This window comes from Rhinolophus sinicus, chromosome 5 (assembly GCF_057876585.1).
Source record: "Rhinolophus sinicus isolate RSI-liver-muscle chromosome 5, RSI-T2T, whole genome shotgun sequence".
In the NCBI taxonomy this organism is placed as follows: Eukaryota; Metazoa; Chordata; class Mammalia; order Chiroptera; family Rhinolophidae; genus Rhinolophus; species Rhinolophus sinicus.
In genome coordinates this window covers 11,208,559-11,455,244 of record NC_142505.1, presented here as the reverse complement: position 1 = coordinate 11,455,244, position 246,686 = coordinate 11,208,559, and the positions used below count along the sequence as shown (strand labels likewise).

The window sequence follows — 246,686 nt, the reverse complement described above, 5'->3', positions numbered from 1 at the left end:
GAAATCTAGGAAATTTGAAGAGTAGAACTTGGGGAAAGATCAGCAGTTCATTTTAGGGCATAATCAGGTTAAGATCCTTAGTAGACATCCAAATGGCTGTGCCAAGTAGGAAGTTTGTTTACATGAGTCTGGAGGGAAAGTCAAGGCTGGAAGTAGACATTTGGAAGCTCCCTGTGCATAAATGGTGTTTAAAGCCTTGAGATTCACACCAGGTGCCATAAAGAAGTGATTGGTATTAATCCATTTTTTTTTTCTTCTAAGGCATCCAAGAGCAACGGCTCAGCCTTATGAACATAAGGCTACATGTCCCAACCCTAGCTTAATCCAGGTCTTAATGTCAATGCCTTTTGTACCCCAGTTCTCACCGCTCCAATATTCCCAGCTCCAATATTCCCATCTTCCAAGACTGACGTTGATTCTCCTTTACTTTGCAGCACTACAAAAAGCAGGAGTGATTCTGACTTTGTCAAGAGTATGTGCCTCTGGATTAGTTCATTTCTCTGAGGCTCAGTTTCCTTATCTGTAAGTTGCAGGTAATCGTAGCTATCCCACAGAGTTGTTGGGAGGATTCAGTGAGCTGATGTCATTAAAGCACTTAGTACAGTTCTTGGTGCATATATGTGCTCAACAAATGTTAGATTAAGACGCTGGGATATGACATTATCATCGATGATCCTGCGAATGTGGACGTAACATGATTAGACCTCTGCTCTCGTTCTGACCTGATGACCAGTTCAAGTTCTTTCCTTGGAGGATGTATGCGTATGTGTGGCATGTGGTTATAGGTGAGTACCCCACAATCATTTGGGGTGCTCTCAGTTCAGTTTAAGCTGATGCTGCATTTGTAATAATTGATCTATTTCTACACATTTATTAAATAAATAGAAAATACTTTTTTCCTCATATAATAACTGGAAGATTGAGAAATACTGGTTTCATCTAACCTTCAGGTATGCAAACCTACACTCTACCAGTTGATGTTGGGGGGCCCGTTTATGTCACAGTGGGGTTTTAGCGCATTACTGAAGTACAGCTGGTGGCAGTAGTAGTGGAGGAGGTGGACACCGTGGGACCTCAGCCTCCCTGGCTGGTCCTGAACTTGTCTGGCCTCCCTCACACCTTCCAGAGCCACTGACTATTCTTGATATGCACTTGAGTCCATCTTTCACTCAGCGATTGGAGGGAGGTTTTAAAAATGTGCATTTGAGTACATTGCTCCCTCACCTAGAACTCTTTTCTTCTTACTCAAACAGTCACAGGCCCATGGTCTGGCTCTTCCCCACGGCTCCAGCCACTGAAGGTCTTGGCTGCCTGTGGAGCTTTGTCTGATGCTGCCCCTGCCCTTTGCATGGCCGGCTTCCGTTCCTCCTCTGAGACCTCTGCCTGATGTTGAATAAGGCTGGGACCTGCCAGGGCAATTACTGTTTTCTCTTTTGTGTACTCACCCTGCTTCCCTCCCAGGTCTCTGCACCCTTGTCTTCCAGCAGCAGCAGGTCACCAGCTGCTGAAGTAGCTCAGGACCCATAGCTGGGGATTCACTCAAGGAGCTCTGCCTGCCACCTGCTCCCTGCGAGCTGGGAGTGGGAGACGGAGACCAGCCCCTCCTCCTCAAGGGTGGGCTCCACATGTCTGTCATCTGGTGCCCGGAATCAGATGTTAGGAGCCTGCTCCCACAGGGCCACAAGGCAGGGACTCAAAATGAATGAATGAATGACTTCAAAATTCAGTACCAACCCTGACTGAATCTCATGGAAACAGCGACCGGCCCCTGGTAAAGGCGCAAAGAGCGCTGGACGTATTCGGCAGACAAGAACTGTAGTTACCGGTCTACCATTAATTTGATGCTTCTCTGGTCGTGTCCCTCTTTTCTGCCCGCAGTTTCCTGAAAATGAGAAGGTTGGACTAGATGATCTCAGAGATTGCCCAGCTCTAGGATTCTTAAATTACAGAACTGGAAGGAAGCTGATCTGTCAGTTATACTTCAAATAGTCTTTTCCCCCCATTATAAGCCCTCATTGTTGGTAACAGCCCCATGTCTACTCTGAACCCAGGAAACCACTCTTGCATTCTCCCAGGTAGCCATGCTCATTTGCATACAACCCTGGCATATACTTGATCATTTTTTTTATAATTGAATTTTTTTTTAGATAATTGTAGATTCACAGTCAGTCATAAAAAATATGATTTGCGCAGTTTTCCCCCATGATAACATTTTGCAAAACCTTAATATGCTATCATAACTAGGATATTGACATTGATACAACCTATGTTACCCAGATTTCCCGTTTTACCTGTACTTATTTGTGTGTGCGTGTGTGCGTGTGTGTGTGTAAGGTCTATATAAATTGTATCCCGTTCTAAAACCACAGGTTCTAAAACCACAAGAATCCCTTGTGTTGCTCTTTTATAACCATACCTTCCCTTCCTCCCATCCCACCTTATCCTCCACTTGATGGTTTTTCAAAAATCTTATTTGGACATAATCTCAAAGTTACAGAAATGTTCCAGTACACCCTGTACCCAGATTCACTGACGGTTAATAATTTTGCCCATTTATCCCTTTTTCCTATCGACAATTATTCTGAATCAGTTAAAGTTGTGTATATCTTGCCCCTTTACCCCCTTCACCATACTTCAGTGTGTATTTCCAAAAATAGGGGAATTCTTCTACATGACCATAGTACCAGCTATCAACGTCAGCGAACTTAACATTTGATCCAATACTTTAATCTATCGGGATTCCAATTTGTCCATCAGAATGTTCTTCATAGCATTTCCACTCCTCCAGTACAGGATCCAGTGTAGCACCAGGTATCATCTTGAGTTGCCGTGACTTTTTAGCATCCTTTAATCTGGAACATTTCCCAAGCCTTCTCTTGTCTTTTATGACATTGACATGTTTGAAGAATGTAGCCTTTGCCCCTTTTTAATAGACAGTCCTCATTGTGGGTTTGCCTGAGGCTTCATCATTAGATTCATGTTATGCATTCTCGCTGGGAATACTGCGTGAGTGTTATGTTCTGAGGATGTGACTGATATCCATCTGTTCTCATTGGTGATGTTCATTTTGATCACCTCGTCAAGATGCTGTCTGCCTGCCCCTTTGTATAGTAAATGTTTCCCTCTTGCTACTAATATCCCTAAACCACCTATGGGGAGACGTAATAACCCAGGCAAATAGCTGCTCCCCAATAAACTCCACCACCAGTGTTAACATCCATTGAGGATTCCTGCAGGAACCAATCTTGACAATACACTTGCTCTCTTCAAGGCCTCTGCCAGTACTGGAAACCAGGTTTTCTAGGGTTTCGATTCCTGGCGTCTTTGGTTCTGGTCTGAGTCTTCTCCATATCCTTCCAGTGTCCTCCTATGCCCTTTGGGCAGAGACTAGGCCGAAGCAGTCAACTCAGCTACCTCAACTGGAAATGAGCTCATGTGGGTGGTTCCCCCTTAAACCGTCCAGCAGTGATTTGCATAATAGAGTGGCCTGTGAGCTCTTACTTCCTGGATCGTTTCCTGATCCACTACACCACCTCCCTCACTCTTCGGTGGCATTTTGTTCGGACATCCCTCACCCTACCCCCACCCCCAACTTCGCGTGTGTCCTCCCCGGGTTTAAGCCTAAGGGATGCTTTCCTAGGGGACGGCAAGATCTGCAATAACCCAACACCTGGACTTCCACTACGTTGGCGGCACAGTCCTGCGCGAGTCGCACCGTCCCCCCACCCCCACCTTAGACTGACTCTGGACTGGCATCGAGAAAAGCTAGAAGAAAATAATCGCTCGGGGCAGGGGTGTGGTAGTTTTTCCCGACCCTGGTATATTTCCCGGTACTTCTTCGTGCCCCGCGGTGCGGGTAGAGGCTCAGGGACAGGCCAAGGGCCGCGGTAGGAGAGGTGGCAGTGGCAGGAGAGGTAGCAGCGGCGCGGCTCCGGGCGGCTGAAATGCGCTCCGCCCCTGGGCATCCTGGAGGGCAGCCCGCAGGTGGCAGCGCCGGGTGGCGGGCGGGATGGGGGAAGGGGAGGGCTCGGCGCGCGTCGGGCGGTGACGTTTAGCGCGTAGGGGAGGTGCGAGCCGCCCCTCCGCCCGGAGCCATGGCGAGAGGCCGCACCGCGGCCGCTGCATCAGTGCCCTCACCCACAGCAGCGCTCGGGTCCGCCGTCCCGGGGCCCACCCGGCCGCCGCCCCGGTTCGCCCTGAGCCAGTGACTCCAGCGCGTCTCGAGCCAGGCGCCCCCTAGAGAGGGGCTGCGTACGGGAGGGAGCGCGGCGGAGCCTGAGCGCCCCGATTACCCGGACGACCCCCGCGTTCCGGAACCCCGGACCCGGAGCCTGGGAGCGCCAAGTCGGCGGGCGTGTAGCAGGAGAAGGAGGCGCCAAAGCCGAACCTCGCCGCGCGCGCCCGGGTGCCGCCCGGCCGGCTGCTGCAGGAGAGGAAACCGGAGCCGCCGGGCGGCCGGGGCCGGGCGGAGGACAACGAGGAGGCAGGGAGAGGCCAGGAGAGCCGAGCGGCGGGACAGCTCCGCGCCTGAGGCCCCCGGGACCGCTCCTGCTACGGGGCCGCGCTGCGTGTGCCTCTCGCGGGTAAGCCCGGGTTCCGCTTACCCGTGCCTCAGGCGCATCGGGCCCGGGGGCTGGTTGGGGAAGGACGCGGGTGTTCTGGGAGTGTGGGCGCGTGATGTGGTGGCGGCGGGAGAGGCCAGGAGCTGGGACCCTGCGGGGGCTCCTGTACCGATCGCATCTGCGGGAGGCCTGCGGGTGGCTCACAGGGGCTCAGAGGGTGCCTATAGGGCATCGTATTGGTCACTCCGGGTGTCCTGGATTCCGGGTTTCGGCACTCCGAGGTGACAGTGAGGCGACCTTCAGAAAGCCCCGTGCTGAGCCAGGCGAGAGCACGAGCAGCACCTCGATTCCCATCCACCCGCAAAACTAATGTAAATGACATCTGTATGTGCCTGGGGTCACCGGTCAGATGGCTTATAGGACCCCCCCACCCCTTCCATTCTGAGAGTTAACAAGTTCACTTTGTCACTTTTTTGACATGAGTTTTAGAATTCTTTTCCAATCTTCAAGGTCAGCCTCTTGCAGGTTAAAACAAATGTAATGAAATGTATCGTTTCGTTTGTTTGTTTGTTTTGTAAGGTTGTGTTTAGGGAAGCACATGTCAAAAGCCCAGCTGCTGGCGGGCTGGCGCCGGATGCCCCCTACCCATTAAGCCTCAGTGTTTTAGAACCCTTCTCTGCACTTGTCCAGAAACTGAAATCAACCTCCGCTTTCAGCGACCCCCTCAGTCTGAGTGTTTAGGCCTCGGATTTTTTTTAAAAACTTTTTTTCCTGATATGCTTTACCAGAACGTAGTTGTTTCAAACAAATGTGTAAAGGAACTTGTAGGCAGGACGGATACTTTTTCCTGGAGCTCTTTTGGTTATTTGTGGCAGGGGGTGACAGACACCACAGGGAAACAAGCTAGCAACAGGGTCCTTTCCAGTTTCCAACTACAAGAGCAGCAGAGAGGGAGGTGGTCAGACTGAGCAAGGATCAGCTCTGAACCGTCTGCACTGGGGAGGTTCTCCCAGTTCCGGAGGAGGATGACAGGTGGGGAGCTTGGCTGGAAGGTTCAGAGTTGGACCTGGAGTGACAGATGGCCTTTCTCTTTTGGTTTGGAAAGGTCACACTCATGTGCCCTTTGCTCTCTGACCCGTGTTGTCACAGCAGTGCCCATGCAAGTGTAGACTGAGCCACCTGGAGAGCTGAGCCTGGGTGGGGATGCTGAGCTGTGTTAGAAAGCCATGTCCAGGGGCAGCAGGTTTGGCAAGAGTTGGATTTCAGCGCGGTCTGGCCCAGCACTAGCCATTTCCTGTTTGCTGCCCCAGGGACCTGTGAGATTTGGTTTCCCATCCCCAACTCTCCCTGGAGAGTATATCCATCCTGGCTGTGTTGCCTAGGCTCTTTCTAAAAGGACACTGGCCTTGGAGTGGGAAACCCGGATTCAAATTCCAGCTCCTCTTTCTCTTTACTGGCTGTGTGACCTTGGGCTCTTGTTTAACCTTTCTGACCTGGCTTTCCCGTCTCTGTGATTGCCCCTTACCCAAAGAAGAAAACAAACCTCCTTGGACTGTGGTAAGGATTAAAATTTTTTAAATTAAAGTGTCAGTAAAAGTGTGACTCAATGACCTGTGAGGGTTTTCAGGTCTCATTCCAATATCACTGGGTAACCTTGTTGAGCCCCACAGGGATAATAAAGCAGGTATTATAGTACTAATTATTATCTTGTAGGTTTAGTGTGTGGGTCAAATTAGGCCATGTAAAGAGGCTTTGAAAATAAAAGAACATCGCTTGAATTGAAAGGAGTTCCTAAACTGTTTTTTCTTTTCTTTTCCAAATAAACAGCATCTTAGTGTTTGCCGTCCGATGTGGACTTTCTTCCTGTCATTGCCTTCTGAGCCCCTGCCTCAGACCTTGCACATAGTAGGTCTCTGTAATTGTTAGATGAGTCTGGGCTCCCCATCTTGACCGTGTGTTCCCAAGGTGGAGAGCAGACCTTGGGCTTCCTCTGCGCCATCAGCTGTCGGTATTTTCATGGACTCGATCGTTCTGTTGCTCCATACAGCTCTTAAGACAGCCAAGGAGGGCAAGCAGGCAAGTGCCCATTTTTCGTACAATGGGCAGTTCTCTTTTTTCCCTTTAGGACTCAGTGGAGAAAGGCACTAGAGGAAGAGTTCATTGAAACTGACTGAGAGTTCCAGATATTAAATCAAGCCTTTCACCTGGGCTGTAGTTCACCTGGGAAGTTTAATAAACTTGGGGATAATGTGACAACGACCAGCCTCTTCTGATGCATAATGATTATGTGACCCTTGGTTTTGAAGATGATCTATGTAACTCGTCTGTACTTGGCATGGACCTTGACTCTTATGAGGAAGGACAGACGGATGCTCCTTTTAGGAGATTAAGGGGAGAATTGTCTCCACCATCCCCAGGGTTCTTAGATTTTATTTTATAGTGTTGGGTGAGTGTCTGTTGTATAGAGACACACTGTCGAATGGGTCTTCTGGTTCCTCCGGCCTTTTTTCATTCTTTTTGAACAAATGTTCCGTATTCTGACTTACCTTCTTATTAAGTATATCCAAGCGGAGGCCACCTGCAGTGTAGAAAAGTTCAAAGTTTTAGCGAAGGGCGGTAAATAATAACATGTAGATCTGAATGCCTCTGAGCTACATATAATCCCAAATGATGTGCAGATGCTTAAAGAAAGACTTTGACAGGTGTCTTATGAAGGGCTGAGTGGCATTATTATTCATTGAGAAGCTCACTTAATTGTGTGTTTATTAATAGTGCACCTGAGGTGGAAGGGGGTGGAAGCAAGGTAAGCTCTTAAAACCCTTCTTTGGGCTTCTGGTCCAGCATTCAAGGAAGGGTTGCTCCCAGCCTCACTGGGTTAGTGGGGAGAGCTTTTCCGAGAAGCACTGTAAATCTCTTTGGTAAAGACTAGCAAATGGTGACTTCTCAGGAGGCCACTGACAGCCTTTGGGAGTCTTTTGGCCTCCATGTCTCAAGCTGCGAAATGGATTATATTGATGCTTCTTAAACTTGCCCCAATGAAACCCTGGAAAAGGGGATCGGTAAGCTCAACCTGAGGTTTTCCGCACTTTTCAGTATTAGTTCAATGATTCTTGTGATGAAGAGCAGAACGCAGGATTCATCTTGTTTGTTTTAAGATAAAAATAATTTAAATTGCTGTTTTGAGTCAAAAAGCACCAAGGAATATGCACCTTATTTTCCCTGGGGCCCTGGTGGCTCCCCACAGCACAAGTGTGTGTACCCCAGTGTCACACGGAGTGTCATGCGGGGTCTCTGCTCCCGCTCCCCACATAAGAACGCAGGACATGGTGAGGCCAAAAAGGAACACCCACGGAGCCATAGATAGGGGAGTCATACCAGTATAGTCTCGCTGGCAGCTGGGTTGGAGACACAGGAGGCAGGAGCCACACAATCCGCAATCCACACTCCGCCACCTACTAGCTCAGCCACCATCTTCTTGCCAGCCCCCATTTTCTGCTAGCATATAGCCCCGGGAGTTATATTAGTGGCCAATGGCTCACTGGTTACAGCTGAAGGCCAACTATACACAGCTGATGGCCATCCAATCACAGTTGATGGCCATTTACTACCTGAGCCAGCACTTTTCCACATGAGGGCGAGAGCCTGGAAACTGCACTCCTGGCTCTGTCCCCACACCCAGTTTCAGAATTTTGGAGCTGGATTATTTCTAGGGTCGCTTCTAGTTCCAGACTTGATGAAATGCCAGGACATTTAAAAGTAGAAGCTAATAGGTAATCTCCTTCCTAGAGGAAATGGATTTTGTACTAATATCTGAAAAGGATGCTGAAATACTGAAGGGAAATGGGTATATTAGTAAATTAAAGAACCACCAGAATATAAATTATCTGCATTTGAATGTTAAGGAAGATCATGCTGTGGGTCTTCAGGGGTCTTTGCCCTTTTTTTTAATTTCTTTAAGAATTAGTTGAAAATAACCGTGAACACGTCGATTAAGTGGTTTGACTTTCTGAAAAGCACCCCTTTGGCGTATCATTCAGAGCACTTCACTCTTCATTGCACGTCTCCGTAATGACTAGACGTATTTACTAGATAGAGTATGATTATGTTGATTAAAAAATGCTGCTGTCTCTTGATTTGCATTCACACAGATTAGCTGTTAGCAAATCCTACATTCGATTACATAGATGCAAGTTGATTAATGTCACTTAAAATGGATATTAATTAGTAGGGATATGGGATTTTTTTCTTCTCCATGTTTGGAGACAAAAACCATCCATGCATGTGGAGAACCATAGGATTTTAGAAGTTCTCCAGTTCCTCTGGTTTTGGTAAAATCAAGAAGTCCTTCCAGGCAGTTCTATAACATCAACAGCATATGCTGTGGGCCTGGATTTTTGTTTTTTGGGGTTTTTTTTTTCCTTTTTTTGATGATCACATTCTGGGAGCTCTCAGTTTTGAACTTTTGCAAAAAGTAGGGGAGGCGTGGTCCAGTGCATGCCTGCCTCCTGTTGTTATGGGCCTTATCAAATAATTTCCAGTCTGGGATATGGTCAGAAACACAAAATGTCTCCCTAGAATGTTGGAAATGGCTTGGTTTCCTTTGTGTTATTGACTCCTGAATTTGAACCAGGAAGAGCTGGTGAGTAATGAGTGCAGAAGCCGCCCTTGAATTTCTGTTTGTCTGAGGGCCACTGGGAAACTTTCCCTGGGGAGTGGAGAGGAAACATTTCTTTGACCTCCAGGAGCATCTCTTGTCCTCAATGTGATGAGAAAGGCAGGGAGTGAGTGACTACAGATGGCTAGGCTGTTTTTGCCAGCGGGACTAAGGGTCCAGATTCACGGTGGAACCAAGTGGCTCTGGCCTGGATGGAGAATGGCCGTGAGAAGAGGGCAATGCTCATGAGACGGACATGCTGACTATTGCTGTTTCTGCCTGACTTTTGGTCCCTGCTGTCAGGTGTGTGTGTGTGGGGGGTGTCGGGGGTGGAGGGGGACCTATAGTTATCTGCACACCTAGGAGGGAGCTTGTTAGACCTGCAGAATCTCAGACCCGCCCCACGCCTGCTAAATATGAATCTGCACTTTAAACACATCCTCAAGTGGTATTAATGCTCAGACACCCCTGCACAGTTATACAGAATGTTCTTTTCTGGTGCACAAGGCCAGACTTCGTAATGTTGGGAAGAGCAAATGGCCCCCACACACTTGCTCCTGCCCTACTTGGGAGAGTTGGTGCTCAAGCTGGATTCACCCTTTTGCTCTCTACTGAAAGGAGAGGGGCTAGGGTTTCTCTGTGAAGGTCGCTGAACCCGTTCCCTCCCCAACGCCCACCTCTTCCCTTCCTTAAGTTGTGTGCAGCGGACTGTAAAATGGGAGGGTCCAGGAAGGGAAGGGTCACCTGTCTTGCTAAGTCAGTAGTGAGGGAAAGCTGTCCAGAACCCAGCCAGTCATTTACCCTCCCTACGCCAATACACACCTAAAACATTGGGTGATGTTTTGAGTTTTTAACAATATGCCAGAGCAGTGAATAGGCAGTTCTCCCCAAACTGTCCTACCAAGTAGTTGAAACAGCCATCCATCTGCCCATCCACTCACCTACTCTTTGAACAAATCTAAAATGTCAGGTCACATGCACTGTGCATATGGGAGATTACGAGATAGACAGAGTGACAGAATGGAAGCCACATAGAAGGGAAGTGGATCTGACCCCAGTGTGTGTAACCTCTTCCTCACCTTCCTTTCCTCCCTCGTGCTTTCCAAGCGGGTGGGGAGCCCTCAGCCTGCCCTGCTCTTTCCATAAGCTCATGCGGAAGTGGGAGCAGATAACCTGTCCTCGCCAAATTCTTTTTTTTGCCCCCAAGGTGCCCAAGTCACCCAATCTGAGAGATGAAAGGGATTTTATTTCTAAAAAAAATAAAAATGTAGTAAAATACATATGACATAAAATGTCTCGTTTTAAAGTGTACGGTTTTGTGGCGGTGAGTCCATTCACACCGTTGTGCAAATATCACCACCATCCATCTCCAGAACTTTTCCATCCATCTCCAGAATTTTTTCACCCTCACAAAATGAAACTGTATTGATTAAACACTAACTCCTTGTTTCCCCCTCCCCTCAGCCCCTGAACCTCACATAAGGGGAATCATACAATATTTGTCTTTTTGTATCTGGCTTATTTCACTTAGCGTAATGTCTTCAAGGTTCATCTGTGTTGTACCATATACCAGAATTTCATTCTTTTTTAAGGCAGAATAATATTGCACTGTGTGTCTATACCAGTTCATTCATTTATTCTTCGGTGGACACTTGGGTTGCTTCAACCTTTTGACGATTGTGAATAGTGCTGCTATGAACCTGGGTGTACAAATACCTGTTTGAGTCCTTGCTGTCTCTTCTTTTGGGTCTTACCCGCAAGTGGAATCGTTGGATCCTATGGTAATTCTGTTTAATTTTTGAGGCAGCACCCTACTGTGTTCCTCAGTCGGCTGCACCATTTTATATTCCTACCCACAGTGCACAAGGGTTCTACTTTCTCCATCTCCTCATCAACATATGTTATTTTCTGGGGTTTTTTTAATAATAGCCATCCTCATGGGTGTGACGTGGCTATTTCTTTTGACTCACTTTTCTCCCTTCGTTCTGTTATTCTCCCAACACTAGCCATGGTCCTTGCCTTGCTTTGAGATGTGGGGAATTCCCGAAAGATGAGGCGCTCTTGCTTCAACCCTTGCTCTTGATTGCTGCTTAATTCTGAGGCCATCACATTTAATTCACTTAGTAAGTGTGATGGGACTCAGGTTCATAAGGTTTCTAGAAGCTACTATTGTTTATGGTCTATGTTTAAGGTCGTTCCCTCCTCCCATGTATTTTGAATGGAAATTGGAGTATGTGAGTTGGGGGACTCCAGAGGATAACAGTAAAAGGGCAGCTCAGTAAGACAATACATTACATTTGTGAGTCTGAATGCAGAGTTCTAAGAATAAATTTGGTTTGCCTGTTGGGCCTTATCTTTGAGTGGGGGTGTTTGGTGGTTTGACATCTGCAGATATCTGGCAGCCCAGTTGTGTCAAGGGCTGTTTATTATTATTATTAAAAGAGGGGTCCAAAGATATGGGCCTTGCCTGCGTTGTAGAATTTCAAGTCCGGGAAGAAAATTGGAGGTTTACTTAAACTAAAGGGACAGGCAGATTTCTTGTCATGTTACAAACTTGGAATTGGTAGGCTTTGTGCCGAGGGATTAAAAACACCAAACAAACAAACAAAAAGAAAAACCAAACCTATGATTTAGGAACAGCAGCATAATGATTTTAGAGGAAAGGTGGGGGGCAGTAAAATGAGCAGCTCGTTATATGTATGACTCACTTGGGCTGTGTCTGTGTTTCATTTGGGTGCAGAATGTCTCAGACAGTTGGTTTACTGGCTTTCATAGTAGAGAAGAAAAGAGTATCATCCAGATGGTGGGTATTTCATTTCAACCTTTGCATCTAGAATATGTTTTCAATAAAATGCTGAACACTATGGGAATTGCAGCTCTGTTTTATGTACCTGAGTGGGGTGCACCCTTATTTTCATCCCTTTGTTAAAAAATAAAAACTTACAGATTTAACAAGCTGTCTGGATAAACTGTGGCATACTATTGGTGTGTTTGATGCCGTGTTCCTTTTTTCTTTCCCCTTTAAGATTGGTACTTTGTCAGTGCTGAGCTTAGCAGGGAGCTCCTTTTTATGACAGCCAGTTCCTGAATCTTACCTTATATGATAACCTCATATGGTTAATAAGAAGATGACGTGATATTGGATGTTTGGTACAGAGTAAGCATTTTGTGTCCACCATTATTATTGCTATTATTGAACTCCTTTAGGTCCATTCATCCATAATCATTTCGGAGCATATATTCTATGCCATGCCCTAGTGGCACGTGCTGGCCTCCACGGTCGTGGGGCTGGCGGAAACAGCCCCCGTGCCCTAAGGCAGTGATGTGGCCCATGGTTTTTGCTCACCTAACCACTGACTTCCCTCCTTTGAGGAGAAAGGGTTAACTTTGCAAGGATTCCAAGGTATTAGAGAAATGCCTTTGGACTTCATATTTGGCCACAGATATGAAGACATTTCCAAAGTCTCTTGTGGACAAAGTATAGTGTAGTGGTAAATATTCAAGGAAATATCTTTCTCTTTGAGAGAACAGAACACTCTTACTGTTACAACAGTAGATAAAAAGTGGGACAAACAAATCATTGGGAAAATAGACTAAAATGTTGATTGATGCAGTAGATGTGTTTATACTGTACTTGGAAGATAGGAAAACATTTTGTATTATTAAATGGGAAATTCTAAGTCCATGAGGAGTGTCATAGCAATTATTGAATGAGTGTTCCCTGGAAAACTTTTAGCTGGGCTAAGTCTCTTGATACTAGAGGAGAAGTGACACTGATGTGAAAGGGGATAAAGAAAATGAATATTCCTGGGAGTTTGGTTGTCTTATAATCAGACTTTTATCCTGTATGGTATACTGAATTCTCTGTTTGGCAAGTGGCAGCATGCCAGAGAGTGATCAGCGTAATCAAATCTGACAATTTCCCCTCCACAGATTGGAAGTTGCATCCAGGTTTGGTCACTAGGATGGAAAAGCGATGCAGTTTGTAGACCTTCCACAGAGAAGGCCCATGGCAGGGCAGGGGTGTCATTAGTAGAGGTGGCTGGCTTCACCTTGTGCCCCAGGCTGGTGTGTGGTCCCAGACTCATCTACCTCCAGGATGACTGAGACCTGCAGTGGAAGCTCTGGCTTTAGTTAAGATGAGAGAGGGTGGCGACTTCAGCTCCGGTAGTAAGTGACTATGTGGATGGAAACAAGTGAATCCCTTTGAATGATGTTGAGATAAGGCATGCTCTTTGAAAGGAGGGTGGTAAGGTGGGGAGGGGCGGAGGCAGGGATGAGGCTGAGATTTCCAGATGGGATTAGCACCACATAGTTGTACAGGGCTGAGGACCAGGAGGACCATTTTGAACATGCTGAGTTTGATGTGACATTTCCACGTGGAGAAGTTTAAGGCAGTGGGACTTTTGAGCCCGACTCATGGAAGAGAGAGCCAAGTGTGAGGTAAGGGCTTGGGGTGCATTCCATGTAGACAGTAGTGATGTCCTGTGTAGAAGAATTCACAGAGGACTGACCAGAGGTTGACCAGAAGGAAACCAGATGTGCTGGGGGAGAAAGTATTCTTGCAATGAAGGGAGGGGTTCATGGGGTCATTCTGCTCTGAGAGGCCAAGTAAGATAAAGGCTAAAATGTCCTCTGGGTTTATTTATACATGGTAGGTATGCAAATATTTGTAGAGTTGTCACTCCGTTTTCCATGGCTCAAAATAGACGCCGGCTTAGCCCTGTGAATATCTTATAATAACATCTTGGCTATAAGAATTCTTGCAGCGTTCGTGCAAATTTGCAGGTTTCCTTGCCAAGTATCATGTATGCTTATCTCACGGGTGTCCATATTTTATGAATTCCTGAAATTAGTGCGCTCAGAATTAGAAAGCTTGCTGCCCTTCCTTGGGATTCTTATACACCTGCTTGATCTTTTACAGTTTGTACCATTAGAGTTATAGAATCATAGTAAAATTGGGGGGAGGCATTAGAAATCGCTTGTTTTAGCAAACATACTCCTGCAGACTCATCAGACTGGATAAAGTAAGAATTTAACCATACCAGCTGTTGGTGAGGATGTGGGACAACTGGAAGCCTCACGCACCACATAGAAAGAACAACCACTTGGAAAATTGGCAGTATTTCCTAAAGCTGAACATATATATTACGACCCAATGATTCACTCCTGGGCTTATACACAACAGAAGTGAATGCTGGGTACTTAGTTCCCAGCAGCCTTACTTACGATAGCCCCAAATGTCCATTAACTGGTGATTGTATTAACCAGTTGTGGTACGTCCGCACAATGGAATACTACTCAGCAATAAAAAGGAATATAATACTAATAATGCCACCTATGGATGACAATAAAACATTGCGCAAACAAGGCCAGACACAAAAGTATATGCTGTATGATTCCATTTTCAGGACGTTAACAACAGATAGAACTATCCTGTGATAAGGATCAGAATACTGGTGGTTACCTGTGAGAAGGTACTGACCATATAAAGTGTATAGGTAAGTAAAAATTAATAGAGCTGAATGCAAAAGATAGTAAAGGTTCTAACTTGACAACTATTTGATTTTAATGCAACATGATATAAAATATTTGTTCCACAGAATATAACTGTGCTCTAACTTGTAGTTTTCATCCCATCTCCCGCCCCCCGATTGGAGTCATTTAGAAAACACGCACACCCCAGTAGATGATCTTTCAGGCAGCTGTTGTCCAGTCTTTGGGGTAACGAAGCCTGGGTGTTTATTTTTTTCCTTGGTTCACCAGGGTATATTGTTACCGTTGTGGGTCAGGGCTTGGAATAGGATGAAGTAATAAGGACACGCCAAAGGTACAAAATTGATAAGGGGGTGGGAGGAACTTTTGCCAAAAATTTAAGTAATCAAGATAAATAACATTTTAGTGCAACATGAAAAAAAGAAAAAAATTTAATGCAAAAGAAATCTATGATGAACAAAATATCAAATTTCTTCATGAAGACAAAATTGGCATTCCTGAATTTTCCCCGTGCCTCCGGCTCCACGATGCCTTGGTAAGGCACTGTTGTGGGCCGGAAGATGGATCCAGGGAGATTCTTGAAGGCTTGAGGACCATAGGCTTGACCTGGATGTATGACCTAAAAAGAGTGACAGTGAAAGGACAAAGTTGGTAGGTAAAGACTGAAATAGAAATTGGTCACGTTAATGCTTTTAGCGTGTTGTGAATGGATACAACATGGATTCTGTGTCTTGGAAAGGATTCTTCTCAGTATGGTACACATTCCAGCAAAAGGGAATACTGTGTAAAAGTAATTATAGTCCTTAAAATGCTGTAATTCTTTTTAAGTTTTTGTGAATTTTGCAGTGGCATTTAAACTTATGGCATTGCTGTTATAAATCACAGCAGGAAATTGTCCAGGCTCTGGTAACTTATTCATGGCACTAACAAGGTATAAAAACATGGTCTTTAGTGTGTAACAGTGTTTAGCAGTAAAAGAAGTTAATGATTGACCACCTTTTGGAAATCACCCGATTGCTATGATATAATTACTTGGTGGGCGGGGATGGAATCGAGCGATTTCCTAGCCTTGATAGTGCATGCTTACAAACCCACCCCGTGCTATTGTATGTTACCAAGAGTCATTTTTGAAATGTGGCCTTCTTTGTCTTTTCTGGTGAATAAGCGCCATGTGTCACGTCTATCTGGCTCTTCCTTGCAGTCAGGATGTGTTGCCTGGACTGAGAGAGAGATCCCAGATTTTTCAGCTCCTCTTCCACTTGCTATGGATACTACTGTATCAGTGCCAACTGGAGTCTCCTCTCCGTCACTTTCTGCTCGGCTTCCCTTTAAAGCTGAAATCCTTCCCCTTCCCGATGCTAAGGTGCAGTTGCTGTAAGTACGAGAGGGCTTTGAAAAGTGTACTGCAATGGGAACTCGTTTAAAAAAATAGTACCAGAAAGGGTTAAAACTTCCCAACTTTGCAGATCTCGTTTCTTTGTTCTTATCCCCTGCCCCTTTCCAATTGTGCTGTGTGTGGTTTCCTCCTAGCAACAGGCAGTGGGCAGTGGGGAAATCAAACCTGAATGACAGACTCCCCTGTCAGAGACGTTCCTCCCCAGACAGTGAGTCACCAGGTCTCCTGGAGGGGCCTGTACCTCCCCAGCAGGTCACACTTGGTGGGGTCATAGTGGTCTTTTCATGGATGTGGAAAGATTTTCATTAGGATTTCCATTTTTTAAAAAATCGATATTGGGCTGTTCAGATCTTTTCTTTTGTTTGTGTTAGTTTTGGTAAGTTGTATATTTCAGGGAGTTTGTCCGTTTCATCGAAGCTGTTGAATGTGTTGGCATAACTATTATCCTTTTAATATCTGGAAGATCTCGAGTGATGTCCCCATCTTTTATTTCTGATATTTGTCTTTCATGTTGAGAGTGTATCTCTTCAAAGGAACTACTGGATCCGAGGAATTTAGTTTAGGAAAACAGGTGGGCGTGGATTCAGGAAAGGGAGGATGAAGTCCATGGAGGAAATAAAGCCTGGATTTGGGGGAGGGCAGATGGGCGGGGACCTGACCCTATGGTGGAGGCCTCTCTGGAGGAGGAGTGGTCACATGGGTGGTGAGCTCATTAGGCTGGGGACACCAGCTGTGCTATTATTAGGGCTGTTGGAGTCCTGGGCAGATGTTCTCAGGCCGAGTTCCAGCCTTGTTCACTTCCCACATATGGCATAACACAGTACTTGGAGAAAGAGCCACTCGGTAACAAATAGCTTTTCCATGAAGCACAACACTACTTTTTTCCCACGAACTTTTTCCTTTTCGGTCTCTTTCTCTGTCTTTCTGTGTCATTTCCTCTCGCTGCTGTTCGTTCTCTGCCTTGCCTGCTCTGTTTCCTCTTTGTTCCTTCTCCCAGTGCCTTTCCCCCTCTTTGTCCCTCTTTCTCTGTTTTCCTCTCTCTGCGTCTCTCTCCCCCTCCCTCCTTCCCCCTTTCTTCCTTTCTCTCTCTCTCTCTCTCTCTCTCTCTCTCTCTCTCTCTCTCTCTCACTCTCTCTCTCTCTTTCTGTTTTATGTTCTTTTCACCCCCTCTATTTTGTGTTCCTCCCTCCCATACTTCCTATTTTCTCCTTTGAGGGCCTTTTTATTTAAACCCTTGTGGAACTAGAAAAGGACACAGTGGGACATGAAGACAGTTGGCCTATTTTCGCTTGACAGTGAACCTCAGGGTTTCATAGAAAACATAAGGAGTGCAGGTAAGTCTGAGGGTGGCTATACACTGGAGATTGTTTGGACAACCACCTGTTTTAAATGACACGGCCAGCTTATGCCCTCTTCGCTCCTGTGGTATAGTGGTGGCTGTAGGGCCGTCGTAACCCCAACAGACTGATGAGCTGGCCAGGGGCACGGGCTATTTTTGTTTATGTTTACATATGGTTTGTGTGTTGTTGGTTTGGCTGATGACCTCGCTTGCCGCTGTTGTCCTGGATCTTGCTGATCAACTTTTATTCGTAAGCTTCCATGTGGCCAAGCTTCTGTTCTCCTCGTTTTTATAGTACCCCAGTCTCCTCTTGCAGTCACAGGGTACAGTCAACATCAGATTGACTTCAATTATTGTTCTGGGGGCCTGAATTTCTGCAGGATATGTGCCATTGTGTAATATGACCTCCGTGATCTTCTTTAAAGCGCAGAGTAATGCAAGCTTCATTGTTGAAATTCCCCACGATTTCTTTCAGAGTGCTGATGTTTTGACATATTTACATTAATTTTGTAGCCATGACACAAAAGCGTCTTATTTTTATTTCAAAAATAGTGAAATACTCCATGCCTACATTAGTGTCACGTCTTACTCTGATAATGTCAACAACTGTCAGGAGTAGTTTTAGAAAAGATTCTAGAAGCTGGACATTTTTCTTCCAAAGAAAGTAAATGTTTTAGAGAAAATTCTTTTTTCGATTTGAGAAATCATTTAGTTGTCAGAAAGATTTTTCGAAAGTCCAAAAGCCAAACTGTAGAGTGAGATCAGCATGAGAAGAGAGAGATACTGAGCTGGGCAACTATGTAATTATTCACGTTGATGTCTCTGCTAATTCAGAGACGGGAAAGAAAAACAGGAAGCACTTTTTTTCACTTCCCTAACTTTATCTGAAGAAGGGGAGTGATTCAGTAGGGAGCCCTTTTGCACAGCGGCGGCCCCAGCTCCTAACAGGCCGTGTACGTGCTGGTGCTGGAGCGCCAGGCTGCGAGGCAACGTGTGTACAGGCCGTATCGTAATGGCTTTGCTGAGTGGTTTATGTTCATTCCAGAAACATGGTTGGTTCTGATCTAATAGGTCTTCAGCAGGTAAGAGTCACCTGTGGTGGGAGCCAGGGCATTCTTGGCAGAATGGGGAGCTGGAGATCTACTTAGAAAAATGACTGCTAAGGGTGTGTTGAGTGCCTTTCCTGGGCCAGCTATTGAGGTGTGATAGTAAAGCAGACAGTCCAGTTTTGGGAGGACAGGCGAGAGAGACACAAATGAGTAACAGATGTAGGATGCAATTCCAGGTGGTGACTCGGAGTAATATAAAAGGAGGGTAGGGAGGCTGTGGGTGCGCAGGTTCCTAACACTGGGGGTGGGTGGGGCGAGGGGCCTTGGGAAACACAGAGCCAGAACTTCCTGGGCAAAGCAAACAGCAAGTGTGGAGACCTCTGCCAGAAGGCCAGGGTGGCTGGAGTGCAGGGAGCCCCTTGGGGAAGTGGACATGGACGAGGGGGATGGTCAGGGCAGCCCTACAGCCCATCGGCTTGCCAGGTGGGAGTCAGGACTTGAGATTTTAATGAGTATGATTGGAAAGAACGCGCTAAAGGATTCTGGGCAGGGGAGTGACATGCGTTGATTTACTTTTTCCATATCCCCCAGCTGCTGTGCGGAGAGCAGGAGCAGAAGAAGGGAGAGTGTGAGAGGGTTTGGTGTTGGTGTAGGCCCAGGGAGAGTAATGGCAGCCTGAGGCCAGGTGGAGGGTGTGATGTGCACAGGGGTGAGGACACCTGAGCCAGGACACCTGGCTGTGGATGCGGGAAGCTTGGCAAAGGAGAGTTGAGGGCGATGCTTAGATCTTACATACGTTCTAAATGGAATTTTTAACATCAGAAAGCATTTACAGAATGTACAGATCCTGGTGTGAGACATCTTTATATGTGTTTTGTGTGTCACATAGTGGGGGACTGCTAGGTTAACGTTTTCCCAATACCAAAGAAATCAGTGGAGACAGCGTCATCTCAAGCTGGAGCTGAAAGCTGGGAGGGACCTGAATGACTTCTCGGCCGAAGGAAGAAGGTGACTCTCAAACTTCATCCCAAATCAGTCAAACCATTGAACACACCACCACGAGAAAAGGGGACAGTGCACCTCAGGGCCCAGTATCAGCAGCACTGGATTGTAGTTGACCATAGCGATTTAAATTTTCAAAACTGAAAAATGTCCGAAGGTTCTTAAAGCTAGTGGGTAATATTTTCTTAGTATGTGTGTGGCAAATTTTGCTTAGTCTGTGCCTGGATACAGTGCCCGACTTGAACTTTACTATTTTAAAAATGCTTCTCTTAGAAACTAGAGTAGGGTTGTCTGAGGTGCGTTTCCAGTTTCCTCATGGTGTGGATGACGGCATCTCCCCCCAGTGAGGATCCAACTTTCGGGGACCAGGGAGATGATACAAAGGTGAAAGGGCTGATCCAGGGTTTATCGTTCTCACTCTCGCTCGCCTCAATAGTCTGAGATGGTTTCCCTCCCTGCAAGGCTGCTGGCCATGATTCACGGGGAGGAGTGAGTGCGGGGGGTCCGCTTCTCCACCCTCAGGCTTGGAGGGACCCAGTTAGGAAGGTAGCAGGTTCCCTGGCACAGCACATGCTGATGCTCAAGCGGGTCAGAGACTGACGTGATCAGCGAAGAGTCTGGGGAGAGCGCATCCTCTTGGAATGCAAAGTTTTTGAGGACAGAAAATCATGGTTTCTGGTAGAATATGATAAGAATAATCAACACGGGAGCTGGGCTTATTCTAGGATTGCAGTACGTGAGGCTGAGTGGGGCCTGTCCGGTGTTTCCAGAATGTACTGTTGCTTCCCAGGCAGTGGCCACAGGGCTTGTGTATGCAGCACAAAAGGGCTGTTCATTGCCCCCTGCTATTGATGGCCCCGGTGAGTCTCGTCAGGCATGGTGTGAGGCTCCAGGATATGGCTCCAATTCGCCGAGAGTGTGTCAACCTGAAAAGACTTCTTCCCCCCTCTGAACTCTTCTAGGCCTCTCCACTGTCCTATTGGCGTCTGAATACATACATACCAAATTATTAAACAAGATTAATGCCGATGGCCATTGCGTTTATTAAGGTTGGTTACACCACTATTGTCCTATTTTGTTTCCTCACTTTTTTTTTTAATCACCCCAGGACTGTGACACCAATATTTTTTAACTCCCTTAGACAAGTATGGTGGGTCCTGGTCCTCCTTAAAATGAAACTCCATTGTCATTGGAATTAAAACACTGGCTGCTTTGTTTGGAAGTGTGGGAAGGAAGGGATTTTTCCTGTTGTATGTGATCCAGTCAGCTCTTTTAGAAATCTAAATTCTGGGCTCCTGTTTCCTCAAAAACTGATATTTCGATGTATTTGTTCTGGAACTATTAGCATGTCACATTCCAGTCTCTTTTTAATGGGCTCCGGGCAATTACTGTGGCCTTCATCTCAGCAAGTACAGTAAGCTATTCCCGAGGACAGCGTAGCTTATTAGCCAGCAGCAGGCAGCCCCTGACCCCTCATCCTGGGAGATGGCGCGAGGGGCAATTAGAGAGCCCTTGCGTGGGGACAAGCGACTGCTGGAGCATAAATAATGCAATCTACCCTGTCTGTCTATGCATGTGGTGAGGCCGAGTGATTTGGTGTTCAGAAGCCTAAACCTCAAATTCTGCCCAGCCTGTTTAGACTCTTTGACCTTGGAAAAGTTCTTAGCCCGCGAGCCTCCGTTTTCCCACCTATAGAATAAGACTGTGCAGTGCGATTATGGGGATTCAATAAGGTGATGTATGGAAAGGTTTGCTTTGTTTGTTGGCAGCTCGTAGCAGGCTGCATGAAGGGGGGCTCTGAGCTCCATTCCCCTGGGATTGGGGACGTTTCAGTTTATCATCATCTTCTTTCCGCTCCCAAGCTCTCTGCCTCCATTATGGAAGCCTCACCTAGTACTTTGACCGTCTCTTCGTCACTGACGGCTTCTCTGCGCTGTTTCACCCACTGCCTCAGTCACAGCCTGGACTGTGTCATTTCCTAACCTTACCTGTTCCACCTCTGAAATCCTAAGCATAGCCGCCCTGCTCTCTGAACTCCAGTCCTCCCAGCCCTTGGCACACATTCCCTGCCCCATCCAGGTTCCTGGCTTCTCCCCCTCCACTCCATCTTGTCACCACTGAGCACCTGTGGTCCTTCCTTTGCACCACCTGGCAGAGCTCTGCCCCTGCCTTGTGAGGGCTGCTGGAGAAACTGTATGATCACGTCTCACCCAGAGTAATGACCTTGTAAAGCACCTCCAGCTGGGCCATAGGCTCTAGCCATTGGTTCTTTTCTGTTTCCTTAGGCTTCTCTGTCTGCCTTTTGCCGAACTCTCAGTGACTGCTCCGAACTCTCCATGTCTTTCTCAAATACCTCACCTCTGGCCTATAGTAGGTGCTCTTAACAGAGTGAACAGGAGCTGCAGGATTGCCACTCCCAGCCTTCCTGTCCAGACATTAAGTGCCTTTCTTTTCTGCTATCTCCTGTTAAGTGAAGGAGGGACGCTCTTCCTGCCTGAGACGGATTTGCTTCATCCAGTTGGATCCCACCCTCTCCCGCCTGCTCAGGAGTGGCGCTTGGTCATTCAGCCCTTCTTTCTGCCTCTTGAGCCGCGTTCTACCTATGGACTCCATCCCACCATCCTGTGACTACTTCATACTCTCCCTTCCTCCTAGACCCCGTGTCTCCCGCCACCAATAGCTCTTTGGCCCCCTCCACTGCCAGCCTCACTGAGACGTCCTCTGCCTCCTCTCTCTGGCCCTATTGCCATCAGGCACCCAAGCCCATTATTCCCCCACCAACAGCACAGCGAGTTTGGTGGTGCTGCCTGCCTTCTAGTCCTGGCATTCTTGACCTCCCTTTCCATCCTGAAATGCTCTTTCTCTTGGCTTCTGGGAGGTTATGTCCTTCTGGCTTTCCTACAACTTCTCCCACCACCCTGCCTTGGCAGGCTGCGGACTCCTCTGTCCCCATGTAGCCTTTGAATGCTGGTGTCTTAGGGTTATGTCACCTCAGGTGAACACCTTGCCTTGCACTGCGCCCCTGGAGGCTGCCATGCCTGGGGCCTCGGTTGCCATCACTACCCAAATCTTGTCTGCTGAGCTCTAGACCCATTTACCTGCTGCCTGCCCACAGCACACCTCCATTTTCAGGTGCACAAACACTGCCCAGCTCACCACCACCACCACTACTGCCTCCCCCTCTCCCCACCCCCATCACCAATAAAAGGGTCTGCATGTGCGCCCAGTCACATGGAGGACCCCACTGTTCTCAGCTGCCCAGGCAGGAACCTGGACCTTTTCGTTACTCCGTTTCTCACACTCCTGCTCCTTCCCAGCAGTCGCCTCCCTCCCAGATCTCCCAGAATGCCTTGCTGGGCTTGGCTGCTGTAATATTTACTCTGCTGCTAAACTGATCTTTCTAAAGTGCAAATAGAATCCCATCACTTCCCTGCTGAAAACCTGTTCAGGATCTCCCGTTGGGGCCAAAGAGGCTGTTGCCCCTCATTCCATTGCTAAAAAGCCTTTCAGACCTTTTTCAGGTCCTCAGCTGGGCCGTGCTTCCTCTCCCTCCTCCGGGACTTTGTCTCTGCGGTTATCCCCACCTGTAGAGCCTGCCACCCCTCCCCCTTCTCTGCACAGCCTGCCTGGCAGCCTGGCTACTTCTGCTCACCTTTTAGGTCTGACCTGAGGTTGGCCGGGGAAGCCTTTCCTGACCTTAGGTTACCCATCTGTGTCAGCAGTTGTCCCAGTGGCCTGTCGCTGCTGGTATTTTTGTCTGTGGCCCCTTGAAGGTAGAAAGCATCCGTGATAGGCTTCAGTTGGACAGTGGAGTGCTTGCAGACGTCTGACCCAGCGTTGGGCCCTTGACCGAAGAGGCCGTTCCTGTCTGTTATACGGGGCTGAGTTTGTTGAGATAAATTACTCCCAACAGATTGCAAGTTCCACGAGGGCAGACATTTTTGTTTTTTGCATGATTCGTTTTTTGCCATATTCCAAGTATTAGTAGAGGCAGACAGTAGTGCCTGGTACATAGTAGGTGCACCACAACTATCAATCGAATGACTGAAGAGCAAGAGTGAACTTTTTATCTTAACTCGCCCAGTTTTCATGATGCTGATTTAAGGGGCTCTGCCCCTCTGCCCGGGTGATAGGAGAGCACGGATTTGGAAATGGGAGCCGGCGCCCTGGAGCTACGTCCTTTGCAGCCTCTCTGTGCTTTTTTATCCCACATTTGTGAGCCTTTGAAAATCACAAGTTGTAATCACCAGGGCTGTGTAACAGAATTCCTGGGTCATGAGATAGCCGTGACTGCTCTGACTCATGTCGCCACTGGAGAAAAGTGACGTGTTTCTGTTCCTGAGAGTAAGATGCAGAGTCTCCTAACTTTCTGACCAGACCCAACTCTACACATCGAGGTGCCTTTTAACTGGCTCGGGAGTTGATGCTCCTTGGAAATGAACCTGGCAGAGCGCCGTGGTACCGGGGAGCAGATGTGCTTCTTTATGACACAAACCAAAGCTGCTTTTAATGTTTTGGGATTCCAGTAACTAATTAGATAGGTTCTTTGTCATTCATTTATTAGACCATTTATTTATGGCATACCCACTTTATGCCCACTTTCTTTAATGATCTCATTCACTGGCTTATGGGTTTTGTTTTCAGCCTTTCTTCCCCTAAGTCAAGGGAAGCTGCTGGAGGTCCGGGGTCTCATCTCTGATGTTCACTGGGGATGCGCAGGACCTAGTACAGTGCTTTTGTTGAGTGAATGGCAGACAGGGTGCTGGAGATGGCGAGCAGACAGGCAGCCCTGCCCCTTGGAGTTTACATGACAGGCTGGTCGTGTAGATGGACATTAATGCAGGTTCACAAACAAATGTAAAGTTGTAACTGTGACCAAGAGGCCACTGCGGTCAGAGGACTGTCATAGGAGCTTTTGGCTTAGGGGGTTTGGGAAGCCTTTCCTATAGGAAATGTACTCCTCCAAAAAGAGGGGGCAATGCCATTCCAACAGCGGAAGCAGCAAGATCCATGTTGGGAGAGCTGTTAAGAGGAACAACCAGAGTAAGATCTGCATAATCTTCCGTCTCTAACATTGGGCTCTAACACCTGCCTCTCCTGTCACCTGCCTCTCCTGTCTTAATGACAACAGAGAGCAATTAGTGTTTACAAGGATTGTAGCATTTTTATCCTCCGTGGGTCCCCTTCCCCCACTGAGGTGAGTCCTGGGATACCCATCAGAGTTTGAGTAGCTGATCCAGGTTGCCAAGCTGGCTGGGTAAAGGGTTCAGTCCAGGCTTCTCCTTCCTGAGATGAGTTGTGTGTGGTGTGATATATTCAAGATGCTGGCAGTCCTGGATTTCCAAAAGGTGATTCAAAGGAATGCAGCAGGGATAGCTGCTGGACCACGTGTACATGAAAGACAGGGTTATAATATCCTCCGCAACTTGCCCGATAGGTTGGTGGATCAGAAAGGTCAGTGGCCTCATCTAATCGGGGTCCTCAGATGGAAGGGAGACAGCTGGTTGGAGTTTCTCAGAGGTTTACAACCCATGACCTGTTAGATAGCATGAGAGTTAAAATCTTTCAAAAAATCTCCTTCTAGGGGTGGTACAAGGCTGTTGGATGATCAGGAATGCCGAACTGGATTTTCCTGGACCAAAATACCAAGGGTACATTGATTTTTTTTTTTTTTTTAACAGCCTTGAGCTATAATTCACATACCTTACAACTCATCCAATTTAGTGATTTTAGTATATCACAGAGGTATGATTCTTGTTTTGATCATCTGTACTTTGTATAAGTATAAGAAGCCATTCTCTAACTTAAGGCCATAAAGATCTATTTCTGTGTTTTCTCTAAGAGTTTTATAGTTTTAGCTCTTACGTTTAGGCCTGAGATCCATTTCGAGTTAATTTTTGTGTATGGTGTGAGGTAGGAGTCCAACTCTGTTGTTTTGCATGTGCATATCCAGTTGTTCTGACACCATTTGTTGAAAAAGACTTTTCTTTCCACCTTGAATTGTCTTATCAAAAACCAGTTGACCATAAATGTAAGGGCTCATTTCTGAGTTCTGACCTCTATTTCATTGATTTGTGCATTGATACCAGTACCACACCTTTTGGTTACTGTCATGAGTTTTGAAATCAAGCAGTGTGAGTTGTCCAATTTTGTTTTTCAAGATTATTTTAGCTATTCTGGATCCCTTACATTTCCATTTGAATTTTATGATTAGCTTGCTAATTTCAGCAAAAAAGACAACTGGGATTTTTATAGGAGTTGCCTGGAATCTGTAGATCAGTTTGGGGAGTATTGCCATCATTTTAACAATATTAAGTCTTCCAATGCATGAATGTGGGATGTCTTCTCATTTATTTAGATATTCTTTCATGTCTTTCTACCGTGTTTGCAGTTTTCAGTGTACAAGTCTTGCACTTATTTTGTTAAATTTATATCTAAATATTTTATTCTTTTTCATTCTATTGTAAATGAGATAGTTTTCTTAATTCCATTTTTGGAATGTTTATTGCTAGTGTATAGAAATACAGCTGATTTTTGTATATTGATCATGTGTCCTGCAACCTTGCTGAACTTGTTTATTCCAACAGTTTTTTAGTGGGTTGCGTAGGATTTTATGTATACAAGACCAATCTGAGTGTTTATTTCTTTTTCTTGCCTACTTACTCTGGCTGGAACCTCCGAACAGTGTTGAATAGAAGTGGCAAGAGTGGACTTCCTTGTCTTGTTCCTGATCATAAGGGAAAACATTCAGTCTTTCATTATTAAGTTTGGTGCCAGCTGTGGGCTTTTCATAGATGCTCTTTATCAGGTTGAGGAAGTTCCTTTTTATTCCTAGTTTGTTGAATGTTTTATCATGAAAGGTTATTGAATTTTGTCAAATGCTTTTTCTGCATCTGTTGAGATAGTCGTATGGTTTTTGTCCTTTATGTAATTAATATAGCCTATTATAAGAAATGATTTTCAGATCATTACTTCATTACTTTGTTATACTGTCTTTCAGGACTTCCATTAAGTGAAAATAGTTTTCAATGAAATGGAGTAGACATAACTTCTGCTTGCAGGTTGTTTTTCATTGAACTAAAGTTCTTTGTTCTTTCACTTCTGGAAAATGAACCCATGAAAATGATTGCTTCACAGTACGTGTCCCGGAGAAGGAATACAATTCTTATTTTGATGGCTAATGGGCTTTTCCACTCTGTAGGGCTAATCATCTATTGTTGCCACTACTGTGATTACTTTTCTCATATTTACGCAGACCCTGGCCTGTCAGGGGCTGGAAGTGTTGCTAATTGTACTGATCTTCTTGTCTCACCTTTTTTAAAAAATGATAATACTGGGTTCTTACTACCAGAGAATGTTGATCTCCTTTGTAAATAATACATGAGGAAGGATGCTTATGTGGAATTTGATCCCAGCAACTCTGCTTTAGAGTTCTTGCCGATCTTCCCCCCCCCCCCCTTTGGGGGTAAGGATTAGTGTGTCTGCGTCCATTCTTGTGGGTTGAGGTGCAGCAGCTTAGCAACCATTGCATGGCACTCAGTTGACTCACTTTGTCTCTGCTTTTTGTTCTCCTCCTCCTGCCTTCCCTCTTCTCCCTCCCCCTTCTCCCTTTCCTCCTGTCTTTTCCCTGTTCCTCTTCCTCCAGTTCCCTCCCCCACTGCCTTTTCTGCTCTCCCTCCCTCCTCCCCTCCCCCCTTTTCTCCTGGCCCCTTCTTTTTTTCTTTTCCTAGTCCCCTCCTCCTGACCCCTGCCCTTCTCCTTCCCACTTTGTCTTGGGAATCCTTTGTCCCTGCTCTGACTCCAGCCCTCCAGCCCCCTCTCCCACCACCATCCCCCAGCCCTGTAAGCGAAGCCCTCCAGCTTCTGATGGATGTTGTCTTTGGTTTTTCGCCTGCGGGTTTCTCCAGTGTAAGATCCTGTGTCTCATTTTCTCCATGGAGGTGGGGAATCAAGGGGATCCCAGTTTCGTGGCCTCCGACAGGTTCTGTCTGCAGGGTCTGGCCATTTCTGAGCTAGTCCCTCCCTGGCTTTGCTCCTTGTCCTCCCTGGTCCTCACAGTGCAGCAGTCAGGGTGACAGGAGCTCCTCCTTTCTCCTCCCCAGGGGAATCCGATTTAGAAGAAGACAACACTAGGCCTGTGAGAGCCCTCGATAACCTGGTGGACAGCTGCCTTCAAGGCCCTTTAAAATGCCTTGGGTTGACAGGAGGTGATGTATTTTAAATTAAACAAAATGATTATTATGATCATAGTTTAATATTTTGAAAATGGAAGCTCGAGTGTTCTCCATCTGGTTGCGACTCTTTGTCCTGATCTGCAGAAGTGGGTTGATTTGGGATGAAAAGGGTGGCCTGCTGACCCACTAGTTCTCTTGACTTGCTGGAGTCCAGATGCCCCGGGCCCCTTGTCTGGCTAGAAACCCACCTTTCAAGTGGCCCAAAGCACTAGGTTATCTTAGATTTTTGGACCTTAAAAAACTGATGTTGGAATTTTAAAATATTACGGGTTTTTTTTTCAGTTCTACTTCATTATTCCCCCAACTTGCCCCATCTATGTTTCAGGCTTTTCTTTTTTTTTTTTTCTTCCAAGCCATTTGAATATTGTGTTATGTGGAAGGAGTTTTCTCTGTATAAGGGCCACTTTCCTAGAAAGTGGAGTCAATAAATTGGATTTGCCAGTACAAGTTTCTTCTTGCTGTGCCAAGAGGTTGGGCTCTGGAGCCAGACCGCCCAGGTTCAAGCCCCATCTGTGCCACTTGCCAGCTGTGTGGGCTGTTTCTTAAGCTTCTAAAGTTGTGGTCTCCACCTCAGTAGGACCAAATGAGGTGCCATCTTCATCAGGCGGTGAGCGTCAGGGTGGGTGCTACAGGTTAAGTGCTTATTAATAAATGCTATCTATTAGTTATTAAGAATATTTGCTAACAAAGGTCAGCCATCGAAACAGCCACAAGCCTGCTGGAGTTTTATTTTCTTTCCTGTGCTGTTTTTCCACTTGAATTACATGATTTCTCTAGATTTTTAAGTGAGCCCAGTTTAAGAAGTTAGAGCTGTAAAACCAGTTTACTTGAAGAAAATAAAGTCTTTACCAGCTGATGTCTGTGTATTTCTTAAAAAAAAAAAAAAAAAAAAAAAATTTTTTTAACGATATGGCAGTTTTGAAAGATTAAAATTTCTCAAAGCAGAAACCTGTTGCTGCCATAAACTTCTGCTCAAGAGGGCACGTTTTATAGTGCATTACATCTCGGTAAATGTACACCTTTTCATTTTATAACCTTGTTTAGAAGCTGGACTCATACCTACATTTAAAGGAAACCTGCTGTGGAAACTGTTCTAGAGTACTAGAAGTTTTAAAGGTGGAATTACAGTGTTATTTAATTCATGTAAACAAAAGCTGAACGCTCTCTGTGAGGTTGGGGGTAACTTTGGATCTAATCTGAGGTGAGGGAGAACAGCCGTAAAGTGAGGGGCAAGCTGCTGAGGTCCCGGGGACCCTGGAGTTACTGCCCTGGTTGGGCCCCAGACTGGGACCCCGTTCTCCCCCCGCTGCCTGCAGTTGCCCTGCGATCCTGAGGCGCTGCCATCTGGCTTCCACCCTTAGCCAAGAGTCCTTCACCTGGGATGGTTGGAGAGCAGGCCATTGTTAGGAAGTGGAAATAGTATGGAATGCACTCTTTATTCAGTGGTACTTCTTAATTGCACCCATACTCCAGGGCTTTGGGTATACTCGTCCATTACATATCAAAGTCATTTTAAAAATCTGTGTTTGGTTCTATGGACCTTAGGCTTGGTTCTATGAACTGCTTGGTTCTATGAGCTGCTTGGTTCTATGAACCTTAGGTAATGGAGCGATTTGATATATCGTATAAATGGAGTCCTTCTGCCTGCGCATGTGTCAACCTGCACAGAATGGCCCTCTTCCTATCACCCTCCCTCCTATGCCTGACCAGTATCTAAGCCAATAACTTGTTTTGGGGCAGTGGTCCCCAACTGAATGGCAAACAAATAAAAACTGGGGACTTGCTTGGGTAGCCAATACCAAATTTGAAACCAGAAGCTTTGTGTTTTATTATTATTATTAATATTATTATTAGTTTCAGGTGTATAAAACAATATAATAGTTAGACATTTATACCCCTCACAAAGTTGATAACCCCCCGTCCCCAATCTACTACCCCTCTGACATCGTAGATAGCTGTTACAGTTCCACTGACTCTATTCCTTATGCTGTACTCCGCATCCTGTGATTATATATATTACGTTATAGTTGATACTCATTATTATTCAGCTTCAGGTGTACAGCGCAGTGATCAGGCACCTACATCATCCCTGAGGTGGTCTCCCTAATAAGACAAGTGTCCATCGGATACCCTACAGAATCTTTACAACATTATTGATTATGTTCCCCAGTCTGTCTTTCATATCCCTGTGGCCATCTCGTGGTTACCGATTGTGCTTTCTAACCCCCTCACCTTCTCCCTCATCCCCACCCCCCCATCTAGCAGCCCTCAGTTTTTCTTCTATATCTCTGAGACTTTCTGATTAGTTTGTTCATCATAAGTGAGATCATATGGTATTTGTCTTTCTCTGTCTGACTTATTTCACTTAGCATTATGTTTTCTAGGTCCATCCATATTGTTGCAAATGGTAAGATTTCATTCTTCTTTATGGACGAGTAATACTCCATTGTATAAATGTACCATAGTTTCTTATCCAGTCATCTACCGATGGGCATTTTGGTTGTTTCCATGTCCTGGCTATTGTGTATAGTGCTGCAATAAACATAGGGGTGCATAAATTTTTTCAAATTCGTGTTTTGGATTTCTCTGGATAGATGCCTAAGAGTGGAATTCCTGGGTGATAAGGTAGTTTCATTTCCAGTTTTTTGAGATACCTCCGTACTAATTTCCATAGTGGTTGCACCAACCTGCAATCTCTCCAGCAGTGCATGAGGGAGCTGGATGTTTTGACTGGGCAACTTTTACCATTTTTAAAGATTTTTTTTATTCAAATAGAATACATTTGAAAAAAGAAAAAAAGTCACATTATTTTGCACCATTCCGGAACTCCTACGAGACCATCCGATAGCTTGGGAAGGTGGGTGGAGTTAGCGGGGTGAGGGCAGATGTGGGTTCTGGTCGGTGGCTCCTCTACTCCGCCTGGCTGCTTATTCAAGGCCTCCCTCCTCTGGAGGCATTTGTGGGCTCGTGAGCAGCGTCCAGACCAGCAGGAGGATAAACCAGCTCGTGCTCGGCGTTCCTCCGGCTCTAGTATCCCACTCCTGGGGCATGGAATTCAGAGGACCTCTGCTGAATGCTGGAGCCCTTCCGAGAGAGGGAAGAAGAATTGACATTTACAATTGTTATGGTTGGATTTAAGCTAGAAGGCACAGTATCTGCTAGAATTTACAGTACTTGTTTTGGGAGGAAGAGATGCAAGCGTTTTTTCCTAAGGCAAACTCCCAATCATAAACCCATAAGCATCTTAATGGGTCACATTTCTGGTGTGGGGTAGTTTTCTCCTCTTTTTCCGTAAATGTATGCTTTTTGATGATCGATTCTGAATATCATGCGTTTTGCTATTTCCTGAGGGCCCTGAAATAACTTCAGTTTTTGTTCTTTAGGATTACCTAGATTTCATTTCGTTTTTCAGGGGCGATGGGTGCTTTGGCCGCAGTGAAGCTACTTGTGTACATGCCTTACCTAATTAATCCAGAACTGCATTCATTTTAGTGCATAATATTTACATTCATTCTTTACGTTACGCATAGCCAAGGCATGAGATTGTTGTTGTTTTTTTAAAAAGTAAAGCAGTTGTAAAAATGCATGATTATTATGTCCCTGAATTATCTTTCTATGTTGAATGGAGGCAAGGGGGGGTATAAATAGTTCCACATAAGCCGATCGTTTGGCAGATCTGGAAGGTAGAAAAATGGGTTCATTTAAGGCTTAGTTTTCACCATTTAATCCTTCAGCTCTGGGTTTGACATGAGTCATGTAAGGTAGGGAGGAATGAAAATAGAAGAAAGTTCCAGCACCCACAAATTTGGAAGATTAGCCCATAAGTACCTACGGTTGACTTTTAAAATTTAAAACAGTGACTATCTTTTTGTGAAATAGCCCATTTTTAAAGTTCTGTGCTTTAGGAAAGAACAGAGAGAAAAGCCAGAAACCATCCCAAATCATACTACTCAGAAAAATCCGTGTAGTGATTAACAGAGAACATCTTGCCAGAAAATCTGTGTGTGATGTCTATTTGACTTTATTTTTAAATAACTCTGTTTTATCAAGACAACAACACACCAAAATCTTTTTAAGGAAGCTTTTTATTATAAAGTCAAACACAGATACAGAAAACCACACAAAACAGTGAATAACATGGTGAATTATTATTAGACAAAAACCTGATACAGCCACCACCCAGGTCAGGAAATATGACTTCATCAGCTTCTGCAGAAGCCCCTCACCCCCCCCTCCCTCCAAAAGTAACCACTTTTCTGACTTTTACTATGATCACTAAGCACCATAATTTATTGTTGCCTGTTTTTAAAAATTTGATATGTATTTTATGTATGTCAACTCTCTATTAATATATAGGTTTCTCTTTCCATCACTTTCTTTTTGTCTCCTGAATAACTCAGGCCATAACTTTGGACATTGCCTTTCAGTGGTGGCAGGTCTCAAAGTTGTCATTGGAGTAGGTCCTGACGGCTTTCACCAGCCCAGCCAGAACTCAGTCTTCAGAACTAACCTCTGTTGAGGGTGAGGGTGGTACAGAAATTTCTTTGATAATTCAGTAGGGAACTCCATTCCATGCCCATAGCAGGCAGCAGGCAGGATGCTAGACAGCTCAGTGGGATCCATGCCTTCTCATTTTCCTCCCAAGTGGGAACAGCATTAACCCTCTTCAAAGGTCAGGTGCTCTCTGAGGGGGGGAACTTCCCCTTTATCTGCAGCTTTCTTTTCAGCCTGGGCCCATATCTACATTGTTTTCTTGCTTTGGCTCTGGTCTGTACTTGTGGATTTGAGCAGCTGATGGTCCAAGGCCCGGGTGAACTGGCCTTCAGAGTCTCATAGAGGATGGTTAGCCAAAGCTTTGCTACTGCAGTGGGATGAGGCGAGTAAGAAAGAAAGGACAGTTATGGGTAATATATTCATGACCTCAGAGACTGTGAGACCTCCATCTTTTAAATCATGAAGGACAGTGGAGTTCTGGCTGCTTCATGCCCAGTTTCCAGTCCTGGTGGCTAAGATGGCTATTTATCATTAAACATCTCCCTCTTCTAATCCCATCCTCTCTACTGCCCCGTGGCACCCCCGGTGACTTCTCTGGAATCCTTTTGTAATTTGAAGCTACCCTATCGCCTCGCAATACGATATAGCTTAGCGTGTGCTCCGCTTTTGAATTATTAAATCTGCAGGCTCCTTTAGATGCAAAGAGTAATCAGTGAAGTCCAAACTCAAAGAATTTAAAGATGATTAAAAAATCAAAACCAGCCTGTCCCAGGCAGACCTCTAAGGGACGTGGCATCAGCCCTATGCTAAACAGTTGAGTGTATGCCGTGTGTTAGGCTGGAAATGACCTGTTGGTATTTAGAGCACTGGCCCTCATTATGGTCCCCAAGCATCCACCACGGCCTTACCTGGGAGCTGGTCTGAAATGCAAATTCGTGGGCCTTACTCCAGACCATAGGAACTCAGCCGTGGGGTCCAGCAATCTGTTTTAACAAGCCCGCCAGAAGGTTCTAATGCACGCTGACTGGTTTAGGTGATCTTGTAGACTCACACAGAAGTCAGGTGTGGGGTTGAGGGTCAGTCCCACAAAGCCTGGAAAGCTGTGTCTCTAGGGAGCGGTCACCTGACCTGTGGCTTCTCGAGGGAGCTATCCCTTCAGCATCACTGTCTATGGCCCCTTCTGCCATTGTTGACAGTTTCAGCCTCTGATTTGGGAAATCAGCCAGCTGGACCAAAAGCATGATTAGATCTCGAAGGAAAAAACTCGTTGTAGCCTGCATTATGTGAAGAACTAACAAAGGTCTGTGTGCGTGGATGTGAGTGATAAGAGCAGTTGGCATACTGGGGGTTTTCTTCCAATCTTTATTCTGTGTGCATATGAGTGTGGAATGTGTATTTCACCTCCCTGAGATCACACCGTGTGCACGTTCTGTATCGTATGCCTTCCCCTCCCATCATGCAAGAGCCCTAGGCAGCACTGGGCTAAGGACTGAGGTGGCAAGGGACCCCAGGACTTGAATTCCAGTTGTCAGAGGTCGCTGCACCCTGAGAAAAATTTCCCGTGGCATTTGGAGTTGTTGGTGCTCCTGGCTCCACTTGAGCCTCTGTGAAGGGGGAAAAGCGGGGGGAGCCGACTGACCCGGCCAGTCCACTGCCATTTAGATTCCCTGACGCTGCAGGTCCGTGAATGTTGCTTTTTCATGTGCTGCCTGGAATAGAGCCGCCTGATTCTTTCCTCAGGAACAATGGCTGTTTTGATGAGTTCTGACTTCTCCCAGGCAGTGTCCCACACAATGCAGTCTTTTCTTTCCCATTTGTTTAAGCCGCTGGACCTTATGGACTCTGTCTGGTTGACTTTTATCTAATGTTTACAGTTAGTGTAGTGTGATGGCCCAGCCTATGCTTCGCATGGAGAAAAAGAAAAGGTAGATGAAGACCTCCCCCCATCCCCAGGGAGGGAAAGAAAGATACTTGATGAGAGAGAAAATACACAGTCTTACTCAGAATTAGGGATCAAGTTCCTAGCAAAGGAAGAGGGTAGAAGAGGATCCTTGGGGCAAGTGGCTGCTTTGGGGCAACGGGGAGTCTCTTTCCTCGGTGGGGGAGCTGGGTGCACTCTGCTGGGCCCCCCATTCTCTGGCATGATCTCCTTTCCTCCTGGACCCACGGGAAGACTGGAGAAATCCTTGTCAGTGGAGCCCCTGTCTCCCCATCCTGTCCCTGAGATCCAGGCCCCAAGGAGCCGGCAAAGGCTGGATTGGCGCCCATGCTAAGGTCCTGTTCTGAGCCAAGTTCACACTGACCCTGCTTGACCTGGCTGGTCAGGTGGTACAGGCCTGAACTGGCCTGAGGGAAGCGGTCTGCTGAATCCAGGACACTGCCTTTGCTTCCTCCCTGATTTGAAATTCCTGAATGAAAGTCCTGAGTGAAGTGAGACCCCAGACCCCTGTCTGCTTTTTCCATGACCGTTGATGGATTCACTGCTCGTCCCGCACAGATGGGAATCAGGGCAGACAGCCTACCCTGATGCTTGCTTAAGCTGTGATGAAAGATTCCGGGATGCACAAAGGTGGTCTGCTTTCCACTTTAGCAGAAATTTCTCCGAACGTTCTGGCTCTTCTCTCTGTTCCCTAAGGCCAGTTGCATGCAGTCAGCATGTTTATTGAGCACCTGCTGTTTCGTGCCCTTTGGGTGTTAAGGATACAGCATAGACTCGTCCTTCTGAAGCTAACATTCGTGTGTGTGTATGTGTGTATGTGCATGGGTGTAGAACTGTGTATGCCTCTAACAGTAACAATAGCTACTATGTATCGAGGGCTCTTATGTGCCAACTGCTGTGCGAAGCACTTAATCGACATGACCCATAAATACTAGTGGAGTGATGGCTTCCTTCAGTCCTGTCTTTGGCTGGAGAGTCAGGCCTCACTGGTGTCCTGCCCACCCTGCTGTCCTTCCTGGTCCGGTCCCTCCTAGCCCAGTACAGAGAGGCAGATACACGTCACACAGCGAGGGCCTGCATACCAGCATCAGGAGCCGGGGTTGTATTTTAACAGTGAGCGGGTTTAATCGATGGGATCAGAAATAACTCACCCCAGGTCACCTGCTCACCAGCTAACCAGTGGTGTAGCCAGACCAAGCCGGAAGCACTTCCCACTCCTGGCCTGGGGCCTGGAAGAAGCCGTATTATATGGGAGCCTCCATTTTCCTCTCTAAAATGCCCTCCTGCTGTTTTACCCCCATCGTACTTGCCCCCAGCGTGGCTGAAGCATTTTGAAGGTACGGTACAACTTGTGTAAGCTGGAAAGTGGAGGTGACTGGGTGGTGTGTTCACTGATACAGGTACAGCCAAGTCAGCATCGGGTGACTCATTCTCCATGTTCCAGGTCAATCATTGACACGATCATCTCCGAACATTCGTTCCTAACATATCAGGTGTGGATGCCCAAAGGCATAGACTTGTGAAAAAACTTTTATTTTTCAAGTTGTCATACAGCAAAATAAACTTCTTTTCTTTTGGCATCTGGTTCTGTGAACTTTAACACATGTGTAGAGCCGTGTAACCACCATCAGAATACGGAGTAGTTCCTTCACCCCAAAGAAGGAACTGCCTGTCCCTTCAGGGGCACCCCCTCCCCTCCCATAGACTTTTCAAAGAGCTTTTTAAAAAATAATGGCTTTATTGAGACATAACTCATACCATACTATTCACCCCTTTGAAGTATAGATTTCACTGGCTTTTAGTGTTTTCACAGAGTTGTGCAACCATCACCACAGTCCATTTTTAAACTCTTTCCTGGTGGAAAGAAATCTCGTACCCATTAGCACTTACTCCACGTTTCACCCTCATCCTCCAGCCCCAGGCAACCCCTAATCTACTTTCTTTTTATTTGGATTTGCCTCTTCAGGACATTTCGCATAAATGGAATCATATAATGTGTGGTCCTTTGTATCTGGCCTCTTAGCACTTTTTCATGTGCTTACTGGCCATTTGTCATACAAACTTTTGAAATTATTTTGTTGAGTTGAAAAATATCTTGGGTACATATCCTTCAATGCATGCTTAAAATACTTCAGCATAAGCAGAAATACACTCTTCATCGATTCTTTTTTGAAGATCTAATTGGCTTTCTTAAGCCATTCATGAATCGGGCCGCATCCCATCTAGCAAGAGAAGGGAGTTCCCTCACTGCTTTTTAAAGTATATTTAGTATACGTATTCACTGACATTAAATGGATGATTTCATCCAGGTGAATATTAGAAATTGTAAAAGTAAAAGCATTCTCTTTTGTTCTGTTGACTCAGAAGTCTTGTAGAAACAAGGTACGAATTTCTGCTTTTGAATGTGCTCACTTGCTACATAAACGTATGCATTTTTCACATCTTAACCTTTAAATGTGTGCCACGTGAGGATATGCTATTGATTACTCAGGATTTCTTTTCTTTTCTTTTCTTTTCTTTTCTTTTTAAATTCACAAGTCCTTACTTTTTTCTGGCCCTGATTATAATAATAGACTGCTCTGCATCCTACCCAATACCTTCAACATTGAGGACATTTCTGTTTCCAATACTAGGGTTTTAAAAATAAAAATCTTGTGTGCGTGAGAGACAGAGTATTCAGATTGTCTTGGAGGAGCCCATTTTATATGGATTTGAACCAACCTGTAACCCAAGTCACACACAGCTGCTATTAATAGAACAGGGGTCTGCTGAAGGGCGTCTTCCATGCCTCAGCTGAGTCAGACCCAGCAACTTCCCAGCCGCTCTCATCGTGAATATGGGAAGTAGGGCACTGGTGCATTTTTAGTACAGTAATTAAAAGCACTCTAAAGCCAGTAAGTTGCTCTTTGATATTTAGGCCACCTGGGATATCCAGTGCGCCTTTGAATATCAAGGAAATGGAATATTCTTATATAAAATGGCTGCACCCTAAGTTCCTGAAGGGCTAGAATCCAATTTTGAGCAAGTGTTTCCTCCACATAGGCAGACTTCTGGTTCACAGTGTTGCTTCTTGAATGAAGAATGAATGAATAACGGGAGTAGCAGAAACTGATTGCCAGCCCCCATATCCATCTTCTGCCACACTTTCCTCTTTCCTCACAGAATCTGGATTTTGTCCCCTCTTCAGCCTCCTGTGCAGTATGCGGGTGTGGGGTGAGGGTGGGGAGGCAGTGGGTGGGTGTTGATTGGTCCAGGCCTATTGGTGGTCCCATTTCCCCTGCCATGGTTTTGACACGGGCTGTTGCAATTAGGACAAGTCTGCTTGAGTCTCCTGAGGAAGGTTCTCCTTGTGGTAAGAAGGACACATGTGAAGAGACCACCCCTCTTCTTCCCCTGGACATTGTCATGTGTGCAGGTGATGTTGTATCTACTGCTCTCACCTTGTGACGTGAAGAGACCCAGACTGCAGGTGAACACTGACACTCATCCTGTGGCCCCTTGGAGTAGGAGGATGGATTGGGTAATGGGGTTGGCTCTGACTGTCATCAACATCTCAGGAAGGCCATGAGTCCCTCCTCCATAAAGTGTCCTATAACCTGGAGAATTCACAGTTTAACCTTAGCCTGCCCCTTGCTAATCTGAAGTACTTAAAGAAACCGGAAACTACAACCAACTGAGGGACGGTTTTGCTTTAAATGCCAATAAACCTGCACCTGTCATTTAAGGCTGAGCTCAGATTTTACTTCCTCCTTTACTCTTCCCCACACCTGCCCTTTGCCCAGGTTGGGATTATTGTAGCACCTTTGAGCTCTCCTCGTTTGGCTCACATTTCTCTTACTGTTCTGCCACAGACAGCATTTTGGTGAGGAGTCAGACCTGTATCCAGCTTTTGAGCAAATTACCCCTCTGAGCCTGTCTCCTTATCTTTACAATGTAGAGCCTAACTTATGTCACCTAGCAGTTATGGAGATTATGTAAAATTAGGTTTGTAAGCATCCTTTTCCCCTTACACTCTGTTTTGTCACATTATCTTTATTACAGTAACTGAGGGCCAGAGGAGCCCTTAAAGTGACTGTCCTCTGTCCGGCCTGATGCAAGGGTCTCCCCTAACATCCAGTGTGACTTTGCCCATCGTTTTTTTTGCCACTTGAGTTGTTGAGCTAACCTGCCCCTTCCACCCTCCACCCTGGGCTCCTGCCAAAGTGACTTATATGTATTTAAATGATTCCATTTGACTCAGCCATTTCATATCTAGGAACCTATCCTCTCTTTTCCAAAATGCACAGACCTGTTTGTCCAAGGTTATTCATTGCAGTATATGGCAATATGATTTAAAACAGTCTAAATTACCACTACTAGGCAACTGCTTAAGTTACAGGTTGTCCATTTAGTGAGTTACTGTGCATCTATAAAAATCCAAGAAACATCTCTGCAGGCATTGATGAGGAATAATTTAAGGTACACTGCTAAGCAAGAGAAGCAGAGTGCAGAGCTGTGTGTATAGTATGCTACCTTTGATTTAAAGAGTTATGGATCTACCATGTCACCAAAAGTTAAGATCATAAGACACACCATTGCTTCCGTACCTCTAAAAAAGAAAAAAAGAATGCTACAAAGTGTCTGTGAGGTACCATTGGTTATAAGACACACCTCGGTTTCAGAGATGTGAAAAATGTGCATCTTAGGAAAGTTACTCTTTTACTATCTACCCTTTGTGCTGTGATTTTTTTAAAAAAACAAGTTGCATGTTCACCTAATTTAAAAGAAATCAAAGTCTCTGTATCCATATAGACATACATAGACATACACACACACATATGTGTAAGATGTAAGTAGGTCCTGGACTTCAGAGAACTAACGTGTACTTTGTTTATATACTGCTTTTGAGATTCCCACCCCCGGATGGGAACTGAGTTAACCATATCTTAGAAAGATATGTACTTGTCTTGACCAGTAGGCTTTCTGGTAGTCTCAATGAATTCTAACGAGATTGTGGAAATGGTGGCTTGGTGAGAATGGTGGTCCCAGTGCCTGTCAACAGGGCTGGCTGTGGTGAGGCTGGACCACAGGTTTTCCGTCTTTCCCTTTGTGGGCATTTTCCCACAAGAATATATGTGTTAGGTCACGTATGGTTTTCTTTAATATTTGTATTTTATTTAAGAAATTATTCAACTCAGAAACATTTTCTAGGGAAAAAATGGAAGTGACTGACTTAGGGTGTTGTTTGTTTGTTTGTTTGTTTGTTTTCCTACAGAGAAATAGATCCTATGGCAGAGATCATTCAACGCAAAGTATTGGGTAACTTAGATTCTTTTCTGGCGTCACCAGGTACTTGTGGTGCCTCCGTTTCCTGCTCTGTGAAATGGGAATGATAATATCTGCTCCTCCTACTTCACAGGTTTGTGAGGAATGAATGAGATAATTTACATAAAAGTAACATATACTTAGTATGGATAACATAGATAATACAATATCTAAAAGCATGACGGACAGTGTTATGTGCACACAGCAGTGATTCAGAAGATGCTTGATTCATAGTAATCATTATTTTTTCTGTATAAGAAATGTCCTTTCCTTATTTAAAACATTCTGTTCTTTTTCTGACAATCCCAGAGAACTATGTCATTCAGACTGATAGGTCAAGCTCATAGGAATTTTTATATTTTTATTTTTTCATGCTTAAAAGTTTTTTAATGTTTTAATTTTAAAAAGACAATTTTTTAGAGCAGTTTTAGGTTTACAGCAAAACTGAGTGGAAGGTACATACACTTCCCGTATATTCTCTGCCTCCACACATGTGTACACTCCCCCGTCATTCCTGCCAGCGTGTTAAAATTGATGAACCCACATTGACACGTCATAATCACCTAACGTCCGTAGTTTACCTTTGGGTTCAATCTTGGTGGTGTATATTCTATGGGCTTGGACAAATGTATAATGACATGTGTCCATCATTGTAATATCATACAGAATATGTCACTGCCCCCCAAATTCTCTGTGCACCTCCTATTCAGCTCTACTTCTCACCCCCACAACCAGTGATCATTTCACTGTCTCCATAGTTTTGCCTTTTCCAGAATGTCATATGGTTGGGATCATACAGTGTGTAGCCTTCTCAGATTGGTGTCTTTCACTTAAGGTTTCTCCATGTTTTTTCATGCTTGATAGCTCATTTCTTTTTAGTGATTAATAATACTTCATTGTCTGGATGTACTACAGTTTATCCATTCATCTATTGAAGAGCTCCCAAGTTGGCAATTATGAATAAAGCTGCTGTAAACATCTGTGTGCAGGTTTTTGTATGGATATAAATATTGAAACTCCTTTGTGTAAATACCAAGGAGCACGATTGCTGGATCATATGGTAAAAATATGTTTAGTTTTGTAATAAGCTGCCAAACTGTCTTTCAAAGTGGCTGTACCATTTTGCATTCCCACCAGCAAAGAATGAAAGTTCCTGTTGCTCCACGTCCTCACCAGCATTTGGTGGTGTCAGTGTTCTGGATTTGGCCATCCTAATAGGTGTGCAGTGGTATCTCACGAGTTGTTTTAATTTGCCTTTCCCTGATAATATATGATTTTGAGCATCTTTTCATATGCTTAATTGCCATCTGTGTATCTTCTTTGGTAAGATGTCTGTCCAGGTTTTTGGCCCATGTTTTAGTCAGGTTGTTTGTTTTATTGTTTTGAGAGTTCTTTGTATTTTGGATAATAGTCCTTTATCTGCTTTATCCGATGTGTCTTCTGCAAATGTTTTTCGTGAGTCTCTGCCTTGTCATCTCATTCTTTTGACATTGTCTTTTGCAGAGCAGAAATGGTTCCTGTTAATGAAAGTCCAGTTTATCAATTATTTCTCTGATGGATCGTGCCTTTGTTCTTGTCTGTGAAAATTCATTGCCACACCCAAGGTCATCTAGGTTTTTCTCTTAGGTTATCTTTTAGGAGTTTTACAGTTTTGCATTTTACTGTTATGATCCATTTTGAGTTAATTTTTTAAAGGGTGTAAGGTCTATATTCGTTTTGCGTGTGCATGTCAATTGTTCCAGCACCATTTGTTGAAGAGACCAACTTTGCTCCATTGTGTTGCCTTTGCTCCTTGGTCAGAGATCAGTTGACCGTATTTATGGGGGTCTATTTCTGGGCGCTTTATTCTGTTCCATTGAACTATTAGTCTGTTATTCTGCCAATTCCACACTGTCTTGATAACTAGCTTGATAATAAGTTTTGAGGTCAGGTAGCATCAGCTGTCCAACTTTGTTGTTCTCCTGCAGTATTTTGTTGGCCATTCTGGGTCTTTTGCCTCTTCCTATGACCCTTAGAATCAGTGTGTTGATTTCCATGAAACGACTGCTGGGATTTTTATTGGGTTTGCATTGAATCTACAGGTCGAGTTGGGAAGAACTGACGTCTTCCTATTCATGAACAAGGAATGTCGTTCCATAGAGGGTTTTGTAAAAATCCCATTAGCAGTGAACAAAACATGCAAAAACCCCACCCACATGGAGCTTACTTTCTATTTGGGGGAAATGGACACTAAACAAATGAGAAAATTATAGTATATTAAAAGGAATAACTTCTAAGAAGAAAAAGAAAGCAAGGAGATAATGAGTGTTGGGAAAGGTGTACAGTTTTAAACAGGGTCGTCAGAAACGGGCTCAGAGAGGGGTTGATGTGTCAGCAATATCTGGAAAAAAAATGAGAGAAAAAGTCATGAAGATACTTGGGGAGGAGAATCTAGGTAGAGGGAACAGAATTGTGAGGGACAGAGGAGGCTAGTGTGTAATCACTTGTTTTGAAATATTTGTTTAAATATGGAATAGACAACTCCAGTGAAAACTAAATAAATATTATTTCAGGTGTACTTAAAATGAGAAAGAGTGACCAAAGGACCATGCTTCAGTGCGTGTTACCCCTTTGCATGTGGGAGGGTGGGGACAGGGTAGCACTGGAAATTCGGGTGGCATAGCAACTTAAGGCGTGGATGAGTGCCTGGCCCCAGGCTTGGCTTCACCCAGTGGTCTCACTCCCACTGGCTTATACTTGTGCCTGTTATGGAGGAAACAGCCTTAATCTTAACATTGAACCTTCGTACAATGTTTGTCAGGTGTGTTTTGCAGACCTTTGGGGGATCTTACAGCTTCATTTCAGGGCTAAATCCCCTCTGCTGAGGGATTTAATGCCTTATGCAAAAGGAGCCTGTGAAAACTAGAATCATATGCTTAGGTCTTTAAGTTGACTAAAAGTTTATGTGAAAAAAAAACTATTATGGTATAATTTTAGATTTACAGAAAAGTAGCAAAGAGACTACAGAGAGTTCCCATAACCCTTGACCCAGCTTCTCCTCATGTTAACATCTTCGATGACCATCGACCTTAAGTGTGTGTCTGTGTGTACTTACCCACGCAGATAGACACACACACACACACACACACACACACACACACACAGCATGAGAGAGGCAGCTCTGTTATCTCTCGGTCCTTTGGTAGCTCATCACACTCAGATGTCCTGGGTACAGAATGGACTCTGGCCATGGCAAAAGCAGGCAAGGAGCTACTTTGAAGCTCAAGTTCCAAAGCTAGAGATATGGAGAGAACAATCAGCTGTCTGGAGAGCTGCGAGTATCATGTGAACTCAGTGCCACTTGAACTTTATTTAGTAGAAGATTGGCCTGAGATACTTAATATAGACATCCTGGCTATCATGTGAGAATTCCATTCTGCTCAAGTACAAATACAAGTGTATTTGGGAATGTTCACTTTTGCCTTTTGTAATGCTAAGTCATCTCACTTCTTTCCCATCTAATTTCTGAATCAGGAGACCAACAATGCATAGCAATTTATTAATTTATAAGTGAGGAGCAACACGCCCATCCATCCATCCATCCATCTGCCTGGGTTTGAACATTATTTAGTTGTACTTTGCTCTGGAAGTGGTCCAGGTTGCTTTGGGAGGGGGACATTCAATCCAAATGATGACAGCCATTGGCACCCACTCTGGGGCTTAGGAGGGGACCCACACCCTTCTCGATGGTGCTGATGCCATCGCTCTAGAATGCAGCTGTCTCTCATGGAGGTTGTGGGACAGACAGCTGCCTCTGGCCAGGGCTGCCCAATAGTGCGAGAAGGGGACTTTGAAACTGCATGTAGGTGTCATGGCCAAAATCCTGCTCAGGTGTGTGCAGCAGGAAAATCCTAGAGTGGACGAGGTTTAGACAGTGGGCAAGTCACTCAGCTTCTCATCTGTCCACTTTCCTGGGGAGGAAATGGAATTTTCCAAAAGCAGGAGTAGAATGCTGCCAGTTATGTATGTGGGATACTCTTAGAGGACTCTTGATGTTATAAAGGGTTGCCCTGTTGTGGAGATGCAAACAAAAGAATGCTTTTAATTCCCTTTGGCTAAGGATAGACTCAAACAAATTTTTTTTTTTGATATATATTTTTCTATTAGGGCCAATTTCAGAAAAATAAAGCTGGCATTCATGTGTTAAAACATTCCAGTTAAGCTTTTAGCATTAAAATATAATATATATAGATATATATTATATATCTATATCTATATATATATTATATATATATATGCACTTGTCTCAGAGACTACTTTGTTTAACCTTTCAGAGGCTACCAACCCAGCTTAAATACGGTCTGTTTATACTCCCATACCTCTGAACAAACTTTGTATTTGAGTAATAACAGTTCTGAGGCTTATTGATTTTGATATTTTTTTCTCTCCACTGACCATGTACACTACTTGTTGGTGAAATACCAGTTGTGTCCATGATGTCTGTGTGCCATAAAACAAGATATTTTGTTATCAAGAAAGAACAAAACAGTGCCAGGTCTTTCACAAAGACTGTTCAGTCTGCTGCGAAATATAATTTTCATCCATGAAGTTTCCATTTCCTTGGAAAACAGTGCCGGATAGTCCCTCCTCTCCTGCCCAGCTGGATTTCCCTGTGACCCCCTCCTGAGAAACTGTTTTTCAGGCTCCTCGGGCCAGAACTAAGGCATGTTTGTTCTACTGGGGGGTGTGCTGTACCCTTCCGCATGTATCATTCCTTAGCACCACCTTAGGACATAAATGACATTATCCCTGGATTTTAGATGTGGAAGATAGACTTCGGCAAGTTTAAGAAACTCAACAAAAGTCACATAGGTAATGAGTAGTGAAATCAGAATTCCAGGCCTGGTTTTCTGTTCCGAAATCCAGTGCTCCTTGTGCTCGACCAGGGGTCAGCAAATGACGCTGTCCCACCTCCTGTTCTTGTAAATAAAGTTTTATTGGGGCACAGCCACACTCATTCGTTGACATGTTGTTTTCCTGCTGCAAGGGCAGAGTTGAATGGTTGCAACAGGGACCATATTGCCCTCAAAGCCTGAAGTGTTGACTGTCTTGCCCTTTACTTTGCCCACCCCTGGCCTAGAGCACAGCTGCAGAAGCATTCAGGTTCTTTGTGTTACCAGATTTTTCTTGCAAGAAAGCCATTGTAACTGCTCTTTTGAAAAGGTGTGAACCACAAAGGGACAGGGGCCACACAGCCGTGCCCTATTGTCTAAGGGGTCTGGTACTATCTGGCCACATCCTGGACCACAGATTCTTGCCACACTCCTATGGGGACGTCGGGTCTCTATCTGTCCCCCTGGAATGTGGACAGGCCTTGTGACTTATTTTTACCAGTAGATTTTGGCAGAAGTGATACTGTGTAACTTTCCAGACGGATCTAAAAAGCTCTGCCATTTTTGAACACTGCCTCTTTGGGTCCAGCCGTCATGTGAGAAGCCTGAATAGCCCCATGGAGACACGTTTCCACTTGAGAGAGAGGTTCCAGTCTTCCCGCCACTCCTGCCAAGGGGCTGGACGTGTGAGCGAGCACATTTTAGATGCTCTAGCCCTTGGTACCCTCTGATGGAACTTCATGAGAGACCCTAAGTGAGAAGAGCAGAAGGACCACCCCACCCCGCTGGGCCTCTCACCCTCACAGAATTGAGAAGTAAACCATTTTTAGCAACTGTGTTTCGGGTAGTTTGTTATACAACAATAGATACACTCCAAGACCAAGGTGAGATAAGTGAGATAAGACCTAGAGGGGAAAAAAAAAAAGACCTGGAGGAGATGCCACAAATTCCTTCTGGATTGGTCACTAGTGACACATCATAAAAATGTGAATTCTGTCACAGGCAGTCCCGCATGGGAAACACATATTTGAACTTGCTGTGTTACCCAAATGTAATTCCTAAGAATTCTAAAATATTATCAGCAGGAATCTGGGGAAGCTACCATGTGATTCTAGACTAAATAGGATTGAATGAGTGTCACTTTATTATGAACTCCTAGGAAAGCAAGTGAATAATAAACATTTCAAGCCGCTTACGGAATGTTCCCTAAAATACTGAAGTTAAACTATTTGTGCTAACTTCTTGGAAACGAAAAACTTTTCTGAAAATGATTTATGAATTGATTTGACCTTAGAGTATGAGGGGTATATTTTCAATGGGTTAAGTAGCTATACTTTTTTTTGTTTTTCAGTAGTTACGGTGGGTAAAGGCTGTTCAACTGGGTGTTGTTTGATTCTGATCAGAGGTCACAGAACTGTGGAAGTACTGGAACAAGGTTTTTAAACACGTGCTTTTCTGCAGATCCGAATCTATGCTGTTTATTTGTACAGAGCATTCCTGACCACTCGGCCATGAAGCTCTGTCATGTCCAAGCTCATGGTTTCATTTAACTCATTGAGTATCTTGAGATGAACGTTGCCAACCAGAGAATGTCTGCCATGGCAGATTATTTGCATACTGGATAAAGGCCAAGATCTTTTTAGCTTGGTATACGAGGCCGGGCCCATTTCAGTGGATAGTGACATAGATTACAATGTGAGTGATAGCCTTGGAGCCGTGTAATGAAGAGGCCTACATCTGCCCCTGCCTCTCCAGCTTTATCCCTTGTATTTAAAGTTTCACCCATGTTGAAACTTTTTAGGGGTTCCTTGCTCCGTCTGCCAAAAATTCCTTCTGTGCCCTCCCAACTAAACACACTGACATCCCTAAAAAGTACCAATGTGTTTATACATTGCACCCCAAATAATTTTAAAATTGGCTGTTTACTACTACCACCAGCAAATCTACTAAATTAAAGTCAAGATTTAGTCCTGGAGTTCCTTTTGTCCTTAGAATGTATCTCATTGATCGTGTACAAAGTATTCTGTGCAAGAGTGACTTCAGTTGCTTTCTCCTGAGTGTAATGTTACTAATTCGCTGTACGATTATATTCATTTCTTTGTTTACATGCAATATTGGAGTCCCCATCTTCCTTGATGTAATTTAACTTTTAGATTATGTAAAACATTAACGTGATCCAAAGTCCAAAGTGTAGAAAAATATGTACCTAGAGACGGCTCATTAGTTTCTTAATTCTTTCATACCTTTTCTACCCACCCCCAAAGGTAATCTATCTCTCCTTTTAGTTCATCCCTTGTTTATTTTTGTAAAAATAAACAGCCACTTGCATATAAATATTTTATTTCCCCTTGTTTTTAGTACAAAAAGTAGTAACCTTTTTATACTTTTCTTTTTTCACGTAGTGTATTATGGAGAACGTTCCCTAATCAGTTTATGGAGATCTTCTTCCTCATATATTTTTTCTTTATTGCAGAATAGTATTCCATTGTTTAGTTGAATGGACTCCTACATATAAATATTTAGGTTGCTTCTAATATTTTACTCTCACAAATCATGTCCTTGAATAACTTTGTGTGATCTTTTAAATGTTTTCCATATTTCTTATTCAGTTTATTTCTGAGTGTTTTATTTTGCTGTCATATATGGAATTTTATCTTCCATTATATCCTCTAATTGGTTATTGTCCATGGATATGAAGACCATTGTTCTTGTGCTAATATATCCTGCTACTTTACTGAGTTGTTTTATTGTGTGAATTAGTTTTATTGTTTCTCTTAGTTTTTCCAGATATATGATCATATCATCAGCAACGAGGTAATTGTACTTCTTTTCCCATTCTTATGTGGCAAATTATTTTCTTTTAATTGTATCAGCTGATACCCCCAACACACTGTTACAGAGTAGTGGAGACAGTGGGTGTCTAACCTTCCTACCTTATTAAAAGTGCTGCTGGTGTTTCCCCGTGGAGTAAGATGACAGCTTTAGGACTGTAGTGTGTGTATTTATATTAAAGCAGTGTCCATCAATTCCTATTTTATTAAGTGTTTTTGTTAGGAATAAGTTGTTGAATTTTATTGAAGCTTTTTTAGTATGTTTTTTTTTGGAGATAATGATGATTTTCTCTTAAGATCTAGTAATATGTTGGATTATGTTAATGGATTTTTAAATGTTGAACCATCTTTACATTCCTGGAATATGTCCCATAATGTGTTTTTTTTTAATGTAGTAGATCTTTTTTCCTTATGTTATATTAAGATTTTTTTGTTGATATTCATGAGTGAGATTAGTCTCTGTTTTTTGTGCTATATTTATCTGGTTTAGGTGTCAATGTTATATAGACTTCATAAAAAGAAATGGATTTTTTTTTCCATTTCGTAGGCTCTGGAACAATTTAAGTGTAATTGGGATTATCTGGTCTTTGAAGCTCCAATAGAGTTATTCTGTGAAATTCTGATGGTAAACTGAAGAGTAGAATTTGATGGAGAAAACTTTCATTATGTGAAGTTTAAGGATTTCTTTAAAAACTTTAATGTTGGGTGATATGTTCACCATTGTGAGTATAAACAATAAGCTAATCAGAAATTTATCTAAAACCAATCTCTTTTTCAGAGAGTCATTTTTAGCTGGAATTTTGCAAAATGGTATAAAAAACAGGGCCTGCCAAGATTGGAATCATTCTGTTAGTGGAATCCAAGCTACTTGAGAGTTTTGCCTTTTTTTTCTATAGAACATGCTATGCCAATAGAGGCCAGGCAGCTAACGCAGTGGGATGAGACCAGCTGGGTGTGTGGTACTAGGGAGTGGTGGGGACTGTGGCAAATTGAAGGGCAGCTGCCTTCTAGCTCCTGATCAAGTATTACTTCTCAGCAGCATCTCAGGAACGTGAGGGTAATGTTGCCAGAGCTCCAAGTTTATCGAGGGAAGCTGAGAGCTCCAGATTTTTTTATGTGAAAACTTTTGACTTTTAAGACTTGGCAGTTAATTCAAAAATTAAAAACATAGTGTAGGCCAGACATAACAACAGTTCGTCAAAATGGGACCCCATCAGTTCTCCCGCAGCCATGCAGGTGGCGTATAGTTTTGAAGCTGTGAACAAGCTGTCTTAGGTGAGCCTGCTGTTAAACTGTTCAACTTCTGTTGTGAAGAGGAAGCTTTGAGGTGTGTTAGACCCACAGAGGCTGCGGGGAGATGCTGCTCCTTCTGTAGTGGAAAAGTGATGGAGGGGGAAAGAGAAAGCCCAGCTTGGGAAAGCCGCATGTGCACGTATGGATCCCCCTGAGCAAGGTCACGAACTGCACAGAAGTGGTGCCTCTGTGGGACTCCTGCTGTTGCCACGCTTGGGGGTGACTCAGTCCTCCCTGTGCCCCACCCATCCAGTGCCTAGCTGATGTGCTTCCTCCTTTCAGCTCCAGTCTTGTTATTATTGCCTTTCTGCATTGTGCCGTTCATTTGCCTGCTTCCCATAAGGAAGCCTTGCTATCCATGAAACTATGCGACCGAAGGCCCAGCTGTCAATATTTATTCGGTGTGTGCATGGTTGTGTTGACCAGTTACCTAGTAACGGCCCTGTTAATTTCAGTGAGAAAGACTAATTGAGTGCCTCTTTATGGAAAAAATAATAATAATAATGCATCCTTCAGCCCCTCTGTGGCTCTGGTCTCTGACCTTACTGCTTCCTAAGATATTCAGAGACTTTTGGCTTCTAGCCTCAATACCACACATTCCTAATTATTTGTGCTACTTCTTGAGTAATCCTGGGTCTGTTTTGCATTATTTACTTAAAAGTGGATGATAAAAAAATTGGGCTATGGTTTCCCATTCCTTTCCTTTTTTCCCCCCAGATGCCTGTGTTAGTGCTTTGTAGAGATGATTTTCTTTTCTTTTTTGCCATCAAGCTGGTTTAAGTCCAGAATCTGATTTTTAATGTGGCCCTGGTGACTCTGACTTCCCGCTTTGGAGATTGTTTAGAATTTTTTAAAAAATTAGAAATAGGATATTTTTTGCACTTGTGCCTGAAGCGTGAATTTTTAGCCGAAGGAACTTTTTTATGTCAGTCAATTTGTCTAGAGAATTGGGACTTCAACAGCTTGCTTTATTGATTACAGTTACGCACATTTTATTGAAAAGAACAACATAACTGAATAGCCATGTCTGAGCTGAGAGATGTTTCTTCTCACTTGATCCTACAGTGAAGTCAGAGTGCAGTGACGACTTCTGTTACCATAGCTGTGGAATCTGTTTTCAAAAACACAAAGGCTGTGATTTCACTGTAGTTTAGTGCACATTGAGAAGCTGATATGGAAATAACAAGGAAGCTTTATTCAAAGACGCAACTGGAAACAAAAATTTCCTGTCGTCCTTTGATGCTTCGAGGAGGTTTATGTTTCTCTTTCAAGCTTTCAAGGTTTGCAGGTTAATTTCCGAAGTTGACCATGGCGTTGTCACTTGGGATGCTCCTCAGACATTTCCTTATTACCTTAAATGGCAGATGACTCCGTGGAAATCCCTGTACTTACAGTAACCACAATTGTGATTATCTTGTAGTTGTAATTAAGACAGAAGAGATGGGTTGGTTGTATGAGGTAGGCGTGGGTCTAAAGGGTGAATCATGTAATTCATTTTACACTCACGCTTTTAGTGTTCCCGGTGCTGAGGACCCAACAGTGAACAAAACTTGCAAAAATGAGTCTGATTGCAGGAAAATGCCTGTTGAAATAGGGTCCTCATTTCCCCAACAGATTAACTCCCCCTTATGGGGTGTTTTCTCAATGGTATGAGCATATCTGCCATTTACTCAGCTTTCATTAAGTGCTTAGGGTGCAGTTTACCTTACTTGAGTGTATTATCTCATTCAATCCTTACACCAGCCCCGCACTGTTAGGTGCTGTTACTGCTTCCCATTTTATAGATGAGAAAACTGAGGCTTGTAGATGTTAACCAACTTGCCCAACATCACGCAGTGACTGATAGTGACTGTGTCTTTCTCTTTCCGGAGGGGACATGAGCTTGTAGTGGAAGTGCTTCAGGAAATGCATCTGTGACTGTGTGGCCGTGATGAGGAAATGTGCTCATAGCCAGGCCGTTTTGAAGTGTGGGCGGGTAGGATGGTGCAGTGGCGCTCACCCAACCATCGAGAGGTGAGGGCTGGACTATCGTGTTGGAGGACAGCCAGGAACCCAATAAGGAGAGGTAACAGGACTGTTAGGTGTGGTTCTGTGGGTGGGCATAGGGCGTGGGATAGGATGCCTGTAAAAAGGAAATTCTACCAGAAATATTCTTATATTTGTATGTGTCTCATTTTTGTGAAAACAGAGATAGCATATTCCAGGCCCTGTTTTGTGACCTGCCCTTTTCCCACCCAGTCTATTCCAAGCATCTCTCCTTGGCCACCATGTGTTTCTTTGCGGAATCATTAGAAGTGTTGCTGTGGTGAAGATGTATACAGACCTGTTATTTGGATGGGCCATGCTTTATTTCATTGAAACCCACATCATTAGACATTTTCATTTTCCGCTTTCAATTTCATTGAAATCCACATTACTAGACATTTTCATTTTCCACTTTTTCTCCGTGATGCCAAGGTGAGAAAGGGAAAGTTAAATGTCCGTACACAGTGAGGGTTTTTCCTTAGCAAATAACAGGAGCAGTGGAGTTGCTTTTGTTGTATGCCCCTGGGAATGAGTGAGCTCATTACCTGTCTCCTTGTAGGCAGCACAGGTCATACAGGTTATGACTAGAAAAAAATGCCAATTTGTAACAAGATAGTATCTCATACTTGTTTTAATTTCCTGTTTTCTGATTACTTGTGGGTTTTTTCCTGGAAACTTTTATGACTGCATTTCCTTGAAGAACAATTCGTACGCGAACATTTTTATTGTGGATGTTAACGTTTTCCAATGCAAAATGGTCTTCGTGGTTTCTTGGAATGCATTTATCATGAAATCCACGCTATCTTGTCATCTTAACAAAATATTTTTTTCATGTAGGATTGCTCTTTTTTCTGTCCCGACGTTTTCTTCTGAAAGGCTTCGACTCTATCTACGTGGTAAGAGAAGAGTACGGTGAACTAAGCTGATGTTTTATCTTACACTTTTCTTGGTGTGTTTGCCGTGTGCTGTGGTATTAAACAGGCTTGGGTTTGACACCAGCCTCACCCTGGGTTCTTGGCCTGTGGGTTACTTCCAGTGCCAGTTTCCCCATCAGCAGCCTGTGGAGAGCTATGCTGCAGGCCGGCAGGCGGCTGGGAGTTCAGGGTTCTCACTCCTGGGGTAACGCACGCAGGCCTGGCCAGGCACAGGGTCACTGTGTGTTCACGGGGAGCCTGGAGTGCTCTTTGCCTTGTTGGAGTCATGATTTTTAAAACCCAGATTCCTCCCAGGGAGTGAGGCCAGTAAAAGCCAGGCCCTACCGAGGGGTCACATACAGAGAACTGTTCTCTTCCCTTCTCTTCTTCTTCCACCCTTGTCCCACATTCCTGAGCCTCTTTCTCACGCTGGTCACTACATTACCTTTATCCTCGAGTGTGACAGCTCGGTGTGACAGCTCGGCAGCTGCTGCTCTTGGCTAGGTGAAGTTTACGATTAATTTAGGCCTGCACATTGGAGGGCAGGCGAGGCCTCGTGTACTTGCCTTCTGCCTGGATCTCAGTCATCTTTCTCCCCATTTCTTGCTCCCCAGAGACCCCGTGCCCCTTCAAAGTGATGACACATGCAGTGTGGGCTGCAGAGCTTCCTAATTTAGGACATCTGGCTTTTTTCAGGGGAAGCTTTCCTCTACAGAGCAACAGCTTTGCAACCTGGCATCTCAGAGATTTCCAACAAACCACCCACAGGGACTTGGGGGGGAGGTTACCACTCCTGTCACCTTCCCCGGCTTTGGCCAGCTTCCAAAATTCCTCCCGGTGTCCTGGGAACGTGAACGGAGCTCTGCTGCATTTTCGGAGTTTCTGACTGGGGTTTGAAGTAGAGCAGGGAACGTGCAGCCGGGGACCCTGTACTGAGGACTGCCTCTGTCCTGCCTGCCACCGCCAGGCTGGCCTCCCCCTCCCTGGCTGGCAGGATGAAGTGCCCAAAGGCTACTCTGTCCTGTGTTGGCCTGGGAGCCCAGAGCACCCCCGTCGGCCTGGCGTGCTGGAAACCCCTGTGCAGAGTAACGTACTCTGGTTACCATTTCTAGGCTGGCCGGGGAGTGCTGTTCCTCAGGGACCGACAGCCACACTTTGAATGTCTTACCCAGCTTTTGAGGTCTCTCAGGTGACACATGTCTGCACTGCGCTTGGGCCAGCTGGTCTCACTGAATTCGCTTTGTGCTGGAAGGCACAGGAAGGTTCCACTGCGGACGAAAGAGGAGAGGCATCCTGGGCCCTTTTGGCAGGAGAGGGAGCTATTTATGGTGTGTTATAAATCTGCTGCCACCGGCTGGAGAGACGCACGACCGTTACGTAAGGCTGTCAAAGCACGCTGCCTTTTTATGCTGTTTTCCTGATTCTGGGAGACAGGGATGGGCTTACAAGAAGGTAGAGTGCCTGTTGCAGCAGAATTATTTTTGGAAACTGGGGAATTTGTTCACATGACAATAGTGTTCATTCATGAGACCTGCTTGGTGAAATGGATTTGTCTTCACTTCATAGACATTTACCGGGGCCAGTGTGTGTGTCAGTGGGTTTGCTTCTGGACTTAGCAAGGTTTAGGAAAGAGAAGGCTGAGTTATGGGACTAACCTGGCTTGGAGTGATTTTTCTCCAGTTGCCTTGAATTATGGAATTTTCTTTGAGTGATTCTTGATTTTTTTAAAAACTATTTTGGGGGATTCACGTTCTTCAGAGCCAGAGAACAGTATAGCCTTAAAATGGCATTTATTTCACGTGTGTGTGTGTGTGTGTGTGTGTTTGTGTGTTTTCGTGTGGGACAGTGAACAAGGGAGGACAGACACATGACAGGCGCAGAGTGCAGCCCCTGTTCCACACCCTAAGTCATTTTAGGGGAAACCGTGACAGCGTCTGCCTGCAGTTGCCAGCTGTCCTGACTTCACCTTTTCACGGGACCCTGGGGATGCTCAGAGGCGCTCACAAGAGGCCCTGACAGTCGTGCTTTAGATTATATGGCGTCTTTTTTCCTGTGCCTTTCGTTACTCCAATGTAGCTCTGACTTTCTGGCAGAAGTGGCTGATTTTGACACCCACCCCCCCAAATATTCTTGTTCTGTGGGTGATCACGCATGCCCTCTCCCAAGATGCTTCTTCCCTTTGCAGTGATGCCTAGCAATACTTCACAATTTTCTGAGAAAAGAAGCAATGTTTCCCAGTCCTGCTTCTATCATTAGCTGAGAGAAAACTTTGAGCCAGCCGCTTACCCTTCCCTCGCCCCTGCCTCACACAATGAGAATGGTTCTGCTGAGCTGTAGCGCAGAGCGGCTTTCACAGGGCACATGGCATCAGGCCTGGGAAAGCCCGTAGCGAGCTGCATCGTCCTGCAGGGCCACTGGCTGCTCCTTGGCGGCCTTGCTGTTTCTCCCACCTGGCACCATTGCTGCAAAACTGCAACTCATCTTCTCAGCCGCCAGCTGCTCAACTTTTCCAGGCTATTTTCCACTACTTAGCCACTTGTTCAGTTATTTAAAGAGCTGGCCTGGACGGATGGGACGGCCAGAAAGGTCAGATGAGGTAGGAGAGCAATAAGATGGAGAAAGGGGGAGCAGACCTGCAGGCCGCCCAGCATCCATCTACCAGCCCAGCAGGGCCCCGGAGGTCAGCCCCCATCTGTGGGTTGGCTGGGGTGTGCGTATTTCTTCTGTGGACTTGAGTGGTCATAGTGGGGGTCTTTGAGTTCCTTTGCCCCTATTATAGCAAGAGGATTGTTTTGAGCGGCAGTGGACAAGTGTAGGAGAATGGTCAGTGGGCAGGGATCCCATGGAATGTCTGATTCGCCAATGGACGGTGAGCAGCTCTAAGTACAGTATTACTCACAGCTGTCTTTGGAGCCATTCAAATCTAGGTTGAAATCCTAGGTAAATTATTCAATCTCTCTGAGCCTGTTTCCTGTGAAAAGCAGATACTGATATTACTGTTTTATAGCTGGTGAGCCTTAAGCAAGGTCGTGCATGTAGATTACTAAGCCTGGTGCCAGGCCTGTAGCTCATTTTACAATTACAGCAGAGCTGGGGCTGTCTGCACTTTAATAAAGCACAGGTAGGTCTCATCACCTTCTAAGCAGGGAACCATTTGCTCAGAGAAGTAGCTAAAAGATGGCAAGAAAAAGACCCGCCTCGGCCAGAGAGCGGGGCGACCCAGTGCTGCTTGTACCGTGGTCAAGATGCTTCAGGAGCAAGTGTGAGCCTTGAACAAGTGTCAAGGTCATCGAGTGTTCACCCTGATTCCCAGTGGCTCTTTTCCCTTAGGTCCCACCCACAACCTGCAGGTTACCTGGCCTCATGTGATTATTCCTGAAATAGAAAGAATGTGGGGAAGATGTGCCTGCATTGTATGTGCAGGTGCTAAATGCTGATGTTCCCTAGAGCAGCTCTTAAGACTTTTGATTCAGTCTCAGGACTGTGTCCTAGGCCTGGCAGGCCATCTGCTTTCACTGTCTGCCTCTGTCAGCAACTTGACAACCAGTTGGCGACACCCACATTTTATAGATGAGAGACCAAGAGCTGCAGTCAGTAGGTGGAGGCTGAGCTGGAATAAACCTCTTCCTCTGGGGCCGAAATGGTGTGGGTGGCTGTGGGCTGCTCTGGTCTGTCTTCTCACTAGGCCACATGTGGCTCCGGAGGCAAACTGTGTCTTCAGACCCAAGGGCCATTGTAGGAGGCAAAATTCAGATGTCATTCTGTCAAGATTCCTGTCCCCTCGTTAACCAGTCAAGCACTCATCTCGGCACTGCTCCGCGGGACTTTGCAGATGGAATTAAGGTTATTGGTTACACGACTTGAAGAAGATAGGGCGATTATCCTGGGTTATCTGAGTGGACTCACACGAGCCCTTAAAAACAGAAAAGGAAGACAGACGAGGAGGCTCGACAGCTGTGGCAGGAGGAGAAGCTAGGTGCCAAGTGGGGGAAGGATGTGACAGGCCATCACTCAGATGTGGGGGTCACATGCGGGGAGTGGGGAGAGGCTTAGGGAGCTCAGGGAAAGCCTCAGAAGGAGCATGTTCAGCCTCTAGGAACAAAGACCAGCCCTGCAAGGAAACGGGATCTCAGTCCTGCAACCCCCAGAAACGGATTGTCATGCGGGAGACGCTGCTCGCTGCGCCATGTGTCGTGCAGGGAGTCATGCGGGGCGGCCTGCAGGGTCTCTGCTCCCGCTCCCCACATAAGAACACAGGACACGGTGAGGCCAAAAAGAAACACCCACGGAGCCATACGTAGGGGAGTCATATCACTATATTCTCTCTGGCGGCATCTACCTCTCTGCAATCCGCACTTGCCAGCTCAGCCACCATCTTCTTGCTAGCCCCCATTTTCCTGCTAGCGTAGCCACAGCAGTTATATTAGTGGCCAATGGCTCACTGGTTACAGCTGACGGCCAACTAGCCACAGCTGATGGCCATCCAACAACAGTTGATGGCCATTTACTACCTGAGTCAGCACCTTTCCATGTGAACCGAGAGCCTGGAAACTGCTTTGTGGGGCTCTGTCCCCACACGGATTTTGGCGGACAACCTGAATGAGCCTAAGTGCAGGTCCTCCCAGAGCTCCAGGGAGGCGGCACGTCCTGCTCATGCCTGGACTGGAGCCAGCGAGGCCCCTGTCAGACTGCTAACCTGTCGCGCTGTGGACAACGTGGGTGTTATTTCAAGCCAGTAAATTGGTGACAGTTTGTCACAGCAGCGCTAGAGGACTGATATAATCCTCTTTCATCAGCTTGTCCCTTTCTGAAAACCTTTGCTGGAGTTGGACCTGTTTGTTCAGAATTGCTGACCTGTGACAGTAAGTCACAGCCCGTAAATTTATTGGATGCCACCACTCCATACATTTAAGGAACCCTTGAAAGCTCAGGCACCTGTCTGGTCGTGGAGGGGATACCCAGCTCTGCCGTCTGCTTGTCACCTGTGGGGCTTGGTTCTGGTTTTCTCCTGACAACCTCTGAGGGTGTCATGAAGGCAGCTCTTTTTTTTTGCCCGTGGGAAATCGGTGATGTATGTTCATACAGGGCAGCGGCATCTGTGCTGTATCGCTTGGCTTTCCTGCCAGAGGTCACCAGCATGTGGGTGGGAGGGGTTCATGCTAATCGCACTAGGGGTGTAGGGGGACACAGAAGCCCTCCCTCAGTTCTACCTGCCCCTGCTTTTGGGGTTCCTGGCAGGGTTTAGCTGCAAGGCACTGGCTTGTTGATGCTGGCTCAGTCCCTTCCTTGTCCAAATGAGGCAGCCCCGCCCAGAGGAGTGACACCTCAGTGTCACACAGCTCTTTGGGTTTTCGTTCCGGTTCCGAGCCACAGAAATCCCATGCTGGACGGGGAGAGCTTAGGAACTTGCACACATGTACTTTGTCAGCAAAGTGAAGTTCATCAGCAAACTGGAATGAGCTTGAGGAGCTTGTCTAGTACTTTGTCAGAGGGAGGCAGAGGACCTGGGGCAAGGACCCCAGGCACCAGGCAGGAGGATTCTCTCACCCGAATGCAAAGCTGCCTCCCTGTGTACTTTCTCCTCCTTCTCTTCCTGGTACCTCTTTTGCTGAAAATGGACCAGGTTGCAGAATTTCTCACTCCTCTGCTACGAAAAATCCCTCCTTCCTGCAGGCTCCCCAGCAGAATTCACAAAGTGAAACAGAGGCTCTTTCATCGCTCAGGGCCATCACCCTCACTTTGCCTGGGCCTCGTTTGTTTCCTCTGCCTGAAAGGAGCCTTTTGCGTGGTGTGCCAGGGTTTGCTGGAGCCAGAGAGTGTGTCCAGGGCTACGGCTGCTTTGTTCCTCAGCCCGTGTGGAGCCTCAGAAAAGCCTGGGAACATTAGAGTGAGGGGAGGAGAGACAGGACAAGTAGCCAAGTTCCAAGGACCGTTTTCGCATTGGGGTTCCATCACTTGTCTCAGTTCAGACCTGGAGTCCCCCTTTTGTTGGCTCTGTGACCTTTGGAGAGTTACTGAACCTCTCTGAGCATTTTTCTTCCTCAGCTGTACAATGGGGCTGGTAACTAACCAGCTGAGAGAGAGGTGGTGGCAGGGGGTATGAGAGCTTCCAAAGCACTTGACACAGCCTTATGGCTTCAGGAGATCCTCAAAGTCATTGATCAAACCCCTTGTTTCATTCATTATTGTTTGTTTTGCAGATATTTACTTAGTACCCCAGAGGTGCCAGGACCAGCCCACGCTTCCAAGGAGCTCTCTCCTTGTGGGATAGATGAGTCCTGGACAAGTGCTGGTGAAGGCATGTGGGTTGTGTTACATACAGAGGCTTGTGCCAAAGTGTACTCTGTGAAATACGGCCATGTGACTAGGTATTGTGTGGAGACCGTTTTCACAGTGAAATAGCTCTGGAAATGCTGGCTGGCACAGGGGTATCATGGTAGAACCAAGAAAGGGGCCTGCTTCCAAGAGTCTGGAAATTATAGTGTCACTGACAATGATTTTGAGATGTGCTATGTACCTGGCACCGAGGTAAGTGCGCAGGTGGATTATGTCATTTTATAGAATCCAGTGGTTGGGATGTGCCTGGTGTTTTTTTTTTGTACTGATAGAAATGTAGGTTGCTTCTCACTTGATTTTAATGGGCTAGGGATTGGTCTTTTCATTTCCAGAGGGGCTTCTCAGTACAGTGGAATGTTAGCCTTAAAAAGGAACGAAATTCTGACTCATGCTACATCATGGCTGAGTAAAAGGAGCCAGCCACAAAAAAGACACATATAGTATGATTCATCTTAGGTACTTAAGAGTAGTGAAGTCATAGAGATAGGAAGTAGGCTGGTGGTTTCCAGGGGCTGTCAGAAGAGGGAAATGGGGAGTTGTCGTTTAATGGGTACAGAGTTTCAGTTCTACAAAATGAAAAGAATTGTGGAGATGGGTTACGTGTCAACATGAATGTACTTAATAATACTACAGAGATATACACTACAGATGGGACGTGTTATGTTACATTTTTCCCCCCCGCAATAAAACAAAAATACTACTTTGACCAAAAAAAAAGTCATGAGAATTAAAATTCACAAATCATGGGACATGATGTACTTTGTGTGGTATGCGTCTGAATGCACACACTTATGTACTTCATTATTTTAACTGGGGTTTGAGATGAGAAAGTAGATGGGAGTAGTTCTAGTCTAATTTTAAAAGGTGGGGGTGGGGGGCTCTCGAGCTTTTGAAGGCTTTGCCAGTTGCTGCAGATACAAAAGTGTACTTTGGACTTCAAAACGGTTGCTTGCGTCCCCTTTTGAACCCTGAGCAAGCATTTGCTGATGTCTCCAAAATGTGTTTTTTAGAAAATGTTTATACTTCCTTGAATGATTCGTTTTATAACAGTATGTTTCTGGGTTAAGTGTATGGTAACTGTCAATTGAAGCAAAGGAACTAAGAAGGAAGACTGTAGTGATTCAGGGCTAGTGATCAGTATTTACGCCAACTCCATCTTCTAGACAATGAGTGTGTAAGTTGATTAATCCATGCTTGAAGTTTTCTTTAAGAAATCTTTACATTTTGACCCTTGTTTAGAAAAAAAAAAACACACCACTTCGATTTTAATGGACTCTTCCTAGTTTTCAGTAGAATAATGGCATTTGGCAAGGGGAGAAAGTGTTTCAGACTTCTGCATAAGGTTCATGTAGAATGTGTCTAAGTACAGATTAAAGAAGGTCTGAGTGAGGGTTCAGCCTGTTAATGGGTTTTAAAACCTTTTGAAGTCCATGCTTATGAGCTGCCATGTCTCTGTATCGGCCGTCTTTCCATATTGATAAGTTCATGTCTGTTCTGAACATCCTTTACACAGAGGCACAGTTGACCTCTGTGGCTGCAGCATTACTGACTCGATCCTGTCTGTTGCCCGTTAGGTTGTGCTTTGCATTTCACCGTGATAAGCAACCTTGGCTCATGCATCCGGGTACTTAGGCCAAAGGGCCACATACATGTAGCCAGGCTGTCCTTCTGAATATATTACCTCCCCCACCCCAAGTAATGCATAAAACTACAAGCTTCTTCAAACTTGCCAAATTGAGCCTCGCTACAATTTTTAAATCTTTGTCAGTCTGATACAGAGATCTTTTTGATCACTGTTAAGGTTCCTTAACCTGTTTGGTGTTTGTGTATTTTTTTGGTCACTCTTCAGATGTTTTTGATCATTACCATGGTTCCTTAAAATGTTTGGTGTTGTGTATTTCCTTTTTGGGGAGGAGAATGGTAGAAAAATCTTTTGCTGAAGTGATTTTGATGAGAAAAATATCTTTATATCTGTTGCCCATTTTTTTTCCCCCTTTTGGGCTGTTTGCTCCAGGTTCTGAGTCATGTACATCATTTGGACATTAATTCTGAGTATTGCTGGTTGAATTTCCTTGCCATTTTTACTTTAGCGTGTCTTCTTTACCTGTGCATTCTGTATGTTGATCTGTTCCTTAGTGAGAACCTGTAAGGTGTGATAAGCATACCGGAAGCGCCTTGGGAGTGTGGGGTCTAAGTTTCTGCGTATCTGACAGTGTCTTTCTGTTGTCCTTGCACGTAACAATAGCTTAATTGGTTAGGTTCACTTCTGGAGGCTGCCCGCAATGTTTTTTCTGCTTGGAAATTCTCGGCTCCCCCCCCCCCCCCGCCCCCCCAGGTGGCTTAGCCATTTGTCTGTAGTTCAATCACTGACTATTTTAATCCAGTCCTATTTTATCTCTGGGTACCTTTCACTTTCACCACCCATATACAAGCTCCCCAACCGGAATTCCGTCTTATATTTATGTGTCCATTTTATTGAGAGCAGGAAGTTCATCCAGTAGGCTGAATTCGTTTATAATAGGAACTCTTGGTGTAGTTTGGTAAATAACCTCTCGCTGAGGGAAAATGTTACAGACTCAGGGCTGTAGTTTTCTTCCAGAATTTGACTACACGATATAGGGTAAAATGTCTGTTAACATCCTCCTCTTTTTGTTTCTTTCTTATTAAAAAAAAAAGTGAACGATAAAGGCATCGTGTACTAAAGACGTAATTCTTAAACTTTCTTGGTCCCAGGACACTTTAAAAAAAATTATTGAGGACCCCAAAGAGCTTCTTTTTGTTCATATGTGTTATATTGAATCTCACATAGTGTATGAAATTTCCCCCCGTTCTTCCGCCTCCCTGCCCCCACTCCAGTTCAAGCCGTTGTGTCTCAGTCTAGTTGTGTAGCACACAGCTCCCTGGCCCATGCTGGTGTTATGAGCCTTGCGCTCCCCGGGGGCTGCGGCAGTTGGTCACTGGTCGGCTGCTCACAGCAGCACACGGTAGCTCACGCCAACCTCCGTCTGCTCACAGCAGCCTAGCTCCAGGGAGAGCCGTTGTTCACAATCTTAGCTGTAGAGGGCGCAGCTCACTGGCCCATGTGGGAATCGAACCTGCGACCTCAGCATTAGAAACACCGGGTTCCAACGACCTGAGCCACCGAGCTGGCCCGAATGAAATATTAATAGAAGTACCCAGTCCATTAATTGGCTCTCAGAACAAGGGCATCAACACACATGATGTAGTGTCTGGAAAACTCTATTGTACATCCATGAAAGAATAAGATTAAAAGTACCTTAGGAGGTCACTTTGACCTTGTGGACCCTTTAAACTTGTCCAGGGAACCTCAGGGGTTCTCAGGCTGCAATTCTGAGAACCACTGTGCTAAAGAATGTTTCTCAGGCTTCCTGCCTTGTTCATTAAGCTTGCATTTGACATTTTTGCTGTGTGTATGTGTTCGTGTGTATGCACACATAGGTGTGGTGTGTGTGGAGCTGGGCTGGGAGGGGAGGGACCACTGCTGAATGAGAGGTTAACTTCTAAGGCAGTAGTGCTCTCCCGAAATGTGGGGGGACGTCCCTGCGTGTAGGTTTGCTATTACTGGAGCCGAGTGGAGTTCTCAGTAGCCTCTGCCATATACCATCTCCGTTCCAGCGGTCATCTTTTAGTCCAGTCAGGTTTTAAATGGGGGTGTGAATTGCCCCGTTAGGCTGATGTTGTTGGAGTGGCCCCTGGAGACAGCTTGAGCTGCTGGACCCTGGGCCTTAACCTGCTGTCCTTGGATTCCCCAGAGCCTAGGAACGGGCTGATTTTCCTGAAACTGCATTATGGGTTTTTTTGGAATAAGGTCTCTAGTTGTCATCATATTCTGAAAGGAGTCAGTCCCCTAATTTCTCTCCCTAGCTTAAGGTAGGGGCATGCCTTAAAGTTCCTGGTGAGTTGAGAACGGATCCTGGTTGAAAGAGTTTAAGAGAAACATTGTATCCTGCATAATTCAACATGTAAGTAAAATATATTTGAGTCCTGTAGAAACAGGTCCATGTGTGTCTTCCACAACAGAATGCACACGCATAGCTCTTCCCACACTTGCTGTGGCTCCCAGGTGTCCTGGATGTCCTTATTTCAGGGTCAGTGTCATCATTTTAGCCGTGGTCCAGTTTATTTGCTTAGCGCTGCTTCAAGACTGGTTTCAAGACAGTGAATGAAGCCATGTGCACCATATTGTTTTCTGTACCGATATCTGATTATTTGAATGGAACTGCAGTCCGTTTATTGAAACTGAGGCATTTAATTGACAATACCTTGGCTTGAAGGAAGCAGTTTTCAGGATTTGCAGCCTGCGCCCACATCCTCTTGGGAACCTTGTTTTCTAAAGATTTTGTCCATTTTTTCCAGACTCTTAAGTAACTGTGTGCCTCTCTCTGGACTGTCCCATAGGTTCCCTGTAAGGAGCCCCCGCCGGTGTGCCAGACCTCCCAGGGGCCATCCGCCCGACTGCACCAGACTCCGGCAGCGGGGCCTCCGATGGCAGTGGGCACCTCCCTGTGAAACTTGCCAAGCTGGACGCCACAGCTCTGCACGACGTCACTTTGGCCAACTCTGTGCCCCCTTCAGAGGCGTGCAACCATGCAGTCCTAGCCTGCAGCCCGGGCATTCCTGAGGAGCTCTATGTAAGCGAGGCTGTGGAAGATGCTCCCAGCTGCAGAGGGTACCGGGATGCCTGCACCATCACCGGTATGGGGGCCTTTCCCTGCCAAGGAGGGAGGGAGAAAGGGATGGTGGGCTGGAGACCTGGGGAAGGATGCAGCCACAGGGGTGGGTCTGGGGAAGGAGTGTGGGAGTCTGCGCTTTGGGAACTGAGACCAGCCATCCTAAACCGACTTGTCTGAGATGAAGACAGGACCTCATAGAATTGTTGTGAAGGTTAAAGACGAGAATATCAAACCTGGGGAGTGTACACTGAGCAATGCTCGGTGTAGAGCGGCCTTTGCCCCTTCTCTGAGGCTCAGTCTCTTCAGGCAGAAGAGAGGTGTCATGGGAATAAAGCACAGTGGCATTGAGGGGTGCAAAAACGGAACCACACACACTGCCCTTGTACACTGTTAAGATTTGTGCAGACGTCGGTTCTTGCAGTTGCCCATGTCAGTCACACCTTCCAGTGTCCCAGGAGCAGGGTTAATCACCTCCCAGTGCGCTGGCAACTTCTGCTGTTCAGACTCATGCTGCCAGAGCTCTTGCTTCTTTTCCTTTCTCCGGGGTCATTGACACAGGTGCTTGGAGCCAGCACAAGAGAGGGCTCGGAGTGGCAATGGAGCAGGAGGGTACGCCTAACAGCAGTGAGGGGCATCCTTATAGTTAAAGCCAGTTGCATCTGTATTGAAGTTGACCCTAGTTCTCATTTTTGTCTGCAGTGTTTGCTTTTGTCCTCCTGTTTGAAATAATGCCTAATGGCAGTTTAAACTACACCTCTTTGCTTCCAGTAGCTTTTCATTGTTTGGTCTCACCAGTTAAGTAAGCGTTGAGGAGCCCCTGTGTGTCGGGACTTTCCTGAGTACAGAGGGGCGCAGAGATGGCCTGGCTCCCCGCTTGCATGCCCAGCCTGTGTACGCAGCTGAGCTCCTGGTGCCACGAGCTACCCTCCCTCCATTTATGCGCTAATCCCCAGCCCTGCCTGCCAGCTCACTGAAGGACACGGTTCCAACGTTTCCCCTCACGGATCTTTCCTATTAGCACAAAAACATGCTATGATCTCTCCCCTTAAGAAGAAGCCTTCTGGGCCCCACTTTCCCTACAGCGAATGCTTGTGTCTCTGTTCCTCAGTCTTCTGACCAGATTTCTTTCTCCTGTTGTCTCCTGCATCCAGTGCAAGCAGGCTGGTGATTCCACCGTTCTCCCAGCACTGATGGCCTCATTCAGCCCAGGGCTCTGTCCTCAGCCTTCATCTTCTCGCCTTTTCAGGAGGGGGGACCCAGCCGACCACACTCTTCTCCTGGAAGAGGGTCCTCCCTTGGCTTCGGGTCCCCACTCTCCCGGTTCTTCCATCTTGCTGGCTGCCCCCTCCCCACCCGACCTGTGGATGCTGGAGTGTCTGGAGCCCAGCGCTTCCAGCCCCTTTCTCGCCCTTGCACACCCATGCCCAAAGTGATCTCACCCAGTCTCCAGGCTTTAAAACCTGCCGTAAAACTGACCCCTCTCCTGTTCCTGTTCTCACACTGAAGGCCGGACGTAGCGGTCTGACTCCACATACAGCATTTTCACTTGGATGCCGAAAGGCACCTGCAACTCACGCAGCCAAGAAATGGATTCCTGATTTCCACCTCCACCTGCTTTCCCTGTCTTTATACATGGTACTTTGCACCTTCCAATTGTCCAGGCCCAAAACCCGGGAGGCACCCAGGACCTCTGTATTTCTTCCACACCCCAGTTTGCTGGGATGTCTTTGGCTCTCTCTCCACAGTGTGTCTGGAGTTGGACTGTTTCTCACCAGCTCCACAGCAGCTACCCTGGTCCCAGCCACCTTCTTTTCACGCCTGGATTATTGCCTGGGGCTCCCCCTCCCCCCACTCCACCCCTGCCTCTGTGCAATCCATTCTCCACCCAGCCATGAGAGAGCCTTTTTAAATACAAAGTCAGATAGTTTAACTCTTCTGCTCCAAGATTCCAGCGGGCTTCCATCTGCCGTGGCCGTGAGGGTCGAGGTGATGGGGCCCCCTGCCCTCCGGCCTGTCTCCTCTGTGTCTGCTCCACGCTGGGCACACCAGCCTTCTTGCTAGCCCTTGGACACACGGGAGCCTCCCTCCTCAGGGCCCTTGTTCGCATGGGTGCCCAGTACTTGGATCACCCTAAACCCCGATGTCCTCGTGAGCCCCTCGTTACTTTCTCCACGTGGCGTTTCATTAGACATGTGCTCCCCCTGCCTTTCCCCATCTCCCTTCCCCACTTTCTCTTTCTCCCCAGGCTTAGCCATGAGTTACTGTGTGTTTCTACTTTGTCTGCCACATTTGCAGTAGAACGTCCACTTCCCCAGGGCAAGGGCTTTGTGTGTCCCTGAATCCCAATGACTGAAACAGTGTCTGTGTGTGGACAGTGCACAGTAAACATTTGCCAGGTGAATAAATGGTGTTATTTAATTATTACTGCATCCGCACGAAGTGGGGACTGTTGTCCCCGTTTTACAGGTAAAGAGACTAAATCATGAAAGGTTCAGCATCCTGCCTAAGATACCTGAGCTCTGAGGGGTGAGACTCACATCCAGGTCATGACCCCAGGGCACGTGTTCTTTGCCACCCAGCAGTCCAGTCCAGTTGTGGAGACAGATGAGCAAATGGATATTGGTTGTGCACTGTGGTTAGTGCAGTGATAAGCACGGACACACAGGAGTGCTCCAAGGAGGGTGCCTGGCTAAGCCTTGGAGGGGAAAGGACGAGGAAGGCCAGGAGGGCTTCACGGAGGAGGCAGTGACTCCATTGCATCTTCATTTGTCTAAACATGTGAACTAATCCCTGAGATTACTGTGGCGTCTGTGCCATGAAATCCAGGAAACATCCAGCCTATGAAAGCAGTTTCACTTTCTTTGAACGTGACAACCGAGGTCAAAGAAATGGCAGCGTGCAGTGCTGAAACCTCAAACCCTATAGAACTGGAGGTTCTCTGCTGGGATGTCTGTGGCAAGCACTGTAGGACAGCTGAGAAACAGAGCTCAGCGCGGTCATGTTTGGCAGTGGCTTGGTAAACAGGAGGGTGAACACAGGCAGTGTTACACCGTTAAGGTGCTGGGCAACCGGACAACACAGATCATGCTCAGGTTAGAGTCTCATTAGATGCTCATTGACAGGAAGACACAAAATGAAAAAAAAAAACATTCTCGGAGAGACCTGCAGTATCCCCAAGCATGCATATGTGGGCTCCAAGGGCTTTGCCAAGTGCCGTCCTGGGAGACGACTTGGCATCCGGCCTCCAATAAATGCACTCCGCCCCCGTTCCCAGTGAGTGCTGAGTTTAACAGCAGACTTTTGTTTCTCTTTAAGTTTTAGGCAAAGCCAAATGCCCATTACAAAGCCCTGCTCCCTCTGCCCCCAACCTGGGGATATCACATTTTCGGGTGTGTCATTTTCTGTTTGGGGCGGTTTTACAAGATGTACCAAGAGGGCGCCCAGGCTGCCTGGAGTTACGTAATCCATTGTGTGTCCAGGGCAGCTCACAATCTTAGGATTTGCCCCGACAAGAAAGCTCAGAAAAGTGCTGAGGAAGGTGTGGGACGGTGGCGGTGCTGGGTTCTCAGGGAGAAGAAACTCTTCTCTCTCTGGATTGCCTTTGGAGTTTATTTCTGCCCATGGCATTGGTGCTTCAATTCAGGCAGCCCGCGGGGGCCCAGCCTCTGCCAGAGCTGTGCCGAGGCAAGCACATTCGGACAAACTCTTGTGGTAAGTGTGTTTGCCTGTTTGGCTGCTGTTTGTTTTCTTTGTGATGTGGCCGGAAAGGAGAAAAGACCACAGGGGATGTCATTTATCTCCTGTTCAGTTCTGCTTGCTAGGTTGTCCATGGACATGTGGTCAGGAAATTTCAATATGAATCGTTGACAGGCTGCTCACGCCTCGTCCCCTCATCCAGGTTCAGAGGAGGCAAGTGACAGGGCCCTGAGCAGCAGGTCTGTATTGGCACCAGGGCTGCTGGACTCTGACCACCTTTACCTTCGCAATTCTTTGTGACGGCTAACAGCATCCCTAAGGCCCCCTCTGGCCTCTTCAACTCTGCGATTTTCCTAATCCTGGGTCTTTAAATGGTTTCTTGGAACATCGCCTGGTCTCTGGGTCAGGAAGGAGGTTTTCAAAAGGTGAAGACAATGTCTCCTTCCCCGCTTCCCTCTTGTCTGCCCTCAGTTTTTCTTTCTGTTTTCCTTGCTAAATGTGCTTTGCCCTGTACCTCTGACCCACACCCCAGTGATGGAAAGCTTGCTAATCAGTTCTGCTCTGGCTTGTTTCTCCTCGCTTCCTCTGAGCTGGTCAGAATCTGACTGTTGATGACCCACCTGGTTTCCGTCCTGTCAATACACTGTTACCCCAGAGCTGTCTGGGCCACCAAACAGTGAATTGCTGGGAGGTGTGAGCTCCTCTTTTCCTGACCCAGTTGGTTTTCAGTGTCAAGACATACGAGACTATGGGTGAGAGACGATGATGGCGGTGCGGTGAATGTGTGTGTTTGCGTGTGTGGCTGCAGGCCTAGCCAAGAATTCTGTTCAGCTGGCATTGTTCATGGCCAGCTTTGGCTGGGATCCATTGAGGACAACTGGCCTTGCCCCCAGGGCCTTGGAGGTGGGCAGAGGCGTGAATGACTACAGGTGACTCAGATGCGAAGGGCTCCAGGTCCGCATCTAGCAGCAATCCTGCCTGGCATCCTCTTCTTCCCAGGGGCACCATTTAGGATTTACTCCTTTTCTCTCACTAAGTTAAGCCATCAAACTTGAGGATTTATTGTCTGAAAACATGCTCCAATAAAATATTATGGTCTTCTTTTATAAGTTAAATTTAAGGCCTTATCAATTCCTGCCTAGTACAAATTTTTTTCTTTTAGTGGAAATTGTAATTTTTTAAAAAAAGTATTACATTTATTGGGGCGACACTGGTTAGTAAAATTACATAGGTTTCAAGCGTGTATTTCTATGCTACATCATCTATGTATTGCATTGTGTGTTCACCACCCAGAGTCATAGTATACAATTTTTAACGTGTGTTCCATTGAAAATTTATCATCGAATTGGTATTTACTTGGCTAAATGAAACAGAAAAGCATGGACAGTAAGATAATCCCTTCTTTCACAGAGTGAGAAGATGTGAATTAGAATCTAGGACATTATAATTTTTTTTTCTAAATTTGTAACTTAGAAATGTTTTTGTTCCTTCTCTTACTGGAATGTCCCCTATTTAACTGTTGATTTGTTTTTGCAGTTACAATGTGGGAGGGCGTCCCTATTATGCTGATTTCTAGAGCTAACTTTTAATCTTTAGCAAAAACATTTGCCTCTTAAATGTGCTCTAAATGAATTGGGGTCACCCACTGACCTTGCTTCCCATTTAGTTCTTCATCATTAGGCGAGCAGAACTTTTATCACACAGGGTTGTTGACATAAATTGTAACATTTAGTTAAAATGTGTTAGTAAGATTCTTGACATGCATTTGATACATTTTTATCCTTTTCCTAACTGGTTTTCCTTCACAATTTGAAACAAGCCTTTAATGTATCCAATATATTTGTGTTAGTCTTTGACCACTTGAAACCATTTTAGGAAGCTGGCAAATAATAAATTATAATGAAAAAATTAAAGAGTACTCTTAGTAGAGACTTAATCAGTCCTGCGTCACAGGACTTCAGAACATTGATCGCAGCCACAAATAGCATTCCTAATGGTGTTCCTATAGAGACTAAGGTTTTGTAATGGGTTTTACATTCCATTGATTTGCAAGTGTGGGCATTAGTGTCACTTCAGAAGCACACCCGCCTTGTCAAGGGGCTGTCTTTTCAGTGTGACCAACCAGATCAGGGTTCAGAGGCAGTTGCCTGGTAAGTGGCCAGACATGGGCCTCAGCCCTTAGCGCCCCATTCTTCTCACACAGCCAAGTTCTATTGTAGGGGCTTCCCAGGGATTTCCTGAGAGAGGGTGCAGGGTGCGGTGTGTGCTACCAGAATCAGGCCTTGAAGGTGGGTTTGGACGCACCCCTGGCCACCCGGTTCACTGGTAACCCTGGGACTCATGGCCCTATGAGGAGCTGAGTCAGAAGCTTGTCTGTGTTCTCTGACCCCTGCTCCTGTGTGGATGCTGACACATGAGCAAATCAGGCTGCAACTCTCATGAACTGAAACTTTTTATCTGTCACTAGACCTGGAATGAATCAGGTTTCATAAACCCTGTATGAGGGCTCTCCAGAGAAGCAGAACCAACATGGTATGTGTGTATATATAAAGTGATTTATTATAAGGAATTGGTTCAGATGATTATGGAGGCTGACAAGTCCCAAGATCTGTAGTCAGTAAGCTAGAGACCCAGGGGAGCCAATGGGGTAGGTCCAGTCCAAAGACCAGCAGGCTTGTGACCTAGGAAGCGTCACGGTTGCAGTTCAAGCCCAGAGGCAGGAACACGCTGATGTCGGCTCAGAGGCGGTCAGGCAGGAGGAATCCTCTTACTTGAGGAAGGGTCAGCCTCTTAGTTCTATTCAGACCTTCAACTGCTTGGATGAGGCCCACCCACGTTAATGAGAGCAGCCTGTTTTACTCAGTCTGCCCATTTCAGTGTTACTCATTCACAGGCATTCTCACAGAAATGCCCACAATTATGTTTGACCAATGTCAGGACCTTTCGTGGTCCAATCAAGTTGGTGCATGTACCGTAATTAGCCATCACAAATCCTAACAGAGGCTGATGCTGAGCTGTTGCTGTGCCTGGCAGGCTTCCCAGGACGGCTCCGGCGATTCATTTTGTCCTCAGCACAACACTGCCAGGTGGCAGCCATTGTCACCACGCTTGTCCTCTCATGTGAAACAGGGGTTCTTGGGGTTTCGACCCACCAGTGTTGTTTTCTGACCCTTTGTAACTTACTCCCTTCATTCTGGATTTTGCTTTTTAAGTAATTTCAGCTAACGAGGGTTTAAAATTATAAAAACAACCCATGCAAAAGGTAAAACCTGAAATTGTACCAAAATGTAGTTAATGCAGAATAACATACCCACCATCTATGCAGTTTAACAGGTTTTAAAAATCATTCTAGGAATTTTTTTTTTTTTTTTTTGGCACATAATTCTTTTTCTAAAATTTATGCACATAATCCTTTTTCTAAAAAACACAAATGGGACCATATCCTATACCCTGAATCTGCATTTTTAAAAAATGTAACAATATTACTTAGGTTGTTTTATTACCATATATATAATATCGCCTTCTGTTTTAAAATAACCACATAGTATCCCATTGTGTGGCTGTCTCATTATCATCACTTATTTAATTAATCCAACAGTTCTCAATCCTAGAAGATGTAATATTCCTTTTTATGACAAACACTTTGTAATTCCTCCTTTATGAACCTGAGACTCACGGTCCTAATAGATAACTAGTTCTTCTAAACACATTGTTGTAAAAGAACCAATGTAATGCCTTACTGTAATGTAAAGGAGAAACTAAAGTGAAATGATGGAACCTGTTGCATCATGGACATGGCCTCACTGGGATGCATAATGAAATTTGGGCGCTACCCTTGCAGGTAGAATTGCCAAGAAGGTGGCCAGTACAAGGACAACTAATCCTACTGGCCACTCAACATCCAAGAAAGTGCCACTGTTTTCGGCAGTCCCCTTTGGAAGGATGCTTCAAGTAGTTTCCACTTTTTGCTTTTTAGCTGTGCTCTAAGGAGCGTTCTTGCACGTATTATCTCCTAAGTGTGTGTAAGCTGACAGAGGGAAGTGCATGAGTGCATGTAAGATTTGGTATGCGTACCTCCCAACACTCCCCTGCAAAGAGTCTGCACCCATTAAGTGCCTAGCACCCTTTCAATTTGTTGCCAGCTCTGGGCGTTATCAATCCTTTGCATGTTGGTTAGTCAGATAGTCATGAAAAGTGATATTTCATCTTATTTTGCATCTTTGGAATTAGGAATGTGTCTGTGCCTCCTCTCTGTTGTGTTTCATTTTCTATAAAGAGCCTGTTTTTGTTTTTGGTTGTTTTTCTACTGGGTTTTTGGCCTTTTAAGAGGTATTGCTGAGTTTCAATTGTGTGTACAAAGGATAGGGCAGTGTGCCAGCTTGAGATTCTTTTATATTTCACAAGACACAAAATGTCTTAAAAATAGTTACACACATTTCTATTTAACGATGACTGTGTTTGATATTTATAGGAGAAGTGCAGGGTGCTAAGAGATTGTGTAAAGGGGATTTCTGCAGTGGCGTTTCCAAGGTTTCTACAGGAAAGCAATATTTAAGCTTTCTTAAATACTAAGAAATAGTAAGAAATCTGAAGGATGTGTAGGAGTGGACAGGATTGGGGTGGGGAGGGAAAGAGCATTACAAGCAGTGAAAACAGCATGAGCAAAGGTCCTATGGTGGGGAAGGTGTTGGTAATGACAATAATAGCTAACATCGATAGACCACTTACTACGTATAAGACGTTGTCCTAAGTGCCTTTTATGTCTAACTTCATTTAATTCTCATGTCTTAGTTGTCTATTGCCATGGAACAAACTTCCCCAAATCTTGGTGGCTTAAAACAGCAAACATTCATAGTCTCACGTATTATATTTCAGGAATTTAGGAGTAGCTTAGCTGGGTGGTTCTGGCTCAGGGTCTGTCGTGATGTCACAGTCAAGATGAAAGCTTGCTACCATGGAAAGCAGTCTGGCAGTTCCTCAAAAGGTTACACATAGTTACTGTGTGACTTACCAATTCTCCTAGTTATATACCCAAGAGAAATGAAAACATCTAAGTCCGCACAAAACCTTACATGCAAGTGTTCCAAGCAGCATAATTCACAATTGCCAAAAAGCAGAAGCAACCCTCATGTCCACCAGTTGATAAATGGATAAACAAAATGTGGTATATTCATACCAAGCAATATTGACCAGCAGTGGAAAGGAATGAAGTGCTGACACATGCCACAGCATGGATGAACCTTGAAAACGGTATGCTAAGTGCAAGAAGGCAGACACAAACGATCCCATGTGAAATGTCCAGAAGAGGCAAATCCATAGAGAGAGAAAGTAGATTCGTGGTTGCCATGTCCTTGGGACGAGGAGGGTGTGGAGTGACTGCCAATGGGTGTAGGGTTTCTTTTTGGGGATGATGAAAATACTCTAAAATTGGATAAGGTCGATGATTGCACAACTCTGTGAACGTGCTGAAACCCACTGAATCATCCACTTTAAAAGGTGAGTTTTATGGTATGTAAATTGTATCCCAATATAGCTGTTATTTACAAAATGATGGAAGCTTGCCTGGGGCTGGGGCTCAGACGGGGCAGCTGGCTTCCCACAGAGTGAGTCATGCAAGAGTAAGACCAAGGTAGAAACTCCAGTGTCTACCTCTTTTATGAGCTCACCTCCGAATTCACATAGTCACTTCCTTCGTATTCTGTGGGACTTACGGGTTAGCCCTGGCTGAGTGTGGGTGGGTCCCACGCAGGCAGGTGAGCACCACTGGAGGCTGCCAGTCGTACTGCACACGTCTCTGTGACGTACATCTTCCTATTTTACAGGTGGGAAAACTGAGGCACGGGGCGCTTAAATCACCTGTGCCGTGTGTCACACAGCTTAGTGGTGGAGCCAAGGTCTGAATCTAGGCAGTTTGCCATGAGGGTCCACTTTTTTAACCAGTACCAATATTTTATAAGCTTTGACTGTGATCCACAGAAAAAAAAAAATCTCATTTCACATCATGACTCAGCACCCTCATCACAGGCCCAAACCAGAAGTTCCACTAGATACCTTCATCCATATTGTTTGCACTTCATTTGGATATTTTCTGTTTCCTTTCGTTGGGAAAATAAATGCAAATTGCGATGCACCAAACTGTTTTCCTGTCGCGCTTGCAGCTTGGAACATTTTGCTCTTATGCTGTTTTGTCTCTGCAGAAACTTAAGAGACTTGAACTTCACTGTTCCCCACGCTGCATCTCCCGTAGCCAGACCTGCTTCCTAGAGCTAGTCCTTAGGGGCATTGACTTCAAAAAGGGTACAACAGAAAAAATGGCAACAGTTTAGAGAACGAACCTTGAGTTTTTCCACCCCCATCAGATTCCCAGCCCTATACTTTTCCTTCCCAAAGGAAGCACTGTTTCTTGTGTATCTTTCTAAAAATATTTTGTGCGTGTGTATGTATGAATCTCTTCTTCCCCTTTAAAAGTTTTTCTATAAATGGGAGGATACACTGAATATACTATTCTGTGTCTTAATTTTTCTACTCAGTCATATATATGGGAGACCTTTCCCTTTAGCTGTCATGCATCTATTGCATTCTTTTTGTTGGCTATATTCATTGCATGCAAGACCCAGAACTGATTTAGTTAATTCCCTGTTGATGGATATGTAGGTTTCCAGTAGTTTGCAGATACTAACAGGGGATATCCGTATTCCCACACATTTGAGCAAATATGTGATGAATGCACTTGTGAGAATTCCTAGAGGAGGCACTTGAGTTGTGATGGACGTTGCCAGAGAAGTGGTACTTTTTGTATTGTTCAGATAATATAGGAGAGCGTCTGGGCCCGTGCCCTGGGTACCCGGGGCATTAGCAAATGTTTTGCTCTTGGCCAACTGAGGTGTAGAAAATAGCACTGGTGGTCTTGGTTTGTATTCCTCACAGTATGGGGACTTCGAGCATCTTTTGGTGTTAGGGAGGCAGAATGTGTTTCTCTGCTTGTTTGATGGGAATGATGAATGAAGGATTTTTTTTTTCTTCTGTGACCTGAGATAAAGGCTCCTTAACAGTTTCTATTTTTAGCTCCTGGAGTAGTTAACTCCATAATTCTAAATAAGGTAAGTATTATTTATACTTTACTTACCAGCTGTAGAGAGGGACTCATTGCAGTGCCTACCTCACTGGATTGCTGAGGATTAAATTAGTTAATACATGCAGAGAACTTAGCATGCTGTTGGCACGTAGTAAGTACTCACTTAACCAGTTTTCATTGTTATTACTATTGTCTGTCTATCTATCCATCCATTATCTGTCTATCTCACTATCATTATCCCTCCTTCTAATTGGCTTGGAGGAAAACCCCGGGATTATTGTTGCTGGGTTAGTAGGTGTCAGGGGAAGGGGGAGGGACAGCATCTGACATAGTTGTTTTAATGTTGCCCTTCCATGTGCCCTCTGGTCACAGGCCCCTTCCCCATTACCTGTCTGTCTTCTGTCTGAGCCTGGACCCCATAGCCGCTTCTTCTATATTCTGGGCCCCGGCTTATCCTATTCTTTCTTCCATCACCACTCCCTGGCTTGTGTCTCAGAAACGTGCTCACCTTTTACTCACTGATGACCCTTCTCTCACTTTCCCCTTCCCTTGCCCTTTTGGGTCTTCACTATCCTCCTTTGTCAGAGGGTGCAGCTTGCTCTGCCAGGAGTGGCAGGGCTGCGGGAAGAGTCCACGCTAGTCGGCTGGGATGCCACAGGGTGCGGCCTCAGAGGGTGGCAGGCCTGGCAGGCTTCTGAAGGTATGGGGGAGGCAGAATTTGTTTCTCTGCTTGTATGATGGGACTGATGAATTTATTGGGGGGAGCAAATGTCATATTTTTGTGAAAAATACTTAGAAAACTCTGAAGCTCTATAGCAAGTCCAGTAGAACCTTCTGTGATGATGGAAATGGTCTCCATTCAAATGTCTTCATAGACCTGTAACATACACGTATGACGTCTGCTTTACAAACAACTATTAATTGATTTTATTTATTTATTTAAAGATTTTATTGGGGAAGGGGAACAGGACTTTATTGGGGAAGAGTGTTTACTTCCAGGCCTTTTTTCCAAGTCAAGTTGTTGTCCTTTCAGTCTTAACTGTGGAGGGCGCAGCTCAGCTCCAGGTCCAGTTGCCGTGTTCTAGTTGCAGGGGGCACAGCCCACCATCCCTTGCGGGAGTCGAACCGGCAACATTGTGATTGAGAGGACACGCTCCAACCAACTGAGCCATCCGGGAGCTCAGCGGCAGCTCAGCTCAAGGTGCCGTGTTCAATCTTAGTTGCAGGGGGCGGAGCCCACCATCCCTTGCGGGACTCGAGGAGTTGAACCGGCAACCTTGTGGTTGGGTGCGCACTGGCCCATGTGGGAATCGAACTGGCAGCCTTCGGAGTTAGGAGCATGGAGCTCTAACTGCCTGAGCCACCGGGCCGGCCTCCCTATTAATTGATTTTAGAAGGAACTGGCATCGCTGCATCACTTGTAAAAAATGATTTTAAAGATACTTCCCATTATGTTATTTAGCATTTGTCTCAAAAATTTCTTGATGAACTCTTTTCTGCTTATTAGATAATGAGCTTTTTGGGTGTGTTTGTGAGGGATGTGTGTGTATTTGCTTTGGCTTCTGTGAAGCTCAATTGCCCCAGGATTTCATTGAGTAGTTATTCTGGTAAAACTCGGTTCTTACCCAACTCCTGCCTCCCTCCTTTTAATAAAGTGTATAGGTTGCTCTTTTTTTAATGCGTATTCTAATGGTTCTATTGAAATCTTATTGGACACACCTAGGGTTTGAGAAAAAAAGAATGAACGTTGCCCCACTGCACTTTCTCCAGGTACCATGAACTTGCTCCTGTGGGAAGTCGACCCCACACCCCTATTTCAGCCTGAATAGAATGTCAGTATTCCCAAGGGACATGCAGTGTGGCTTCCTAGGATTTTGGGGCCTAAAGCATGTTGGCTCTGGGACGGAGAGGTCAGGGTGTGACTCCAGGTTGCAGCACTTACGGTGTGACCTTGGGCAAGTCATCTAGTCTCTGAACCTGTTTCTGTATCTCTAAAATGGGCACGACCATGAGAACCTGAGGGTGGTTGTTGGTACACAGCGTGGAAACTCCTATCTGATATGTAGCACAGTGGTACGTGGAAGGAATTCGTAACTATTCGTACTTCTTTTTACCTTGGCTCAGTGTAATTCCCAATTTCTGTCAAATTGCCTTCAGCCCGCTCAGTTGACAGTGGAATCTTCTAGTACGGTACTTCCCCGTCCTTCTCTGGGACTTCACTGTCTGTTGGCTTGGCTTTTGAATTCTAGAAGTGAGGCGCACGCTTTGGATCACTCACTGGGCATACCCCGTTCCTTATATAAATGGGGGTCACCACATATTTTGTGACTTGAGCCTTTGAATTTCCCAGGCTTCTGCTCTGGAAAACAGACTGAGCAGACACATGCTGATGGGCTGTCAGTCAGTGGTGTGCTCCCGGAGGGCCTGCAGGTCTGACCTTAAACAGCCGTCATAACTGACCTCAAACTGCTCCTACACCAGGGGCCAGCGGTTTCCAGAGGACTATCTCAGAGAATTTTTATTGTATTTTCCTTTCCTCTCTTCTTTTCTTTTTTTCCCTCCCCACCTTTTCTCTCCCCGTTCTCCCTCCACCTCCCTTCTTTCCCTGCTCTTCCCCTCGCCCACTGTGTAAGAGAAACAGTTTCTTTTTCCTTTTTAAAAACATTTTACCACTGAGGTGGATCCAGGCTGTAAAAGACCTTGGAAGCTTTGCCACATTCAATCAGAACTTCTTAGGTAAAGACAACAGGTTACCGCCCATGCTGAGTGAACTGACTGAATGTTCTTGAGTGCTTTTCTGGCATGTGGAGGACGTGAACTTGGCCTGTTGCAAACTGTCCCTTTCCACACTGTATCTGGGTTAACAGGTACCCTCTTACGTTATCTGACATGCATCCTGTGATAATGAAGGGGCTTCATAATGCTCATTTGGAATACATTGGGGTTTAGCTAGAAGTAGGAAGTTGAGTAAAGGTGTCACCCAGACATCGATGGTGACTGCAGGTAAGTGAATGGATGAGAGAAGTGGCCACCCCTTAGCGCTCTGCATACAGTCTGCGTGCAGGAGGTCTGCTGAATTCTTTGCTGGAGTTAAGTGGGAGGCCTGAGGGCTGTGAGTTCTGGAAGTCTTCTGGAGGGAACCTGACTATTGAGAGAGAAAAACGAGAGTAAAGCAGCAAGAACATGCACAGAACCAGCCGGCTTACCCTCTCGATGACTGGAAGCTATGCAGAAGGCAGTTTCACCCTAATTTACGGCCCTGCTGAAAGGCCGTTTCAGACCTTACCCAGCCCCTGTCACTGCCTTCCCCGCCCCTGTACTGTAGGAGTAGGAGATTGAGTGCCCAGCAGGAGCACGCCATTCCAGGGCTCTCCATCAGCCCCATTGCGCTTAGTGAATTCCCTTAGTGCTCTTGGGAGCCCAGCAGCAGGGCAGAGTAAGGGGGACAGGTGGTTTCATCCAGAATTGCGTTTTGTCCTGTGGGTGCCAGGAAAGTACCATGGAAGGAGGTAGGGTAGTTGAAGCTGATTGGGAAAGGGGGGACAGAAGCAAACGGGAGGGATCAGGGGGTGGGGGTCGCGGAGGGAGGGGCCGTTGAATTTCAGAGGTGGCCCAGGTGGAACGGGAGGTCCAGGAACTCAGAGATTGGGGAGTTGGATGGTGTCTGGCTTGGGGGTGGTGACAACCTCCTGGATGACTGAACCTGATGTCGCTGGTGGAGGAGGGGCAGGGAGATAGACAAGTGAACATAAGCAAGGGGGCAGCGTGAGTTTCAAGTGAGCAAGGAGTTCTAAAAGCACATGGAAGAGAACAAACGGGATGTGGCCAAAGGAGCCAGACCGTGCTGACGCCAACTCCAGCGCCCACGTGAGCCAGCTCAGCGCAGGACTTGAATCTTCATGTTCCAGAAGGTTTTCAACCCTGCTGGGTTTTTGGTCCCTATGATGGAACATGTGCGTAGGCCAAACTGAACCTCCTCCTTAGTGGGATGGAAGGAAGGTCTTCTTAATGGTTGGAAAGATGAGACAAGGCTGAGCCTGGGGTGGTGAGCACCTTGACATTCCTTCTCTCTGTTGGGAATTCGGGTCTCAGTGCCAGCCCAACATTTTATCTGATAAATGTAATTACACCTTTTTTCTCCTGTATGGAACAAAGCTCATAATAGACAGTTCAGGTTGTTGCAGCTGCAGGTTGGAACTCCATTGCTCAGTGTTATTTCACCTCTGTTTCTCCCTGTTTCTATGGGGGTTTGTGGTGAGTAGAGATAGAAAGGGGCAAATGTGAGTCTGAGAGCCTGCAAGTAAGTCTTCTGGCGCCCACTCGCTTTCCTTTCCCAGGACCAGGAGGAGGGTGCAGCGCCACCTAGTGGGCCAGGGATGCACTAGCAACAGGAATGGCAACCTTAACCTTGAGACCAGGCCAGATACCGGTGGTATCCTGGGTTTGCCAGTTTTGAAAGGGATTGAGGGATTGTCCAGAGAGCCGGACAGATAAGGCAAACAACTTTAGTTGTGTAGAACAAAAGAATCCCCCCTCACCCCAATTCCTTCTCCTGCCTCGATCCATTTACCTTTATTTAATTCTGCTCCATCAGTTCTTTGCTGGAGCTAATTCTAGAAGTTGTTTTTATAAGAGAGCATGTTATGAGAGCCAAATGTGGTCACGTCTTTCTTGCTGAGACTGTTTCTTAGGAGATCCTGATGGTGGTGCAATTTCAGTTCTGTGACGAAATCTATTCTTCTAGCTATTGGTTGTACTTTACATGATTTTAAATTGGGTGTGTGTTAGTCAGGTTTGGTGTAGAAATGCTAGGTAACAAACAACTCCCACATCCATAGTGGCTACCGCAGCATGTATTCCCTGCTCACGGTTGTAGGTCACCTGAGGGTCACCTGGCTTTCAATTCAGGTCTGTTCCCCTTGTCTCTCATTGGAGGATTTAGGCTATAGGGGCAGTGGCTGTCTAGGGGCCGTACCCTTCTCCTGGCAGAGGACGGGAGCTCAAGAGGACAAACTCAACCACACAGGCACATTCAGAGCCTCTGTCTGGACATGCCGTGAGTTATGTCCACTCACATTTCACTGGCCAAAGCAAGTCCGGTGGCCCGGCTCAAAGTCACAGAGTTACAAGATGATGATTTGTTCACGGTGAACCATAGCCAGGGTGAGGGGTGAAGGAAGAGTTGTGAACAAGGTGAACAGCCTGGATTTTAGAAGATCCTCAGGTAACAGGAGCCGCCTTGAGTGGCCGAGGCACATAGGCGGTTCTTAGGAAAGCCCATGGTGACCTCCAAGGCCTCTGCTTATTCTCCTAGCTCTGCTGGACTGGAGAATTGGGGTGGTGTGGGGGGTTGGGAGGAAGGACACGGGCTTTTATTTATTGTCTGGAGCAGGGGTTGGCAGACTCTTCATAAAGGATCAGAGAGTAAATAGTTTAGGTTTGTGGACCCCCTGATCTATGTCACAACTATTCATCTCTGCCATTATAGCTGAAAGCATCCATAGACAGTGCCTTGCAAATGGGTCTAGCTATGTTCCAATGAAATTTTTATTTATAAAAACAGGCAGAGACTGGATTTCACTCTGGGCTGTATAGTTTGTGGACTCCTGGCCTAGATCTTCAAAGCTTGATCTATATTAGGACATCAACTTAACAGTAAGAGAGAACTATCCCTTTTTAGTTGGGAAGACAAAAAAAAAATCAAAAAAAAATCAAAGGGCTGTTGGTGAGTCCAATACTATCCCACCCACTCAGCATTGTTAAGCGGTAAACAGTTGTCCTGTATCATTGAATCCCATAGGCAGTCCAAACTTACTGTTTGTAAGCATGAAATCTCATTGTACTTAACCCATTTTCAGTAGCGATGTCTAGAAAATGTATTAGAAGCTCCTTTGGCTTTCCAAACAGTTGACATGGAAGGCGATTTCCCTTTCTGGTAGAGTCTGATTTTTCTTTCATGAACAGTGTTTCTATTTTCCTGAGGTTTGGCCAAGAAGTAGGTGTGCTCAGAGACCCTACTTTTACAGTTCCTTGTGGTTGCGTTTTGTGTGTGTGTGTGTGTTTGTGTGTGTGTGTGTGTGTGTGACCACTTCATTGAGATATAATTCCCATACCATGTAATTCACCCATGTAAAGTGTATAATTTGGTGGTTTTTAGTATGTTCACCAGGTTATGCAATCATCACCACAATCAATTTTGGACCATTTTCATCACCCCCAAAAGAAACTCCAGACTCTTTAGCTGTCACACCCTAATCCTCTCCCATCTCCCTGACTCTGGCAGCATTTTTAATAAGCTTTCAAAAAGTCACCTCTTGGTTTCTGCTGGCCTTGTTTTTTATTTTGTTTTGTTTTGGTTTTTGTTTTTTTGGCTCTGAAAGGCTCAGCCTTGCCTTGAAGATCAGAGCAAGGGATCTTCTCAAGTGGCCGTGGTGCTATTCAGGGGTTCACCTAAGAGACACTTTCATTGCTCCTAACACTTGTGTATCTTAACTACGTCGCCCGATGAGATAACTAACATTTTCCCCTTTTCTATAGCTTTATATTTCTTCATTTGTGTTCTTCTTTGTAGGAGGGTGTTCTTTATAATTTTCTACATTTTGAATTTACATCTGTGTTCGTTTGAAACCTGGCTCAAGTAATATGGAATTGTTTCAGGTTTAATTTCTTTTATCTCTTTTGTTTAACTATTTATGTCAGGCTGCAGTAATGTGGGGCTGGTGGGGGAATGTGTTTGGCATCTTTTAATATCCACATGATCTCATTTGATGTTTTGGAAAAGTAACCATTGTTCATGTATAAACAGAATTTCCTGTGGAGGAAATAATTTCAATTAACAGTAAGGCAGTTGACTGCACGGAATGAGGGAGGCACCGCACGCATTATAATTTCTCAAAACTTGGTTCTATTAATAAAGTTTTCTTGATTCAGCCCTTAACTCTTTATCTCAGAATTTACCCCTTTGTGCTAACTGCCTTCCATTGTTTCCTAGTCAGAGCTCACTTTGGGGAAAGGAGAGGATGGGGGAAGGATGGGGGTCCAAAGCCTTAGAGAATCTAAGTATAAATGTTAGGCGTAAGTGTTTTTGGAAAATAGAAAGCACGTGCAGGTGTAAAATCAATAATTTGAAAACAGGAAACAGAATTTAAGCCCCTGGATGGGAGCCACAAAACCCAAGAGGTGGGAGAGAGATGGGTGAGATGAAGGAAGTGGAGGAGTTTGAATACTGGGAACTTACTAGCAGTGTCTTCCACACCTCCTGACGACAATGAAAGATCTGACATGAGCCTTGAAAATCAGCGTTTCCTCAGTTTTTCACATCTGACCCACACAAGAAAACAATGTTATCTGCCTCGCACAAGGACTAAATGGTGACGGCAGCTCATAGCTGGAGACCGCTGTGGACGCTGCCTGGCACCCTCTGTTCCCAGCACTGTTTGAAGAAGCTCTGTCTTAAATCACTAGAAGAAAAAGGAATCTGGTGGCACATGTTCTACAAAACCAAAGACAGCCAAGCAGTGACACCTTAAGAAAGTGGAGCCACCAGGAGGCGTGACAGAAGTAAGATCAGTCACATTTGACATGACCCTAATGCTCCTATTTGAACACAGTCTCAGAATGGGTCAAGTAGTGAAGCTTTCGCTATGTGCCATGTACTCAAGAGTGGAAGTTGGGAATAGGAGGAAAATTGAGAGAAAGGAGAATCATGAGGAGGAAATCAGAGAGACCAGGCTCTGAGGACCAGAGGCAGCGTGGGTGGTGGTGAGGGCTGTGGTCGCTGGGTCTAGACTGAGTTAGAAAACCAGGTCTACTGCCTTCTAGCTGCGTGTGATAGGGGTCCAGTTATTCAGCCTCTCTGCACCTTAGTTTCTCCTTCTGTAAAATGGGGATGGTAAGATTCTCCACTCCAGGGCTCCAATCTTAGGGAGGATTAAATGAGTCCATGGCTGTAAATGCTTGGTGGTGGCAGCACTCCATAAATGTTTGCATTATTGTCACTGTTGTTTGTTATTATAAAAAGTACAGCTGGATTCCTACGTAACTATTTCAAACCCAATAAAATCCAGATGGTTCAAAGATACAACGTCAAGGATGCAGACATAAAAATGCCAAAGTAAATATGGCTGGATATTTCAATAATCTTAAGATAGTGAAGGCCCTCCTCAGCGTGATTGGAAGGATAGAATACAAAGAGGATGATGGGTCAATTTGACTATAGAAAAATTACACTTTACACAGGCGTTCTTGCTGTAACACAGTACATTGGGTCCTGAAAAACTTGTGTATTCTGTAAAACTGGACACTAAAAATAATAGATGTTACGCGACTTTGTAACAGGATGCTAACAAAAACCCTTATGTACACTGGGAGCGAATGTGAAATAGCACCAGGGTCTGCTCCCTGTGGCAGGAGGCGCGCACACACACACGCACGCGCGCACACACACACACACACACACACACACACACACACACACACACACGGCAGGGGGAAGGCTGTGCGGCAGGGGGAAGGCTGTGCGGCAGGGGGAAGGCTGTGCAGCCTGCAGGGGAAGGGGCTCAGCGCCCCTGCAGCTCCCAGAAGTGTAGCCCTCTCTTCCTTCAGCTTCACTGTTCTTCCTCCCCCACCGGAGCCACACCAGCTGCCAAATCGGGCCTTTCTTCCAATTTGTTACTGGAATACTGTTCCCTCATTCCCATTTCTGCCCAAATGACGCTTCCCCAGAAATGAGCAAGTAATTGATTGTTGTGGCTTTGTCATCTTCCATTAATTTGATAATGATTTACTTAAGTACTGCCTTTTATCCAAACATGAAGGTTGTATTTGGCAATGCAATGCGCATCTTTTCAAAAATGCATTGAAGACAGAGTTAACCTACAGAAATGTGCAGAAATAATTTATTCATACTTAGGAGGCCCCACTTATGTTTAATAACCAAAGCTACGGTGATCATTGTCCAAGTTTTTAAAAAAATAACTTTATGGAGGTATAATTTACACACCATAAAATTCACTCCTTGTAAGTGTACAAGTCCATGACTTTTCTTTTTAAGTAAATTTACAGAGTTGCGCTGCTGTCAGACTGGCTGACCATCTTCCGTTCCCACCAGCACTGTGTCAGGGGCCCAGTTGCTTAACATCCTCCCTGACTCGGCCTGTCTTTTTTATTACAGTGAGTGTGTAGTGCTATCACATTGCGGCTTTTCATCAGGGACCCTTGTTTTTATTGTGTCAAAACATGCATAACATTTATCATTTAACCATTTAAAAGTATACATCAGTGGCATTTAGTATATTAAGAGGCGTGCAAGCATCGTCATTATCTAGTTCCAGACCATTTTCATCACAGCAAAAGAAAACTCCGTACCTATCGGCACTTATTCCCCATTCCTCTCTCCTCTTAGATCCTGGCAACCACAAATCTACTTTCTGTCTCCATAGATTTGCCTATTCTGGACATTTCATATAAATGGAATCATACACTATGTGGTCTGTTGTGTGGCTTCTTTCACTTCGCATGACATTTTCTGTGTTCATTGATGTAGCGTGTGTCAGTGGTTCATTCCTTTTTATGGCTGAATAATATTCCATGGTATGGATAGACCACATTTTCTTTATCCGTCCATCTGTTGATGAGCATTTGGGTTGTTTCCACATTGGGCTACTGTGACTAGTGTTGCGATGAACATTTGTGTACAAATTTTTATTCGGACACCTGCTTTCAGTCCTTTTGGGTATAAACCCAGGAGTACAAGTGCAAGGTCATGTGGTGATTTTGTGTTTAACCTATTGAGGAACGGCGAAACTGTTTCCCAGAAGGGATGCATTTGAGAGTAACAAAGGATAATATTAAAAATTACACTGGAACAATAGGCATGAACTGACACTGTCTTGGGCAAACCAAGACAAATGGACCTTGTTGTTCAACTCAGCCCTTCCATCTCCTCTGCTGTCTTCCCTCCTGGCATTAGCCACTGTCCTGATGGTGTGTTTGATTCCTCTGAATATTCTTAAACGTTTCCTCCAATATATATCTTTCTTGCTCCCGATGTGCCCAAGTCCCCCAGTCTGAGAGATGAAAGGAAATCCCTAATGCAATGACCGTCTTTTATGTCTTTTAAAAAATTGTGGTAAAATACACATAACATAAAATTTACCATTTTAGCCATTTTAAGTGTACAGTTCTGTGACATGAAGTCCATTCCCATTGATGTGCAAATATCACCTCCATCCATGTCCAGAACTTTTTTATCTTCCCCAACTGAAGCAATGTATACTTTAAACTAGGGGAGTCCAAACTGCGGCCTGCGGGCCAACTGCGGCCCGCGATCCATTTTTAATTGGCCCGCAGCAAATTCCAAAAATATGTTTAGTTTACTTAAATAAACCAGGTGAGGCAATACGTACTTTACCTCGAGTGAGTGGCCTGGCTGTTTGTGTATTTTACCGCATATGGCACTTGGTGAAAACCGTTGAAAAAAGTTTGGACACCCCTGCTTTAAACACTAACTCCCATTCTCTCTCCAGGCCCTGGCAACCACCATGCTATTTTCTGTCTCTATGAATCTGGCTATTCTAGGAACCTCATATAAGAAGAATCATACAGTGTTTGTCCTTTTCTGACTGGGTTATTTCATTTAGGTTCATCCATGTTGTAGCATGTGTCAGAATTTCCTTCCTTTTGGGGGGCTGAATACCATTGCATTGTATTTACATTCTATGTTTTGTTATCCATTCATCCATTATTGGACACTTTGGTTGCTTCTGCCTTTGGCTATGGTGACTGATGCAAGGGTATACAAATATTTGTTCAAGTCCCTACATTTACTTCTTTTGGATATGTACCTAGAAGTGGGATTGCTGGATCCACAAGGTAATTCTGTGTTTAACTTTTTCAGGAACCTGGTTATACATGTTTTTAACTTTATCAGAGGCACTAAGAACATGCTTATGTATTTTGCACTTAAGAGTTGTGGGATTCCTTTCTTAGATTTAATCCCGTGTGTGAGATTGCTGGTTTGAGAGTCATGACCAAGTTTTGGTTCTCCAAACATGCTGTCACACTGTTTATGGTGAGTGTTGTTCCAATTGACAGCGACTCCATCTGTCTAAACACTTAATTCAGCTGTGAGCATTTCAATTACAGTCATACTGACAATGGCTAGTTTTATGTAAAGCTATTGTGATTATTATGCATAATTATTAAATTCTATTAAAACTATTATTAAAACTATTTTTTAACTATTATTATTATGCATAATTATTAAATTCTCCCTGGTAATTCAATAATTATAAGATATAGCATACACACTTTACATAGAAATGATCAAGAAAGTTGGAAAACCAAAGTATATTTTCTGTGTATCTTTCTAAGGTAAGAAAAATTCAAATGAACAGTAACACTTCCCATTTTTTGAGCATTTTTCTGGAGGTTCAGCTCTGGGCTGGATTTACACCCATTACATGATACTTTTAAAATAAAATAAAATACCTGTACAGTTCTAGCTGCATGTCTCGGTATTAGCATCCATCTAACCTGTAATGTAATATCATCTGCTTTGTTGAATTTCTATACAAAGCCAGTGGGAGTCACTATTTCGGAAAGATGCTAAGTTTGGTTTTGGCATGTGGGGGCCTCCAGAGCAAGATCTTTCCTTCTTTGCTTTGTCCCGCCTCTTCTTGCCCTCTCGGATTGCACAACACACTGGCGAGTCTGGGTCCTCTCTGCCACATTCCGTTGCACAAGCTTGCACTTTAGCCTCCCCTCGGGCACTGTTCAGAAAACAGGTCCGTTGAGCGGCGTGGCCGTCTGCACTCCCGTGCTCCTGTGGGGGTACATATGATTGGAACTCATCAGGGTATGTATGGTTGGAACTCATCGGGGTATGTATGGTTGGAACTTGTCGGGGTACATATGATTGGAACTCGTCAAGGTATGTATCTTTGGAACTCGTCGGGGTATGTATGGTTGGAACTCATTGGGGTACGTATGATTGGAACTTGTCGGGGTACATATGATTGGAACTCGTCAGGGTATGTATCTTTGGAACTGGTATTCCTGTGTGATTAAGGGATACCTCAGAACCTGACACAGTCTCCGTGGAATTGAACCAGTGTAATTGTTTATCATATTTTTTAGGAAGAGTCACTTCTGGTGGCAATTATGGCCACAACCATTGCAGAGAACTCCCCAGTGTCAGTTTTTGTTTCTGTCTCTGAGACGTAGTTTTGTTGGCCTTTTCTTTCCTGTTCCATGTGGGTTTCTCTGCTTGCCTTCCCTTTCCTGGATACCCCCCTGATCCCCCACCCAGCCCCCATTTACTGCTTACAGCAAATGATGGGTCCCTGGCCCAGAGATGGGGCAGAGGCAAGGCAGAAAATGAGAGAAAAGAGACTGAGCCTATCCCTTTCGGGCTGGAATGTGAGCTGGGCGGTGGTACATGAGGAACTGAGCCCACGGCATGGACATGGGACGGGAGGGAGTCCTGACGTCTAGTCCTGCCAGAGCCTAGCTGTGAGACCTCACCAGGTCCTGAACCTCGCAGGGCCTCAGTTTCCCTTTCTGTAAGTGGAATGGTTGGAAGCGGGCTGGCTCAGCTGTGAGCTCAATCCAGCTCTGAGGAGTCTGAGAAGTCTTGTGTGGAAGTAGGGAGAGGGCGGAGGTGTGGGAGGGGAGCTGGCGGGGAGACCACCTCGCCCTTTCATACTATTTCACTGTTGAGCCAGAAGCCTTACTGATTTTTTATTACAAAAGCAAATTTAGTTAATTAAAATCTCAGGGGGCTAATGGTCAACTCTCAAATGTTGGTGTGCAAGTACCCCTTGGAAGACTGGATACAAAAGCCAGTTCCTGGGTCCCCCCTGCATAGATCCTGATTCAGGAGATCTGGGTGGAGCTTCAGGAGCCATTGAAAGACGCCTCTCAGAGAAGCCAGGGTTTGCAGTGCTGGTGCCTGCCTGATGGCACCATTGCCCCCATGCACCATCCTGGGGAGGATCCTCCGTTCTGCTGAAATGCCTACAAATTAGCGAAGGGAGGAGGAGAAATGCTTTCTTGCAGGTTCCTTCTCTAGGGGTTTGGGGGGAAGTGGGCAGGTGTGGGGTCCGGCTCAACCACTTACTAGTGGAGTGACCTGGGCTCCTCACATAATTTTTGGGACCTTGGATTCCTTGATTGTAAAATGCTTGCCCTGCTGGTTTGTGGGAGTCATGAAATGCAGGAATAGATTCAAGCGCATTACATCATTCAGCAAACATTTATTGAGCACTTACTGGTCACCATGCAGGGTGCTGGGTAAACAGTGGAGAAGGAGTCAGCATCCAGGGTAGCACGGCTGCTCTCCGAGGCCCCTCATGTGGCAGGCTGCACGGTGGGCTGTGCACCAGTCCTGAGTCTGTTGCTGGCTGCCGTGTGACATTTGTCTCCTCCTTACCCTTTCCGAGTAGTGTCCTCTTCCATTAAATGAGGTGGATGAGCCAGTGATTTTTACCTCTAACCGTCCCTTTGCAGTTTGTGAAATCACTACTTTTGGGGCATAGAGAGTACTTACTGACACTGAGTTCCTTGATGATGCTTAGGTCAGGCCCTAAATTATGGGACCCTGTGACAAGGCGGAATTTTCTAGAAGGCTGTCTGTCAGGCACCAGTTTCAAAGCATCACGTGTGTCTCCAGCACGAGTATGATCTATGTGTGAGTCTCTCAGTCTGTGCCCTTTCATCTGATAATCTCTCCCAAAAGGAATTGTTTCCAAGTCTGTACAGAATGGTTTGCCAAGCAGGAGAAGGGTCTTGTCTTGTGAAGTCTTTAAAACCTTGCTGCGGGTTTGCGATCGCCACCTCCAGCCAGAACTTCCTCGAGCACAGACCCGGGGTCTTGCTCCTCACCCACCGCCCTTGTTGCCAGGTGGAAACTTGCTGGGTAGAGAAGTGGGGTCGGGTTGGGACGGGGAGGAAAAAATAGAAGAAAGGCTGGCTTTTGGAACCTGGCCAGTTTTTGAAGAGTTAAGGTTCCTTTTGTTGCTCTTTCATTGTCACCTTTAATATAGTCTAGAACATTCTCCCGAGGCCCAGAGGGAGATACCAGGATGGGAAATCCCAGTGTGCACACTGCAGGCACACATGTTTAATTTGGCCCTCGGATGTTTTAAAAAAAATTCGAAATTAGCGTACATTTAAAAATCAGAGAATCTCATGTAAAATTATGGATCCCTGGCCTCTCAGAAGACGTTGGCACCTCTCGGGCCATGTGGCGTCTCTGGAGCAAGATGGGCTGTGAGTGGCAGCTGCCCACAGACACAGCCATTGCCCTGGCCGCTGAGATACATTTAGGGTAGGAAGAGAGCTTTTCTGCAACCAGACCACGTTGTTCTACAGATGAAGAATCTGAGACCCAGACAGTTGAAGATGTGACTTACTGGGGCAAGTGGGTGAAGCTGGGTGCCCTTCTCCCAACTCTTCCAACAGTGCTTGTGCAGTACGCAGGGCCTCGTACCTGCCAGCAGGTGGCGGCCGTGATGCTGGCTTGCCTCACATTCTGCCTTCCCTGATTTTCCTCTTTCCTTCCCCCTTTCCTGTGTCCTTCTGTTCCCCTCTCTTCCTCTGCTTTTTGCCAGAGTTTTCTCTCCCTAAGTTTTCCTCTTTGTCCAGCACTGCTCTCGCTCCGTTTGTGATTCTTCCCTCTCCCCTACTGTTTCCCGGGATCTCCTGGCACCTGGGTGTTTTAGGACACCATCCTCTGAGACAGCGTTCCTGTAAACTCTGTCCCCTTGTCAGCCGTGCAGTTCTCTGCTCTCCTGGGCCCAGAGCCCTCCAGCTGCAGCGTGCAGGCAGCAGGCCCAGAAACCCCAAGGGAGCTATCCCCACCCCATCCAGGGGACGGCCACTGCTCAGAGCGTGTCACTGAGTGGTCCTAGATATGCCTACTTCCTTCTAGAGGCCAGAAATCTCTATTTGTTCATGAAACTCTGATTTTTAAATGGAGACTAATTGAGGGCTACCATTTCTGCTGTAAAATGTAAGCATCACCTTGGGCACTGGCAGGTTTCATGAAGCTGGCATGTCACTGTCCATCAGTGCAAATTCTTAGATAGAAGGGCCTCCTTCTAGCCCCTGTCTGGGGATATGGATGCTAGCTCAACTCAGGCGGAGAGTGGACACAGCTGCACCTACAGCCCCAGACCTTCCGGACCCTGAAAAGGCTCGAGCACCTTCTCGCTCCTTCCACGCAGCCCTAAATGAGGCTCTCATCCTCGGTAGCAGGATCCACTCCAAACCTTATGCCTTGGAGAAAACCTAGGAATTGTTACAGCTCTCAAGAGGTAAAGAGATCCATTATGTTCTGTTTGCAAAGTGGTGCTGTGAGAATGGTGGGCATTGGATCAGATTGGTGTTTGCTAAGTGGTTAAGGGGACTTTCACTTTCCTGTGGGACTTTCCTCCATGCTGGACGAAGGCCTAGGGTGACACTGAGAATGGACCAAAAAGACCTTGACACTAGATAGCTCTACCTCCCCCCTGCTGAAGGCCGATGTTTGTCCCTCCTAGCTGGGCAGGGGGTTAACAGACTAGACCTGCACCCATTACTGATTCTTCCTTTGTTCCATTATTCATGCAACACTCACTGACACTTACTGTTGCCCAGCTGGATATAAAGGTGGGTAATTCAGAGCACTTTCTCTGGGCCTCTCATTTAGTGGAGAAGAGACGGTAGAGAACACTTAGGACACTGTAGTGAAATAAGCCATGTACTAAAGACGTAGCCAGAGGTCAGAGGGCAAGGGAAGCTTGAAATACAGAGTGACATTTGAGTGATATTTTGAAGTGGGAGTTTGCTAAGCAGTGAAGGGCATTCTAGGCAGCTAGAGCAGATGGTGTTAAAACCAAGATTTCTGCAAAAATATGTTGGGAGAATGGTGAGAAGTTGTGGTGGCCCTAACGGAAGAGGTATTGGAGAAAATAGTGGAGGCCGAGCTTGATAAGAAAGGCTCTTTGAATATTGACTTGGCTGCTTCAACAGAGACCAAACTATAGTGGATTTCATAAGGCGGACATTTATTTTTCTCTTAATAGGCCAAATGGAAGGTGGCCCAGGAATACTATCCCACCAGATTGTCCCAGGCACCCAGAGTTGCTATGGTCATTCCCCCGGGTGTTGCCTTTTCTTGTATGGTTGAAGATGGCTCCAACAGCTGCCCGTCTCTGTAATTCCACAGTTGGAAAGGGCATGACTTGGAGGTTCTGCTTATATCCTGTTAACCAGGCATGTGGACATACCTTACCACAAGGGAAGAGGGGAAATGTAGTTTTTAGCTGTGTGGCCATGTGCCCAGCTACACCTTGGAGGTTACATTACCAAAAGGGCAAAGCAGAAATTGGATATTGGGAGACCTCTGCCCCAATGGCTTCTGGCCTAGAAAGGTGTGGGCTGAACGATGAAACACTTTATAGAGAACTGAGAGGTTTTTAAAGCAGGGCAAGACTGTGATTTAAAGAGCATCTTTCCACAGATGGGACCAGCAGCATTGTGGCTAGCCCCCAACCCTGGGGTTGTTGGAGTAATTGGGGAATGGGGAGATGCTGAGGGTAAGTCCACCCTGACTGCCTGCGGGAGCCTGGTCTTTTGATGTTGGACAGGCTGAGGGCCCCTGGAGGTCAGTGGGTCCTGGGCTGTTGCTGCAGATCTGCCAGAAGCCGTGGACCTGTTGGGGTCTGGATTCAATCAGGAGACTGATACCCTTCATTTGAGACTTACCTGAGAACACCTTTTTTATAGCTTCTTAATAACGTGAGTTGGAGCCGTGGAGTAATGATGAGTGTGAAGACCACAAAGCTCCTTTCCTCCCGGCTGGGCCAACAGTGTCTTTCTATACGTACCATCAGCGTGAGGAAGCTCCATGGGAGGGGGCAGGGCTCTTCCTCTCAGGCCCTGATCCACTGTGGTTCTGCAGACAAGTTGCTTCATTTCTTGGCTCTGCTTCCTGTGCACTAGCAGGGACCATCCTTCTCACACCTCCCTCATTTGTCAGTGTGTGTAATTGAACGTCTCTAATGTACTTATGAACTCTTCTACCTGTTTAGAACAGAAACTTCTCACTCAGAATATCCTGGGAATTCCCCAACTTTTGTAGCGTGCCCGCCTGGGAGATGGGCAGCAGATGGCAGAGGGAAGACAGACTTCAGTCGGACAGCTGAGGTTTCTCACACAGGACCTGCTACTTATTTAGCTGCATGACCTTGACCAGCAAGATATTCCACAGTCCCGGTGAATCTCAGCTTCCTCGTCTATTGTAAAAGAGCAAATATCTTCAATGCCTCACGCTGTTGGGTCAAAGCATGCTCTGAAGCTACCTGGCCTGGTGCTTGACGTGGGGAAAGCATTCCTGGGGAATTTTCAAAGGCTCTCATATTATGTTTACCCAACCTCAGGCCTTGGATGCGTCTTCTCCATGAGCAATTTGTGGTGTCCCCTTCCACACGAGATCCCCAGGGCCTCTGGCCCTGCCGCCAAGGTCAAGGAGAGCTCCCTGGGCAGACCTTATACTCCTTTGCCCTCATTTTCTGGACCTTCCAAGCAGCTGAAAACTTGCCGGTGTTTATGTGGCTGGTCACGTTACAGAAAAATCAAATTGACAGAGTTTTACAAAAGGCATTTTGATACAGCTTCACCTTTTGATACTTTATCTCCCTGGTCATCCTATGCTTTAAGGAAAATGATATCTTAGGCACAAGGACCCGCACTGTAAATAGGCTGACCTTCAGCCCTGGAAACGTGGAAGGACAGGTCAGGTCTCAGCGTTTGAGTTGCTGCCAGGGTGCTCACAAGTGACTTGTTATTCTTAGAAGGGATTTCTTTTTTCTTTTTTTTTTTTTTGACACCATTGCCTTCCCCACCACCGAACAGCAGTGATACCAGAAGATTCCAGCCTGATGTGTGGGCGCCACATGCAGGAATGTGTTGGTCCCCTGCCTGTTCGCCTAGGACAGGCTGGCGCTGTCTTTTGTGGAGCAGATCTCTGTTTCGCGGTGAGGTGCTGCCAATTAGGCACCACTTCTCCTTGACCCCATGTCCCCTCAGTGAGGTGGCAGCCATTTCAGAGCCGTAAGTGATGAGCTCTGTGGGAACTTACTTTCACTTGATTGTGAGAGGAAGATATATTTGCTTAATTATGGGCCCATCTTGAACTTTTCGGATGGTGTTTGTCGTTATTGGGAGATGAGAAAAAATAGGAGGTATCTTCTGTCTTGAGGGTAGCGTCCCTCAAGCTCCAAGGAAAATTCAGAATGTCTTCGCTTTCTACTTAAACTCTTTCCTTAGCACTTGAAAAACCACGCTGACTTCCCTGGTCATAATGTTCTACCATGAAGCTTTGCGTGTGGAATTGAGTGAGAAGGGATGGTGGGCTCCTCCCCAAAGGGAGACCACTGGTCACTGAACATTCTCTTTACCTGGGAGTCCTTATATTTTTTGCCTGCTCTGTGGCCTTCTTATTGCACGTGAAGGAGACAGGGATTTTGGTAAGTCTCTGGATAGCTGTTCTTCTGGTACAGCTGTCTCCACTTTCTACCTGAGTGTGAGCGGCCCTGCAGTCACTGCCCAGCTGCCTTCTTTGCCTGGGTTTAAGCAGGGAGTGCCTGCTTTGGTTCTTCAACAAATTCCTGCCCAGGCCCTACCTGCTTCCTCTGGCGGCTGTGCACCCCCTCCCCCTCGCCCCTCTGCTCCAGCGTGGAGGACCCTGGGATTAACCCCAGCCTTTGTACCCATCATGTCTTCTGTCTGTACTTAGGACAGTGCCTTCCTCCTTTAATTTGATGTCAGATTCCACCTTTTAAAAACACCTCATAATTTTGATCTCTTGCCAGCACCTCCTCTTTATTTCTCTGTGCTGTTGGGTTTTATTTATCTTTAGGGTGTTTTTCTCCTCCACCCTGTCTTAACACTTTGGAGAAGGATGGGAGACTGATTCACAAGCTCTTTCCTCCACCTTGGTGCTCCACCTTTGTTTCCTGCTTCAAGGTGGGAACTTGGTGCGACAACCTTCTGAAGAACTGACCCCCATTGTATTCTTATCTTTTGATTAGTTTTTCTCACTGAAGGCTCATTCCTAGAACAAAAGACCGAGTTGACTCCTCTCTAGTCCAGTTGTGTGCACAACTGGCACCTTGGAATTTTGGGGTTGACAAAAGCATGGCTACTCACAGGGCCATTTACCATCAGGCCTCAAATACTTTCTGTGAAATGGGCGGATGTAGTGGCTGATGTCAGAGTTAGTTGACAGATAATCAACACTCACCCATTAGCATTTATTTAATTCATCCTTCCTGGGGGTGGAGAAGTGGTGTACGATTGGTTCTTGTCCTGGGTACCTTTGCCCAGTTGCCTTGTTTACAATTGAATTAAAAGGCCTTGGGTTGGATCACCGTCATAGGCTCTGTCGTGCAGCCCCTGGGCAGTCTCTGGGCTAGGAATGTGAAGGGCATGGGTGCTGGACTTAAGGACCACTGTGTATGGAATGTGGTGATGTGAGGTGCTGAGCGTGATGATGTGGTGATGGGAGATGTTTTATATCTCACAGGTAGTCAGGTACTAAAATACCTAGAAGACAGAACTTCATAACTGCAGTAATAGAAGTTCTGACAAAAGGCTATGTGAATACTGTCATCCCTTGGTATCCACGGGGGGTTGGTTCCAGGACCTTGAATTGGTTCCGTGGATACCGAAATCTGTGGATGCTCCAGTCCCTTATATAAAATGGTGTCGTGTTTGCGTAGAACCTGCACACATCCTCCTGTGTATTTTTATCATCTCTAGACTACTTATAATACCTAATACAATGTAAATGCTATAAAAATAGTTGTTATACTGTGTTGTTTAAGGAATAATGACAAGGAAAAGAGGTCTGTACCTATTCAGTACAGATGCAGCCATCATAGAGTAAGCCTAACTGCAGAGTACACGTCAGCAACAGTGTAACTTTCTTTTCCCCAAATATTTTCCATCCATGGTTGTTTGAATCAGCAGATATGGAGGGCTGACTATGTAGAAGTGGGAAGACAGATGAATTCTGTTTGGAGTGCTTAAAACACCAGTATTCGGGAGAAGTGGTATTGAAGCTATGCCTTGATGGAGGGACACCTGTTGGTTTAATGGTTGGTTGGAAGCCCCCATGATAATACAAGCTTTGCAAGGGCAGGATCATAGCTGTTGTGTCACTGTTGTGTCTCCTGTGTCTCTGGTACTCAGGATGTATTTGGATGGATGCATGGATGGATGGATGGATTGTGCATGGATGAATGGGTGGGTGGAAGGATGGAAGGAAGGAAGGAAAGAAGGAAGGAAGGAAGGAAATGGAGGCGGACAAACAGATAAATGAATGAATTAAATGAAAGCAAAATCCTACGCAGAGGGGATGGCTTGAATGGTAAAAGGGTGGCAGAAAGAAGTTAGGCATATCGGTGAAATTATAACTGGTTTGGCTCAAGTGATTGTGAAAATGGCCAGAGAATGGTTTGGAAAGAAAGACTTAGCCTCGATGGTGAAGACACAAGAATTTTGGCGTTACCTTTGCAGAAAGTGGGCAGCTTAACAGTAGGAACAGTTTCAGGTAGATCTTGGCAGTAAGCGTGCACACTTCTAAATTCTGAGAGCAGAATTAGATGAGAAAAAGGCCCTTGATAGGGTCTCGTCTGGTCTCTCCAGGCTGTGGGTAAATAGTCAAACATACTTGCTGTAGCCACAAGGTTAGTTCACCTGCAGCAGCCAGGACGTAACCAGATCTGGGCTCTTATTTCTCCATCATCTTCTCTCTAGACGTGTGCAACAGCACCGATCTTCCGGAAGTCGAGATCATTAGCCTGCTGGAGGAGCAGCTGCCCCATTATAAGTTAAGAGCTGATACCATCTACGGTTATGACCACGACGACTGGCTCCACACACCCCTCCTTTCTCCAGATGCCAACATTGACCTCACAACCGAGCAAATTGAAGAGACCTTGAAGTACTTCCGTAAGTAGTTCTCCTTCCGTGGGGTGACGGCACTGTGACGACCAGTCCTTCTTAGCCATGGCCTCAAATGAGGTCATGTGCTAGTTACCATAGCTTGTGACCTGCCATCCATTGAAGATGCTCAAGGAAACATGGCTATAGGATTTAGCCACATAAAAGGCCTGGATTTTAAGTATTCTGATTAGAAATTTTAGAGTAGTGAGGAACAACTGCGAATTTCCATTTGAACCGACTTTCTCCTAACTGTGCAGAAGAATTTGAAAATGTTCCCATTTTCCCTCCATACCAAAAGTACCATGTGAGTCTTCAAAAACTCTTATTGGGAAGGAGTTTGTCTGCATTTAAACGAAAGGTATTGGGAACATCTTGGCTGCTCAGTATTAAGGTGTTATAGCAAGACACGTATACCAAGGCTGATGATTTCCATGTGAAAGCCCACTAAGCTTATTCAGGAGAGTCAGAATGCCCCTGCAGTGGCAAGCCAGATATGCCAGAGAGCTGCAGAGCTGATACCTGGTAGGGTGAGCAATACACTAGGAGGTGGTTGACGACAAGGGCATGAAACCTGATTTTTCAGGCTTGAAAAAAAATGTGATACTTTAAAAAAATTCAGACTAATTATGTTTCTGATGTTCATTCAAGAGATGCCTTTGTAGAACAATTTCACTCTTTTGAAATTCATGGCAGCATGGTGAGATTGGTAGGACATACCAGTTCTCCTTTGTTTTGGAACCTCTGGCTTTAAATTCAAGTTAACTTGGGGGTGGTCTAAATTAGTGATGTCACTTCCAAAGTGACATCATTTACATATCTGTGTGTCATTGTGTCACCTTCAAAGAAAAGTACAGCAATCCTGCTTCTGCTTGGAGATAACTTGATTTAAAACCAGCTTCTGATGTGTCTGTAAACTTTTCTGTAATTGTTTTCTCTACAGACTGATCTCTAATTGTCTTGAATTTGTGAAAGCTTTTATAATAAACAAGCCAGAACTACAGGTTTCTCCTTTAGAGTGTATCTGAGGCTGTTTTCACATTGTTCCTAGTAGGTATTAATAAGAAAGGAATTTTGTTTAAATTCACCTGTGTTTTTATACCGAACACAAACCCTACAGTCTCTGTGTGAACACTGCAGATAATCAGTTTCAATAGGAATGAAAATAGCATAATCCACACCAAGGCAGATATGAAGAGTGTTAGACTTGTGCTAAGGTTCAAGTCGAAGCTTCAGAATTTCTGGTGTGTCTCGTAGCATACAGGAAGCTCTTCGCAAGTGACTTTTGTTTACTCTCAGTATCTATACTGCCAAGGACATGTGTTATGTGGAAAACCGCGTCCGAGTAACCGCCTTGGTTACTTTGCCTTTTAAATCTGGCTCTCACCTGGCTCGTTGAGAAGAGGCAAGAAAGCTTTGGGTGTCTACCTTTACAAGGTTCCGTATTTGGTTCCTTTAGACTGCTTCACAGTCAAATTCACAACAGAATTATTCTTCTGGAAATTTCTGTGTGTTAACTTACTCTTCCTGATGATTCTGCAGGACCCGTCATGGCTATTTCTGCCCCAGGAGGCTCCTGGGTCCCTTCTTATACACAGATTAATCACTTAAGGTTCACAGTGTAATTGGAACACTGTTCATGAGCAGTATTTCACTATTTTCAGAGAACTTTTATATGAATCACCTCATTTTATCCCTATAAAATGTGTACATTTCGGGCAGGGCTGGTGTTATTATCGAGGAATTGGAGGTGTGGAGGACTCATGGGTATGAATTCCCTACCACTGATCTACAGCTTCTAAACTTTTCTGAACAGTAAACTTGAAGAGACATTGCATCTCGTTTTGTTTGTTTGTTTTGCTCTTAGTTATATATACTTAAGAGAGGAGAAAATCCTGGTGGATTTGGCAGTGGCCAACACAATTTATAATAAAACGGGAAGAACCAGAATAAACATTGAGCAGAGATTTTGAAAGTTCTTAAAGCACGGCGGCATCCAATCTTACCTTAATTCTGTACTTTCCTCCTTGGTATTTCTGCTTAGAGCCAAGTAGGTGATTGTTAAATAGTGATTAAATGAATGAGCAGGTATTAACTCTTAACTTAAATATATCACCCTCTAGAGCAGGGCTTTCCAACTGAGGTTCTGGGACCCACCCCCACAGGGTCTGTAGAGAAAAATGAGGGGTTCTATGAACTTGTAAAAGGAAAGAAGAAGTATATTTTTATTTTCATTAACTTCTAACTGAAATGCAGAATTTCCTTTAATTATGAACGTAGAAGACAAAGCACCGTGGTATTAGGACCTGTGACTTTGTCACCAATAGAAATCATGGATATTTTCATGTCAGCCTATAGTAGAAGCAGAGGCTTTGAAATATCGCCTTTACTCATCATCGCTTTGAAACCACATCTGTTATTGATGTGCTGATAGGTCTTGTTATTTAATGCATTGATCAAGAAGTGCTTATATCAGACTTTTTTCAAGTTTTAGTAACTGCGTTATGACACAGTTGATTTCTCTGGTAGTCCTCTGTATTTTATGTCTTCACCTCTGTCTTCTGAGGAGGGGCCTGTGAGCCTTGCCAAACTGCGTGAGGGGCTGGGGGAAGGTACAGGTTAGGAGCCCTGCTCTGTGCATGGTGTCTTTTGGGGGTTTCGTTTGTTTACACGTAACCCAGGAGATGCTGTGAGTGACAGCACTGTGACTTACTGGTGTGTTAAATCAGTTGTGAGTAAACAGTATAACTCCTTGTTCATGTTTAGATTTATTTTCTGCATCTACTAGGGCAGTGGTTCTCTATTGTGGGTGGGAATGGGAGCAAGGGGTGCTCCAGAGGGTTCTGATAAGCCTCCAGGTGAGGACCACTGGATGAGAGGGTCGTCTACACTGTTTACACACAGATCAGAGCAAGGAGAACATTCGGCTCCCTTTCCTACCTGTCATCCCCCAGAATGGAGAAACGACACTTAGCCTTTTAAATCTGGCTCTCACCTGCCTCATTGAGAAGAGGCAAGAAAGCTTTGGGTGTCTACCTTTACCAGGTGATAGAATGGTCTTTTCAGAACATTTTCAATACTTCTGCTTCCAGGTAGATTTTTTTGACTCCTGATGAGTCTGAAACACACAAAAAATGAAAAGGACTCACAAAGCAAATGTACCCATAAAGATGGGACATTTAGGATCAGAGGGTCCAACAATAGTCAGCATTTAGTGCTTCCTTTGTGCCCGGCACTGCACTGTCTTTAATGCTTTACATGCCTCTTGTTTAATTTTGACAGTGACCTCTGATTTAAATAGTTTTCCTGTCCCCATTCTACAGACGAGGACACACTGAGGCTCAGGAAGTTAAGAAGCCTGCCTGAAGTCACACAGCCAGCAAGGCGGGGTGCTGAGTTTCAAACCTAGATTGTCTGGTTTGACTCCATGTCTTAACCACTCTCTCAAAGTAGCTAAAGGAGAAAAAAAATTCTAGTTTAAAAATAAAACTCATTTGGTAAAAATGAAAAAAAAAAAAAAAAAAACGAGAAATAAACCCTCCGTTTCAGAATATGTCAATAGCTTATTATAAAATACAAGTACAACATGTTCAAAATTCATTTTTTTTAATTTTTTCATTCAGGGTCACCATCTCAAGTGAAACTCAGCCTGATACGCTTCCTTTCAAGATGAGGTTTCCTTCTTCCCTGTGGCATGTGCCTTTATCCTGTGGTCCGTAGGTCACACTTCCCCATCTCGGGTGGAGATGACTATAGACCTTGCTAGTTACATAACACTCCCCAGACACCAGACCCAAAGGTTGCTCTGTTGCTGCGTAGGTGGCTATGGCCCCTTCTGGTTCCTCCTTTCCAGGGGCCAAGCTATATAACTTTTCGGTTAAGCAGCGTTGATTTAAAAAAAAAAAGTCTCTCCATGTCTCCAGTGCATGTGATCTGCTGACCGCTCCCCCTCTGAGTTTATCTGGAATAATCTTTTTCCTGAGAAGAGAAGATTATGAAGCAAATAAGAGTTTTGAGACACCATTGTGTTGTTTGCTTTTACTGTAATGAATCAGCCAGGTATTTGTTGAGGGCCTGGTATGTACCTATAATCTTTTGTGAACTTGATTTCTTTGAATTCCAGCTGAGGTTTTCTGGCTCAGGCAGTGAAATCATGTCCTAGGTTATTGGTTTTTCTTTCATTACTAACTAGGGACTTTGCACTGGGTTTGGGCAAAGCGGGAAGCTCTTGAGGCCTTCGGCTGGTATCCTGCACCGAGTGGCCTGCCTTGCGTGTGTGAGAGGAGTGAGTGGGATCTGGGAACCTGCATAGTAAGCCAGCTCCCTGTACCACTTGAAGTTTCTAAAATTTAATTTATACCAAAAAATTAAAGACTGTTAACCTAGTCCAACCATAATTGTGCAGATGAGGCATCTGAGGCCTGGGGAGAAGTGACCCGCCAAGCTGGTGCAGGGAGCGAGTGTAGGTCATACCCCCACTTCCGCTGTTGGTCATTCACTGTGTCCACAGTCTCAGGTGTCACTAGCGTTTGTACGAGCCAAAGTGTTACAGTTGACTCATACCGAGCTCGTCACAGGAGAGTAGGACTCTGCCCGGGATAAGGACGAGGACACAGAGCATCTGGCAGCAGGGTGTCACTGGTGGAGGCGCGGGCTGGACTCCACCTTATCCACATGGCCATACCTGAGGCTCCTCTGTCCCCTCGTCCTACGTGCCCCTGGAGCAGGGTCGACACCGCGACCGTTCTCTTCCTCCTGGATTTCCCTCCTGTCTCTGGATAGTCCTTCCAGCCTCTTTCACCAGGCTTTCCTCCTCTTCTTCTGAGCTTCTAAGTCAACCCTGATACATACAGAGAGCTTTTAAAAATATACTCTCCCGAAGCCCCACCCTCAGATACAGCCATTTTAGGCCTGTAATTCTCATCTCTAGTGAGAGTAACGTACCGCTCTGTTGGAGCACCCAGCCTGCTTTGCTCCATATGCTCTCTTCCCCAGGCTGTAAGTGTCAGTCACATACTGGCACCTCCCAAGTTTCTGTCCTCCCCTGACCTCTCCTCCCGCGTTCTAGGCTCCTGTCCCAGTCATGTCCACTGCCCAAAATGGATTTCTTCCCTCCATACACATTTGTCATGATAAATGTGACATTGCTTCCCCCATTTCCATATCCTCCTGGCCTTCAGTGGCCCTGCTAATTCTTCCTCTGGGTACATCCCAGATCCCTTCTCTGACCCTGCTGCCACCACCCTGGAGGAAGCCACTGCCATGTTGTCACTGGGCTGCCCTAACTGCTCTCTTGCTTCCCCTTCTGCTGCTCTGCCATCTTCTTTCAACCCAGGAGCCTGGCTGGTCTTTTCTTTGAGGCCCAGTTGGGTTGGGTTGTGCTGCTCCTTTTCTTCCCTTTGCTCTTTAGATAAAGGACCTGTGACCCGGTTCTTGGCTCTCTCTGCAGCCAGCCTCCGTATATTCTGCACCAGCCACACTGATGACTTCAGACCCTTGAACATGTCACGCGTGCTTAACAGAGGCGCCCCCTGCCTCCTCCCCATTCCTCCTTATTCTGTGGTTCTCAGCACAAGTGCCCCCTCCGCAGAGAAGGTTTCCAAACCCCCGCATCTGCCGTGTCCCCCCCACTCCTATTACTCTCCTTTTTCCTGCCTTCATAGCTCTATCACTATTTGCTTACGTAGTGGTAACCAATAATAATGATGATTTGCATCTCTTGAGCGCTTCCTGTTTGCCAGGCTTGTGCCAAATGCTTTATCTTCATGGGCGCACTAGGATAGATACATTAGATCGGAAGTACGTGGAGAGGTTCTGTTTGGAAAATAATATATACTTTTCAAGATTTTGCTTATCATTGATGATGCTCCCGGACATCCTCCTTTTATTGGCCATCTTCATCCCAATATCAAAGTGGTGCTTCCTCCCTCCAAACATTACGTCTTTGATCCACCCAATGGAATAAGGAATTGTAGCAGTTTTTAAGACCTGCTATCTGAGGACCTTTGCCCAGGCTATTGCTGCAACTGAGGAAGACACTGATGCAATTCTGGAAGGATGACAACATCTATGGCTGCATCAAGAACCTGGCTTGGGCTTGGGGTGATGTCACCAAGGAGTGTGTGAATGGCATCTGGAAGAAGACACTCAAGAGGTTCGGCCATGGCTTCAAAGGGTTTGCCAAGGATGAGGAGGTTGCAAAAATCAGCAAGGCTGTGGTTGAGATGGCAAACAACTTGAACCTGGGTGTGGATGGGATGACACTGAGGAGCTCCTAGCGGGGGCTCCTGAGGAACTGACTAATGAGGGGGTGTTGGAACTGGAGCAGGAACGTGTAGCTGAAGGAGAGGCAAGAGAAAAGGAAACTGCAGGAGGAGAAAAAGAAGAAACCCGAGGAAATTCACAGGGAAGGGGTTAGCAGAAGCTTTTGCAGATCGCAACAAGCGCCTTAAAATGTTTGAAACCATGGATCCCAACACCGAAAGGTTTTCGTTAGTAGAGAGCAATGTCCATGGTGCATTATCTGCTTCCAAGCAAATCTATGATGAAAAAGAGAAGCAAACCAAGCAAACCACCAAGGACTTACTTCTGAAAGAGTGACACCTCCTCAAGAGCTCTGGGCAGGTCCTTCAGGAGGTGTTCCAGAAGAAGGTATTGTGATCTTAGGTAATGACAGCTCCATGGTGTTACTGCCCACGCGACCTTCCAGAGGGACAAGAGGTGGAGGTGGAGACAGTGAGACTGGTGATCCTGACCCTGTGTAGGTCAAGGCAAAAGTGTGTCTGGGTCTTAGCTTTTAACAAAAAAGTTAAAAAATGTAAAAAAAAAAATTAAAGTAGAAAAAAGCTATAAAAAAAGATACAGAGAAAAAATATTTTTGTACAGGTGTACATTGTGTTTGTGTGTTAAGCTGAGTGTTATTACAAAGAGTCAAAAGTTATACATATATATATGAGAAAACATAGTGTGTGTGTATGTGTGTGTGAGTGTGCACGCATGTGCACACGTGTGCACTCAGGAGGGGTGCCATGTGGAACACGGAGGAATCTGTTCTCACCCAGGCACGTGTGTGGTTGGTGGGGTTGAATGAAGGAAGATAGATTATAGGAATGGAATAGGGTGGAGGTTGTGATTAGGACCGAAAAGGGATCTAATGACCAGGAAAAACTTGTCACTGTCATTTGTTAACAAAAATAATACTAAAACGCATACATTGTAGTATATTTATAAACAGTCGCTGTGAATTTCTCTCATGTAAATGCCCATTATTGACTGTGTCCTTTCTACCATTCCCAAGACCTGGGCCCATTTTGTTTACAGGCGAGGACTTGAGAGAGCCCAAGAATTGTGCCTTCTTCCCTCTCTTGCTTGCTCGTCACACCAGTGGACTCTTCCTGGGGCCCATTTTCACTGCTTTTAGCTCTGCAGGGTCAAAGCTGGGAGCAGAGAAGCCTGGCTGCACAGTCACGCCCCGCACGTTAGCCACACGTGGTCCTGGTGCCAGGTGCTGGAGGAATTGAAAGTGCCTGTCTCTGGAAGGTGATCGAAGGCAGCCTCGTGCCAGGGTGCCAGACAGAGCCCTGGGCACAGTGTCTAGTGAGCAGGGCAGCCAGGCACTCATCCTGGTGGGCAGCTCCACCCACATGGCCCCAAGGCCTACTTTGTCACTTGCCACCTGGCAGCTTTCACTCTTATCAAACCAGATACCAACGTTGAGTAGCTTTTCTTTTTCTTTTAAAAACAAAAATGTTTGGCAAGCCATTCTGTACAGATTGACCGTTCTCCTTTTCATGTCACTCCAGCATGTCTGAGACAAAGCTGGAACGGACTCAGGTGGGTGATTGACGTGACGGCTCAGCTTGCGCCCCATCCGTTCCTCCTGGGTGATGGGCTCAGGCCACAGCAGTTCAGAGTCACAGCAGGTGCAGAATCGGGGACCATTTGAGCTCCTGGTGTGTTTTGAAGCCTGTGACGTCTGCGCGTGACCCACTGTTCCCAGGAGTGAGATGCCCCATGCAGGCCTCCCAGGCCACAGGAAGGCAACTTACAACTGTACAACAATCCGAATCCTGCTTCTTCTCTCCTTCCCTCTCAGATATACAGGTGATTTTAGCAACTGCATCAAGGCTGGGGTGTGCTTTGGCTCTGGGGTGCTCTGCTGAATGCCGTCTGCCTGCTTTTGGATGTCTTCTCGAAAAGCCAGGCTTTGTTCTGCCCCCCCATCCCCCCCCCCCCCCGGAGGTGGGACGGGTGCCTGCTTTTCCTGTGCCTGAAATGAGGTGGAGATGGTTTGGGAGGGGGTAGTTGACAGCAAGCTGTTCCTTAGCAGCCTGCCTTCTGCCACAACAGCTCCATGACTGGCAGTGGCAATGTTTTAAACAAGAAAAATCAGAAAGAGAACTCTGCAGAAGCCTCCTGTTAGCTAAGTTTCTGTAGCAAGTAGAGGGAAGGCCTGCTGGTAAGGCCTTGTGGTCCGAGAGCCCCACCAGCGCTGTCTGGTTAGGGCCCTTTTGGACCTTCCTCTCTGTCTTAGGCTCCTGGCTGTCTGTCCCCGGGTGCATGTGGAAGGCCAGCAGTACTATTTCCTGAAGGGAAGAAAGCTCTGGAGACTAGGAGTCTGTTCCAGACGGGGTTGGGGCGGCTGAGTGGTTCTGCTTCAAGCAAGAGGGAGAAGCACAGGGAACCATCCTGAGACCAACCCGTTTGTTCAGTGGACAGTGCTGTGGCCTCGGCGTAGCCTGCGCGGATCGCTGCGGGCCAGGGGAAGGTGGCATGTGGCGACATCTGTCACGTCTGAGATGCTTTGGGCCGAACTCATATAACTGCATCATTTGTATTTCAATCCTCAGTTGTGTCTACTCACCTTCCAACTGTATTTGATAACAATCCACTGAAAATTGTTATACATATACATAAAATTGTATGTATGTATATGAATATTCAATTCATAGGCTCACATAAGTAATAATTTGAAACAGAAATCTTATTAAATTCTGTTAAACACTCAAATTTGATTGTAAATGGATTTAATTAGATTCCCCTTAGCACTGCAGACCAAATCTATCAGATTCTCTGAAATGCTTGCAAACGAGAACACACAGCTTACCTTGCAGCACCTGGGTGGATCCCCCTCCTACCTGGGTGTAGTTTGTGACCACCCATCAGGCCTTTCTGTCCTCTTACCTGCTTCCTCCTTCTGTATTTGGTTGGCTTATTTGTCTCCACCCTATTTAGAGAAACGTTCACACAAGACTGTAGAAAAGATATAGTGTCACAGACAGAACAGTCATACGCACCCACCTTCCCCTACTTCTTAAAATGAATTAAAAATGTCTTCCTATTATAGTCTCCTTTCCTTTACATACCAGTTGCCTGGTTTACTTGGTTGCCCCTTTTGTTTTAATATTCATTGATATTTGTGGCCTTTACAGACTCAGCTTGTTCCTTTGAACTATTATGAACTGTATTTTCTTTCTGATGTTCAAATTGTCGCAATCTGGCCAGTGATCGTCCTTTTGAGGTGGCTTCTATGCCTCATCCCTTCTGCCCCAGACCATTTGGAGTGGCTTTGCTTTCTTGCAAGCTGGTGTTGTAGGTCCATCTTGATTTTTCCTGCCTTCACACATGGAGTCAGCAGCTCTCCATGGAGCCTGTTAAGGTTTATTTCAAATCTGGGCACCAGAATCATGCTGGTTGGTGATGGGGGCGCTGGTGTCCTTGTTGGGCCACTTTCTTGACAGAGCTGGAAATAACATTTCTTTTGACTATCACCAAATCACATTGATATTTTCTATTGAACTCTTACCTTCCTGACCATTTTTTATTTTTTTCTTAAAAACACCTTTTTGTTTTCTCTGTGAGATGCTCCCAGCTTGAGTTTTTTATCTCCTTTAATTGTATCCTTTCTTTTTTTTTTTTCCTTTCAAATTTTATTTGTAAATAACCCTTGGTTGTTTTCTCAATTATTGATAGAGTGGGAAAGACTTTGGAGAGGACCGTGCCTGGTTTCTATCCAGATTTTCTTGGTGTTTGCTGAGCAATCCTGGACGAGCCACTTAAACCTTCTGAGCCCCTTTCCTTATAGATGCAGGTTGGGCTGGCAGAGGGGAAGTAATCAGGTAGCTGGGGTCTGAGCAGTAAGTGAGACGTGAAGTGCTGAATGCCTGGTATGTAGCCAGCATTTCCTGAATGGTGTTGGGTGAGCATGAGCGTGAGTGGGAGGTGGCTGGCAGGGGGCAGTCAGGCTTTTCTGAAGCTGCTCCTGGGACCTGTCTGTATTCCTAGCTCTGTAGGATGGGGCAGTGATGGGGAGCCCAGGACCATGTGTGGGCGGGGAAGCTGCCTTTTCAGGGGCAATAAGCCTGGGCCAAGGGAGGGCAGTAACCTGGAGGAGGCAGTTGGAAGACAGTGTGAATCAGAAAGCAGGTAGGCCTGGATTTTCATCTCAGAACCATCTCTGCAGAGCTGATGTGTGACTCTATCCTTCTGAGCCTATAAAAAAGGAGTTTGGGTGTAGATGTTCACTTTGAAACTTCTCAAAGCCTATAAAATTCACCCATAAAGGATGCTGTTTGTGCTTATTTATACACTCTCTGTTTTCTTCCTTTCCCGTTTTCTTAAAAAGTAAATTGGATTGTGCCGTCTTTGGACTTGATGTAAGTTGGGTTTGGTAATGCATTACTGTGGAGAAATGTGGCCTCCCTCCCCACCCCCACCCACTGTCACTCCTGCTCAGTCCTGTGAACTTAGTGCCTTTGAATCAATTATGCTGGGAAAAGATCATAAATGACGTTTCTACCTCATTTCCCTAATTATAGCTTAGAAAAATTTACTCTCTTTTTAATAGCTCATACTGGCTTATTTCCTATTTTAAAGGATTAGAGTGATAGAGATGGTTCCAACTAACATTTATTGCAGATTCACTTTGTCCCACGGCTAAGTGCTCTGCCGTGCATTCATTAATTAAAGCCTTGCCCTGTCTACCCGGAGGGTTGTGCAATCACTCCATTTGTGTAGATAAGACTCAGGTGTCTAAGGAGGTCACAGAGATGGCGAATGAGGAGCCTGGACCAAACCTCGGGCCCTCTGACACCAAAAGCTCATGCTCTTAACTATGAAATTAAATTGCCTGCCATTACTGTGTCCATCCGTCCTTTCATCCATCCGTCCATCTATTATTTTTTGACTTTATGGTGATTTGGTATGAATAGATTATTCAAATAAATTCATAGCACAGTGAGGTAAATGTGCCACACTTTGTCTAAGGCATTTCTGACCTCACCCAACTTTCTATGACGCTTTGTGGGGTTTTCATTTTCTGTCCCTTTATTGCGATTTCAATTTGCAAATTCATATTAGACCCCCCCCACCCACCTGGCCCACCAGACATTCTGGATTGAACCTGTTCAACATGCTTGTTTTTGAGGCATCTGTTAACTATTGATTGGTTTATTTGTGAGGTCTACAATCCTCTTTAGAAATACCTTAAGGGACTTTAAATGAATAAAACCTGGACAGACCTTGGGACTCCAGGCTCTGCTCACCTGTCACGAGGTATGACATCTGAGAGGGCCGCTCCGTGGTCTGCAGTGGGGCTATTTACAGGTGCCATCATTGCCAAAGACAGAGACGGGATAAAGGACCAAAGGGAGAGATGACGTGTGTTCAGATAATGGGGGCAGTTATAGCAGGAATTAAAATCATTGTCTGCTGACTTTAAATAAGCAGATGTCCCTGAAAATTTTAAATGTGTATCTAAGTTACGGTCAGAGAGGGAGGCAATGGAGTCTAAACTCCACTTTGATTGACCAGGAACAATTTGGAGCTAGGCTTGGAATACCTTGGAGGAAGAAGAGAGACCAGAGGGGCACAGGTCCTCCAGGGTGTAGGGGACAGTCGACCATTCCCTTGCCTCCTACATTTTCTGAACTTTCCCAAAAGCCTGTTTACAACTTGAGCAAAGATTCATCACCAGCTGCTTTTAACTTTCCTTTTCTCTCTGAGACTTGACGAGGTTCCGCTACTGGATGGTACCAAAGGGGCAGGAATCCCGCATTCCACAAAGGGACAGGACCTGCTCTCAAAGTATAAGGCTGGGCCGGATGGGTTTAGTCAGCCACGTGGCAAGTGGGAAGGTCTGCTTGTAGCACTCTGCCCTAGTGTGCAGACACAGCTTGGGCAAGGGACCCAGGGCCCTAAAGTGAGGAGAGGGTACCCTGGAGCTGGGAGGGGAGGGGCTAGAATGCTGGCTTTGGGGACATTATAACACAGCATTAAGGGTTCCTCGGCTTCCAGTGAGTTAGGAAACTTGAGATAGCTTTATATATAGTATAGATTTTATATATACATACACACCGTATGTATATGGTATGTATGTGTGCGTGTGTATATGTGCATAGTTTTCCTCTTAATGTTCTACTAACACACACAGACATATAAATATATACACATCCTCTGTAATCTCTCCCTCACCACAGCATCCATCCATCCATTCTACTGAAGAGCCTTGCCATTCAAAGTAGGGACTGGGGACCAGCAGCATTGCAGTCCTGTGGGAGCTTGTTAGGAATGCAGAGTCTTGCCCGACCCCCACCCCCCTCTCCCCCCCACCCCCCACCAGGTGACCGGCTGCATCAGAATTTGCATATCAACAAGAGTGCCTCGTGCTTCACAGGGCAGCGGGCAGCCCTGCCTAGAGGGATGCCTTTTCCTGCTACAAGTTTATTAATTGGGGCATTACACGCCCCGGAAAGAATAAAGGGAACCCATCCCTGTTTGGTCACTGTGGAAGGAAAGAAGCATGCCCTCCCAGTAGTGGTAAAGGGACCTTTCATTGTTACTCATTTGAGAATTATGCAGTCTTGATAGAAAGGTAAGGGGAAAACTGAAGCAAGGCCCCACTGCTGCCCTTGACACCAACACAGTTACAGGACTCAGCCAACGGGCCAGTGGGGTTCTATGGCAGTTTTGTTCTAGGGCAGTGGTTTTCAACCCAGAGAGTTTTGCCCCCTGGGGACATTTGGCAGCATCTGGTTGATTGTCACATCGTCAGGGAGAGAGGGTGGTACTTCTGGCATCTAAGTGGGTAGAGCCAGTGCTCAACATCTGACAATGCCCAGGACGCCCCCACCGCAAAGAATGATGTGACCCTAGAGGTCGGTAGTGCCGAGCTTCAGAAATCCTGCTGTAGGGGATGGATTTCAACCCACAGGAAGTCTAAAACCTGCCTAATTATTCGGTAGCTCATATTTATGAGATACTTTTAACATGCCAGACACTTAGAGCTACTAACTGTTAACTCCATTTTTTCTTTAAAGGAAATAAAACGTTACAGATACATGTGTAAGGACCATTTCAAAGCCCTGTTCCCTCGGTCCTTCCCGGAGACAACCACCTTCCTACAGGTGGACCATTTCCTCCTGGTGTGTATTTTTGTACTTTGATTACACATGTGAGTGTCCATCAAACAGTATAGCTTATTGTATGGGCCCCTTTGTAATGGTGCTCTCCTCTATTTGCATGTTGCAGGCTGTTTTTCCAGAAGTTTGAGCAAAGGCATGAGCAGAGAGCAGGACCGTGTCTAAATGAAAACGGTTCCGTTTCCTAAGTAATTTACACTTGTTTTGGGTGGTTGTCAAAAAGCAAATTTTATTTTTGGGTCAAACATTTTAAGAAAAGATGTTTAATGTTTTAAATCAGGTTGAGGAAAGAACACCAGAAGTAATGGTTGCAGATTTTAAAACGTGGCAGTTTTCAAATGCGGACTCTGTAGTGGCCCAGAATCGAGCAAATAAACCTGTCCTGACATCTGTGGGAGGCGACGATGGTGGCCCCCCACCTGCCTGCACCCTTCTTCCTCCCTGAGTGGCACCTCTCAGACCCTGTTCTCAGCATCCTTGGAAGACATTGCCTCCGTCTCTGCATCATTTTTCAGAGCCGGCCAGTTTCTATGGCAACTGATAGATTGAAAGATGAGTGGCGAACAGGAGGTGAGGTTCGAGTGAGATCTCAGGGTGGTGGTGTGTGTCCCTGACGTCACCCTCCACAAGCTTGGATAGGACGATTCTGGCTACTCCCATCCAGGGCTGCTGGCCGCTTTATTTGCAGGGCTGCCAGGGTCTCTGATAGCTCTGCAAATTGCCTCCCTTTCTGCTCCTCCTACCCGTCTCCCCCCCGGATTTTTCCTCTCACTGCCCCTTTTCTGTTTTGGCTCCAGACTGTCATCCATAATGCTCAAATTAATTCTGGTGTGTTTTGAGATGCTCTCCTGCCCCGTGTTCTGGAAGGGCAGGGAGGCATGGCAGCGTTGTACTTGACGTGGATGGCGCTGTGAAGTCCGTTCTTCCCTCTGAAAGAATACTGACTATGCAGAAATTTATCGAAGCGGATTATTATGAACTAGACTGGTATTATGAAGAATGCTCAGACGGTAATTATGACCCCCTGCAAAACAGGGATGTGTAGGAGCATTGTCTCCCGGGAGGCGGGGGAGGGTATCCTGAAACCTTTCCAGGGAGATGGGCAGAAGGAGGGGGCACAGGAACCCACACCGCCCGCAGACATGCGTGGCTCTGACAATTTCCAGGGCATGGTGGAGGACGGCAGGTGGGCAGGGCTCGTTCCCGCGGGAGTCTCGTTTGCGGTCGTCCGGTCTTCACTCAGAAGGGGAGATGGTGTTGGTTTGCTGGGCTTGCAGCATTATACTTCTGTTGGATTGAATTCTCTCTGGGGTGAGGTGTGTGTGTGTGTGTGTGTGTGTGTGTGTGTGTGTGTGTGTGTGTGTGTGTGTGTTCGCTGTCCTCTGTGCTGTTCTTGGGGCTAGGGAGCAGTGTATTTAGGAGGTGGCTCTCAGGGCTGTCAGCAGGCCTGGAAGAATCCGCCCTTTTCTGAGCCCAGACCTGCAGCCCAGGGAGGTTGGAGAAAAATGCCAAAGGAGCTTCCCACCTAGCAGGCCATTCAAATGAATTTTGCTAGTGGGATCCCACAGAGATGGGTGGGGAGGTGTTGGGAGGGGCAGTGAAAAAAAAAGTCTCCTCCTGTCAGTCTCAGTTTGTGCAGGGAGGGTGTGGCACATTCCAGAGGAGACTGGGTGGAGTTTGTGCAACTGGACAGGCCTCAGGTTTCAGGCACAGGGGAACTAGCACTGATGTCCATTCTCAGAGAGGCCACAGGGGAGTGGCCTCAGGCTCCTGTGGTGTTGGCATCGAAACTGCATGTCACATTTAATCTGTTTTTCTTAATTTCTTCTTTAAAATGACCCTCGAATCACATGCCTTTACACATTCAACACACAAACAGGATACAATTGATATATACACTTTAGGGGTTTGTTCCCCAGTGATGATATGTTCCCAGCCCCACATGAGCCATTTATAATAGGTAGGATAACTGCTTTTTAATTGAATGGGGAGTTTCAGATGGCTTGAACCGTGACTACCTTTGACTAACCTGAATGATGTAACACTCTGGAAGCTGGCCTCATTAGTAAGCTGAAGAGCTACATAATTGTCTCTTATCTGCTGATTTCCGCCTTGACTGTGGACTACAGGAGAGGGGCCAAGAGGCTGGGAGTGGGGGGGTGGGTGGTATTTAAATGTGCTAAGAAACTTCCCCAGTTGAGCCCCCCCTCCAGCATTAGATGAAGACAGTGTCATGTTGAATCTGTGTCTTTAAATACCTTGAGTAATGACGATGGTGGGCAGCTCCCAGGGTCTTGAGGGGAAAAGATGACTGAATTCTTCTTTTCTTTTGAATATATTATTCTTAAAGCAAGTTCCCTTCCTGTTGCCCAGCTCCAAGAGGCAATAAGAGGGGTGCTCCTTTTCGGAAGCCATCGTTAACCTCTTGTGGTATCCTTGGTGACATGAGACTCGCTGAACTCTCCGTAACTTTTTAAAGTATGGGCCTCCGAGGACCACTGGACTAGGGGGCCCTGGTTACATTACAACACAGCACCTGTGCCTTGGCCTGTGGACGAGTTGGGTGTGGCCATGGCTCCCACGGACCCATTCTAGCAGCAGGGGAGGAAGGTTTCTTACTATCTTGACCCAGTTGCCACACTGTCCAGCTCTCTTTACCCCCTTGTCTGTGGAAAGAAAGCCAGTCACTCGTCGTGAGCAATCTGAAGGCGAGAGAAGGCCTGCTCTTATCTACAGGTCTGTCAGAAGGATTTTCTTACCCAGCAGTTTCTCAGTTGAGTCTTTTGGCCCTGAGGCAGCCAGGTCTCTCTGCTTCCGACCGAAAAAGAGAATGGAAGAAGAGGTGGCTCTTCTGTTCACGGGTAAATAAATGTTGATTGTAGTTATTGTCTGAATGTGTGTTGAGCAAAATACTTGGCATTTACTCTCCATCCCAAGTTGGATGAAGGGGAAAAGGCCATCGGGACAGAACTTACTGGGACAACTGGCATCCCATTTTAAAGATAGTTAGCAAAGCAGGCATGGAAAGGAAACAGAAGCCCAGAAATAATCTAGTTTGGGAAACCCATGAAAGGGGGGGATTTCAAGTGTATGCTAATTTTGGTACATATTTCTAACTAGTTGGGTTCTTTCCTGGAGGGTTAGTCTGGAAATGCAATTTGCCTCTATTTTGATGCATCTTTAAAATTGCAAGTCAGTCCTTCATCTCCCGGTCCTAACCTTCCCAGTGAGAAGACCCAGTAGGAGTAAAAGACACAGCATTGCTTTGTCTCTCTTATCATTTGGAATTTGAGTCTTAAATGAGGGAAACTTCTAGGGAACTTTCCATACTAATAACAAAAGATGAGTCAAATGTTTTGAAAAAGATGTAAAATCATCATCTATGTCAAGAGTTACTGACTCACTTAAATTGCAGGGTTGGCACTGAAAAAAGCAATACGTAGATCTGGGTGGGAATGTAGATTTCAGGACAATGAGGGACCGTCTTATAAAGTTAGAATTAAAAAATGGCTGCTGTTCTCTTGTTATCTTTGAGGTTTAGGGGAGCTTTAGTCACTGTTGGATGAGTGTAGCTTTCCCCCATACCAGGTTTGATTGTGGAGTTTTACACTCCATCCCTCCACCCCACCTGCCCAACATACAATAAGACCCCAGAGAGTATAGCAAGGGGCATGAAGGGCGGGCGCTTCGATTAGTAAGAAATTGGAGGGCTTGACTTCCCAGTACCTTAAAGTAATTGTTAGAGATTTAAAGTAGCCAGCCGTCAAACAGTGTAACAGAGGCCTTTGCAGAATTTGCAGTTTACTGTTTAGACTCTGGTGTTAAACAGGGTCATGGTTACCTGCATTGGACGCGTCCCATCCCTAACTGCAGAATCTCTAAAACCTGGCAGATCAGGAAAACCCCCCGTTTACTAACAAAGCGGGTTCTCAGACCCACTCCAGACCAGGAGAGGCTCTGAAAATCTGAATTTTGAGCACATGCTTTTGGTGATGCTTTATATCAGGTGTGTTTGGGAAACTGGGCGAGTGTCGGTGGAGACCAGCCCTAAGTACGGGGGCTGGAAACTCCTTCCTTTAGGTCTGTTACAGAATCTTACACTGTTTCTTGGCTACACTGGGCACTTAAAATAAATTTAAAAAAAAGAGTGCTTTCAGAGGATGAGGCCTCTTTCATTTTCAAAAAGGATTGGGTTCAGTTGTATGTTCATAAGTGAAAGAAATAGCACACTCTTGTAGTTATTCTAGAGAGAGGTAGGATAGCAGAGCCCTGGCCTGGAGTTTGCGCTTGAGGTCTGTTTTGCATTCTGTGTGGCTGTGTGGTTTGGGCCTCTCCTGGGACTTCGGTGAGCCTCTGTCAACCTAGATTCCCCATCTGGAAAATGGGGATAAGCACACTGACCAGAGCGGTTTGAAGAGGGTAAAGAGTGTCAGTAAAGTAAGGGCTCTTTGTACACAGTGAAGGGCTCAGCCAGTGCTTAATTTTATTTTCTCAGAAATACCGTGTTTCCCCCAAAATAAGACCTAGCCAGACAGTCAGCTCTAATGCATCTTTAGAAGCAAAAATTAATATAAGACCCAGTCTTATATTATATAGGACCCAATATTATATTATATTATATTATATTATATTATATTATATTATACCCAGTCTTACATTATATAAGACCGGAGCTTATATCATAGTAAAATGAGACCTGGTCTCATATTAATTTTTGCTCCAAAAGATGCACTAGAGCTGATTGTCTGGCTAGGTCTTATTTTCGGGGAAACACTGTAGTACTAATTATTAAGTTCTTTTTAAAAATAGGTTTGAAAAGGTGTATGGTCTATAGAACCCAGGTATAGTATTTTGACCACCTGTTTCTTGCTGCAGCTTCTTTTGTAGTCTTCCACCCTCATTTCCCCCTTTATACAGTATTAAAATACAGTATTAAAGATTCAAATGTCAGGGCAGGAAGTGGTCTACTAGTTTGTAGGGATTTTATAAATGAGGAGACTCAAGTAGATTGTCGAAGTTGTTCCTATGACTTCTTACTCCCTAGTGAAAATCCGTGACAGTACACAAGGGCCGTCACATGTGCTGTTACTGCCTTGACTGCAGTGACCTCTGAAATGCCACCCCAAACTGGGGGTGGCTGGCTTGTGAGTGAAGTTTTGTTAGAGGTGTTTTAAGCATAAATTGAAAAGCTGTTGCTAGGTTTTTGAGATGGTTTTCTAATTCTCCTGCCCTCTATGTCAAACAATGTAAACAGGCCCCCATTTTTTCATCTTGTGTGTATTGTGGGATATGCCTTTGGTGATAGGGGATAACTTTTCCCTTTCCAGACAGTGCTCTTCTGATGGCTGTTCAAGTGGTTTTTGTTTTATTTTGTTTTTAAAGGGGATTACATGTAAATGTATAATGTAACCGTACGTTTTTATCACTAGCTTTGTTTGGTAAAGTAGAGAGAATGTTTTCCCTCAGATGGTCGAAGTGGAGGTCTAGAAAGCTGACAGGAAGACAAAGTAAAGCTCGAGTTTTTAAAGCTTCGTGTTTCTCTTATTTATTTATTGTTAAAAATAGCAAAAGCGAGGTCTTTGGAGGAAATGACCCTCAATAACCAGCCGCTCTGCTCCGTATGAGCAGAGACGTCATACATGAGGGGGCAGCACATAGAGCATTGAGAGAGGAGCACCTCCAGATGGCACGGGGTAGAGCGGACAGAGGGACACTTGAGGCAGGGGTCAGGTGGGGTCAGGCGGGCACAGAGGCTGCAGGGAGATGCAGGCCTGGGAGGCCAAGGTGTACAGAGACATCTGAAAAGAAGGGCGTCCTTTAGGGCGCTCCTGTCCCGTGGACCTTTTTGTGATGAAATGTTCCATTCCGTGCGATGCAGTGGGGCAGCCACTAGCCATGTGTGGCTATGCAGTGCTTGAAATTTGACTAGTGTGGCTGAACTTTGGATTTTAGTTAAATTTAAATGTGAGTGGCCCCAGTGGCTTGCGGCCACGCTTTGCACAGGGGAGGGTAGAGCTCCAGGAAGATGATTTCATGGTGGTATGTCAAGTAGATCTGGAGAGGGACACTCATAGAGTGCTATCCCTCTGCCCTGCAGGAGACAAGTGACACCTTCCTCCTGTGGCCCTTCCCATCTGGTGTTCCCAGAGACAGGTCATGAACTCACTCCCTTCCTGCCTCCCTACTTTGGGCCGCAGGGGCTGGCCCTCGCCTCTGTGGTGGCACTCACACCTGTGACTTGACTCTCTGGGGCCAGCAGCTTCTCTAGGGCTGGGCTGGGCCACCCTCAGCGCCCGTGTTCCATGTCGGTTTCCCTGTCTCTCCTTGGCTCAGGGACTCCAGGGCTTTCTCACTGGTCTTTAGGGGTCGTGTTTTGCTTTGGCTTTTGGACGAAGTGCTCTGTCACAGAAGAGGCTCCTTGGCCGGTATCTGCCTTTACTTTGAAGTGAATGCAGATGTGGATGAGGTTTGAGAATCCCCTCACATCCCCTTCGAAGGAGGAGAGGAGAGGGGAGGGGAAGGAAGGGGGCGGGGAGTATCCTGAATGCTGCAACCCAGAGAAATGGGGTGACATGACGAGGCTAGGGTGGTCTTGTGTCAAAATGCCACATCTTAAATGTTTTTTAAAATTTTTATATATTTTTAAAAATGTTTTATTATATAATGTATACTAACTTGGACACCATTTGTTAAGGGGAACATAGATTTGAGATAAAAGATGAGTCCAGTCAACTTTGTTATGAGTAAAATCACTTGAAAGTATTTTCACATATATGAAAGCAGCTTTTGTTTTCATCTGTATACATGAAGGCCCAGCCCAGTGTCCTGCACGTCTCTGTCAGTCAGTCTGCTATGTGCTGAACGAATAATAAACCAGGTAGAAATCCTCCCTCCCCCCTTCCCAGGGTTTTACACTCACTGTCATTTGACTTGAATTAACAAGCCCAATGTGGTAACATTTACTCAGATTAAAGAAAGAGTTTCCCCCTAAATGTATATCTTTATTTCAAAACTTATGAAGATTTTTCAAGTATGATTATGAACTCCCTGCCACTGAATCTCTAAAAGCTCTTTTTTACAAAGAACACATCTTTAATGTCATAAAATGTAGCAACCATTTTCAGGCTCCAAAAAATTAAGTAGACATGCATACTTCCCTAGGTTTTAATTTTTTAATAAAATCCTTATTATACTTCGGTGGCCTTCTGTTTAGAGGCACTCGTCTCTGATCTTTGATTATTTTTATGGAGGTAGCAATTCAATCTAGCAGACCTTTAGCTTAGCAGTTTTTAGCTACCTAAGCAGGCGGCTCGGCTGAAAAGATTCAAAGGTCAATTAGACCTTCATCTCTGAACTTGTGCACAGAATTCTTTATGACGAAGGAGGTGAATCGACAGAGCAGTGAAATACGTCTCCTGGTGTGGCTTTTAGGAGCAGGGAGACCTGCCACCGTATAGCCGGGAGGTGGCTGAAGCACTGAAATTGCAGAATGTGCTGTGATTCTTTGAGACGCCAGTGCTCTGGGCCACCTTTCAGCAGGTTTGATGGAAGAACCTGCCATCTTCACTGTTACAGGCAAAATCAAACCATAGAGAGGAATTGGTATTGAGATACGCATTTAAACTGTGGGTTCTTTTTCCAGGCAACATTGCAAGATAGTAGGCAATAGATTTTTTCCCTCCCTTCTCCTAGCAGTGGAAGAGATCGTTATATACTTGGCTGTAACTACACAGATTGAGGGCGAGAGTGGAATTTATAAAATGCAGTTTGAAAAAGAGCAAATATGCAGTGGTGTTATTACCAAAGAAAGACTAGGATGAATTAAGCTTAACGCGGGTAATGGTTACTGCAATTTGTTTTTTCCCTTTTGCTAGAAATCAGAATAATCACTTCCTTCCCCGTGTGGCACTGAGTCAGGCTGTTGTCACAGTCAGATTTTTCTCAGCTTCTGAAGCAGCCCACGGGAAATCCTTCATCTGAGGGCATTGGGCAATCATTCACCAGGCACCTCCAAGACGAGAGCCCCACCTTTAGACTGGTGTGCCTGCTTAAGGCTTGGTTGGTATTGCCCTGTGCAGTTGCTATGAAACTTCCAGGACGGTACCATTCCTCCTTGCCTCTGGGGTAGGGCAGGGGTGGGGAGAAGAAGCTGGAGGCAGAGAGCTTGCCTGAGGTCCTGCACCTGCCTGCCCGCCTCCCCTCTGAATCCATAGCACCTGGCAGGGTCACCCCACAGCTGGGCGGGGCATTCCCCTTCTGACAGGTGCTTTGCCTGCCCCACCCCTCCTCCCAGCTCAGGAGAGCCACCCCTTCCGGTCGTCCTGGACAGTGCAGGGCCAATGGCCCTGGGTACACCCTCCACTCCAGCTGAGCCAGGGTATGACCTCCACCCCTGCCAGGGCCTAGTGTGGCCCCGGGGGCTCGAGCCCCAATGGCTCCTCCAGGCAGGCAGCCAGGAGCTCCCTCAAGGACAGCCCTTTAGGGCAATGTTTTGGCTTTGGGGTGACTTTAGCAATGTCCCTGAGAGACGAGGGAAGGGAAGAAGAATGTTTTGAGTATGACGGCCAAGATGAAAAGCGGAAGCCCACCAGTGAGCAGCGTGAAACTCTGGACCTCGTGGAAGAGGGTAATTCTGTCCTTTGCTCAAATCTGATCCTTTCCCTGTTAGTGTCTAGATAGGCCTGGCAGTTCCACTGCTCTCACAGTACTCTTTTCTTACTGAGGTGTAACGTCAGACACACAGATCTTACGTGACAGTCATGAAGGGGAAGTCTCCTCATGCCCGTCTAGTTTACGCCTCCCTCCTGGGAGACCATGGTCCTGACTTGGGTCACCTGAGCTTTGTTTTGCCCGTTCTTCATCTGTGTGAATGGAATCGAACCGTGTGTATTGTCTTGTCAGGCTTCTGTGGCTTAACTAAGGTCTTTGAAATTCATACGTGTTGTTGCAAATATCAGTCGTTGTCTTTTTTTTTTTTTCCTTTGTGTCATTCTAGCACTCCGACTTAAGAATTTTCATTGTTTTCTTGTGACTGAACAGGTTTTGGTAAATTAATGGACAAGAGACTGAGTCATTATATATAAAACATGGCATTGTTTATTTTAAAACATTAGTAATCAGTGATTTGAAGTAGGGATTTTTTTTTTTTTTAACTTAGAAATATTTCAAACAGAAAAGTACAAGGGCTGACATTGGAATCACCTGGGAGCCCACCACTGTGCTGCATTGGGGTGCTGCTTTTGGAGAAGAGGGCTGGTGTTAAATAAAGATCTGCCCAAATGCTGGGTGTGAATTTCCTAGTTGAGCCTCTGGGGCTTTCACCCACAGCCCAGAGAAAGGGATTTTGAGGAGAGTGAAACTGGATATTTAAACAGTGACTGAAGGGATGGTCTCTAGGTCTTGAGTAAAAGCAATCGGGATACCTTTTCAAAATTCTGCTCCGTGGTGGCCTATGTTCATGTCTCAGCATAACTTTTAAAATTATTTATAATTGGCCATATACAAAACGTTTATGTCCTGAAAATATTAACGCTTCACCTACAGGACAGTTCAATGCATTTAATTGGAGAAGAGGGTGGGGAACAGCCAGAAGAGAGAGCAAAGGGGTTCAATGCTGAGGTCTGGTCCCCAGCCTGGCCTTTTCATGGAAGAGACTGTGGACGTGCAAGGAGAAAGGGGTGACAGGCTGATGAGGACTATGCATTTATTGGGTTCCCAGAAATGCTCGAGAGAAGGCCGTGCATCTGCTGTTGTAGAACTAGGGCCAGCGCAGATGTCACTGCATCCGCTTGTGTTCCGTGACGCTGTGCTACCCACCGTGCAGCCTGTGTATCTGCCTGACCTGAGAGCTTGTCAGACATGCAGACTCTCAGGCCCCACCCCGGACCCACTGAGTCAGAATCTACATTTTTAACAAGATCCTAAGAGGATTCTTGTGCACATGAAAGTATGAGATGAGCTGCTGCCTTAAAGGATAGCAAAAGGGTTTTAAAACCCAATCACGGACCCTTTGCTTCTAAATTCAAGGCTATGCCAGGTTCTGGCACAGTGTCATGTATAGCCTAGTCAAGAGAAGAAAAATAATTGTATTGCCCATATTTCCTATAGATATATTTTTGTATGTCTATATATGTTTCACTTTTTAAAAAACATAACGATAGCCAATGTTTATTGTGCACTTACTATGTGTCAGGCACCATTCTAAGCACTACTTTATGTGGATTTGTGCATTTACTCCTTCAGAAAACCACATGAGGTTAAGTACTGTTATAATTTTCATTTCGTAGGTTTAGAGGAAACTTAAGTTAAAAACTCATCTGAAGTCACAGCTAGGTAGTGGTTTCAACCTGGGTAGAATGGCTCAAGGGCTCTCTGCTCTTAAACACTTTGCTGTAAGTTCTCGACGTGGGGTCCCCATCCCGGTGCTCCGCACCCCCAGGAACGTGTTAGGAAAGCAGTCTTGAGCCCCTTCCCGCACCTGCAGTCACACACTCTGGGGCGGGGCCCACTGGCTGATACCAGACCCGTGCGCACTGTCCTGTGTTGGCCCACATGGCTTAGACGCCAGGGTCTCTGTGATCACATTGGACGGGGGGGCCAGCTCTGTATTTGCCGTCTTGTGACAGACTTACATTCTCTTCCTTCCCTCTTGTTTGTTCCCATCCCATTTTGCTCCTTTCTCCAATATTGTTTGCTGTCCCACAGGTGAAGTGTTAACAATATTTTCAGGACAGTAACCTCAAAAGAAAGGCACTTTATTGCCAACGTGCTTCATTTTCTTTGTAAAGTAAAATGCACAAGATTTGCTCCTGGCCTGAAGGAAGGAAATCTTTGGCGTAGATCAGGAAGACAGAGGTTTGGTTTGGTTTCTGTGGCCAGTTTTGCTAGAAACCTGTATCCAGAGCAACCTGTTTTTCTCCAACACTATTACCCCACACTTGTCTTAACTTAATGAGAAACAAGTCCCACGCGGGAGAGAAATGCTCTGCGAATAGTGAAAATGTGCGCAGGATGTGGGCATAATTGTGTGCCCTGGATTCTAAGGTGGTTTTCTACGCTAACTGGCTTCAAAGAGGTGCTTTTGGCTGAAAGCCAAAGGACAAAGTTAGTATTTGATAGCTGTGGATACGGGAGACACCTGTTCTCTTCCGGTCACCTTGTGGGGGTGATAGGCACTTATGAATGTCACCCATTTAATCTTCAAAACAGCCTTTGAGGTCAGCACATTCCCATTTGCAGTCACAGCAGCCGAGGCTCAGACAGGCTGTCGCTGTCCTGACCCCCACAGCTGTAGGCACGGATCAGGACCCTCACCCTGCCTTGGGGGTCTGCCTTCCACAACACCCAGGCTGTAAGCTAATCGAGTCCCTTTCCTCGACTTATCTCATTGAATCTTAAAGGAGAGAAAATACCCGGCTTCGGGTATTTCAGGTAAATACCTGGCTTACAGGCGCAGAAACGGAATTGACTTCAAGCAATGCCGAGTGGCATTAGTGGAGAGGGCTGTGCTTGTTTTCCCCTGGCCCCTGTGCCCCGGGGGAGGTCAGGGCCTGGGGCAATCGCAGGGCTGCTGGGCGTGAAGTTGTAGCTCACGTCTCTCGTGTCCAAGCAGCACCACTGGCACCAGGAAAACACTGGTAAAGAGAGTGAAGTTTTGTTGTCAGGTCCTTGTGGTTTGTTGCGTGGCAGAGTACCATGCTTTCTTAAGGAAATGCCTAAGAAAAGCCTGACTTGGTCATTTTTTCTCACCTGGATGCTTCTGAGGCTATTACCCAATGGCTAGATCAGTCATTCAACTCCTGGCAGGATTCAACAAGAGCACCTGGGATGGTCTGGGGTTTCCTGAGTGCTCTGATCTGCAGGTGTAGGTGTTCTGAGCGGATGGGCTGCTGGAGAGACGGCATCCGGTCCTTAGCGGTGTCTACAAACAGGCAGCAGCAGTGGCTGCACAAAGGGTAGTTTTCAGGTGTTGAGCACTAGCCAGGACTTAGCATCAGGAGAAGCAGAGGTGAAAGAAACACCACTTGGCAGTGGCAACCCAGAGCCTGATGGGGCCAGCCCCGGGCCAGCCCCACGAGTCTCTGTCCGCAGCTGCACCCTGCTGGGCCGTCCGAGGTCCCCACTTGGTTCCAACGCCAAGCATAGGAAGCAGCACACATAGAACACATTCGTCCAGTTTAAAGGGAAGCCCTGGGCTGCGTCCCAGAGGCGGTTGTGATGCCACCAGCCACTGTGGAGTGGGACCTTCCCCCCCAGAGAAGGAGCCATCGGGCTGGGCTCTGGGGTTTGTGTTGACAGTGTGGCCAGTGGCACGTGCAGGTGCCTGTAGGACTCTCTCCTTCCTATAGGGTTGTGGACGAGGAAGGAGGTAACCCCGCTTATGGGTACTGCCCTCAGCACTGTTCCAAAGGTCTCTGCTAATGGTGTTTATTACCTGGGTCCAGCCTGGTGTTTCGTTGTTAGTATCCATGGCTACCCATGCAAGCCTCCAGTGACGTCAGGTGCTCAGGGTGGTTCCCCTACTGGGAAGCTGGTACTAGCGTCACCCCAGGGCTGGCCATGGGCAGAGCTCACCCGTGGTTTGTGTATTTTGGGTCTCCTTGGTGCTCTGCCCACTTCTGGCACCCGTCCCCTGACGCCCTGCCATTCTCAGCCTTCTTATCTCTGAACGCCCCAACAGCACGTCTCACCTGGCCCTTCCTGCTTGCTCCTCTGAATTATGCTAATTTATGCTTGTGTCTTACCTTCTTAACTAGGCCAGGATTCATTTATTAACTGAGGGTAGGATTCATTTATTTACTCGGCAGTTAAAAGCGTTAACTTGGGGGGTAAAACAGATTAGGCCCTTCCATGAAAGTTCTGTGACCTTGGGCACTTAATTCGTGTCTAAAATGTGGACACTGGTAATACTTTCCTCATAGGATGAATGTAAACACTAAAGGAGATGACAGACATCCAGCACTTAGCAGAGTGCCAGGCACAGAATGACCGGTCAAAAATGAGGCATTTGGTTATCACCCACAAGACCCTCATTAAATACCCTGGCGATGAATGGCCACCATTCATCACTACTGAATGTTCCAGTCTAGGGTAGGGTGGATGATTATGGCTTCCAGCAGACCAGGTTCAAGTCCATGCTGATGTCCCACCTGACCTTGGACAAGCCACTTGACCTTCAAATGGGGAGCATATTTGTGTCATGGGGTTGTTCTGGGTTACAAGTGAAATACTATTTCTAGAATGCCCAGGGTAGCAGTCGGCATATTGTAGATACTCAGTAGTCATTTCATTTCTTCTTCCCTGCCTCTTTAATAACTTGCTTTGGTGCCCTGCTCAGCCTACCTTGGCAAGCGAAAGTGAGCCAGTAAAATAGTCACACTAACATTTGAATTAATGATACAGAGGTGCAATAAAATGTGGCCAGAGCGGTATTATCAGGCCTCTGGCCTTGGCATGTGACATCTCTCTCCCATCTCCCAGGGCACAGGCCCAGACTGCTCTTCGTAGCAGGCTGGCCTCTGCCACCATGCCATCCCAGAGGCTGCCGTGATAAACCAGCATCTTTCACCAGAGAGGGCTGGACGCTGCAGTCTGCCCTCTTGCTTCCGGTTTAAGACCACAGCTGCTTATGAGTGGATGCCTTTCTTGTTAACGCAGCTTCTTTCTTAGCAACTTCAAACTTCATCATTTCTTTGTATCACATTGGACTTGAGCTCACCCCTTTCCAGATGGCTTCTTTTTTTCTCAGGATTCTCCAGGACACTTGCTTATCTTGGGGTGATAAGATACACACAAGGGCTTTTATGTGTTTACCCCTCTCTGGGATGTTGGTTAGAATGAGCCTTTCCTTGCAAAGGCTGGTCCGGAAGTACAACAAAAATCTTCTATTTTTTGAGCATCAACTATGTGCTGGGCCCAAAAGAAGACTCAGCTGCCCTCATGTGGCTTAATCCACCCAGGTGGAAAGGGACATGGGACATTCATAAAAATTAGGTTCGTGGTGGCTGTTGCCATTTTTGGTGGGCCCTCACCCTGGTCCTGTACCCACTTCAAAGCTGCGTCAAAATAGTTACGTTTTGTTTGTTTTTTAAACCAAATAATGTGTGTCTTATGGGTCTTAGTAGTGAATACGCTTGGGCTACTGATACATGCTATGACATGGCTGAACCTTAAAAACCTCATGCTCCGATGCCAGACACAGAAGACCATATATTGTATAGTTCCACTCCTATAAAGTATCCAGTATAGGCAAATTAGAGAGAGTCTAATTTGTTTTGTAGATATTGAAGGGCAACAGCTAAGTGAGGGACTTGGCTGAACCTCCAAAAGTGGCCCTAACTTGGGAGAAGGGTAGGGGAGTGTCATGCTTGGGAAGAGAATTCAAAGTCAAACTCTTCTTAAAAACGGGAGAGAGTTGGCCCTTGGTGTGATGGTTGTATCATGAAATTGTTCTGCCATCTGAGCAAATTTTAATGACAGTTATCTAATTAAAAATAATCTGGTCATGTGGGGCAGGCTAGTATCGGTATGTGCGTGTTATAAGTGCTGCTGCTTATATGGGTGCTTTGCTCTTCCTAAACTAGTTTGCTGTCTGAGAACTCCATTGTGCTCTGCATTAGGCTCTGTCTGGGTGAGATCATAAAAGAATGCTTTTACATTATCACGCAATGGGGACGTGGTTGGAATATGGTGTATGTCGTTCAGGGGTGCTTGTTTATTCGTTATTTGGTAACTTAAAATATTGAGGCGTAATTTATGTACCATCAAATTCACCCATTTTAAGTGGACAATTTAATGATCTTTAGTAAATTCACTGAGTTGTGCAAGCATCATCATAATTTTGTTTTAGAACATTTGTAACCCCCACCCCTCATGAGACCCCTCATACCTGTTTACAGTCAATTCCATTCCCAGTCCCAATCCCAGGCAACCACGGGATGTCTAATTTGACTACACTGGATACTTTATATGAGTGGAATCAAACAATATATGGTCTTTTGTGTCTGGCTTCTGAGCATAAGGTTTTTGAGGTTCAGCCATGTAGCATGTATGGATCAATACTTCATTCCTTTTATGGCTGAGTAACAGTGTGGACACATGTTTTTATTTCTCTTGGGTAGACACCTCAGAGACTCTTAAATCTTTGTGACCTTTGGTGAGTCATCCAGCTTCTCAGAGCCTGAGTTTCCCTGCCATCAGGTGTGGCGGTGCATGTGTCTAACCCACCAGCATTGTGTCTAGCCGAGATAAGTGGGGCTTGCTGCTGTGCAGTGGGGTCAAAACCCCCACTGAAGATGTCCCCCTCCAAAGTGCTTTGCCAAGTCAGCCCAGTGTAGATAGATGACTGCCTGATGTCTTCCAAGGGAAGGCAGACTGTGAAAGGCAGAGTTTTTACAGTTGGAGACAGAAGACCTGAGAGACTTGGCTAAGGTGTCAGCTAGTGCAGGTGCTGTCTTCCTGCTGGGCCGTGGGGAGGAGCAGGAACTCCCCAGATGGAGAAGTGGGAGAAAGTGCCTACAGAAGGAAATAGCAGACGCACACACAGTGCCAGGCCTGACATCTGAGAGTGACAGCACTAGGTGTGGACGAGCTGTGGTGGAAAATGGGCACGGCTGGCAGGTGAGGAGGCGAGAAGGGTAGGCTGGGGTCAGGTGAGGACGGTTCCTCTGTCTTATGTGTTGAGGCTGCCGCTTGTAGCAGTGGCAGAGCTGGTGAGGGTTTTTAAGAAAAGCATTGACATATGAAAGTCAAAAGCATGGATACAAAGCTTGAAAGGATGTCTATTTTGTAATGCCTGGGAACTTGACATCAGTGCTGACTCATTTAGAATTTTATGGGACGCTTTTCAGCTGTGGCTCTTAGGGTCTGAACCTCCCTGCCCCCGTGAACAGGGCAGGCAGTATTTATTAGGTCTATTTCCTGCAGGATCAAGGGCCAAATGTAGGGAAGCTTTTTCAGCTAACAACTGCTGCTACTGGTCAAGGTGAGAGAGGGATAATCCACTGATTTTGTGGAGCATTCTTTTCTCTGACACATAAGTACCAGCTCCTGTCTCTACTGGAATTTCTAGGGGGTAGGTGTTTATTTTGAAAGTGTATTCAATATGCCTATAGTTTTTGTAATAAAAATTACAGAAAATAAATTTTACCTTTAAAAAACTGATATAAGGTACAGAAGGTAGGAGAAGTTATTGGGGACGGGAGAGAGTGGAGGTCGGGTTCTAAAAAAAGTTGAAAGCTATGTCCTAATTAATTAAAGAAATGACCTATAAGTAACGCAGAGCCAAAACAACCCAAAATGCAAGTATATTGGGCAGTCATGAATATCTTCTCACCATTCATGTTTTGGCTACTTGGTCTTTGAGTTATATGGAAACAATGTCCTCCTGAGGGTTTGGGATATTTATAAATATAAATATACATACACATTTGCATATGCTTTTGTATACATACATTTATGTATACACACACTCACAAAATGTATGTAGGTATATATATACACACACATTTGTGGGTAAAATATTCATCCATTCATTTATTTCCTCCAAAGATACGCAAACCTGACTCGGGAGAAATGTTACCAAAATTAGGTTAAGAAGTGGTGAGAGCTAATTGTTCTAACAACTTTTCACCAAAATACAGTACGTGACTGAGACGTGAGGTCTGCTGATGGTAGTTTCTCGGAGAAGACTGATGAGACCTGTCGAACGAACTCAAAAACAGTCAGGAGGCTTAGGCTAAAAATGAATGATAATGATTTATTCAAGGATCCTAGGGTCTGCACACCAGAAACACAACTAGGCAGTACCCAGCGTGGTCCGAAGAAGGGAAACAAAAAGTAAGAGTTCTGACAATAAACAGTACGTTCTTGAGAAGAATCAGTCCGGCCTTCTTAGCTTCTGGATTGGTCCAAGATGGCCATCCTTTAGGGGACCTGTGGGCTGGGTACTGGATACCTGAATATTCTTTCTTTAGTCCTGCAGAGAGTAATCAGAGGGTTATCTGGAGGTTTGATATATATAGAAGGTTTGACACAGGACTGGAAAGTTCCAAAGTCTAAGTTCCCGGGCTGGTTAAAACAAGAAGAAGAGCATGTTCTCAAACTTCGACTTACTTGATTTTAGTAATTTAGCAGCTTGAATGTGGTGACTGTATTTCTTCACTCTGTTCCTCAGGCCAAAATGTCAAGGGGCCTTATCAAGCCTGTTAATGTGATGAGAGGATGCAGGTTCTTAGGGAGAGCTGTGCTGGCACCTCCTTGCCTCCACCCATCCAGTCAGGCCTCATGGGTTCTGCCTCTGACTTTCCCGCTCCAGCTGCTACCTGAACTCTGCAGCAGCTGCTGCCTGAGGGCTCATTCCCATGCCCCTGTCTCATCTGACCCCCTCACACCTCATCTCCCATTGTTTTCCTTCCTGTGAGGATTTCTCTCAGACCTCAATTCCAGTCACCCCTGAGCTTCCCACTGGCCGAACTCTTTTCTGTTCTGGGCCTGCACACCATAGATAGTTCAGATTTTGTGGCTGGCATTTCGTGTCTATGAACAGGAGCTGGAAAACGGATGCCAGCATTTATACCCAAAATTGTTTGGGGGCGTGGTGTAATTCGAATAAAAGTTGCATTACTGATTTTCAGATGAAGGGCCCCCCTACCCCCACCCCAGGAGCTGGGACGGCCAATCACAGTTCTCCCTTTCTCTGGTCAGCCAGCCCAGGACCACTCGTGATTCCACCTGCCATCCCAAGAGTAAGCACTTGATTCTCTTCTCATCTCAGAGTGGATTCTTCTGAACCAAGATTTAGCACCTTCAGCCTGGACAGGGCGTTCCTTCCAGGTGGGCCTCCTGCTGCTGTGGTGTGGATAGCCCTCTGCCTGGCATGTTACTCCACGGTGACCTCAGTGGCTGTCCCCTGCTGGTGATTGCGGCGGGGCAGCCCATCTTGTTTCTGACCTTCGGTGTCACGTGTCTGTCTCGCAGAGGGACACTAGGCCCAGGAAATGACGTGCTCTTGCCAGAAGCCCAGATCCTATAGTTTTTTATTCACTTCCCACCCTGTCTTACCTCTTAACTATCTCAAGAAAAGAGAGCCCTTCTCTCCGATCCCCAGTGCCACCCAGGAGAACATTGGAGTCTTTCAACAGCCTTGAGGTTGGTCACCCATCCCCCTAATTCACTGTAGCCAGGATGTTTTCTGAAATACAACTCTCATATGGATGCTCCCCTTTGAAAAGTCCTCCAGTGACTTCCCACTGCCCCATGATAAAAGTCCAAACTCCTTAAAGGGGGCCGGCCAGGCCTCCTAGAGCCTGGGCCAGGTGTGCCTGACAGGCACGTGGGCTACCTGTTTTCTCTGCGCCCCAGGAGGGTGGGTCTCCTGTCTTGTTCAGCAGACAGCCTGGTGCGTGGTGACAAATGGTGTTTGGTGTTAGTTGGATACTGTTAGGCGTGTGCTCCGTGTACTGCATATCTGCTTTGCTACTGTAGGCGTGTTGTACTTCTAGGAGTTGGCCCCTAGTTTTCTCATGTTAAGTTATTATAGAGGTTTATGTCTGTTCTTCTACTCTTAGGGGAGGGGCACCTTTTTGGATGGAAGTGGATTTATTTGGCAGAGCGCCCGTGGTCAGAAATGCAACCTCTGTTTGAGTACTATTCCCATGGAGACAGAAGCTTGACCACGGTTTACTGTAGATTATCTAGAATGTTGGTGCTTAGAATTTGTAGCCTGTACTCATCCTACTGTTTAAAGGTGTCATTTGTTATTTTACCACCTTCACTGGTATCACCCCTGCCCCCTCACTTCTTGGAAGAGAAAACCCAAGACACAATTACGGGGCTTGCCCAGGGCCTCCTGACCTATGGTTTTCTCCTATGAAAACCCAAGCCTCTGAGCCCCAGGATCAGGGGTCTTTCTTTCCCCCACACCACAGGTCCTTCTTGCTGAGTTTATGCGTCCTGAACACTGGTGATTCGTGCTGACCTCAGCCTTGCCTGTATGTCCTATGTCACTCCCAAGTTTAGCACAGGAGCCAGACTGGCCCGGTTCAGTCCCTGCCCTGCAGCTTCGTTCCCTGTGACCTTGGTTCCGTCCTTAACTTCTCAGAGCCTCAGTTTTCTCGCCTGTGGAATCATCCTCATAACAGCGGATACTCTGCAGGGTCATTACAAGGGTTAACTGAGAAGCACCTTAAATCCGCAGGCAGACACAGCAGGGACTCTGTAGATGTTAACTGCTTCCTCCCCCTGGGAGTGACTTCTTATTCTGAAATTTGCCACTCAAGAGCTTTGGGACATCAGAGGAGCTATTTGCCCTCTCTGGGCCTCACTTTCCCATTTATAAAATGGGGTTAATATAAGCACCCTACCCTGTAGTGTTGGCCTTGAGGATGACATGAGATAATCCATGTAGACGGCTGTGAACAAGGTCTGGCCAAAATCGGTGGACTCAGTCAAGGTTTGCTGCTGCTGTTACTGAAACGTAACCTCAGTGAGGACCCCAGGACCTTATACTGTAGATTATATATTTTCTAGAAAAATATTTTAAGTGATTTTTTTCCCCATTAGTGCATGGTCACTCCAAAAAAAAATTTTTTTAAAGGAATTAAAATGTGTAATTCCACCCAAATGTCGGTATTTGTATGGCTAGCCTAATTTGAGGGATTATATGTCTTTCTAAAAACATACCTAGAATAATAATGCACATACTTCTATAGCTCGGAATCAACAGTAGTTTTTCATTTATGCCTCTGACTTCCGGGGTCGTACGTCACTCTGCATGTGAAAGGGCGCACTTAGCCTCCTCTCACTGTGTGTGGTAACAGGATGTGCCTGACTGGTCAATGCTGGAAAACCCACTGGCCCGAGTGTACATTTTTGGGGGGTTCAATTGTTAAAATATAGTCAGGCTTTTTATAATTAGCTTTTTCAAAGGAATCCTTGTGGTGGTAGCTACACGAACCTACATAGATGATAAAATTGCATAGGGCTTTATATTCACATGTGCGTGCACACACTCGCACATACAAATGAGTACAAGTAAAACAGAGTAAGATTCATGGGCGATATCAATGCCAGTACCCTGGTTGTGATAAAATTTTACAAAGTGTCACCACTGAGGGGAACTGGGTAAAGGGTATAAGGGACCCCTGTATCATTTCTTACATCAAACAATTAGCTTTTTAAAAATTAAATTTAGTGGGGTGACATTGGTTTCAAGTGTACAGTTCTATAATACATCATCTAGTATATATGGCATTGTGTGCTCACCACCCAAAGTCAATTCTCCTTCCGTCACCATATAGTTGACCCCCTTTACCCTCTTCTACCACCTCCCTGCCCCCCTAAAAACATTAGCTTTAAAAAATGTATGTGTAATTTCTGATTAATACAATTCCAAATGAAAAAAAGTGGCTCCGAATCTTGTCCTCTTATGCGAGGGTGACAAAGCGTCAGGAGTTCAAATGTAACCCGGTTTCCTTTTTCTCTCAGGGCAGCAGAGGAGTTGGTCTTTTGAGAGCACGGTGGGTATTAGCAGGGCCTCAGTTACAATACAGGTTTCAGCACAGAGGTCCTTTGTATCTGCTGTGGTCTGTTTCTGGTTGATGAAAGGGGTATGCTGGTGCTTTCCTACAGGCGAGCTGGCTGGAGGACTCCAGTGCCTTTATCTGCTCTGTTTTGCAGAACATGGCAGCTGTACAGCATGCAAACTAACTCCTGTCCACGACGTAGGAATCCTCACTTAAGGATTTCTTGTGACCTCGAGCTGGTGAACTATTTAAAGCAATTTGAGTTGGACTCCGTCTCCATCAAATTGAATTCTGGTTTAAACCAACCCTTATAAATCTCCCTTGCCTTTCCCTGACCTGGCAGCTCCGTGGGAGGTGAGGGGAAGGAAAAGTGCTTCAGGCCCTGCATTTCCCTCCATCAGGCAGATGGGCTCCTGCCGTAAAGTGCTGGGTGGGGAGAGCCCTGGGAGAATAGCCCCCTGTCTTGGCTCCAGGGCTCTGTGTCGGTTGGGTTTCAGATTTGGAACCAGATTTCAGGTCACCTTCTTAAGCTAGAAAATCATTCCAACAGATCAGATTTCTCTGAGCTCCTTCACTAGGATGATCTCTACTTGCGTTTAATAAAATATTTAGAGACGTATTGCATTCCACTTGCAGCTAGCCATTAGTAATGCTACTGAATTTGGCTTAGGAATACACTTCAGTTCCCAGATGCCTTGCACGGGCTGTAACTGAATGTGGGTCATTGCCAAAGCCGAACTCCGTCTTTGACTCTTAAAGAAATATTCTCTAGAGTCATAGTTAAGAAGAGATACTAAGAAGTTATTATTTAGCCCCAAGGTGTTAGGTTTCAAAAATGTTTATACTTTTGCCCTACATCCATTTGCATTCACTCCTTCCTCCAAAGAATAAGACCCGTGCTACCTTCTTGGTGTTCGTTGAATTGCAAATCAATTCCTTGCCATTGATTTAAAATAAAACAACCCTGAGATTTTTCAGCAGACTCAAGTCTTCCTGCATTACACACGCTTTTTCTCCAGTGGAAGGAAGAACAAAGACACACAGTCTGAAAATGGCAGGCGTGCAGCCTCTCATGAGCACAGGAAATTATATATGTAATGAAATATCGTTCATGTGTGTATGTGTATAGCAGTAATAGTAAGTAGCCTTGTTGGTGTGGATCAAGCAAAAACAATCTACCACCCTAGTTTTCGTGGAAACTGGTTGCACAGTCTTAGCATTTAGGCCATTTGGGGGAGTGGGCGGGGTGCTGTGCCATTATGAAATTATTGGCTAAGACTGTTGCTTAATAATTATTCTAATAGCGGCTTTCTGCAGGATCCCACCCTGTCCACATGGTTGGGTCTCTGGTGAGATCCTGTAGGTCTCTCCAATAATTGGTATCTGCACTGCTGACCCATTTCAGTTGGCTGAACTTATGAGGCCAGACCCCTTTCCACTCCAGCGCCTTACTCCCAGCACCACCTCTAAGTATGTCACACTGAACGGCAAAGCTTTGCGGGGATTAGCAGTCATTCCAATCCCTTCATCCCCCCTCAAAGCTTGGGATTTTTCCCTGGAACTGGAAAATGAAACCAGGTGGTGCTGAGTCCAGCGTGGGTTGAGCTCAGCAGAAACAACCACCCTTGTGCTGCTTTCATCGAGGGGTCATTTGTTTGGTAGGTTTGTGGTTTCATCAGTGGTTTCATGGTCACTTTTATTTCTTGCAGTTTTATGTGCTGAAAGAGTTGGCCAGATGACTAAGACATATAATGACATTGATGCTGTCACTCGCCTTCTTGAGGAGGTAAGTGTTTTGGGGGAGGGCCAAGAGTCGCTTATGATCGGCCGATTATAAAGTATATTGATTGAAGCATGCGTTATTGTCTATCTCGGTGAAGAATCTCAGAAATTGGGCCTTCTTGGGGTACAATTCAGTGGCTTTACTTTTTGAACGGGTAGCTATGTTGGTTGTTGTAGCTGTACCTTTGTACAAGGTATTAATGACAAAATCGGATAGCATTGAAATACTTGATAGAACACCCAGTGTTAACATTTTTTTTAAAAACTTAAAAATCTTTAAAAATCTTGTTAGGATATATTTTAAGTGTATCCAGAAAATATCAGAAAAATATGTCATCACCCATATTTGTAATGTTTTGGGTTTTGGAGGGTTTTTTTGCTTGTTTACTTACATCAGGTTAAGGGAATATTATTATGCAGTGTCAGCATGGAAATAACCAAGCATGGCAAGAAAAACTTAGGAAACTTGCTTAGGATTAGATGAGCTGCTGGTATTTTAGACACCATGGTTTTGTTGAGTTCTTCTCAGCAGCCTGTTGGCAATCGAGAATCACGGAGGTATGAAGGTCTGTAGAAACCGAGGAGTATAATATGCATATCCCCATGCCTAGAACAGGCCAGAACATGGTGCGTTCTTAGTAAGTATTTATTGAATAAGTGCCCATCTTTAAACATTGTCTCCCCCAAATCAGGCCTTAAAAGCACAGGTGCTAACTTTTAGACCCTTGTTTCTGCTCTAGAATCGAGAACGATTCATTAGCCTTTCTCCAGGAAAACAATAGAGGGATGAGGGAGACACAGAAATCATTGTCATGTCAGCCAGTGGTAGGACAAGGTTGAAACACAGGACCAAGCAGGAGTGGTGGGACCCAGCGTTTTTTTGGGGGTATCTTTTTACCCCATTACTTATGTCTCTTTCTTCCCCTGTGTTTTTCCCTTCTGCACATCAAGCATTCTCACACCTGTTCTGAGGGCTGGAGCCTTCCAATTGCCTCTGAGTTCCTGAGGGCTCACCTGCCCTGCAACCCACTCCCCTCTCCCTCTCCTGATGGCCACCCACTGACAGACCCAGTTGGGTTGAGTGGGGGCAGGAGCTGGGTCCCGCTTGGTCACCTGCATATCATAGAAGTTATAAACTCCTCAGCCCCAAATAAGTGATACGAGGTTTTTTGGCTGTGACAGGACTGTTGGTGAGGCATTTGAGGGCACAGGCCTCTGGTGGCGCTGTAGGTGCCACCATCTTAGCAGCGGCGTTAGCCATGTAGGAGGCTGGCTTGGTTGGTACCACCACCGACTTTTGAAAATGCTTTATTACGGACCCCTTCCCACTGTGTCCATTACCCCCAAGAAAGCCACTGCTCTCCAGATCTTGCAATGTTTCCAGCATCCACTCCTCACCCGATTCCCAGTTAGTCCTCAAGTCTTCTGGGGGGTCCTATTTCTATACCTTTCTTTTTACTTCAAGGCCACCACTCCAGCTCCTGAATCCTCAGCAGTGAGAGTTTAGTTTCTCTCCGCTCAAATTTTCTGCAGCTGACCCTGTTCCAAGCCCCCTGGAATCCCCTTGCCTTTTTCCTGACACCTAGAACTCCTCAAGGTGGCAGGCAGAGGCACACACACTTGGTCACATTCCCCAACCTCCTCTTACTCAGCACGGGGGACCTGCCACCGGCTCTCCCATTCTTCACCTTGTGTACCATTTGGTCACCTCTATCTTTTCCTGGCTTTGAGTGTTGCGCGGCAGGGCTCATGGGGACCTTTGAAGGTGTCACTGTCACCACAGCCCCAGGTGGTGCCCCCACCAAGCCCAGAGCACAGGAGTCATTCATTCATCCAACTAGATTGGTTAGAAACCAAGGTGGGGGATGATTTCCTGTGGGGTGATTTCCTTGTTCCTTTTAATCTTGGAAATGATGCGCCTTTGATAATTTTCTGCCTCTGTTGTCATCCTTATTAATAGTAAGGCTGAAATTTTACTGAGAGCTATGTGTTGTCCATGTGTCATCTCATTAATTCGACAGTAGCTCTCAGAAATAGCTGCCACTGTTTCCCCGTTCTACAGTGAAGGGACCTGAGTCTGAGAGGACCGAAGATGCCCAAGATGGCATGGCTGCTTGCCAAGCCAGTCCCCTAATTGCAGCGCATGTGACTATTCCTTTTGACTGTCGTGCTTACTGCCCTGTATATTTAGTTTTGGAGAGTATGGTTAGTTGATTGTCAGTGGGACATTTTTACTTTAAAAACGTGAACCAGTAATATTGTTTATGGGGTGCTGCCTTCAGGAGTGTCCACTACGCGCATGCGTGGCTCCTGCTGAGTTTGAGCTGGCCGCCCTGGTTCTGCCTGCCTCCGATCGCTTCCAAAGCAGCCTAGGACTTCTAGCCCTTTCTGCAGATGCTGGTTAAAAATACTTCACTTCCCACCAGCTAATTTCCTCAACGAATGTCACTGTACAAAGAGAATGCTATTGTCTTTTTTAAAAATTGAGTTACTAAAAAGAGTACCGATGGGGTAATTTTTCAGGTGGCTCTGTTGCGCCTTGTTTTCTTTTTAGTGGCTCCTCATGGCAGTGGTCGGCGTGTATCTGTGTGTTTTACATGTGCCATTCTTCTCCTTGTCCTGATAAGAATCGCAGCTGAGTCACTGCCTTTCTTTGGAAAGAGGCGGGTTTCCTGGTTAACATCTAACTGCCCCAGTCATGTGACAGGGCTATGCTTTTCTTGGCTTTGGTTCCGTTTCCTCCCATCATGATCCTTTGCTTTGCTTTGCATGCCTGCCACACGCAGGTGGGATGCTGGGGGGATTTGCATAGGAAGCCAAAGCACAGCCCATGGCCAGCGTGGAGTTAGCGTCTGAGTTTATGGGGAAGAGGATACAGCAGCTTGCCCAGGCTTGCTGCTGTCAGAAGTTACCTTCGGGCAGAGCTTGCCTCTTCCCCAGTTACGGAGAGGGTTATTCTGAGGGCCCCTTAGTCACACTTTTTATCCTGAAACTGGTGAATGAGATGAGTCAGCTGCTACGTGTGGGAGGCAGGCAGCTCTCCAGCTCTAGGGGTTGTGTCAGCAGCACAAGTGTTCATTGGTAAAAGGACCTGAGACACAAGTCACAGTCTTTTTAAACAGAGCATGTCGGCAAAGAGGAAGTGAGCAGAGTTAGAATTGAATAGTTCCACCTAACCACATTTCCCCGAGGAATAAAAGAGCCAGTTCTCTTAATAGTTTGTTTCCAAGGCCCTAAATTATTTATTTGTAGTCTTTTATTCTCACTGTAGTTTAATCCAGTGGTCATTTCCTAGCTGTTTTCCTGGTTTTAGAAGTAAACGTTTATCAGATGCTGGCTGGTGGTAAGAAATGGGAGTTTGTCCATTCTTGTAGTTCTTTCAGAGAAACCCAACCTGCCAGTCACATAGTAAAGAAACAACAGAGACACTGTGATCCATTTTTTGTTTAGTTTTTTCATTTCATCCATAAATACTTTTACTCTAAGGTCTTGCTTCCCCCTCACCACCCCCAGCAGAGAGTTGTTTTTATGTTACTGTAAAGATTAGATTTTCGGTGTAGACAAGGTGAGAGCTCCCTTGTCAGTGGGGCAGAGGAGGTGAGGTTTGGAGTGTAATGGGGAGAGGCCAGAGGGTGGCTTGTTGAGTGTGCCCGTTCCACTGGTTTCATTTCCCCTTCCTGTCTCCTGTTCCTCTTGGGTTCTGGCCTCTGTGTGCAGGGGGCCACCTTCAGCATTCTCCACGTGCCCCAGCAGTGCCTTTCCCAGCTGGTCCTCATTGTTATAATTTTTGCTTGACTTGTTTGCAGGGGAACCTGCACATGAAATGTGGCAAAGGCATAGCAAACGACTGCCTGTTGGAACTCAGCAGCTTGGATGTATGGGGAACAAACTTTTCCTCTACCCTCAAGTTTCTTCTGGCCGCTCTACTAATCAGACCAGACATGAGACAGATTAGCCAGAGAAAATTACCAAATTTAATAATACATATATACGTAGGGGAACACCACATCAATGAGAGACTCAGAGACCCCACATGCATGAGAGGTTCAGAGAGAGAAATGAAACGTAGATGTGTAAGACATTCTGAGCTAGGGGTGTGGAAAGGTGCCCTGGGAGCTGCAAAGGGTCATTGAAGGACGGTAAGAGCAGATGCTTAGTAAATAGAAATTTGTCCTGCCCTGTGGACAGGTCAAAGGAGGTTATCTCTGATAATCGCTTATTATGGGCAAGGCCCCTAATTCAAGTTCTTCTAGGTAAATTAAGGGAGAGGCAGAAGTTTCTCTTGAGCCCTCCACTAACACTAACTTTGCCTTTAGCTCAAAACAACCTGTGTAGCACAGAGGCACATCTTGGGGTGACTCATTCTGAACCCCCATAGTTGCATGACGGCAACGTGGAACAGTGAGCCAGCAAACCGGCGGGCACTGAGCCCTTGCTGGGTACCCAGTTTGAGAACTTGTTCTAGCAGAGAAATTTAGTAGACTTGCGTGAGCTTGGTGGAGACCACAATTCCAAATGGAAGTGGACATTGGTATTGCAGTTTTAACTGAGTGTTAGCCCGCTGAAACCACTTGGACTAGATGCTGAGTGTGAGTCGGTCTCTAGAGAGATAGGTGTGCCAGTTCCTCCAGGTACCAAATAAGCACAAAATGTGGGAATGAGCTGATGGTATTTTATCGCTTGCTTGATGTGACACCGGCTGGCCTCTGGGACAGTGGTGACTGCAGATTTTAGGACTGTCGAAAACCTAGGGGAGAGAGACCATCATCTGTGAATGACAGAGAGACAAATCCCTGACAAATCCAGAGTCTTCCCAAACTGTACTTTGACCTCCAGTAATTCAGTGAAACATCTGTGATAAGCAAAGGGAGGGTGAGCTGCTATCTCAGGGAATATTTCGGTGGGTGTGTAAGAAGTTATTATAGATATAAAAGATGCCAACGTGTGTGGAGTTTTTTGTTTGTTTTGATTTTTTGTTTTTGTTTTTGTTTTTTTGTCGTACAAGTCAATGAATCATAAAGCTAGAAGATTTTTTTCAAGGGTATGTCAGCTTGTCTGCCCCTCCACCCTACTCCATCTAATAGATGAAGGAACCAGGTCCAGAGAGGTTAAATCAGAACCCAAACTCTCACAGTTTCAGAGTGGGACGATGGTTTGCCTGGAGAACTTAAACTTTAGACCAGTACTCGCTGTAAGAGACTTATCTTAGGCTGTGACTCAGTTATTCACATAAGTAAATGTATGACAAACGAAAAGTTTAAATGTAAAATAGTACCCTTGTCATGTGGAATGAATGCACTTCGGTATTTCAGTTCTGTGCTGTAGAATTTCATTTAAAACAAAATGTCAGTTGCCGTTACTAAAGTGATTCTCAGCCTGCTAAAGGGTTGTAACCTGCCTTTGGAAGAAACTAATCTAGTGTACGGGATTCTTGTTAAGTGGAAGCCATTGACCCAATGCCTCATAGTTAGTTAATGGTAGTTCATCAGAAGCTAGGACTCATCCCAGCTTTTTTTTTTCTCTTTGCTTATAACTATGTGACCTTAAAGACAAAAGGCCTTTCAAAATGAGAGGCAACAAGCATTTATTTGAGATTTAAAAAAAAGAATGGCTATTTGGGAAGCATTCATTCAGACAAAAGCCCAAATAATGTTCCAATTAGGAGACAAAGGCAAGGGGTTTTTATGAAAAAGAGAAGGGGAACAATTACAATAGAAGGAAGGCATTTCTACCGGTGCAGAACAACTAACACAGTGATGTTTATTCCAAAAAATGTTTTTTATTTTCAGCCCGATAGTCTTCAGCCTGGTAGTCATAATATCTGCTTTCTTGTTATCCTTGCACACTTTTCTTTGGGGTGCAAGGTTGCTTTAGGCTCAGCCCAAAAGTTATTTTGCCCTGTTTTAATATTCTAAAGGTTTGAGGCATAAGCCATGTAAGGCAGTTCCTTTGACATGGCAGCTTGGCTCCATTTTAAAGTGGCTCCATTTATATTATTTTTCTGAACAGCTACATGTTCCCATTTGTCGGCTTCTTACACCAGGTGAACAGAATAATTAGCATAGGCGCCTAAAATAATTTCGTTTTCCAGAGTTCTCCTCCCCTTGCCCAACCCCCACCTGAAAGTGATGAACAACTGTGACAGCGGCTGCCCCACATCTCCATGGTCAGGGGACGTCTTGGCTCCCATCAAGGCAGCTGTACCTTTCTACAGCACTGCAGATTTTCCTCTGTGTACTGCTCTGCTCTAAGTGATGTCATCAGCTGAACAGAAAATTCTGTGTCTTGAACACGTCTTTGTCTCTGAAGTGGGGCCCCTGTATGCGTTCTCTCTCCATTTTGAAAGTATTTGTTTTAAATAAAGGAGAAGGCGCCTCCCATTAAGTAAAAGAAGCCTGTTCTGTATTGTATTTCAGAGTAACTTGAAACCTTTTTTGTGTGTCAGAGGAGGCAGATATAAGGAACTCGGTGAATTCCAGCTTAACGTGTGCTAACGAGACTGCAGGCACTCTAGAGTCCCTGTGTGAGCTCTTGGCTGTGTCCTAAGAGCACTTTGAATGTCTGGATTCATTGACTCATCCAGCAAATAGTCACCAAGTGTTTCCATGTGCTGGGCTCTGGCGATACAATACCCAGCCCTCAGGTCTCTGTGGAGACAGGTGATCTAATGACTATACAAATACCAAAACCAGTTGCAGAGAAATGTTTTTGGAAGCAGGTTTTTCCTGGTGGAACACAGACTAAGTTTTACTCGATTTTTAAGGCTCCCTATTGTTGCTTGACATTCGGTTAATGCCTGCACACACGTGGGCAAAGCGTCCCCCTCTTTGAATGGGTATCAAATGCTGGTAAATTAGTAATCCCTTTGTTATTTCTAAATGCCCTTGTTTTCCTCCATTGACCCGGAGCGCTGTTGGCTCCTTCAGGAAGCCCGGGTGTGTTGAATCTCTGCTCTCGCTTCTGCCTTTCTTAGAAAGAGCGGGATTTAGAATTGGCTGCTCGGATTGGCCAGTCGTTGTTGAAGAAGAACAAGACCCTCACGGAGAGGAACGAGCTGCTGGAGGAGCAAGTGGAACACATCAGGGAGGAGGTGAGCAGCCGGTGCAAAGGCTGGGGCACCACAGGCATGGTCAAAGAAGCTGATGTCACAGGGTCCCATTCGGAGAGGGCACCCCAAGGGCACGCCCAAGCCCTGAGCCCAGAGCTGCCTGTTCCGGAGTGGCCCGGACACAGAATGCTGCCTGCCTGGAGCTCCTTCTGTTCACTCCTTCTGCCAGTGTAGGTGGGATCGCCAACGGTGGGAAAAGCTCACACTTAGTAGGCCCACAGTGTCGTGTCCCATGGCAGGCCTGGGTGTGTTGGACCAACCACAGCCCCTGTCCTTCAAGAGTCCAGATCACGTGGGCTGAGAAAAATAACTGAGCACTTGGCAAAAGCGCAGGCAGGCTGATACAACCTGAGTCCGGTGGGCAGCGTGAGCTAGCCACTCACATTCATCATTCCGGTATAATTTTGTGTTTGTAAAACCAAAAAATAGCCTTGTTGTTTTCATGAGAGAAACCCCATTATTTTCATGACATGAATCTTGGGTATTAGATATGTGTGGTGAGAGGAGGGGCTGAAAGTTGAAGGCTTATCTTAAGGGGCTGAGATTTTGGAGGAGCAACACTGGTTTTCTGGAAGGGCTGGGGTGTGGGCAGCAGGAGAAAGGCTCTGGGGAGTCCCACGGAGCTGCTAGAACAAGGCTGGTGGGCTTGGAACCAGGCCCCACTCTGTGACTTCTTTCCATCATCCTGTTCTTTTAGCAGTGAAATGTAAGTGTGAGGACTTTCATTGAATTTCTTTCTTCTCATTTCTTCTGCCTTATTTTCTATCAGAAGCTTTCTTAGTGGGAGGGGGTTGCCCTTATTCATGTCCCTAAGCTGTCTTCAAATTTTTTCCTCCTTAAAGCTATCCCCATCTGGGTATAATAATAGTTTTAATACAATGAAATAGAGTTGCCACTATACACCGGTATGAAAAGTTTTAATCCCGGGCTTTCTTTAAAAGATGATAAGGTGCTGTATGCTTATGTGCTTCTAGAAATAAAGTTAACCCCTGCCGCCCTCCTGCCCCCGCACCCCCCTGCATCATGACCTGAACCCCACTTCTCTCAGGTACTAAAGCATGCCAGGTCAGCCCAGCCCCCTTCTCAGCCCCTTTTGTGCAGATGGACATGCCACCCAAGAAGCAGTAAACGGTCACCCATCACCTCTCATGCTGTGTCTCCTCGATACTGCATTGCTTGGGGTTTCCTCACCCCACACAAAGACCATCCTACTTTTTGGGAGTGGAAATGCCTTTTTTTCCCCCACTTTGGAAAAGCTTTGAATTCAAAAACTATAATATGTCCCCCTTTGGCACCTCATTAAATTGTCAGTCTCGGTGTTGAAGCTACAGCCTACGTGCACATCAAACTGCCTCCTCTGTGGATGTCATAATATACTCACTGTTGTGTAGGAAAGGTGGGATACACCGCAGACCCTAAATGAAATTAGAAACAAGAAAGAATTCAAACAGAATTGCAATTCTCGCTTACAGCACTGGTTCCCTGTCCATCTGCACTGAATGGCGGAGGGGCAGGGGAAACATTTTATGGCCTAGGTTTGTTTATTTTAAACCTTCCGTATAAATCAGCGTGATTTGCAGAACTGTCCTAGCAGAGCAGTGTCGGTAGGGCCAGTTCCCGATAATTGCCTCTTCTTGCTGTATCTGAAATTACTATCTCGCGACCATTGATTACAGAGCACATTACAGTGCCACCAAGCTTGGCCAAGAGACCTGCGAGGGTGAAGTAGTCACAGGGTGGGGCTGTGAGTTTTTCCAAGCACGACAAGCTGTATAGTAGCTGCCTACCCAGAGCCGGCATCTCCAAGGCCCTGGTCCCTGGTGGGATTTTCTTTCAGCAAAAGCTAATGGCCTTGGCTTGCATTTGGTAACATGATCCGTTTCTCGGACCATTTGACCAGCTGGTCATCTGACTACTTGCAAAGCCCATATGCTGTCTTGTGCCCCCCCCCCAACATCATTCTAGAACCTTCTAGTCCCCTCCCACCTTTTCTCTGTGCCAAAGTAAAAATTATAAACTTAGGCAGAGGGAATTCTGCCCCAAAAGTAATTCATTGTATTTTTCTTAAGTGGGATCAAACTCAGCCCTTTGTTTTCTTTGCATAGCACAAAATCAATTATATGCCTTCACTTTTAATGAGGAATTTTTTTAAATGGTGTCCCCAAGCAGTCAGTGAGCGCTCTTGGGGACGTCGTCACGTTTGGGAAGTGAACGCCGGCCTCCCGGGCTCTGGTTTTCGCAGGTGTCTCAACTCCGGCACGAGCTGTCCATGAAGGATGAGCTGCTTCAGTTCTACACCAGCGCCGCCGAGGAGAGCGAGCCCGAGTCTGCGTGCTCAACCCCGTAAGTCACCAGGACCGGCCGCACAGGCTGGCTGCCGTCCCTAGCCTTGGAGTGGCCTGGGCAGGGTCGCCATCTCCAGCAAGCAAGGCCGGTCCGCTGCTCTCAGCCTCCTCCAGACCAGGCATCGCCCAGTGCCTCACACAGATTGATTTAACCCTTTTAGTGGGACATAGAACGCCAGGTTTTTTTAGTTTTCCTCTTACTGGGTCTCCTTGCTCATTTGTCAGGTTGGATTGATTTGGCCTGGCATGTTCATGGGTCATAGGGTGGACTCTGCTCATGGGGGAGATACAGGATTCTGAGCCAGGGGTTCTGTGGCGGGGCCATGACAGAAGGTGTCGGGGCTTTGCTGAGAGTCCGCAGAGCCTCCTGTTAGGGGCATGAACTCTAGAGCCCAATGTTCTGAGTTCAGTTTTCGGCTCTGGGGCTTACTAGCTGGGTGCTCTTGGCCAACTTACTTAACCTCTCTGTGCTTGTTTCTTCGTTTGTAAAATTGGGGTGATCGTAGTACTCAGTTCATAGGGTTATGGGCATTAATATACGTAGAGTACTTAAGACAGTTCTTGGCACAGAGAAGCCCATTGTAAGTATTAAATGAGCTCCCAGGCAGCCCAGAATTGTGTAGGCTTCAAGTAGAGCTGATACCCGCCAAATGCTGAGGTGATGTGGCAACTGCAAATTGTGGACGAAGGGCTGGGATGTGAGTCTGAAGTGGTGGTGAGCCCGTGTCAGCAGATGCTGTTCCTGGGTAGTGAGGGAGCCACCTGAGGGGTCCTCGTCACGCCTGCTCGGTTCATGACTCTCCTGGTATAAATCAGGAGTGCCTCCCTGTGGTGTGCTGGGGGGGGGGGGGGAGGAAAGCGTCTCTCCCTAGAAAGTGATTGTACTTTCTCCCCCAGGTTGAAGAGGAATGAGTCATCTTCCTCAGTCCAGAATTACTTTCACCTGGATTCTCTTCAAAAGAAGCTAAAGGACCTTGAAGAGGAGAATGTTGTACTTCGATCCGAGGTGAAGTGTGCACCCTGCTCTAGTCCCCTTTGGAAGGGTGGTGGCCCCGTCTGCCTTGTCTGGCAAGAGTAGCCATGGTTACGGTGCCATTCTCAAAGGTGACAGTCTGTGGAACAACCACCTGAACCTTAGCTCACAGCCGCCCTGAGTGCCTGGCAGGCATGCCTCACTTGTGTGCTGGGCACTGCTTCCCAGGGCAGCATGCACCATCAGGGCAGGGGCAGACCGACTGGTGAATTATGCAGCGTGTGGATGGGCAAGGCTGGCAAACCCGTCTTCCTTCACAGTTAGGGCAAAATCTCCCACAGTGGGGTCTTTCCATGGTGTTCTCCAGCTCTGACAGAGACAGGACTTGGAGGACCGGGGTGAAGGCCATTCTCCTGTCACTGCAGCTCAGATACTCTAAAGAAATAGTATCTGAGAACTTGGAGACATACTTCCTAGACAGTTAACTAAACAAGGTTGCGCTTAGGCAACTTGGGAAGTCATGCCTTGGACTGTTTCTGATTGGCTAGGCATTATGCTAGGTCCTTTGCCTGCATTATTTTTTAAAATCTTCCCAACAGGCCTGGGTGCTGGTGACTTTGATTCTCACTGACAGTGGGAAAACCAGGACCCAGGCTGCTAGATGTTTTAGTTCCCCAAGGTTGCGCAAGTTAGCGAATGACAAAACCAGCATTTGCAAGTCTCTGGGACTCACATTATTTCCCTTCACCCACTGTCCTTGTCTACAAACACTGATGCATACAGATTCCATGCTTTTCATTATCAGGCCCTTCCTTGGTTTGTCAAGCGTGAGCTGCATGCCCACCTGGGCGGGCCCAGTGCTCCCAAAGGCCCTCCAATGGGACAGACCACCTGTCACCTGGAACTTGCCCACATGTTGGAAAGAGCCTTACGTCTGGACTTAACAAGACACTCTGAGGCATGAGGAAAGGGTCATGTTCTCCTAGACCTCACCTCTTCCAGCCCCTCGTTCACTGATGGGTTGGTTGCCCAAGCTCTCTCTGCCAGCCAGTGGCAGAGCCAAGACTTCAGCTCTGTGCTCCCAATTCTGAGTCTAGTGCTGCCACTTCCAGCATCCGCCCCAGGCACATAGCAAGTGGTCCCTCTGTCAGTCCCCACCTAAAACAAGCTGAGGGAATCTGATCCCAGCCACAGATGCCGGCTGTTCCCCCTCGGTTTTCAGGAGGGTAGTGTCTCTCTGGGGTCAGAACCTGAGAGCTCAGAGATACCTTCTTCCCACCTTTTTAGCCAGGAGCAAGCTCTACAGAGGCCTGAAATAGCTCCTGGGCATCTGAATTTTAATGCTTTCATATCATGCCTTGTTTTCGCTCAGCTGAATACAAGTTTAACTCCCACTCAGAACCTCACAGCACAGTGCCCAGCACGTAGTAGGCAACTGAAAGTGGTTATCCTGAGAATCCCTGCGGTAGGCAATGCTGTGTCCTAGGCACTGTTGGGGTCACAGAGGGGTTTATGGCTATGCGCCCGGACAGATACAAATTAATAAACAGACCGACTGGACACAATGGTGGCTCATATCGAGTTTTAGTGCTGGCGGGAAGGGGCTGGGGGCGGGATAGCTCTTGTGCACGTTGCTTTGTGTGGCGCCCTCTAGTGGTACACATTTTCAGCTTTGAGAATCAGATTTGTGAAGCAGGAGATTCAGACTGCCTTTCTGTATTTGAGGGTACCGTGGGTAACAGGTGGGAAGATGCTGAAGGGCGATTTCCCAGGCCCAGGTTAGCCCTTGCTCCATGCCCCAGCCTTGATTGCCCCATCAGCCCCGGTGTGAGTGCCGGGTCTCTGACCTGGGCCTTGTCCACAGGCCTGCCAGCTGAAGACGGAGACCATCACCTACGAAGAGAAGGAACAGCAGCTGGTCAACGACTGCGTGAAGGAGCTGAGTATGTCCCTGGGCCTCTCGCCCCACTCCTACTCCCTCTTTTTACTTTCTGCATCTACCATCTTTAAGACCAGACAGATTTGCTTCCCCCTGACAAAATACAGCCTCCCTGCCAGCCTGGGCTCAGTAGCTTTTCTCTTAAAACTAGAGGCCTCCCTGCTCTTGTGCGTGGCAGTCCACGTCCTGATGTATGAGAAATTGGGTGCTCGGTTGTCAGTCATGCATTGTCTCAATTTCTCACTGACACGAATGTTTAATTTTAGTTTTGGCTTCCAGTGTTGGAACACTGGATAATAGATAATAATAATTAGAATTATTGAATGGCTAAGTTAGACCCAGCTTCAGGGTCCTGTGTTGAAAATGTGTTGGAAAAAGTGCTTCCTGGTACTTTGATACATGAAAGTTGAGACAAACGTTCTCAGCGTCACAAGTACGTACTTCTTTCCACCCTCATTATAAGTTTACAGTTAAGATCAGACAAAGGGGTAAACACAATATTTTGAGCTTCAGCAAAATACTAAGTAAATGAAACACGTTCTATGTTCAAATCTAGAAAAACTGATCCCTTGAGTTATGGCTCTGAATATAGGTTGAAAACATCCAAGGGGACTGTTTTGTGCATGGTAATGGTTCTTTTCTAGAACAGGGTCTCCAGCAGGGGTTCTTGGTAATGATGTGAATCTGTTCATGTGTGGAAGGTGGGGATTCAGCCAGACGCACCTTTGTATTGGTGTGGTGCCCCCGGCTGACTCCCTCCTGAAGCCTGCCTGACTGCCTGTGGGGAGGCAACCTTGGTCAGCGGGGTCGGGCCCCTACACTGTGCCTGGGAGCCACAACTGGGCGGCCGGGTTCCTTCTCATAAGAGACTGAGCCCAAGGAAGTCACTTTGCTTCACTTCACCGTAGAGCAAAATGGGAACCCTAAGTTCCTTCTGATTCATATACCCTCTTCTCTCCCGGCTCCCACCACCCAGTCCCTACCCCACGTCTTGCAATAAAGATGTTTCTTGTACAACACACAAATAAACCGTTCTCTCTTGGGCTGCATGTCGGGCTTCCTGACTTACTCTTGTGACTGTTACTTCTTGGTCAAAGGGGACGCCAACGTGCAGATTGCGAGCATCTCAGAGGAACTGGCTAAGAAGACCGAAGATGCTGCTCGCCAGCAAGAGGAGATCACACACCTGCTATCGCAAATAGTTGATTTGCAGAAGAAGGCAAAAGCGGTAAGGCTTCTGTTTCTCTGGCTAGTACAGAAAGGGCCTCTCTGAGATCGCCAAGGGCACATTTCTTAATGAATTCTCTTAATTTGTAGATTAGTCTTAGGATGAAAGTAGGGATAAGTGGGATACTATTGCAGCCACTAAGCTTTTTCTCCAAAGGGGCAGCACAAAAATATGAAACCACATGGCACAGTCTTCGGAGGGTAGGTGCTGTAGATATGGAGTTTGGGGATTTAACTTACGAATCATTGCCTAGTATTTGTTTTCATGCAGCACACCTGGCATATTCTGCAGCAGAAGGGTATCCCCTTTAGATTTAAGGTGAAGCAGCAGAAAACAATTTCGTTTCCCATGCTGGGCCTTTGCTAGAAGCATGAGGGGAAATGCTTCCGGAGAGCAGCTGTGATCGTGGAGGGTGGGGCTGGGGGTGGACTACAGAGAGTGAATATGGGTGTAGGAAAGACTGCCTTCAACACTGTATAAAAGATGAGCTTTTACTCCAGCAGAAGATGAAAGCCCCTTTGTAGAAGTGTGATAAGATCATAATGGACCCGGTAATAGGAGGGGAAAGTTAGACTTTTCTAAGTATCTCCAAAGAGAAGCTGATTTCCCTTCGCCCCGTTGCAGTGCGCAGTGGAAAATGAAGAACTGGTCCAGCACCTGGGGGCTGCTAAGGATGCCCAGCGCCAGCTCACGGCCGAGGTGGGTGGTTCCCCCGCATTTCATCAGGGCCCCCACTTCCAGTTAGGGGGCATCAGCCTCCCTCTGACTGGCTGTGGGTCGTATCCACCTTAACAATCATTTTTATATTGACTCGAATGTCATTTTTACCCCTTAACGAATTCCTGCTGACGCTGTTTCTGGTTGTGAGTACATGGGAGGCTGGGCTGTTCTGCAGCCCGGAGCCTGGTGTGCCCAGCCTCCCAGTAAATGTCCCAATAAGAGATGACACAGGGCACACCATGTGAAGGGAACCCATTCCCAGACAGCCGTGAAACGAAGGTGTCATGATTTGCTCTCCCATTCCGTTAAAGATGTTTTTAATCTCCCTTGCCCCTGGTTAGGATTTTGGGTGATTTCTGAGTCTGTAAGCCTGCCCCACGTGAAAGAAAAACTGAGCCCGGAGGACTGTTAGGTGTCTGGCCTCAGACCACAGAGTGCCGGGCCCGTGTCTTTCTGGCTGTGTGGACGGGTGGGTTTGTACGCAGTGTTCAGGAGATTCTGACCCTCGCACTTCCCTGGTCCCCTGCAGCTGCGTGAGCTGGAGGACAAGTACGCCGAGTGTATGGAGATGCTTCACGAGGCACAGGAGGAGCTCAAGAACCTTCGCAACAAGACCGTGCCCAACGCCACGTCCCGGCGCTACCACTCGCTGGGCCTGTTTCCCATGGTGTGTGCTGCTTGCTTCCTGACGCCCTTCTTCCCACCCCTCTTCCCCATGGTAGAAGGCAGGGCTGGAGTTGAACCTGTGCAGGTAGCTTCTCATTCTGCAGCTTGGATCTGGATTCGAGCTGAGGGCTCCTGAGCCCAGCAGGTGACCTCTTAACTGCATGAGACAAATTGGTTCTCCATTTTCTGTCCCTCTGAGTCTGTTGTCTTTCCTCCTCCCACTCCTAAGAGAGAAATTTCATAGGAACTCGATTTCGTCGGAACCTCAGAAAGTTGGAAGACGTTATCTGTACATTATTTTTTCCTGACCTTCAGAGAATGTGTGCTATTTTGTCCTCTCGAGTGCATTCCAGAATTCTTCAATTGCCCGTATGGTTCTGCTGGCTCTTTGTATGTTTATTTGGCGTTCTCCTGATAGCTTTCAGTATCGATGTTCTGAAAAAATGTTTCCCTCTGTGCTGGGTGTGGCATTTTTCTATTTTTCATATTATTTCTCCACAACCTTATTTGTTTAGCCCTGGCCTGATTTGTTTGCTGTTTGGGCTTAAGGGAACATGGCTGAGAAGGGGATTTTCTAAGAGGTTAACCCTGCTCTGTACTTGTTGTAGTTCCATTTTGTTGGTCATTTCCCTGTAACTTGGTGAGCTTACTCCTTTTAATTCTGTCAGACCAAAGCCCCTCAGAGGTGAGGACTGTCTTATTTGTGATTTTCTTCCTTCCCTCTCTCTACTACCCTGCACCTAGCACAGCGCTGGGAATGTTGTAGAATTGTAGATGCTTCGTAGATATTCAATTTGGATGGGTGAGTGAACAGACGGAAGAACAGACGACCAAGAACGTTTATATTTAAGGCTCTATTTTCATGCTGTGACGAAACACTAAGTACTCTCTGAGGAGAGAACCTTTGGGAGGAACTCCTATGAATGAGATAGGAGTGGATGGCTGTGTAAATGTTTGTGAAACTCGGTCCCTTCCAAATTTGGCTTTTCCTGAGGGCTCTTTCCTTTCACCCCACCCCTTGTTGTCTGGTCCACTTTTCCTCAGTTATGACCTCTTTTTCTTCGTTGCTTTCATGCATCCAAGTCAGGCTCGAGCTCTTTTTCTCTCTCTACTTGACTGAAATCTAATGAAACCAAAAACAATGATACGTAACCTGAATAGTCATCTTTCCAAGCTGCAGAGCAGTGATCCAGCAAGTAATACCAGGAATCTCAGCGAAGAACATTCTGACCCTGATTCCTCAATCTAGAGCTGACTACCCCCAGCTCACAGACTGTGCCCCTTGCATTAGTTCTCCTCCTTCCTGGTTTCTCATCTGGGCACAGCCATCTCCTGGGGGGCCACCTTGTTTCCTGTGCACTAGGATTTACCCCACGCTGCGTTCCGCACTCTGAAGGACAGACCTGTATTTTAAAATGTAAACCGTTGCATGAGAAAAGTTAAATTGAACATCTGCATTTGGGTTTCTTCTGGAGAGATTTTTCAGCTTTCACATTTGCGGAGGAAAAGCTCGTGTTTGGCACAGCTCTGTTTTTGAAGGTGTCTGTCTGTTTTTCAAGTGCATTATTCATTAAAGGTATTTAAATCAATTTAATTTAAATCAATTAAAATTAAATGCAATTAAGAACTCAGTTCCTCCGTCACACTGGCCATATTCCAAGGGCTTGATGGCCCCCTGTGGCTGGTGGCCCCCACGCTGGCCAGCGCAGACAGAGACCCTTCCCATCATCGCAGGAAGTTCTGTGGTGTGGAAGGATTTAGCCTTTCCCTTCAGGTTGTCCCACATGGGCGTCCTCCTCTGAGGCCTCAGCAGGTGCTTTTCTACACACACCTGATTCTGTTGGCAGACGTGTGAGGATTGTCTGTTAGGCTCTACCTCACACGATGAGGAGTGGCGGGCAGTTCAGAACCCTGGGTTAGCGGAGCCAAAGGGTTAGCGGACCCTGGAGACTGAGAGGACAATAACTTAGGCCTACGTGGGCCGTGACACCCTCTCTGACTGCTCATGAGCTTGGGGGGCAATGGAAATTCGTCCATGTCTGTTGTTCTGAATACAGTGCTCTCTCCCCCCCGTAAGTTCTCTTCCTCTCCTGTGGCCACAGTGGCAGCCCCATGGTCGGGCCCAGGGAACATAGGGTTTGCTTTCAGACCCGTAGCTGCCTGGAAGCAAAGGGGTTTTACACTCAAGGCCCGTTGGTGCCCGCTGCCTTCCGCACCTGCCCCGATTATTGCTCAGCCGGGGTCTCTGACAATGGCAAATGCCATCAATCTTGTGAGAAGTCTGCGGGCATTTCAGGCCTCAGTTTACCCTTCTATGGCTAGCCTGGCCGCGTGCCTCTTCTGGAGATAGCGTTTGAGTTGCTGCTCACGTGTGTGTCTTCTGGCTTTTCCCAGGACTCTTTGGCAGCCGAGATCGAGGGAACAATGCGCAAGGAGCTGCAGTTGGAAGAGCCTGACTCTCCAGACATCGCGTACGGCCTCACTTCTAAGCTTCCCGGAGACCACCTCGTGACCTGTGATGGTCCAAACAAGCAGTGTTTGGGCCTTCCACAGCTTAAGTGCAGATTAAGGGAAATAACCCAGCTGATAACATCCCACCAGCACCTCCTATTAGGTTTTAAAGATATAGTGTGAGCTTGCAGAAAGCTGGGTGAGGAGAGACGTGTTTCCCACCTCCCTTTAACACCACCACTCATTTTTATCTTTCAATGAAAAACATTACTGTTTAAATTCTTAACGTCTGTTAGGAAAAGAGAATGACAGGAAATGAGATACAGAGGACTCTTCAGGGGTGTGAGCAAGGCTTCCATTTCCTTCCCGGATCCCCTGAGGGATAGCGTCCTCTGCGGTCTCTCTAACTCAAGACCTTGCGTATGGCCTGCCCTGTGGTGTTTATAAGGAACCTGTGGATCCAGTTTTACCCTGCTTTCTCTGTACCCAAACCCCACCAACAGAACTGAAACGGGGTCCTGGAAGTGCCCAGTGTCCCTGAGCCCTGGCACGTGTGTGGCCCTCAGCATCCCAGGAAGAAGTGGCCATTATAGAAACATGCCTACTTTTTTTCTCCTTGAAAGGGAACAAATGAGCATCAAAGTCTGTGGTTCTGCCCTTAGAGACAGCAGTTTCTTTAAAAAAAAAAAAAAAAAATCATCTGGTGTTTATCATCTCATTATAGAAGTTTAAGACTAACTTTAAGTCTTGTTTTATATACCGCCATGTGCCACGTAATGACATTTGGGTCAACGATGGACCATATAGACGACATTGGTCCCATAAGATTACAAGGGAGCTGAAAAATTCCTCCTGCCTAGTGATGTTGTGGCTGTCATGATGTCATAGTGCAATGCATGACATACATTTGTGGTGATGCTGGTATAAACAAACCCACTGTGCTGCCCGTCGTATAAAAGTACAGCACATACAATTACATACAGCACAGGATACCTGATAGTGATAATAGACGATTAGGTTACTGGTTTATGTACTTACTATACCATACTTTGTTATTTTGGAGTATACTCTTTCTACTTACAAAAATAATGGCATGCCATAAAACAGTATGCTGAGTTCCACCAGCAGTAGCCTCAGACATCGCCTATTTACTGCGTCTCTTAATTGCATCATGTCCCCTTGTGCTTGATTTAATCTTGTGTGTTGTGCAGTTAACAAGCTGTCCAGGCTTGTCAGCGAGCAGCAGTAAGCTACCCCGTACAGCCTGGGTGTGTAGCAGGCTACACCATCCGGGTGTGTGTAAGAGCACTGTATGATGTTTGCGCAACGATGAACTCGCCTGATGATGCATTTCTCAGAACATATCCCCGTTATTAAGCGGCATGTGACTGTATATGAAATCGAGAAATATTCTACAAATATCTATTGAGCCCTGTTATGTACTGGGCAGTGAACACTGCCCTCCTGGAGTCTGCATTGTAATGACTATCATGAAAAACAAACTAGCTGGGAGACAAAGTGCGACATACGTACTTTTATTTGTAGGTCAAGCTTAAAGGAAGTGAAAAGCAGTATCACTCACTCTTGCTAACATTACCTTTAAGACACAACCACATATCAGAGCCTTTAATTCAGTGGGTGTTGAGTCTCTCGAATTCCAACCAGCACCCTCAGAAACACAAGGAGGGGCCCGGATGGCAGCTTGTTTGGGGGCTCACATGTGTCTGCTGCCTTGTTGGCTCCTCAGTGGATTGTTTTTTGGAGGGTTTATGCCAAGGTCATTCCTACACTTGCTCATTCATGGCTGATGTGCGTTCTCCCCAGTCACCAGAAGCGAGTCTTTGAGACCGTGAGGAACATCAACCAGGTTGTCAAGCAGCGGTCTCTGACGCCCTCCCCCATGAACATCCCCGGTTCCAACCAGTCCTCGGCCATGAACTCCCTCCTGTCCAGCTGCGTCAGCACCCCCCGCTCCAGCTTCTACGGCAGCGACGTCGGCAACGTCGTCCTGGACAACAAGACCAACAGCATTATCCTGGAAGCAGAGTCAGACAACCTGGGGTGAGCCAGGGGGCGTTCTTCCCTTTCTGTTTTGGGGAGAAGGCGTGTGGATTGAGCGCAGGTTCAGAATCAGGGGAGAGAGACGGTGAAGAATTGCCGGAACCATATAGACCTTTCCGTTCCCACATGTGTTTTACCAAGCCTCGGAGCTTACTTGATACTGATATTTTAACCAGTTTGAGGAAGTGCCAGGAAGTGCCAGGAAGTCTGCTTTTCTGTAAGATACTGACGGGGATAAGTGTAAATGTGTTTCTTTTAATCCTCACTGTTAAGGTGACACAATAGACATTTGTTGCATGAACCCCTTTGTAGCTGGGATGGTCGAAAGGGTGAGGAGAACTCAGACTATATCTCATGACCAGAATCGGGTTTGTTTCAGAAGGTGGGGTACAGGGTGCCCAGTGAGGACCCATCATACCGAGCGTCCCAGGGGTGGGACTTCCTCCGCAGTGGTCAGTCCCTCTGTCCTGAAGCCCCGCAGGACTCACCCCTCCCCAGCATTGTCTGCTTTGTGCACCCTTTCCTGTGACTTAATAAAATCGTTTTTTTCTGACCAATTGTGTCAGACAGTTGGGACACTGCTTGATCAGAACTGTTTTTGAGCTGTCCGCTCTTTAAATTCAAGAGGAAAGAAGTGTCCTTTGAGCCTGCTGCCCTTCTGGTAACTACCAACTGCATCTGAAGGCTTCTTCCTAAGGGCTCGTGAGGGAGGTGTTTGGAAGGACTGGATTTTACATTGCGTGTGCAAATTTTCATTCTACCTGAGTGCTTTCTTCCCTCTGCTCGCCACCACCCCTACCCTCCCCCCCGCAAAAAAAAAAAAAAAAAAGAGAAAATTAGTTCTTAAGGCCAGGCATTTGTTTCCCCATTTTTGCCTGCCTTTCCAAGGCTTGCCTTGATTTCCTTAGAAAATCCTGCAGCCTCCCTTGCACATTCAGCAGTAAGGCCTCATTGTACATTGCACAGCGCCCCCTGCTGGGTGTCCTACACTCATGCTGTCTCCCCTCCTTCCAGAAACAAGGAGCAGAGTAAGAAGCCGGGGACCCCGGGCACCCCAGGCTCCCACGACCTGGAGACTGCGCTGCGGCGGCTGTCCCTCCGCCGGGAGAATTTCATCTCCGAGAGGAGGTTCTTCGAGGAGGAGCAGGAGAGGAAGCTCAGGGAGCTGGCGGAGAAGGGCGAGCTGCCCAGCGGCTCCCTCACGCCCACCGAGAGCATCATGTCCCTGGGCACGCACTCCCGCCTCTCCGAGTTCACCGGCTTCTCGGGCATGTCCTTCAGCAGCCGCTCCTACCTGCCTGAGAAACTCCAGATCGTGAAGCCGCTGGAAGGTGATCACCAGGGGCCTCGTCCCCTCTCTGTCCTCCTCGGCGACTCGCTGTGGTCCCTGATCCACCATCAGCAAGCGGGGAGCCTCTGTCACGCCTACTCCTTTTTCTTCCGGGATAGCCGCCCACGCTGCTGGTTTGAGTTCCTCTGAGGGGCCTCGAGCCCCGGCCCCCAGCTCCCGGGTGCAGGTTTGGAAATACACACACAGGCGCCCAAGGCAAATCTCGGCCAGTAAGCCAAAGAAAAGAACGTGCAGACGGTGGCTTTCTAGTTCTCTCTCTCTTGCGCATTTAGAACCTTAGACATGAAAATCTTTTTGCGAGGCAGATGCACTTACTCAGAAGTTAATTCAGTCCTGCCTGGGGGTCCGAGCAGCGTAGAGAATTAATGCTGTGATTTCACAGAAATGTTGGTGTCAGGGAGGGAGGGGTGCAAAGCCACCGGTTTATGTTTTATTTCAATAACCACATGAAAGCAATTTGCAGTTTGTCGGCTCACCATGTTTTCCTTGGCTCTTCCAATAAGGAGACTGGGGCTTTCTTCCTATGCAATGTTCTGCTCCAGGCTCCCAGGCCTCAGCAACTTGAGGGCCAGGAAGGGGGTGGCTGTGCAGGCCCATGAGTTCCGTGCCTCCTTAAGCCTGGGTTTTCCAGGGGCGTTCCTCTTTGTAGTACCAGGGACACCCCACATGATTAAACCCATGAAAAAACTCACCTCTTTTTCTTTCTTTTTCCTTTAGGCATTATAAAATTTCTTCCCTTTACCTACCACTACCCACCCAAGATACACCAAGTGTTTGTAATGTTCATTTTTTACTCCTGTGTTTTGGAAACCCATGTTAAGTTTGAGAAGGGGTTTAGAATTCTGTATTACATACCTAACGCAAAGCCAAATCAGAATTTCTGTACGACAGTGTTTCTTAACTTTTTAAAAATTATTGCCCCCTTTAAGGAATTATTTTAAGACATTTATTCCCCCCTGAAAATGTAATGCCACAGATATACTGTTTATGTACAATATGTATATCTGTGTTCTGTGCCTAAAGAAAGTAGATTCTTTTCACCCCCACAAGAACCCATTTTCAACCCCTTGTGGGCAGTTGAGAATTCTTGCTGTAAGATGAGGTTTGCTTGTTAAAGATGCAGGACATGCTGGGTTCTGTATCCCCCAAAGCGAGGAAGAGGGTGGGTTTACATTCTTTTCTCCCTTATTATTTTTTTATTATATAACTTAGGTCCTTCTTAGATTTCAGAAAAGGGATGGCTCATTCTTTAAAAATTGTTCATTCAGTTGTAAGCTTGGCGATTGTTTTCTGATCCACAATTATGTCTGTTTTTTCTTTCAATAAAATCTTCCATTTCCGCAATTTTACTTTTTGCCTTTCTTTTCTTTTTTCTCCTTTGTCTCAAAGATCATTGGAGTTTATCATCTCTGTCTTGTCTGCTTTCTATATTTGACTTTGTGTTTCATTAGATCATTTAAGGATATGTTTTTGGATTCATTTTCCATGTGTATTACAGGAAGAAATTTTTTTTTAATTTATTTTGACCAATTCATCGTTTTGCTTTTAATCTTGTGACATAGATAGCAGTAGTTTTGTGATAATGGAATAAGAATGACTCCCATTAGATTTGCAAGATAAATTTCATCTATAATACCTGCTCACGAGGAAGTTAAATCACAACCATTAAGAATTCATCTCTTATCACTATGGCCTGTAACGCATCCGATAGGCATCTCTCTGGCTCCATTTTGTAGTTCTTGGACTTTTTCGCTATTTAAAATACAATCAATGTTTTCTTTCTTCTTCCCCTCCACAATTATCTTTGGTGTTATTGTGTTGAATTTGATAAGGTGGAGTGCTGGCATGGAAGTCTGCCTGTCACCGGCTTCAGTGCAGCTCTAACTGTGGCACTGGATAAGTTACCTCACTTTTTTGAGCCTTCTTTCCCATATTTGTGAAATAGGGCTCACATCTGCAACAGAAGATTGTGGTGAAGATTAATGTGATGTGTTTTATATTATTACGCCCAGCACCTAATAGGTCCTAATTAAAACTTAGGCTTCTCAAATGTGTTCCTATCCCAGCAGCTCCTGTCTAAAGAGTGTCCTTACTAGTGCTGAGACCTGGACCAGCATTGTGCTGGGGCCATGTTCTCACATCATCCTTTTCCACTCACCCACTGGGAAACTGATAGGATTCCTGTGATCTCCAGTGGCCCAGGTAAATGTACCTGGGGTGAGGCCCTGGAGAATGTTGGCTGGGAATCATTGCAGATAGCCAATCTGTGTCTTCATCGGTGTTTCCCTTACCTATTTAATTAATCTCGCTGTCTGCTTAGTGGAGTCAGCCAAATAGCTGGGCTAGGTGTTTAAGAATGCTAGCACTCTTGTTTCTCTGTCTTACCTTACATGTTTTAAGCAGGTGGAGAACAAACAGAACATTCAGACTAGAAGACATATATCTGCATTAAAAAGATGAGTCAGGCAGTATTTTCCCCCCTGTATTTTGTTCTTCCTTTCTGATTAATTATAACCAAGGTAGTATTTCCAAATAAACGAGTTAATATGTATCAGGGAAAAGCACACACTTCTAAACTGTACATTATCCAGAAGGTTTAGTTCTAACTTTGAGGCCTCGGGTGCTCCTCTGACATAAATGAATTTGCTTTTCTTCTCCGCTGATGACGAGTACCTTTTGGTTAGAACAGTGGGGTGTGGAAGGAAAGCAAACAGAGGGACAGGGGCAGTGAGTGTGATTCTGGTTTTTGTACTGTCCACGCCCTTGTTTCCTAGGTGCCAACGAGGGAGGTTCCTCTCGACCCCGTCCCGCTTGCTTGACCCCAACCTCATTCTCATGGGGTAGGAGGAGGTGGTGGTGGCAGGCGGTCGCTAACAGTACAGTGATCCTCCTGCTTTGTGCTTGACAAATACAGGAAGCCCGGCTGGGAAAAGGGATAGGAAAGAGGTAACGAAAGCTCTGAATAAGATCCAATTCACATCTCCTTTCACTTGGATGCCTTCTCGTATGGAAGGAAGGACTTCAGGTAGCCAGGCGATCAGCATTCCTCCATGGTGGTCCAGGCAGTGACAATGGAAGGGAGGTGGGGTGTGAGGTGTTCTGCCCCAGTGCTGGGCTCAGCAAATCTTCCTAGGGCCTCAGAACCAGTCAGGAGTGGAGATGGTCTCTGAACCCCACCGCATGCCGTAAATAACAAGGTTGCAGACGCTTTCACCAATATTCACTTTTGCAGAACCGAAAACGCCTGTATGAGGATTAGAGAAGCCATTCTGGTATGTTATTGACCTTATATCTGAGACACATATGTTGGCTGAGAGGCAGTCTGTATCGTTAAGACAATGGACACTGGAGCCAGCCTGCGTTTGAATCCAAGATTGACCAGTTGTCAGCTGTGCAGCCTCTGGCAAATTACTCTGCCTCCCATGCTCAGTTTTCTCATCTGTATAATGGGGACAACAGGGTTATAACGATTAAGTGAGAGAACAAATGTAGACTTCTTAGAAGTGTGCTTGGCACTTAGTAAGTGTTCGATAAAGGTTGGCTATTCTTATGTGAGTAAGGGATGCCCGAGGCGTGGTGTAAAAAGTCCAAGTACGATACACTTTTGAGCACCATCTTTTGGTTGTAATGTCACTGAATTCGGTGGCTATGCACTTTTAGGGAATGCAAATAACCCCATGCATTCCAGTAGCCTCTTTAACACCAAACAGCAAACCCTTTGCAGCCTCATTTCTCTCCGGATCCCATGCATGAGGTGGGGACAGATGGGGGCAGGCTGTTGAACAAAAGCAGGATCCAGGCACGTGCACCTCTGGTCTGGGCCCATCCTCCAGCCTCACCGAGTTGTTTCCCATGCATTGTAAACATCTAGTGTCCCCATCAGAAGCATGCGGAGATTTGGCACTTCCTCAGCGCAGTTCTTCACCTTCCAGTGTCTGTCGACATTCCCTTTCTTCCCCTTCCAAAAGTAGAGGTGACGTGGCCACTCGTAGACAGGGATTTCTCACAATCGGTCTAAGGCCCGTATGTGCAGTCCTAAGCTGGATGTCGTGTGCCGTATTGAAGACTTCTCCCCAGTGTGGTTTTGTTGCCTGGAATGTGCCTTGTACTTCCAGTGAACTCGTGAACAGGGGGCCCATTATGGATTATAAATGGGGACTCGGGGGGGCCTGGCATGAGAAATCCCATCTTCAGGCGTGTGTCTCCTAGCGGGTCCTGGACACCTACCTGGAAGTTTTACTGTCCACCATTTATGCTTCTCACTTAGCCCAGGTTCCTGGCCAGAACGCTGATGTCCTTGCTTATTTTCAGGCCTGTAGATTTTGAGGGGTGGCCAGTGTGAGGTTACCAAAGGAACCCGGCCTATACCACTGCTTCAGTAACTGTGGAAGTTGTGTCACTTCAGCGAACCTCAGTTCCCTCCCGTGTGAAGAGTGGGTAGTAAGACTCACTCATAGGGCCGTTCCGAGGAATGAGCTGGTATAATACGCATAAAATCAGCTGCCACGCAGGGTAGCCCTTTGTACAACGTGTCGCTGTGGCACCTGGAAGCCCAGATCCCAAACCTGACTTCAGCCCCGGCCATTTGTGCGCAGTCCTGCTTGCATGTGAGCTCCCTTTGAGGAGAGGGCCCTCGGATTCCTTCAGATTCTCAAAGGATCTGAGAATAAGAACCGTAGCCCTAGGTCAGGGTTTCTCAGTCTCGGCACTGTTGACGTTTGGGGCCAGGTCATTCTTTGTCACAGGGGCTGTCCTGTGACAGGATGGGACAGGCTGTCCTGTGCATTATAGGATGCTTGGCAGCAGCCCTGGCTCTACCCACTGGCGGCCATTAGCACTCCCTTTTCCTCCACAGTTGTGACAACCAAACATGCCACCAGACATTACCAAATGTCCCCTGGGGGTCAAAATCGCCCCCAGTTGAGAACCACTAGTCTTAAGTGTGTCTTAGCACCGAGTGAGAGAACAAGTATGCGATGCCTTCTTTCATCATATGCATCTCTTTCTTATTTCTTTTTTGCATTTAGAATATTTTCAATTTATATTCAATCGATTGTGGTTAAGCAGGTTATTATTGTATACACTTAAAACTGGGACGGACCTCAAAGTGGGTGTCCAGGAACTCTTCTAAACATGCATTGGCGTTGTGGACAGTTTTTTGTCTCTCAAGTGATTTGAAATTGCCCGTTTACAAAATCCTTTCGCGACTCCTTGGCTGAGACTGTCCCATGGGAAGTTACTTTCCAGCAGTGTTTGGAGGTCATACCCTCACCGTGCACCCAGAGGGTAGGGAACTCCTGATGAGCATGGGTTCTCTGCATCTCAGTCACATTTCTCGTGGGCTTCCTGACCTCACTGCCTGCCTGCCTTTCCCTTCTCTTCCATCTTGTCTTCCTGAGCTGCTGGCATCCTTGGCTCCCCTTTCTAACAGGAAAGCCTAGTAGCCTAGAGGGCTTCTTGCCCAATGAACACAGGACAACATCAGTAAATCAGTGGTCCCTGGGATGCCATGTGTGCAGGAAGGCTCTTGCTTTCCCACGCCTGAGCCCCTCTCGCAAAGTCTCTCTTGAGTGTAGCATATTTATTTGTGTGGTTAACTCCATCAGGAGAATGAGGCTAGAACACCCAGCCTCACGGGCCACACATCCACAATCCCCGGGCCGCGTGAGGTGTAGTAAATGTGCAGGGAGAAGACGGGCCGGGCAGGGTCCCAGCACACAGCAACATGCTAAAGGTTCTGAGATGACCCTCAGTGGATACACTTCTTAACCCAGGTTTCCTAAGCACACTTGGAACACTTCTGTTTGTGAGCACCTGTGACACTCTCGAGGCCCTCAGGGACACACTCCGGTGTTATTACAGACCTTGCGTGGTGTCATTTGAGAGCTGGGGTCCGGTGTCACTGAGGAGATGGGCAACTCCGCCTCAGACCTCCATGCAGACTTACCATGTTCCTCAGTCCCTTCTTGAGACCTGTTCCCTCTCCCTAAACCTGGAATACCTTGAGGTTGCTGGCAGATACAGAACACCTACGTGAGGGAGGCGATGGCCGTGCCTACCGCTTATCTCTGTGTGCTACTTGAGTTTCTTCTTGCTGTCCTTTTGTTGTGCCTCCTGGGGTTGGCTTCACATGGCCTTATTCTGCCCCTGCTCTGTCCTCCCTGCTCCCAGCAGTGTGTACTCAGCATAGAATCGGCACCCACCATCCCCTCCCCCGACCCCCTTTTGCGCCTGTCTTACTAATTTTTTCCTCCTCTGTTTCTAACGTGATTCTGTGTTAGATGTGGGGGTTGACATGAGTTGATTAAAATAAAGAGTCTGTCACCAAATGCCCTTGGCACACAGTATGGCATGAATTTTACTTTAAAAAGAAATCATTTTGATCCCTTAAGTTGGTGCCCCTTCCAGACATGGTGGGGTATCAGCTGCTGTTGCCCAGCAAGAGGGGCAGAGGCAGTCCCCAGAGTTCCTCCCGGAGTCCACCCGCAGAGCTCATGGCCTGCGGGGCCCCCGCTCCACACTCTGAGGGTGGGGAACAGCCGTCAGCTCGGAGTCCCATCCTAACCCTGTCTTCTCTCTGTCCCCCTTTCTCTTTCTCCTCCAAGGTTCTGCCACCCTGCACCACTGGCAGCAGCTGGCCCAGCCTCACCTCGGGGGCATCCTGGACCCCCGGCCCGGTGTGGTCACCAAGGGCTTCCGGACGCTAGACGTTGACCAGGACGAAGTATACTGCCTTAACGACTTTGAAGAAGACGACACAGGTGACCACATTTCCCTCCCGGGCCTAGCTACCTCCACACCAGCACAGCAGCCAGAGACCTCAGGTGAGAGGTCCCGAGCACACGTGACTGTCTCAGGCAGCAGAAGTTACCAGAGCCGGCCTCAGGCTTCCCCAGAAGAGATGCAGGAGCCGCCAGCGGCCACGGAGGAGGAGGAGGAGGAGGGGTCTGGTGAGGGCACCGAGATAAGTCCTGTAAACCTGGCACCTTTACCGGAGGCAGAATTCTGGGCCATTCTCACCTCTGTTCCGAGCACCATCCATAGTAGCTCTCTGTCTGTAGCTTCTGCTCGTCTGTGTGGGTGATTAAAGCATTCCCATTGTGCAGTTCTGGTTTTTAACGCAGAGTCCAATGCCTCCTTTTGTAACAAATGGGTGAAGCTCCCCACCCATCTTGGAGGTACATGGCCCAGTGGGGCTCTTGATGCCAGGGCAGGAAAGGCTGCTAAAAAGAAGTGGATAAACCCCACTCCCTGCCCCCCAGAACACCAGCTCCCCTCCTCCTGTTCTGGGTCTCTCCCGTGTCTAAAGGGCAGATTCTCAAGTCCCTTGGCGATTTCCAACCTGAGTTGGGCTGAGTTGGTCAGTTTTAGGGGAAATTATGAGTTCTGGGCCATTCAGAAGGTGAACATGGGAATCTGTCACCTACAGGCCACATTAAAGCAGGAGGAAGCCCAGGAAGTATTCAGGATTTTAGACAACACTTGATCAGCCAAATGTTTTACTTTTCTAACTTGAGTGAAGGTATATATGTCTCCTTTCCAGCTCACATGTTTGTTCAAAATGGATTTTTGAAAAAGGGTTTTAGCAGTACTCCTTAACCAACCAACCCTAAGAAAATATCAGGAAGCTCTTCCAGGGAGAGGACTCCAGCTGAATCTGGAAAAGAGCTTTGGCTGGTTTCTCCTCCCCACTGTCCTCATGAGCATTAAAAATGTGACCATGAGTTGACAGAACTACCCACATCCTGGGTGGCCCTGGATTGCACAGCTTTGTGCACAGGGCCCTAACCCACAGCGATCATGTGGTTACAATTTGCCAGCCGTCCTAAACCTCCTGGCTGCTTATGCCAAGAAGGTAAGGAAGTTCTTATGGGATAAAGGGAGAGACCCAGAAAAAGGTGAATTAACCCAATGTCTTCATCCTCATGATATTCGTGAGTCACCAAGTGTGAACACTGGATGCTCGTTTGTGATTCATGATTTTCATCCAGGAAGGCCACAACCCACCGCCCACCCCCGCCCCCAAACAACACAAGGTAGGAAAGAGCTGAGGTTCTTGGTGGCAATTCCCATTCCCTGGCTAAATTCAGACGTCTGTGGCCAAGGGACTTTATTTGTGACCAACTGTTCTTTTTGTTTTGACATCAACTTTAGAGGTATCATCAAGTAAGGGTTTGTTTATGGTTTATTTTATTTAGCAATTAAGTGACCAGAAAAGCTTGCAAGGGAGCGAAAATGCTTGTGATTTAGTATCTTCACATTTAAGAAAAGGAAACCTGTAGTATGGTCACCTCCCTTTGTTATCAGCCCTAGAGCCCACCTGGAATGCAGGCAACGGTATAGGAAACACAGCGTGTGTTTCTTTTTGTGGCTGAAGGGGTAGGAATCATGTCCAGTGTGATGACCCCCCTCCCTGCAGCCCTACATGTGGGATAGAAGGTGAATCCAGAGTTTAAAGCAGCGCCACTAGGTGCATCTTCAAGAAGTTGTACAGAAGGAATAAAGCTTATCAAGTCAGCTAAGAACTTCTCTCAGGGGAGAGAGGGGCCCAGTTATGAGCACCGAAGTCCTCACCGCTCTTCTTCCGTAAACGAAGACAAACTTATTGCATCTCCCCTCCTTACTCACCTGCAGCAGACTCATCCCAGCCACTTGGAGGAGAGGCACACACACCAACTTACCGTTGAAACTGTGGAGGGGTCAGGTTGGAAGTGTGCGATCAAAAAGAATTATGTAGATTGCTAAAGGTAATTTAGGAAAAGTCTGCTTGTTTAACGAGCATCCTCTGGAACTTGTTTCCTGGCCTAAGACTCATTTAAAACTCCATGCAGAGGGGAAAGGCGTGAACACTGATTTGGCTCTTTTTGTCTCTATTGGGAACGACAGGACCGTTTTGATTCTTGGAATGTAAGAAGCACGGCACTCTAAATCAATAATCCCAGAGGCCCTAGTGGCACTAGGCACACAGTCTTGGAGTCACAGGGAGACAGACAGTCTTCAGCAGGAAGGCCTAGGGTGTCCTCTGCTTTGGCACTTGTATCTGGGCTGGCCTGGTCCCTGCCCTGGCCCTGGGTTTCTCTGTTGCCAAACTGCACAGTCCCAGGAGCTGCCATCTGCTGGGAAGACTGAGTAGGGAGAAATTTTGGAGACAGAAGGTGACTCATCTTTTTTCTTGCAACTGGTCTGATGGGAGGAAATTGGGAAGAGTTATATATTAGGCACTTTTGTCTAGAGCCAGCTGTCTCATGGAGAATAAGTTTTGAGTACGTACTGAGAAAAACTTATTAATATATTTTAATGTATTGTTGTATCACCATTTGCTGATTTTTATAATCAATCCCATGTCTTAAAAAGGATGAATCCTTGTTTTCACATTTGTAACTAATTTAGATGATTAAAATGGATTGTTTAAAACAATTTTTAGATTATAGTTTTACTTTATTTCAGTGGCCTATTTTATGTTTTAATTCACGCAGAAAGTACACTTTATCAGAAGTAGTCACTATCTTGTACGGTCTGTGTTCTGGATTTTAGGTATTTATGTGTAGGGAAGAGCCTGCGTGTGATAAAGAATTAAGATCAGAGTTTAGTCTCACAGTTGTCCGTAGGTGGTTGGTTGGACAGAATTCAGTTGGATGCCTTGATCCTTAAAGGAGAGAGAGGTGGGATTAAAGCAACCCAGACAGAAGAAAGTGAAGGTCCGTTTATTTTAATACTCAGGAGACTGTTTCAAGTGGGAGAAATACCCTAAAACAGGCTCGTATCATCGGTGCCTGTCTGGCAATGGCCTTGCAGTGAAGCTGTGTCATGTTTGGGGCTAAGACCCTAAAATAACTGTTTAAGGCCAAAATCACATTTGGTGAAAACAGCCCTTGAAAATTCCCTGGGGTGGCAGCACCCGGGTCCACAGAGGCAAAAGCCAAGAATCAGCTCCTTTTGTAGCTTCCTTATTTGGACCACAAGTCCATGGTCTGTTCAGGAGTGGTTACTGAGCAAGGAAAGGGAAAGGCACAGCTGGGGAGGAAAGGAACCAGATGGAAAGTTCCGGGAGCCGAGCATTAACTCCAGCTTCGTCTGATTTGAGCAAAGTCACACCAACCTGCATCCTGTCGCATTTTGTCCCTGTCGCAGAAGCAGGAGCCAGACGGACTTGTGAAGGAAAGTTGGCCGTGGGGGCCTGGTGGATCTGGAAGGAAAAGTCTGGTGCATTCAATTCACAGACCTCAGATACAGGGAAGTTCCTTCCTGTCTTCACGGAGAGAGTTGGTGATGATGGCTGATGTTTCAGTCCCGTCTGAGTCTGTAGCAGTGTCAGGAGTGTGGTGGTTATGGACAGAGCACATGGCCTGCTCACACCCTTCTGTATTTGGAGATGCTGAGGCAGCCCTGTACGCTTGCATCAGTATATTTATTCACCCAGAGCAAACAAGGCCAACTGCAGCCCGTAAATGGAAAAATGAATGAAGAACATTAACTCTTCCCCCAAAGAAACAGCGTACAGTCAACCCTACTTAATATTTCCTGGACGGAATCCGCTTGTGGGAAGCAGGTTGTCTATAACATCCTCACCCCTGAAAACCCGCGCTCCTAGGAGCACCCACCGGGACTGTTGAGCGGGCGTCTGCACCGCCGCTTTCCTAACTGGAGGGACCCTTGAGCGAGCGCGTGGAGGTGCCTTGAGGTTCCATGAGCTGCCCAGTTGCGCCGCCTACTGACACCTGGGAGAAGTGCGCTCTGAAACTGGCGTCGAAAGCGCTGACGGACAGAGAGAGGTCTTAATGCAGCTTAGCCACGTGGCTCTCGCGCCTGTGGGTGTCTGGACACGGAAGGAAGAACAAGAGGACAGAGGCTATGGGGCCCAGTTTTGTTGGCATCCGAAGGATCTAACAAAGAGACTGTTGCATTTGCCCTTTTGACATTTTAACAGCATTCTAAAAAATTCCCTTTTCTCCGTAAGATTCGTCAGGGGCCACTTGAAGGAATTTCTGGTCCTCTCTGCACGACGCTGTTGAGATTGTTCATCTGCTAAATCACATACCTTTTAAAAGAAACAGAGAGTAGACAGATTGGTGCAGTGGGAAAGGTAGACTTTAAATTTTTAAATTTTACAGGAGCCAAAAATAAGCTGTTACGAAACCAGAAAAAGACCTTGTGATGTGGTTCTCAATCTCTGTGCTAGAAACCACCCCAGTACCTGCAGGCTGAGGTCTGCACGGGAGACCCAGGGGTCCCTGTAGAGTTGCAGGACCAAATGAGGACTCCGCTGAAAAAATGCTTAAGAAACAGAAAAAGTGGTACCCAGCCCATGTGAAGCCTGGAACTAAGGGCTTAAAGAACATCATCTTATAACAGTGTGTAATTTAAAATCGCTTTTATTTTATTTAAAAAAAAATAGAAGCTGCACTATTGTATCTGAAACTGCTCGGACCTCCTCCTGCCAGCCCCCCGCCCCAAGAAAAACATATTAAAGCCACATTAACCCCAAACTATTTATGTTAAATGATGACGCATGGGGCAAATGAACGTTTTATGGAGCTTTGCACACGAGGATGCATCATAGAACTTTTTTTTTTTTCCCCCAGAAAAATTCATGGCCGGAGTTAAAGAAGTGACAGAAAAAGTCTTTAAAGTATTTTTCGATGCCCTTTTAGTCTTTTAGGAAGAATTCTAAAGCATTGTTTTTGCCTGTTTAAAAAGTGGACATGTAGCTGACAGGCAGAGACGCCCTCTTCCTGTAACCCTAGCCCCACCCCGACTCCCAATGCTGTTACTGCTTGAGCGAAAGGCAACAAAGTCATTAGAAGCTGGTAAAAAGATAAAGAAAGGAAGTGACATTCTTAGGGCTTAGTTCAGGCCACACCTTTAAGCTAGATGAAGGTGGCTTTTCTTTTCAATATGTTTGTTTTTGCTTGAAGAGAAAAGGCTGGCCTGTGTGCCACCGTTGATGTGGTGGCAGCTGCTGGAATTAAAGGGTGTGTGTGGGCGAGGGGGCTGTTGAGGGAGAATGAGTGTGTGTGTGTGGCGGTGGTGGTTAATGAGTTTATAGCAATTACAAAGCAGATTCAGATTGCATGAGAGCAGCTTCACACTGCAACACTACACGTCCAAGTTAAGAAAAAGGAAGATCGGGGCACTTCATCCTATACAAGTTGGCCACGTCCCATGAAGAGAGGGGAAGAGAATATAATATGGAAGGTTCTCAGTGTGTTGCAAAGACGGAGTCCTTTTTTTTCAAGATTTTGGGATGCATTTTTACTGTTTATATGTATATTTTTAAGAAAGTACTTGGGCGAACAGAAAAATAGCTTGGTTATGTGGCATGACCGGCGTTTCTGTCCTCAGTGGTCCTCTTTGAAGCAGCCTTTCCCTGTGTATGTGGCAACTCCCCGTAGAAATAACCAAGTGCAGTTATTTGCACCCTGCCATCTGCATGGGCTCCCGTGAGGGTTCTTTTAAGGACTGGGTGCTACGATGGCCCTTAGAGAGAAAAGTTCCTGCTGTCCCCAGCACATTATCAGCCTGCCCTTCCCTGTACCAGATTGACTGAAATGCATGAGCTGGTGTATACACATCTGATCCACATGGATGGTCAGACTGGCAGAGTCCTGGCTGTCCCTCAGGTCCCCACCAGTGCATTCTGCAGGGGCACCCAGGGCATCACTGGAGACTGGGGGAGGGGGTGTGCCAGGTACCCCGTGACTGGTGCAGCAGCAAGATCCCAAGCACCCAGTTTTCCAGTCAGTACCAGTATGATGGGCCCCCAGAAGAGCACAGCAGTCAGAACCCTTCACCAAGTTCATCTGCTCTAGGCAGAAAGCATGTCAGGATCGGATCAGAGCCAGGGAGCAGGGTGGCTGTCACCCTTACAAAGCCCTCCGACGCCCACCTGCAGCTCCCTGAAGGGTGTGTGCTTGCACGTGCCATGTTCTCAGAACAAAAAGTCTGCACATTAATCCCCCGCATGTAGTTCACCAACGTAGAAGACCTCAAATAATAAAGGATTAATTAAGTTTAAAGGTTATCTTTGGCAGATTTGGATTTTGTATCCCTGTCAGAGGCTGGGGGAGGAGGAACAAATAAAAACAATGAAGGATTAGAGGTTTTATTGGGAAATGCAAGTTCCTTCCCAAATAAAACAGGTAACAAAAGCACTTGTCAGTATTACTACTCGAACCGGTTTACTCCCTCCTCACAATACGCTGAGGCCCAACAGTCAGACTGAGAAAAAGGACAGGATTCCAGAAGGAAGTCAGAGCATGGAGTCCAAGGAAACCCTGTCCTTGGAGGCCCCAAGTGAGCTGCTCAAGGGGAACACACAGCATGTAAGGCAGGGCTCGGCGTGTGGAGGGGGCTGGGGGCTTCAGTCGCGTGCTCTCACCCTGCCCAGAAGAACGTGTTCTGTGCCTCTTCCTTTGAGAAATTGCTGTCTCCTGAACGCAGGGCTGTAGGAATCAGCCCGGAGCTGCTCTGTGACAGCACAGGGAACCTCAGGCGACTCACTGTCTCTGTGTTGTGTCCCAAGGAAGGGAAGTGTTGCAGCAGCCGGGCAGGCGGTGACAAGAGGAGAGCTGGCGGGTCCAGGCGTCCAGTGGTATTTTGAAGGGGCCGAACCTCTGGCTTGGGCACTTTTGACACTGGTTGATTTTCCTTGGTCCTCTAAGGCTATCCATTGCTTCTGGGGAATGATGACTTGAATTTTAGCAGCCTTTTCCTGTCCCCCAAACCCATTTGCATAGGATGGGTTTTGCTTCTGCTGATGCAATTAATTGTGTCTCTAAAATGTCCATCTTACACCCCCTGTTAAAATCAAAGATCCAATATGTGATGGGGGAAGGAGGAAGTGAACATGGTGACCTTTTGATTTGATGTTTTGCCATGCGTTTTAAAGGGGTACGCCTCTCATTTCAAATCCACCCTTGCTTTTGTTTGATTGTTCTAAATGTTCTATCCCTCTTTCAACTGTTTTGTCTTAATGACCTCTAGTTACTGCCTTGTTTTCTTTTCTCCCACCCAAATAACCCTTCGCGCTCTTTGGGATGCTTTTCTCAGGCTTTTTGTTGCTTTTGTTTCTAGACCGATGGCAGTCAGAGAATCGTGATTGTTTGGTTGCCTTTTCTTCATAGCTGATTCCATTTTTGTTTTGCTTGCAGCAGTTCCTCAGTTATCAGAGTCCCTAAACCATTCCATTTATTGGTTGAGAAACAAAGATTCATAAAGGCTATTTTTCTGTGTGTGCCCCGCTCCCCCCTTCCCGCCCCCCCACCCCCCCAAGGCCCTTTGTCTGGAGCTCCCTGTGGTTGAGAGTTTGCTTTTGTGGCCGTGGTGCTAACAGCCACTCCAGAGGCCACAGGAGCCTCCCTGACACAGACAGACGGGTCGGACCATAATAATCCGGGCGAACCAGCCTTGCGTGCTCCTCTAGTGACCACCACCATTTTTTGTGTGCTGGCTTTGAGCTGCCTGCTTTCAATCTGCGTGCCTCCAACATTTTTTGTTCATTTGTTTCATATGGTTTCTGGGGTGTTTTTTTTGTTTGTTTCTTTGTTTTTTGTTTAAGACATCATCACCCACGTGTGGATCTGCAGGTTTGGGGCACCAGTCTCTTCTTGTTTTGCCCTCCTTTCCCTTTTTGTCAAAGCCAAGAGAAAACTTGCCATAAAGAACTAGAAGATTCTCATTCACAGCCTTTTGAATCTTCAGAGCGCGCATAGCCTCTGATACCCTAATCACTTCTCTCCCAGGAGGTCTCTGGGGGCTGAGCTGCTGCAGGGACGGTGGGCAGGTGGGGTGGGGTGGGGAGGGTACCCCAGTATTTCATTGTGCATGCTATTTGAAGCAGCATCTTTTTGTCTTGTTTTCTTTTTTCCTTTTTTTTTAATGTTTGAGTTATGAATGAGGATGACCTCTGCAATCATGATATCTCCCGTAGACGCTTCCTTATTACGTATCACTCGCCAGCCTTCTGACGCATGGCCCTAACACTTCTGTGATTTACTTTGCTCCAAATCATAGCCTTCAGCTGCCTTAACAATAACTCTGTAGAGCTTTAAAGGGAAATAAATTGATGACAACTTGTGGCTGTCTCATTTTCATTAGAAATCAGACACCCTAGACGTGACAAGAGAGTGGCCCCGGGGGACTGGTGCTGCTCTCACCGCTGTGTGTCAGACAGCACCGCAGGGACCCCGGGCTCTGGGACTCTTGCCACGTCGTTGCTAAGGCAGCTGAGGTCCCATCTCCCGCCCTGCTGACCACAGATGGACAATAGTGGAGCCAGCTTCCCCAAGCCCCTTTTTTATGTACACAGAAAAAGGAGCCACGCGAGCCTTGTCCTGTTTCCAGGTGGCAAGTGCCTCTCCCCCTCCCACACCTGTCCCCTCCCTTTGGCAGAGTTTGGCACCTGTTTGCCAATGAAAACAAAATGTAAAACAAAAAGAAAGAAGGCAGATTCTGACTTCTAAGGAGGGAAACCAAATTGACCCCCATGGGCCCTTTAGCCCCTCAAACTGGATCCACTGCTGGCCAAAGAACGCCGAGGGGGAACCCTGTCTGGATTGGGTTGGAAGCTGGAATTCTATGCTCTGCACGCCAGTGCTCAAAAGTGTGGTTATTTCTGAGGAACCACCTGCGATCCAGAACATTTGCGTTTCACCTTCCTCGCCCAAATCCAGTTAACAAGGTAGCTCATCGCTTCTTGCATCTGTTGAGGGCTGTGCTTGATTTTCATTTTCTCATGGGTATACTTGGATGCAAGCAATGTGTTTTGTCCCCCTTCCCCCCACTTTAGCACACCACCCTGGGAAGTGCATGTCACAGACCAACTCCACCTTCACCTTCACTACCTGTCGCATCCTGCATCCTTCAGACGAGCTCACGCGGGTCACTCCAAGGTAAGGGACCCCGGCCCCAGGGGTGGGCAGGGGTGGGGTACAGTGGGGACACTCCTTGTAAGACTTACTGTCGAGAAAAGCCCAAGTAGAGAGGCTCATTCAACACCAACTCTGGGCAGCTGAAGCATCTCCTCAGCGCTCGCAGACTCCTGTTCTAGGGCCTGTCTTTCCTTTTGAATCGAGGCTCATATTGATTCAGGTCCAGTGCAGGTAGACCCGGACCACCTTTAGCTGCCCTTTTAGTTGGCCATGGGAGACTCTCAGACCGCTCCTTAACCAGCTGAAGATGACACGCCCACAGTCCCTAAGGCCACGTCTGTTGGCTTTTTGCCCCAAACTTTGCCAGTAGAGCATGGAGTTTTTTCACAGAATGGAGTTCCTGAGCCCTGTGGAAGCCATTGTGCTCATAGAATAGACCGCAGGAATCGTGCCTCACAGCCACTCTGTAGTGGCTGAAATGATAAAATCTAGAGACTGAATCACATGTCCAGCATGGTCCCTTTCCCCCTGGTGCCTCTGAGAAGTGATAGATTTGGCACCATCCAGCAAGAGGATTTGTATGGTATGGGGTGATCTGCTCAGCTCCCCAGTTTCCCGTGAAAGGGAAAATGGTCTCCCCGACATGGCGGAGTCAGCCACTTCCTGTGTCGTGCGCTATGCCAGGGAATGAAAGGTAAAGCAGAAAGGGAGGAAGGCAAGCAGGGCCGGCTTGGAGGGAGCGGCCACCCAAGGAGCACCTTAAATTCTGAATAACTCTCCACAGGTCATGTGAGGAGGACGACGAAGCAGCCCCATGCCCTGTTGAGCTGAGAGGTGATGTAGGGCAGAGAGTGAGCCCACAGGCGAGGCAGGGGGTGAGCACACCACCAGCAGTGCCTGCCCTGGCAGGGCCACGTGGAAGGAGCTGTGTGTGCACGCGTGGCCGCCACTAACCCTGGACTTAGGCGTGGGTGTGTCTCTGTGGTTGTGCCTGGCTAACTCAGCCTTGACAGTGGATACCCCTAACCCATCTAAACGCCCCCGTCGAGCCGAATGCCAACACTAATAGAGGCCTAACCAAAGTTCTCACCAGAAGGGCATCTCCACGTTTTAGCCTGTCTTCTCCATCTTCCTTCCCGAGGGTGTAGAAGCTGGCTTCCCTGTCCCATGGCTTTATGTTAGGAAGAGATGGTGTTTAAAAACCATGAGACAGGGCTTCCCCCGGCGCCCTGGCGCTCTTCTGACTGTAGTCGTAGAACTCAACACTGCACGCCTGTCGGCATCTACAGGGCCTTGTCAGGGCCAGGAAAGCCTGGGCCGTCAGTAGCAAGAGCAGGCTTTTATTGCCAGAGTTGGAAAGCATGCAGCTCAAAACAAAACCAGGACTCTCCCTAGGAATGGCCCTGTAAATGGGACATTAAGTCCAGGACTTTTTGGGCCTCCCTTGCTTGTAGGTCCTTATGTTGCAGGATTCCACCTGCACCATGTGAGGCGTCCACCTTTTCAGCTTAGGAATGTGTTGCCGTTCCTCATCTCGTGTTTCTCTGAGTGGTCCTGACCACAGCATCCCCACCCCGAGCTTATGTGGGCTGGGGCTCTTCTGTGTGCCTCACCCCTATGTGCCTGGCCAGCGGCGAGGGCTCCTGAGTGTGAAGCTCCATGGTGCCTCAGCTTGTACTTGCTCGTGAGCTGTCCTCCTGCAGGAGGGGCCTCTGCTCTGGTCATCCCAGGACCCGGCTCCAGAGTGTGTCCCCTTTCCTTCCCTTTCCCTACGTTGGTGCTTTGCCCTCCCCCTACCAGGCTGAGGAGAGAGGGCTCTGTCCCCCAGCTCCTGGGGACCACCCTGCTGGCTTCCTCCAAGGGACACCTGCAGCGGCAGCCACATGCTTGGGCAGCATGCAGGCAGGTCCCGTAGACGGTGAGGAAGGAGGTGCTGCTTTGCCCCTCCGCTGCTCACGCTGCAACAGCACCAGGCTCCTGTGCCCGGGAGGCCTCGCACCGTTCTGTAGCAGCTGTCAGAAGGGGGCCCTTCCAGGTGCTTCTAGCAGACAGCAGTGCATTTGCCCCTGCTGGCCCTGTTTACACTTTTCTGTTAACTCCCTTCCTGGCTGAATCCCAGCTTCTGGAACATAGTGAATCCTCCACCACCATGATACAAGTAGACAAAGGAACCTTTGCTTTCTTTTAGTAACAGGTGTCACACTGGGCCTTTTCCCAGGTAGCTCCATAGATGTCATAATACTGCATGCTTCCTCTAACCCCATAACTCCACTCATCAAGATGGATGTGGGCAGCTGTGGGAAGGACCAAGTTGAGCTCTGTGCAGAGGAAAAAGCACTGTACTGGGCGCCAACAGGCCGGGATCTGCCGCTGGCTTGATGTGCGCCTGCAGCCTCAGTTTCCCCATCACCAAGGGCCCTCTGTCTGGATGTCCCAGCCGCTTTGCCCACCCCTAGATAAATTCTCATATCCCATAGTCCTGGGTGACTTCTTGCCTCAGGGAAGTAGGTAGTAGGAAGGGACACTGGAATTGGAGTAAATTTGGTAGAGAAAGAAAACCTCTCTGCCGAAGGGCTTCTTCCCTTATTTGGGGGTGTCACTCAGACTCGGGTTCAAATCCAGGGTCTTCCACTTGATAACTGAGTGTGACACTGAGTAAGCCACATGACCTCTGAGTCCGTTTCCTCATTTGCAGAGGAGACAGTGATACATACCCCATGGGCTGAGAGAAGGGTGCAGCTTCCTATTAACTTAAACCAGGCCCCACCAAAGGGAATCCCAGGCCCCGGTGGGTGAGAGAAGGGAGCAGACACAAGGAGGCATCCGGGGAGCCTGGGCTGGGGGGGTCCTCTCAGGTCCCAGGCCTGGCCTGTCCTTGGTGCTCATGGGCATTTTCTGATGAATGGCCTCTTATCTTTTCCTACCAGCCTTAACTCGGCCCCAACTCCAGCTTGTGGCAGTGCCAACCACTTGAAGTCCACGCCGGTGGCCACGCCGTGTACTCCCCGGAGACTCAGCCTGGCCGAATCCTTCACTAACATCCGTGAGTCCACGACCACTATGAGCACATCCCTGGGGCTGGTGTGGCTGCTGAAAGAGCGGGGCATTTCGGCGGCTGTGTATGACCCCCAGAGCTGGAACAGGGCCGGCCGGGACTCCCTCCTGCACTCCTACACCCCCAGGATGGCTGTGATCCCCTCCACCCCGCCCAACTCGCCCATGCAGACGCCCACGTCTTCCCCGCCTTCCTTCGAATTCAAGTGCACGAGCCCTCCCTACGACAACTTCCTGGCTTCCAAGCCGGCCAGCTCCATCCTGAGGGAGGTGAGGGAGAAGAAGAACGTCCGCAGCAGTGAGAGTCAGACAGATGTGTCAGTCTCCAACCTCAACCTCGTGGACAAAGTCAGGAGGTTTGGCGTGGCCAAAGTGGTGAACTCAGGGCGAGCCCACGCCCCCACCTTGACTGAGGATCAGGGACCTCTCCTCTGTGGGCCCCCGGGCCCAGCACAGGCCCTCGTCCCTGGAGGCCTGGTACCTGAGGGCCTGCCCCTCGGATGCCCCGCTGTCACCAATGCCATTGGCAGGCTACCGCTGAATAGTGGCATCCGGCGGAATCGCAGCTTCCCCACCATGGTGGGGTCCAGCATGCAGATGAAGGCCCCCGTGACTCTGACCTCGGGCATCTTGATGGGTGCTAAGCTCCCCAAACAAACTAGCTTGCGGTGAGGGCAGGATGGGGGCCCTTCGGAGGAGCAGTCCAATCTTGTCCCGCCTCCCTCTCTTCCCCCCTGCACTGCCCTCTCTCCCTCTTCCCTCCTCGTCCCTCCTCTCCTGAGCTAGACAAATCAACCTCGTGCCTACTGGGGGAAGAGTGGAGACTGTAAAATGTGTACATAAGACTTGGAGACCTGTATCCGCCCCTCCCTTTCTTTACATCCCACCCGAGTGCCCCAGCACTGTCATTGCTCTCCTGAGGACTTCACCTGCACCAGCCTGGGGGCAGGGCAGGCAGGTGTCCTTTTCTCCTGTCCTTCAAGAAGCACTGAAACTCCAGTGGCGTTCTTATCCCATGGATAGGAAACCAGTGAATTCGTAGCGGGCTGCCAGTGCTGTGCGTGGTGAGCTGTCACGCGGCACAGGGCACAGGGATTCAGTGTCGGTGTTGTCGGGCCCCTCGCCCACCCTGTAAGAGTGTCAGGAGCCTCCGTCAGCAGCCACATGCAACTGACATAGCTTTCCGGACTGGAGAGCTGTTCTTTCGTTTGCGGGTGGCCTTCAGACCTTCACGATTCTGCCTCGGTGGATGGCCGCTTCTTTTTTGAGGGATGACTTTTTCTTTCCATGCCTTCAACCTAAAGTCTTCCTTCAGTGTTTTATAATCAGCCATCGGGCCAGACGTCTGACCCATCTGAAAGCGAATGTGTTTACACTCCCGCTGCACCGGTGGTTCAGCGGCCCACGTGGGTTCTGTGTGGTTTGTTTTACTTTTCCATTTTTTTTTATGGGTAGGGAGGTAATGGTACCAGATGGGAAGTCATAGTGGATGTTCCTCTCTGTGGTTCTCCGACACCCCAAAAAGCACATGGCAAACACATCAAGCCACTAAGGAGACAGCAGCTTCTTTCTGGGACCCAGTGTCACAACCGAATTGAGTGAGACCAGACCCAAGACAGCTTGAGCAATAGGATTGAAGGGAAAGGAGACAGGGGAAAAGGTGAATGAAATTTGCCAACAGTAAAGGTAAAACAAACCACAACCCAACGTAGGCTCACAGGGAAAACGAGGCTTTGGCCTTCTGCTGAGCCCACTCCTTACTCTGACACCCGTGTCTGGTCCATGTGCTTTCACCTCCATGGTCTTTCGTGGCAGCCATTCGATGCTTGCACGTTTTGCCCCCTCGTTTCAGAACAGAGCAGTCACAGCAGGATATTTCCTTCCCCTCAAAGCCCTGCTCTCCTGTGCCCCTTTTTTATCCTTAGGAAAAGACAGAGGTGCTCGTGAGAGGAACCATGAATGAGCGAGGGAGCCTGGCCCTGCTGCTGTCACCGACTAAGTTTTGGACTTTTATTTATTATTTATGTGTGCTGTATTTTAAACAGACGTCCTCTCTCCTTTCCAGCTCCAGTCACAGTGTGTCTGTGGCATTCCAGGGTGAAGCAGGTCATTTATTTATTCTCATCTGAAGACTGCAGTGTCCATCACAGCATTCTGTGGCCATTTGTTCCAGGCATTTATGGAAGGATAACATCATATGCAAATGAAATTGCCATGTTGCATCACCCCTTGGCAAAAGATGTGTCCTTCACTTGAATGACTGTAACCTTATGTCCACTGAAGATACTCTGAGAAAGTCCCCAGGAGCAAGCTTCAGTCCCACAGCATATTCTCTGAACATGAGGATGCTGGTTAATTATGTTTTTAACCCTCCTTGTGGTTTGTACGTGTGCACTCACTGCAAGGAACTTAGATCACTTTGTTTGAATGTATTTTAAAGCGTTAGGTAGAAAAACCAAGGACTATGAAAACCGTGAACTGAATGGACCACTTTATGTATCAGAGAGAGGAGCCCACTCATCGTCACCAAGGAAATACCACTGTAAAAATCAGCAGTTCGGACGTTGCAGTATTTAGTATAGTAAATACATGATCAACCTTGGGCAACCACTATCAAAAAGTGTGTTGTAATGCATCAAAAATCAACGATAAAACTTTATTTGCTAACGAATATCAATAAAATAAGTTCAAATGATGGAAACCACATGGGTATTCTGATTTGTATTTTGTTTTTATCTCTTTCATGGAGGAGAGGATCTGTTTATGTAAGACTTGAAGGTATTCCACTCGGTGGGGAAATGAAATGAAAGCCACATGGTACTTCACAGGCTGTTATAGCCACCCTTTCTTTTAACATAGTACTATACCTTAGACAACTTTCCTATCAGAACCTGCAGCTCTTCCCTACTTTTCAAGGCTGCATACTATTCCACCAGGAGCACGTTCCCACTGTGAATACAGACATACCCCTATGGACCAGTACCCTATAGCTGGGCATTGAGTTCATTCTACTCTTTTGCTATCACAGCACTGTAATGAAAAAACCTCCAGCTAACCCTGGGCTCACTGAAGTGTGAGAACCACTGTGTTAGACCAGGCAGATTTGCAGTGGGAGTCTTGCCATGGGAGGGGTAAGCTCCCCTCCCCAGCCTCTCCCTGTCTCAGGGGCTCAGAAGGCCAGACAGCTGCAGCCCACCTTGCTTGAAAGGGAGGGGGAGAGTGGGCAGGTTTATCTGCCCAGATGGGATGGGGGAAGACTTTGACGCAAGGTGACCCTCGATCTGGGCTTCAGGGACAGGCAGGATTTGCCAAACGGGGAAGACTTTCCAAGCAGAGGGAAAAGGTGTGGAGGAGAGATGGGAAAGGGATCTTAGAATGTACTCTTCTAAGCTTTTTCTTATAGTAGGATGGCTAAGCGATAAATATAGAAGGGATAAAAGAGTTAGAAAACCCACTATTTTGCAACTATAAAACTAATTCATTTAGACAACAGCGGATGCTAAAACCTTATTGGGTAAGAATTTGATAAGTAGCAGGATATTGGCACACGTTGTATTTTCCCACGGAATGTGATTAATTTTCAAAGGCGGGCAGGGGGAACAGGTACCTTTGTGGGTGGAGAAACCTGTTGGGCCCCCACTTTAAACAAATCATCAAATTTAACGTTACCCAAATGGGACAAACTCATACCAGGTGCCTCTTGATGTGGGATATTCTGCCAAAAATGCAAAACCTGAATCGTGAGCTTGACAAACTTGACAAAGCCAAATAGAGGGACATTTCATCAAACAATGTACCTGTTCCCTTTAAAAATGCCCCCAAAATGCCAATGTCATGAAACAAAGACCAAGGAACTGTTCTGGAATAAAGGAGGGTAAAAAGACAAGAGAACTAATGTCATTCATGATCCTGAATTGGAAAAAAACGCTATTAAAGACAATTTGGGGGCAATCAGAGAAACTTGAATACTGAGCCTATATTTTAAAACATTGTAGCAATATGAAATTTCCTGAATTCCATCATTGTACTGCGGCCGTGTAAAAGCATGTCCTATTTCCTAGGTGACACTAGCGAAAGGGTGACAATAGGGGCCTTAACATCTATGTGCAAGGGTAGCCTTCAGATATTTCTGGATAAAGGAAATAAGAATTTTTCATAAAGGAAAGATGTGAGAAAGGGAACTCTCTAAAGGTAAAGGGGGAAGCACCCTAAAACTGTATGTTTTGTAAACTGAAAAAATGAATGCATTCTTCTGTCTCATGGCTGTGGAAGGGGATACTCCAGTCGGTCTGGTTTCTCCTCCCTGCTCTTTACTGAATTTATTCACATATATCCAAGCCCTGACCCCAGCCCAGGGGACTCAGGACCAGAGGGCACCATGGCCCAAGGGGAAGTTGTCCAAGAGGCAGTTCATAGGACCAGGAAACTAAGATGTCAAATCCTTTGTTTTTTAATTATGAGGAAAGAAAAGGCTGAGTATATGTTTGGTCTGAGACCAAAAACTAGACTTTGGGTGGTGAGCACGCATTAGAGTACACCGATATCAAATTATGAGGTACACCTGAAATGCATAGAGTGTTATTAGCCAGTGTGACCTCAATAAAGGTAAGTGAAAAAAATCAATGTACCCTTTAAAAAAAAGATTTGGAAGGAAACCTACTGAACCAGCTTTCTTTTTACTGCTTACTACCCCTCCACGACCCAAACAGGTTCTCCAAACTGGCACGTGAGGAGGGAGTTGAAAAGGGTTCTGACCCACAACTTCACCTTCCCTGTCCCTGGGTCAAGCGCAGGGTCTTGGGAGAAGCCCCAGATGAGGCTGGTGATCCAAGGACAGACAAGCTGGTTTCTCAGGGCAACTGGAGAAAATGGAGATATTCCAGAAGCCCGAGCCACTCATCCCCAACAGGGGGCCTGGACTGTGACCACATGGGGCAGGAAGAGTAGAAATGGTAGCAAGTATCTGGCCCCAGATAGATGTGGGGTTCACTTCCAAACATTGCCTGAGAGCAGAGGCATGTATGCCCTGGGGACCTTTCCAACAGGACAGAGAAAGTGGACACATGCCTCCCCCACAGTTCAACCAAGTACGGGACCCCAGAACTTAGATGCCACCTGGGGAGAAGTTGCTGCTGGTAGAAAGTTATGCTGAATTACCTGAATTGATTGGGAGCTCATAATACGGATTAAGTCAAGATTTAGAAAAAAATGAAGTTAATTCATTGCACATTTGGGCGCATGGCTGCAAAGCATCATACCCCGGGAGGATTTATTTTCTGTAGCCAGTAGAGGGCACTTGGAGACAGCAGAAAACCTGAAGGAACCTGCCCTGATGACCCAATCCTAAAACCTGGTGGGTTTGCTTTGCCCTGGAAAGCAGTTCAGGCCAGGCTTTAGGGAAGTCATGACACATGGTCTAAGTTCACCAGGTGAACTTGACCAAGGCATTGCCAGCAAGGGAGCTGCATACGCACAGGTTTGGAGTATAAGGGAAGAAATTAAGCATAAAATGGGGGAGGGAAACCCGTTGCCTATCCTGCCACACCCAGGAGACAGAGGAAAACAAAACGTAGTTTACAAAACGTATTCTATATTAGGGTGTTTCAATCTTTGGAAGTCAATCGACCCCCTTTTAATGCTTCTTTCTTTTAAAACTAATTTTTATTCTTTCTCTGCTTTTTCCAGAAACATTTGGAAGTGAGTTGTAGGTATCATGACGCCTTGTTCTTTAATTCTTTGGCCCACATCTCCCAAACTCTACACAGCCACGGCGCAAAGATGGAATCCAGGATTGGAGGAAGCATCTGCTCAGCGGTACTTGCCCATTCACCACGCCGAATACCTGAGGTTCAGGATGACACTGCTCTGGAGTCCCAAAGAACTTAAGACCAGAGAGGGAACGCGAGTCTTTCAGCGTAGACCAGCAGCACAGAGGCTTAGCAATGATTGGGAGTAGACGTGAGAGACCCAGGGAAAGAAAGCAGGATGGGAACCTGGTGCCGACCCGAGCAGGGCAGGGGGGAATTCAGCAGGGGTTTCTGCAGGACTTGGTGGGGGGGGGGGGAAGGTATTGGTTGAGGAGAGTCACAAGTCACAGGCCAAAGTTTAGGGACATCTTTTTCAGATGAGAAAATAGAGAAGTGTGTTTTTCTCCTAAGCCCCCAAATAGATAAACCCTTAGTCCTGCCTGAGGCCTCTCTTAGTTACCTGTGACACTAAGACCTAATGTAGCAGTGGCAGCATGCAGGCCTCAACTCTCCTGGTTGCCTGACTTCCAGCCAGCAGTGGCCTCTGTCACCCTTGGGTGACTTGCCTGTGACTGGAGAAGCAATTACATTGAGTGCTCAGCTGTTCTGAGTGTCAGACCCAAGTCTTGCAAAACTATGGAACTGACTCACCAAAGAAATGAGTTGCCTGGCTCAGGAACCTGGTAGGTAGGTACCTTTCCCCCCACCCCACCCCCCCACCCCCCATCTCCTGATAGCCAGGCTCTGAGTCTGGCCTGTCAAGGCTGGAGTCCTGACCAGCCTACTACACAGGGTCAAGTAGTGGGCACTTAACCAGGTGTCAACAACCAGCCAAAATCCCGGGACTTTAAAGACATGTAGAGCAGCACTTCTCAACTTTCGGTGGTGAAGGATTGTTTTTTGTTTTGTTTTAAATCAATCCATCATGTGCAAGTGTTTTTGTAAAATACAATAACAATGAATTAGAGAAAAAATAAAAAAGAAATGCAAAATCCAAGACCAATTTTTAAATTATTAGATTCAGCAAACATTAAGTTACATTTCAAAAAAAACCAAAAAACAAATATACCATAGGGAAAAAGAAAAGAATTACAAAAACACTGTATGTTATTCGTTGAAAGGGTGCATCTAATATTTATTTACTATAGAGACTCACAGTTACACTCACCTTTGTCACTCTGTAGTCATAACTAAACAGAAAGTTATGAGTGTAGAGATTGTCCATATTAAGCATTTAGGCACTCACTTTGAATGGACATTGTGTATCAATATTAATATTGATTAATTATTAATATCAATAATTAATATTGTGTATCAATATTAAAGTTCACCCCAATTCAGCCACCGTTAGGACTCTGGCCTTGATCTGACTCTGCAGTGAGCCTCCTGTCCCCTGCCCACTGGTCTCTGGTGTCACCTCCTACAAGGAGACCTGCTTAACTCTCAGTTTTGGTTTATGAGTCCTCATTATGCAAGAAGAGAAACAGAAGGTGAAGGTGAGGAGAAACTGATTTGCTATTAACAAACTTCTATATATCATTCTTTAGGTTCCAAACACAAGAGTACATGCACTCAAGGGCACGTAACATTTTTACTTACTTGGAATTGTTTTTCCTTTCAATTTTCCTCCACTCAGATCTAGAAAGCACATAGTGGCTCACTAATTAGAGGTAACCATAGTTACCAAGTTGTCTTCAAATGTATCTAATCATTCTTTTTTTCTCGGTCTCAATTCCACAAGAAGCATTTCACTTGTCGGCGGTCTTGTTCTCACCCCAGTTTTATTGGTGATTTTCCAAACCCTGGAATCTTTTGGCAGCCATATTAAAGTTTCAAAATTGAAATAATAACACAAAGCACCCATTCTTAGAAAACAGTCTCATGCCCTGAATTATCTGTTTTTAAAACTGCAGCTGACTAGGTGTGATCACCAGCAGGTTAGCAAAAAGAAATGGGCCTGAGTCCTGCAGATTTCATCGTGAGCACAGCCGTGAAACGTGAGCACAGCCGTTTCTCTATCGAGACCAGCTGGTACCCAGAGGAGCGATTCTAAAAGCTGTCCACTTGAGGGCGTTGTCGTCTTCAATTTCACCAGTTAGGTAAGTTACTAAGAGGCACTTCACTAACACCTGGATTCGAATTGCTGCAATGGTGATTAGATGTCACTTAGAGACTGTACCCCGGGTAGCTGCTGGCTGGCCTGTCCCTTAATTCAGCCAGGTCCACTGCTCTGCTCTGTTCTAGCCTCTGCACATCACCTGTCATAGGTCTGGTGCGTTGTCCAGGAAGCCTTCACTTAACATCTTCCATAGGTTCTTGGAAACTGCGACTTTAAGAAAAGTAATGTATAATAAAACTAATTTTACCATAGGCTAATTGATATAAACAAGAGGTAAGTTCCTACAGCATACTGCTGGTCACAAAAACATCACCAAACTTCTAAATAACGACCCAAAACACTTCTAATATAAAACATTGGAATCCATACATTTAAGAAAGATGAATAAAAGCAATTAAGAGCATTATTTTCCAACCGGCTTGTTCCAGTTTAGCGTCACAGGTAGCCAGAGCCTCTCCTGGCAGCTCAGAGCACAAGGAAGAAACCCACCCTGGGCAGGACGCCCTTCCATCGCAGGGTCACTCACACGTCCCCACACTCACTCAGACGGAAACAATGCAGACACACCAGTTCACCACCGAAAGTGCACATCTTTGGGATATAGGAGGAAACAGAGTACCCAGAGAAAATCCACACGTGGGGAGAAGATGCAAACTCCACAGGCAGTGGACCCACCGGGAATTGATTTTTTCCATCAGTGTCGTAACAAATGGCATTGAACAAAACGATGTTGTTTGAGGACCTGCTGTACTACGTACAGTTCTCTGAACCTCCCACTTGGCTGGGTCTCTACCTGCCACATCAACGCAGGTGCACTTCTGTGCATGTTGCTGAGCCAGGGAAGGGCCCATCCAAGAGAGCAGTTGAATCTTTTCCAGAATGGAACTTAGAGAAAGACCAAACACACTGAAGTTATTCTGGCTGCAGGCCAGAAGTGTTTGGCCACGTAAGGCCTGAACGGTTGCTGATTCTGCCTGCTTCTGTTTGTCCAGATCGGCGTGTGAGCCATGTGAAGGAAAAGGCAAAAGAGATGCTAGTCCTGATTAGATGTAACATTCCACTTGTCAGTAACTCTGGCTCTCTCTTGAGATTTTCCAAACCAGAAGCCTCTTGGGAGTCAAGTTAAAGCTTTCAAAATTAAGATAATAAAATAAGCCACCCATTCTTAGAGAATAGCCTGGTGCCGTGAATGACTGGGTTTTAAAATCTTCGCACATCTTATTATCTTATTTCATCAAGATCCTTGAGTTCCAGCAGAAACTGCCAGGCCTGGCAGGCTGAGAGAAGGCAGGAGCAGGCCCTGAAGGCTGTGGGTGCTGCGTTTTGTAAACTTAACACAGCTAGAAACTGGAAGTGGGAGAGCACAGACGCTCCAGCAAATGTCCTTTAGTTCTGGCTCTAGGAGTGAAAAAGACAACTCCTAGTGGCCAGAGAGCATAAACATCCCCTGTTTTCTTTTTCTTTACTTTTCTTTTCTTTTCTTTTCTTTTTTCTTTTCTTTTCTTTTCTTTTCTTTTCTTTTCTTTTCTTTTCTTTTCTTTTCTTTTCTTTCTTTCTCTTTTCTCTCATGGCAAACCCACAGCTGCAGGGGTGGCAGTCAGTAATGAGACTGACAGGAGCCAAACTCTGAGGAATGAATTTTGCTCTTTGATTATAGGAGCAGTGATCCCAAGAGGGTGGGGTCCATCCCCATTGTTGTTGTTTTTCTTTTTGTTCTCCTGCCACTTGGACCTGAACACGGGTTTAAACATGGATGTGTGTGGCAAAACAAGGTAACGAGACTTCCAAGTTTTTGAGTGGAGGACGACAAAGGGGAGCCCCAAGGACCTCGGAAGTACTGGGGAGATTACAGAGAGGGAGGAGCTTAGGAAAGTGACTCCATACAGTTGTTTATGAACTCCAGGGGTCACTCCAACTATGCATGTCTGGATCAGGTCCTAATGAGCAGACCAAAGACTCTGAGAACTAAAGTAAAGCACAGACCACCACCCAGTTCCCACACCTCAAGTGGAACAAGGAAATTGAACTGTCAGCCCACAGAAGGAGGGATGCAACTTGCAGACTGAACCTAACCAGGTTGATCACCTGCTAAAACAAAAATATCAACTTTTTAAATAAGGTTTAAACAAGCCCCAGCGTCTCATAATGTAACATTCAAATTGTCCTGGATACAATCCAAAATTACTGAGCATACAAAGAATCATGAAAAATTTAATTTTCCTTGGAAAGACAATCAATAGATACTAGTGATGGGATTTCACAGATGTTGGAATTATCAAAGACTTTAAACAGCTATTATAAAAGTGCTCAAATGAGAAATTGCAAAAAATCCTTGAAACAAATGTTAAAATGGAAAATCTTAGCAACTAAATAGAAGATATAAATGAAAATATTAGAACAGAGGAACACAAAAGCCATACTAAGAAAATCACTAGATGGACTCATTATCAGAATGGAAATGGCAGAGAAAGAATCAGTGAACAAGAAGATGGATAAATAGAAATTATCCGCTGTAAACCACACACAAAAAAAAAAAAATGAAAAAAGCCTCTGGGACATGGGGAACAACAACAAAAGGTCTAACATTTGTGTCATCAGAATCCCAGAAGGAGGGAAGAAAGAGTGTAATGATGAAAAAAAGATTTGACAAATAATGATTGAAAATTTCCCAAGTTTGATGAAAGATATAAACTTAGAGATTTAAGAAGCTGAACAGATACCAAAGAGGATGGACTCAAAGAATCCACAGTCACATACATTCTAATCAAACTACCAAAAGCAAAAGACAATATATCTTGAAAGCAGTCAGAGAAAAATCACTCGCTATTTATAGGGGAACAATGATTTGAATGACTACAGATTTCTCACGAGAAACCATGGAAGCCATGGGCAATGGTACAGTATTTTTAAAGCACACACACACACACAAAAAGTCAACCTAGAATTCTAAATCCAGTGAAAATATCCTTTAGGAATGAAAATATCCTTCATAGGCCAATGACGTTTCTGGAAACTTGTGAGCAGAATAAAGGATTCCCACAATCAGGGGAGGCAGTCCAGCCACCTGGCAGGGGCCCCTGTTGTCTTTGATGATAACTGCTTATTAGGAAAGTTCCAATGGCATCCAGGCCCTACAGAGTGCTGCTGAGAGCCAGTGAGAACAAAATGGCAGCTATGGTGCCCAGACTCACCCAGAAGGTATCAAGACTGTAGACACTGGGCCTGAACCTGGGGGTGGGCACAGCAGCTAGAATATTGTTATTTCCACCAGCAGAGGTGGTATATTCAGGGAGCTTCACGGCCTTAGTGAGAAGGAGTCACGGAGGGCAAAATGATGGACGCTATGTGTGGCCACATAGGTAACCAGCCTCAGTGATTCTCAGAATCATCCAGGGAGAATAAGCGGAGGGTTTCCTTGGTGAATGTGGGTAAAGAACTGGTTTTGCAGCTTTTCTTATGACTCTGTCTCTCTGTAGACTGGCATTGCCTGGAAAACATGAGCTACAGTTGTTGTAAGGGTGATCTACCAATAGTACAGGAAATTTAGAGAAAAGGAAGGAAAAGCACCTGTGATCCTCTGATCCTAACATGACTATCTTCATTTTCACATAATCCCATTCAAAAGTAAACAAACTTAGTGTAATCACAGTACATGCTCACTTTACATGGATCGTAGCCATTATCCATGTTCTTACGCTATACTTATACTATTAAATAACCGCTTAATAGTCTAACAATGGGAGGTCCATTCATCTCTAACATTCCCCTTCCTGTGGAACACTTAGATTGTTTTCACTTCTTCGATATTCTGAGTAAATGCAACAAAGACCATCAATACTCTTCTTTTCCCGTCTTTCCCTTCTCTTCTTTCTGGGTTTTAATTGCAAAGAAACATGTATGTGGGGGGTTGGGTGAGATATTTTAAAGTATACTGTCACCCTCCACGGATGTCAGCCATTTGTGTGCGTGTGGTCTATTTTCCCATTTCTCACTCTTACGCCTGCCTGTCTCTGAGCCTGCCTTACCGCTCTGGTTTTAAAAGGAAATGTTCCAACGAAACTTCTTCTAAAACCAATCTACAACCTGAGTAGCAGAGATCCAGAGATATTTTTCCCTTACTAATTGATTAATTAATTAACAAATATTTCCTGAGTATCTACTATGTGCCAAACACTGTGTTGGGTATTGGGAACATAGCAATAACCAAAAATCTCTGCCTGAACAGAGCTGACATCCTCATGGGTGAGACAGAACCTATAAATCAATAGCTAAATAAAGCAATGCCAAGTAATGATAAGCCTGAGAAGAAAAGTAAAGCCAGGAAAAGAATAGAGAACAATGGAGGAGCTTTTTAAGAGAAGGTAATCGGGACAGGCTCTGAGCTGGTAATGTTGGAGCTAAACGAGCTGAGAGGTCCAGACATGCTTTTTGGAGGAAGAGAGAGCCAGGCAGAGCGAGCAGCACGTGCAAAGGCCCTGAGGGAGGAGTGACTTCCGCATTTTCAAGGACTAGCAAGGAAGGCAGTGAGGCTGGAGTGTAATGGGGAGTGAGCTGGTGGTGGTAGGAGATGAGGTCAGAGAGGTGGGAGTGACGAGGAGGCTGTCTGCAGGGAGGTCTGTCCAGTGAGAGCGGTGGGTGTGGTGGGGAACCTGGGGCAGGCATTCCCTCACCTGGGTCCCCTTGATCCTGGTTCTCTGGATCAACTCAGAGCAGGAAGCAGATTCCAACAGAACGGTTTCATAAATCATTTCAGAACCCAGAGACCAGGAGAAATTAGCCAGGTAACATTTTTTTCTCTTTTGGCTTAGCTTCTGATTTATTTCTCTTTAGGACTAGCAATAATTTGAAGATGCTGGGAAAAAAATTCATCAGCGTCCCTAGAGATCTATTTAAGGGGACAAGATTCTTTCCTTTGGCTCTTCAAACCTGAGACAAGAAAAAAGGATGGTGGTTTTGTTTGTTAAAAAGAATGGACATGGAATATCTTTCTCCCATCCTCCCTTTCTTTTTACCTGTGATGGGCTGAACCTGAGAAAAAAGATGCCATTTGGGTTCCTAAGTTGGGGTGCATTGTGTAAAGATTTCCCTACGTTCCAGGACAGACGTGTCATGGTCAGGTTTGGGTAACGCTAACCTTGGGGAAGTGAATCTGTCTGCTCTCTGGCTGCTGGCCGTGTTGAGATGAGGAGTTACAGGTCAGGGCGGGCCAGGCCTCTTAAGCAAGAGGTCCAGAAGTATCAGCAAATACAGGGACCACCAGACAAGTTCTTTGTGTCTCAGCCTGGCAAGGAGTTAATTCCAGAGAGGGCTGCAGGTTCCATCACTCATTTATTGTGTGGTCTTGGGCAAGTTCATTACCTATAAAATGGGAGGGGGGTAGGGTAAGGGTGTGTGTTGGGCTAGAATGCTAGCTGTTGCCCCTTTCAACTTGCAAATTCCAGTGGATCAACAAAAAAGGAACCTGTAGAGCAGCCTTAATTAGCAGAGCTGAGGGTGCAAACAGCCAGAACAGCTGCAGGAGGACATAGCCTAGGGAGGAGGAGGGAGGAAGGGGAATCATGGCTTGCGGATTATATGTGAGTCCCCCCCCAACACACACACACACACACACACACACACACACACACACACACACACACGGCCTTAAGAGGAGCCTGAGGACCAGCCGGCTCTTCTGTGCGACTTGCTCAGCTTAGCTGCTTGCTGAGGATGGGCTGAGGCAGAGCTAGGTTACATGTCCTGGTTCCTGGGCCCCTGTGTCAGCAAGGGGCATAGAGATAAGAGTGGGACATGGCAGTGACAAGGGGACCGGCCTGAATTCAGTGGTGGCGCTGAAAGCGTTTGGAGAAGAGGTCCTTTGGCTCTCCCCACTCCTGCCCAGCAAGCTCCATAAAATCCCCTCAAAGCCACCACAAATTGCCACACACACTAATGTGGCTCCATCCCAAGCTGCCTTTCTGGGTTTCACCCAGACAAAGCAAGGCAGGTTCTCTTTTTGCAGTGGCACCCAGCTGGGGCCCAGGGCCCAGGATGGCCAGGGCTGGGCCATGGAGCTGACACAGAAGGCCCTTCTGCTGGCCACCTTGCCTACAGCAGGAAGTCAGTTCTATGACCAACCCTCTCATTTCTCAAGCCCTGTCTGGAACCATCTACAACAAAGATTCCTTCTTCGCACTTTCTGAGGACGAACGGAGCCCTTTACCCCCGAGAGACATGGGACGAGGACACAGAATGAAATCACTTTAATAGCATAGCAACACTTTGGGACCAGGAGTCACGGAGGAGGGAAACATTTTGTCTTCCACTTGTGCAATTCTGTTGAGGTTCGTGGCTGCGCTAGAAAAATCTTACAGATTTTTCACATTGAGAACTTAATAAATAGACACTTAAAATGTCAGACTTCAGAGACAACGAATTATGAATGTGATTGTTTTGTTATTCGGCCTCCTCTGAGTCAGGAGGGTTGCGGCCTTAGGAGGGGTATTCATAGTCGTCCACGCTGCGCCGACCAAAGTCCATCCAGCCCATGTAGTCCCGGTCGCTTATCCTGTGGCTGGGGTCCAGATTGTGCAGGTTCTTAACCTTGGACAGTCGGCCAGAGGGAGCTGCAAGGGGCAGGGAGGAAGGAAACAAGGCCGTTATATCCGGAGCATCACGAGTTCAATTTGCAAAGAAGAACAATGGGAAAAGCCAGACAATGTGGAACGTGTACCTTCTTAAAGGTGTCAATGAGCTTTCGGAGAGTGAGATTGCTGGACCTACAAGAGAAGGACCCACGTCTGTGTAGCTGGAGAGACGGCAACATTTGCTAGTCGTGGGTGTGGTTCGAGATCTATAAGGATTAGGTGGGTTCTCTGACTCCACCCTTTCACAGCTGGGACCTGCCTGGGTTTTTCCTCCTTCTAGGGATGTTTCTCCTTATGTAGCTGGCCTGCCGAAGACGCCAACCAAGGATTTCTCTAGTATTTACCCATTTCTAAAGTTTACCCCTTACTACGCCTGAGCATACCTGACTCTGCTTAAGGTAATGCAATGACAATATTTTGATGTTGAAATGGTTCAGAAAATGCAATCAAGTCTTAATGCTAGATACATACTGTTTAAAAATTATGAATTTGAACTTGACCTTCTTTTTTAAAAATGATATTGAGAAAAAGCATACTATGAGATCTATCCAAAGGAGGGTGGGCAGAGAGGTAATAAAGAGGTAATTTAATTCAGCCATTTGGCCCCAAATGCAATAACTGAACGTGAAATGGGCCCTTTGGGATGGAGGGAAGTCCTTAGGAACAGGATGAGTCTTGTGTATAATTCACAGTGACCAGGCAGCAACATGAGAAGATGGGGGTTTCGGGAGGCATCCTAGCCCACAGATCAGTCAGTGACCTCCTGGCTAGGAAATCAGTAGAAGGCCTTTTCTTGTGCAAACTAAAGGGCAAGAAAGGTCCCTCAGGGACCTCGATGGCTTCAAGAATAGAGGGGTGGAGGGCCACTCCGTGGTTCCTATTGTATTGGGGGCCACTGTGTCCCCACTGTTCGTGATGCTGGCATGAGGCTGTCCTTGCCAACTCTTGACCACAGGCTGCCCAGAGTCAGACGATGGCTTATTTATTGGCAAATAACACTGCAGGAGCCGTTACTCTCTTACATAATCAAATGCAGCTAGCTAAATTAAAAGCCAGAAACAACAATACAGAATGATGTCCCCTCCCACAAGCCTTCTCTCAGCCTTGGAACTAAGAGTCAACCCAGCACATTCCAGCCCTTTTGCAGATATAGCCAACCTGTGCAGAAGGAAAACAGCCTCTGATCTTTAATTGTTCAACCCCTTTCAGGTGAAATATTAGTCTTCACATTCAGCAAAACTTGCTGACTCTGTTATCTGTACACAGTCGCATGGAAATATGATCCATCCTCCTGCCGCTGATGATGAATTCCCACTCCGAGGGTGAGTGCAACCCACTGTTCCAGCTAATGGAAGCACAGTGGTAGCTTGGATGCAAGTAAGCAGCCTGGGTTGTTGGTGGGGGCACCTTGTTTAGCCACACAAGTTGTGTTTGTTACACACTCAGTTTCCCTATTCCACATGCAGTCCTTGCTCACTCACTTCCCCTCACAGAGTAAGGACTTACAACTGATGTACAAAATTGAATTGAAGAGCCTGGTTCCTTTACACTTCAACACCCAGAATGGACAGTAGAGCTGGGAAGCTGAATGGTGTCCAGACCCTGTGGGGAGGGCAGGACTTGGATAGACTGAGCCCTACATGTGCAACCTCATATTGGTTACTCACACTTCTAGAAGCCCAGCTTCCACACTGACAGACTAGAATAATAGGACTGACTGTGCAGGGCTGTCGTGAGGATGAAGAGAGACAATATAGGTAGATGTAGCACCAGGGCTTTGCTGGGCACGGGGGCAAGCGTACACTAGATCTTCCCACCCTCCAGTGCAATTGCTTCTTCTCAGGTCATTGCAAGCTGTAATGACAATTCCTAATGACAAAGTCTTGAGCACCCTCCAAAGCGTGCATTATCTTATTTAGACTCTCTAAGCATAATATATACTGTAACTGAGTAAACATCTGATATGATCCCAAAGTATGTCAGATAGTAAAAGAAACTCTATAGTATTTATGTGTGTGTGTTTTATTCCCAGTTCACATTTGTCAAATAGAAGAGTCTGATTGTTTTTCTAGCTAGCCCTGACCCTGGCTGTTGGCAGCCTAAACCCCAAGGGACTGCTGCTTCCACCTGGGTTTGTTTGGCACCACAGGTTGGAGACGAAGGGAAAGGGGCTGAGAAGAGGCACTAGGAAGAACCTTCCAGTTAAGATTTGTGGTATAAAACCACCGTCAAGTGTCAGCTCTAGGGAAATAGTTTGATGACTGACTTCCTTCCCGGAACTATTTCCCGTGGATCTTTCCTGAAGGTGGGGAAAGAGTTCCAGATTATGGCTCAATGAAAAGCCTAGGATATTTCAGGCTGACCTGGATGAAATTCATCTCATATCCAAGGACAGATATTTAAATTACTTAACAGGCAAGCAGTAGAAACCCCAAAAGTTTTCAGACTTTCTCTGTCATGGGATTAGTACGTCCACCTTTTTCAAATTAATTAGCAAGAAAGTAAAACAGAAGATGGTAGTTGGGACAATTTCCCAAAGAGAAGAAGAAATATAATAAATCAGCTTCTGTTCTTTCCTTCTGAGATTCCCTGCTCAAAAAGGTCCTGGTCTCACCTTCCCAAGAAACCATAGGAGGTTCTGGGGAGGCAAGCCCTCCATTTTCTCCCCATCTAGTCAAGCCAGGAGTTAAGGTTAAAACCCACGCCCAGGCACACCAGTAGGGTAAGTGAGCTTCATGGGACATCTCTCTCAGCAGTGTTTGCTGTGGTTTTATTGTCCAGCCGTGTTGGTGAAGTTTAGCACACTGCCCCACAGAACAGTGAGTTCACCATCAGTGTTACTGGATAAAGTTGATAGGAAAAAACTACCCCAGTCCCAGTCATGACTCCTGAAGACCCTAGAGATGGATGAGCCTCCCTCTGAAACACGCAGAGCTGGGAAGGGCAGAGTGAAACTCTAGCCTCCTCCCCTCTTTACAGATGAGACAGTGAGACCCAAGAAAGAGACAGGGCTGTCTGTAGGCCACTCAAGCTAGTGAGCTGCTGGGTCACCTTATTTCTGGAGAAAGACTACAATGCTGAGTAAATTGGCTTGTTCAGCTCCTGTTGCAATTGGGAACAGCTCGCCAACAGTGAAATCACACACACTCGTCTCTTGTTGGGTAATTATGTTAGGTCACTGCCAAAAACTCAAAACTGCTACTTGTTTCTTTCTTCCTATTACTTACTTTGGTGAAAACCAGCATATTGTCACTTCTTTTTAAACTGCTGTAGTCAGATCTCAAGCGTTCTCAACATTGATCACTTCCTGCTAGAGGGTTTCCAAGTGTCAGTATCTGGGTGGCTCCTGGTTCCTTTGCATTTATAGTAGAGGGTATTTAGTGGATCTGTGAAACCTTTTTGAGTCAGTAATTTTTCAGGGATTATCTTGTAATGTCTTCATAACACGGTGTTGAACTTTAATAGCATCGCCGTGCCAAAAATTGGTTGAAAGAAAGCTTTTGAAAAAGGCTTCCCTTGCTCGTAAGGGAAACTCGCTCTCAGTTTGCTACAAAAGATGCCCAGGAAATGGCACTGTCCTGCGCAGTGTAATTCGAGAAAAGAAAGTGAAAAACCTTTCAGCTTAAAGTGTCGCCTGTGTTTCCTACCGAGGGTTTACCCACCTCCATCAGCCAGACGCTAGAGAAGAGGGTCAGGATTGGGAGCCCCGCGCAAGGGCAGAAGTGAGGGATGGGGAGGTGGCATCGGTACCTTTCCGGGCATGCTGGATGTATCTGGTCAGCAGCGCGCCCAGGTACGCTCGGGGCTCGCCGTCCATCCTCTGCGCTGCCCTCAGCTGCCTCCGGGGCGCCTCCTCCTCCCGCTGCGCCCCAGGACCCTCGAGGTCCGCCGGAGGCACCGGCTGCGCCAGGGCGCCCGCCGCCAGTACCGCCATCAGCACGCACAGGCGCACGCCGCTGTTCATGGCTGCGGACAGCAAAGGGGAGTGACTGTGAACCAAAAGGTGGGCCATCCGCATGCTCTCGCGTAGGGTCGGGGTGGCGGGCATACCGAGAAGGGGGCTCAGTCCAAACCAACGGCGCCCCAGACCTGCCAGGCGAGTGCAAGCACCAGGGCTTGCCAAGTGCAGAAGGGAGCCCAGTGGGCACAGCGAGCCCGCGCGCGTCCGGGAGCACCCCGCTTGTTTTTTGGGCACCACACCCGGTAGCTGGGGGCGGACAGAGACCCTGTCTTCTACCCTGTTTAGCAAAAGGAAAATCTTCTGTTTTACGTTAGTTTAAGGAAATATTTATAGAGCATCTCTCTTCTGCTAACTGGCAAAGCAAGAGATTAAAAACAGTGTAGAAATCTCCGAAGGGGAAGACTTCGTGGGAGAAATGAGACCCTTCAAGAACAGTAGCACCTTCCCAGATAGCTAAGAAGCTTTCAATAAGAAAGCAAGTGGTGAAAAAAAGAGAAGCACAGTTGAAATATGGGAACAATAAATAAAAACCACACTTATTTTCTTCAAGCTGTGCACGGGAACTGGCAATAAACCACTACGCAAAGCACAGGCAGGGTTGTAAAAAAAAAAATCAGAAATATGGTCTCGGTTCTCGGTGGTTGACAAAGCTCCACTGCATTTTAGATCCGCGAGCATATAAAATACCGATCCCCAAAGAATGGTTCTGCGATGTTTAGAAAATGAACTTAAATCTTAAAACCTCTTGGTAGTTTATTTGAAAAGTACACGGCACCTCTGTGGAACATCTATCCAATACCAGTGTGGGCGCTCATCCCAGCAAGCAGACGTCCCAGCATCGCACGCATGAAAACAAAGCTGCTCAACCCACCCAGCGCTCACCGGTGTTTCTGACTTCAGGAGCTGTCTTTCGAGTTGTCGGAAAGAAGACACAGAGACACAGAAAAATAAGATGGAAGGGGCACAAAACTGCAGACAGCTTTCTTCCAGGACGCCTGGATTCCCCGCGAGAGAGCGAAGGAACTTACCTTCGGAGTAGGACGCCGCTGGCTTCGCAGTTCTGCGGGAGCTGCGGAGGAAACCAGCCAAGTTCAGGGCGGCGAGCAGGAGGCTGCCTCTTAAATAGCCCCGCCCGGCGCTGCCGGCCACTCACCCGTCTGCCCAGCGCTGACGCAGACCCGCAGCGACACGTGCTCAGAGGGGGCCGCTGGGGCGACAACCGATTGAAGTGCTGGGAAGTAGGGGCCGTGGCTCAGAGCAGCTGGGATAGCCCCTCCCAGGCGGGTGTCCGCTGTTCAGCCCCGTCTCTGTCCCAGCTGCTTCCTCCCCCGGCTCTGTCCTGCTCCCTCTCCCCTGCCCATTCCAGCGCGGAGCTCTCCAGGGTGGGAAACCTAGGAATCTCCGGGATGGAGTAGCTACCCGCGCGTTTGGTTCGCTTTGGAGACTCAAGGGGCCGGAAAGGAAGCTCGCAGGTGCTAGTCAGGGCTGGGTGTCTGCAAAGTGTAATTCTGAGAGTGAGGAGATGTCGGCCCCTCTCTGAGCATCCCAGGCAGCTGTTGGTATTTGGACCACTGAGTGGGCTCCTTGGGGGAGGGAGGCGGGGTCTTCACTTTCTTCTCAGCCCCAGGAAAAGCCATCGAAGGTCTCCAGGATTCAGAGGGCAAGTGTTCCTGGGTTAGTGAGAGGGCTGCGGCCACAGCTGGCTGTGGGCATCCTAGGATTCTGTTCACGCAGCTGTAAAAGGAGGGTGACACCATCGGCTTTTGCTTAGAGTTTACTTCCTGCCCGCGGCGCCCGCGGCTCCTTGTCGCCAAGTGGCGCCAGCGAGTGTCCCAAGAACCTCCCTCTCCCTGTTCCCCGCTGGCATCTGCATCCACCCTTCCCACCTCTCCCGAGCACCCGAGAACTCCTACCCGGCCGGTCCCGCCAGCACTCGGGCTGCTGGGCTTTGAGACAGGACCTTGCCCTTCGTCACTCACCCACCGGAGCCGGCAGGGACGCCGCCGAGGCTGCTGTGCGCCTTTCCCTGCGCTGTCGCGCCCCTGGCTCCGGAGAGGGGCGGCCCTGAGCCAGTGCGCCGAGGGGACCTACACCCATCTCTGCCCTGAAGCGGTTGGAGCCAGCGCTACTCACCCCCCATCGCATCCCCCTTCCCATCCCGGGGCCCAGCTCCTCATAGAGAAAGGTTTGAAGTGCTTCGGAATCTGTACTCAGCTGTAGGGTCCCCGGATGGAGGAACAGTGGAGACGCTTGCATGGGGGTCCTGGTGGGGTCGGGGAAGGGGGGGAGCTTGATTGGGAGACAACTATGGTTGCCTTCCCCCTAAACCCGGAAGGCTGCTGCATTTCTGCGACCTAGAGCAACATTTTTGCCACAGAGCAGCTGATTAAATGCTTTCCAGTGATTTTCCCATGGGGTTGCTGCGGTAGCCGGTTGGGGAAACTAATTTTATCTGTGACCATGGCCAAGACATGCCTACAAACATAAACTTGTTGTAGAGAAGAATTATCTAAAGGGCTTGGAACAGCACGAAAGGTTCTGATTCCGTAAGTCTGAGGTGGGACCCAAGAATCTGCTTTTCTAGCAAGTTCCCAGATGGTGCTGCTCCTGGCCTCCTGGCCACACTTTAAAACCACTGCTATAGACCTTTCCGACCACAAGCCCGTTACTTAACTCCCTTCCCTCCCTCATTTAACCAATGTTTATTCAACACTTGCTTTGTGCCAGACACTGGGGGTGCAGTGTGAACAGGGCAGACACTATAATGGGGAGCAGAATAAACAATAAACAACACCCCCCCCCCCAAGGTGACTCTGATGTATTTGACAGAAGTGTTTTATGAGGGGAGCGAAGGAAGGAGGTTTGGGTTGTAGAAAGACCAGTCTGGTTGTGATGTGAAAGGTGTTCCAAGGGGTGAGAGACTGTAAGTCAGGAACTGGTTGGGAGGGCTTGGGGGTGGAGAGGAACAGGAGGAATCAAGATAGGTTTATATTTAGGATAATAAACCATTGTAAAACCTATTCCTTACTGTGGAACATACTGAACATCATGAAGATAATGTGTTCATCAGAGATCATTCAGAAGATAAACAACAGTAGAGAGAAGAAGAAAAATTCCATCCCCCGGGGACAGCCACTGTTAACCTCTCGGTGTTCAAGAAACAGGCAGAGACAATGCCATTAGGTGGCTGAGGCTGACCTTGAGGTTCCAGGTTGCAAGACAAGAGAGTATCACCCATGACAGGGAATTTAGAAGGAAAAGCAGGTTTGGGGCATGGCGGGGGTGGGGTGGGGTGGGGGGGAAGGTGTTGGTAATGAGTCCAATAATAGGACTGAGCTCATTGTTTGTACATGGATGGTCCGGCAGGATGTTGGGAACAAAACAGGGGACACTGGAGGTGTGGACCAGAGTTTTTTGACATGTGGATGTGGTGGCTGCCAGCCTAGGAGTCATAGGGAGTATCCAAAAGGGCAGGTAGAGTGGGTGGCCACCTCTAGGCAGACCCTGTGGAGTGACAGCAAGAAGGTGTAAGGAGAGGACAGGGAGCTGGTAAAGAACCAGAGAAGGAGTGGCCAAGAGGCCAGAGTAGAAATGCCACAAGGAAAAGCCAAAGGTGACAAGGATTATCAGAAGCTGGAAGAAGGGCTCATGCAATGGACCCTTTTAATTTGCAGTCGAGCTGTAGCCATTTCCTTTCCAGGAATGGGAATTCTGAGTGGGGATGAGTTACAGAAAATCCTCTGGGAAAATTAAAAAGTTAAAAGGGGTCTGAACTTGGCCATAGTAACAAATTTCCCTCTTGACGGGTTTGCGGATACTAACAACTCTGACTATTGTTCTAAAGAAGATGGGCCTGGGGCCCCCAATTTTCCTGCAATGCAAATGTATATCTGCGTTAAGGAGAATCCATTTATTCACTAAAAAATATTTGCTTAATGCCACCTGAAGCAGATGCTTTTTGTGCCCTTCACCGCAGCTACACGCCCCACCTCTGGCTCTAGCTAAAGTTGGGCTGGGCAGTTTTGAGCACTCGGACAGCATTCCCACCTCAAGCTTCCCAAGCACTCCTCTGCACTCCGTTGCCTCAAAGCTCAGCCCCAGCAAAGATTCAGCCCGAAAGTCCAAGGGTCTTAACACCCCAGACGACAACCCTCCACAAGTGGGCAAAGGGAACCCAGTTTCCCACCCTCTTCATGGACTATTCCAGAAGCTTCTGGAAGCTTCTCAAAGGTCATTTGCTTCCATCAGGGATTTTGATACCATCCCTTTCGCTGGTTTTTCCTCCTTCCTGCTGTATTCTTCTTATGTCCTCACTTCTGTTATCCGGATCATCTCCCAAATACACCACCTGCCCCTAAAAGCTTTGTCTAATTGCGGGATAACCCTACTGAAGACCCCAACTATTTATCAGGCACTGTTGAGATAGAACAGGGAGCAAAAGAGACAAAAATCCCTGTGCTGACAGTGCGTCCATGCTAGTGGGGGGCTCAGATAATAAACAATAATACATCGCATACGCAGTAGGTCATGAATGGGCACAAGGCTGGGCAGGAAGACAGAGCAGGAGGACGCTCTGAGGAGGCCTGGGCATGGAATTTGCAAGAACACATGAGAAGCGTTGCCTGCAGTCCCTGTTAGACACTTTGACACGTAGACCTCACTTTGTCTGTTAAGGAGAAATAGGTTTGCTTCTCAGTACAAATCAAGACAAGCGAAGTTGTAATGGGCTTTTATCTGGTTTGGAGGTTGTTTTTGTATTTCACCAACTGTAAGATGGTATTTAATTTTACCTTAAGACCATCCTCTTGTCTCAGCAAAGGAATAGAAAAGGGCAGTTCTCTCTCTGTTCTCCCCACCCCCACCCCCTTATCACTGAGTGAGACTCACCCACTGGGGCCCATGATATGGAAGGTGCCTGCCTTCATGCAGGGGACTGAAAACATGGGAACCATATCCGGAGGTGGCATTTGAGAGGGAGGGGTGCTAAGAGGAAACTTATGACTGTTTACTGGTTTGGGGACCTCGAAATTGCCATCTGATGGTGGTGGAAAGAATTTAGGTGAGGTTCCATTAGAGTGAAACATATGTGATAGTTTCAATGTAGGATATTTTTAAGCCATGGAATGATCTCAAAGACATGCATCCATTCGTATTTGTAGAAAACTCAGTGGCATTTCCAGGGACATACTAGAGCCTCCTAATTTATTATTCATAGAATTTAAACTTGTTACAAGTGATCCTCATTGAAAGGAGGTCAGGAGACTGTTTGCTGTGATTAGATATGGATTGGTTTGAAGGCTTCTATTTTGTGTCTTGAGTGTTTTCTCTTGAACATGTATTAGAAATGCCATTATTTGTCCTGGAACTTTTCAAAGGCCCCATAGCCAATGTCAGCTGCCATTATATGGAATGATCTGACTGAAAAGAAGGGAGTTGTTGCGGTCGTTGTGAACAGTGTTTCCTTTTCCTGATAACGACTTCCTTTAGACTCTCTTGTCTTCCTTTGGGTGCTCACAAGAGCAGGGCTGAGACAAGCATCCAGGTGCAGGAAATTTATTGGGGAGTGAGCTCAAGGAAGCAGGAGTGAGGGAGCAGGGAAGAGAGAAAAGACAATCAAGTTCCTGTTAGTGAGTGAGTGGGTTGCTGCTGTGGACTCAGTCCCACTGGGGTTTCTAGGAGATACCTCTTGGAACAGACTCCTAACCAGCTCACCTGAGGCAGAGAGGAGAGCTTGGGGTATTTAGCCACCAACTCCCCTGCCTGTTGGCTGGGGCTGCTACAGGAGTGTCGGCTCCCTCTTCACCTCCAATTCAGCCCCTGCCTATTCTTACAGTGCCAGAGAAAGTCCTCAGGCAGAAAATAGAAGCAGATGGCTGAGGTGGGGATGGCTACAGGGGAGCCAAGGAAACTTGCTTGGACTACAGTAATAAAATACCAAGGACTTGGGTGGCTTAAATAACAGACATTTATTTCTCAATTTGAAGACTGAGAAGACCAAAATCGGGACCAGCAGAGGCAGGTCCTGCCTGGGGAGAGTTCTCTTCCTGGATTACAGATGTCTGTCTCCCTGTGTCCCTCACATGGTGGAGAGGGAAAGCAAGCACTATGGTTTTCTTCTTTTAAGGGCATTAATTCCATCATGAAGACCCCACCCTCCTGCTCTTATCTAAACCTAATTACCTTCCAAAGGTCATACCTCCTTTGGGGATTAAGGCTTCAACATATGAATTTTGGGAGGACACAAATATTCAATCCATAACAGACTGACGGCAACATACCCGTATTTGGAAACTATGGTATTCTGTCACTGGTGTTTCTATAAGGTTGGTGGAATCAAGGAATCTGAAATCTGGGGAGGACCTTCAGCACTCTCCCATTCAAGGGTCACACATCCAAACAGCCCCGGGTGGAGTGAAGCAGGCGATGGGTAAGAAGAGCAACAGAAAAATCACTGTGATAAATGTCAAGTGACACTTGTGGGTGGTCGTTAATCCCACTGGGGAACACTCGGGGCCAATGCAGATCACACTCTTCAGATTTATCTCACCTGAGGGGCTGAGGGGGCTGGAGCATTTAAACTTCAACTCCGGTCAGTCACTGGTTGAGGCCAGTTCCGGGAGGGGGTTATTCCTTCCCAGCACTTCTGTCCTGATGCTACTACTTCGTAGGTACTCAGTGTTGGACCTCCCACATTTTACCGTCATTTCCTCCAACAATCCTTGGTACGTAGCAGTTGCCCAATAAATATGTGTTGACTGAACTGCATATGAACATCTCATCTGTCAATATGGCAGAGGACAGACACTGCAACTTATTCACCCAATGTAAGGATCACGCTGGACACATGGTAAGTGATGAAGGAGGAGGAGGAGGAGGAGGAGGAGGAGAAGAAGAAGAAGAAGAAGAAGAAGAAGAAGAAGAAGAAGAAGAACAGCAACTACAATAATAATAAGCAACTCTTAGCCAGTTTAGTTGACGTGGTTGACAAGGGGTGTAGTAGTGAATGAAAGCCATTTGCTGGCCCTCGGCTGGGTCACTGCTACCCAAATAGCCACCTGTGGCTATTTATTTTTGGCGCCATTTCTTTCAGACAGGGACATAAGAGCCATAGAAATGAAAGGTCACCTCAGAAATAAAGGACAGGAATGAGGAGAGGTCAGCTTCCAGCTGATTGATCTCCACGCAGCACGAGCCTTTGCTTTGCAAACTAAGAGTGAAAAGCCAAAAATGGTAGTTGCCAGGGAACCAGTGGCCAGTGCCATCAGGCCTGTCCTTTGGCTCACTTTCCTTTGTAGATGTTTTAGGAGAGGCCTCCATTGTCTAACTTGGGAAAAGTGAATGAACAGAGGCTGAAATTCTTTGAGGGGCCGTCTGGAGTCTTTGTGGCCCTGCTGATGCAGCTTCTCTCTGAATCTGGGGCCCCTGGCAGCAGAGGACAAGCGTGTGTTCCCACAACATGCCAGCCTCCAACAGAGACATGTCCCACCTATCAACCCACCTAGTGCTTGATGGTGGCCATTCCCCCTCCCTTAAGTTAAGGCTTGGGGACACAGCTGTTCCTAGACAACCTTATCGTGAAGGCTCTTAGTTTTAAAAATTCAAATAAAATGGCTTGAATTGGTGTTAAATGCACATAATTCAAAATTTCAAAGGTAGAAAAGGGTATATAGTGAAAACTAATACCCTTCAGCCCTGTCTATCCACCACCCAGTTTCTCCTTCCTTGAGGCAAGAAGTGCTTCTTGAGTCCAGTAAGTTCTTCCAAAGAGAGTCCATGCACATACAAGCAAATTGAATAAGTGACACAGCACCACCACCACCACATATACAATCTCCAGGTGGAATGGAAGCACATAATACATAATGTTCTCTGCTTTGTTTTTTTTTTCACTTAAAATATATATTTGAAGTCACTCTATATTGTTGGCATGACTCTAACCCTCAATTTCTATAGAATACTCCATCGTATGGATGTGCCTTAATTCATCTCGCCAGTGCCTAATTGATAAAAATTTAAATAGTTTCCAATATTTTCCAATGATAACTGAGGCTCCTTGAATACGAGTATACATCATTCTGTCCATGCACAGTTTGCCTCTGGGGTGAATTCCTAGAAGTGCAATTGCTGACTTATAGGGTAGGAACATTTAACACTTTGGTAAATATTGTCAAGTTATCCTCCGTGACAGTTGTTCCCAGCTGTCAAGGACAGCATATTTATCTTTTCTTGCTTATTAATGCTTCAGCTCCAGCTCCTTAGCCAAATTCATGGCCTGAGAGCGTTAGCTGATCCAACGGAACCACTGGGGTTTCGTCTTTGAGCCACAGTTCTGTTTGAATTGCTGTGGCCTGTGTGTGTAGGGGGCAAAGTGTGGGTTATGCTTCTCAGTGTGGCTGGTACTGCCCTCTAAGTGGCATTTTGAAAATTTATGGGGATTTTTTTGGGTAAGCACAATATTGGGGGTACCAACTGGCATTTGGTGGGAGGGGAATAGGATGCTGGGTGTCTGGCAAACCACTGGATGGGCAAGCACATGATGCCGAATGACACACTGGACATACATGTAGGTGAAAGGCCTGTCTCTAGTTATCCAAGGCTAGAAGCTAACTTCATGTAACATAAAAAAGAAAAAAAAGTATTTTAATATAGTTTTAACATAACTAAACCTTCCAAGAATGTGAGGACTGTTAAATCAACAGGATTGTACTTTGATTTTTTAGGGTTTTAACAGGAGATGGCCACCATTTAAAAATCACGTCTCCAGCCCCAATGTTGCTTGTGTTTCAGTGCCCTCTGTGACACACCTCTATTGGCCCATGCATCTAGCTGACCCACTCACAAAATCCTGTGTTTTATCATGTAACCTTTATTTCAAATTATCAAATGTAAAGGGAAAAAAAGTCTGTAAAATTCAGTTGCAAATTATTACTTGTTTTATTTTTATTTATTTTTTTAAAATTTTCACAGAAACCATTTATTTTCTATTTCTACCAGTAATCACAACAACATCCATCTTTATTTTTTTACAGTTTTTCCAATGTATTTTCTTTTTTTAAGATTTTTATTAAAATATAGCTAACATACAATGTTATATTAGTTTCAGGTACACCATAGTTATTCAACATTTATATACGTAATGAAGTGATCACCGTAAGTTCAGCAACCATCTGACACTGTACCACCTTATCACAGGTTTTACCTTTCGAGCTCACCAGACCAATCAGATTCAGATTTGGCTGTGTGGGGGCGGGATCAACACAGGAAAGATGGCGCCTGTCCTCTGCGCGAGAGGAAGACCTCCTCACAGGGAAATGGCAACTATCCTCCAGTCCACGACCTGAAGCAACACAACTCTGCCCCCTGCATGTCTCCAACACAGCCTGAGTTACTATCCCTCTGCTGGAGCCCAAGGTGAGTGCCTGGGAATGAGAGAATCTGTGCGAGGGCCACTTAAGAGGACGCCTGGGTTTTCTACAGCCTCTGTCCCACCCGCTAGTCAGAATTCCCGCTGTTTTCTCAGTGAAATGTTGTGGGGGCTTCTCTTCCTAGCATCAGTAATCTACGCTGGGGAGGCCGATGTGGGGCTGGGGTTTCTCGTTCCTCTGGGGGAACCTCTGCAGCCAAGATATCCCTCCCGGTTCTCAACCGCCACACGGAGGTTTGGGGTTAGCCAGTTCCATGTCTTCTACCCGTCTCCATGTGGCTTCTTCTTTATAGCCTTTGTTATAAAACGTCTGTTCAGCCAGACTTCAGAAGGCTCTCTAGGTTGATTGTTCTATAATTTAGTTGTAATTTTAATGTGTTCATGGAAGACAGGAGGCACAGTGTTTATCTACTCCGCCACCTTGGATCTCCTTGTTATAAATCCAAACTCACTCATTCTAAGTAGGTGCAGACATCTGACAATTTCCTGTGTCTTCTAGTTAGCTGTGCCTGACCACTTACATATTGAGTATTTGTATTCATATCGTATTCAATATTACATATTGAGTATTGAGAATACATATTGTATTTTAAATTGTTTTCTTTTTACATTACAGAATATAATGTTGATATTTATATTATGTATATGTGGGACATTATATTGGTTTTTTAGAGTATTATGTATATAGGTGTATTATAAGAGTTATAAATGGAACTTGAGGCTAGTAGAGTGTGAAATACCTATTGTCCAAAGCAGGTGTTGAGTCAGATGGTGTTGGGGATCCAGGCCTTAAGAGCATGGACATTTAAGGCCTAATCCTGCTCTACCTGTTTCTTGCTAATGCGGGGAATGCAGGAGGGCTAAAGCTGGGAGCAGGGACTCCAGAAAGATGTGGTGGAGTGCGTGAGTGTGTGGAGGGCAGGGGGTCAGGATCTGGTGGCCAAAAGAGAAAAGTAGTGCAAAGGAGCATTGAGTATACACTTCTTCTTCCTCCTCACCACGCCGCTGACTGCTGGGCTTGACCACACCCTCTGACCTGCACTAGCTTCTCCTGGACAAGCCTGAAACCCAAGCATGGAGAGGGAGGTCCCAGAGGTACACAGAGCCAGCTGAGATTCTCCGGAGGTGCCGGATTTTAGGAAAAGCAAGTTTCGGGCTCCTTTGCATAGGGATAACACTGGGCAATGTCCAAAGGGCATGCCGGTGAGGAAGGCAGCCAAAAGAAAAAGAGAAAACCATTTCATGCTAAAAAAAAAATCAGTGGTATTTGGACAGTGGGAATTTTACCATGAAAGTAACAGTTCTATTAAATTTTCACCACATCCATTACTTAGGGAATAGCACGAACCTGTGGTATGTGCAATGAAATGCTAAAAATTGGCAGACTGGAATGAGGGATCTGGGTATATATTTTCCTAGCACCCAGGATGATGAGCGAAGGAAGGAATTTGTTTACCAGCTCCTGAGACTTCCCCAGAGATGGCTGGCAGCAGACAGGCCTCTAGCTGAGTGGGGAGCTGCACAGTGCTGGGCTCAGGTCTGCTGAAGACTTGCAGAGGAGTGAGAATATGATCATATCTGCCAGATTGTGTTTCTTATGTAAGTTTCTGCAATGTGGAGTGGGGAGGGAAAAGAGACTTGGTCTTCAAGAATGTTGCCTTATGTTTGGGTCTATATCTTAGTTTGGGTCCCCCCGAAAAATTAACCCTGAGACAGAGACCTGGATGCAGGTGGCGTGTTTGGGAGGGCATCCCAGAGAGCTGACCTGAGAAGGTGGGAAATAGGGAAGAGAGAAAAGTCAGTGAAGTGTGGGTCAATGAAGAGGTTGCTGCTTGGGGCAACTGGGGCTCAGTCTTGCTGGGGCCCCTCTGAAAAGCTGTATAGAAAACACCTCAGAATTGTCCCACTGAAGCACTTATCCATGACTCTATGTCCTGTTGTTTGAGGGTCACCGTGGCAGATGGGGCCCTAACACAGGCAGAGGAGAGAGATGCAGGAAGTGGATGTGGGAAGCCTTCTGTCTGTATAGGAACTGTCCCCAGAAGCTTCAGGTGAATTCAGGTGGGCTGAGGGGATCTGAGGTGAAGCATCAACAGTGTTTCCTGCAGCCCCTAAGTGCAAACCTCAGGAAACACCCCGTTATATTCACAAGCTGTAAAAACACACGTCGCCTTATTTTGTTCTTGGGGGAACATGTGCACCAACGGGTATAAATATTTGGACCTGGAGAAATACTCCTCAAGACACAGGTCCTCTTTCTCAAGCTGGGCACGTTTCTCTTTCTTCTCTGACCTTGGGAACTCCACAGTGAAAATGGTACTAGATTTAAGTTCTAAGCTTCCCACCCACCATGTGAGTAACTCAGAGCAAGCCACTTTGGTTTCCTGACCCTGCGTTTGCAACACTGTTCAACGAGGTGGGTAGGAACAAGGCGTTTACTTCCTAGAATGCTGGGAATGCTCGGTGGGATAAGCCTTAGTGATGTGAGGGGAGGGCTTGGGGACAAGAAAACTTGCATTGTCAGCCCTTTTCCACATCCAGCTCTTCTTGGAACAAAAAGAAGGATCTCAGAATGAGATGCTGAGGAGGAGACAACCCATGGGAGGAGAGAGTAGAGATGGTCTCCGTTATACAGACCCGTGCCAGGGCTCCCGAGTGTTATCACCTGCTCTCTTCTCTGAAAACAGTGGCTCCATTGAAGTCAAAGTAGAGGCAGAGCAACACTAAAAGCTCAAGTCCATTAAAACTATCCAGTTTTAGGAGGTTTATTCTGGGATCCTCATGGACGACCCCTTGTATAACAAGATGCTAATTTTAAAGAGAAACCATGGATGCAGAGAGCAGGAGTGAAAATGTAGCTATTTCTCAGCAACCCTAATTGCCGCAAGAGTTGCCAGGCTGCTAAAGGCACGCACAGCTGGGAAAATCAGAAGCCAGGAGCTGGGCTTGTTACCAGCCAAAGCCCTGGAGCGCACAAAGCAATCTGCTTTCTTTGGAAGATACAGATGGGTCTAAAGGATTCATCTGGAGACATGCTGTTGGTTTCATGGCTATAATTGTGGGGTTTTTCCTTCCACCCATAACAATTTTCCTTCTCGCTTTAAAAAGGACCAGGCCATAGGTCTGTGATCAGAAAGAATTTAACCTTCACAGAGCAGACCCTCACAGATGGATGTAAATGCTTCATCAGATGGTACCCTATCTGTCTGTGTTTCTTCAGCCCTAACTTTCCTGTGTGGGTCGATCTGACTGCCAGCTCCCAGCCCGTATGACTCTACGCCAGAGCGTTCTCTCTGGTACACAGAGCTTGCTTCAAGTTCTCGGGGAACGAATGCCCAACCACAGGAGCAGTCCCCAACCGATGACTCGTGGGAAGTGGTGAACACATACCCTGCTCTCTCACTGTGAGTCGTGTTCCACGCTGGCTTCCATAGTTTCCCGGCAGAGTTCAACCCCAATGGCCTTTGGTGGCCTCATGCTCAGTAAGGCTACAAGGTCAAGAGCAGGATCTTTTTCCCTCATTCTTGGGACAGAGACATTAGCAGTCATCGCTGAGCCTGAGAAGGCAGCCCTCAACTAAAGTCAGTCCCTGCAGTCGAGGGATGCATTTAGAATGATTTACACTCTCCCCACTGGCGGGGGGGTGGGGGGGGGTGAGAGCAAGGGACCTCCTTCAGAATGCTCACACAATAACTACTTTCATTTCATGAGTAGTGTGCTTAAATTGTAGTCTTGTTTACAAAACTAGGCCAATTAATGGATCAATAGTGAGGCAACCATGAAGTGTGCTTGAGGGTGTCAAAATGGGAACAGTAATTAGGAGACCCTTTGTGAGCAAATTATTTCCTTTTGGACATTGTTTTGTGTCATAATAAGCATGTGTGTATAATTTACGTTGACCATATTTTATTAGTTCTAAGACATAGGTATTTTCTTTTTTTTAATTGAAGTTTATTGGGGTGACAATTGTTAGTAAAGTTACATAGATTTCAGGTGTACAATTCTGTATTACATCATCTGTATCTCACATTGTGTGTTCACCACCCAGAGTCAGTTCCTTTTCCATCACCATGTATTTGACCCCGTTTGCCATCTTCTAGAGCCCCCTCCCCGCTACCCGCTGGTAACCCCTAAAATATTGTCTGTGTCTATGAGTTTTTGTACCTTCATTTGTTTGTCTTGTTCTTTTGTTGTTTTCAGTTTTATATACCACATATCAGTGAAGTCACATGGTTCTCTGCTTTTTCTGTCTGACTTATTTCGTTCAGCATTACACTCTCAAGATCCGTCCATGTTGTCACAAATGCTCCTATTTCATCTTTTCTTACCGCCGAATAGCATTCCATTGTGTATATACAACCACAGCTTCTTTATCCAACCATCTGTCGAAGGACATTTTGGTTGTTTCCATGTCTTGGCCACTGTAAATAAAACGGCAATGAACATTGGAGTACACATGTCTTTATGGATAAATGTTTTCAGATTTTTTGGGTAGATACCCAGGAGAGGGGTTGCTGGGTCATATGGTAATCCTATTCTTAATTTTTTGAGGAACCTCCACACTGCCTTCCATAACGGCTGCACCAGTCTGCATTCCCACCAACAGTGTATGAGGGTTCCTTTTTCTCCACAGCCTCTCCAACACTTGTTACTATTTGTCTTGTTGATGATAGCCATTCTGACTGGGGTGAGGTGATATCCCATTGTGGGGTTTATTTGCATTTCTCTGATGATTAGTGATGTTGAGCATTTTTTCATATGTCTATTTGCCATTTGTATGTCCTCTATGGAGAAATGTCTCTTCAGGTCCTCTGCCCATTTTTCAATTAGGTTGTTTGTTTTTTTGTTGTTGAGTTGTATGAGTTCCTTGTATATTTTGGATATTAGCCCCTTATCGGAGGCACTGTTTGCAAAAATCTTCTCCCATTCAGTTGGTTGCCTCTTTATTTTGTCGATGGTTTCTTTTGCTATGCAGAAGCTTTTAAGTTTGATATAGTCCCATTCATTTATTTTAGCTTTTACTTCCCTCACCTTTGGAGTCAAATTCATAAAATGCTCTTTGAACCCAAGGTCCGTAAGTTTAGTACCTATGTTTTCTTCTATGCAGTTTATTGTTTCATGTCTTATGCTTAGGTCTTTGATCCATTTTGAGTCAGTTTTGGTACATGGTGACAGAGAGCAGTCTGGTTTCATTCTTTTGCATGTGGCTTTCCAATTCTCCCAGCACCATTTATTGAAGAGGCTGTCTTTTCTCCATTGTATGTTTTTGATTCTTTGTCAAAAATTATCTTTCCATATTTATGTGGGTTTATTTCTGGGTTCTCAATTCTATTCTGTTGGTCTGTGTGTCTGTTTTTCTGCCGACACCATGCTGTTTTGATTTTTGTTGCCCTGTAGGACAAACTAAAGTCAGGGAGCGTGATACCTCCATCATTGTTCTTTTTTCTTAGGATTGCTTTGGCTATCTGGGGTCTTTTGTGGTTCCAAACAAATCTGATTATTTTTTGTTCTATTTCTTTTAAAAACGCCATTGGGATTTTGATGGGGATTGCATTAAATCTGTATATTGCTTTGGGTGATAGGGCCATTTTAACTATATTGATTCTTCCAACCCATGAGCACAGATGGTCTTTCCATTTCTTTGTGTCTTCTTCCATTTCTTTTAAAAAGAGACATAGATATTTTCTTACGTTTTAAGCATTTGATCAGGACGTATTACGAGCTATGGCGTCTTACAGTCACTGGAGACTAGAGGGCTTGTGGTTGTCACTGGACATAGATTCACAAACTTGGCCTTGGTTGTACATACTGATATCACTTTAACTAAACAGTGTGCATTGTTGCACGTTGAATTTAAGCGCTAGTTTAATTGTCTTGGGAAAGGTTACACCACAGTTTGGCATGGAAATGAGAAGTTGTTAACAGTGTGCTTAGCAGCACACAGAAACAGCAGTAAAACTTAAAGATGTCAGTGAAGCAAATATGAATTCTTGGAGCAATGATTGCAATTCCATATTTTCTCAGCAAACAATGGTCAAGAACTTTATATAGGTCATAAAAGGGAAGATACTTACAAACAAATGAAGCTGGGCTGCGTTTTGCATTGAGATACTTGCAAAAGATTGCCCAGTAGCCTCCAGGCTATGCAACTGAAGGCAGGACAGATTGCCAAGTTTCTTGGAATACATGAAAGAAATTCAAAGAGGTGGATATGACTGATACACACAGCATGCCGATGATTACCGAGAAATTATGTTTAATCAACAACATGGTTTTGCTGTTGATTAAACATAATTTCTCGGGAATCATCTGCAGGATGTGTGTATCAGTCATATGGTGTTTTTAAAATAATGCTGCATCTTACAATCAACAGAGTCTTAGAGTCCGTGAGAGATGGTATATTGAAAATGACACGTAACTAGTTCATTAGCAGCAAAAGCTGACATTACCTGGAAAATATCTTCAGCTTATTATACTACTTAGCAAATAACAGCCTCTGCCCCTCACCCCCGCCCCCCAAAAAATACCTCCTTTGCTTGGACCCTCCTGTAAACAATTCTAAAACTAGGCAAAATACCGAGGCAATTGGTTTTAGCACAAGACAGCAAGCAGTGCAAGATTTTTATTCTTGAGAGACAAAAAACTGACATTAGAATTTGGGGTCGGTTTGTGCACCCTCATACCTCATTCATGGGCTTAGACCCTGCCTTGCCAAACAGCTGATTTAGGTATCTTATTGTTGTATGTAATGAACCGGGGAAAAAGTAAAAGCAATGACCGAAAATTTTCCCATAGAAAATTTCTCCAGAGTTTTTGAATTTATTCACCTTGGCATTTTCCTCCATGGGAGAAATGGAGGTAGGGCTTAGGTGAGTGTGAAGTGGCGGTGGACAGGGGAATAAGTAAGAGATAGAGAAAAGAAGGAAAAACCCACCAACAAAATCTGATTCTAACCCTTCTGCTGATTTTAAATTAAAAACACTTACAATCAGTTTCAATTTGAGGGGGACTTTTTATTTAAAATGTAAATCCAAATGCATCTCTCTTTTTTCCAGCTGTCAAGGCAATGGGTTATTATTCTTTCCAGGTGAATGTTTCAATTTCACTGGCATCTTATTTCATGACCTTGGGTGACCAGGAATGTCCTTGAAATTAAAGTTGGTCACATTGTTTATGCTATTCATAATGTAAAGATGCTATCTGAAACTGTGTTCTGGCTTTAGGGGTTAATAAAATAATATTAAGCCATCTTATCACACCTTAATAAAATTACTGATTGTTGAGCCAGGCAGAAATGTTAGTTACTGGAGAAACAGCCATGCTGCTGTATTTCTCAAGGGAGAGATTTTCCAATGGGAATAAATGAAATAAACCATGCAGGTAGACATGGAGGTGCCACTTTCTTACAACTTCTGTTTAACTTCCATCAACTCAGTGCAGCTTTCTTAACCAACCTAGACCATCGTACATTTATCCTGGTTTTCCCTTTAGTTATTTTTTCATGTACAGTAGGCATTTTTCAATCAAGTTACTTTCTGTCTAGCTCCTGAGAGCTGAGACCATGTTTTATACCCTTTTCTATTCCACTGTCTAAGTGCCTGGCCTACAAATATTAGCAATATTGGTGCATTTAAAATTTCTTTATTAATATTCTTATTATTAATTGTAGTTAGTATCATGTAAAGTTATAAATGATAGATCAGCTGCAAAAAATATTTATTATGGCAATTTACATTTCCAGTGGACTGTAACCTGACAGATTCATTTAAGAATTATAAAGCTATCCAAATGAGTAATTTTATAATTCATTAAGAAGTTGAGGTCATCCTTATGTAGGTGGCTATAGAAAAACAATCATATTTTTCTAAGAAAAAAACGGAGCAATTTGTGATGGTGTGTTTGAAGTCATATAGATGGGAGGTCAGTATTCGCCTCTGCTTTTCAGTTCTGTGAACTTGGAGGAGTTTGTTTTCTCTTTTGAAAGTGTTTGCCTTAAAGGTGTCCTTCCTCTCCAAAGAGTGATAGATAAAAATGTCAGCAGTGCAAATTAAAAAGGTATCACTTCAATTAAAAACAAAATCTACATATATGCAAGTGGCAGAAACATATAATGGGAAAGTGGGGCTACAGGTACAGGTCTCATGCCTCCAGGAGCAGAGGCCAGCAACTGCAGGAGTTTGCATCATTCAAAGCAGTGAGGTCACAGTGGGCCTTCCAAGTCAAGGCACCAGATCCAGGCTCACCAATGGAAGCCACAGGCTGGGCTGGAGTTTCTTTGCCCAAAAAAGAGGTGAAGAAAAAAAATTCACATCCTACCACTTCCTGGAGCTCTGGCTTACTTAATCGACCTTCCCAAGGTAAGGGGAAGCAAGATGGCAGAGCTTCACAGCCAGGACTTGGCCCAAGCTTATGTAAATGACTATGTGAAATCGCTGAGATCATCACAGAGCTGGTGTCCTAGGAGCTTGAGCGAAGGCTGCAGCTCACCTGTTAATAGGATGTCATATGCTTGACGGGTGGAGAGAGGGAGAAAAGAAAGAGAGACAGAGCAAGTCAGGTAAGCTGCAAAATAAATCCGAAAACCCTTGAGGAAAAATTAATTCTAAGAAAGACGGTCAATAAAATCAACAATCAAGAGATGAATTCACTCCAGATAAAATGAACATAATAGAGAAATATGAAAACTATGCTAAGAATTCTCTGGAGATGAAGAAATAACCATAAAAACAAGAAATTTCTGAACAAAAACAAGCAGAAATGAAAAAGTCCAGGTAGATAGGCTAAGAAACAAATTAGAAATCTTAAAAGTAGAAAATATGGTCATTGACATAAAAGCCCAATAGACCAGACACACTGTGATATTAATTAATACGAAGTGCATCACAAAGGAAGAACCCAGAAGGTGGCCCAGAAAGAGGGAAGAATGAAACACAAGAAGAGAGGTTAGGTTGAGAGTTTTTAAGAAACATCTGAAAGGAATCCCAGAAGTGTATTAGAAAGGGGAAGAAAAATAGTTTTCTAAGAAAATGCTAAAGATTTTCTAGAGTTAAAAAGAGAGGCGTAAGTCCTTGCATTCACAATGTGCACTAAAAACCATGCAGGATAAATAAAGAGAAATTCATATATAGACATATGTGAGGAGAACTACAGAACATTAAGGATAAAGAGAGAATCTTAAAAGTTCCCAGAGAAGAAATATAAAAATCTCTCACAGAGTAATTAGTTTGACAATCAATTTCTCAATACCAAAAATATTAATGAATTCCAGGAAACCATAGGTTGACATCATAAAGATGCTGAGAAAAAAATAAATGTCAATGTAAAATTCTCTCCGTAGCTGAGCCCCTGGTCCTAACCAAGTTCTCCAGGGCAGTATCAAGCCCCCCACCCACTCCTCAGCCTACGCTAAGCTAACTGTATAACATATAATTGGTGGTCTGTGTACCAGTCATCCAAAACCAAGAAAAGGGTGAGGAGACGTCTGCCTCTGCCTAAACCCAGGGCAGTGGAGCCGTCTCCTTTACCTTATCTAGAAACCAAGGGGAAGAAATCATCATGGTGCTAGGACCTAACATGTTGGAGGGGAAGAGAAGGCTTCTCAAATTCAGTGCTCACCCTGCATGCAAATGCCAAAGCTTGGGGTCCACCAGTAACATCAAATTATAGCAATCTTTCCAGAACTTTCTTTACTTCAATTTTTTCTCACGTAAATTTTCTTCAGACATTGACCCCTATTATTGCTGACCTGTAGGAATCATAGGGCGAGAGGATAACTAACTTTCCTCAGTTAGACACTTTGAGACTATTGTCTGTTTCCTACGGGAACCTGGAGAATTTCCCCCCACGCCAAGAAAAAGGTGGGAATGTTCCTTCACTGGAAGAACAACTGGAACCAGGAGCTTGCATACTAACTACCAGGCCTTTGTCTGTCTCTGTTTCCACCTCGTCCATTGCATTCTAGACCTTTCTGCCACCTGGGAGGAGACAGGGACATGGGTTGGCATACACCCAACCAGAAAGGCTGTTGTCTGAAGGAAAAAACCCTTTCCCACTTGCTGCCACTTGGAGGGTCACAGAACTAGCCTTTTTCTTGTGACCCTCCATGGTTCTCGTTCATTTGGGGGAAAGGAGATGCTCGGCTCTGGTGAAAAGGCGAATGCCCAGCCCCTGCCTTTGCTATCTTGCTTCTGCAGCACGAAGAAAGGCCATTGGACTGCCCTCCCAATTCACAGGAAAGTGATGATGCCAGCTTGTAATTTATTCAGAGCAGAGAGAAACTCGACCTTCACAGAGAGGAAAATAGCTCTGAGGGGAAAAGTATCGATGAAGGAAATGTCATCCTTCTTGGCCTTGACCTGTAAGATTGAGCCATGTGGTGATAGACGTTCATAGAGGAAAGGGGCACCTATAATCACCTTCTCTTTTGTGCCTAGAGTTTATGTTCTCAGAAAGTCCACAATTTGAGATGCTTTCTCCCCGTTCCTTATGCAGTGCTATCCCACCTAAGGGAAAGGAAATTGTAGCTGATATTTCTGTGCTTCAAAAGTCTAGCTTGTGCTAAAGATTCTGCTTTTACCGTCAAACCCCCAACTCCCCTGGTCCCAGCTCTGCCATGTATTGGCTACGTGGCCTTGGGCAAGTATTTTAATCTTTCCAAGACTCTTCCCTCAAGGGCAAGTGGAAATAATCTGGTCATTTTTGTAGGAAGACACGCCACAAAATGTCCCAGGAAGAGAATCGTTTTTGTTTCCTGGGTTAAGAAGGATATTGGTGAATAGAATCAAAGACCCACATTCCTCCTTGGAAAGAGCAACTCAGATATGGTTACGTGTGTTTGTCATGGTCTTCTCTCTTCTGCCTTCCTTGGAGGGAAATATAATTAGAGCCTTTGCTCTGGAAGGCTTTGGAGTTCTTCTAAGATGCTCAGTGTTCTCACGATCTCTCTTCACGGATCCTCCATGGAGGGATGGAGGAAAAGGGCTCGTGAGGACCACTTTGGAGTAACCACTCTTAGATCCCTTCCCTTTAAAGCAACTGGGAAGCTGCTGAGGAGGAGACACTGGGTGAATCCCAGTGTACCTCAACAAACACATTCAGAGTAGAAAAGGCTTAGTCATGGTCTTGAGATGGTCTTGGTGGGGGTGGGGGTCCATATACATGACACTGAATGTCCTCTTCAGAATATTCATCTATGAATTGGCCATTGTACTGAGCAAGGCCCGCCTCTCCAATGTCCCAGAGCAGCCCACACCCAGATGAACTGCAAGCGTGGTGCTCTTCAGCAGGAATGAGTTGTAATCTACTTAATGTCTCTGAGCCTCATTGACAGTGAAGTGGTCACGTGATTACAGGGAACTAAGGCCAACTTACAAAGCAGGGCTGTGTTAGCATATTACCACTGTGGTTTCCGGTTCTGGGGACTGGGGCCACAAGGGATCTGGCTTTGCAAATTAATAAACCAAGGCTTCTGAGACTAGGCTGGGTCTGAAAGCAGTTGAACTGACAGCTAATAAGAACTGATTAAATAACGTTATTGGGGTATATTAAAGCACATATTTAGTGTACAATTTGATCGCATTTGACCTATGCACACACCACAAGATAACAAACATTCCCACCTCACCCTATATTTTCCTGGTGTCCTTTCTCACCGTCCCTCCCCATCACAAGGCAACTGCTGACCTGATCTGGTCCCTATAGATTTGTTTCCATTTTCTAAAACTGCTAATAAGAATTTTCTAGTGAGCTGAAAATAGTGGCGAGCCCAGGTGGTGGCATGTGATTTGGAAACTGCAGTAAGAGTTAGCCAAGTAGAGCCAAGGGGCTTCGGTGGACGGGCAGAGAATGGAGGGTGGCGAGATGGCCAAGGGACTGGTCTTTATGGCCAAGAGCACTTCATCTTTGCCAAGATTAGGGCCAAAGGAACTAAGTTTAAACTGAAACACAAGGAATGTAGCAGGATTCCTTTAAATGCCAATGTCTCTAAACAATGGAGCAAATTAGTCACAGAACTGGTGAAAGAGCTCATGGGGGCATTATCACCGATTTTTTTTTTTTTTTAAAGATCAATTCTTATCTTTATGAGCTGAAGTAGCCATAGTCCAGACTAAAGGCAAAGGAATGGACCAAAGACATCCTAAATTCTCATCCAGGTCGGATTCAACCATAAAGAAAGTGTTAAAGTATTTCATATTAAGATACTTTGAAGAGTACCTTATCAAATGAACATTTGAAAGTGTCTGAGCCTAACTTCACAAGTTCTACTCTGAGACTGTGGGCACTAAACCTTTGTGTGGAGAAGGGTCAGCAGTGAGCAGGTTCTCTGACATAGGGTTGTTCACACACCTGCTCCCACGTACTTTCTGCTAACCAGGGACAGGTGACGGAGTAAATATGACCTACCACTGCCATGAAGTAAGCTACCATTGACACGCGTGTAAGTTTAGGCTCAGAGACAATAAAAAGGCATAATTAAAAACTGATATGATTTACAGCTCAAATAAATCATGCTCATTCCCCCTGCCCCATACCCCCTCTCTCAGGCCATTAAAACTTGACGGATACAATTCTATTGTTGAATAAATATCATCTCCCATATCTTAGGACCCTTCAGTGTTTCAGGGCTACAGGTGATCAATATGTGCTACCTGAAAAATCGTTTTGTTTATCTTTTATAAAACCACATTGCAATTACGTTAGTGATTGATGTCAAGGGAATTGGAAATCGATTCTCGAGTGCCTGCTCACCTGGAGAGGGAGTGGAACAATTGGGGGAAGTACACTGAAATCGTTAAAGACGGGAAACCCTCCCCATTGTGGTTTTCCTCGCATTGTGGATTGTCTATGTGCTTGCACAATCCCTCCAGCAGATCCCTAGGCAAATACACTTTTGTCCCTCTGTTCCTAGTCCCTAACCCACTGTCTAGCACACAGGAAGAGCTAAATAAATGTCTATTGAATAAAGGAAGGAATGAACCAGAGTTACTACTGGTGAACATTCATATCATTTCCAGTTTTTTCTCAAAAGAGGTAAGGGCCTAAATTTTTCAGGAATAAGACCTTTTCCTTTTGGGTTCATTCTTGCCTTAGATCAGAATTCCATGAATCAGATTACTGGATTGAAGAATGTCAGTATCTTATCTTTATTATGTGTTTTATATTGTTTTCAAAAGTGATGTTTAAATCAACTTGCAATTTTAACACCTCTAATCACGGGACCACCGGACTTGACATGCGTCCTGATGTGATGCCATATGAAGCACAATGTTACCTATGACCTGCTCTTGCCCCAAATTCTAACCTAAATTTAGAACTAACTTTTCGTCCTAGGAGATGAGTCATTCTGTAGGGCATCTGATCAGGTCTCTTCAATTGGTCGGTGTCATGAAAGCATAAAAAGGCTTAGAGGGAGGTTATGCTAGATTAAAGGAGATTTAAAAGACATACCGAAAGCAATGGACCTTGATTGTAGTTGTGTTCAAACAAATTTGCTAAAGTCATTTCGACACAGTTGGAGAAGCATAATTATGGAATGAATATTAGCATAGGAGGGAATTTTTGCTAATTTTGTTCATCGTGATCATGATGCTTTGATTATGTAGGAAAATGTCCTTATTTTTTTAGAGATACACACTGAAGAATTTAAGGATAATATGGCATGTTTTACAAATTTTCCTTAAAATAATGAGGGAAATATGGCAACATGTTAACAAATGCTAAATATAAGTGATGGATGTATATGGGAGTTTACTATAGTAATCTCTCTATTTTGTTGTATGTTTAGAATTTTTCATTGTCTTCAGCATGTAGCTTCCACCTCAGGATCTAAGATGGCTGCTCTAGCACTTGGCATCATATCTGCATTGCAGATGTTCAAATGTGTGATGGGTCAACCACCCATTCCTTTTAAGATGATGACCTGAGGTGACTTACATTACTTCTAGTACCATTACATTAGTTCCAGTTTGGTCACAGAATTTCAGAAAGCTGGAAGGAAGGATGGAAATTGTCAGCTCCTGTTGAGAAGCTCGGTGTCCAACTAGAACTCCGTGTTCTCTTATTAAAGGAAGAAAACGAGGCTGGGTGATGGTAGTCATAGCATTCTCTGCCACAGTCCACTGCTCAGGCCACTCAGGTATCCATATATACCCTTCTCTTCACACATGGAACACACTCACCCAATTCCTAAGGGTGACAACTGTCTGGTGACTTCATTCATCGCCAAGTCTAGGATTACAACATCTCCAGAATTACAACTCGGAGGTCTAGTAAGCGCCTCAAATTTAACACAATCAGAATCCTGTTCTTAACTTCAGCCTCCCAAAGCCAGATGGTCCCCAAGTCTCTCCATCTCAGTGAACGACAACCTCATTCTTCAGGCTGCTCATGCCTAATGCTTTGGAGTCATCTTGACTAATCTTGTTTCCTCACACATGACATCTAATCCATCAGCAAGTCCTTTGCTTGTTGTTTAGATGTATGACTACGTCCCAGTACTCCCTGGTCCAAGGCACAAGTATGTCTCGCCTGAATTATGCAATAGCAGCCAAAGTGATCCTTTAAAAACTGAAGTCAGACTACACCATTGCTCTGTTCAAACCTTACTGTGTCAGCCTCGCTAAGAATTCCCTTCTCGGCATAGTTGTAAGTTAGCATGGGCCTAAAATCACATTTTGCACAAGATTTGGAAGGTTGACAGAAGGGACAACCATGTTTCTTTACACTGGGTTGGCTGATGCCTGAGGCACTGGGGTGGCTCTCACAGGTTGTCACGAATCTGCTGAGTAACCAGGTTGGCAGAGGACAGCAGCTGGGTGGGCAGTTCCTCCAGCTCCAGCTGGATCTGGTTCTTCAGCTCCTTTGACTTCCAAGTCAGATGTGTGGCATCCTTACACCAAAACAATTTCAGATGACTCAAATCTAAATGTAAAAAATCAAATCATAAAAATATATTTACTCATAAACAGAGTGAGAAAGGCCTTTCTTAGGCGGAAGCTAAAACACAGACATCCTAAGAGAAAAGACTGATACATTGAACGATGTTATAATTGGATTATGTCTCTCAGAAAGATTCACGGGTGTCCTAATCCCAGGTACCAGTGCAGGTGACCTGCCCTGGAAATAGGGTCTTTGCAGATGTGATGAAGTTAAGATGAGGGCATTAAGCTGGGCCCTTGATCCAAATGGCTGGTGTCTTTATAAGAAGAGAAGAGGCACAGACACACACAGAGGGAAGATGGTGTGAAACACACAGGGCCACATGTAACCACAGCGGTCAAGATGGGAGAACTGCATCTACGAGCCAAGGTATGCCAACGTCTGCCAACAACACCAGAAGCTAAGAGAAAGGCACAGAATAGATTCTCCCCTAGAGGGAAACATGGCCTTGCCAACACCTGGATGTCAGACTTCTAGCCTCCATAACTGGGAGAGAATACATTTCTGTTGTTTTGTCACCCAGTTTGTGGTACCTTGTTAGCCCCAGGCAACTGATACAGACTCTGTAAAAATGAAAGCATTGGCTCGGGGGGAAAAAAATATATCATCAACTCAAGTAAAAGTTAAATGATTGAGTTCCTGCAATGGTGGCTGAAAAGGTTGGCAAATCCTCTCCCTCCAAAGCAGCTCTAAAGTTGGACAAGATACTTACTTCAAACAATAATCATTTCAAGGTTTTGGAAAAGACCAAAGTCAAACAACAAATTGAGGAGCACTGATGTATTAAAAATTGCTGATTTGGGGGCGAGAACAGTAGGCATCTAGTTTTGCTTTCATACGATAGCCAGGAATATTAGAGTAGAGATGCTGTCATCTTATGCAGCCATTATCATCCTAGAAGTTCTCATTCCAAAAAAAAAAAAAAAAAAAATGTAAACACACCAATGATACATGAGTATGTGCTCATCGCAAACTAGCAAAACTAATAAAAGGAAATTCCACCTTGATTCTCTTATCCTCCAATCTCATCTCTCTCCTTTGACATTACTGTAGCTATACACACACACATATAATTTGGTTTTGCATTTGTTTTGATATTTAAATCAAGTCATATTGTACTATAGTGCTGTTTTCAACTTGCTTTTTTTCAGATAACAATGTTTTTGGAGAACTTCCTATCTTGAGAAACTTAATATTTCCCTCCTCTGTATTTAACAGTCGAATGGAATTCCACAGTGTTGATGTATTATGTCCCCACGGATGGGCGTTTAGCTTCTTTGTGAAGGTGTGTAACTCTCCCACACTTGGAGCCACTGGGTCCAAGCATGTGCGTGATGGGTTATAAAGGAACAACCCAGTTGTCTTTCCAAAAGCCCCTCCCTGAACGCTTGCCAACACTGGATATCATTAATAATGAAAATTTTTTGCCAATTGCGAAGAAAGAAATACAATCTTATTTAAAAGCCCTTACTTATTTTACTTCCTGAGAATCTATAATTATTTCCAAATAAAAAGTTAAAAATTACAGACAGGGAAAAAATATTTTCTTTTACATTCTTTTGCCACTCCCACAGCAGTGCTGGTATTTCTTGTTCATTATATAAAGTTGTTGTCATCCCTAGAAAGATGTAGTTTAGGCCCAGGGCTTGTGACTAGCAGACTTTCTGCAACCCACCCCCTTGGGCACTTTTGCAGGCGCGAGGCTATTTTAGTGAGGGATGCGACCTAATTTCTGGACAAGAAAGTCTGAGGATGGTCTGTTAACTTAGAGATTTAAAAATGAAGGGAAGCCCAAGACAGAACTAGAAAACGTTTCCATGGTTTTGTCGTTTGAATTCTGCATCAGATTACTTACCTACGGCATTCTCCCACCACCTCCGCTTCCTCTGGGAGCGCCTGGGCCAGCTGTCCTCCACTCATGGCTTCCAGCCTCCCTTTCCTCTGGCTCCTTCTCTCTCTGCACAGACTCCAGCCCCTCTGCACCTCCCCAGAGCTTGTCTTCCTTCTCCAGAGACAATGTAGCAGAGAGCTCATAGCGTCAGACAATCCTGGGTGCAAAATCCAGCCTCACCCTTTTACGGGACTTGGGACGTTGGGTCAGCTTTGCAGAGCCCGTTTCCTCCTCTCTCGCTCATTGTGAGTCGCAATCAGTGAGGACATGAGGAGGAAGACCCTTGCCTGGCGCCCAGTGCTGTACCAGTAAACATGAGCTCCCTTCCCCTCCCCCCCGCCTCCACCCCTTCCCCTCCCTGGCCACATCCTAAATTTCCTCTGAGAGCATCTATGGGGGCCGGTGCGTCTTGGCCCCACCACCACAGGCTGGTCTACGTGCCCACATTGCTGTTGCAGAGGATTTTTCACGGGAGTCACAGGCTGCTTTCTAACGGCCACATTGTTTCTGCTTAACCTCTTCCCAGCCTTTCTTTCACCCTCTTCCCCTCGCCTTTGGCTTCTCTGCCTGGACATCCTGGTTTCCTTCTCACGTGGATGCCTTTCCCCTTCGCTTCTCTTCCTCCGCACCGTCTGCCCCCCTCAGACCCCAGCTCTGTGCCCCACTCTTCTCTGCTGCCTCTCTCCGAGGGGCCTCATCCTCATCCAGGCTTCCAGGCCTCCTGTGTCCCAGCTGTTCCCAAACCCACGTCTCCAGCTCGGGCCTCTCTGCTGAGCGCCTGCGCTCCAGTGGCCTCTGACAGATTCTCCAAATAAATATTCCTTCCCTTCTCACGCTCTGCCAACCTTTCATTCTTTTGCTTCTACACATACCGTTGCCTCCTTTAGATGGGACACTAATCTTGGGTACCTTATTTCATTGTCTTCATCTATCCCCTCCCTCTCCCTCGGTATCAGTCAGCACCCACCCCAAGAGGTCACCCTTCCCCCCCCACCCCAAGGGCCAGACCACACAATGTACAAGGATTGGGACTTATCTTCTTGTCGCGTTAGTTTTGACCCGTAAAAACTGGGAGCTGTAAGGGATCCAGGCAGATTGACTTTCTTTTCTCTCCTGTGGCTCACGTCAAGGTGTGCTCCCTGCTGGCGACCCATCGTGCACACTGGGCACACCTCCTGTTGAGTGATGGTGCCTTGTTAGGTCCCCCTAACACACAGTCAGAGGCAAAGCAAGCACGCAGATAATTTCCTTGGGAAGTGATCCCAAGGGGCACGGGCAAGTGACAGGGGACACGGAACAGAGGAGAGGAAGTCAATGCAGAGATGCATTACATGGGCACCACGATGGCTCGTGACTGGTGCTCAGTGATGTGAGGTGGTCTAAGGGGCCTTGTGAAATGCATCTCAGAACCGCCTTCTGGGCCCCAGAAGAGGAGCCTCTGTCCGCCAGCTCCCAGTGCCCCATGGATGTCGCCTCTGGGTCCTCCCAGGGTGTGCATGCAGAAGTGCTGAGTGAGTTCCCCCAGCATCCCAAGCTGGGGCATCAGCGGAGCCCTGGGGCAGGAGAAACTGCCCAAGAAAGGACACTCAGTTTGCACCTGTGTAGAACTGTGCCTGCAGGCGTGGCTGGAGACAGAAATGGGGCTGAGAAGATGTCAAGTGCTGCATAAAAATCATCACTGCAGACCTGCTGTGTCTCTTTGGGGTCACCGTAAAGCAGTGATGGATCCCCGTCCCTGGCATGGCCCCACACACGTTCCCTGGCTGCACTTCCTTTTTCCCTCACCCTCACTCTTCTGGGCTTGCACTTTCCCAAATAAAGTGTTAGCACTCTCATTCTTGCAGCGGACTCTGAATTCCAGAGGTCTCATGAGAAGGCAGTGTCCTAGGAGACTGGCGCTAGCTTCACTTAACTGCTGTGGAAATTATATGAACTGAAACGAACGTGGCTATTTATGACAGCACTAGAGACTTATGAAAAGAGAGTGACTGGCTCAGGCCGGGCAACTTCCCATCTCTATTTAAAGCCAGAGAGCCTCTACAGCAGCTTGTATTTTTCTTAGTTTTGAAACGTTTTTATAAATAATGTTATACTGACATGTAACCTCTGTAGGTTACATGTCATAAGTATAGACCTTGTTGAATTTCCAAAGTGAGCACATCCGTCTAACCAGCCCCCAGATTAATAAACGTAAAATTGCTGATACCCCAGAAGCTCTCCTTATGCCCTCTTCCAATCACTGCCTCCTTCCTCCCAAAGGTAACTGTTATCCTGACTGTTCATACCTCTGTGGGAGCTTTGAAGGAGATCCTTACCTGCCGTCATAGGTGAGATTGCACTGACAATTAGACCTGGAATCTGATTCTAAGGGCACAGCTGCAGAGAAGACTCTACGAGTAGCTAATAGTGAAAGAGCGAGCGCTCGAGACCTGGCTTGGAAATATTTTGGTAGCTGAACCCAGTGATGTCAAATCCCTTGAAATTTCCCAGTTGGCAACAGCACCTCCTCCCTCTGCAGGAGAACAGTCTCCCCTCGCCTGCAGACCCGGTTGGGCCGCGCTTGAACTGATGCTTCACAAAGTGATACTAATTCTCTTCCCTACTCGCTCCCACCACGCCTCATTTCCTTCAAGCCAATAACCAGAGTCAGATCCCCCTACAGCCTGGATGGATAATACAGCTCACATCTCAGGGGAGTTTCTCGAAGGTATTTCTGTGTGTCAGCAAGACATAGGGGGCCTGGGTGGAAGGATATTGTATTAGGGGTGTGTGTGTGTGTGTGTATGTGTGTGTGTGTGTGTGTGTGTGGCTGCTGAAACAAATTACCACAAACTGAGTGGCATAAAGCATCACTAATTTATTCTTTCACAGTTCTGGAGGCTAGAAGTCCAAAGTAAAGGTGTCAGGGCAGGGTTGGTTCCTCCTGGAGGCCCTGAGGGACGGTCTGTTGTTCTGTGACTTTTTCTTAGCTTCTGCTGGCTGCGAGCAATTCTTGGTACTGCTTGGCTTACAGACACATCACTCCCATCTCTGCCTCCGTCTTTATATCCCCTTCTCCTCTGTGTCCCTGTGTCTCCTCCGCTGTCTCCTAAGAACACTCAGTCGTTGGATTCAGGCCTCACCCTAAATCCAGGATGATCTGCTATCAGGATCCTTAGCTTAATTCCATCTGCAAGGCCTTGTTCCCAGATAAAGTCACATTCACAGAATCCAGGGATTAGGCCTTGGATGTATCTTTGGGGAGCACGTTTAACCCACTACATGGGTCTTGAGAGGGTTGGACCAGGTTTAGGGAACATTGTAAAACTGAATAGGGCAGAATTCTTGACATGGATTCATGTTCTCATGATTCTTGGACCAGCAAGAGCTTAGCAAAGACAGCATCATTCACTGCTGGTCCGTGGAGCTGAGCTCGACCAGCTCACCCACAGACTGCAAATGAGGAGCAGAATCGACTCTGCAACCACATACTTCCCTCCCTGCCATTGACCCGGAGACCTGCACTTAGCAGCGGGTCACCGTAGCAACCCTGCCTGCACGGCTGCCTGGAGAGTCTCGCTGGCTGGCAGGCCCACCATGAGTGGCATTTGAACGTGCTTTCTATCCTGTACACTGTCTTCTGGGATAGGTGCCACCCCTTCATAAACACATATACACAGAACTCGATTTTTGTGACGTTGGCCTATTTATATAAAACTTGCCCAGTTTTGTTTTTAAAATTGGCTGATCCCTAACTATTGGGAGCAGTGTAATGGGCCAGAAATCAGGACTTGACATTCATAGTACGTGCCCTCGGCCCCTGAGCACGTGTGGATGAATTAAGTCAGTGTGGAGTGAGCAAGGCTGGGGGAGCTCCATGACGGAGGTTCGTTCCATTTCGGTCTGGGCACCTGTGAGCATCAGTGACAAAGGGCTGCAAGTTGGGGGAGACCCTCCATCACCTGCCACTGGGAAAATGTTCCTTGTTTCCCAGGCAGGAGACCCAGACAATTTTCCCTAGAGTGGTGGGTGTTAGGAACATGCCAGCATGCTATCAAAACTCAGTTTAGCTTCTTTATTTTCTTTTTAAAAGCATGGATCTGTATGATGAAAGTCATAAATCGATATTGTAGACACTTTGGAAAATACGCACGTGCATCAAAGAAAACAATAGTCGGTCGTAATCCACTGTCTGAAAATGACAGCTCTTCCTTTTTCCTATATTCTTTTACTTTTAAAAACAAATCTATGTATGCTAGATGTCTTAGAAAAGTGTGATTATACTGACATAGAGTTTTATATCTTGCTTTTGCTGTTTTACACACCTTGGGTACTTAATCTTTCTAGAGCCTGATTCATTTGTTTTCTAAAGTGAAAAATCCCCTCTTGGTCTTTACAATGTCTTTTTCAGAAGTAACCACTGTAGCAGCTTGGTGCATTTCCTTCCAGATATTTTCTGTGTTTCTACAGATGTGATAAATAAATATCTTGGAACACATATCCCTTTTTAAAATGGTAAATGGAATTATTTCCTATGTGTCATTCACTTTTGTTCACTTGACAACGCTTCCACTTAGTCATTGGTGCTGCTTCTGTGCAAGTGCTACGAACCAAGGAAACCTCCCCAGGGCACTGCCAGGAACGCCTCATTTTGAAATATGGGTTCAGAGGATTCCATAAAAAAATTGATTTAACTGTTCACCTACACTTTTAGGTTGGTTCTAATAGTTTTGCTTTGACCAACAATATTTCTCCCGTTTGTCTAACATTCTGCTGGCCCAGAGTTTGGGTAATTTTTGCTGTATCTCTCAGTGTCTCAATTGCCTCCTATGTAAATTGAGAACACTACTACTTGCTATCTCACAGGTTGTTTTGAAGATAGAATGAGTTAATATGTGTAAAGTGCATAATCAGTAATTCAACTAACTCCCTCAATTAAGCATCCTTTTTAAATCAGTTGTTAATCAGCAGAAGATGAGTAAGTTGCATGTGATTTCTGTCCAGCAGAGACGATCACCCCCAGCGTGACGGGTTTCGTGCCTATCGCACATTGCATTGTTTTGTGTCTAGCTTGCAGTCAGACCCATGGTGAGGTACGAAATGAGTGCTTGCTCTTGTTATTAATCAGCAGTGGTGACACTGATCGTGTTATGGTTCTAAGTCTTGGAACTGCTCCTCAGATACACTAGAGCAGCGGCAAAGGGCGGTATTGAGTGTAAGAGATCTTGATGTGTTTTGGATGCGAGCTCTTGTCTTATATATGTGCTGCAAATATTCTCTCCCAATCCGTGGCTTGCATTTTGTTTCTTTAATGGTAAATTGCAAAGAAAAAGGTTTTTTATTTTGATGTAGTCCAGTTAATCTTTTTTTTTTTTTTTGTAGTTTATGTATTTTATGTCCTAAGAAGCTTTACCAATGCCAACATTGCAAATATCTTTCTCTTAATGTTTAGTTCTAGAAGTTTATAGTTTTCAGTTTGATGTTTAGGTCTCTGATCCATTTTGAGTTAAATTTTGTGTATTGTGTGAGTTAGTTTTATGTACATTTATTTTTTTCCACGTGGATATCCAATAGATCCAGCCCCGTTTAAAGTAAAGACAAGATAAGGTTTTGAGATCTAACCACCTTCGTGGCTCATTTTCTCTGGAGGTATTCTGTTTGATCATTGTGTCCCAGGAGACATAGTGCATAGGGCTGGATGTTACATCCCAGGAAAGATTTCACCTGCATTCAGTGAGATAGTAAAAGGCTGTCACCTCCTTTGTTTTAGATGACATACTTCTCCTAATGCTGCCTTACATCAGACTACCTGGTTTTGGTGTGTTTTTTGTCAACCATGTCACACTATTGACTTATGTTGAGTTTGGAGACAACTAAAAACCCTGTATCTTGCCTATATGTTCTACTCTTTCATCAAATCAACTCTATTCCAGCCGAATTTTGCAATTCATGTCCATGATTTTATACCTTTGAGCATCAGATTTTAATCTGGCTTGCTTTGACCCATGCTTCCTACGTACTGATTCTTAGTTTGTCAAGAAGCACAGGTTGGTGTCATCCACAGTTTTCATACCCAGGTCTCAGTCATCCAAGGAAGCAGTTCCGGCCACTGGGCTGCAAGGAAATGAGGACTTGAACAGAGGCAGTGACCATGGGCTTGGGCAGGATGGAGCAGATCACAGGTGTCTAGCAGGTGGAGTCTAGTGACCTCGGTGACCAGGTGATGAGCAGGGTGAGTAAGACGGACGAGTCTAAAACATTTCTGGATTCCTGAAATGATTGACTGGGTTGAAGGGTAATTTGTGGTAAGTTGTTGTAATAACCCTGGGAAACTAATACAACAGAGAATTAAAATATGGACTTCTTGTTGCTGGGTATATTAGTTATTTATCACTGTATAACAAATTACCCAAAACTTCTGACTTACAGCAACAAACATTTATTATCTCACATTTTCTGTGGGTCAGGAACTTGCAGAGTTCTTAGCTGGGTGAGTCTGTCTAGTGTCTCTCATAAGACTGCAGTCAAGATGTCAACCAAAGATGCAGTGTTTTGAAGGCTTGACTGGAACTGGAGGATCCATTTTCCACTTTCAAGATGGTTCACTCACATGGCTGTTGGCTGAGGGACTCAGTTCCTTACTCTGTGGGCCTCTCCACAGGGCTGCTTACAACACTCTGGATTTCCCCAGAGTGAGTAATGAGAGAGAGGGGATGCGAGAGAGAGAGAGAGAGAGAGAGAGAGAGAGAGAGAGAGAGAGAGAGAGAGAGAGCGCAGAGGCAGAGAGAGAGAGACCGAGACAAAAGCCACATGCTTTTTATGACCCAACATCAGAAGTTGTACACTTCTCTTTCATTTTGACAGCAAGTCACTAAGTTCAGTTGATACTCAGGAGGAGAGGATTTAGACTCTACCTCTTAAAGAGTTTGTGGACATACTTTTAAAACTATCTCACTGAGGTAACTGTGGCAGTTCCTGGTGGAGATGCCCAGGGGACTTTTGGCTCTATAGGCCTGAGGGTCTGCAAACTGGTCTGGGCTGCAGACATTGATTTGTAATAGAAGTGGGGACATTAGAGGTTTAGAAGGACAGGAGGCTTCAGTCAGGAAGTTTAAGGCTTTACACTTAAAGCAATCACAGGTCATGACAAATTCTGGGGTGTAGACGTGTTGTTGTTCCTAAAGCATTAAGTTGAACCCTATGAAATAGCTGATTCTGTGGGTCAAAAACCAGGAGAATAATCCGGAGATTTGTATGGTTCAACCTGTATAAGTATTGGTGAAAGTCCCTGAAGATGAGTTTCTGAACTTGGTTTCAGGCCGAAGACTCTTGCTTATGCATTCTCTGTCCTTCTGACAAACGGACTAGCTAGTTTTCCCTTTTCGTTTTTGTGTTCGCCTCACCTGATTGCTCATTTGCTTTCAGTAGGCTGGCTGTCGTATTGGAAAAAGTGTATCTGGTCTGCCTTAGTCACTGGGAAACTTTCTTTGAGCTTTGCTCATCTCAGCTGAGTCAAAATCATGACCTTCTTTTGTATGGCAGTCGGTCCATGTCATGTGGAGCTATCACCCCTAAATTGAGAGCCAGAAATAAAATTTAAAAACCATTTCCTTAAGAAACCTTTAAATGGCAGCAAATATGTCACTGGTGTCTGAGCCAAAGTCAGTGCATATACTTTGGAGAGCTCCTGCTAAGCTGACTACTGCATTTGCTGGAATATTGCGCTAACAGGAAGAGAGGCATTCTCATAGACCAGATATTAAATGAAAATCATCCCAAAGAATTACCATAATATCCTTTATATCTTATGATTTTATGGACTGACGCAAGCAGCTCCTCTCTGTCCATCCAAGGCTTTATAAATGGCACAGAAAATAAGTGCCCTGTGGCCGGCCATCTATTAACACGAAGAACATCCTGGGCACGCTATTTCATAACTCCCACGGGCTCCCGGAGGCATAATTAGGGTTGAATTTTTCATGATCACAAACATCATATTCTTTGTCCACTGTGCTGTGCTTTGTGTTTGACTGTTTCCAGCACGCCATTCAGGGAAACAGAAAAAGAGAGAAGCCAGCCATGTCCTCAGTGCGTGGAAGCGATTCCGGCGCCTGCTGTAAGGGTCCCCCAGGGCCCTGACATCTTGCACGGGGGCTCTTTAAAGTACAGCTCTTCCTGAGCAGGTCTGCCCACCTTGGTTCAGGCTGAGGCCGAATGAAGACTCGGCCCTGTCTCCCAGAGCTGCCTCTCCCAAGCAGGACTCTCAGGCTTTGGAAGTAGAGAAAAATAGAAAAAGTACTTCATATTTAGTCCTAAATGTCTGCTTATTCCATAATTCACATATGTATTCATATGTATATTATATATTATATATATAATATTTTGTTTATTTATTTTTTAATTGACATGGCTACGATATATTTTTCTGGACCTAACTTCTTTCCCCTGGCTTATTCGGTTGGATGGTGTCTGGTTTGGTCTGCAGGTCATGTTTTAAATGCTTTGTCAATGGGATTAATAGGCTATTGCCCCCAGGAGAATCTTACTAAGATATAAGTCTAATCATGCCATCCTCCTTGTTAAAAACATCCAGTGGTTTCCTATACCTACAGAAAAAAGTCCAAGCTCCGTCGCACAGCCTGGGAAGTCTTCCTGATCTGCTTCCTGAATGGTCTCCCTCTGCACTTCCTGCCTTTCCCAGAACAGGCAACCTCCCCTCCTGACACTTATAACTCTTTAAAATTACTTACTGTTCTCTAAATGTGCCTTTCTTTGACATAATCCTTAAACACAATTTCCCCTCATTCTCCAGCTGGCTAAAAGAATACTTCAAAAGTTAGGTCGAGTTGTGATCATTGTAAATTCGGGCTGTGTGTTCATTTCTGAATTTGAGTTTTCCTGACAGATGTGTCTGCTTTCTTCCCCCAGACCATCCTCACAGGGGCAGGCAACGGAACACATGCAGCTGCCTGGGGAGGGTCCAGATTTCTGGGTGTGGCGGCTACTGGTTTCTTCTCAAGGCGTCAGCTGGGAAGGATACTGATTGCTTCTTGACCTAAACATCTCCACTCTCTACTTCCACCAGAACGGTGACAGCATTGTCACCTACTGCTGGCATAAGCAGTGAATGTGGAAGAGGGCCCCACCTGGCTGCTTCTCCTGCCATATCCTCATCAGAACGCTTCAGATCTCTGTACCCACCTGTCCCACTGGAGCCCCCGCTAGAATACCTTCCTCCTGTGTAAGAGTTCTTCCCTCTGCATGTTTTGGGATTTGGTTTTCTCCTTCAACCTGGTCCCATTGCCCTCTGACTTGCAGGCATCCCTCACAATTTCCACTAATGGGACCCTCTCTTGCTTTCCAAAACAGTTATGAATTTTTTTAAAGATACGTTTTTCTTAAATTTCCAGGGATTTGTATGGGGATACTGCAGTGGATGCATATGTTTCTCTTGATCCAAGAGATGTACTTCTTAAAAAGTATAACCAGGCAATTAGGCAGTGTTGACAAAGGCGTCCTTGGATTCCCAGAGCAGAGATATGGAAACAGCAAAATTAGGATCTGGCCTATTTCCCATTAACGATCCTAAGGCTGAAAGGAAGGACGCTAGGGAATTGTTGTGTTCTTGAACCCCACCCTGTCCAGGGCTCATCTATTAACCTGTCGTAACAATGACTCAGTCGCCATTCGGTGATGCTACTACCATTGGCTGGAAAACATTCAGATCCATAGTGCTCAGAAGCTAAATCAATCGCATTGATTGTAAGATGATAAATGATCCTGAGGTACAACTCATATACCTGATAATTGCCACTTTATCAAAGAAAGACATCTTTAAACAAGCTTTAATAAGACCGTTAAATGTTTTGCAGGCAAGAGCTTGAGAATACAAATGGGAAGTAGTTACCATTACGGAAAGAGGTTGAATTTATTTGCAAAGTGATAGGGAGCTGTGTGATACAGGAGAAATTGCCCATGAAAAGTAACAGAGATAACAAAAGTACCACGCTCTTCTGCTTTCCCTGGTTCCTTCGAGAAGGAGCAATGGACAGCATCCGCCACCCCCTGTGGGCTCCTCCTACCTGGTTCTTGCCTGGTTACGGAGTGGGAACCTCAGCACTAAGGAATCCTCGACTTCCTTTGCTGGGGGTGTCGGGCCTGGGTGAGCCCCAGGGCCCTGCACGTCTCAAACCCATATCGTGTTGGTTTCATCCCAGGTCTCTCATGCCCGAGCAGGTGGCCCCACCTCTGGTGGGCTCCGTGGTGTCCCAGGAGTATGGGCAGTTGTCGTGTAAAGGTGCTGCTTTTATCTGGAGTATCAATTTTGCCAGAAAACTTCAGGTGGAAAAACCCCCACAATTGTATGTAAACAAACATAGACATTTTCTGGAGTAGAAGGCAAACTCAACATTAACTTTTAAGATAAAATATGAGATATCAAGGAATTGCTAGACTTGTGGAGAGTGGCTTTAGGCTTCATCTATATACCTTCTGGGTGGTATTTATATGATTCTCCTCTTACCTTCTTTCTTGAAAGTTTCACTGGAAGAGTTTGGGAAGCTGTTCTTGTAGGGGCAGCTCCTGTTGAGAGACTCACAACCTGCCCACCACACCCCACCGTCTTCAGCTTGCTTTCCTGTCCTTCAGCCTCTAGAAAACTAAGAACTACATTTCCCAGATTTCTTGGTAGCAAGGGTTCCTAAGTTCTGTGGAGCTAATGTACCCATTTGAGACTATCTGGAATCCAGGACTAAGGTAGTCTCCGTGATCCTCCTTTTGTCTGTGACGTCTAGACAGTATCATTGTGTCCTTCTCTTGGCTAAGGACCTTACATCTCCCCTGCGAAGACAGTGGAAACATCATGGATAAAGACCCAGGCCCCACCAGGGCACAAAAAGCCACTTGTGGCCTGGCCCTTCCCTATCTTCCTGACATTATCTATCTTCTTGTCATTCAAGGAAAATACCCTAAATCCATTCACTTGGAAGTATCCAGGCTGTGAGTCTGCTGTCAGGATCTAGGAGAGAGATGATGGAGGTCTTAACCGTCAATGGTCATCAGATTGAGGAGAGTGAGTAGATCCTAGAAGTGGTCAGGAAACAGAGTCAGCTGAGCACGGGGACAGCAAAGTGTTGTTGAGGACAGAGTGAGGACACCAGGGTGCTGACCTACCCAATTCCCAAGTCAGATAATCGGAGGAACAAGTTCAGAGGAAAAGAAATTCAACACCAGAAATGCTGAATTAAGTCTTGTGAAAGATATCCCAGAGTGGAGATGCCTCGTAGACCAGTGAAACACAGAGCTAGAACTTGGGGACGATATTTGGTCTTGGGAAGTGGATTGAGAAGCAGATTGAAGTGACAGGTCCCCTCATGATAGGTAAATGGCCCGGTGAGCTTTTAGGTGTGCACTTCCCATGTTTATTATAAGTAAGTAGTACTCACTTTGCATCTTCAGGACCCTGAGCTAACTGCTCAGCTGTGTGTGTGTATGTGTGATATATATATATATATATATATATATATATATATATATATATATATATATATATATATATATATATGAAAAATACATGGTTGCAGAGTTTAGGTAGCTCTAAGTAAGAGGTTTTCTCCAAAACTACTGTTAAAATTTAAGCTGCCAAAGAAGTACTAAGCCCAGAACCTGAACAGAGCAACGCAAGGAAATGGAAATGAGAAAAAATTCTGTTTCCAAGCATTGCTCTATGCAATTTTGATATCCACAAGGGGTAAATAATGTGTGGGGCCAGAGGGAGGGGATGTCTGTTTTTCCAGTGTGACTAGCTTTAGTCTACGTGTTTGCTCTCAAGCAATCCTTCCAATAACGTGGCTCTACAGGGGCCACCAACTGATCGGTCAATCAATCAATTAATCAATCAACAAATATTTTTTGAACTCTGAGTCCATTGCGTGGTCACATAGAACAAGACCAGCCTGGACCACAGGAGTAGACCAAGTCCCACAGGAACTGGAAAAGCAGCACTGTGGTTTTGCTGCTTTGCTTCCTTCTCTAAGCCCCGAAATTTGCAGAAGCAGGTCACAGGATCCAGAAGTTTTCTGACCTCAAGAAAAAACTCACCGGAGGCCCCCCAGGATTAGACTGTCTTTGGGGACTTTTACCATCCCCTCTCCTATAGCCATCACTAGCCAGCCACCAAGCCATTCCAAATAAACCATCTAAGTAAAAAGAGTGCCCTTGTTGTGCAAACACATTTCACACAAGTTCCTTAGTCCACCTCTCTACATGCCAATCAAATTGCTACCATCTCCTCTCCAGCCCACAACCGTCCCCTCCCCCACACATACCATGTCAGCTCAGGGAAAAATCCTGAAGCCACAGCAAGTGAACAAACAGTATAGTAGTCAGCAAGTTAGGATCATTTATGATTAATTTTATTGTTCATTTTCACTTTTTATGATGGAAATTTTCAAACACGTATAAAAGTAGAGAACATTGTATAACAAATTCCCATTTACCCATTACCTGTATCCATCCTCTGCTTTTAAGCAAATTCCAGAGCACTTATCACTTCACTATAAATCATTCAGTGTGTCTCTAAAACATAGGATTCTTTTATTCGAAGCATAACCACCATGCCATTATCAACACTAAAAAAATTCTCAACAATGATCTAATATCATCACTTTTTTTTTAATGTTTATTTTACTAATTGGTACTTTTCTACAAAAACAAGCATTGCGTTTTCATCTACTTCCTCTTCCCTCTCCCGGCGGCCCAGCAGCAGCCCCTTGCTGTTCAGGTAAAGCACTTCCGCCTAGCGAGCCAGGGATGGTGTCCTCATTTACGTCCCTCCCCTTGTGGCTCTGGGCCAGCGACAGCCCTTTGTTCCCTTTACTTGAGACTGTTTATTATATTTAAGGGAAATTCGGAGTTGCTTTCATAGCTGGACAGAAAATAATTATAACAACTTTGAAATTCCAGCCCTGATTTCAAGATCCCTCCAGGGTATTCATTATTTTATTTCCACTGCGGACTTTAAACATCGGATCCTTTACTCAAAAGGCACCCTTGGGTTTCGTTTTCACCAACAGCCCAGTGAGCAGGTCCAAATATTGAAATACAAATCATTTAGAATAGCTTGTTAGCAAAAGCCTCCTGCCGTCTGGCTGGGAAGCCAGTGAAAAAGCAAACTCTACCCAGCGGCCTCATTCCCTGAGTGGAAACATTTATTGGGCATTGAGGGCATGTATATGTGGCACTGCAGAAGGGCTGTGGGCACAAAGGGCCATTCTACTCTAGTTGAGAGGTAAGGCATGTGCGCAAATCAGATGACTAACACTCACGGGCCGTCTAGGGGCTACAGGAGCAGCTCTGATGATGGCCTGAGCTTCTCCCCTCAAGCTGCGGTAGGCTGAGTGGCTCCTGGAGACAGTGAGGTGGCAACTGTGCCTGGGACCAGCTCTGACAGAAGGAGAAAGGATGGGTTTCTGACTCCAAGCTGTGGGGCGAGTTCCATTGGAGGGCAGAGCTCTATCCGGCCCTACGCTGACTTCTGAAAGCAGGGACTAGGTCCAAAGCCAGGACATGCACACCCCGGTCTTGGGGGGCATGGGGCCAAGTCAAGGTGGGAAGAGAGCCCTCAGGTTGGAGAGCGGGCCTCTCACTCTCCACGCAGCCAGGGACTCCTGCCTGTGACAGGCGGTTCTCAGAGCTTTGCAAGTCCTTCCTGCTGTCCCTGAGCTCCTCCTGGTTCCAAGGCCCCTGTCACCCTCCTGATGTCTGCTGACCCAGACCTGTGTCCAGATCCCTAGCTTTTTGCTCTCTAGTCTCCTACCCAATAGCCCTTGTTCCTGCTTACACCAAAGCCCCGATGCAAGACCCGATGGTTTAATGCCTCCCTCTTCTCCCACCCTTGACTGACCTTGGACTCCTTGCCTCCTGAACTTCAGATACATTTCCTTTCCTCTCCATTTTTGTCCTCCTCCCTGGGCCCGACCACTGCCCGTCGGTCAGCAGCCCTATATTTAGCTCAGATCTTCACTTCCCGACAAATCCAAACTGAGTAATTAAATTTTAAAATATGACTTCAAATCTGCCCTATAGTCAATTTTAATAAGATGATGGTGCTTGACTTGAATAAGAAAGTGGGATTGTTGAATCGTCATTGCATGACCGACCAATCCATGGTACCTTTGACATCCAACGTTCATTTGGCTTTTCATGCCACCCTAGGCATATTTGGAGTGAAGTAACAATGTAATGCTATTATTTCAAATGAACAGGAAGGAAAGTAGTTTTGTTTTTGTTTTGTTTTTCATCAACTCAGTTTATAAAATAGAGGTCCCTGAGCCAGACAGTGTTTTAGATTTCTTCCAGCTTAACCATTTATATTTATGGTCTTGCTTTCACTAAATTGAATAACTTGAATAAATTTCACATAGCTTTTTCAGAAACGAACTCAGTTTTCTGTAACTTTGTATCCCCACACCAAATATTTCATGGCTTTAATTAGTTCAGTTACTCTATGCTTTGTGTTTGAGACATTTTCAAATAACAAGTGGTAGGAATTGGAATAGCCCAAATCAGCCTTGTATGATAGGGCGACATGTGACTACAAGTGGCCGGGATGCAGGAGGCCCAGCTTTGCTCAGCCCTGGGTGAAGAGCAGGCTCTGCAGAGATTCTCTCAGCACCCAGCACACCTGTGTGCAGAGTTGGGCACCTCTTACCCACACGGAGTTTATGTCGCTGAGAAGATTCTGGAAGTCATGTTCCAAAGTAGAGTTGGATTCAAAACCATGTCAACCCTACAAAATCAAGTTGCCCATCTTGTTATACGAGTCAGGGTATTTTCAGTGTGAGAAAAATTCAAAATAACATTTATGAAACAGAGCAAAGGAATTAATTGGTTCACATAACCAAAAAGTCCAGGAGCGCACGGCTGAATCAGGGGCTCACATAATATCGACGTACAGAACACTTTCTCGCTTTTTGTCTTTGCTTTCTTTTGTGCATGCTTCATTCAGACATAGGCAAATATGACCATGAGCAGTTTCAAGTTTTTATTCTACCTGCTTAACATCAAAGAGGACAACTCTTTCCTTTTTTTGTAAGAGTTCTCTTGAGATATAATTCACATATTAAACATGTCACTCACTTAAAGTTCACCGACTTGTATTAGCCCATGGTTTTCACTATATTCAAAGAGTTAGTCAACCATCATCGTAATCAATGTGGGACATTTTCATCATCCCCAAACAAAACCCTATATCCTTTAGCAGTCATTCCTCATTTTCCCCCAATTTCCTCCCCTGGCCCTAGACTCTACCAATCTACTTTTTGTTTCTACTGATTTGCCTATTCTGGACAATTCATATAAATGTATGGTCTCTTGTGACTGTCTTCTTTCACGTAGCATGAGGCTTTCAAGTTTCATCTGTAGGTAGCATGAATCAGTATTTTATTCTTTTTTATTCCTAGTAGTATTTCATTGTATGGTTATATAACATGTTATTTACTCATTCATTAGTCGATGAACATTTGAATTGTTTCTACTTCTTGGCACTTATGAGTAATGCTGTTGTAATCATCTGTGTACAAGATGTTTTGTGGACATGTGTGTTTATTTTGGGGGGTTAGAGACCTAGGAGTGAAATTGCTGGCTCACATGTAATTATATGTTTCCCCTTCTGAGCAATTGCAAGATTGTTTTCCAAAGTGGCTGCAGTACTTTCCATTCCCACCAGCAGTGTATGAGGGTTTCAGTTTCTCCACATCCTCGTCAACACTTGTTATTATCTGTCATTTTGATGACGGCAGCCCTAGTGAGTGTTAAGTGGTATCTCATCGTGGTTTTCATTTGCATTTCCCTCGGAAAGGAAAACGGGGTAAGGACGGTCCTTGAGAGGGGATCATCGTCATTCCAGACAGGAAGTTTGGACTCGGAATTAGCTGAATATTTACACAAAAGAGACATTCAAATCAGAAGAGATAGAATTGCATCTAATTGGTAAACGTAAATGTTTTCTGCCCTCAGAGGGAAATGACTCTAAAGCAAGATGTGGTTATTATATATTAATATTATTCCATATAACACGTACACACTCACAAACACACACAAGGAAATTACCTTTTATGCCTATCTGAGTTTTGGTGGCTAAACTTTGCTGCAGCTACATTTGACACAAATGATATACCACACACTCAGTTATTATAACATTATTCAAATATCTAGTTTTTAGAGTAAAACAGGAACAAAAACAAGCTGAGACCCAGAGCTGTTAAGGAGAAGATCCAGAGCTTGGCTCTCTCCATTTCCTGACCAGCACTCTCCTCACCACACCACACACCCATCTTCTGAATCTCTGGGTGTGTGCTGTGCCCGGTTGATGTGAGGAGTTGAATTTGATTCATTTTTAATCATGAAGTTCTGAAAGGTACAAAATTGCATAGGAATGAAAGCCTAGGACAATGACTGAAACAGAGCGATGCCCAATGCTAACTCTTACAGAGAAAAACGGTCCTCATTTTTCCTGTATGGATCACCAACTCCCACAGGCCATCGCACGCATGGAGGGACCCTTTGTTTGGGTCTCCAGCCTCATGTGTTATGGACGAAGACTGTCACGTGCAGACTGCAAGGACGTGGGCTCCTCCAAAGCAAAATCAAGGCTCAGCTCAACCGCCACCTACAAACAGCTGGTGTCCAGGGCTTGCAAGACAGTGGAAATGAATCTGTGATAAGAGGCAGGCTTATCTTCAGGGCCTCAGGTTCAAGGGTGGGGCTGAAGGCAGACACCCCACTCAGGGTTATCACCTCATATTCTACACTTCCCTGGGTTGCTTAGCAAAAGATAAAAGCAGCTGTTAAAGCAGCCATCACCCAGGAGGCAAGGTGCCCCTCCCTGAGCTCCTGGGGTTTACCTGGTACAGTGTACACGCAACCCATACCTCCCCCCACAAGGGACCAGAGAGGGGGAGGGCCTCTCCCCTCCCTGCACACTTTCCCACCATATCTGGAGGAGGAGGATGACTTGTAGGATCCCAAAGAGTCTTCAGGGATAGGCCACCCATCTCTGGAACCTTCCCAAGTGTAGGGAACCTGGGAATTTCTGAATCAGAGAATACTAGCTACTCTGATACTTCAGATCTGCCTCAAACTATTCCTCAAGGGGCCAAATGGGATTTCTGGAAGGTCGCCATGTGTATTATAAGGGGAACATGTGCCGCAGGAATATACATTTGAGAAACAGTAGCATACTGTATTACATTCTTGGGGCTTCATAACCCGCATTAGCAGATTAGAGGTTCTGAGAAGTCCTGCACTTCAAAACCAAAACTCACTCACTTTTGTGGAAGCCAGCTTTTCCAGACTTATCTGAGCACAGAGCACAGTTTTTTCCTAGAACACTGGTTAATCCTGCTGTTAGTGTCTGGCTGTCAGTCAGTCTCCTATGTTTGGGTGGTTATGGTAAGGTTGGGGTGTTTCCTCTATCAGCTCTACTAGATAAGCAAGGGGAGAGAATTACAGCCCTGACTGCTCCCAGGTGGGTCCTCAAGCAAGCCAAGCCAGGAAGAGCCAGACCACTCATGCCAGGGTGACCGAATGGCCTGGTTTTCCCATGACAGTGTGGTCTTGCCCATTTTTCCAATCACAATTATTAATCACCTCTTTCACTCTCAAAGGTGTCCCAGTTTGGACAATAAGTTAAATAGCCCCCCCACCATTGTGAACATCTAAAGAGGCCTTCCAAAGGCTGCCGCCTGGCTAAGACCCTTAGACTGGGACTGAGTGAGCTAATGGGGTGTCAGGGGTGCCCAGAGAAGGGAGAGACTCCAGAGGGCCTCAGGGAGCTTCAAGAGGGGCAGGTTTCTTCTGGAAGCCATGGACAGATCCAGGCAGGGAGGTGGGCAGGAAGCCAGAATAGTATCCCAGGCCTGTTCCAAGCACAAAATCTCAGCCCCCAATGAGATTTTTGCTGCTTCTACTGGATTTTAAGGATTAAAAACTATATGACTATGTCACTAATTTTTCTCATGCTTGTGTTTTGGGAGTTCATTCCCTTTTCCCCTTTGTTTTCAGTAAAATGCTTCAAAATGTCAGTCTGCCCCCACTGTGCTAAAGGAAAAACCTGTTGTTACCATGGAGTTAAAATGCAGGTGTTTGAAGGCCACAGAGCAACCGTGGAGCCTGGGGCAGTGGGAGCTGGGGATGGTGTTGATAATTTCCCAAGGGGTGGCTGACCAGTGGGGGCAGAGGCAGGAACAAGTGCAGTTTCATGGCACCAGGTGGCACTTCAGCCAGGCATTGAAAGAGCAGGAGGCTCTGTGGCCTTCAGGGTGGGAAAAAGGAGGGTGTCCCAGCCAGAGGGCACAGCATAAAGCAAAGACACTGTATCAGTTTCTTATCGCTGCTGTAGCCAACGTAGTGTTTAAGACAACACAAACTTCCTGCCTTACAGTTCTGGAAGTCAGAAGACTGAAATGGGTCTCACTGGGCTAAAATCAAAGTGTCTGAGGGCTGCATTCCTCTATGGAGGCTCTAGAATCTATTTGCTGGCCTTTTCTGTCTTCTGGAGACTGTGAATTTCTTGGCTGTGGCCCTCTTCCATCTTCAAAGCCAGCAATGGCGTCGTTCTGATCTCTGCATCTTTTGTCACATCTTCTCTGACTCTCTTGCCTCCCTCTGTCACTTACAATAACATTGGGCCGACCTGGACAATCCAAGACAATCTCTCCACTCAACATCCTTCATTTAATCACACCTGCAAAGTCCCTGTGGCCCTAGAAGGTGACATAGTCAAGGTTCGCAGGACTAGGGAGTGAACATCTTTGGGGGCCATTATTTTGCCTAACAGGTACCAAGTAAGAAAACTGTCCCTGAAAATCAGGAAGAGTGAATAGTCCATTTCAGTGGTTTGGAAGGAATATAGAGGGAAGACGTGGACATGTAGACTGGAGATACAGGAAGGAAGAAAAATGTTTTCTGGATTCTCTTCAGAAGTGACAATGGACCACATTCTTTGCTCAGGCAGCAGAAAATGAGGGCAGCTATGTGAAGCCGGGGTGGCGGTCATGGGACATGGTGGCACCCCACACCCTGGGGGCCGGCCACGGTGCAGACTTGTTAACTTGGAATCCCGAGGCCCTCAGCTCATTAAGAGCAGATTTCCTCATTGGGTGAGTGATTGTCCCCTTTTGTTCTTCAGCAGCAGTAGCATAGTCCTTTCTTCAGAATAAATCCATAAGTAAAGCCAATGAAAGCAGAACTATTCAGGTTGGTACAGGATGAGGGGTCCCAGAACTACCTACTCCCTTGCCCATCGGGGTTCCTGAGGCACCTGCAAGGACGCAGAACACAGGGAAGACCTGCAGCCAAGTTCAGGAGGCTGAGTGGTCGGTCGGTCGATAAGGACTTGGAGGGAATGGCATGTATCACACGGTCCAATGTGTGATGATTTATGAATGGAGCTGCTCACAGCAAGGTTCCCACGATGGGTCTTGGTTTGAGCTCCCCCAGAAGCCGACCTTGAGACCAGGACTTGAGTGCACGTAGTTCATGTGGAAGGTGGAAAGAACATGGGACGGTGAAGCAGAAAGTGTTTGGGCAAGTGAAGGCAGCCAGTGGGAGTGCACCTTTAAACCAGCTACGGCATTAGGCAATTGGAGCTCAGTCCAGAGAGGAACTCTGGGATATGGCCAAGAGGTGTTGGAGCTGATTGTATTCATACCTGTCAGTCATTGCTTAAGGGCTGGCCCAAGGAGATGTTAATTCCCTGGTTTTTCCCACTCCCTCCCAGAGCACACCAAGTGGCCTCTGAAAGGGTAACCCTTCTACAAAGATGGCTGATGGAGGTGAGGCCAACATCATGCCCAGAAATGGTGAGGGTCTCCACGGGGATGTGAGTGAACACTGATCGCACCACCTAGACGTGGTCTTGTCAATGGGTGTGGGGACAGCTGAAGTGTCCCTTATGTCTATTTCTCCATCGCCACCCACCAGTGGGCCTTTTACCATTGTTTCGGCCCCTGCATTCTACTCTGTAGTATTCAGATGAATGCTGAGTGTAGAGGACAGTTGTCACTTTGGGCTGCTAGCACCCACAGCCCCCACTACAGTACCACATTTATCTACCATTGTGTCACTTCTCTCAGCCTGACTAGGGAGGGAAAGCCCTTTCCCCCAGCCTCTGTCCCCTGGTATTCTGAAATGTCCATCTCGTGTGATCAAAAGGCATCTGAGTAAATCTGCACACAGAAAGAAGCATTCCGAATTCCAGACGCTTCTGACAGGACTGGGGGAGCTTTCTGGCAGAACAGGGATGTGAACACCATGTCCCCTGGGAAACCAGCTTCACTTCTGTACCAATAGCCTGTAATTATAGCAACCAGGCGGGGATACTTGAAGTGATGATTAAGACATGAATGAAAAATTAAAAGATCCTTTTGTTTTTAAGCTCATTATGCTGCTTTTTGATGACCACACACAAAAAAGTGCTGTTCCGACAATTACCTTAATTAGCAGATTATATAAATTAATGGTTTTCTAGTTTCATTCCAGGCCCCAAGCCACATGCCCAGCAGTTGATCATGGCTTAGTAAGAATACATTTGTTGGGCCTGCCTTCCTCCTTCCACCCACCTCCTTCTCCAGGAACATGGCACTGGGGTCTGCCCACTGCAGACAGAGAAAGGCAGAGAAGCCCCTGCCTTGGCCCATCTCCCAGCAGCCTCTGGGCAGAGCTCATCTCTGGTCTGTGAGGCCAGGCTCTGCTTGAGCAACCATATTCACTCTTCCTGTTTTTTCAGAGACAGTTTCCTTACTTGGTACCTGTTAGGCAAAATAATGGCCCCCAAAGATGTTCACTCCCTAGTCCTGCGAACCTTGAATATGTCACCTTCTAGGGCCACAGGGACTTTGCAGGTGTGATTAAATGAAGGATGTTGAGTGGAGAGATTGTCTTGGATTGTCCAGGTCGGCCCAATGTTATTGTAAGTGACAGAGGGAGGCAAGAGAGTCAGAGAAGATGTGACAAAAGATGCAGGGATCAGAACGACGCCATTGCTGGCTTTGAAGATGGAAGAGGGCCACAGCCAAGAAATTCACAGTCTCCAGAAGACAGAAAAGGCCAGCAAATAGATTCTAGAGCCTCCATAGAGGAATGCAGCCCTCAGACACTTTGATTTTAGCCCAGTGAGACCCATTTCAGTCTTCTGACTTCCAGAACTGTAAGGCAGGAAGTTTGTGTTGTCTTAAACCACTACATTTGTTACAGCAGCGATAAGAATCTGATACAGTGTCTTTGCTTTATGCTGTGCCCTCTGGCTGGGACACCCTCCCTTTCCCCACCCTGAAGGCCACAGAGCCTCCTACACTTTCAATGTCTGGCTGAAGTGCCACCTGGTGCCATGAAACTTCACTTGTTCCTGCCTCTGCCGCCGCTGGTCAGCCACCCTTGGGAAATTATCAACACCATCCCCAGCTCCCACTGCCCCAAGCGTCACAGTTTCTCTGCGGTCTTCAAATACCTGCATTTTAACTCCATGGTAACAACAGGTTTTTCCTTTAGCACAGTGGGGGCAGACTGACATTTTGAAGCATTTTACTAAAAACAAAGGGGAAAAGGAAATGAACTGCCCCCCAAAAATATAGACAACAATATAACAAGCATCCATATACCCATTTAACAAATGCTAATATCTGGACATATTTTCCCATATCCTTAAAAACAGAAAAGAGAAAGGAAAAAAAAGTGACAGGTAAATAAAGCCAAATCCTCTCCCACATGCCATTTCCCTCCTTGCCTGCCTGCCTGCCATGTGTAAGTACCCACTACTACAACATTACTGGGTACTCTTTCCATCTTTGTTTTCACACTGTGCCATTGTTGAAAGGGAACACAATATCAAGAGATTTAACAACCCGTATGGCGCATGGCACCAACCAGAATGGTAACCAGCCGTCAACCATCTGGCTCACTGGGCTGAACAAATGTTTTTATGAACAATGTATCATTTAGTGGGTCTTCAATACATACTCTACTTCCTTTTGCAACAGTGTTCTTTCCCTCAGCATTATGCTTTGAGATTGATTCCTGTAAATACTTACCAGTTTACTCAATCTTGTCAACACCCTGCTTTCTTAGGTGGGAAGAAGGGGCAGAGTTGTGTCCAGAGCCCTGGGGGTCATACAAACACAGCCTGTCCTAGCAGGGCCACAGCCAGGACTAGAACCTCGTGCGGATTGGAACAACCTGCCTGGATGGACAATTGCTTTATTTCCTCGCAGAATTTGTTGGGGTTTCACAAAATCTGGGTTTGCCTATGAAAATGTAAATGCTATAGTTGCTGGGAGGAAAAAGCGTCCTCTCTTGGGTACAGACAGTCCTAAGGGGAGAAGCATGGTGTCCATGTTAAAGGCGAAAGGGCTAGGATGGAGGAGGGAGGTACCAAGTCGACAGCCCAAATAAGCCAAGAGCCCAAAAGGAAAGACCTGGGTGAGTGAGAATGCCCTGTGTTAATTAGTGCAGGGGGCCTAGGTGGCAAAAGAGAGAATGGGTTTTGAAGTTAGAGGGTTGGAATCTGCTGTCTCGCCTGAGCAGGGTATCAGAGTGTGAGAAACCCAGACAGGAAAGCCCAGGCAGAACCGGGGTGCAGGGGAAGTCTTGACTTAGCTCCTCCCCCAAAGGTGTCAATGCATTTCTCCTCCCTGCCCCTTCTCCTACTGTCAAAACCATTATCTAGAAAAGAAGCTGATGTTAGCATTTACACGCCCTGGAAATCAATCTCAGCTACTTGTTGTCTTTCTCAGGGGTGTTTGCATTCGTCTTCCTCACTGTGGCACGAGATGTTCTGGCTCTGATGGGTCGGGTACCGGGGCGCATAATGGGAGGCAAAACAGCACAACTTCTACTTCTGTGGAGAGCATCTGTCACCCCCTAACACAACCGCAGGTGTATTTGCTCTCTGACCCAGCAATCCCACTGCCGGGAATCCACCTTGAAGATATACCTCCACTAATGCAAAACAAGGGGTGCAGGAGATTTGTTACAATAGGGAAACATTGGAAGCCATCCAAATATCTACCAATAGGAGGGAACTTGACTGAGTGACCAGCTTGAAAACTGGAGAAGTCCCACATCCTGGGGACTCCCTCAGTCCCAGGCAAACATCATCCCCATCAGGCCTTAAGCATTTCCTTGCTTTCCGGACCAACAAGCTGTGTCAGACGCCCCTTGCAGTTCCCTGCCCAGCCCTGGAATCAACCATTTCTCTAAGGCGCCCTTTAGCGTGGGGAGTGGTGTTGAGGAGGGAAGATCAAGGTGTGTGCTGTGCTCTTACTGGGGAGTTACTGCTTCTAGACCATTCCAGGGGCTATAACTATAATACATAAATAGATATGTTTTTTTATAGGAGTTTCCAGGACATGGGTCTTTTGGTTTTAAAACTGGGACAAGTCACTCTAACAAGTTCTCCGTGGACTTGATATATAGACACAGGGTGCCCAAAAATGTATACACATTTTAAGAAAGGAAAAAACTGTATTAAAATTGTAATACTCGATATATACCGGTAACAAAAGATAAATACAAGTCACGTTTGACTTCTGCAATGACAAGAGGTGCTCAAAGTGGTTACCATCAGTGTAATTTTAATAGTGTTTTTCCTTTCTTAAAATGTGTATACATTTTTTGGCACCCTCTGTATATGTACACATACATACATACATGTGTATATATGTGTATAAATATATACATACACATATATATCTCATACATATACATGTATATAATGGGCTCATATTTAATCCAATTTAAATTTAATAATGCAGGTTTTTTTATTAAGTCTATTTTATGTTGTATTTAAATCTCTTATCCTGAAAATGTTTGTTTCCTATAATATCAGAATATATTTAGTCATTTGCTTTAGACTATAAAATACATTAAATAGTTCCAAGTATTTACTTCTCTGCTTTATCTTACAACACACCTAAAATTCTTCCAATATTCAAACACCACTATTATTACTAATATAACTACTAAGTGAAGCTGGATATTTTCTTGCAGTTCTCTCTGCTCTTAGAACATATCTCATAGTGGACATGCACCAGAGGAAAGACTGCTTTTCTTGGAATGGCTATGTTACTCATTTGTTATGCCGTTATGCTCCTTTAGCCCAATTTGTTTTAAATTTTAGGGTTTGCATTGTTTTCTTTTTTTAAATTCAAGTTTATTAGGATGACAATTGTTAGCAAAGTTACATAGATTTAAGGTGCATTTTTTCTCTAATTTTATTTTGTGACTATGTAAAATGTGTATGTCATTAAAGTGAAAATTATACAAATTATCCAAGGAGATAAAAGAATAAGTCAAGTGAACCATAAAGAAACAGTCAGATTAACCCAGAATTTGAGACATTCTATAAGACAACTGGCCTAGCCTCTTAAAAAAATCAATGAGGAAAAAGGTAGAGGATTGTTCTAGATTAAATTGGACTAAATAGACATAGCTATCGTAGTGCATAAAATTTGACTGGATTCTGGTTTTGTCCTTTTAAAAAAACAGCTATAAAAAGGCATTTGAGGGACAATTGGGAACATTTAAATTTGAGTCTGATTGTTGAACAATATTAGGGATTAATGTTAATTATTTTAAGAGTTATAAAGGCATGTGTTTATGTAGCAAAATATCCTTATTTGTAGGAGTTTTGTGATTAAATAATTAGGAAGTATAATGATGTCTGCAATTTACTCTGAGCAAAAACGAAATATATGCACACAGATCAAGCAAATACAGTAAATGGTGACAGTTTTTCAATCTAACTGGTGAGCAGAGGAGGGTTCACAGTACGATTCTTTCAACCTTTCTGTGTACTTCAATTTTTTAATAACAAAAGTTGAACAATGCCATTGTAAAAATCAAGCATTAATCCCACATTTTCAGTAAGAACTTAATTTCAGAGGAACAAGAGAGCCCCAGTTGCTGAGGGAACGCCTGCATTGCAGAAGAATGCCTGCTAACAGCTGTAGGTGGGACGGCAGACAGAAACACATCATTTCACCTACACTATTAAAAAAGGTTAATTCAGGCAAGGATTATTCATTGTTGTACCATCATCAGATGAATGGTGGATGGGGAACCAAACATTCACACAGTGCCAGAGGGTTGTCCCACAGATCATTGCCAGTGGGGAATTCAGACCATCATCGCCTTCACTCAATAGTCAAACCTAGGCTCTCTCAGGTAGGTGCCGGAAAACAGCTCAGCCATGGGTTGTAGTGACCTTGAATGTGGCCGCAGCTAATCTGGTCTCGGCAGAATGCTGGATGGGAGGCAGTAAGGAGTGGCCATGAGGCCATCTCCCACTTGCCCTCCTATCTCCCCTGGAAGGCTGCCATGGACGGTTCTCATGACCCCTCAGGTTCTGATGGGACATGGGGCCTTCTGCTCCACTCCTGCCACTCACTGCAGAATGCAATGCTGCTTAGCAGCAGTCTGCATTTGGCTCCTCAGCAACCAGGTAGCCCACAGTTTGCATTGCAGTCATCCAGCCACTTTTGTGTCAGTGTCATTGTTTTTTTTGGTACATGAGACAAGGCTCATGGGAAGCTGGCACCATTGGCACACTTCCTTTCAGTGTCTCTGGTAAGCGATATTGTCGAAATCTAAAGTGGCTTGTATCTTTACCGATCACAACAGTCAGGTCTTACCCTTGGCCTTGCCTTACCTTGTAGGTGCGAGTTTGACAAAAAGGTCATCCTGACATTATGGTCTCCCAAAGTGGTATAACATGAAGCACACAGCTAGGGTGGACTCCAGCCCAAAAATGTTCCTCTTCAGCAAGCCAGTGTCCCCCAACACACCTCCCTAAAACTGGGGAGAGCCAAGTCTGGAATAGGGCGTGAGAACTAGCCAGACCAAGGACGGGCGTGGGTGCCACAGCATGAGCAGAGGCAAAGGAGACACCGATAGTAGCCGAGGCAGCTCAACCAACTGGTATTTGTAAAGAATGAGATGCCCACAGGAAGCCCTGCCTTCCCAAGGCAGATCTGAAGGGCATCCTTTGTGCGGAATTCCCAGGGCCCCACTCATCTGCAGGTTGGAAAGTGCCTCTGAACGCCATCGGACACATGTGACTTGTTCTGTCCTGAGAACTGCCAGGCACAGCACTGAGGACAGGGTGAGCTTGCCACCCTACTTTCTCTGATTCAAAAATGAACAATTCATTTATTACAGAAGTAGTATATATATTTATCATGTAACATTTGGAAAATGCAAAAATGTAGAAACAAAAAAATAAGTCACCTACAATCCCCTGTGAGGGATAATGGTGGCTGATATTCACTGAGTTCTTGCCAAGAGCCAGGCACACCGCGTTTCACAAGCCTCCCAAGAACCCTTGAGAGATAGATACTACCAAGGGGTGTGTGAAACATTTGACAGAAACATAGTAACATCTGCATGATACTGTCCGAACTACCACTATAGGATGTTGTTGGACCCAGCTACTTAATAAACCAAACTGTCAGGTTTTTATTTGGGGCGGGGGAGAGCAGTGTCTAAGGGATCTGTGCAAGAATTACGGAGACTCTGTTCAATTTCCCATGAACAGAAACAGTTTGGGAACTCCAGCTTATAATACAGCAGGCCCTCAAATAATGTCGGTCCATTCAATGTTGTTTTGTTATAACAGATGAGATGCCATGGGAACTTAACCCTTGTTCATAATGGGAATTAAATGATTTCTTTTTACTTAATTAGTAAAAAGAAATCATTTAATTCCCATTATTAGGTAGATTGTTTTTTCAGATTTCTCCCTTTTTATAAATAAGGACACCACATTGCTTGGCCAAGAGCTTTCCAATATGTGGCCAAATGGCTTTCCAGAAAGGTCTTCTCTAGTCTCACTCCAACCAACAATGTATGAAAATAGCAAATTTACTGCATATTTGCCCATCCTATCTACTATCATTGAAAAATATTAGCCCTTTAATAAATTAAAAATGTTTTCTTATTGTTTTAAAGTATTTCCTCGGTTGCTAATGAATTGGGGAATTTTTTCACTTGTTTATTGGCCATTTGTGGTTCTTTTACGAATTGCCTATTCACGTTCTTTGCTCATTTTTCACTTGGAATGTTCTTCTACTCCTTATTGATTTGCAAGAGCCTCCATCCAATTTTAATGAAAAATTTAATTCCCCAACGCAGCTGTCACAAATGCTGATGGCTGCAGTTCTCCACAGATCTAATTGTTTTAATAAGTTCCACTAATGACTCGGAGGCTGATGAAGGTGCAGATCTGAGTGATGGAGCTTAGAAAAGAGGCATAATTAGAAGTTTCCTCTCCCAATCAAAAGAGCCAACTATATTTATCAGTTCGACGTCCTACTTTCCCCCTATTTCGAAAAATACATTTAAATATAACCCACTGGTCTTGGCAGGGTGGTATGGAAGACAAGAGAACCAGGTCTGGTTGTTATATAACCCTCCAGCTGATTTAGGGTCTTACTTCCTCTTTTAGGTTTCATAGTTTTGTCTTTAAAGTGGAAGCTTCAGATCTCTTTGGTTCATGCCTGCCTCAGCTGCCTCCAGAACCAGGAGCAAGGACATCACCTAGCAACCAGGGCTCTGCTTATAAAAACATAAGCCTCAGCCTTGCCAAGAGAGGAAAATCAGCAGTTGGAATGACAAGTATTAGCCTTGAACTAGATAGCAGCCAGAAGTGCAGCATCCAGTAAAGATGCACTAGCTAAGACATTCTCCCGGAGGAACCCCAGTGTCCGGAGTCCTGATGCAGAGTTAGGGCCAGGGATGGTTTTAGGTACAGTCTCTGGAAGCTTCGCTCCCCACCCTGAGTTTTCAACTTGGGCCCAGAAAGGAGGTTCTAATTCCTCTATCTCTCAAGCCCTGAGTGATGTGAGACAGGTAGCTTAATCTCTTAGCACCCCGCTGTTCCCCAGTGGTCAATAGGTCAATACTGGGGAGCCAAGAATTTGTGCAGGAAGGCTGCTCCCTGGGGTTTCAGCTGTATCATTTAGGTCGGAGCAGTAATGTGCAAAACCATTTGAGGCCCTCCCACACTGTGAGGCTAGGGGACAATATTACCACCTCCAGAGTGCCCTGCCTCCATTGTGAGGAGACGCACGGCCAGAGTGAGGAAAAGCTGGAGTCACTGAGGTGCTGAGGAGAGCAGGGGGCTCTGGCTGGCCGGCTGGCCTCCAGTGTTGGAAGCCTACTGGCAAACTGCCCCCATGCAGTAGTCAGAGTATCTTTTCCTGAAACAATCCTACCCCCCCACCCCACCCCCCCAACACACACACACACACACACACACACACCCCTAATGAATTCCCACAGTCTTATTTTTCCTTCTCTTTCTTCGTGGGACTTGCTCTGGCCAATGGAATATTACTGGGCATGAGAAGAGCAGGGGGCCTTAAATGTTTTTCAGTGGTTTGGCTTGCTCTTCTGCCTTCTGTTGTGAAAAGACAAGCCCTCAGGTAGCCACCAGTCCAAGGAGAATGAGGAGACACATATCATACACTTGCACTTAGCTGTACCTGAAATTGAACCATCCCAGCCAAACCCCAGGCCCATGAACAAGAAAACTGAAAAGTTCATTGCTGTAAGTCACTGAGGTTCAAGGACTCTTTGTTACACAGCGTTATTGCAGCAGCCCCTACCACTGTGTCCTTCCAGATGTCCCAGTTCCCGTATTCTCTGAAGCCTAATTGGTCAGCTTCTCCTTCAAATCTGCAAGCTTTAGCATATCCTTCTGATAAATTCTTCTCTGCTACAGTGAGTTGCAATTGATTTCTGTGCTTTGTAACCCAGAAGACTGCTGAAGAGAGCTCATCTACCGAGTCACCAAGACACAACTGCCTGTTCCTCTATCTGAGTTCAGAAGCTTTCTCCTATGATCTGAATGGTCATGTCCAGCCTTTCTCCTCATCCTTTTCTTTTCAGATGAGCTTCTGCTGTCTCCAGCGGAAACAGTGTGTGCCCTGGACAATGTCTGGGGACTGTGCATACATTTGCTTTGCCTGGTACATCCTCTTCCCATCGCCAACTGCTGAGGTCCTGTGTACCTTGCAAGACTTTACGCAAACGTCACCTCCTCCATGAAGTCTTCCCTGATTCTCCTGGGAGTCCCCTCCTCCCTCGGCAACAGGGAAGCAGTTGCCCCTAGTCCAGATGGAGCTTACCTTCCTCTACAAGCTGCTATGTTTTATTCCCTAGTAAAAGGGAACGCAATGAGGCTATCACTCAGGGGAAGCAGACAGATCAATTTCTTTTCTGTCATACTCATTCCTAGTCATCACTTTCCAGGAGCATTTCCTGACACTCAGGGACAAGGGCCTTGTATTACCTATTTTTCTATCCATGGTACCAACCTCAGGGCCTGGAACAAAGGTATGCTCTAAGGAGTTGTTGGTGATTTGAACGCAGGCATGAACAAATGTCCAGCTTTTCTAGCATCCTGGAACAGAACAAACACATAATAGAAATATATTTTTGGCCAATGATGTGTTTACTTTTATCCTGAGATGGGACATGACTAACATCTCATTTATCCTGCCCAGGATGAAGTTGGGTCTGGGGTCAGCCACAGGCCAAACATTATGGGAAAACCTCCAAATGAAGCACCCAACACTTAAGATTCATTTGGCCTTTTCTGCTACAAACTGATGAGATCACATCTGCCCTTTACAGTACCTGTAACCCATGAAACCGGGGTCCAGTGTGGGGAAGCAAGAAGCCAAAATTCACACCACTAATAAAAGGAAGGGTGAGATTAGATTGTTAGTCCTCTGTTTGTTCCAAGGAGTATCAGACCAGTGAGGGTCCTCACTGGGTTTTTCCACTGGGTCTTCTGTAATGGGGATGGTATCACCATCCCTGTACCAACCTCCGCAGACCAAAGGCTGCTAGTTTGTGCCCAAGAGGATTCTTAAAATAATAGTGCTGCCTGCCTTTGTGGGCTGGAGCCAGCTGTCTTGGTATACTTGGTTCCTGAATTACAATTTCCTGCTCTTTACTTGTGGCAATAATTGGTGTCACAGTAACTGATCAGCTATGCCCACTTCTGTCCTGACAGCGAAGGCTTGGTCAGGCAGGGGAGAGATCCAGGACAGAGGGAATCTGGTGAGTGTCATGTGATGGGAGAGGCAGGACTTTTGGAGCCAGAAGTATTAGAGTTCAGATCTTGGTTCTACCACGTGCTGGCCTCAGTTTTCTCATGTGTAAAGTGGGGGGGAAAAACAGCATTCACCTTAGGGAGTTGATATGAGGTAAATACTGTGTCTGACACATAAAGGTTGTTTATGAGCAGTATCTTACTCTCCAGGGTAAGAAAGAGATGTCTCAGGCTGGGCTCTCCAAGAAGCAGAGCCTCAGTCATGGAGTTTATTTGAGAAGTGATCCTAGGAAACCCAGTATGAGAGTGGGGAAGGTAAGAAAGCAACGCTGGGTGCTTTACTGTGTAGGTTACCTCTGTAAACAATTGGAGTTCAGCCCCACTGGGGACCTCTGGGAGACTGGGTGGGACACAATCAAAGTTGTCCCTCCAGCAGAGTGAGGAAGTTGGAGTATTAACTCACCCCAACTCCCATCCACCACCGGCTGAGGGTGCTGAGGGGTAGGGCTTAACTTGTCAGCATAGCTTGCTCCTTGCACCAGCTCAGTGGACTTGAGTAGCCAGAGAAAGCCTTCTTCTGGCAGCAAATTGCAGCTGCTAAGAATTGGAAATCAGAGGATCCATGGGCATGGGAATGGTCAGGGCAGGGCCCCACAACACCCACTACACGGACCCAAAGCTCATCGAGAGAAGCCAGATCTGTCATATCAGGTCTAAGCCGGGGCTAGAATTAGGATGCAGTACCTAAAATTCAGGATGCTGTGCAGGCAGCCCTGGGAGATGGGAGTAAGGCAAAAATGGGGTGAGGGGCCCTGGACATTTGCCACCAACTGTCCTGGAAGCCCAAGCCCTGTGGTCCTGGGGGCCAGCCACAGCAGGGGATAAGTCAGCTTTCCCTCTGTGGGGCTGAGTATGGAGGGGTCGGGCAACTTGGGACTGTGTTGGGAGACTGTCTCACTCTTCCAAACACAAGAGTGTCTGTTTCCCACACATACCCCCACCGGCACTCAGTTCCAGCCCTTTAGCCTCAGCAGTGGCAGTGGAGGCAGAGTGGGCACGTGTGTGTGTGTGTGTGTGTGTGTGTGTGTATGTGTACAGTTCCTGGGATGGAAGCCTAGAGGACAACCACTTTCTCCGTCAAATGCCATGGTTTCAGGTTGGGCTGAACTGAACAGCACAATAAAAGATGGGCAGCCTGGAAGGGCAGAAAACAGAATTAAGGAGCCAGCCCGGTGCGTGCATGAGAAGGGGCTGAATTCTATGTCAATCTTCCCTGAAAGGCCAGTGGGAAGGAGTATTTGGGGGATGCTTTATACTGTATACATCAAGTGTCAGACATTCCCACTGGGTTTGGATCCGAACAGCTTCCCTGAATGCTCTGAGGACAGAGCTACAAAAAAGTCCTGGGCTTCGTGACTTCCAAATATAAGTATAATAACATGAGAAAGGCACATCAAGGTGCCTTACTATCCTCATGGAAATATCACCCAAGGAAAGAACTTTTAGACACCAAGCTGCATTAGAGCTTTCCTGGGAGTTTCTAAACGTATGTACTGATAATACTAATGGTCATGATTATCAATGACCAGTATTGCTATTTCAGCAAGTACCATTTCTTGAAAGCCTCCCATCTACCCGTTACCTTGCTTTGATTCTTTGAAGTATTCTGTTTTCATCAATCAGCTTTCATCTTAGCCTCATAACAGGACTTTATGGAATATTCAGCTACTACCTCCCCAGCTCCCTGATGTGGCAGCTGGAGGTGGAAGGGAGAAAGAGTTGAGGGAGAGAGAGGGGACTAAAGAGAGGTAGGCTGGGGGGGGCGGTACATAAGGAGAATACATTCATGAGAATATTTTTTTATCATGAAAACTCTTAAATTGTTATCCTTATGAATACGAAAACATGAGTGAAGAATGTTCCTAAGAATTCTCTTTATTAAAGAATATATTACATTTCTTTCTTCCCTGTCGACTCCCCTCTCTCCACCCTTAGGCTCCAGTGGTAGCAGCAGGAAACAGAAACCAGGACACACAGAACATTCTTTTCACATGTTGTTATAAAAACAATAATGAAAGCTGGTCAACTAAAACTAAACCATGACACAAAGCAAGTACGTTTATCAAAGCTGCCGTTCAGCCAATTGGAAAATATACTAGTATTTTTCTCATCGGAACGTTGAGAGGATTAAATCAGCTAATGATG

General features: G+C 46.0%; 2 protein-coding genes across 15 annotated transcripts; one reads left to right on the top strand and one right to left on the bottom strand.

Moving 5' to 3' along the window:
- Positions 1-4,060: 4,060 nt before the first annotated feature.
- TRAK1 (trafficking kinesin protein 1) lies at positions 4,061-172,386 on the top strand. Of its 11 annotated transcripts, none has more exons than XM_074312572.2 (17): positions 4,061-4,583; positions 62,159-62,455; positions 94,010-94,204; positions 129,845-129,921; positions 136,891-137,007; positions 139,268-139,368; positions 140,268-140,376; positions 142,208-142,286; positions 143,380-143,510; positions 144,135-144,209; positions 144,760-144,897; positions 147,291-147,367; positions 149,172-149,408; positions 150,423-150,739; positions 157,365-157,520; positions 166,547-166,649; positions 169,556-172,386. In XM_074312572.2, exons 4-17 carry the CDS (start codon positions 129,871-129,873, stop codon positions 170,352-170,354), a joined length of 2,490 nt encoding a protein of 829 aa, XP_074168673.2. In that variant the 5' UTR covers positions 4,061-4,583; positions 62,159-62,455; positions 94,010-94,204; positions 129,845-129,870; the 3' UTR covers positions 170,355-172,386. The 11 variants fall into 11 exon arrangements, with proteins under 11 accessions (XP_074168673.2, XP_074168669.2, XP_019583109.3 ...); XM_074312568.2 differs by having other exon boundaries at positions 157,365-157,709; XM_019727550.3 differs by lacking the exons at positions 4,061-4,583; positions 62,159-62,455 and adding an exon at positions 65,746-66,144.
- An 11,389-nt stretch (positions 172,387-183,775) lies between these two features.
- CCK (cholecystokinin) lies at positions 183,776-190,173 on the bottom strand. 4 transcript variants are annotated; one of them, XM_074312566.2, is made up of 5 exons: positions 190,115-190,173; positions 189,289-189,869; positions 189,164-189,204; positions 187,925-188,140; positions 183,776-184,153 (listed from the first exon to the last, which is right to left on the bottom strand). In XM_074312566.2, the coding sequence occupies exons 4-5, from the start codon at positions 188,136-188,138 to the stop codon at positions 184,020-184,022; spliced, it is 348 nt and encodes a 115-aa protein (XP_074168667.2). In that variant the 5' UTR covers positions 188,139-188,140; positions 189,164-189,204; positions 189,289-189,869; positions 190,115-190,173; the 3' UTR covers positions 183,776-184,019. The 4 variants fall into 4 exon arrangements, with proteins under 4 accessions (XP_074168667.2, XP_019583104.2, XP_019583105.2 ...); XM_088798235.1 differs by lacking the exon at positions 190,115-190,173 and adding an exon at positions 184,261-184,306 and having other exon boundaries at positions 184,016-184,153; positions 189,164-189,301; XM_019727545.3 differs by lacking the exon at positions 190,115-190,173 and having other exon boundaries at positions 189,164-189,301.
- Positions 190,174-246,686: the final 56,513 nt, after the last annotated feature.

What these genes read in the sequence shown, in the direction of transcription:
- TRAK1 (XM_019727547.3), top strand. Translation starts at nt 66,054, where the DNA reads ATGGCATTGGTGCTTCAATTCAGGCAGCCCGCGGGGGCCCAGCCTCTG. An exon ending in CCTGACTCTCCAGACATCGC is followed by an intron (nt 147,368 to 149,171) that starts GTACGGCCTCAC and finishes CGTTCTCCCCAG; the next exon opens with TCACCAGAAGCGAGTCTTTG. An exon ending in GATCGTGAAGCCGCTGGAAG is followed by an intron (nt 150,740 to 157,364) that starts GTGATCACCAGG and finishes TTCTCCTCCAAG; the next exon opens with GTTCTGCCACCCTGCACCAC.
- CCK (XM_074312566.2), bottom strand. Translation starts at nt 188,138, where the DNA reads ATGAACAGCGGCGTGCGCCTGTGCGTGCTGATGGCGGTACTGGCGGCG. An exon ending in CATCCAGCATGCCCGGAAAG is followed by an intron (nt 184,154 to 187,924) that starts GTACCGATGCCA and finishes TGCCCCTTGCAG; the next exon opens with CTCCCTCTGGCCGACTGTCC.